This window comes from Phaseolus vulgaris, chromosome 1 (assembly GCF_051622355.1).
Source record: "Phaseolus vulgaris cultivar YP4 chromosome 1, ASM5162235v1, whole genome shotgun sequence".
NCBI lineage: Eukaryota > Viridiplantae > Streptophyta > Magnoliopsida > Fabales > Fabaceae > Phaseolus > Phaseolus vulgaris.
The window spans coordinates 5,356,945-5,637,504 of NC_143498.1; the positions used below are offsets into that span (position 1 = coordinate 5,356,945).

General features: G+C 30.6%; 18 protein-coding genes, 2 long non-coding RNA genes and 2 pseudogenes across 42 annotated transcripts; 6 read left to right on the top strand and 16 right to left on the bottom strand.

The window, feature by feature from the left end:
- Positions 1-3,598: 3,598 nt before the first annotated feature.
- Positions 3,599-5,136, bottom strand: LOC137816700 (uncharacterized). The gene is made up of 2 exons (XR_016518714.1): positions 3,939-5,136; positions 3,599-3,797 (listed from the first exon to the last, which is right to left on the bottom strand). It is a non-coding gene; the product is annotated as an uncharacterized LOC137816700 (long non-coding RNA).
- A 3,075-nt stretch (positions 5,137-8,211) lies between these two features.
- LOC150029469 (uncharacterized) lies at positions 8,212-9,242 on the top strand (annotated as a pseudogene).
- Positions 9,243-9,449: 207 nt separating this feature from the next.
- Positions 9,450-11,932, bottom strand: LOC150029470 (uncharacterized). Its single transcript, XM_090302869.1, has 4 exons — positions 11,025-11,932; positions 9,971-10,350; positions 9,703-9,893; positions 9,450-9,614 (listed from the first exon to the last, which is right to left on the bottom strand). Exons 1-4 carry the CDS (start codon positions 11,051-11,053, stop codon positions 9,450-9,452), a joined length of 765 nt encoding a protein of 254 aa, XP_090158995.1. The 5' UTR covers positions 11,054-11,932.
- On the bottom strand, positions 11,234-12,369 carry LOC137815353 (uncharacterized). Its single transcript, XM_068618497.2, has 3 exons — positions 12,292-12,369; positions 11,656-12,205; positions 11,234-11,490 (listed from the first exon to the last, which is right to left on the bottom strand). Exons 1-3 carry the CDS (start codon positions 12,367-12,369, stop codon positions 11,234-11,236), a joined length of 885 nt encoding a protein of 294 aa, XP_068474598.2.
- A 3,531-nt stretch (positions 12,370-15,900) lies between these two features.
- On the top strand, positions 15,901-39,170 carry LOC137816697 (actin-binding FH2 (formin 2) family protein). 14 transcript variants are annotated; one of them, XM_068619957.2, is made up of 19 exons: positions 15,932-16,122; positions 16,229-16,561; positions 17,494-18,194; positions 19,116-19,337; positions 19,435-20,298; positions 20,425-21,377; positions 21,480-21,606; positions 22,045-22,116; positions 25,062-25,160; positions 25,273-25,314; positions 31,412-31,492; positions 31,601-31,651; positions 31,744-31,825; positions 32,051-32,145; positions 36,575-36,646; positions 36,746-36,862; positions 37,353-37,421; positions 37,515-37,581; positions 38,341-39,170. In XM_068619957.2, exons 2-19 carry the CDS (start codon positions 16,489-16,491, stop codon positions 38,526-38,528), a joined length of 3,975 nt encoding a protein of 1,324 aa, XP_068476058.2. In that variant the 5' UTR covers positions 15,932-16,122; positions 16,229-16,488; the 3' UTR covers positions 38,529-39,170. The 14 variants fall into 14 exon arrangements, 11 of the variants coding, with proteins under 11 accessions (XP_068476052.2, XP_068476058.2, XP_068476054.2 ...); XM_068619953.2 differs by having other exon boundaries at positions 15,934-16,122; positions 19,435-20,761; positions 20,831-21,377; XR_016518732.1 differs by having other exon boundaries at positions 15,969-16,122; positions 19,435-20,761; positions 20,831-21,377; positions 25,256-25,314.
- Positions 39,171-39,735: 565 nt separating this feature from the next.
- On the bottom strand, positions 39,736-41,688 carry LOC137816696 (putative WRKY transcription factor 40). 2 transcript variants are annotated; one of them, XM_068619949.2, is made up of 4 exons: positions 41,519-41,688; positions 40,934-41,203; positions 40,693-40,809; positions 39,736-40,280 (listed from the first exon to the last, which is right to left on the bottom strand). In XM_068619949.2, the coding sequence occupies exons 1-4, from the start codon at positions 41,561-41,563 to the stop codon at positions 39,903-39,905; spliced, it is 810 nt and encodes a 269-aa protein (XP_068476050.1). In that variant the 5' UTR covers positions 41,564-41,688; the 3' UTR covers positions 39,736-39,902. The 2 variants fall into 2 exon arrangements, with proteins under 2 accessions (XP_068476050.1, XP_068476051.1); XM_068619950.2 differs by having other exon boundaries at positions 40,934-41,224; positions 41,519-41,660.
- A 12,265-nt stretch (positions 41,689-53,953) lies between these two features.
- Positions 53,954-55,578, bottom strand: LOC137816695 (putative WRKY transcription factor 40). Its single transcript, XM_068619947.2, has 4 exons — positions 55,413-55,578; positions 54,953-55,279; positions 54,697-54,813; positions 53,954-54,590 (listed from the first exon to the last, which is right to left on the bottom strand). Exons 1-4 carry the CDS (start codon positions 55,473-55,475, stop codon positions 54,255-54,257), a joined length of 843 nt encoding a protein of 280 aa, XP_068476048.1. The 5' UTR covers positions 55,476-55,578; the 3' UTR covers positions 53,954-54,254.
- A 19,695-nt stretch (positions 55,579-75,273) lies between these two features.
- On the top strand, positions 75,274-89,208 carry LOC137816692 (transcription initiation factor TFIID subunit 5). Of its 4 annotated transcripts, none has more exons than XM_068619945.2 (19): positions 75,274-75,545; positions 77,334-77,415; positions 77,509-77,587; positions 77,734-77,831; positions 77,927-77,983; positions 78,389-78,476; positions 78,562-78,671; positions 83,534-83,641; positions 83,848-83,999; positions 84,215-84,325; positions 84,412-84,481; positions 84,602-84,641; positions 85,572-85,736; positions 86,003-86,079; positions 86,817-86,933; positions 88,169-88,434; positions 88,557-88,652; positions 88,747-88,822; positions 88,931-89,208. In XM_068619945.2, exons 1-19 carry the CDS (start codon positions 75,415-75,417, stop codon positions 88,985-88,987), a joined length of 1,980 nt encoding a protein of 659 aa, XP_068476046.1. In that variant the 5' UTR covers positions 75,274-75,414; the 3' UTR covers positions 88,988-89,208. The 4 variants fall into 4 exon arrangements, with proteins under 4 accessions (XP_068476046.1, XP_068476047.1, XP_090154943.1 ...); XM_068619946.2 differs by having other exon boundaries at positions 88,750-88,822; XM_090298817.1 differs by having other exon boundaries at positions 75,286-75,545; positions 83,848-84,015.
- A 1,756-nt stretch (positions 89,209-90,964) lies between these two features.
- On the bottom strand, positions 90,965-94,998 carry LOC137816694 (uncharacterized). 3 transcript variants are annotated; one of them, XR_011081848.2, is made up of 4 exons: positions 94,702-94,998; positions 92,654-92,714; positions 91,779-91,889; positions 90,965-91,119 (listed from the first exon to the last, which is right to left on the bottom strand). It is a non-coding gene; the product is annotated as an uncharacterized LOC137816694 (long non-coding RNA). The 3 variants fall into 3 exon arrangements; XR_011081849.1 differs by having other exon boundaries at positions 93,956-94,923; XR_016518750.1 differs by lacking the exon at positions 94,702-94,998 and adding an exon at positions 94,351-94,490.
- Positions 94,999-115,050: 20,052 nt separating this feature from the next.
- Positions 115,051-116,046, top strand: LOC150029471 (uncharacterized; annotated as a pseudogene).
- A 12,357-nt stretch (positions 116,047-128,403) lies between these two features.
- On the bottom strand, positions 128,404-132,852 carry LOC137816691 (ER membrane protein complex subunit-like protein). Its single transcript, XM_068619944.1, has 6 exons — positions 132,525-132,852; positions 132,376-132,432; positions 132,109-132,262; positions 130,963-131,060; positions 130,227-130,292; positions 128,404-128,796 (listed from the first exon to the last, which is right to left on the bottom strand). Exons 1-6 carry the CDS (start codon positions 132,645-132,647, stop codon positions 128,758-128,760), a joined length of 537 nt encoding a protein of 178 aa, XP_068476045.1. The 5' UTR covers positions 132,648-132,852; the 3' UTR covers positions 128,404-128,757.
- Positions 132,853-134,706: 1,854 nt separating this feature from the next.
- Positions 134,707-139,852, bottom strand: LOC137816690 (putative transporter C405.03c). Its single transcript, XM_068619943.2, has 8 exons — positions 139,422-139,852; positions 138,287-138,646; positions 137,328-137,542; positions 136,773-136,843; positions 136,576-136,674; positions 136,136-136,253; positions 135,533-135,668; positions 134,707-135,054 (listed from the first exon to the last, which is right to left on the bottom strand). The coding sequence occupies exons 1-8, from the start codon at positions 139,500-139,502 to the stop codon at positions 134,983-134,985; spliced, it is 1,152 nt and encodes a 383-aa protein (XP_068476044.1). The 5' UTR covers positions 139,503-139,852; the 3' UTR covers positions 134,707-134,982.
- Positions 139,853-142,525: 2,673 nt separating this feature from the next.
- On the bottom strand, positions 142,526-148,639 carry MGD1 (monogalactosyl diacylglycerol synthase 1). The gene is made up of 8 exons (XM_068619942.2): positions 147,597-148,639; positions 146,557-146,729; positions 145,769-145,930; positions 145,545-145,686; positions 144,362-144,586; positions 143,737-143,799; positions 143,587-143,661; positions 142,526-142,931 (listed from the first exon to the last, which is right to left on the bottom strand). Exons 1-8 carry the CDS (start codon positions 148,089-148,091, stop codon positions 142,695-142,697), a joined length of 1,572 nt encoding a protein of 523 aa, XP_068476043.1. The 5' UTR covers positions 148,092-148,639; the 3' UTR covers positions 142,526-142,694.
- Positions 148,640-151,171: 2,532 nt separating this feature from the next.
- Positions 151,172-155,065, bottom strand: LOC137816688 (spindle/kinetochore-associated protein). The gene is made up of 5 exons (XM_068619941.2): positions 154,812-155,065; positions 154,579-154,674; positions 154,215-154,337; positions 153,305-153,344; positions 151,172-151,397 (listed from the first exon to the last, which is right to left on the bottom strand). Exons 1-5 carry the CDS (start codon positions 154,932-154,934, stop codon positions 151,324-151,326), a joined length of 456 nt encoding a protein of 151 aa, XP_068476042.1. The 5' UTR covers positions 154,935-155,065; the 3' UTR covers positions 151,172-151,323.
- A 6,502-nt stretch (positions 155,066-161,567) lies between these two features.
- LOC137815352 (receptor-like protein EIX2) lies at positions 161,568-164,218 on the bottom strand. The gene has a single exon (XM_068618496.2). It carries the CDS (start codon positions 164,216-164,218, stop codon positions 161,582-161,584), a length of 2,637 nt encoding a protein of 878 aa, XP_068474597.2. The 3' UTR covers positions 161,568-161,581.
- Positions 164,219-174,101: 9,883 nt separating this feature from the next.
- LOC137816687 (receptor-like protein EIX2) lies at positions 174,102-177,812 on the bottom strand. The gene is made up of 2 exons (XM_068619940.2): positions 175,096-177,812; positions 174,102-174,402 (listed from the first exon to the last, which is right to left on the bottom strand). The coding sequence occupies exon 1, from the start codon at positions 177,760-177,762 to the stop codon at positions 175,123-175,125; it is 2,640 nt and encodes an 879-aa protein (XP_068476041.1). The 5' UTR covers positions 177,763-177,812; the 3' UTR covers positions 174,102-174,402; positions 175,096-175,122.
- A 2,300-nt stretch (positions 177,813-180,112) lies between these two features.
- LOC137816686 (uncharacterized) lies at positions 180,113-183,734 on the bottom strand. Its single transcript, XM_090298844.1, has 2 exons — positions 180,989-183,734; positions 180,113-180,297 (listed from the first exon to the last, which is right to left on the bottom strand). The coding sequence occupies exon 1, from the start codon at positions 183,653-183,655 to the stop codon at positions 181,016-181,018; it is 2,640 nt and encodes an 879-aa protein (XP_090154970.1). The 5' UTR covers positions 183,656-183,734; the 3' UTR covers positions 180,113-180,297; positions 180,989-181,015.
- Positions 183,735-195,873: 12,139 nt separating this feature from the next.
- Positions 195,874-198,259, top strand: LOC137816685 (peroxidase 46). The gene is made up of 4 exons (XM_068619939.2): positions 195,874-196,236; positions 196,658-196,837; positions 196,949-197,114; positions 197,733-198,259. The coding sequence occupies exons 1-4, from the start codon at positions 196,009-196,011 to the stop codon at positions 198,146-198,148; spliced, it is 990 nt and encodes a 329-aa protein (XP_068476040.1). The 5' UTR covers positions 195,874-196,008; the 3' UTR covers positions 198,149-198,259.
- Positions 198,260-200,882: 2,623 nt separating this feature from the next.
- Positions 200,883-203,102, bottom strand: LOC137816684 (protein ENHANCED DISEASE RESISTANCE 2-like). Its single transcript, XM_068619938.2, has 2 exons — positions 202,981-203,102; positions 200,883-201,939 (listed from the first exon to the last, which is right to left on the bottom strand). Exon 2 carries the CDS (start codon positions 201,894-201,896, stop codon positions 201,009-201,011), a length of 888 nt encoding a protein of 295 aa, XP_068476039.1. The 5' UTR covers positions 201,897-201,939; positions 202,981-203,102; the 3' UTR covers positions 200,883-201,008.
- Positions 203,103-221,832: 18,730 nt separating this feature from the next.
- On the top strand, positions 221,833-227,734 carry WIN2 (HOPW1-1-interacting 2). Of its 4 annotated transcripts, none has more exons than XR_016518759.1 (10): positions 222,243-222,551; positions 222,784-223,046; positions 223,689-223,816; positions 224,548-224,646; positions 224,764-224,922; positions 225,502-225,593; positions 225,703-225,789; positions 225,874-225,965; positions 226,583-226,657; positions 227,118-227,734. XR_016518759.1 is itself a non-coding variant. In XM_068619936.2 (9 exons), the coding sequence occupies exons 2-9, from the start codon at positions 222,838-222,840 to the stop codon at positions 227,274-227,276; spliced, it is 1,008 nt and encodes a 335-aa protein (XP_068476037.1). In that variant the 5' UTR covers positions 221,833-222,551; positions 222,784-222,837; the 3' UTR covers positions 227,277-227,734. The 4 variants fall into 4 exon arrangements, 2 of the variants coding, with proteins under 2 accessions (XP_068476037.1, XP_068476038.1); XR_016518766.1 differs by having other exon boundaries at positions 222,448-222,669; XM_068619936.2 differs by lacking the exon at positions 225,502-225,593 and having other exon boundaries at positions 221,833-222,551.
- Positions 227,735-236,170: 8,436 nt separating this feature from the next.
- LOC137816681 (protein GLUTAMINE DUMPER 4) lies at positions 236,171-237,016 on the bottom strand. The gene has a single exon (XM_068619934.2). The coding sequence runs from the start codon at positions 236,893-236,895 to the stop codon at positions 236,362-236,364; it is 534 nt and encodes a 177-aa protein (XP_068476035.1). The 5' UTR covers positions 236,896-237,016; the 3' UTR covers positions 236,171-236,361.
- Positions 237,017-256,971: 19,955 nt separating this feature from the next.
- Positions 256,972-265,111, bottom strand: LOC137816680 (histidine kinase 5). The gene is made up of 13 exons (XM_068619931.2): positions 264,694-265,111; positions 263,041-263,922; positions 262,244-262,300; positions 261,818-262,045; positions 261,645-261,738; positions 261,334-261,540; positions 261,120-261,250; positions 260,893-260,942; positions 260,219-260,547; positions 260,020-260,123; positions 258,658-259,446; positions 258,218-258,382; positions 256,972-257,674 (listed from the first exon to the last, which is right to left on the bottom strand). Exons 2-13 carry the CDS (start codon positions 263,764-263,766, stop codon positions 257,552-257,554), a joined length of 3,003 nt encoding a protein of 1,000 aa, XP_068476032.1. The 5' UTR covers positions 263,767-263,922; positions 264,694-265,111; the 3' UTR covers positions 256,972-257,551.
- Positions 265,112-280,560: the final 15,449 nt, after the last annotated feature.

Sequence of the window (280,560 nt, forward strand, 5' to 3'; positions counted from 1 at the left end):
GAAAGATTAATTTTCACTTTTTTTTATTTTTCTCTTCAAATATATTCTAAGCCTATAAATTATCAGTTTTTTTTTCAACAAATAATTAATTAAATTAAAAAATAAAAGGGACACTTCAGGGTGTCCCAACCCTTATACAACCTACTCTCTACATAGTCATGCATCCTAATCAGAATACTATATTTTACAAATAGTTCATGACAGAATAGAGATTACAATTAAAAAGTTTGTTTCCCTTTTGTGGGTTTTTATCCACTCCCTAAGATATCAGCACTCTGCATAATTTGTTGCTTTATACCAGCAAACTTCTCATGAATCCTCAGCAAAGAACTGTTTCACCGTGATCACATTTGGCAGTTGTTGCTCTTCCTAATTATTACTTCTCTTTTCTCTTCATTTACCTTTCGTCTTTCCCTTCCCCCACTTTCTTAAAATATGTTGTCGCGGATGTGTGCCTTCTACCTAGCTGTATCAATGACTGCCATCTCCTTTTCACGCTCTCTCCCTTTCTCAACATCTCATTTTCTCCCCCTTACTTTGCTGTAGATCTGCATGAAATTCTAGCCAATACTAGCTTTTGTTGCCCATAAAAACAACACTTCTGATTCCTCCCTGTAGAAAACTGCTTCTTTGTCCTCTGATACTTATCATTGACAGCTCCTGATAGTGGCCTTATACCACAGAGGCCCATTAGAAAGATATCCAAGCCCACATGGTTAAAAGATTTCATCATCTAGGGTTATTTATGTTTTTGTCTGGTTGTGAGGATCTGAAAAGATTTTGTTGTTTTGGAATTCTGTTAGCTTAGGCCAGCTATCTACCAGAAATGGTCTTTATAAGACCATTGTTAAAAGAAAAGGACAAGGAGTTTTTGTTTTAAATTTTAATAGTTTTTCCAGGGAGTCTTCATCCCTGTCCGTAGTCCTGGTGTTTAATCCCTTTCTTTTGGTTTTTTTAAGCAACTACGTATCAATTGGTGCTTTCGTTGAGAGTGCACCATGGTTCCTAAACCAAACAAAGACCTAGATGAAACTTTACAGGCCATTCTAGAAAAATTAGTTAACCTCCAAACCCAACTCCATAACACCCATGAACATCATGAAAATTAATACAGTAGCCTCCACTAATCCTTAGAAAACTGCTAAATAGCTTTGGAAACAAAACATGAAACTCTCACCCACACCATCAACACCCTCTTAACTGCCATACCTACAACTCTTTTTCAACACAACGATCAGGCCCCAAACCCTCCTATACCTTTTCCTGTAGAGACGACATCACCTATCCCACCATCAGGCTCTAACGCTACCACATCTACCACTCCAACCATCTTTCCCCCACCACATTCTTCTCCCCCTCCGCTCCTAACCATGCCTAGACCACCCAAATTACAACTCTCATTTTTTGATGGCTCAGATCCCCTGGATTGGCTCTTCCAAGTTGATCAGTTTTTCCAATTTTATAACATAGCTTGGGAGTCTCGCTTAAACATGACGGATTTTTATATGTGTGGTGATGCTCTAAGTTGGTTCAAGTGGATGTATCAAAATCATCAACTCAGTGATTGGATTTCCTTCGGCTGTGCACTAGAACTACGTTTTGGGCCCTCCACTTATGCTAATCATCAAGCATAACTGTTCAAATTACGTCAAAATAGCACTGTTACTGAGTACCAGAGAACATTTGAAAAGCTATGCAATCGGGTTTTAGGTCTCACTCCAGAAATGATCCTAAACTGTTTCATCTCGGGCCTTATTCCAGAAATCAGACGTGAGATAGCGGTACTCCAACCTACTTCCATCACCCAAGCCATAGGTCTTGCCAAACTCTTGGAATCCTAGAATAATGACACCAAGCGTTTTATACGCTCCTTAACCATTCTGCCTCAGCCATCATAACACTTGTTAGCCCGACCCCGACCCCCTTTTCTTCAACCAGCTACACCATCCACATCATCACCTCTACCTATAAAAAAACTTACTTCAACCCAACTTCAAGAGAGAAGAGTAGCGAGACTGTGTTACAATTGTGATGAGAAATTTTTTCCTGGTCACAAATGTGCAACCAAACGTTTTTTGTTGTTGCTGGGAGACGAAGGCCCATCAAATACACCACCCGATACCCTTTCCACCTTAGATAATGACCAAGTAACCATGGACGCCTCTCACATCCACCTATCTCTTCAAGCATTATCAGGTACACCTTCAACACACACATTTAAGTTCCAAGGCCACATTGCCAGTCTTCCAGTCACTATCTAAATCGACACGGGCAACTCTCACAATATCCTCCAACCTCGCCTTGCCTTGTTTCTTAACCTTTGTACTCTCCCAATCACACTCTTCTCCATAATGGTTGGCAATGGTGAGAAAATACATTGCTCATCTATATGCCCCAACATCACCATTTCCATTCAACAACATTGTTTCTCCATGCGTTTCTACTTAATCCCTATTGAAGGTGTTGATGTAGTCCTTGACATGGACTGGTTACGTTCTCTGGGACCTATACAAGCAGATTTCTCCACACCTCAACTCTCTTTCAACCACAATGGCCTTCCCATCACTCTACGAGGTACCACTAAGCTTTTAAATAACCATGTTTTGGCCACCAACATTTGTCACCTATTACACACCAAGTCCGTAGCATCTTTTCATCTCTTAGTCTTCCAACCGGACCTCCATTCCCATGCTCCACCTCCATCTAATATCAACCCTCACGTTACCAACCTCTTTCACATTTACCAATCAGTTTTTTTCACTCCCCATGGCCTACCCTCAGACCGCCCACACAACCACCGAATACCCCTACTACCAAATTCTCCACCAGTAAATATCAAGCCCTACCGTTACCCACATGCCCATAAACATACCATGACTTGACTCATCCAATAAATGCTAAAGGAAGGTCTTATCGCCCGAGCAATAGCCCTTTCTCTTCACCGGTTATCCTTATAAAAAAAAAGATGGGTCGTGGAGATTTTGTGTTGATTACAAGGCTTTGAATGCTATTACAGTGAAAGATAGATTCCCCATTCCAACTATTGATGAATTACTGGATGAGTTAAGAGAAGCTAGGGTGTTTACTAAGTTGGATTTAAGGTCTGGATATCACCAGATCAGAGTACACTCCACTGATTGCCATAAAACTGCTTTTCGAACCTTTGATGGTCATTATGAGTTTCTAGTTATGTCGTTTGGGCTTTCTAATGCCCCTTCTACCTTTCAAGCGGCCATGAATGACCTCCTAAGACCACATCTAAGGCAATTTGTGCTAGTTTTCTTTGATGACATTCTTATCTACAATAAATCCATGCTCGAACATATCCAACACCTTACCATTACTCTCCAATTACTTCAAGACAACCAATTTTTTGTCAAAGAATCCAAGTGCATGTTTGCAACACCTAGGGTTTCCTATTTGGGCCATATCATTCAAGCAGGGACTGTGGCCCCTGACCCAGACAAGATCCAGGCCATCCTGCTTTGGCCCAAACCCACCTCCCTCACCACTCTCCGAGCTTTTTTAGGAATTACCGGGTTTTATCGCAAATTTATACGCGGTTATGCCACTCTTGCCTCTCCACTCACAGATTTACTAAAATTCAAAGTTTTTACATGGAATGAAAAGGCACAAAAGGCCTTTTTACAATTTAAGAAATTCCTAACTACACCCCCTGTACTGCATCTTTCAGATTTCTCTCTTCAGTTTGTGGTTGAAACGGATGCCTCCAATTCTGCCATAGGCGCAGTTCTTTCCCAAGCTGGACATCCCATTGCTTTCTTCAGCAAGAAGCTCTGTCCCAAAATGTAGAATAGTTCAGTGTATGTCAAAGAAATGCTTGCAATCACCGAAGCAGTAAAAAAATGGAGACACTACCTAATTGGTACTCATTTTCAAATTATCACAGATCAATAAAGTCTTAAGGAGTTACTTACCAAGGCATGTTCTACACCAGAGCAGCAAAAATGGGCCACCAAACTCATTGGGTACAGTTTTGAGATACTGTACTGCCCAGACCGCCACAATCAAGCAGTTGATTTCCTATCTCGGCCACCCACTTTTGTTTTTTTGGCCATCTCTTCCCCAATCCCAGAAATCCTTATGTAATTAAAAACATATTACCAATCAGAATCTGGGAAACATGAAGTTCAGAAAGTCACAACTACTCAAAACAGAGACTATACCTTTCAAAACCACCTTTTGTATCACGACCGAAGACTTTATTTGCCATCCTTAGGATCTCTGCGGACCACCGTGCTTCACGAGTTCCATGCCACACCTTCTGCTGGACACTTAGTGATGGCATTGAGCTCTTCTCTTTTGTGGTTTTTGGGTGGTTTGCGGAAGCTTAGTGGCTTGTTGATGGATCAAGGCCATCATAGGAGGTGTGGCTGCCTTGGAGGTACATGAGAGTAGGGAAATTGAGGGAGGTTTGGCCAACCCTCTTTGGTAGGTGAAGGATTGAAGATTAAGACCGAAATCTTAGGCAAGGGAGTAAAGTATGACTCAAGTTTGGCAGCATAACAATACTAAATTAATCTTACAAAATGAGAGTCAAGCACCTCCTTATATAGGATTGAAGGGATGGAATTTGAAGAGCCAAATACAAATGAAATGCTAGCCAAATTACATGCAAGTGTGAGCACATGGAAGCACATGGAGCACATGGCACATGGGAGCACATGGGTGTAGTGGCGCCTAAATAGAGGTAAATTCTAGAAGTATTCCTTGTGTGGTTGGTCTAGAATTTACGCCCATTAGGTCTAGCTAATTGGGCCGGTCCTAAGTTTACTTAGAAATGGTTATTTCTAATTAAACTTAGGTTTAACCTTTTAAGTACCACTTTGCATGTTTCATCACATTTACAAAAAGATTTAAACTATGCTACTTTAACTAGAAAAGGAAGAAGAACTATCTCACACTAGAGTCTATGACATGTAAAAATGTCCCTTTGACCCCTGTTTGACTATGACTCTAGTGATTGCCTTAAATGTAGCATTTTTGTGCCTTTGATAGGATTGATGCTGGGGCCTCTTCCATCACTCGAGCCTTAAAGCCACCATGGCTCGCCTAGCCGCGTCCTTCTACTGGCCTGGAATGTATAGAGATGCTAAATCTTTCATCAAACAATGCCTCCCTTGCCAACAAAATAAACCAATCAACACCAAACCCTTAGGCCTTCTACAACCCATTCCCCCACCCACCCAAATTTGGGATGAGCTCACCACAGATTTCATAACACACTTACCTTCGTCTTTTAGCCACACTGTCATATGGGTTGTATGTGACCGTTTATCCAAATCTGCCCACTTCATAGCACTACCCACCTCCTTCACCACAACCCAATTGGCTAACCGTTTTTCTGTTGAGATTTGCAGGTTGCATGGCGTTGCCAATTCCATCATCTTCGACAGAGACCCACTCTTCCTCAGCTATTTTTGGAAGCAACTTTTTCACGTACAAGGCACCAAACTGAAATTTAGCACCGCCTATCATCCCCAAACAAATGGGCAAACATAAGTCATAAACAGAGGATTAGAAATTTACCTACGTTGTTTCGCAAGTGACCATCCGAGGACATGGTACAAGTACTTACACCTTGCCGAGTTTTGGTATAATTCTTCCTACCACACCGCCATTAATACCACTCCTTTTCAAGCACTGTATGGGCGACCTCCACCTTCCATACCAGATTACATTCTGGGCACAACAACAGAACCAGCTCTCGCCACCACCTTAGAAGAACGCACACAGATAATGCACCGGTTGAAGACCACCCTTGCTCTCACTCAACGTCACATGGCTCAGATCGCAAACAAATCAAGGCGCCATCACTTCTTCAACGTTAATGATTGGGTGCTGTTGCGACGCCAAGCTTACCGACAATGGTCCCTCTCTTCCGAGCCTCACCATAAACTCACTCGAAAATACTATGGTCCATACCGCATCACCAAACGTATAGGAGAAGTGGCTTACGAACTCGACTTCACTCCCTCGTCTAAAATCCACTCGGTCTTCCACATTGTGCTACTTAAACCTTACCACGACAACAAAAATACCACCTCCCACCACCTGAGTGCCAACCCTCCCAATTTTTCCCCACCTACCAACACTCAAGACGATTCAAAACTCAACTCTGAACACTCACAAAACAACTTAACCCCTTCTAACACTTCACTCCCTCACACGGATTCTTCACCTAACAGCAGCTAGATTTCCTCTACTAGCGACACGTGTCCACCATCAATGGCCACAGTCGCACAACCTTTCACATCTCACCTAACCTACCCACGTGCCTCTGATATCATAAATGCAGCAGACAACAACATTAAAACCCACCCACACTCCACTAAAGCTATAAGCCCATCAGCCAACCACCCCCATTAATACCCACCCACATGGCATTAATGCTACAACGACATTTTCCCTTTCCAACACTCCAAACCCACCTTAATGCAAACCTAACCCACTCAAACAAACCAGTCCAGCCCACACCAAAAACAACTTTCGCCTCACTAACCACACACGCCCCCTCCACGACAACTTCTTCCTGCACCTCCATGACTTCTTCTCCCACCCCCATACTAAAAGTACATTTACTAATATACCCCTCAGTAAAAATATTAAAAAATTAAAATAACAGCTTAATATACCTTTAACCTACCTAACCTTCACTTTCACTTTCACTTTCATGCGTTTTCTCTCTAATCCTTCCAGCGACGTCGCTCCACACCTCCATTCAAAGGTTTTTTCTCTTCATCTCTCAAATTTCTCTAAACTCCACATTCTATATCACTCACACATCCAAAGTGCCCTCTTCACAGGTTAGTAAGTTGAATTTTCCAAATTTTGCATTGCTTTTGAAACCTGCTGCTGTGTAATCTGTTTGTAGTGTAATCCGGTACTCTGTGCATTTTTTCATAATAGGCACCGGATTATGTAATCCGGTATAGTTGTGAATGTAAAGTAATACCAGATTACTTAATCCGGTTTAGGTTATTTTAGTAATTCCGAATTAGGTAATCCGGTTTAGGTATTTTAGTAATTCCGGATTATGTAATCTGGTTTAGGTTTACATTGTGTGTGTTTCGAATTATGTAATCTGGTTTAGGTTTACATTGTGTGTGTTTCGGATTATGTAATCCGGTAGTGTTCTTACAAAGTTTGCATTTTTGTGATTTTGCGTTTTTGTTATATATTTATTTTTCAACCCACTTGTTAAAAACTTTTTTTAAATTTTATATTATGTACACAAATTCATGATTATATTATTTATTATTTGTAAATAATTGAAATTTAAATTGTGTTGTGGATATATATGGCTAAAACTAGAGGTGGTGGATCTCAGGATCATGATTGCATAAGACCGACGACATCCGTCCGTAGAAGAGACCGAGGTGGTGTCGAGGAAAGGATTGATGATGATGTTCATATTGATAATGACAATGAACAAGAATTACAGAATGATGACCAAGTAGACCACATAGAAGGGTTTCCTGGAGGACCTTCTGATAGGTCTTTACTGGTAAATTTTACTGACCATGTTGCTGTTAAGCTTTGGGAGGGTGAGGTAAGAACGAAAAAACCTTCAATTAAATTATCTTTATTAATTATTTTTTAAATTTATTTAATTATATTTAATATATACAACATTTATATTAGGATCGGGGAGAACTTAAATTGGTATCTCACGGTAGGAAATTACGTAAATTTGGGATGCCTCATGCTAATATTGAGCTACTTGTACAAAATTTCGGATTGTTTAGTTTGTGCAATATAAGTTATGAAGTGGGTGACAAGGGATTGATTTCAGCCTTTGTTGAAAGGTGGCATCGGGAGACAAACTCCTTCCACCTTCCCGTAGGTGAGATGACCATCACACTTGATGATGTGTCATCTCTTTTACACCTCCCCATTTTGGGTCAATTCCCAACATATGTGCCCTTCGAGTACAACGGAGCTGCAACAATTTTAGCTAAGTTACTAGGGGTAGATGAGACTCGGGGGAAGGCTGAGATGAGGCAGTGTCAAGGCGTCCACGTACGATTGAGTTGGCTTTGAGATATATATGAGGAATGTTGCGCTCAAGAGGCTTGGGAGTGTGCTGCCAGGGCTTACTTGTTGCATCTGCTTGGATGCACTATTTTTGCAGATAAAAGTGTCACCTCTGTATCTATATCGTACTTATTGTTATTCAACAATCTACATATGTGTCATGGATATGCACGGGGAGCAGCAACACTTACATATCTATATGAGCAGTTGGGGGATGCATCTTATTTTAACACGAAGCAGTTGACCAGTTATGCGACACTGATTCAGGTATGAAACCATACAAATAATTAACAATCACATGTTACATTCCATAATGTTTTGTATTAAATATTTTATAATTAATATGATTGAATTACGTAGGCATGAATTTATGAGCACTTCTCGGGCATTGGAAGAAGGGATATTAATCCCTCATATGACGATGTACACCCGCGGGCAGCACGGTATATTGTTGCCCATCAGATTTGCACAGTTGGTGATGTGCGAGTGCAATTGGATGGGGTCACACACGATGAAATCATCTGGACTCCGTATGAGGACCATAGATTGAGCAGACCATTTGAGACCATCTATTTATTCTCGGGTCACTTGCGATTGGGCAGCTTATCACATAGACATATGTCCGAGCGTCTTTTGCGGCAATTTGGGTACGAGCAGAGCATTCCATCATCACCGATGGCGGCTGAGGCTCCTAGTGCACATGTCATTGATTAAAGGTGGTTGCAGTTTGATCACCACGTGGTGACAGGTTTGAGAGTTGCTTCTAGTCCATCTGCATGTGTTCCTGAGTTCATGTCTTGGTTTAGGACGGTATCACACCCATACATTCGCAAAGGTGAACTTGGAGATCGACCCAGTGTTGTACCACGTCGTCGCCTTCGTAGTCCAAATGCTGAGCAGGCAGGACATTCGTCTCAAGATGAGCGTGCACATGCGGTAAGTTTTTTTTTTATTGTTATGTGATTAAACAATATATTTAACAAGTTTAATTTATTTTGAAATTGGTGCAGGGTATATTTAGGCGCATTGCCAGTATCCTCCAGCGCATGATAGATTGTCGTCAGGTCACTACAGGCACTGACGCATATGAGAGTACGGAGGGAGCACTGCAGTTAGCCCGGAGTGTGGCAGATGACGGGGCAGTCTACACGAGACAATCACGTAGTATTCGTGGAAGTCGTTGATATTTTTTTATTACATGATTGTAATGATAGTAACTTTGTATGTGTACAATATGGTTTAATTAATTTATGTTATAGTGTTTGTTATTTTATTTTTTATCTGACATAAATGCGAATAAATTATGAATCGAAATTGAAGTAATAAATTATGAATCAAAACTTAAGTAATAAATTATGCATCAGAAACCGACATAATAAATTATGTTTACATCAATCGTCTCCAAGGTTCACATATGTCGGGCTAATACTGATTAATTGGGTAAAAGATTGCATCCGAGCAATGTAATATGATGACCATAACCTTGCCTCTGGGTAACAATGTGTACACCATAAAATGTCAGCGGTAGGTATGGGACAATCATCAAGCAATTTTACCTGCACCACAAATGGAAATTAGCAAACAAAGGAATATATATATATATATATATATATATATATATAATGTGTTGAGTAATAACCTTACCTGCACAAAGTGTGAATCATACACATGACCAATACATAGTAATCGGTGTAGACTAGCATCGGTAGGGGGTGCAGTACGCAATGGAAAAATAGTAATATTTTGTTTCAATGACAAACAAACTAAGATAATATTGTATCTGCTTGCTATTAAGTATCCCATATCCGGTATTGTCATCCATTTTTCAACACTAGCTTGCAAAATGCAATAATGAAATTAGATTGCATACAAGTTCAATTAATCAATGCACATGAGTCTTATGAATATGCACTTACCACTGACAACTCATCCACTAATAAGGACCTCTTGATATCTTCTACTCGTTGATGACCACCTAACAATGTTGCGTATTCTTCACGCCACTGAGATATTTCTTTGAATAAATCCATTCTGATGAGTGGCCATGACTCTTCACCCATCCCCAACAATGAGGCAATAGCACAAAACCCACAATGTCCATCAACTTTAACATCTATTACATCCAAAATATAAGGGTGACATTTCAAATAAAATTGATCAAGCATGGGAATTGCATTGGTGTTGGTCATCACCTTAACCTTTCCCTTACAAGTCTTCAAAGATGATGAACTATCATTTACAAAATGGATGCGATCTACATGCTCAAAATATGAACGGGTGCGTTTTGTAGACCTCTGAAATTTATTTCCTTGACTCTTTTTAGATCCTTTTGTTTTAACTACATTAAGTGGTGCACATAATGTTGTCATGTCCGGATAGGAAATTTCACGCAACTTGTTTTTAATTGTCACTCTGCCACAAATATCAACCTCATCGAACCGGGATAGAATCACATCCCATTCTTGTTGAATTGACAACCGAGATGATGAATCACATTCAGATAAACCTGAAAAACTCAGTCTCGTCCACAAAACATGAACTTCATTAAGAGGAATGACACCCATAACATACCTGGCTAACTGACAAGCACATGGTAATCCGTGAGTCTGTCTGAGTACACATCCACATCGTTCACTATCAAATCCCACATCATTGACCCGATCAAACTCTTCAGGAATGAGAATTAAAGCATGTTTAGATATAGAGCCAACCAACATTTTATACAATTGCACATTGAATGTGTGTCCTATCACATGTAGACTCATTTGAAATGATGCCTTAATCTCGTTATGTTGAAGTATAATAACATGCTTGATAGCATCCCAACATGAGCACAGGTCTCCCATGCTATTTTGTAATATTCGTTTCAAAGACCAATGAGCTGATTCAACCCTGTATAAGTATAAAACACAATAAAACAATTGCACATTATACACGTTCTAAACAAAGTAAAGGTATTCATATACCTGTTTGATGTTGTATTTCCCAAATGCATTAACAATTTTGTCCAACACTTGACAAACTTTTCTTTGTGCGGAATAATCCAAGTGTTCTTCACATATTCAAAAAGTAATGGTCACGGTGAACAAATAGTTTCAAAATTTTTCACAAACTCATCAAATTTACCAATCTCTGTACAATCAATGATAGTCTTCCATGAATCCATCACAACTTCCTAAGCCTCGACAGAATCTACCAACATTTTACACTTTGCTTTAAAATTCTTATTGATGTGAAACTGACAAAGAAGATTTATTGTTTTAGGAAACACAATATTGATGGCATTCATCAAAGCAAGATCTCTATCACAAACAATGACTTCAGGCCCCACATGCGATGTCAAAAGTGACCCTCTAAATTTTTGTAATGCCCATATGAAGTTCTTTTCTTTCTCGCTAGATAAGAATGCAAAACCAGCAAAAAAGGACAAACCTGTACAAGTTACACCAACAATCTCAAGCAAAGGCAGTCAATATTTGTTTGTTTTGTAAGTTGTATCCATTACGAATACAATGTTAAATGCATTCAAGAGTTTCACAGCATCAGGATGAGTCCAAAAAATATCACTAACAATATTTGAAGACTCATGACACGTACTCCAATGAAGATAGTTGTCACGGTCTAACAACATCATTAACTGTTGTAATTCAGTTATTGGTCCTCTAACTGATCTCTTGTACGAGTATCTTGCATTGTATATTTGCTTTATTGTTGTCATATTATCCTCATTATTCTCCTTCAAATTACGTAGAATGTTACCTGGCTTAACCATGCTTTTAGTCATATCAACAAGCATTGGATGTTCATTCGTTTTTAATCTGCCTGCATATGGATGACCAACTAAGGTATCATACAAATCATGATTATGAGTACCACATATTACCTTAAGTACCCAACCTTGACCCTTTCCAACAGGTTTACCTCGCAATTTAAAGGGACATTCACATTTTCGAGTACCAGTTACACTAACCTCCAAACCATCTTTATACTTTCTGTAACTACCCCCCCTTTCACAGCCTAACAAGACATATGTCTTTCTCCCTTGCTTACCATTTGCTATGTCAGACCTAATAATGACAGTAACAAAACCAAGTCCATAACCAACCCTACGGACCCATTCAAGTAAGTCTTCTCGCGAAGGAAACACCTACACTAAGTTATTCTAACAATATTACAAAATCACTTCTTCAAATTATAATGCAATAAATATAAATGAAAGGAAATTTTATTCACCTCATCTGTTGTAAAATGGATACCATAGTCCCCTTCAAACAATCCATGTTGATGCACATAATTCATTAATTCTTCCATACTTACACCTTCATTCATAAAACATAAATTTTCATTTTATTATAATTTTCATAAATTCACATATGCAAAACAAAAATAGCATAAGATTTTGTAATTGACAACTTGACTTCCGGATTGTATAATCCATAAGTCAAATTTTAACAGCATAATGAATTCCGGATTACGTAATCCATAAGTCATTTAAGGTGACTTCCGGATTGTGTATTCCATAAGTCAAAATTTTCACAGCAAAATGACTACCAGATTATATAATTCGTAAGTCATGTTTGATGTTCCAAATTGTGTAATGCGTAATTGAAATTCATATAGCAAAATGAGTACCGGACTACGTAATACGCAAGACATATTGAATGTTCTAAAATCACTTCCGGATTGCGTAATCCATAGTTCATTTGGTACCGGATTACACAATCCGGAAATATGACTTTGGCAGGTTTCGGATCCAGTATGCACAAAAGTTATCTAATCCGAAACGCTTTACTTAAGCACCGGATTATGTGATCCGTGGATCCACCAGATTAACTAATGCGGAAATATTTATTTAAGGCAGAAGAATGAGAATGAGAATGAGAATGTACCTCACCAACGGTGCCAATGACAACACCACCTACCACCGCTGCTACCTACCACCGTGCACCACCTCAAACACTACTTCAAGGACCACCACCACTCAAGCTCCAGATGCACCCCACCACACGAAGTAACTTCCTTTCTCATTTTTATCTTTTTACTGAAGGATAATTTTGGTATTTTTAAACTTTATGGAGGTGCCCGAAGAAATCATGGAGGTGCAGGAAGAAGCTGTCCCCCTCCACTAATACACCTTACTCGGCCCAACAACTTTCAATCCCAACATCTGCTCCGCATTCCTCACTTACGACCTGATATGATTCCAATAACGACCTAACCAAATTCACCACCCGATCACAGTTTCTTATCCAATCCTAGCCCTTTGATAACCACACCTCCCCATTCTACACTCAAGGAACCCTTCACGGACCCACAACCTCTTCCAAATGTCTGCCATAAACCCACGTCCAACAACCTTGGGGACAAGGTTGATCTTCAGGGGACATCAATTGATAGTGGCCTTATACCACAGAGGCCCATTAGAAAGATATCCAGCCCACATGGTTAAAAGATTTAATCATATAGGGTTATTTATGTTTTTGTCTGGTTGTGAGGATCTGAAAAGATGTTGTTGTTTTGGAATTCTGTTAGCTTAGGCCAGTTGTCTACCAGAAATGGTCTTTATAAGACCATCGTTAAAAGAAAAGGACAAGGAGTTTTTGTTTTAAATTTTAATAGTTTTTCCAGGGAGTCTCCATCCCTGTCCATAACTCTGGTGTTCAATCCCTTTCTTTTGGTTTTTTAAGCAACCGCGTATCAGCTCCTCTCCTTGTTTACCTGCAACACAAAGCATTACCTTCTCCACCTCTCAAGTGACTAAAATACAGATTGTGACATATCCATGGGTATACATAAATCAGACTAAGTTATTATTGCAATCCAACCTTTCATGCTTTGTAAATAGATCATGGAGTAGTTACACAGATAACAACATATTACAACAAGTTAAACTTACTTTGTTACCATATTAATACATGTTAAAGGTGATAAAATCCAATCAGAAAAAGAGAAATTAACTTTCCTTTCTTTATGTTTCATCCATACCCAGGATTGTACTTGTGCCAGAGTAAGGATTTCCTCTGCATCTACCTTTGCTTGGTTAAAAATGACCATGTTTCTATGCTTCCAAATACACCATACAATTGAAACCCACATGCTTTTCCATAATCTGTTGCCTTCTTGATTTAGGCATATGCATGAGAATTGTTCAAAATGGCAAATCAACTCATTGTGGTTCACCGAACAGATCCCCAACCAGCTGAAACACATATTCCAAACTTTAATTGATTCCTCACAAGATACAAGGATGTGTGAAGTTGTCTCCTCCTCCTTCCCACATAAAACACATAAATTATCTCCCATTGCAACACCCCTTCTCTGCAAATTCTGTTTAGTCGCAATTCTGTTCGAAAAGGCCTCCACACATAAAACAGGATTGAGGGCATAACCTTTAAGTCCAAAAAATGTTCAAACACCCATATAAATTATCAGTTGTCCTCCTTTTATGTATATTTTGGATGATAACCTAACTTTATAATTTTTAAGTAAAGAAAAAGTATGTTAGAAATGTATTGATAACACTTTTATATTAAGTAATTCTTATAAGATTAAACACTTTTTTTTTTAAGTTTTACACTAGAAGAAAATTATTCAATAAAAATTAAATTTAGATAAAAAAATAATTAATCATTATATTGAAAAAATTATATACTATTTTAGAAATTTAAAAAAATATTATTATATAAAATAGTTTATATTATTATCTGTATTTAAGCACAATTTTTTTTTTATTTTCTCTATTCACTCATAAATCATGATTTCATCGCTTTTACTAATCTAAAAATTCTTATTTTAATATTTTACTAAATAAGATAATGATAAAAAAATGTTTATTATTATTAAGATACATTTATATTCTATATTTTAGGTTAGCTATTATATTATTTATAATATTTATTTTACCATTTCATAAATATATTTTAATAGATGGTAGATTTTTTTAAAATATTTTCCTATTATATTGTGTATTTTAACTATATTTTTTCATTATTTTATACATTTTACATCTATTTAAAAAAATACTTATTTTTAATTTATTTTTAATTTAAATAGAAATATTGTATAGGGTTAATAATAAATATACATTATGAAAAAAAATAACAATTGTAAGTAACATGAATATAATTAAAATAATTTTTGAATGAATACTATTTTATAAGATTTTAAATTAATTAAAAATTAAAAATTAGAAATACCCTCAAAATATATTTTATCAAAAAAAAAAGTTTATGTAAAATATTGTATAAACATATCTAATTCTATCTTACATTTTGAACCTACTTTATAAATTCACCAAACTCTCATAATTTAATAAAGTAGCTTATCAATTTTTAATTTCTAGCTAGTTTTTTCAATTTTTAACCATCTTTCTTATTAATTTTGGTAGATAAAACTTTAATATTTGAGTGAATTATACTTGTCTGTCACTTTTTAATTTGAATTTCATAATACTCATTGTGGAGACCCACACAAATCTTTCAATTGTTTTAACAACATTCTTTATACATTCATACACATACAGAGTGATTGATATAACCTTAAGAAAATAGAAATATTATGTGTAACTTTAAGAAGTTTCAAGAGATGATAATATAATTTTCTCTTAATATTTTAGTAAAAGAGGAATTAGAGAGAAATTTGTAGATAGAATAAAACAAAGTATTAAACCATCATCCTAGGATGTGTTAGTTTGATATTTGTAAGCATGGTTGGTTGTCTCGTGCCAATATTTTCTATTTGAAGTGGGAAAAACCAAATGATCACAACTCACTACCGTTCTTCTCCTATGTGTTTTTTCTTGTCCTTAACCATAAAGTGGAGAGAAAATAAAAAATAAAAAACATATATGGGCACATCATCATCACAATTGACCACATACGCATGTGTTCATTCTCACAAAACAAAATGTTAAGATACGACAGAGAAACACAGATTGCGTTGGAGAGAGAAACCTCGGATCCAAATTGTTCTTCCAAAGTTCTTATTTTTCTAACAACAACTAACCGTATCTATTGTTTAACTCTTTCCCTTTGAATATGACATATTATGGAACTGAGGATTGAGGTTAGATTCCTACCACCCACTTTCCATTCCCCTCATATGATAAAGACTTTGTCTTTTTTGATTGAAAGCTAAGTTTCCCTTCTTTCTTTCTTTCTCTTTCCATCAGATAGATATAGTGTGCATGTGAAGACAAGGACATTTCCAGAAAAAGTGTTTCTTAAAGACCCAGCAAAAATCTAGGCCTCTGATTCCTGAATACACACTCCCTTCAATGCCAACACCAATACTGTCTTCATGATTACGATTGCAATTTATTTCTATTTGGTGGGGGATCTAAAAAATTTGAGCTTGGATGCAATGTGGGTTGAATTAGGGCAGGTATAGGTGTCCTACCTGTCAGGGTGACCCTCTTGGATCTTCCACACAATGGCATTGTTCCGCAAGTTCTTCTATAAGAAGCCCCCAGATGGGCTTCTAGAAATCACTGAAAGGGTTTATGGTACGCTTCCTGTTGCCTCATTTTCTGTGAACTCATTGGTTCTGGTGGAAGTGAACAGTGTTGGTTTCTTTTCGGTGCAAATATATCATCCTTATGCATTTTGCCTTGGTGGGGGGTTGTGGTATGTAAGGTTTTTTAGCAGATTTGAAGTGAATAATGGGAAAATCATAACGTGTACATTGTTGGCTTCTGTTGAGTTCAAATGTTTCATCTTTATGCATTTTGTGTTAGTGGTGGTTGTGGTATGTAAGGCCTGTTTTGCAGATTTAAAGTGACTAATAAGAATAGTGTAATGCGAACAATGTTGGGTTCTGTAGGGTGCAAATATTTCATCCTTTTGCATTTTGTGTGAGTGGAGGATTGGGTTATATAAGGCTTGCTTTGCATATTTAAAGCGAATAGTGGGATTAGTATAATGTGAACAATGTTGGTTTCTGTTGAGTGCAAATATTTTATCTTTATGCATTTCGTGTCAGTGGGTTGTGGTATGAGACCTATTTTGCTGATATAGAGTGAACAGTTAGGATCTTGTGACTTTTCTACATTTTCATGTTACACAATGCATCATTCCACTCTAAAAGTTAGTCGGTCAATAGGATGTTGACATCTTGTTTGTGACTTAGCTGAATGGATGTTTTATCTTCTGGAGATACATATCATTTGTGGAAGGAATGGAGGTAATGGGAAGAACCTCCGTAGTGTTGACATGAAAAACTCAGTTTTTTTTTTTTCTGGAGAATTAAATCGTGCTATAATTTCTTAAGAATTTTATAATCTCTTAGAATTTTGGTCTTCTGATTTTAGGCACTCACTACTTTGCTTATATGTGTGACATGTCATTTTACTTGGTAATTGATGCATTTCTTCATCATAAAGAATCTTTTTTGTTATTCATATGTGTGATTGTGATTATTGTGTCATTGCACGTGTAGTCTTTGATTACTGCTTTACCACGGATGTTATGGAAGAAGAAGAATATAGAGTGTATATAGGAGGAATAATTGGGCAACTTCGTGGTCACTTCCCTGATGCTTCATTTATGGTGTTCAACATGCGGGAGGGAGACAGCCAAAGCCAGATTTCAAACATTTTGTGCGACTATGATATGACTGTGATAGACTATCCTCGACAGTATGAAGGTTGTCCGTTGCTTACCATGGAGATGATCCATCATTTCTTGAGATCAGGTGAAAACTGGCTTCAACTTGGGCAACAAAATGTTGTCTTGATGCATTGTGAACGAGGTGGGTGGCCGTTATTAGCATTTATGCTGGCTGCACTCTTGATTTATAGAAAGATGTTTACAGGGGAGCAGAAAACACTAGACATGATATACAAGCAAGCTCCTCGGGAACTTCTGCAGTTGATGTCACCATTGAATCCTTTACCTTCACAATTGAGATATCTTCAGTATATATCAAGAAGAAATGTTGGTTCAGAATGGCCTCCTCTTGATAGGGCACTTACTTTGGACTGTGTAATTATAAGACTCATTCCTAACATGGGTGGAGAGGGTGGCTGCCGTCCTATATTTAGAATATATGGACAAGACCCTTTTATTCCTGCAGATCGAACTCCCAAAGTTCTCTTTTCAACTCCAAAAAGGAGCAAACTTGTTCGCTATTGTAAGCAGGTGGTACCTAAGTCCTTTTACTCTAATTTAGTATGCTTTTTAACGCCCTTTGTTTTGTTCTTACTACCTATATTGAGATGTTCCTTCCATTATTTGTTTAATTATCTCAATATCAACCATAATCAGTGCTGTGGAATTCCTGTATTGAATTAGTGTATACATACACACAGAAAGACAAGACAACATATATAAAAACATATGGTAATGCAACAGAACATTTATTTTAAATAAGGCAATTTTTATTTAAAGTTACTATGCTAGCTGAAGTCAGTGAGTACCCAAAAATATTTAAATAAAATCATATATTTGTTAATTCATTTTAAGCAGGATCTTTTTTAATTGTTTTATGTTCTATGTAAGTTGGGGAAGAGTTAGTGTTGCACAGTAACAGTGGGTTTCGTGGCTTTGATGCAATCTAAAGGAAGAATAATGGATTGAGCAGGAAATTGACCATCTTTGCTCGTGAGCAGAATGGAAGAAAACCTATAGAACTATTTATAGGAGAATACCTGTAAGGAAATATTATCATCCATGGTTGCCAATCTAAACTATAAGTGAGAGTATGCCAATTGTTTTGCAATGATGATTTGTGATGCTATTTCATTGTATGGGTTAAACATAAAAATTCCCTCCCCTCTTAAAGTTAACAAATATTTGCATTAATTGATATAGTGAGGTTCTTATTATGATTTGCATGCAGACAGTTGGTTAAAATCAACATAAAACTATGTTAAATTGATTAGAATATGGATATTGTTTTCTCTTACTACACTGGATTTGATCAGTTGGTGCTGATAAAAAATAAGTATATTATTTCTTCATTTTCCTCTATTTATATTCTACTTACACAGGGTTCTTAATAAATGATTTATTGTTTTCCCCATTTCTCTTTATTTACTTTTTTTTTCATATTTGTTTCAGACTGATTGTGAACTGGTTAAGATTGACATCCACTGTCATGTTCAAGGTGATGTCGTTTTTGAGTGTATTCATCTGCACAGTGATTTAGAGCACGAAGAAATGATGTTTCGGGTGATGTTTAATACAGCATTCATAAGATCAAATATTTTGATGCTTAACCGTGATGAAATTGACATACTATGGAATGCTAAAGATTACTTCCCTAAAAATTTTAGAGTGGAGGTATTAATCTCTCTCACTCTCTCCTGTTTTTAGTAATTGGTTAGTGATAAACCAACTTAATGTTTTTGGGGGTTATATACTGTATTTCTGGTTGAAGGTTCTTTTCTCAGATATGGATGCTTCATCTTCTGTTATTTCACTTGATCTGCCTCGTATTGAGGAGAAAGAAGGCCTCCCGGTTGAAGCATTTGAAAAGGTCAAGGAGATTTTCAGCAACGTGGATTGGCTAGATTCGAAGGAAGAAGTAGCAAGTGTGCTCCAACAGATCACAGCTTCAAATATCCTTCTTGAAAGATTGGACACTGGGGTTTCTGCTGCAACAAGTGGCTTTCTAATGGGGTCATCTGAAAAGTTTACAGCTATTTCAAAGCGACACAGTGATACAAGCAATCTGACTTCTGCAGTTCAGGGGATACATTCTACGTCCTCATTGGGATCGTCTGTGGATGTTGCTATGGAAAATAAGACTGAACCATTGGAATCAAAGACATTGTCCGAAAATGACATTGAGACTCTTGAATGTTCAGGTCACAGGAACCAACCTATTCACTCATTTGGGCTCACAAAAGATTCTAGTTCTACCGAAAGGCCAGTTGAATTGTTTGAATCAAATACATCTGTGGAAAACGATGCCAAGGTTCCAACATCTATGGCTCATGTGGAGCAGTCAATGTCCTCAACTGGACCATCTAAGGATGCCAATTCAATGACACAGGATGTGGGACCATTAGAATCAAAGTCATTAACGGATGGAAATTTATTGAAAGAGAAGATGGGGCAAGAGCAAATGGTATTGTCAGAAAGTGATACCAAGAGTGTCACATCCACAGTTCAGGGGAAACCATATAGTCCCTTACTTGAACTGCCTGTTGAAGCAAACACAATTAAAGCGAAAATTGAACCTCAAGAATTGCAGGTTTCCCTCCAGCTTCCCACTCAAACTAAAATAATTTCATCCCGGGTGCGTCCAGCTGTTCGATCTGCTTCTGCTTCCGCTTCTTATTTTAACTCCTTAAAAGGTTCACCTGTAGCTATCTCAAGATATCATAGTGCACCATCAGCTCTTGGAATAACATCTGTGTTGCAGGATCATGCAGCAGTGGATATCAAAGAAGTAACTCATGCAGTGACAGTATCTCCTCCAGCTTCTGCGTTGCCTCCTTCAGACTCCAAGGTGTTAAATTCTATAGACCCTGGTTCCACAACTGTTCCTCCAGCATCATTATCGCCTTTGCTTCCATCTTTACCATTAAAAACTTCAGTTGATGCTCTTAACACCACGAAAAAGACTTCTGGATCCCTTCCTCCTGCAGCTGTCACTACTACCCCGCCACCACCACCACCACCACCACTTCCTCAATGCGATCACACTTCAAATTTGATGCCATCTAATGTTCCACAGTACCCTGAGAATACAAATGAAGGTAAGAAACCATTGGTCAGTCCTCCTCTTCCCCCTTCCCTTCCTGAAACATCACATTCCACAACCAAAGTTTCAGGTAAAGGTCCTCCTGCACCGCCGCCTCCACCTGCACTCTTTGGGTTTCCTTCTTCATTGAGTATGAATGAATCGATTGCTACGCCTGGCCTTCCTGCTCCTCCCCCGCCTCCACCATTAGCACCACCACCACCCCCTCCTCCAGCTTCTGCATTCCAAAATTCTTTGTCTAAGAACTCAATAAATGGTCCTCCTGTACCCCCACCTCCACCTCCTAGCCTTCCTGGTTCAATTCCATCACCATCACCAAGAGCGCCACCACCACCCCCTCCTCCAGGTTCTGCATCCCAAAATTCTCTGTCTAGCTCCACAAATGTTCCACCTGTACCCCCACCTCCCCTTTCTGCCAATGGATTGTCAAAACCGGCAGTTCCTGGACCACCTTCTGCTCCTTTTGGTGCAAAGGAACGTGGCCTGACGCGAGCTAACCCAAAAGGTCAATCTAAGAGGAGCAATCTGAAACCTTACCATTGGTTAAAATTAACGAGGGCAATGCAAGGAAGCTTATGGGCTGAAACACAGAAACTAGATGAATTTTGTAGGTATGTCTCTTTTCTGACTTCAGTTATAAATATCTTAAATCTGGCCCTATATGAATTGTGCTTATTATTTATTCTTTTCTTTTAAACCCTTTTTGGTGTTAGGGCTCCAGAGTTTGACATGTCAGAACTTGAAACTTTGTTCTCCGCAGCTGCTCCAGCTACTACTGATGGAAAAGGAGGAAAATTAAATCGCCGTGCCTCTGGCCTCAGAGTTGAGAAAGTTCAACTGGTATGCCTTTTCATTAACTTATCTGTTGAATCTAATTAGTTCAGATAAAGAAACATATAAGTAGTTTTTCTTCTTCATTTTGTCATGAAAAGCCCCAGAAAAGCCCTTTAACTATTCTAACATTTATTTAATGAATTCATTAAAATATTAGATGTTAAATTTAAGAACAAAAATTAATAGAAATTGAAATTTTTAACTAAGTGTTTTGTATTCCACCATTTTCTCGTGACCGCCATGTATGTGTAATGTTTTTCATTATAGGACCTGGATGATAATTTCTTTTTCTTTTTTACCAGTGAGTTGGTTGTGATTTATCTTTGTAGGTTTTGTTTGATTTCCTGACTTAAGGTCTCATACCTTTCTTTAAGCTTAAGGTCATTTAATTCTTGTGAAGACTAGAATTTTAGCTATTGACAGAAGGTTCACGTTACCTTGCAGATTGAGCTCAGGCGTGCATATAACTGTGAGATCATGCTTACAAAAGTCAAAATCCCTTTGCCTGATTTGATGGTAAGATATCATTCATTATGATATTTATTATGTGGGCCGATTTGGGCTTGCTTGATGAATGCAAGTTGAAAGTTTAGTCACTGCTTGTCTCAAATTATGGGGATATCTATTATGTCATTAAAGCAGTATCCCATACTTTGCTGCTACGACTTCACTAAATTAATATTTGGCTAGATTTGATATTATTCCTTGAATTAGATAACTTCAATCGGATTATATTTTCTCTTTTGTTCAGACAAGGCTCTAGTTTGGTTTTAATTTCAAGAAAACTATGGGCAGAGAAGAAGTTTACACACAGAAAGATCATAAATAGTTCTTGTTGATATTATGAGGTTTTAGGAAGGAGGAGATAATAGAGACATTAAGATAGTTATATTGTTAGATATATTTAATTATGGTAATTGGGCAACTGGTGGACACTGATAGATGTCCTTAACTATTGTAATTTGGAAATTCCAGGGTTTACGTAATTATGGTAATTAATAATTATGTTAGATGAACTTTAAACATGACTCAACCTCACAAAAATGGTTTGGTAAGATAAGGTTTGCACCCACTTAACCTGTTTGGTAAGGTGAGGTTTGCTTCCATTTAAATATATATATATATATATATATATATATGTTATAATTTGGCATTATCTCTAGTCGATTTGGAATCTCCAACAAATTATTTCATGTAATTATTATGCCCAGCATGTAATTATTCATTATGTTCATGTCTCTCGCTCCAAGCATGGTACCTTGGCCTAACAACAAACAACCTATTTTGTGCCTTCTTGGTGGATCCACTATCCGTTGGTGCCTTTTTGTAGTGAAAATTGTTTCCAATTTCTTGGTAGTGCCACTTCCATGTTATCTTTTTGGCATTGTTTTTTCCTAGTCCATTATGGTTGTTCTTCCTATTTTCACCAACTATTCCCTACCCTACTCTATTGACAAGTTGAATGGGACCAACTATGGCACTTCCAACAACAAGCTTTGACTTAAAGGTAGGAAATGTTGATCTTGCGTCCACATAGGTTGAGTCTACCAGAGAGGCTTGATTGTTCTTGTGGGAACAATTGATGTCTTGTGTAGTTTCTTAGACCTACTATTCTACCCTTTTTAAAGTAGTCGAGGAACTTTTTTTCTAATAAAATGCATGCTAGGCATCACTATGAGACTTTACAATCACAACTAGGTTGACATCCCAAAGTTCAACAATAAATAATGTCATTACATGAGAATCCATAACGAAAACAAAGAAAAAAGGAATACAAAAAACATGAGGGGACCATACCAAAACCTATGGCAATAGAAAATACACCTAAAGACAAAACCAAGCTACCTCCACAAGAACTAACCCAAAAAAACAAGGTAACACATAACACCCAACGCTTAGGCAAACCTAACTCAGGAAGGCCATATCTATTCCTGAAAAAGTCAATAATCGTAGTCCAAGAACTTGAACAATGAAAGACCTTTTTTATATTGTTGGTCGTATATGGCTTCCTTGTAGAGTATTCTTCTTTTCACCAGATTTGGTTTCTCGTAATATTCCTATTTTGAATTCCACATCACATGGTCTACTTTGTTGTGGATGTTCATTCTACACTTGTTTATTATTTGCCTTGGTATTTCAAAGTTGTTATCGTGGCCTATCATGCAAAAGCCTATCCAATGTGATCATTGCCTAAGCCGGGCAACACTGTCCATCGATGTTGTGGTCTTCATGGTGGTTGATACATGCCTCCAAAGGAGAAGATAAAACGAAATAGAGAAAACGTTGGGAGAGTCCCTTAATATGTATTATTCAACAATTATTTACACAAGCATCCCTTCACAAAACAAAATGTCTTCTTTTCTCACAGGGCATTCCCTGTCACAACAACTATACTCCTTCTTATCTGAACTACCCTCAAGATAAGAATATATAGACTTTCAAAAGGTCTCAATCCCCATAACAACTAACTATTATTCTTAAATTTCTTCTTATAGTATACTTTCCAACCCCTCTCATTACTCCCATGTCTATCAGTGGTCCTCTCCACTTGGCTAATGCCACACAAGTTGCAAGCCTTCTTTTGCTCTGTTTTTTTTAATATGGGTATCCCTATGTTGGGAGCTATGGACTGATCTTTTGGGATTAAAACTTAAGGTGCTGAACTCTCCCAACAAATGTTTTTCCATACACAAGGACTAAGGATTGAACCCTTAACTACATGTTTAAAGGACATAGTTATCTACCAACCATGTTACATATGTTGGTTGCTCCGTCTTTTTCTTGTCATGTTCCTTAGGCCATTGATCCTCAGCAACCACCATCGGCCATTTTTAATGACTTCCTTTGGTAGTATGAGAAATGTCTAGCCTGTGGTTGCAATCTAAAATATTATATCGTTACTAAAATGTTTTGTTCTATCTTTAAATTTTGATAGCTAATTTCAACAAACCTTATTTATTCAATTTAGTGTTTTCAACCTTCTAACCAAACTCAATTTACATTTTCAGGTTCTGTAATTGAGAAAACAAAATGTAGTATTTTGGCCATTAGGGAATATTGTTTACCTAGGTAAATACCTCGTAGTTGGGTTATACCTGAGGTCCTGAACATCTGGTGATATTAACTGCAATCGTTATGAATTTAAGACATACTGAATGGGTTGCAGTTGCAGAAGCTATCATTTAGTTTTACTTAAGAACTTGCATACATGGTTATTATTTTATTAATAAAGATACCTATTATGGTCATTCACGTTCCTTTCACTTAAAGTTAATATTGTAGTTGTCATTAATGCTCCTTGTTGTTTATAATCATATAATTTCTTGTTTGACTGTTGAATGCCGTTTTAATTGAAAATCCCAATTTTTTAAACCACTCAATTAGTCAGAAGCGAATTTTTCTGACTGCAGAAACTTGTCAATTTATTCTTACATTCTCATATTCCAATCATTGTCTTTTAGTGTGCTGTGCTTGCAATGGATGATTCAGTATTAGATGTTGATCAAATTGAGAACCTCATAAAATTCTCTCCAACCAAAGAAGAGATGGAAACACTCAAGGTATCATGCCTTTTTCTTGTTTCTTCTAATGGTATTTTGTGTCATAGGTGGAGCATCAGCAAATTTCGTACAATCTATGTTTATTTGAGCTATAGCCATACTTTATATGCAGAACTATACTGGGAATAAGGACAACTTGGGAAAGTGTGAACAGGTGGGTGGAGTTTTACCATTTGTTGTTCCCTTTTTTTAACTCTTTTTTCTCACATAAAGCAACTTGTGCTAGTATGACTTTTCTAGCATTAATTGAACAATAAAAAATAATTAGTGGTGAACAATATAACTAGACATGATAGAAAGCTGATACACTGATTTATTATTCTGAAAAGAATAAAAGATACAAGATGAATATGAGACTCTCTTAACGAAAGACTGTATACAGACCTCAGTTACAAGTTAGTTGTAACTATCTAAGATAACAGTTACATTAACCAACAACCTAATAGGCACCGTTGCTGTGACACAAAATAATAACAACTGTCTAACTAAAACAAAAACACTAACAGACCCAATACATGTCAAATAGAGTATTACACTCACATCACCCCCAAACTACAGGCAGGAGAGACCAAAGGTATCTCAGTTACATTGCATTTATCTTTTAAGAAGGGAAAATCTAGTAAGTGGCAAGGGTTTGGGGAGAAGATCTGCCCACTGTTCTTGTCCAAGAATGTGTTAAACGACAAGGTACTTGTTATTAACCTTTTTTGCGAACAAAGAGCACATCAAGCTCCATGTGTGAGCCAATAATAGGAGTATAATGAGGAACTGAAAGTTCCTTCAGAAGAGTTTGTATCCATAATATGTCAGCTGTAGGAGCAGCTTAATTCCTGTATTCAGCTTCTGTGCTAGATCTTGAAACCACAGTTTGTTTTCTTGACCTCCATGAAACTAAATTAGGTCCCAAGTAATTGGCAGCTCCTAACGTAGATCTTTTGTCATCAGGATATGTTGCCCAAAAACTCTAATAGCTAGAGGTTGATGAGGAATGGCAGGATGAACAATGAGACTACGATGTAAAGCCCCTTTAAGATATCACAATATTCTTTTAACAGCAACCCGATTAGATTCAAGAGGGGAAGCCATAACTAGCATACCTTGTTGACAGCAAAAATCAATTCTGAATGAGTTATAGTAACATACCAGTTGAAAGAAATAGATTGAATGTATTTTTGAATGCATTTACAAATGTGATTACAGTATAAATTTTTAGACTATTTACAACCTAATTAAGGAAATAAATAATAGGTAATTAAAGCAAGAAATAATAGGTAATTAAAGGTATATAAATCAAATCACCAAAAGATATCAAATGTGTCCTAAACGAAATCTGCACTAATTATGGAATAATTATCTCCTAATTACGCAACACTCCCCTTTAAGTCGGTGAATGTATATCTATCATTCCTAGTTTGCAAGTAAGATCTTTGAACTATTTTGTGGGAAGTCCCTTAGTGAACATATCTGCCAATTGGAGTTTTGAAGGGATGTACTTGGTGACTATAAGACCATTATCCAACTTCTCCTTAATGAAATGCCAGTTTATCTCTACATGCTTTGTTCGGTCTTGTTGAACTGGAGAAGCTTTGAAGTACTGAATAATTCTATTCATTGCTCGCAAGTGTCTTTCTCTTGGATGATGCATGAATTGGCTAACCACACTAACTGCATAGGCTATGTCTGGCCTAGTGTGTGATAGATAGTCGAGCTTTTCTACAAGTCTTTGATAGTGTCTTCTCCACTTTTGGGCTTTCCTCATCATTCTCAGTCCTATGAGTTTGCTATATTGGCACTACGGTAGTCTTACAACCCAACTTACCCGTGTTTTTAAGGAGATCAAGGATGCATTTTCTTTGAGAAACAAAGATGTTCCTGTCTAGAGTAAGCAACCTTTATTCCAAGGAAGTACTTTAACTTCCCAAGATCCTTCATCTCAAATTGAGTAGCCAATCTCTCCCTCAAAATTTGTTTTTCAATCTCATTATCACCTGCCATAATCATATCATCTACATAGACCAAAAGTAGAGTGAGTTTACCATCCTAAGAATGTTTTATAAATAGAGTATGGTCACCTTGGCTTTGCCGGTACCCCAAAGTTACCATAGCTTGAGTAAACCTTCCAAACCAGACACGAGGTGATTGTTTACGACCATATAAAGCCTTCTTAAGTTTACACACCTTATTCCCTTCATTAGTGGCACCATAACTAGGTGGAATCTCCATGTATATTTCGTCCTCCAAGCTTCCTTACAAGAAGGCATTTTTAACATCAAATAGATGCATCTCCCAACCAAAGTGCGCTACCAAGGAGAGAATAATCGTAATTGTATTCATTTTTTCCATTGAAGAAAAAGTCTCCTCATAATCGATCCCATAGGTTTGGGTGTATCTTTTTGCAACCAACCTTGTCTTATACCGATCTAGTGTGTCATCATACTGATACTTAACTGTGTATATTCACCTACAACCCACTGCCTTCTTATCCTTTGGTCTCTCTACAATCTCCCAAATCTCATTCCTTTCTAATGCGCCTATTTCTTCATTCATGGCTCGAACCCAATTCTCATCTTTTAAGGCTTCTTGTATTGATATAGGGACTCTGATAGAATCAATAGCTGAAAGAAAACTTCGGTGCTAGATAGAAAGTTTTTTTGTAGACAGAAATTGGGATATATGATATTTGGCACAAAATCCTTTTTTTTTTCTAAAGGCAATAAGTAAATCATCTAGGTTAGGTTAAAAAACGGTATTTAAGGTGTCCTCAAGAGTCTCATGGGTATGAGTTCTTACCTCCGGTTCAGACAATTGAAGTTGTTGTTCGACCAAGACGGGTTCTTGTTGCTTTCGTTGATATTGTTTACCAAAATATTTGTCCTCATTTTCTTCTCTGGTAATGATGCTAGCGCAGGGTCTTTGTCATCCTCCATAAGAGTGAAATCCTGCAAACAAGGAAAATGTGACAACTTAAGGACCTCAGCTTCTTGAATGTATTAAAGTTGAGAACTAGGAAAGGACTCTGTTCCATGAAAGGTGGACATCCTTGGAGACATAGATTTTATGACTTTAAGGGTGATAACATTTGTACCCCTTTTTGTTGGATGCATAACCGATGAAGATACATTTGATGGCCTAAAGATCTAACATACCCTGATAAGGACTATGAATATGGACAAAAACAAGACAACCAAAGACGTGACTCTGAAGAATAGTCATAATGGGAATAAAAGGATAAAATGTGGTCATAAGCTGAACAAGACTATTAGGAAGTGGACTTTAAGCCTAACTCAACCCCATAAAACCGACTCATAAGGTTGAGGTTTGCACTCACTTATATACAATGAAATGTCCTCATCTCTAGTCGATGTGGGATCTCCAACACCCCCCTTCACGCCGAGAGTGACAACTCGTGCGTGGGATAACATATTATGGGTGGTCCGATAACGGCCCGATAGCGGGTGGCCTGATAAGCCCAACAAATACTCGTTAGGATAGGATCGAAATGGCTCTGATACCATATTACAAAGTGGATTTAAGCCTAACTCAACCCCATAAAACCGGCTCATGGAGTGAGGTTTGCACCCACTCATATACAATGAAATATCCTAATCTCTAGTCGATGTGGGATCTCCAACAAAGACTAACACCCTTTAGAACCTGAGAGGGTAATATATTCATCAAATAAGTTGCAGTCAGAACTTTTACCCCATTAAGATCTAGGAATAGACGTTTCGAAGAGTAATGCTCTAGTAACCTCATGAACAACTCCATTTTCCTAAAGGAACTTGGAAATGTTTTGGTTCACATTATTAAAACAGAATCTCTTATATGAACTTCCAAATTGTGTTTGAACCATTCGGTAAAAAATGAGTAACAAGTGAAAAACTTCGGACTTATCTGTCATGAGGAATATCCAGGTAACTCGAGTACAATCATTAATAAATGAAACAAACCATTTTGCACCTGAGATATTAGGAATAGGTGAAGGTCGCCATACATTTGAATGAATAAGATAAAAATGTTTAGAACTTCTATTATTCTTGGGAAGAAAGGTTGTTCGATGGTGTTTAGCAAACTGAAAAACATTACTATGAAAAGACTCAACAAATACTTTTGTAAATAAATCAGGAATTAAAGACTTTAGGGTACTAAATGGAGGATGACCAAGACGTTTGTGTTAAAGCCATATCTGAGAGGATGACCAAGATTCAGGGCTTGACTGAAGATTAGAAGTGAGTGCCTGCAGTCTGGCACACTCGTTATTTTCTTCCTGTTGTAAGTAGTATAATCCGCCTTACTCTTTGGCAATTCCAATCGTCTTCCCCGTGTCAAGATCCTGGAAAACACAATAGGAATGAAAAATACCACTCCACAATTTAAATCTTGGGTAACCTTATGAATAGACATAAGGTTATTAGATAGTTTGGGAACATGAAGCACAATATTTAAATGAAAGGAAGGTTGAAGGTGGATGTTACCACAACTAGTAACGGGGATATTGGAACCATTAGCAACAGTAATATGTTGGTTACCAAATAAAGCAGTGTATGATGATGAGGTGTCATATGATCAGTAGCACCAGAGTCTATAATCCATATATTCTCAGTACTAGAAACATTAAAGGATAAAAAGCTAAAACTATTACCTCTCATGGTTAAGGAACAAGAGCTAGATGTCTTACTAAGGGAGTCCATGGGATCTCAAAACCGACTAAGCTTTGCAGATTGTGTTGCGGACCCTTTCACAAAACTCATTGGAAAATTTTTCCTCTAGCAGTCAACAACGGTGGTGGTCGGTGTTCAACGGTGACAATCAACGATGCAAGGTGGCAGCAATAAAGGCTGTCCGAAAAAAGGTTACAGTAATGAAGGCTGCCTAGAAAAAAGTTTGCAGTAATGAAGGTTGCTTGTAAAAAAGATTGCAGTAACGAAGGCTGCCCCGAAAGAATGCAGAAGTAGAGTCACCCAGGGCTCGTGAGCTCGAGCCCTAATACCAATTTGAAAGAAACAAATTGAATGTATTTACAAATTTGATTACAATTTAAATTTATAAACTATTTACAACCTAATTAAGGAAAGAAATAATAGGTAATTAAAGTTATACAAATCACCAAAAGATATTAAATCTGTCCTAATATAAATAGAAAACAGAATCTGCATTAATTATGGAATAATTATCTGCTAATTATGCAACAATACCGAAGAGCACTAATAATAGACCTATACAAAAAAGCGTCTTGTAACAGATTTGAACCATGTTTGGACAATTTGTAGTTAGATACCATAGGAGATGAAATGGGCTTGGATTCATGCATATTAGTCTTGGCAAGTGAGTCTATAATGTATTGGTAAGCGAGTCTATTGTATTTAGTTTGAGTTATTGAAATAGATCCATTAGGTAAATGATGAATTTCAATACAAAGAAAATAATACAAGGAACCAAGTTGTTTCAAAGTAAAACAAATTCCATGATGGAAAACTAATGCATTGATTTATTATTACGAAAAGGGTAAACGATTCGAGGTTTTGTTGACGGGAGATATTGCCATACTGGGAAAAGGTGACTTCAACCCAAAACCTTAAGGCAATAGATTTTGTAGGGGCATTTTTTCCTTATATGTTACTCTTCTTGCTTATTTTTACCCAAGGTGGGAACTCCAACTCACTCAATTTGTTAACTCTAACATCTTTTTGTATCTTGAGACACTTGTATATACATGCTCCTCTCTTCACAATATATCTCAACAATTGGGTTTTTTGTCGAGGGAGACACTAAGGAGATTTGGGACATATAAGTCATAAGCAAACCCATATAAGGGACCAGACACTATCTTCAACCCAAAATCTTAAGGCAAAAAGTTTGTGGGTCTTTTCCCCTTATATGTTACTCTTCTTGCATATTTTTACCCAATGTGGGACTCCAACTCACATTTGACTCCAACCATTGTAATTGTCTTACATATCACTTACACTAGCCAGAAACCACTGCTGTAAAAAAAATAACAACTGTCAAACTGAAACAACACTGGAAGACCCAGTACATGTCAAACAGAGTATTACACTCACAAGACACATCAATCTTTTTTATGTAAATCCGTGTATTTGTGGCCAGTGTTAATTTTGAAAAAAGAGATATCACTTAAGGACGAGCTCTCAATTATATCTCACTTTCAATATATAGTTTTTGCAGACCATCTTCAAGATTTCCTCTGTCTTTTCTATTTTATTCTTATTTGCTTTTGCATTTTGTTATAGTTCTTCATAGAATTAATGAAAGTGCCAAGAGTGGAAAGCAAGCTAAGAGTTTTCTCTTTTAAGATGCAATTCTTATCCCAGGTCAGAAGACAACTACATAATACTTTTGGTTATTATTAAATAATTCTGTTTTCGTGCCATTAAAACTTTAGCTGTTCTGGTGCACCTTGCTATGTAATTTTCATGTAGGTTTCAGAGCTTAAAAGAGACTTAAATATTGTGAATTCTGCATCTGAAGAGGTGAGTCATACCTTTTTTTTTCTTCTTTTGAATACTCTATTTTCCTAAGTCAATATACTTTTATCTTCAGCTTCCATTGATATGTGTATCAGATAAGGAATTCAGTCAAGTTGAAAAGAATCATGCAGACCATTCTTTCTCTGGGTAATGCTTTGAACCATGGAACTGCAAGAGGTGAATTAAAGCCTTAGCTCTCAATCACAAATCATGTTTTTGTACAAATAATGTAGTGAAGTTTATATTGAAACATGGACTATTCAAATACTCTCAAATCATATAACTTATGTTCATTCTATTGCTTGTGTTTTTATTCTTGGTCTTGATAAATTAAATTTTATATAAAAAACAAAACCACTCTAGTCTTGATTGCTTTCCTATTAATTTGTATGATTACTGAAGGTTCGGCTGTTGGGTTTCGATTGGATAGTCTCCTTAAACTGACCGATACACGAGCTAGAAACAGCAAGATGACTCTTATGCACTATCTCTGTAAGGTAAAACCACCTGGTATCCTTAAATTTTAACATGCATTGTTTCTGTACAAGAAGTTTAGTTTCTCCTCGGTTTACAAATTGCAGGTAAAAGGATATTTTCTAAGAAGCATCTTCATTTCTTAGTATTGGAAAAACACAAACGCACACACAAATATATATATATATATATATATATATATATATATTTGTTCTTTTTCTACTTTCTGCTGAATAATTTTTTAAGTCATGGAAAAGGGTCTATATGCCATCGTCCATTTTTCCCTTGATAATAAGAATGAGAAAATTGGACTATAGATGTCGACAATTAATATAAAACACAATATCTCCATTGATACATGAAAGAAAATTGTTAAGGCAAAAGTACAACTCCCTAAGATTTTAATTAAGTGCTAAAAACAATTAAATATAAAACATGGTCATACTTTGTCTACAAGACAATAGTTTTAACTGCTTCATCTGATAGACAATATAACATTGTATTGTCTTTTTCTAAAGTTTGATAAAGTGCATAAAAAAACAAATGAAATGCGGATAAGACATCAGACGCTAAGCGCATAGACTAAGCTAATCTCGTACCTCAATAAATATCTATATGCTTATTCTATGTTGTAGGGAATGTCCATATGTCATAGAGATCTATTCTAAGATGAAAAACAAATTAACATCAAGATCTTTTGGGAAACAAGCTAAAACTGCTATTTTTTATCAACTCCACGACACAAGGAGCCTTTTAATTCTAGTCTAGCTATTTACCTGTACGGTATGCAATATGCACTTTTACCATAAAATGATGCAAAAGTCTATGCTACCTAGGGAGATAATCATTGTCAGCTATCAAGGATGTTACGTGAAGAAGAAAGAGGAATAAATGCAACACTCATGATGAAGCTCGTCAGACACAAGGAGGACATATGAGAAGAGTAGAAGTTGCTCAACGACTATCTCCCTAGGTAGCACCAAACCTAAACTTTGTACTTGTCGTTAGAAGCAATCCTACCTAGAGATCAGACCTAATGATTAGTTGATCATTGAAGCACCAAACCTTCAGATTTTAGCCAGGGAGTGGGAGTTTGGCAAACAATATTCAAGGAAGTAGACGGGAGTGGCTAGGTGGCCAAAGAAGACTTATTGAGCTAGGAGTGGCTTCAGAAAGAATACTTATTAAGTCAAGAGTGGCTTGGAAAAGAATACTTAGTTAGTGTAGTAGTGACTTGGGAAGGTATTAAGAAGTAAACTTTAAGCCTAACTCAACCTCATAAACCGACTTATAAGGTGAGGTTTGCACCTTTATATATATATATATTGTGAAATGTCTTAATCTCTAGTTAATGTGGGGTCTCCAACACACTCTCCTTACGCCGAGACTGTCAACTCGTGCATGGGACTACATATTATGGGTGATCCGATAACGGGTGGCCTGATAAACTCAACAAACACTCGCTAGGATAGGCTCAAAATGACTATGAAGAAGTGGACTTCAAGCCTAACTTAACCTCATAAACCAGCTTATAAGGTGAAGTTTGCACCCACATATATACTATGGAATGTCCCAATCTCTAGTCGATGTGAGATCTCCAACAAAAAGAATAATCCAGGGGTTAACCAAGAGTGACTATGAGCCCAAAGAATACTCTAGTGTATTTTTGCAGAATTAGTCTGCCTAGATGAACTTGACTTGTTGGTCAAAAACTGGATGTAGTCTATCGTGGTAGATGAACCAGTATAAATAATTACGTTTTTTCTCTCCCTGATCTCATTTACATTGCATGTTATTATGATCTGCACTAACCTAAGAAGGAGAGTTATTGTGAGAATATGAACCTAAATGTTTTTTTTAACGTATTCTAAGTAATGCTTTAAATTTGTACTCTTAATGATTTAGTGTCTCATGGATATTTTTAGGAACAAAGAGAAAGCAAACTAGGATTATGAAGGAGACAAACTATGATAACTCAATTATAAATAGGATAAGGATTACTAATAGAACGAATAACTTTCTAAGAGCAATGGGGAAATTTGATTAGAGTCATGATAAGGTTTTGAGGATGAAGGATCCATGGTATAAGAAGTCATTGGAGGAGGATTTAAATTATAAAAGGCTTCAGGCAATGTGGAAGCTCTATGTGTCCTCCCTTGATATATAAGGGAGAGGTGGTGGGTCAACATCAGTTGAACTATGAGTAATCCTTCACTGTATATTTCTATTATGTTTTTGTCGAAGCTTCATCAAACAAGAAGATTCATTGACCACAAAGCTGCATTTCTCATAAATTTCAGTCAAAGACTTAGTTTTGAGCACTGGAGGATCAAATTCAGCAATTTGACTTTCATCTTTTGTAGCTTGCTGCTGTTTAGTCTTCAGGGTTCTTTTCTTTGAACTTGACTATTTTCCCAATCTCAATATGCATTCTCATCAAATTAATATCCCTAATGACCAAATTTGTTTTTACTTTTGATTGTACATTCTATAACCTTTGGATCTTGCAAGATAGCCTATGAAATTTCCCATTTCAGCTTTGTCATCCAATTTGGATCTTTTATCTGCTGCAATATCAACATACCATATTGATCCAAAAGTCTTTAAGATTTATGTAGTGGGCTTCATTCCCATCCATGCTTCAATTGGTGTTTCCTAATGAACAACACTTGTGGGTAGCCTATTCAAGAGAAACATTGTTGGAAAAACGTTATCCCAACAGCTTTTCGGTTGCCTTCTCCATGTCTTTTGTTTTTCTCTTAAAAACTCTGTTTTGTTCAGGGTATAAGTAACTGTTAATTGATGAATAATACCCATATATTCACATAACATGTTGAATTCATTGAAGAATAGTTATCTAATCTCAATGTTTTAGTCGTCCAACCACTTTTAGACTCCACCATTGCTCTGTACCTTTTGGAGACATTAAAAGTTTGATCTTTGCTTGTCAAAAAATACACCCATGCCACTTTAGTAAAGTCATCAATAAAGAAAATGAAGTATTTGTTTTCAATTAGAGAGGCCACATAGTTCCACACAAGTCATGATGGAGAACCATCCTTGCTAAAGCCACCATTCTTCTCAACTAAGAGTATAGGTTCAACTTGGAAGAGTTCAGAAATAATATTTGCCTTAGTTTTTGTATAAAATGTAAATAGTAGAATAGTATTTTATGGCTTTGTATTTCTGAGTCAACTTTAGAATATAATATCTTTCTCTCCAAAACAGGATAATTTTGAAGTGTACTCCTTGGCAGACTCATTCTCTTTTATTTTTTTTTGCATTTCAAACTATCTATTTAGAATCAAAATCTTCACGGACCCTACCCTTTCATCACCTGCATATCTTTCATTCAGTTCATCCATATTTACTTGGCTGTTTCGAGATGCATAATGCTAGAAAACATTTCATCTGTCAAAGCTGAATGTAGACATCATGAGACAACTTTCTCCTTCTTCATCATCTCCTCCTCGTGTTGCTTGATTTGAGCTACGGTAGGATTAGCCAATACATATGTGAGGATTTTCCCCATAAAATTGAGGAACAACAAAAACAACACTTGTCCCTGAAGCTATATTGATCTCTGACCAGTGTTTAATCTCTCATCTCAATGTTTCCCCTACCCACAGCCTAGAAAAATACTGCTCTAGATACCAAAGTTAAAGGAAGATAACTTATACCATAAAAACATAAAACAGACGTGAAAAGAGAAGAGTAAACAGAGCAATTTTGTATTTGCTGCGTAATCATACTGTTCTTCATACTTTGATTCATATTTAAGGATAAATACATGACAAATGACAGTGCATCATCATACCCATACATGTTATCAGATAAAGATCATGTACCCACTACATTTAGTGTACAATCTGTCCAAATTCAGACTAAACCCGTAGCTGAACATTACTACTGACACAAGTGAACTTCAATAAGTAAACATAATTACAGCAGTAAAATAGTAGAGTTTTACAACCGACTTAATAATTACACTGGAAAGTTCTGATTCATGTTGAGAAAGATATCATTTTCTTCTCCCGTATCCACCCATCTCAGCTTGTTGAGAAGAATTTATGTTTCTTCCTTTGGGAATTTGACTCTAAAAATATAGGTCAACATAATTGCAACGGATATTGACAATTTGTTAGAATATTTCATCTTTCAGGATGTCTTATGCTATCTGTTAGGATTAGTTTTCCTATTTCTTCACTATCACTTAGGATTGACCATAATATTTCTTTACTTTGTCATGATTTTTTAGAGATTCAACTGCAAATGTATGCTGTTTCCGTGGGTGACAGTTTCCTTCACCCTGCTTATTGGTTATTGCAACATAAGTTTGCCAGAGAATTGTGAAGTTCGATTGTGTTTTACTGTACCTGTTCAATGTAAATTTTTGACATTGCTCCTTCCTGTGAAATAATAGCAATTGTTTTGATGATTGATGAATTGTAGGTGCTTTCCGAAAAACTAGGAGAACTTCTCGATTTCCACAAAGACCTATTGAGTTTGGAGGCTGCAAGCAAGGTTTTTTCTTTTTTCATTTATTCTACTGTTATACCAAGTGGTTTCAGTGTCTATTTTAATTTTTGATTTATTCTGATTGTAAGCCTGTGTTCCATACAGATACAATTAAAATACTTGGCAGAGGAAATGCAAGCTATTAGTAAAGGACTGGAGAAAGTAGTTCAGGAATTGACTGCATCCGAGAATGATGGACTTGTGTCAGAAAATTTCTGCCAGGTATGATATATAACAGGCCATCTAAAAATGCTTCAACCAGAATGAACTGACTCTGAATTTGGATCAATATATTGTAGAAGCTTGGCCTAGGCTATGTATGCTGCAAACATCAATGTAAATCATGGCATGCTGAATATTAACATGCTGTAAAACAGGGTGCATTTGAAAGCACCTCCTTTCCTTGATAAGAATTTGACAGCAGAATTCAAAACTTATGTTGCCTTTAATACTATGATAACAGAACTCCGTAACTACATAGCTACAATATCTTTGTAGTAGACTAATGCAAATCTGGGTCAGTGATGGAGCATCATATATAATGACTAAAAGTGATGTGAAGTATCTCATATACATAGTTAGTCTTCTGTTAGGGTTACGTGCTAGTGCAACTCATCTGAATTATAGATTTTGCCAATAAATTTGAATGGTGATAAAATGTTTAGCTTTACCTTGAATGATTTGTTTTTGTTCCCTACTTGGTAATGTTCAGATTCTGAAGGAATTTCTTTCTTATGCTGAAGCTGAAGTAAGGTCTTTGGCTCAACTTTATGCCAATGTGGTATGGATTTAGTTTCTTTTAGGTAGCTTTTTACTTCATGATGAACTGCAGATACTAGGGATGTATCTGATTTTCTGAATTTGGATGTACCAGGGTAGAAATGCAGATGCATTGGCTTTATACTTTGGTGAAGATCCAGCACGTTGCCCATTTGAACAAGGTAAACTGTTTATTTTTAATTAGCCTACATTACCATTTTATGTACCAGTTTGGTCCGTTTAATCTTTCAAAAACTACATGTTTAAGAATCGGTTGCTGTGGATCTCAATGGACATCATAGCGATTATTTTGTTTATGGTGTTTATGGACGACAGGTTTCCACCGTTGCAGCTTTGTTGCCCCCCTTTATGTTGTGTTGCTTTGTTACTCCGTTTTATGTGGTGTTTAGTTGTCTAGAAGGGTTATGGAAGAACATCAGAAAAACTGCCAGCGTAGGGTGTATTTGATTTGTAGTTTTGAAAACTGTTTTTAGTTTACTCGGAAAACAAAGAAAACAGACACTCACACCAAGCTTGAGATAGAAAAAAGAGAGTACAAGAAAACATTGGTCAGTTGTTTGATTTTGAACGAGAATTCTGAAATTTATTGCCAAGTAGCATGAAATTATTTTACAAAACAATTTTTAAAACCAAAAAGTGAGAAGGAAATCAAATGGGAGCTTAATCATATTTTCAAAATCTTAGATGAGTTTAAATCTTAATACTGTAGTTTTGTACCTCTGTGTCCCAAAATAACTGCTATGAATCAAAATGAAGTTAATTCTTTGGGAGAAACACCAAAGTGAAAAGCATTCCAGATGCTATTTCTGTCAGTATGGAAATACGTGAAACAACGTAATTATGATAATACTAAAAAGAAAATCATTGCTTCGCATTAAACTCTTACTTTCACGGGGATTTGATTCTCTTCCTTTCTCTAGTTGTATCTACGCTGCTCAACTTTGTGAGATTGTTCATAAAAGCACATGAAGAAAATTGCAAGCAGATTGAACTAGAAAGAAAGAGAGCTGAGAAGGAAGCAGAGAATGAGAAGTTGAAGATAGCTGCTGCCAAGAAGGAGTCTGAACCGATGATAAGGACCACCATAAAGAGTGAGGACATTAAATGATATGATCTTTTGAAGGCCTCAAAACAAGAGTTGTTCCACAGTGATAAAGATGCCATGTTGTTGGATGAAGAAAACCCTTTGCACAGTTGCAAAATCATCTTGTTCTTGGCTGCATTGACATTGATGATGACCCAATAACTCAAGTTCTCTAATGAAAGAAGTCGTGCTCATGGCTAATGGCTGAGGATTATGTTCATGTTAAGTAATAATAAGCCTTCTCAAAGCTCGTTTTATGTTGATATCTGTACCCTGCATAGTCATGAGTTTTAATTGACATTCATTTCAATCTCAATTTGTTCCATGCCAAGCAGAAAAGCAGTTTCATGGTGCTCACTTCAGTAAGGAGTGGTGAACTGTCAGTGTACAAATTGATTTAGTTTTACTCTTCTTGTCCAAAGTTGTGTACTCACATTAGCAATGTAAATGTTAATCCAGTGGTATATCCTCCCCTATAAGATAGAGCAGCATTTAAATTTTGCTTCAACTCGAGAGTGCTTAGAGGCACCGATACTGAATTTTCATTTAAAGACCTTGTGCCTTACATGAACTGATGAAATGCTTTGTAAATATTGAACTATTGGTTAAAGTACATGTTATTCATTGTACTGAGCCATATCTGAAGTTCATCCACTCATTTGACAACTGCTTTGTTTTTGTACATCAAATCCCATCGATCAAATAGCCCTTGGAGGAATACTTATGGCATGCTTGGATAGAAGAAAGGAAAATAAAGAAAATAAATTACAAATAATGATGTTATCTTTTCTATTTGGCTACAAAGATAGTGAAAGTGAAAGTAAAAGAAACGCAAATTTTTAGAAGCAATTTATTTGTTCTTTCCACTTTTGTTTAAATTTAAATTAACTCTAACTTTCTTTTTCATTGTACCAAAGCATATTAAGGTTAATGAGCAATGACTAATTGAGCCTGTCTCAATTGAGCTATTATTCTATCTTAAATTTTTCCAAATGACATTAAAAGAAAAACATAGAAAAGCTGCAAAACTAACACTTAATATTCCCAATCTGGCATTGTGTATGGACAACTAAGGTGGTTTGATTTTGGTAAACACTTAATGTTTTCATTTTCTAGTTTGTTTTCAAAGTTTGTGTTGGTAATTTTTATTTTTTTTTACCATTTTCTATTCAAAGTTTTGAAAGCAGAAAACAAGAGAAACAAAGTAATACTTTTGTAACTAGAAGAAGTGTAAACAGAAAATGAAAAATAATATATTTCTTCAAAGTAAACCAACCTACAGAAGTTTTCCTCACTCACATTGCTACCAGCTTGCATTTTACTGAACTAAAATTTATCTTTACACTTGCATTTGGGCTTTGGGGGTTGTGGTGTTGGAGAAAGAAGAAATGATTGATTTCACTCTTCCGGAATATTCAAATTTAGGTCTAGATCTTGCTGCTTGATCTCTCCAGTGATGCTGCGGGCAACTGCTTCTGCTAATGACATGGTGAACTCAGGATCTTTGATTAGAGAACTTACATATTCTTCAACTTTGATGTTGCTACCATAGTTATCTTGATGCATTACTTCTTCAATGTGTCTGCTATCTGTTTGAGACCATCTAGAAAGAGCCAAAATGTCCATCGCTTCTTTGTCATTTGCCATGCTAGGCAACTGTTTGGCCACTGATGAGCCTCTAGGTGTGGATGAAGATGACTCATGAAGGGCACCATGGTTGTGCTCTCCATCATAAGTTGCAACCAGGATAGACTTATCATGTAAACATCTTTGCACCTTCAATGATTAAGGCAAAAACACTTCAGAAAACTATATGATAAGACAAAACAATATTGAGATTTCTTGAAGTCATATATGCACATGAAATATAATATAATTAGTTAACATCTTGAAGAAATGAAGGGTTTTACTCCTAGCTTAAAACTAATAAGTTAGAAAACTTTTGCTATTTATTGACCAGTTCCCTTTTCCCTAATAGAATAAGCGCATCTCAATTTTTCAAAGTGTCTCCCAATAACATAAAGGTGTTGCTAACTTATCCCTTCACTGATTTGAGTAGTTTATGAAGCATCCTAGATTCAAACCTCTTTATTGTGAATCCATTTATCAATCTTTATTATATTACATTTTTCTTAGTGCTTAAGGGAAAAAGTACAAACTGAATTGAGAATATATTCATTCTATATACCTTCTTTTTGGCTGGGCAAATGGGAGCCATGGAGCACCTGAAGTAAGCTCTTGGTGAAGCATTGTCTTTGGTGACCTTCTGTCCATACTTCCTCCACTGATATCCATCTTTTACTATCTATATTCCCAGAGCAAAATTTGCATAAACATACTAACCTCAAGATAGAATTTGATTTGAGCATGAATTAAAGGCATTTCACTGATACACAACCAAATCTGTAGTGATGGGGCATAGCACATACCAAACTATCATCCGTGGGGAGTGTTCTGACAAAGATTTGTAGTGGTTTTTTTGCTGTGGGAAACTCTAGTCTCCGTCTCTTGTTGGCATCCGTGATAGGTTCTGTTACTGATCCTCTTTGATTTGAACTCATGCCCTTGTGTTGTTCCTTGTTTATCTCTTGAAGATGGGATTTAAGCACTGTGTACTTGCTGCTTAGAACTTCAAGCATCACTCTTAGAGCGTTATTCTCCTCTCTCACTCTCTCTAACTCAGACTTAAGAGCTTCCACCTAATCATGAAATGAAGATCGCTGTAATAAGCTTAGGAATTAGCTATATATGCTTTCAGCCACAGGAAAGAAAGTTCACAAGAGGAGGTTCACATTCAGTATACGTTTCTGAAAGGTTAAGGGTAACCTAAAAGCAAACTACAGAAAAACTCAAAAGTGAAAAAAACAGAAACAGAAAAACAAGTTCACTGTGTGTTTCCACGTCTTGTTTCTTCTTTGCTGAGAATATACATACACAACACACATGTTTGTATATCCTATAGCAAGAGTTAGCAACAAAGAAAAAGGAGGAACCAGTTTTCCAGGTTAGTTTACCTTTTCATCAACCATGTTTGCAGTGGTGAGGACTTGAACGAGCATCAATCACAAAAGTCTTCTTGAATTTCTCTTAACTTAATGCAAAGGATGATAAGAAAGCAGCATGAAATATGAAGAAGCCCTCTTAGTAGTGAAAAGGGTAGTTGAGAAGAGTGAGTGAAATGAAAGAAAATCTCTTGTCTTATATATGGGTATTGGTCCCTTACATTCTCTGGTAATTCCACAGTATGAAAAGAAGAGCCACCAAAGTAGATGGATCTTAGTTTGGAGTAAATTGTTGAATTCAACCCCATGTGTTGGAAAAAGGCTTGTGTGATGGAATACATAACAAGAATAATTACTTTGAAAAGATGCATGGAGAGTCATATTTTCTAGTTTCTGCAACGTTTGTAGTATGATGTCATGTGGATGACATATGCAGAAAAAGAAAAATTGTTTAGAATTTCTTACATCATAATGTTCCCAACGTGTTCCAAGGTACACAGATAACTCCAACAACTCTTTTGGTTTATTTGGCATCCATGTCATGATGATAACGCCATTCAGTACACACACTATATACACGCAAATAAAACGACCCTTTCTTTTATTCAATTATTTAAATTTCATACTTTTTCAGCATCTAGAAAAAAAAATTCAGTTTCAATTTTACATTCAGAAAATTAAACAGTAAAAAATTAACTTAATAAATTTATTGTTTTAAAATTTTGAAGAATGGATTGTTGGTATCCTAATCTTTCATATAAATTTCTTCACAACCTGAATGTGTTATATATATATATATATGTATATATATATATATGTATGTATGTATGTATATAGTGACATACTGTAATCATATAGAATTTGATTAGAATGTGAACAAAATTATTGTGGTTTGTGGAATCTTGTCTTGGAGCAAGACAACTCACCAAAGAATATTTGAGTGCATTGGTGGTTTTTGTCCACATCAATTGTTGCCCAAAGTAACTTAATAATTATTGAATAACAGAAGACAAACTATTTTAATCCATCAAAATTAAAACTAAAACCTTCCTAATTTAAAACCCTTTTTATGGGAGGGTATATATATTTTTCTTTTATTTCTTCATTCTTTATTTGTGTTATTTCACTTTTATTTGATGTTAAAACGGATCAGGTTAAAAGGTTGAATGATTTATAAATAATCATTTTCTTACTTATGGAGTGCTACCGACATGATTTGTTATGGTTGAAGTTTATTGGACTTAATTGAAGATTTGATTATTCAATTATTACAATTATATAATTTAGTGTAATCACTTTTATTTATATCAATCGATTTATATTTCAATTTTGTTAATTATTTTTTTAGATATTAGAATTGTGTGATTTCAATCTATGGTTGATTAAAATATTTGTTGTTTTGATAATGTCTTATGAAATTTAGAAAACTAAAATCATAGAATTGGGAATTGAAGAATATAAGGAATTAAAATTTGCATATGTTTTCACACTTAGCAAAGAGTGGTGTAGTGGGAAAATTCCGTTTGGATATGATTAATAAGAAGAAGAGGTTTGAGACTTTGGTGTGTGCGCAGTAATTATATATCCAATCCATGAAGACAACAACTTTGGAATCCAACACTCTATTTCCATGGCGGCGCTCAAAACCTTACAAAAAGTCTCTTGTTTACACTTAAAACAAATACTTTCCAACCTTTTAAATAATAAATTATTATATAAATTAAACGTATTTGTTACTAGACTATATATATTAAAATTGAACTATCTTAATATCTAGATATAATATCTAGATATAAATTGATGATTCGTTTAAATAAGATTGTTATGTTTTATTATGATTGAAATAAAAATCTATTTTGGGTCGAGGAGGAGACGATCACCCATTTGTTCTTTGAGTGCAAATTAGCTTGGTTATTGTGGAACGATTGTTGTGCATGGTTGGCCGTGCTGAGCGTCATAACGTTCCATTGTTACATTTTTTCCAGTTTAGGATGAGCAACGCGCTTGCTTCGGTGAATGAGGTTTGGGAAGTTATTTGGACCGCAGTAGTCAACGAGATTTGGAAGTATAGAAACAGGGTAATTTTTAAAGAGGAGTAGTGGATGTATTGGAAGCTTTTGCTTTGGTTCAATTAAAGACTTGCTCATGAGTTACTTCCAAGTCACAGTTTGCAAATTTTCTAATTGGTGCTTAGATTCGTTGGTTTGTATGAGAATGATCTCATGACGTATTCATTTAAGTTGTTGTATGGCTGTTTCCCCTAGATGTCTTCCTCTGGGTTAGCTTGAAGATTTTCTGTTTAAGCAGACTTTGGTGCAAGTCTTGTGATGAAAGGTATGAGTGAATTCATGTATAAGGGTTGAATCACTCTTAAAGTGATTCATATTTATTTATTTTTTATTACTGATAAAAAAATAAAAATTTATTATGAAACCAAGTTTCATGAGGATGGTATTGTGAACGGAGACTGCATGATGAAATGCTTATGTAATACTTTTATGATTAATTTTCATGATATTGAAATAATGTTGAAGTAATGAAGATCATTAATGTATTGGTTCTTGTCATAATTTGAAAGTGGAGTACAATCCATGCACGTAACTCATCTTCATTCCATCCATATCGACCACTATCCACAGTAAGACTTGTTTGAAGTTCAGACAAAACATGATATTCTTAATTGACTTGTCCACCAAGAGGGAATGGAATTTATTGGAGTTTGTTTTGTTAACGTGAAACTGACGAAATCATCACTTCACACCTTCACAATTCTACACTGTTGTTTGTTATAGTATGGAAGGGACATGTCTTTTGTAACTAGCCTGTGTTGATTTCTTCCTTTTTTTTTTCTTCCCATAATTATTACCTGCTCCACTACTGTCGACTCATTCTTTAGGTTTTGATCAACTCCCTATATTATAGAAAAGAAAATAAGACCCAAAATAGTTGTCACTATTTTCTCAAATTAATTATAATTTAAATATGTTTTCTTTAGTATTTTAATGTAAAATTGTTTTTTGTTGTTAAGTTTAAATTTTAGATTTTTTTTACTTATAGTTTGTAACCAATCATTGTCAAAAAAATTTACGTGATAAATGATTTTTTAGTATAAATTAGGATGTTAAAATATTTTAAATTAACTCATTATTGACGTTGATGTTATAATATTATAATATAGTTTATGTTGAGAATTTGTTTATTATCAAAGAAATAAAAAAACTAGTAAAGACTTATTCTAATAGTTTTCTTATTACAACTATTAGAAAATTTAAAGTATGGATTAATAACAAAAACCAATTTTTTAGATGTACCTAACCGTTTTAAGGTCGGGGATGTCAAAGAGCTAGGGACGACGGTATGTCTTCCCTAACCGAGTCTCCATTGCCATCAATAACCATCATGAATAAAACAACCTAATCAATGAACCTTAAATGATGAACAGTTGTTTATGGAACAATGAATAACAACTATATGGCTAATCCAAAAGTCTCGTAGAAATCAACTCAGAAGATACCACCTGATGGTACAATCTATCTTATACTTTTAACTCTCATAGAACTTATCATCTTTGTGCTCCTACTGACTTAAGCATCCGAGAGTCTTTTTCAAGTGGAAATTTCCCTCTCGTTGGAGACCAATTGAAAGCTTGTTCCTTGAGGAACACCTTGTCCTCGTCGAGTTGCACTCCCCGAGTTCATTTCCAGTAGGAACATTTGGCGTCAGAGATGGAGGTGGCCCAACCTGCTGGAGAAATATGCGAGAACCTCGAACCTCGAGCCCATGTTAAGGCCTATATGAAACAAGCCAATTTGTTCTCGAAGAATATGGTTGTGCACTGCAAGTTGTTCCCCACCACTCTATCAGTGGTAACCCTAGAATGGTACTACTCTCTACCTCGAAACTCGATAGAATCTTTCAATGCACTGTGTGGCCGATTCTTGGCCAAGTTTGCCGATTACAAGCCCATAATCGTCACCTCCACATCTTTGCACAACGTGATACAAGTAGAGGGAGAAGGCCTGAGGCAGTACATGACCAAATTTGTTCGGGCCACGCTGAACATACCTGACCTGCATCCAGCAGTGTCCATGCACATCCTACTAGTAGGTTTATGTCCATGAAAATTCTTGGATATCCTGTATGCTAAGCCACATGAGGACATGTACCAACTATGGGCCAAGGCGGTAGGGTACATGAGCATTAAGGAGAATGCGGACGCCCGAAGAAGGGCGCACCAACCTCGACGACCTTCTTAAACTTCTAAAGGAAAAAGGTTAGGGAAGCTTGAAGGCTACAACCCTTGAATGCTTCAAGGGAGATCATACTCTAGAAGACCTGCAACTTGGAGTTGGTTCGTTTACCATCCCCGATTCCTAATAATCTTCTAAGGGATCAAACTAAACATTGTATCTATCATCGAGACTAAGTCCATAACACGGAAGAGTGTTTCAAGGAAAATATCTCATAGAGGAGCTTATCAGATCGGGGGCCTAAAACCATTTCATACACCAAGTTGACAACAACCACGACAGGAGGTCAAGCCAAGGTCATGGTAGAGGAAGGAGAGGTAGACGCGGTAGCAGGGCGAGAGGCTCACACCGAGTTGTCACACCAGAGAGAAGCAGGGCAAGAACCACCCAACCGGAGATGGAGGAGAACTATCGAGAGCCAGAAAACCAATGTAGACTCGAGGTCAGCATGGATAGAGGGATATCAACATATTGGTGGTGGTTTTGCTAGAGGTGGCTCTACAAGCTTGACAAAAAAAAGACACCTCAAGAGCATCAACTCTGTCAACCTCTTTCTGCCGCATTTTCTACCGAACATCCTCTTCAGGAATGAAGATCGGTCATTTTGGGATCCTAAGCAAGATGACCCTGTGATGATCACGACCATTGTGGCAAATTGGAGATTTAGGAGAATCCTGGTTGACCAGGGAAGCACGACCGATGTGCTATTATGGTCGATATTAAAAAAAACTATATATCTTTGAAATCCTAATTCAGACTTATCCTAATCCTCTGCTCGGTTTCACAAGGGAGAGAATCCACACAAAGGGATATGTGAATCTCCTCACAAACTTCGGTATGAGGGAGACACATAGGTCCCTCATGGTTCGATACATACTAATTAACGCTGACACAATATCATCATAGACAGGAGGACCTTGAACCAGTTGAGAACACTGGTGTCAACACCCCCACATGGCCATGAAATTCCCAGACAAGCAAGGTAACATAGTCATTATTACAGCCGAACCAAAGATGACCCAAAAATACTATGCCTAAAGCTTGAAAATCACTCCATACTCTCTCCAGACCGGACGAAGCAAGGACAAGCCAAAATGTGTCTCTCAACCATCTTAAACTATGACCCTCATTTTATTTTATTTACATAATTCTTAGCTGTCTATCAATTTCAACCTATCACTTTTTTTTTGTCATTATCTGTAAATTAGATTTCGATGATTTTTTATAAAATGTTCCATAGTTAAAAAATAACTTCTTATCGTAATTCAAAATTATCCAGTGCAAGCGTAAAAGATAGTTTATAATATTAAAGATATTTTTTTATAAATTTTAATTATAATAAATTATATATATCCAAAATAAGTGTTTATTATAAACTTTAACTCAATTATATAAAAATAAGCATTTACATACAAGGTCAAGTTAAAATACCACTGCATCCCTTCTCATATATAAATGAAAAAAATTAATTAACCTCAAGCATATTAAAAATGTATATTTAAGTGCATTAAATTTTCTTAATTTCTGAATATTTTTTCTAAAATTCTTTATTTTATAAAAAAATATAAAAATGTAATAAAAAAAGCTAGACATTAATCAAAGTTATATTATTTAAAAAAAAAAGTAAAGTAAAAGTAGTTAAAAATTATTTATATTTGACGACAAAATAAAGTGTTATTTTGTTTTCTTATTTCGGAAAACAAATTCAACAACCAAGATATTTGTTGGACATCCATTTTACACCATATGATATCTCTTTCTTAATTAATCATTAATCAATGGTCGAAAAATGGTAAGAAGTCGGTAAGAGAGAGGTTTCATTGTTGTGAGCATAGATCTTTATAAGTGTTCCGTTGATTATAAAAAATCATCAAATTTTACTAGATATCTTAATATATAAATATACTTTAGGAATGTAGTTATAAAATTGATTTATAAAGTTACATTTATTTATATTCTATTTATAATTTAGTTATATTTTTAATTGATGTAAAAATTTTAAACATTTTTAAAATATAAAAATTATATATTATAAATTTACAAATATATAAATTTGCTGAGAAAAATTGCCGATATGACTTTATGTAGTGACGCTTTATATGTAAATTGTGTATTTGCTCTGGGGAGAGGCGTTTCTAGAAGCTGTATTTTGTCCATACAATTTAGGCTAAGAAAAAGCTTCTCTTTGTAGAATGAGAAGTAATTTGGTGAAGATGTAAGAAACTGTAAACAAAAAAGAAAAAAAACCTATAATCCTATCTTTCTTCATTTTTTTCTCCTTTCTCTCTTCAATTTCTTATCCATAACTCATTTATTTTAGAATTTGATCATGCTCTCCACTAGTTGAGGACTCAGACTACATTTCTATCTGATCAGATTTTTAATCAGATCTAGCAAATTCTTTTTTTGCTCTAAAAATATTTTATTCTCTGTTTTTCCTTACTATTTAGTCAACAATCTTACGAGGTTAGTTGAGAAAAGTGTTTCTCTCAACTTATTTTACCATATACTGAATTTCTATTATGTTTAGATAACTTACTCTAAGTTCCTAGATCTTGGTTAATATTACTACTTGGTTTTGGAAACTGGTTTGAAGATAAATTTTTCAGATAAGGGAAGCTAACTTTAGTTTTTAATAGTATCATAGGCTAGAAGATCTAAATATGGAGGGGACATGGTCCCATTATTCAATTTCTCTTACAATGATGTTGTTTATTTATATATTGTGTCGTTTGTTTATATATTGTTTAAATTTGTAGAATTATTAGATTTTGATGGTTTAATATGTAAGCATTGTTTTTTTTTTGTTAGATGGACTTTTGAATGTTGTGGATTGTGTTTTGAATGATATTGTATGATGAAACTTGTATGAAATTGAAGTCATACATTTTGGACAAAGATTGATGTTTGTTTCTGTATTAAGTACTAGTTTCATTGATGGTCTAAGTCACATAGAATAAGATATTAGGTGGTGAGAAGCTGATGGAGAAGTTTATGCACATTTTGACATATGAGATGCACGACTTGGATTGTATTGAACTTACCGTGATCCTTTATCTTGGATTCTCTGGTATTATAAGTCTTGGATATTGGGTTAGGAGTTAGTTTCTGGTAGGACTTATTTAATATGAGTCTTTTCAGAAGACGTCAATTGTTATTCTATTTTTTGAATATCCTGGATGTGTAGATCCATATGGGATATATGCGATTGTTTTATGTTGAGATTTGAAGAAGATTGAACAATTGAGAAGATTATCCATGTAATTTGGTTTTTTTTTTTATTGAATTATATTAGTCAAAAAATTATACCAATTATTTTGGTGTGTCTTATTACAATTGTTATTTATGTGGTAAATATAAGACATGTTACCATCTCAAACTTACGATTAAGAGGTCCATAAAATGAGTAATTTTAGATATAAACAAGTGAATGTAAATGTTGTATGCAAAACATGTTTTCAAAAAAATAAGTATTCATAGAAATAGAGTTGGTCTAGTAAACAATTAAGATAGTTTCTTATTTGTAAATCCTTCCTAGAGGTGAGGTTAGCCTTTGAAACAATAAGTAATTATTTATATATTCTCTTTCTGAGAATTTTTTATATTCTTTAAAATATTTTTATTATTATATATAGAAGTAATTTTGTATATTTATTGTAACCCAAAAGTAATAATGAAAACTTATAATCAAAATTTTAATTAATAAAAAATTTTAAAGTTGACAAAAGAGAATTGACATAAATTAAGTTGGAGTGAATCAAAAAAATTAAAATTTTATAATTATTTTCTATTACTCAAGTTATCTACTCTTTAGTTGATAAAACATTTGTGAATTCTTTTTGAAAATATATTCAAACACTCCTTTTCTAAAATTAATATTGCATTTCAACATGTCTTATTTTATAGTAGATTTAAAAAATTATAAGTGATAATACTTTATGTTTTACTAGAGAAGTATTTCAATAAAAATAAATAAAAGATTAGTAAAATATATTACACTTACAACAGTTCTGTTTGTGTACTACGAGTATGGGTATTTGTTTTTATGTATTTAAGCTGATTTATCATAAAAAGAAAATCATTAAATACAAGAAAAACATTAAATACAATAAAATCATCAAATATAAATCAATTTTTAAAGATCCAAATAATTAGTTACAATAGTAACTAAACTAGAGACAATCTTAAAAACTAAAAAAATGGCTTCTAAATTAGATTTTATTATTGTTAAATAGTTTCTAAATTGGTATCTAATTAGCTACCAAGGTTTTAACTACCAATTATTTAAATTCTAAATTTGGTAGCAAAAACCTTGGTTGTTAATTAGATACCAATTTAGAAACCATTTAACAATAATATAAACTAATTTAGAAACCAAAAATTTATTTAGTCCCTAAAATGGTCTCTAATTTAGTCACTATAACAACTAATTATTTTTTATCTCTAAAATTAGTTTTTATTTCATGATTTTCTTGTAATGTAAGGTGATGATGAATGATATTGGTTTTCAGATGTATGAAGAAAGTCATATAAGATAGACTAATTTACTTTCTTGCCTTTCATGCATTATTTCTCATTATAACTTCACAAAATTCTTTGACAAAAATAAAAATCATAATAGATTATTAATATAAATATTAAATTTTATAAAATCATAATTATTCAGAAATATTAAAATAATTTACAAAATTTTAATTAATTCAAATTTATGTAAAAAAATCTCATATTTTATTATTCAAATATTTTTAAAAATAAAAATAAATATGTAAACTTATATTTTATATCTTTTTAAAAAATTAAAAATTCTCTTCCATACATCTCATTATTCAAAAAAAATTCAATAAATTTTCTTTACAAATTCAGTTTAACATATACTTTAATTTAAACAATCTTACTTTCTTCGCACTTTCCTCTCAAATCATTTCAATATTTTAACTTGGCTTAAATTTCATACATCCTTTCCAATTCAAACATCCTTAATTTTCTTAATATGTATTAATTCAATTTTTTTGTATAAATGGGAACTATTCAACATGAATTCTTCATACTAAGTAGTTAGAGGAATGTCTAAGCAAACAGAAACTTACAAAATACTATTCAGTTTAAGGTTGTTATTTTGTTAAGGAAATGAATTGATAGCTATGCTTATGACACGATTCCCAGAAATGTTGAGCCACATGTTATCGAGGTTGTACGGAGCTTTGCAGAAAGGAAAAAGCATCACGTAGGTTTCTTTTTATCTTCTTCCAAATAGATTAGTCAAAAGTTTTGAAAAATAAAGCCATGGATAGAAAATTATCCATTACTTTTCGTAGGTTAGAAATTGTAACCTACTTTTTCATATATGTGCGTGAGACATAATTTATCTCTTCTTTGGGAAGAACATGGCCAAGTTGCAGTGTGCTTACAATTCATCATTTCTTCCATGTTTCAATGACTGCTTCAACAATAAAATATACCCGTGAAACACAAATATAGACAAGGAAAGATATTTTTGAAAAAAAATATATTGTAAATGATATTTTTAGAGTGTGTGTATATATATATATATATATATATATATATATATATATATATATAGGATTGCTTTTGGTTTAGTCCTTATTCAATAGGAGAGAAATTGCTAAAATTAGGATTACTGTAAATCTTCTGAATGCTTAAACTTGAAGTTATTTGTTTATAAAACATATTATAACTATGAGGAAATAATAGGGTGAGAATTAAGATATATTGATTAGATTTTTTTATTAAAGTAAGTGTTTCATTACTTACTATGTATTTAGTTTTTAAAAAAAAATTTGATTAAAGAGAAATGTAAGGATTATTTGGGTTTACCAAAAACGTAGTTTGAAAGTTCTTTAAGTGTATCGTAAGGTAGTAAGTTCGCTAATACATTTTAATATCTATTTTGGTATTCAATATTGAAATAAATATGAGAAAGTTTGCTAGTGTTGCATATTCATGAGAAAACATGATTATACAAAGCATGTGTATAATTGTGAAAAGTTCAAAATATAAATTTGAAGGTAAGAAGTTGAGATAGTTATTTTGGATGTATAGAGTGATGATTTAGGAATTAGTATGTGTTAAAAATTGATATATTGTATTCGTTGTTGGTGAAGTTTAATTTTTGGGATAATATCACTCAAGATGCCTAAGTTTGAGTCATCATTGCATATTTGTTCAATGGCTCAAGTATCAACATATAGTCAAAAGACACAATATATTGTTCAAGTAAAGCTTAAGACTTGAGAGAGACAATTTTCTCTTCTCTTGAATGATTGATGTTCAAGCCATGAGAGGTTACTCAAGCGATGAGGTATGACGATAGTGCGTGAGATTTTGGAATATTTGAGATCATACAATTACGTGTTGATGTTCCAATGAAAATATGATCACCCAAACACCAACGAGACAACTTGTTGGATTGTGCAATAAGTAGCATCGTTTAAGCACTTAGATGATGTTCAAGCGAGAGTGAACGTGGAGCGAGAAAGAGATAGCAAGAATTTTCTATCATTTGGAGCAAATATCTCCTAAATAATGTGATATTACTCAAGTGATGAAGTTTTTCTTTGTGTAGTAGATGTATCTTGATTATTTTCTGTTTATAATAGTGTGTTGTATTTGTGAATTAGACTTCTTGGAAGCAATTCGTAACATCTCTAATGTTTTCTAAGTTGGGGAAAATTCTTGAAGAGCACATGAAATAAGGTAAGAAAGACTAATTTTGAATTAGATTTTGATTTATAAATTATTTTATATTGATATTGTTGATGTTATACTTTGAAGTGGTTGAATTAAAATAGGTTTCAATTTTGTTGTTGTTGGCTGGGAACAAAATAATAGGTTTGGAATTTTAAGATTTTATGGTGGTGTGTTTTGATTTAAATGTGTGGATATTGAGCTATATTTTGGAATATGATTTTAGTTGGGATAATTGAATTGAATCATATTAGTTATAGTTTGAAAACCACATATAATATGTATTGAGATTACCCTTTGAAATGTAAAAATAGAATTGGTTCTTTATATGTCTTATAATATTTTTTCTCTATAGATATTGGATTTTGGAATAATTAATTTGAGTGTTCAATAGCTATATTTTATTTAGGTGAGCATACGAGTTTGATTGAAAAACAACAACAAATCGATGTTTATAAGTGAATAGGAAGGCTAGAATTGATTGTTTTGGATAATAAATTAGTTTTGTAAATTTTGTTATATGTTTTATTATATTTTTTAGTTTAGATATTGGATTTTGGAATAATCAATAGTTATATTTTGTTTAGGTGAGCATATATGAATTTGATTGAAAAACAACCACAAATTGATGTTAAGAAGTGAATAGAAGGACTAGAATTAATTGTTTTGGATTATAGACTACTTTTTTCTCCTAAGCTAAAATCATGTTGAAGAAATTATATTTTTTATGAGTTAATTTTCCTCATAAGCGAAAAATAAGATGAGACAAATATTTAATTTTGTTACGTTTAAACAAGATTTTTTTTTTCTAAGTGAAATTTTCTTTCCTGTTTAAGAAATAGGTCTCTCAAACGATAATAACTCACTCAAGTAACGTTGATTGAATTGAAATGCATATGTAAGTTTAAATTAATTTGTGTAACATGAGCTTATACTGAAGGAATGAAATTGTACTATGTGAAATCATTAAGGTTAAGTACTAGGGACAATATGTTGACCAATTTATGAATTGTAACTATTAAGTAACAGAATCTATAAATGACACATATATCTTTGTTTTATTTATTATCTAAATCATATATATTAGGTTATCAAGTAGTGAGAAGTTGATGGAAGATTTTTGCATTATATTTTATGTGCAAAAATCTATCCAAATAGCATGTGAATAACCTTGTATATATGAAAGACTTTGAACATGAGTCAAGTGTTATTATTAGGTTAATTTACTCAATACTCATCTTCTAAAATTCGTTGATTTTTTTTTTTGTCTATGATTAAATGTATATAATGTGGTAATTTTAGTATGATGATGATTATTTGGAAGTTTTGAATTTTTGGTGAGGTGAGATTTGAGGTTGTTGTAAACCTTTAGTAAGGCAAAGTTTGAGATTGAGAGCATTCAGTTTGGATTTTTTTTTGTGATAATCATGTTTGAAACCTAAGTAAATGTATATAGTAGGAATGCAAAAATTCTTATGGATTTTATACCGTCTGAGAAAAAGAAAAGGTTCACAAATTTATTTCACAAAAGGAAAGGAAATGCAAATACCAGTGGAATTTGAACTTGTTTTTGCCCTTTTCTGCACTTCATTTTTCTATATACATTCCTACTATGTATAGATTTGGCTCTGCAGCCTCTCTGAAAGAAGCAAAACTCTATTATACTCCCTGCCAAGTGCATATATATGCAGTGGTTGAACTTATTTTTAAGAACATAATCTTTCTTAATCTTCTTCCAATTAAAGAAAGATTATTTTTAGAATTAATAATCTGGTTTGAATGTGTGAACTAATTCACCATTTGGGCTCTAGAATTTTTCCTGAAATGGCAGTGGCAAGTGCTGTAGTGAAATTGGGATCCCTTGTCAAAGAAGTAGCCATTTGTTGAACCAAAAATTGTTGGATAGAAGACTTTTGTGCACTTTCAACCAATCCTGATTTGACCAAATCAAGCGTCACAGTGGGGCAAGCACTTCGAATTGTGTGTGTTGGTGAAGAAACTGGACTTGACCCTTTGGTTCCTTCACTTTGCTTTGAACCAACTGATATTTCACCTCTTTGATTACCATGGTTATGCTCTCCTTCATATGTTGTAACAAGTATTGTAGGGTCCTCTAAACTCCTCTGCACCTGCATAATATTGGGTCATCATCACACATTACAAAAGTTTCAAATCAAACATTAATCTTGATGAATTTCAGTGATTTTCAATCACTACCAAAGTCTGAAAACTTACCTTCTTTTTAACAGGGCAGCTTGGGGCAAAGGAGCACTTGAAGTAAGCTCTAGGAGAAGGGTTATCCCTTGTGACCTTTTGACCATATTTCCTCCATTGATATCCATCCATCACATACTTCAATTACACCCAAAAACAAATTCAGCTTAGTTAGTATCATTCAGAGGTAAATAATCAAACTTTTCACAAAAGGGAGTCTAGAAGTGCTGCAAGCTAAGTTAAAGATGGATCAAAATTGAAGATTTTAGGAACTTACTAAGCTGTTATTGGAAGCTTCGGTCTTTACAAGAACCTTGGAAACCTTTGGGGAGGAGTTGAAATCCTTGTACCTTTTGAAGGAATCCTCTGTTATGGAGCTGCACTCACCATTGTTGTTGTTAACAACACCAAATCTGTTGGTACAACATTCACTCTCTGCTTTTCTCTTGCGTGATTCAAGTTGGTCTTGCTCAAAATTTGTGTTGATCAATTGGGTCAATTGCTTCTGCAGAACCATATAGTTGTCACACAGTTGGGTCAACATCTCAGTCAACCTCTTGTTCTCACCACTCAGTCTCCGCAACTCTTCCACCAAAACCCCATCCTGCACACAGAATCTTCAGTGTCACAGATTCAACAAGTAAATTGAAAAGGATTTGGTATATACATGCAACATACTTTTGATGCTTACAAAAACCATGAAAACTGATATTGTTTGTGTGTGAGAATAGACTAACCATGTGGACAGAAGAAGGATCAACGTTGAGATTGAGTGAAGTATCCAAGCATGTTGGTTCCATTGAAGATTGTTGTAAGAGAAAATGGAATTAATGTTTGGGAGAAAGTGAGGGATGAGATATATAACAGTGAGGAGAAGAGAGGAAGGTTGCAGGAAATGAGTAGAAAAGGGACATGATGAACCCACGTCATGTGAGTTTCGTCACTAATTTGCTTTGCTATATATTTAAGCATACACGTCGAAATAAAAAATAGTATCTCTTTCACTTTATAAATAAGCTTTTCATTTCTCATTCACACTCAAGTCTTTCTAAAATATTCAGTAAGCTGTTACTTCTTGGTTAAAACCTTAAACAATTATTAAAATAATAAGTCATGTTAAACTGTAGGATAGGTTATTAACCACAAACACTCATCTTAAATGACATTTGTATAAGACGTGTAGGACATATATCTGTGAAGTGTCCAATTCAAAAAGTATTTGTTAGATTTCTAACGATTCTAGTACGGTTCTAACACAATTTTAAAAAAAAAAATACATTAATTTTTTAAAATTCAAACTTTATTTTATAAATTGTTATTATGATTATAAGAATAAGAAACAAATCTTTGTGAACCAGTCATTAAAAACATCTTTCTGCTTCAAAAAATAATCTGAAATATACTTCTGCACATAAATCTTTATTGTCAATTTATATAATATATATATATATATATATGTGTGTCGTCACGTTCTACATTTTAAAGATTTTACGTATTTTCGTGTCTGTGTTCGTATTGTATCAAAGTCCATATGAGTGTGTCTGTGCTACCTAGCTTATAGCTCTCACTTAACTTTTATTTGTATTTATCACTCAATAACTCATGGAAAAAAAGTTATATAATTTCTATTTAAAATTACGAAAAGTGCATCGCATTTCATGTATGAACACAAAATTGAAACAACCCAATTTTTTTCCTTTCTGATAAAAATAATTATATACACGATGGAAAATCTTCTGTTTCCACGTATCTTATCATGCTTGTTATAATTTGATGAAAAAACACGTTTTTGTTTCGTGATTTTCTTACATTTTTTTTAATTATATTTCTTACCTTTCAACGTCTTCTTGATTGAAAATTCCCTCTTAACGAACTCATTCAAGAATACTAGAAACAAAAAATTAGATAAGTTGAATTATACTTTTCTTTTTCATCAGCAAGTTGGATTGTATTTATTAAAACAAGGTTGTTATTGATCCAACTTGATCTATTGTAGAAAGAGAGAAAATATTTTTGTAAGCTGAAAATCTTGAAATTTATTAAAAAAAAACATTAATGCATTATACGCAACATAATTATAAGTTTGTGAAAAAATCTTGGTTAAATTTAACTTCATTTTCACCATTGCTGCTAATATTTTTAGACTTTCAACTACTTCTTCCCAATAAAATTCAAGAAATATGTTACCAATGAGGCATAAACTTATAGAAGTTATAAAAATTTAAAATATTTGTATTTATTTTGAAATACAATTGTTTTCTATTCAAGGATAATGTAATGAGTTATTTAATATATAGTGTGTTGCACTCTCTAATGATGTGATGTGTGAATAAATTATATGGATTTGTGGTTTTCACATTAGTTGCCTTCAAAATAGACAATTAATTTTAAAAAATATTAAATATATTATTTTTGTTAAAAATTTCACGTGATTAAACAAACTTCACTTTAGATGTAGATACTTTTTTTTAGTTTCACACCTAAAATCATGTTTTATCTCAAACAAAATTCAATAATAAAACCATTAATAGACAAACTTGGAAGTAACCCAAACAAACTAACTTTCCAAAAAGTAAGCTTTGGTCATCTTGGTAGGAGTATTACTTTCTTAACCATGCATCTATTTTTATTTTTATTTTTTTTACTTTCTTTTATCTTCATCACTCTTCCTATCTTAAAAAGTATTTTTTTTTATATATTTCATTTTATCAACAATGACTTTATACTTTTTTATAAAAAAAGCTAAAAAGGAGATTTCCATTAAAAACATGTTAATGAGTACTTTAATTATGATATAGCTGAATTAGAGAGTCCATATAAAAACTATAATAGGTTTGGTATGTGGGAATAGAATCAATGATTGATTGAAGAACTCTTTGCAAGTCATAAATATTGTCTAACATAAATTATATATATATATATATATATATATATTATGAATGGAATATAGCATGTGACTCTTTTCTTTTGTGGTTTAGGTATACTTTAGGTTTTATGTAAGTAAAAGATTTTTCTTATTCAATTTATAAGTGTTCAACAAATCTCTTGAAATGTTTGAAAGTGTGAAAGTATTGGTCATCGAATTATTTACTAAAAAATTACTCTTATTTAGTTTGTGTGATTCCTATTTAATATAGTTTCAAAAGACTGTGTAATTTATACTAGATAATAGACTATGTGATTTACGATATAGATAGTTATGAGAATAAAATAAAGACACGTAAAATTGAAATATAATTATTTTTTGTAATACAAAATCAAATATATATTGAGTAATTTTGACTATCTCATATTAAAAAAAAAAGTCTGGTAAATAATGTTTGAAGTTGGAGATCCCATATTGACCAGAGATAAGAATATTTCATTCTATATAAGTGAGTACAAACCTCACCTGATGAACCGATTTTATGGGATTGAGTTATGTTTAAAGTTCACTTCCTAATATGGTATCAGAGTCATTTCGAACCTATATAGTGTTTGTTGGACTTATCATAATTAGACTTATTTTTCATTGTTTTGTTTGAAAGAATGGAATTTTTTAAATTATGAATTAAGGATTATATGTGACTTTGTAGTTTTAATGTTTTGTTATTAACTTTGGGCATTCCTATATAAAACACTATAACATTTAAAATAAATATTTTTTTTGAAAGAAAGTCATTGGATTTGAAAAATAAGAAAGTGTATATCTCGTTTTTTTTTTACTTATCTGATTTTCAATTTAAAAGGAAAAACCAAGATTTAAAATTAAAATTAGTAAATAAATTAATCTTAATTTAAAAAGTGAAAAGACTAACAAATAAGTTTCAATCTTGTAAGCACAAAGAATTTTCAAATTATTGACTATCTTATTAATTTATGAAAATATGAAAAATTGAATATCAATTTATGATTTTTATTGTTCTTAAAAGGATAAATCAAACTAAAAAAACTGTTTTCTTAATTGGTTGATGATAATAAATTTCAGTTATTAATTTTTTAATGTGACATTTTATTTTTTTAAATTGATAAACCAGATAAATGGAAACTATGATATAAAATTTAAAATTTGAAAATAATTCCGATTTAAAATTTTGTCTTTCCATTACTAGTGATGATAAATGCTACTCATTGAACTTTTCAATTATTAATTAATTATCAATGTTTTATTGTTTTTTATTTTTTTATGTTAATTTATTTATTTAATGTATTTTTAAAATGTGACTTTAATTTTGAAAGGAAAATCTTTTCCCTATATTTTTTAAAAGATGAATTAATCTGAAAATTTGTTTTTTCATTGATGATGATAAATGTCAATTATTATTTTCTTTATGTTTGCATTCTTGAAATTAACGACTCAAATTATAAAAAAAAACTTTTTTTTATTAAATTAATTTGACTAGAATTCAAAATTAAAATAAATTAAATACTTTTAAAATATTATTCTCGAAAAAATTAAATTAATTTAACTTGTTATGAATGCTAGAAATAAGAGGAAATTATCCTTGAAGAGAGAAGCTATAATTTAAAATTTAAAATTTGGAAAGAAATTTTATATTTAAATTGTCTTTTTATTATGTTAATTATTAAATTTGTAATGTCAAGTTTCTATTTTTAATTATTAATTACCAATGTTTACTTATTTATGTAAGATATATTTACAAAATTAATAATAATTTTGGAAGAAAATTGTTTGTTCAGAACTTTCTTTTGAATGGGCTAAAAAAATTTGATTCGACCTTATATCAGCCTACGGATTATTTTGGTTTAATTGAAAAGAAAACAAAACATAAAAAAAAATAAAAAAAATTAATGAAATATTTATTTTTTAAAATTTAAATCACATAAATAAAATTAATTTCAATTTTGAGATGTAATGATTTGATATATATATATATATATATATGCATATATATTTTAATGAAATAATTTATTTTTTAAATTATAATATTGTTATTAGAAACAACCATATATAAATCAATCCACTTTCTACTATTATTTTAGTCTTATTTAATTCATTTTAAAGATTATTCCAGCTAACTATTAAGTTAGACCTAATTTAGTAGTTAAACCTAACACTTACTATATCCACTCAAATAATGTTTTTCTTTGGAATGAATAAAAAATTCCGAAATTTGAAATTATTAAGTATGATGAATGGATTTTATCATTTTTCATAGCATTAATAACTATTATTTGTCTATACAAGAATCTTAGTTTGGTAGATAAATTTAATGAGTTTAATTTGATATGTTAGGTTAACACGTGGTCATGGTAATATTAAATTGGTTAGACCCACATGTTTGATTGAACAAATGAAATTAGTCAAATGCACGATAAAATAATAAGCACTTTAAATGTTTCCATTATAAACATTTCTTTTATGTAATTTTTTAATATAACATCTTCCAATTTAACCACTACATATATCAAATTACTAACTTTTTAAATTATTTTGAGTTCAAAGTTTTATATGTACAGTTGCAATACTAAACTTTTATTCTAATAAAAAATTAGTTAGTATTATTTAATTTTACTAATTAAAATTATTTATTTGAAATATTGTTCATTAGGACTTAATATCTGAAGATGCAGTTGACTCCAAAAAAAGGTTGAGTAGAGTCTGAACTCAAAACGAAAATTAAAGAATATACAAAACAATGTCTAACAAGCAAAGATGAGATAAAAGTAGACATGCATTTTATACTGGTTCACCTTACTACTTGGGCTACGTCCAATTCCCTTAAGCAAACTACTTAAGAGATTTTACTAACCAAACACTTTTGTTACAACGAGTTTCAACATCTCTCCAGGAACAAGTATTCTAACATCTCCAAGTACATCAAATTTATACATCTTCAAGTACAAGTATTTTGCACCTCTCTAGGTAGAAGTATTTTGCACCACTCTAGGTACAAGTATTATTCACCTCTTCAGGTACAATTATTTCACACCTCTCGAACTACAACTAAGACCTCTCAAGAATATGAGAAAAACACTCTCAAAAGAGAGAACAACCAAAGCACACTGGGTATACTTTACAAAGTGAAGAATTTACAATGGTTAGCTCACAACTGAATGACTAAATGCTTTACATGTAGTAAATATGAATCTTGTATTTTGTAAAAAAAATGATTTTCTTTCTTTGCTTCTATCACTTGTATTCTTGTCTTTCATCTTCTTCAACTTGATTCCTTTATATAGTCATCAAGAATCATGATCGTTGAAGCTTGTAAATAGAAAATCTTAAACACAACACAAATCTCACTCTACACTTCATCATTTTACCATTAGATGTTCCAAAAGGAAACATTTTCTACAAATATCTCTTGCATATCTTAAGCAGTTTTATGTTTGATGTTGATATTCAAAATCTTTATATACTTGAGTATTTTTTTTTGTAGGTTGACTCTTGAATCTCCAATACATGAAAACGGTATAAATCTCGCAATATAGTATCTTCATTTTATCATTAGACACTTTATAAGGTAACTTGTGATTTGATGATATCTTGCGCGTCTTAACTAATTAATATCACACTGTTGGACCTTGAAATCTTTCTTTACTTTTATATATTTGAACGTTGTAGCTTTAGTTTTCTATTCTTCAGGTTTGCATGAATCTCTCATTATACTTCATTGTTTGGACATTAGACGCTCTAAAAGGAAACTTTTGATATGAAGATTTCTATGCATCTTGAATTTTTATCTATTGATGTTGATATTCAAAAACCTTATATATTTATATATGTTAGATGTTGAAGCTTGATTCTTCTAATCTTGAAGTCTACTCGAATCTTGTATTGTAGCACTTTCGTTTTTCTGTTAGACACTTTATAAGAAAACCTTTTATTTGATCTTAATGTGTGTCTTTAATGTTGTAATCATTTTTCTGGAAACAATTTAAAAATCATAATCAAAATAATCATCACTAAATCTATTGGCAACACTGGAACATATTTATTTAATTTCAAACTCTCATTTCAAAAGACCTTCTATGCTAGGACCTTACTATTAATTTAGATTCGAAAACTTTTTAAGTTTGTAAAAATTACAAACGTTGAAGTAAATTAAAGATTAACTTAGATTTAATTCTTCAAGATTTAATTTCAAAATTATATTGAATCTATAATCAATTACATCTTTGTTTTTCAGAAAACTTTCTCCTTAATTACTATATTTTGAAAACTTCCCAATATTGATAAAACTTTTTATTGTTGAAGCATATAATAGATTATATTTCTATTAGAGGATATATTTCATTCAAATATCATCAACACAATTAAGGTATGAAGTTTTTGAAATGTTTGGTTTTACATTCATGATTTGAAAACTTTTCATATTAGTTCATAATCTTTGATTCAAATGGTTAAATATTATTAAGACGAGGTTAGAAAAGTTGTAAATATGATTGGAAAAAAATTTAAGAATATAAGCATTGGGTTTAGAAATTTTTTGGCGCAATATATCGTCTATCGTGAGAATGAAGACGTCTAACATGATGAAAATGTTCACACCGTCTAACGTGTTTCACATTTAGAGATTGTCTAGCATCCTGCAATCAAATGGAAAGGTTCAATAAGTCTAACTTTGAGATCGTCCATCATATTGTTATAGTGTAAGACCGTCTAATTGGTTTAACAATGTGAGATTGTCTAACAACTTAATATTGTAGATTGTGTATTAGGTTAAACTTAATACATGCACATATCAATGAACTTTGTTATATGTTTAACATATCTTATAGTATTTGTTATCATCAAACTCATAGACCCTCTTATCATGAGATTGTCTAACATGTATTAGATTGTCTAACATAGACTATACCATATAGTACCTTAACAATATCAAAAATTAAAAAAAAATTAAAAATTTATACTTTTCATAAATAAATAAAAAAATTCGTTTAAGAATATAATCTCCATTAATTGAAGGGATTTTCAGATAATATGATAAAAAGAGTTTAAAAATTATATTTTATTATATATTTTTTTTCTTTCTTGTAGTTGAATCAAGAAAGAGTATGTTGTGCTAAAAAAACTAAACTTTTATAGTAAAAACGTCAACTTATATAGATAAACATGTTAAACCTAAATTCACTACTACACTATCCGAATTTATTTTAATTTTAAATGAGAGACATTAGTTCAGACAATTATATTATTGAACCAACAACAACTATGGTTTTGGATGCCATTGATCAAAATCAACACGTGTTTTTAATTAACAATTTAATATCATAATTTGAAAACAATCTCATATGACACCTCATTTCCATCGTAAACGTTCACACGTCACTCAATTACGTTAGGTTACGTTCTTGAACTATTTCTAGGTTTTTTCCACATGATTCAATTTCCAAACTTTGAAAAAGTTGAATTTTCTTTATATTTTCTTTTTCTTTCCAACCAATATCACAGTCATTTTCGCATTTTGAGTATCTTCTTCTACACAAAACAATTGTTTTCTTCGACGTTGATTTTGAATCCTCCATTAATGGTGGGTCTAAATCAAAGAATAGTGATATGCATGAAATTCCATATCTTAATTTGGTGAAAATGGGAAGTGGGGTGCACTTGCTCTCAGTCAACAACTTTTTATTAATTAAAGTTCCCAACTTTTCAACTATTAAACTCCAAGTTACTTACACTCTTACCACCACACTTAGGTGTTGGAAAAATGGGTACGAATGGGTGTGTATGTTTTGTTTTTATCTAAATATGCCATAAGGGCTTTATTTGAATTTTAATTTAATTAATATGGGTCAGAATTATTTCAAATTGTTGGTATAACATACTAATATTAAGTGTTTTAAAAGATTATAGGATTATAAAATTATAATTGTAATTTATTTTATAATATGTTATGATATTAAAATGTGTTAGTCTCTGGAATGCGTCAGTTGTTATTTGTTGAATATCCTGGATGTGTAGATCTATGTGATTTTTATGTTGAGATTTGAAGATGATTGAATAATTGAGAAATTGATCTATGTAATTTGGTTTTCTCTTTTGATTTAATTGTGTATATTATAAAATTTTATTTTTACTAATTTACCATTGTTTTTCTTATTGTGTTGTGAACTACGATAACTGTAATACGTACACGATCAGATGATGATATAGGTGTCAGAGGGTCTGGAGGACTTTAAGATGCAGTTTTGAACTTTACATTGTTAATATTTATATTTCTATAAGTCATAATCTTGTAATAGAAATATTTTAAAAAATCTAAATCTGTATAAAAATTGGTTAAACTTTTATGGTAATAGTTAGATGTATTTTTGAGGTGTTACATTTTGATGATCTAAAATTTTAATAAAACAAAAATTAATTTTGTATTATAATATAAGAAAAAAAAACATATTTATCTCTAAAAAAATATTTTTTTAGTTGGGAAGTGGTATTCAGTTTCCTTAATTGAATCATGTGCCAAACATGCAGTGTCTCTTCTTGTACAAATGTTTGAAAGACCATAAATTTGTGATACAGGTCAATAACCTGGCTTTAAAAGAATTTTTCAAAATCAAGCAAGTCAAGTCATGCAAAATTACAAAATATTCATTTTTTTTATACAAATGGAAATATGTGATCATCGTGATGACATGTTCTGAGGTGTTTGTGTTGTTTAATATGAAGTATTGAGTACATCAACTTAGAAAATGCACATCAAATGAAGAAGTTTCAATGGCAATTTCATGGCATTACGTTTATAAATTTATACCTTTTTATTGCGTAAGTTTCAATAAAAATTATGCAATTTTTATGGAATTATTTGAACAACTTCAATCTGAATAATTTAGGATGTGTTTACATTTTCTTTATCAGTAAATTAAATTAATTAAAATATTTAAAAACTATTTCAATTTTTATATATAAAAAAAGAAATTAAGTACCTCCAAAAGACCAATATCCAATTGAGACCATCAGCAAAATAGTTCAGGGTATGTTTATATAAGTTTGGTTTAACTTAATTTTGTTTTTAAGTTAAAAGGAAATTTGAAGCTAAACTTAATTTTGTTTCTAAATTAAAAGGAAATTTGAAGTAATTTAAAAAAATATTAAACAACAACTAATTTTACAGATTAAAAATAATTAATTATTATATTAACTAAGTTAGATATTATTTTATAAACTAAAAAAATATTAATATATAGAATAATTTTTTTACAATCCTATTGTTTTTCTTTTTGAAAGTGTATCACGATATCGGATGTGTCAGTCTCAGTGACCGACCGTCCAAATTAAATAACATATAATATAACAAATAAAATAAATAACGATTATCACTAGCATTGAATGAATCAATGCGCATTCTAAAATATTTGAAAAATATTTCTAATATATAACAAATATTACAAATCAATACTATAAATAGGATTCTAAAAAAGGAGTAAGATATGTTTTTCTATCTCACTTGAACACATCTTAAACAGATAGTAACTTAAACGTCGGAGTACAATCATAAATATCCAATCCACCAAACGTCAACTGTTAAAAAGAAAGGAGAATAGATACGCGCATATATCAGGTTTTAAATACTTTGGACCATCATTTTCCACACAAACAGAATAATTTATTTCTCTTCCCCATGAGTTCATTTTTTTTATAATATTTGATTGAAAAGCAGAGGAAACTCACATGTATTTGACTATAATCCAGATGAAATTCAGATTTAGTTTGAAGAGGAATAAAACATAGTGTGAAGATGATCTAAACGTGTGAGATCACAACTTTGCATCATTCCATGACGCTAACATGATGTTAATATTCAAGCTCTTCCACTGCAAATTTACTGGCAAATTTCCAGATTCTTTTGTACAAAATATATGTAGAGCCACTTTATATATATATATATATATATATATATATATATATATATTAAAGTCTTTACAGTAAATAAAATAAGAGGATGAAATGATTTTTCTACAAGTTAAAAATAGTTTATATAAAAAATAATTTGTAAAAAAAATTCATATTCATTTATTTAAAAGTTGGTTTTAATTTTAAAAAATTTATTTTCTTCGTATTTTGTTATTTTATATTTATATTAAAAAATGCGGCTAAATTATAATTTCGATCATTTTGTTAATTTCCGATCCATATTTTTTTTCGATTTTGGTGCTCATATTTTAAATTCCTAAATTAGTCCTCAAATTTATATTTTATATTTTAATTAATTAAATTATTTAGTAGTGATGTTTTAAATAAGTATATTAAATTATAGCTGTCAAAATAGGTTACGTAAATATCTTGTACTCTTCTGTTTTTTTTTTATTTATTAAAATTTTATATTAATAATTTATCTGTACGTCAAATAATTTCAACAATACGAAAAATAGCAAAACAAAAATATAAAAGAATATAAAGAATTAGACTAAAACTCATATTAAAAAAAACAATTTCATCTATTATCTTATGAATGGATAACTTTAATCAAACTTTTTTGGTATGTAATTTAAAAAAATATTAATCTAATTGAGTTTATTGATCATTTTAATTAATAAATTCTTTTAAATGTTCTATTATAACACTTAATTAAGACTTGATTAAGAGGATAAAAATAAAAGTTAAAGAGTGAAAAAGGAAGAGTAAAGAAGAAATACAATTTTTTTATATTTTGATTTTGTATGAACTTACATCAAGTTTGAATCACTATAATATCATTATAATCATTTCATTATCTTAAAAATTAAATTATAACCACATTTACATGTAAAATAAAAGTGGTAAAGTGAATTTGAGTCGATTGTCAAATTAGTGTTTTTTTATCCGTCAATCCACTTTAACCTACTTATCAACTCAGTTTTTAAAATTAAAAATTTAAATAAAAATATTAACTTTTATATTATATTGTTTGAATAATACAAATATACAATAATATTATAATTTAAATTATTAATACTTACAAATTAAGTTTTAACTATAATAGAATAATTTAACATATAAAGGTAATAACTATTTAAATTTATTTAATTACAAACATTAATTAATCAATTAAAAACTTAGAATATACATTTAAACGTAATTAAAAAATTAAAATAAACTAGGGTGTTAGATTATCCTTATTAGATTAGGTCAAAATCTCTAACCTCTAACAATCTAAGTAAATGAGCTAGATTAATCAGTTTTGTTATCTTAATATAAAATAATGCAATTAGTTAATATATATATATATATATATATAAAAGTTTCTTGAAATATATCAATAAAACTACACAACCACTAAACCATAGCGTACAAAATCAAACTAGAAAACAAAAAAGAAATCACCTCATATGATGAATATTCCAAAAAGATAAAAAAAAAGAGAGTTAGTGCATTGAATATTACTCAATACCTTCAACTATCAACTCTCTTCAGAGATATAAAGAAAATTACATTTACGATCTTGTGGAAATTCTTGAGACTACAAAAATGTTTCCTAAAGATTTGGAATTATTGTTTTGAAATTTTGAAAGAAAATCTTTTATATCAACTTACTTATATAAGTTGTCTAATGGATGATATTTGAGGATATATTTTATTGCTCTTTTTTAATGTAGAAACTCAATAAGAATATTCTAATTGATTATTTTAAATGATGATCCACGCTAAACAAGATAATTAATTATGTTTTAATATAATTGATTATTATATTCTAAATCACTTTTGAAAACAATCTAAAAAAAGAGATAAAGTTATATCAAAAGAAACAAAATGAATATAATATGAATAAACTCAACAGATTGATATTATGCTTGATTCACACACTTTCACGAATTAAAACAAAAACACATAAATAATTGTTTTAACCTGCATAATTGAAACACACTCTATTCTAAAAAGGTTTCAAGTCTTCAAATATAATATATAATGATTTAAAGAATAAAAAATATTATACCAACAAACTCTAATCTTTAGTCGATGTGGGATCTACAAAACATCCCCTGACCTGATAGGGATGACATGATAAATCCAACAAATACTCGTTAGGATAGGCTCGAAAATGGCTCTGATACCATGTTAAGAAGTGAACTTTAAGTTTAACTCAACCTCATAAAATCGGCTCAATGAGGTGAGGTTTGCACCCAGTTATATAGTATGAAAGACTCTAATCTCTAGTCGAGGTGGGATCTCCAACAGAGGTGAAAAGTTTATGAAATGGGAAAAACAATTATGAAAAGTTGAAACAAAAGTTGTTCATGAAAATTGTTATTCAAGCATGGTGTGGTCTTTGGCTTTACATTTTCTATTTACAAGTCAATGTCATTTAGTTTGGTGGTGCCCTTGCTTTGTCACCTTTATTAGTGTCTCGTCTTGTTCAAATAGTGATGCTCCATAAAACACCCATCTGAATATCGTTTTAGGTCAAATTCGTGTAAGAACACTTCATATAATTTTTGGCACCACGAGCCCCACGATAATGGCATTATTTTTTGCTTGGAGTTTTTGGACGATTATTACGTGTGTAACGTGAAAGAGAAACTTTTGAATAGTTTTCTAACAATTCTTTGAAAGGAGTACCTAAGTTCCCATGTTAGTAATGAGTTCATACAAAACCTAATATACACTCTTACGATACCTATATGTGAAATTCATGAAAAGGTTGTAAGTTTGGTTGATTATGAGTTATCACCAAGTGATGATTTTGCAAGTTTTTGTTGAAGCTTGTGAGGTTCTCTAATATTGAGGAAATTGCTTAAGAGGAAAATGTTTAATTTAAAGAAAGGTGGTGTTGACTTAATGGAGGAGAAGAAAAAGAAAATGTAGTTTGGTTTAGAAGAAAGATGAGAAAATCTATGTCTAGTTTAGAAGAGAGAAATATAAAAGAAAATATGATGATATATTAAATTACATTTTATTTATCCATTAACAACCTATATTTCTACTCACTTAAACATACCAACTTTCTCACTTTATGTCAAATTACCTTAGGTATATCAAGTTTTCAAAAATTCCTAATTTATTTAATTTTACTACCCAATTTTATAATGAACAACACAATTGTGTAAATACACCAAACATATGTTCTAGTTTGCAAATGTACCATAATTTCAGCAACCATTTATCATTGTCATGAAACTCTAAATCTCTCAAATTCTTAAATGGCCAACGTTTTTACATTAACACTCACATGAATATTTTTCAAACCACAAAAATGCATGTTCAAATAAAATATAAGTTGTAAAGTATTCAAAGTTATGAGATGATTTTTAGAACAAAGCCCCACAATTTTTTAATTCATTCCTACAAAATTTCATATCCATTTATCTCAATAAGTGCCCCTTTTGAGCTAAAACTTTTACTTAGAATTTAAAGTAAAATAGAGATTACTTTCCTTACCTTATTTTTTTAAAAAAAATTCTACGAAATTTAGGTCTTTCAAAGGATGATAAAACAAAAGTGTTAAAGAAGTTATTGATCAACTGAAAACCTAAAACCTAACCATCAACTAGAAAGGATAATCTCAAATTAAATCCTAACTCCATATCTTAAGAAATTTGACATGCATGCCTTAAAATAAGGGTGGATGTCCAAAAGGTTAAAAACAAGGGATTTTATATTTCAAATTTCAAAGATTTTAGCTTTAGAACAGGAGGAAACTTCTAAAAGAGGGAATCAACAAACTGAATTTTCCGAAACTGTGAAAAAAGGAAGAAAGAATAAACAAGAAGTTAGAATAAAGAGGCTGACTGGTTCTGTTTTTAGAATGAAATGGAACCTTCCTATTGGCACCCTCATTCTACCAAGTTCACTCCCAGATCATTAGGTTTTAGTTGAACTAAGCCCATCTATATCCACATACACCAATTAGACAATTGCTTTCTGCACCCCCACATATTCTAAAATCAAATTTGTTTGTGAGTTTTATATGAAAGTTGAAACCTCCATGGAAGAGTGGGTTGGAGATGCTGACCGAAAGTGGATGGTGGAAGCAAGGGATAGCTCCGGCGAGGTGTGGTGGATGTGATGTTGTTGTTTAGAAGCATTGGTAGGTACTTTTAGGTATAAAGGGTTTTTTTTAATGTTGTCTAAAATGATGAGGAAATCAAAGTTTGGAAAGATACTTCCATAATAGGAATTCTAAAATGTAGTTATGGGACGATTGCATCTCATAATTGAGTTTCCAAAATTGTCTGGTACGTTCCAAAACATGTAATCTATAATAGTTTGTGGTGTTTGCCAATTGTATTTTGTAATTATCTTTTCAGAATTGTATGATGTTCATTCTAGAAAGCAATTTTCTAACGTTAAAGATATGCATTATAGAATTTAAAGTTTTGAAGATTTATAGAACTATTAATTCATAAGGTTATTGTGCTATGTGTTATGGAAAGTCAATTCCAGAATTGTAAAAATAAATTTTGAAATTTCAAATCTAGAACAATGAACATAGATTCTAGGACCGTAATTTCGAAAGTGTAATTTTAGGGTTTAGGTTTAAGATTTTAGGACCGTAATTTCGAAAGTGTAATTTTCATTACAGAAATCATATTCCATAATAGGAAATTACACTTTCAAAATCATAATTCTATAATTCAAGTTCATTGTTTTGGATTTCAAATTCCAAATCTCATTTTTTGAATTCTAGAATTGACTTTCTGGAATGTATTAAGGTGTTTTTTTTGTGTAAAATGTGTTGATTTTTTTTTTCAAAAATATTATGAATCAATGGTTTACATGGGGATATCGGATGAGGTTGACGTGTGAGGGTCTATAAGGTGTAAATATAGAGCAATTAATATTTTATAATGCATTAGACAATGGATTTATGGTCTATGAATGTAATGATGCGTTTACGATAGACGAGGTAAAAGTCACTGCCCTAAAACTATTTACATATTGTGTATTTGTGAAACACATTTGATGAATGAAATCTAAAGTTGTCATAATTTTTTGTAGGTATTTTCTACTCTAAAAGACTTCTTGAAGTGGGTAAGAAAGATTTCCTATGAGTTTGACTTTGTTATTGTTATATTAAGGGCAAATACATTAAATGACCAACAAGGAATGAAGACATTCATATTATTAGGTTATGAGAGAGGAGGTAAATACATACAATATAAAAAAGGACTTAGAGGTTATTGAAAGTAGAAGAAGGAAATGTGATCGTCCTTTTAGATTGCAAGAGAAATCCGTAAAAGGTAATGAAGGATGGATTGTCAAATTACTTTGTGCCTATCATAATCACGACTTGACAGATACATTGGTAGGTCATCCATATATTGGTAGGTTAACACTTAATGAGAAGTCCATGTTTGTTGACATGAAAAAGAGTTCGGTGAAGCCTATAAATATTTTGCTAACAATGCATGAGCATAATGATAAGAATGTCACCACCATAAAACAAGTTTATAATGTCATGATTGTGTATCAAAGATCAAAATGAGGTTACATAACTGAAATACAATAATTAATGATGTTTCTTGAGAGAGACATGTATCTTCATTAGTGTAGGTTTAATGAGGGTACGAATATGGTGCAATATATATTTCAAACACACCCTAATTAAGTGAAACTACTAAATTTGTTTAATATTGTGTTATGGTAGTACCTACAGAACTAACAGGTAAAAGAGATGAAAAACTCCAAGTACAAAACACTCACTAAAGTCACACTCTTATATGCGAAAATGGTGCAACAAACTAGGTGCAACAAATAAGTTTTAGCAACAACTGTCCATTGTTTGTTGCTGCATGCATTCTCATATAGGTCTCTAAACCAACTAAGTTGCACATGACCACCTCTGCAATGCCTAGTCTTTGAAGCTACAATTGCACAGTCAACACGAAGTGCCTCTACCAATAACTCCATATTCCCAACTACATCTAAGGTAGGGTGTTGAGTTTATTAGTGTCTAAGTTCAAGAGGGGGTGGGGGGGAATTGTACTTATAAAAATTTCACAAAGAATACGATTTAAGGAATCATGACAGGAAAAGAACATATTGATTTAGGGAAAAACAGATTTATTTCCTGCTTTCAAGGAACAATTTTGAAAATATAATAGATTGGTTTTAGAATCAACAAATTACTTTGGTGATTAAAAACCAAAAAATAGAATCTTAAACTACATTGCTTATTTGAATCTTAACACATGTATTATTCCAACAGGTTAAAGATACTTTGAATATCGAGAAAGATTAAAACCTTGTTAGAATCCTGAAAACAAAAATATGATTTAATCCAACAACAACTAAAACAACAAATTCAATTTTAAAACAACAAATTGATTTTATAACAGATATCCAGATTTCAAATTTAAGATGCAGTGATTATGAGAAGAGAGAGACACACACAAAGTTATACTGGTTCACTCAACATGAGCTACATCCAATCCCACCTTACACCAAGATGGATTCCACTAAAGCAAAGAAACTTTACAAAACCTCTTAGTTCTTGAACCCTCAAAAAACCAAGATTACATGCTGAAACACACTATTTCAACAACACACTCTCTTCTAGAAACCATATAAAGAAGTACAAATACAACCACCTTTACAAAAAGAAAAGTTTAGGAAAGAAAACACCTTGATTGCAAATACAAGAGTTCAAACCAGGACCCTCACAGCTGTAGCACTTGAAAGAACCTTGAATTTCAAGCCAAAGACACCAGCACACAAACACTTAAAGTTTTTATGAAAAACTTTCAAAAACTAAAACTCTCTTTTGAATCTCAATAAAAACACTTGAAAACAGTATGTAAATCGTGATTGCAAGGGGTGTTTTGATACGAGATTAACCTTCATTTTCATAGGTTTCAAATCAAAACGGATCTTCAAAAAATAGTTAAGTATTGTTATAAAAATAACAGATTAAAGTTTAAAAGAACATATTGTTTTTTGAAAAACCTCTTGGTGGTAACATAACCACTTTCTAATCAGTTGAAAAATGAAAATTTGAACAAAACAAAATTTTGAAGTTTCAAACTGAATTTTGAAAAAGCTAACAACTTTGTACTAGTACCAAAGAATTTATTGTTTTTTTAAACAACAGATTAAAATTTTGTGCAATAAACCAGTGTTTTGAAAAACTTGGAGCAAATTTTTTAAAACATTTTTAAGTAACCCTTGTTCTTTAGCTCATTACTAAGGCTATGAGATATAAGGTAGATTCAGTTGCAAAATGCTATTTAAACAAATCTAATTTATCTAAGATCATGAACATGTTCCATAAACCTTCAAAAGAGATATCTTCATCAAACACGTCTTCATGCAAGTTGAGTAGCATTCTCGACATAGGGTACATGTAGAATTGTGTAACAAGTGCAACAAATTTGACACATCATCTACTTTGACACAACAAATTAAACCCAACAACTCAATCACAACTTCTATTTGTTCATGTGACACTCCCAACTTATTCATTTTTCTGCCATGAGACATCAATTTCAACCCATCACGATCCTACAATAACCAATGAATATAATTTCATAATTGAAGTATAATAAATAACATATTAACTTCAATGCATATATGTAAACATTATTACTTACCACACAATTCCATAATTGTCTAACAACATGGTCCTCATAACTGGCAAACAATGACTTATCCACTAACCCTTTAAGATAAGCTTCGCTCTCCACTACATGGGTCTCTTTAGCTACCACATTTTATGCACATTCGTCATCTTGAATAGTGTTACTAGCACCATCTCGCTCTCTTCGTCTAACAGATGCAGTTGGGCATACATAATCGGTTTAAGAACCTCCTTCTCTAGTTTTCACCACGTTACTCTACATATACGTGAATAAAATTAATATTCAATAACTAAAAATAGTTATACATAAAAAAAAAACACAGTCTTCTAGAACAGCTTTCCATAATAGTTTTTTTCAGAATATGTTTTCAAAACACAACTTTAAAACATATTCTAGAAAATGTATTCTAGAAAGCTTATTATGTTTTAGAAACTTTATTCTAGAAACATAATTATGAAATAATCACATTATGCACACCTCTCCCGAATCCAAATTATAGAATTTTTTTGAATTACCATTTCTGAAGAAAAAGTAAAAAAAAAATGTATGAAAGTGGTACCAATAACAATGGAAAACAATAAAAAAACAAATGCAAATTACCAACCAAAAAATATAAGTTTTATAATTTCAACAAAAGTGAACTAACCACACAATGCAACCCAATTGGAATAGTGCAACATAGATAGGAGCAATTTAATTATAAATTCTTAAGAAAATTATTCTTAAGGAAATTTATGTCATTTTTTAATGGGATGGGAGCAATTTAAAAGATGGGGTGAAGAAAGCAAAAGCCCACCAATTAATATAATAACCCTACCAAATAATTTGCACATACAAACATAACAAAAAAAATTAAAAATTCTAGTATTAATTTACACACTTGGGTATAAATTATAAAAATTGTGAAGGTTTCTGAATATAATAAACTGATATAGTTTTTGAAAAAAAAAAAACTCTCTTAATGAGATTCTAACCTTGGCTTTACCCCTTTGAGAGAGATTCATTTGATTTTGCATATGTTTATGGTAAATTATCAGTGCTTACATCAATTTGGTTTTGTTCCCAGTCTAGTACAATTTTAAAAGTAAATTTTGGAATTGGACAAATAATTATTTTTTGAAAATGAGTAAATCATATATGAATGATACAATTCAATCATTAATGAAATCGCCAATTTAAAGTATGAGTTTGTAAAAATGAAAAACTCATACATTTCGTATACCATTTTATCTATGAAATATACGTTTTTTAATTTAAAATAATAAGAACATGCAGAATTAAAAAAATTTAAAAATGAAAATCTTAATGAGGTTTACATTTTTGCAGAGAAATCGTATACCTCCTTTATGTTTTTAAGTTTCGTTTTTTATTATATATAATTAAAAAATATGTATAAAATATTTCTTAACTAAATAAGTTTTTATAAAATATTTTATTATTATGTATAATTAAAGAATAATAACTGAATTTCATAAAATATTTGTTTATTATATATAATTAAATAATAACTGAATAAGTTTTTATAAATTATTTTATTATTATATATAACTAAATAATCACTGAATTTTTAGAAAATACTTATTTATTATATATAATTAAATAATATTTGAATAGGTTTGTATAAATGATTTTATTATTATTATATGTAATTAAGGAATGACTGAATTTGTAGAAAATAGATTTTTATTATATAATTAAAAATTAAATATAAATTTTTTTATTTTTAATACATTCAAATTTATTTTAATTTTTTAATAAATTCAATGATATAATATTTTAATAAAATAAAAAAATATAAATAAATTATTTTAAAAAATAATTAAATTAGATCTATTTTATATGATAAAATATGAAGTTATATTAATTTATATGTCTATTGCTTCAAGTTTCATTTTATTCCAAATTTCTAATTTCACAAAGAAAGATAAATGAAGAGATTTCTGTTGTTATACCATGATTTAATTTCTGTACAAAGGACATAAGCGAAAAGATGAAAGACATTAATTTAATTTTAATCTAAGGATTCAGATTGTATGTTCTCATTTTTATAACCCTAAACCCTAATTTATATAATTAATTTCATATTATATATTTTAAAAATAAAATAAATAAAAAAAATAAAAAAATAATTATAATCAACAAACTAAATCGAATGATGTGTGAACAACCAATCTTTTTCAGTGAAATTATTTTGAGCGAGATTAAGAGTGCGGGAAATAGAGAGAGAAGATATTGAAATAAGAGAGAGAGAAATTTCGCAGAGAAGAACAGAGTTTGATTTGATTGTGTGGTGAGAGCATGGACGAAGATCAAATAGAAGGCTGTGTGAGTGGGTACCTCAAGCAGAAAGGGTTTGCGCAAAACGATGACCAACTTCAACTTTCCAACACCGATTCCTCTCTTCAACCCGACACTCTCAATCGTGCTCAGTATTCATTCTCTCTTTCTATTTCGTTTCAATTTTCCTTTTCAATTTATGTCAAATTGCAGTACTCCATCACCTTTCAGTTGCTATGTCTCTTAATTTAAACCCTCCTGCTTATGAAGATTATGTTTGTTATCAGAGTTTAAAATTAGACATCAAATCGCATAGTGTTAGTGTCACTCGTGAAACCATTATAATTAGGACTCCCAGATGCCAAGAGTTTTAAGACTACGGCCTATATTGGATTTATAGTTGGTTGGAGGTGTTGGTGGGTTGTCACGGCCTGTAGCTGGTGCAAGATGGAAAGGACATATGTATTTTGATGGTTTTGTAGCTGTAGTTTGCAGTGCTCATAACATTCCAATACGAGCTAGCTGGAATAGGATGTCTAACTTATGCAGCAAACATTATCTTTCTATTGCTTATGGGGTGTTTGTTCATCTCTTTATTCTTGGAGATTCTTAATGTGGTTTGGTTTATGTAAAAGGGTTGAGATACCTCTTTTGTATCCCTCTTAATTTAATTTCATTTTTTGCTGCAAAAAAAAAAACAACTCGTGAAACCATGGAGCTACTGTCAATAATCAAAGCATACACGAAATTGCTTTTTTTTATTATATATATAGATAGATAAATATAGATATACATATATGATTTATTTGTTTCATGTCTAAAGTGACATCACCAAGAATTGAAGCTTGAATCACTTAAAGTTGAGTATACTCACTGCTTAATTCATGCGAGGTATGTTATGGTATGGCTGAGAGATGTCTTTGTCCTTCAAGCATGTGATTAGAGTTTGATTTCTAGGCCTGTCTGAACGGAAAAAGTTTTGTTAGGAGTGTTGGGTTTTTCGAGGAGAGATTTGTCACTAATGAGCCTTGAGTAAACTCATACAATGAGACTATCTTTTATCCAAAGCTTTAAGACAATGAGTTTGTGATTCTTTCTTCTTGTATATTGCTCATCTTGCTCATTTCTCACTAATGTAGGACTTCTAACTCTCACTTGAATTTCTAATGAGGCGAGATAAGCTTCATAATTATAGATAGGAATACCATGAGTGATTTGTCTTCAACTACTGGGAGGAATACTCTGGATTCACTGAAAAAAACACTTAAACATTTCAATTAGAAATTTAGTTTTAAATTGTTACATGTCAATGAAATTGCAGCCCACCTTAGGGCCTAAGATTTGGGTTATTTCATATTTTGAAGATGCATTGAGTGCTCTGAAAAATTTAGGAATTTGTGATCTGATGGTGCATTTCTAATCAATAGAGTTATCCTTCCTCATTGCTACATGTTACTAATTTCTTTGGCATAAACAGTCTTGCTCGCTCTTCTATGTTAATTCAGAGGACTTCAATGCAAATTATGTTAAAAGGGATAAGTGTGTAGGTTTACTTTTGTGAATGAGGTAGAAAAAAGTTAGTAAATTAGTTTGGCTTTTACAATATTTTAATTGTTTCAATTAGGAAATATATGAATTAATCAAGAGGATGAAACGGACAGTTAGTTTGATTGGCCTATTTTAAAGTGTGTTTTTAAGCCACAAGTGTTATCTGTTCTTGACTTTTTTTAGCATCTCACAAGAAAACTATTGCACAAATATGATTTCAAATTCTATTGTTTTCCTTTAAAAACAGTTAGCAAGCATATAAGCTGAAGAGGAGGTTTACGTGTTTTCTTAGAATATAGTCATCAGTTTGCACTAATCATACACTATATTACCCTTTCAACACAAATCTTTTCAGGAATATTTTTTTTGAATGAAAACCCTTTATTTTGCAGATTGGAGAGAGGTTCCGCTAGATACCATGATGGGTATGGAAGACTAAGATCATGGGCATACAGATCACTTGAATCATACAAGGTAGCATGCCGTTTGGTTACTGTCTTGTTTAAAGTTCAATTACAAAATTGCTATGTTTCAATTTCTTACATATGGATTGCCACTTCTTTGCAGCATGAGTTGCTGCGTGTGCTTTATCCAGTATTTATCCATTGCTTCATGGATCTTGTGTCAAAAGGGCATCTTCAGGAAGGTATGAAATATTTATTCACACAGACATTTAACAATAATTATTTATAATATTTTTGATGGATTTTGAAGTTCCTAATGTGGCCATCAGTGCAACATGTGTTTTATGCTTCTGTTTACATGATTCATGATTCTGTTGGATATACTCAGCTTGGAACTTTTTCAATACCTTTCGTGAAGACCATGAAATGATGCACTCACGGGACCTTCAGAAATTGGAACTAGTTCTTTCTCCTGCTCATTTGGTGGTTGGCTGCTGTCTAAAATATGATATCTTTTATATGTTCTTCAATATTGTTAGATAGCTAGCACTATATAATCCTTCAATATTGTTCTTTCTCAGGAAATGGAATTCGCTCATTCCCTTAGGCAGAGTAAGTTCAACATAAAGATATGTCGGGTAATGTCTTTATTTACCTAGATTCGTTTGTTAATATGCTTTAATTGAACTGTTTTTTCAGTAACTCCTTTCAGTACTCATTAGATTAAATATTTTTTTCAGTTAGTTTCATAATCCATGAGAATTTGGGTAGAACTTTTGTTCCCCTTTCAGGCTTCTTTTTCTGTGTTTTACTATTCTCCCATGATTTTATTTTTTATTAATATTGATGATGCTTTTCTCTTTGGAAAAATGTTTGGCCATTAGCATTTGATTTGCAGTTTCTGAAAAAAGAAAGGGTATACATAAAGACCATTTGTTGGCTTATTTATAGTTTTGTTAAGAATTTTCACCACTGAGGTCAATTACATCTACGTTCTCTATATATTTAAAAATCTGATAGATAATGTTTTGGACTTCTGGCAGTATTCTTATGAGCTTCTACTGCAACATCTACATAGTATGCAATCAAGCACAATAATTGGTATTATCAATGAGCATGTTGGCTTCCAAGGTACTTTTCCTCATTTTAAGTTGTGTGTTAATTCTGTTCATTTACTTGCCAGTTTTGCATTAATTTCATTTTTGTTGCACTGCAGTTACAGCTGGACAACCGAGCTCAATTTCTGATGATCCAGAAGCTGTTACCCTCAGTGGAAGCATCCAGGATGCAGCAAACAAGATAAATCAGAAAGAAATACTCTGGGGGGTGAGTTCTTTAATTGTTTACGAAGCTAGGCAATATTATAAAGTTATCTTGCTCTTTTTGTTTCAATGCATCCGAGTTTCTTATTTTTGCAAGCTTTTGTTGTAATAAAAAGTGTATTATAATAGCATTTATAAATTATAATACCTAAACTTTCAAAGACTTAAAAATTGCTTACTTTTATGCATTTCACAGTTTTAATGCCTTGAACAACACTCTGTTGAACTTTGACATCTGTTACATCCTTTGTCATAATTTCATCACTGTACTTGGGTTATTGTGTGGAATACTAATTATTAATGAGCAGATTCTTTGATTGGGCCAGATTTAGAGTTGTGCCTTGTTTTCCAGGGTGGGAGCAATGGCTCCTCCAAAATTTTAAAAACTACACAATTTTTATTTCCTTTCCTTTCGTATGATGTGTTTGAAGGGGATTGAAATGGCTGTTAGTTTCATTTAATAGTATACAAAATTACTTAGTAAGTGGACTGACTTGTTTTGAGTGATGGTTGATTATTGGATATGTACCCAATATGGTATTGCAACCATTTAGAACAATTCATTCAGCGTATACTTCCATTGGGGTTGTTATGTGTTTAATTTGGACTGGCAGTTCTGGTGGTGTTGTTAAAATACAGATTTAGGTATAGAGGGAGACAGAGATAAAAGAGAATAAAACACTAATTTTATTAATTGAGATGTATTACAATGTATTGATGCATTACATACGCTCACAAAACCTGCAGAACTAACCTCTATTTATACTAATCATAATCTAACTAATTTAGGAAGCAAATATTGATACGGTGAGAAAATATGGTAACCAATCCTAAAAGATAACGAGGAAACTAATCGTAGAGGATAATCTAAGAAATGATAACATAATTTTATATATTCTAAAAGTTATCATTCAGTTCAGAGACTTATTATTGGATTCAAAGAGCTTGAGTGACTTTTCTGAACACTCAGCTGAACTATTTTATATTATATATTATGTATGTGTGTGTGTGTGAAAGCCAAAATGAGCACACTAAGAGAAAGAAACCAAGAACAGATCGTGGCATTTATGGCAGCAGGCTACAATCAGAATAGAGTCTCAAAAATAGGAATTGTGTAGACAATAAGGCAAATAATATTATATCAAACATAAATCTAAGCTCTCCCTCAAGCTAGAGTATGCATTTTGTATCCCCCAAGCTTGGACATAAATTAAATTTGAGTCCCTTTCTAAGACTTGGTCAAGACATCTGCAAGTTGATCACTTAGCTGATAAATTTGGTAGAAATTTCGTAGGACAATAGCCTCTCCCGAATAAAATGACAGTCAATCTCTATCTACATGCTTAGTTCTTTCATAGAACATTGGATTAAAGGAAACTTGAAAAACTGTTTATTACCACGATTGTTGAATATCACAAAATTTTAACCCTTGAAGTTGTTTATCCACACCAATTGGCCATAGCTCTTTACTCTATTTTTGCACTAGATTGAACAACAATGTTTTGTTTATTATTCTTCCAAGAGATAATATTTCCTCCGGTGGAAATACAATATCTGGTGGTAGATCTCTTGTCCACGGGACATTCTACCCAATCAACATCACATCACTATCCAAAAATTTGGGTATCTTAGTTATCCTTGTACATTAGACCTTGACTTAGAGGCTCTTAATATACCCAAGAATCTAAATCACAACATTTGATCAATATGAGCTGCCTACATGAATTGACTAAAAATCCCAACAAAAGAAATATCAAGTCTTGTAATTGCAAGATAAATGAGTTTCCCCACCAATATTCTATCTCTTTGGTTCAGAATATGATTCACCTTGCTTTGTTGTTAACTTCTTATTTGGGTTCATAGGATAGTAGGACTATGAATGAGCCTATAATCAGTCATGTTTGTCTCCTCCAAAATATTCAGAGCATACTTTCTCAATGAAATGACAATGCCTTCCTTGGATTGACCCACCTCTATTCCAGTATTTTAGGTAGCCAAATTCCTTGGTGTGGAAGTTACTAAATAAGTTGTTTAAACTATGAAATTTTGGTGGCGTTATCCCTATAATGATTATATCTTATCATCAACATAGAAAACTATAGTACAAGACTAAGTGATCTGCTTCATCAATCGACTCAATTTTGTACAATGTCTGCTAAACTTTCCAAACCAAACTTTTGGAGATTGTTTAAGTTCATAGAGAGATAAATGAAGTTTACAAACTGCATTTGACTCTAGCTTGGAAACAAAATTAAGGAGGTTGTGTCATGAAAGTTTGTTCTTCCAATTAACCATGAAGGAAAGCATTTTAAAATGTCTAAGTGATGAAAATGCCAATGACGAATAACAACCATTGCTAGAAAGAAACAAACTATATTGATTTTAGTTGAAAGAAATAGATGAAATGTATGTCTGATGTGTTTTACAAATGTGATTACAGTCTCAATTTATAGACTGTTTACAACCTAATTAAGGAAGGAAATAATAGGTAATGAAAGCAAGAAATAATGGGTGATTAAAGCTGTACAAATCAAATCAGATCACTAACAAATTTGTCCTAATAAATAAAGAATAAATTCTGCACTTATTCTCCTGATTATGCAACAATTTTTGCCACAAGGCCAAAAGTATACCCTTACTAAGACCATATATCTAGGTATACACTTTAGCCACTAATTGGGCTTGAAGACGTTGAGTCTCACCATTATAACTAACTTTAATAGCATTATACCAATTTGCAACAAACTTCCTACTTCTCTTGAGGAAGTGGAACGATCTCCCATGTACAATGTGTTCAAGAGTTTTCATTTCAACAATCATGACTTTTGCTAGTGTTTCACAAAATTCTTTCGTTTGAAAGAGAAGGGTTTGTGTCATATTAAGGAGATTACTGTTTTTTCTTTTAGCAATGTCATTTTGTTGTGGTGTATACACACATTTGACTTCATGAACAATACCATTTTCAGAAAGGAATTTAGACATGTCATGATTTACATATTCCCTCTCATTATCAAAACACAAACGTTGAATTGACTTTCCAAATTCTGTGTTTATTACATGGAAGAATTTGACAATGAAGTAAAAACTTCAAATTTTTCTTTCATGAGGAAAATCAATGTGACACGGGTACAACCATCAATAAAAGTGACAAACCATTTAACACTAGATAGACTAGAATTTGGTGTAGGCCTCCATAAATCAAAATGAACAAATCAAAAGAATGAACACTTTTTGTATTACTAGAAGGATATGTGACGTGATGATGCTTTTCAAATTGACATACATCGTACTTGAATGACTTGACAAACTCTTTGAAAAATAAAGAAGGAAACATGAATTTTAGAACATAAAGACATGTCCTAAACGACAATGGAGAAGTCAATTTTGAGAGGTTTTAAAAAATAGTGCAAGATTGGAGGTAAGAGGTAGCCATTTGTCTATTGATATTGTCCATGGTTCTCAAGTTTTTAAGGCAATACAAGATCCTGAAAAACACAATGAGAAGCATAGAAGATTACTCAACAATTTAGGTCATGAGTAATTTTTTTGAACTGAAACAAAGTTATTAGAAAGTTTCGGCATCTTTAAGGATAGATGACAAAAGAGAGATATTGTCATGTCCAATTATTAGGACAGAAATCCCATTTGCCATTTGCCATTTGCAACAATAATGGTGATATCAAAGGGGAGTTGAACACTAGAGGAGGTGAAGGAATTGACTTAAAAGGGGAGTTGAAGGAGGTTTCATCACTTCCAATCGTGGCAAATAAGGAGGATGATATCAACTATGATGCACACATGTAGGAGGTACATCTTCCCAAATGAGGGAACTCTAGTAGGTAAGAAGACATACTCAAGATGAGAAATTGGAACTAAAGAACATAATGAACTCAGATAATGTAACATTAGTTGAACCTAGATAACATGAGTTAGTGAGTAGAATTTACAATCCCTGTGAAACCTTGTGTAGCCTAAGGGAACACAATTATGAGAGTGAATAGAAGTCTGTCTACCCCATGATTGAGATTATGAACAAAACACGTGGTCCCAAATGGGCCATAAGGAATGATGAGGGAACAAGATTGAATGTCATGTTTTTTAAAAATAGATGAGAACATCAGATTGGTAAGATAGCACACTGTGGCACAACATAACCCCAAAAATGACAAGGAAACATATTTGAAGAGAGCCTCAGTGGTTTCAGTAAGGTGCCTTATTTGACTTTCAAAATTCTCATTTTGCTGAATGGTATGATCTCAAGATGTTTAATGAAGAAGCCATGTGAAGCCATTAATTAAATATTGAAACGAGTGACAAATATCTTTGGATATTATCACTATGTAAATTGCAGATGGGAACACTGAATTGATTTACTATTTCATGGTAAGAATATTGAGAGACAGAAAACAGCTTAGATCAATGTATCATTGGAAACTACATTGAGAACAACTGCATTAATGAATGTGATAAAATATCTTGACCCTAATGTGGATGCAGTATGACTAGGACATGGAATATCAAAATGGAAATGAGACATAGCACTACAAAGAAAAGAACTATGAAAATGTTTTCCTAATTGATACTTGACACAATGGATAATTTGGAGAGAGTCAACACCATTTGACGCAGGATAAGGGTTACCTAACTGAAATGTGGATATGTATAGGGGAATCCGTCATAGAACAAGCATGAGTAGAGGTATTGTGTTGATAAAGCCCATGTGACTCTAATGCCAATCATCCACCCCAAACTCCAGTCCAAAAATGTTCTTCATTGAATTCTTTAATAGACATATTTTTCTGATTTAATTTATTATTAGCTGTTCCATTATGGTCTGATTTCAGTCTCATTGTATTTCTCTCATAGATGTTTGAAGATTCTGTAGAAGACCACATAGATAAGTCTGGGGCCTTGCTTTCAGGCACAGAAAAGGGTGAAGGTGAGGGCAAAGAGGGAGACAATGATGAGAGTAAGGTACATCTGTTACAAAAGTGCACCCCTGACTCTGTTTCATGAATGCTTTTACTGGATGATCTGATACAATACATTTCTCAGAATTTATGAACTTATTAAAAGTTTGAGCATGAGTTCCATTTGAATTCAGTGACCGCCTTAATACTGTATATTCTTTGTTTGATTGTCAAAAAGTGTTAATTGTTTTTCACTTGTTTCTCTTTTAGAAAAGGTCAATTGATGTAGGAAAGCAAGGTAACTCTGTAAAAAAGGTAAAAAAGGAGAAGGTCAGCAGTGCAACAGGGAAAAATGCTAAACCAGAAGCTAACACTATATCTGCAGCACCTCGCATTAAACCAGAGCTACCCTTGCCCACAGTGTATTCTCCCTCTCGAGTATAATTTTTTTTTTGTATAATTGCCTTTGCATGTGTTGGTTGTAGTTTAAACTAGAAGACTGTATTTTAATTTGCAGTGGGAACTGCAGTGCAGAGCCATAGTTTTGCTCTATTAGATAATATTAAAGTCATAGAAAAGCCTTCTATTGAAGATATGTAGTTCTATTATGTTGAATGTTGTAATATTATTCTTGCAGTTCAACTGATGTAGAACTGTCCATCCTAGAAGATTTAAGGAATCGTGTACAATTGAGTAGTGTTGCTCTCCCTTCAGTTAACTTCTACACATTTGTAAATACACATAATGGGTAATCTCTCATACTTTGGCAGAACAAGTTTATTTATGTTTGGCTTTCTGTTGGGTAACACTTAAAGTTTTTGCTCAACTACCCAGTTTAAGCTGTTCATCAATATCCCACAATGGATCATTGCTTGTTGGAGGATTTTCTGACTCGTCACTAAAGGTTCTTTCTCTTCATCCTCCTCCTCTTTCCACCCTTCCAAAGGAACACTTTTTTCCCTTAACAGCTTTATCTTACCAGATAATGTGAACTTGGGGTAATTATTATGACTTGTATCTGCAGGTCTGGGATATGGCAAAACTTGAGCAACAATCCACCACTTGTAAGTTCATTGCTTAAATCCTTCTGTTTAGTAAATTTGTTGCATACTTTGCTTTAGAAATATGAATGATTAGAAACAGGTTTCACTACTATTAATTGAAATGCTCTAGAACAACTTATAAAACTGACTTCTGTGTATATGTGTGCGTGTAGAAATTCATGCAAAATATAGAGTAGCATAGCTTCCTCATGGTGCATTTCTTTTAGACTTTTGATTTTAAGAATTTGTAAGGGGACAAAACTTGGTATAAAACGTGAAGTAAAACAGTGTGGGTGCACTATTTTCCCCACAAGTCATTGGACATTTTCCAAAAAATGTTTGGGGTGATTGATGAATCTTTTGGTCTTTTTTCTGGATTGTGAAGTGGATCTTAAATATCATTTAAGAGAGTGATGTCATTGTAATTCACACACATGCATGCAACATATACAGTAGTATAGCTTCTTTGATGGTGCATTTTCTTTTAGATTTTTCCTTTAAAACTTTTAGGGGAAAAAACTTTTGGTACAAGAATGTGATGTAAAACAGTGTGGGTGCACTATTTGCCGGCTTAATAGCCTTTTATTGGAAATGTTATCTAGAAAGGTTTGGGGGATTTATCTGATCTCTCTGGGTCTTTTTTCTGGATTGTGTAGTGGATCTTAAATATCACTTGAGAGAGCGATGTCATTGTAATTTGTGTGCAGTGAAGGTCCTTCACTAATATGTTGATAATCTTGTCCACCCACATATGAAACTGGCTTCTTAAGCTCAAATATCATGTCTAATGTTAAAACATTAGGGTGTCTAAAAAAAATGACTTTTGGAGTTGAACCAAGTCTGAAGGTTCCGTTTTAGCTAAAGTTAAACTGATAGATACAAGTTTTTTAGTCTTGAGGATGATTTTCATCTGTTTACTTGTTATAATAGTTCAGTCGTTTCTATCATCAGATTTTTCGCACGGAGGGAATGACACATCACAAAATGAACACATTATTGGGCAAAATAGTGGGAGAAGACAGTACACATTGTTTCAAGGTCATTCAGGTCCAGTCTATGCAGCCACTTTTAGTGAAGCCGGGGATTTTCTTCTTTCCTCTTCAGCCGACAAAACAAGTATGTTAGTTTGATCCCAATTGAATGATCTATTGTTCTTTCCTAATTCTGTCTTCACCTTTGACAGTTTACTTCGTTGTTTTACATTCAATTTTGAGAAAATAGGATACTTGACAACTCCTACACATACACTAACCACCTTCCTTAAAACCATGATTTTTTTTTTATCTTACATCGACAGTTTATAGAAATTAAGCTTTCTATATATTTGTCGTATTTTTAATTCTGCAAGTCTTATTCTGAACCATGAATATACATTTATGCAGTTCGACTATGGAGTACAAAGCTTAATGCCAATCTTGTTTGTTACAAGGGTCACAATTACCCTATCTGGGATGTTCAGGTAAATTCTTATCATCTAAATCTTTCTAACTTCTGTGGATCTTGTTAAACTCTAGATTAGAGAAATATTGAAACCGTGTATTTCTGAAACAGCATGAGTGTTTTATTTATATTAAGAAAAAATAATCAATACAATAATAGAAGAGATTTAATATCTTTTAATAACAAAGATATGATACGGGGATAAATAAAAACATCCTAATATATAATTTGATATTTTTTTATTATCTAAGATCAACTCCTTATTTTTATAATTATAACATAGGTGATGACATTGAACAACGCACCATATACTCTTAAGGATAATTTGAAATTTAAATATTTAAATGTAATTGATGTGGTGATGCCATATGACTTTTAGAGAAGTTGTATAGTTACAAAAAATTATGTAACAAAGAGAGATAAGGAAGAGAAGAGAGATAGTGTGGGATAAGATGGTTGATGGGATGCAGAGAGAAAGTAAAAAAAGATAATGTAAAAGATGTAATATCTAGAAGTACTTTGCAGTGTACTCTCTTCGAAATATACACCTTGCATCTTTGTTCAACACAAAGTATGAGTATCTTTGAGGGAATTCTTTCTCTCAAGTTTTATCTCTTGAGCTTATGAAGGTTTTCTTCTCTACCCAGTAGATATTTTGTTTCTCAGCTTTCCTTTTGCCTTATTCTATTTAATTTTTGATTCATTACTGTCTGTATTTACATTCTAGACTGCTACATTATTTTTTTTCTGGTGCAGTTTAGTCCAGCAGGGCATTATTTTGCCAGCTGTTCACATGACAGAACTGCCAGGATTTGGTCTATGGACAGAATAAAACCTCTAAGAATAATGGCAGGACATTTGTCAGATGTTGATGTGAGTTTTAGCAGTTATTTTTTTTCTTCTATTGTGCTTGTCCTAATTTTCTTCAGATTTTATATCATCCACTAGTTGATTACAATTTTTTATTTACGTAGTGATTGGTCCAGAAATTCATATACCTGTTCAAGTTACTTTGTTCTGTTAGCTTATATTAATGTGAGAAGCAGCACTTTTAAAGAAACACCTTATACTAAATTGAAGTGTGAATTGAGTTTGTTGTCCGGGTCCTAGGCCCTCAAGCTACAAATTAAAGAGAGATTATCAAAATAAAAATTGTATATGCCAACTCACCTAACATTTTTAGCCTTTTGGTTCGATTATGTAATTTATTATGCTTCTCAAGGAAATACAGGACAAAATAGTCACTAAAATGTTTGGCGACCCTGAGTTCACATGGCAATTAATTCCCTTGGTCTTTCAAGATCAAGTGGCCACTGCTGAATGGGGCCTCTGCATCCGTTCTTCCTTGGATCCTAGTAGGGTCTCCCTAGTTACCACAATAATAATCAAAATACTGATGATGATGATGATGAATAGAGGTGTTAAATCTGCATTTCTTCTCCTCATTGATGGGGTAAAATTAGATGAGAGTAAAATAATTATATACAGGTGTTGGTTCTTATTTTAGATAAATGAAGAATTTATAAAAAAATATGTCAAAACAAGTGTATCATCAGGGATGTTCTTATGGTTACAAAGATGATAAAACGAGAGAGAAAGAAATCAACACTCTGAAATGGTTTTGCCTCAAGTTTTTCTTAGCTCCCCTCTTCCTCAAGCAATTGGGGCCACACGTCCAGACCACCTAAGCTGAATTTCTACCATCTTTTCTACAATAGGTGCTAGTTTTTCTCTAATACATTCATTACTAATCTGATCGTGCCCATATGCTCACTCATTCAACACAACATTCTCACCTATGTATGTTTATTTTGTTCTTCTGTTGGTTTTTTCTACCCAACAATTACCTCCACACAACATGCTTGCCTTAGTTGTGTGATAAATTTTTCCTTGACATTTGGCTCTTAGATATTTGAATCAATTGACAATCCTGCATTTATTTATTTTCTTTTTTTGTTGAGGGGGTCCATAATTGTGTTGACTGCTTACTCATTCCCTTATGGATTACTTTTTTCTTAAAAAAATGATATGAAGTACTTCAAGAATATTTTCAGTTCTTTCAATCTTATTAACTATGCAATGTTTACCTGTTTTTCTGTCTCGTTTAGTGTGTGCAGTGGCATCCCAACTGCAACTACATTGCTACTGGCTCCAGTGACAAAACAGTTCGACTGTGGGATGTGCAGAGCGGGGAATGTGTTCGGGTTTTCATTGGTCATAGAAGTATGATTTTGTCTTTGGCAATGTCCCCTGATGGGCGCTATATGGCATCTGGTGATGAAGATGGCACAATCATGACGTGGGACCTCTCTAGTGGCTGTTGTGTCACACCTCTAGTCAGTCACACCTCATGTGTCTGGTCACTCGCTTTCAGGTGATCCCCACAAACAACTCCGTCAACATTTCAGCTTGATCATAGAAATGAAATCGAAAGGTATTTTAGGTTGCTATCAAATTCTTAACATCGCTTCTGTTCTTTGTTGTTGGACGTGTCAGTTGTGAAGGTTCTCTTCTAGCATCTGGATCTGCTGACTGCACTGTCAAATTGTGGGATGTTACTACAGGTATAAAGGTTCCAAGGAATGAAGAAAAGTAAGTAGTTTATCTCACATGAAAACATACAACTATCTCGTTAGAAATTTTCTTTTCTAATGGAAAAACTGACCGCGTGTGTTTTTCATATTAGTAGAAGTGGGAATACTAACAGACTCAGATCATTAAAAAGCCTGCCAACCAAATCTGCTTCAGTTTACTCTCTCCAGGTACATTCACTAATTACCCATTCTTTGTTTACTAATCCATGGTTACTCTTGATTCAACTTTTTAAAGATTTAACTACTGTGTTAACTCTGTATTGTGTTCCGGAGCAGTTTTCTCGCAGGAATCTTCTTTTTGCAGCTGGAGCTCTTGCAAAAAGTGGTTTTTAGTATGTCGACAAATTTTGAAGTGGCAGTTCCGACTTAACACCAAAAAACATAATGTTGTGTTATACCATGTTTTTTATTTGTAAATTTATTAGTAAATTGAACTGAAATTATTCTCTCAGCAAGTTTTTGTAATCCATGCTATTCATAATTCCCCACCCATCAATGTATGATATACATTGTAAAATTATTAAGAGACAGGAGGAATTACTCTTTCTTATCAATTTGTTGCTTTAATCCTCTTATGTGACCTTGTTTAATATTTGATTAATATTGCCCCTACTACCCTTGAATGCTGCTAGATGCAGAACTAGATATTATTTTGCCCTGACTGTTGAAATATTGCTTCCATTATAGCAACATGGAATGATACCCTATTGTTTATGATTAGTGTTTTTACTAAAACTAGCGACAACAACGTATGTTATATAAACCAAAAAGAGTATTTATCTTTATTAATTGTTATATTAATACGTACTTGTACATTTCACCTACAGCTGTGAATAAAGTTCACGATGGTCAATCATTTGAACTGGTTAAATTTTAAGCTTGGACAATATCAGCATAATGTGAAAAAAAGTTGAGATTATCTTTTAAAAGAAATGAATTCCACGAGATTTGCACCATTCAATGCCATAAGATTTATCACACTTTTCTTCTGATTTTAAACATAAAATAATTTGGCCTTAAGTAAATATGAGTTAGTTTTATCTAATTATTGAGTCAATTTTTAAATATTTTTTATTTTATTTTTATATATATTTTTTCACAATTTGGAAAAAACATCTAAATAAAATTTGGTACCACTAAATGATATTACTTTTTTAATTAATGTGATCTTTTCTATAGTGGGCATACATATATAAAAAAAAAAAAAATAAGTAATTAATTTTCTCAACATGATCCTTAAAACTTCAGAATGAAAGGTGACATCCCAGAAACATACAAGTTAGTAGTATATACTATAAAAAAATGTTACAAATTTGGAAACTTCTATCCTACCAAAAAGAAATCACTAGGTACAAATTTACATGAAAAAGAAACCTTGCATTAGTGATACCATCGATTATCAACAACCATTGCCTCCATTGTAGGGTCACTTTGAGAATTCTACTGTACTAACAGTACATATTAAAACACCATAAAACATTCAATAATTGATCTCCACTTGTAGGTTAGGGTGTCATTAGACTATCATTAGTGTTACCAAACATTCATTATTTGTAGCATGCAGTAATTGTTTATTAGTAAAAACAAGGAACATTAGTGGTTTATGTCAGGTGTGGAGGAAGCGTGCTAGATTAAGGGATGCATGTTATGAACAAAAAAAGAAATCAAAGAATCAAATATCTGCATCAAAAGCATCATAATCAATCAGTAAGCTTTGTTTGGTATCTTTAGTCTTAAAACCTACTTCACTACTCACAAGTGCCCTTAAGAATACCCTAATATCCAAAAACAATTATAACATATGGTCAGTAGGTACTTTTAGAAGAAAAATAATATCATTTTCTATAAATTAATTTATCTATTAACTTATTTTATTTTATGATTTTTTATTTTTTTATTTTAAAAAAAAGGGCTTATGAAAAAAAATTCAAAGTCATATTTTGATTAATATTGAAATTCATTTTGTCCTTACTTGGAAGGTCCCCGCAGGGCAAAACAAAGTGGTAACTATTTACCAACATTTGTCAATATGTATTCATATGTAATGATTTTATTTGGCTCGTATTAAAAATTGTTAATAACACATTCTTTAGGAGTTAAGCACAATTTTAAACACTCTACTGATAATTAAAATTATATAAACTTCACTCTTACATGAGGTTCGTGTTACTTTTAATATATGGATATTAGATAAGATGAAAACATGTATTAAATTGTATTTCGTTAATAATCTTTTAATAAAAAACAACATATAAAAACATGTAAGAAGGTTTACAATAACTCACTCACACGCCCACCCTGTTCAATGAATTGAGGAATCAAATTATGATTGCAATTGAAATTTGGAGTTTATCACATGAACTAATTGCTCAAAACATTCTATGAAAATATCACTTCTGAATCATATATTATTAATTAAGGCTGCAGACTAATACAAACCATCACCAGCATCTTCAAAAAGCTGTCTGCAAAGAAGATGCAAATATACTATAAAGTTTGCATACCAGCAGGCATGATAATCAAGAATGAACACTAAGATCATTATCAAAACAAGTAAAACACTGTTTAATAGCATGTAGAGAAAAAAAACATCACAGACACATTCAAGAAGAAAAAAACTCCTTAAAAGACCAAACTACAGTTTGGAAAGTTATTCTTTATCAAAATAAATAAAAAGTGTCTTGCATAAACCAAACATATTATATACCTAGGTGAAAATTATGTATATGCTTCCAAATAAAATAATATATAATTCAAGAAAATTGATATGTGATATCATACATAAAAACTGCTAATTGTGCATTCACTGGAACAAAAAACCCGTAATGAAAGGTGAAGACGAATCTCGTTTCCAATACTCAATTTTTTTGATTGTGTATTCATTTGTATATGTTGAAGTTCTTATCTGGACTGTTTCTATTATGACATGAGCCTAAGATCATCATAAAACTTTTTTTTTTTTTACAAGCAAAATACATATATTAAATACCATTCTGCAAAAGAAGTGCAGTTGAATCGCATTCACACGACAACAAAAGCAAATATCTCCAAAACATTTGTGAAGCAAAATACAAGCATGTGACAAAATAGTAAGAACCCTGCATAATTTTCTCTACCAACCTACCCTTTAACATTCTTTTCATTGAAATGGCCTCCTAACATTCATTTGGGTCAGTTTTTGCCTCATCTTGTCAAAGAAAAACTGCTCTTGAAGTTGCCTCAACCAAGCTTTTACCTAATGACAGCAATGCCAAGGTTATAAATTATGCAACTTTACTCAATATGCAGTCACCACCTCAGTAACAATTGGAGAAAATTATTCAGCTTCATTTAAACATGTACAAAAGAATCAACAGTGATTAGAATAGATTATGTGGATAAGACTTTTGTTGTTGCTATTGTTTGGATATAGTATAAAAGCATTTTATACATGTTTTGGTAAATATAATAACTGTTTCAGTATTCAAAAGTCATAGATAGTTCTTAAGATAGTTAAAGATTTGAAACATTGAATATAACAAACCTCTCCTACTTCAACAATTTTTCTTCTAAGTTATGGTTGTGACTAATCCATAACAACAAATTATCACAAGAGTCGATCATAACCTTAAATTTCAAAATCATGTTATTGGACCAAAGATCCATAGAGCTCTCAACAACACTGCACCTGTATAAATAATATAACTGTCGAAATCATAAATGAAATAATTATCCATCACTTCCAACAAAGTGAACTTTTCCATTATATACACCATTTATATTGCCATTTTATTTTGGGTTGTCGTTGTGCTAACTGTGTATGTTCATATTGTCTCTATCAGTCCAACTACAAACTGATATATTACAGAAAGAAATGCAAAAAAAATAGCTACAAAATATAGAAATTTATACTAACGACTACAAATTTATTTATAATCACAAAAGTACATAAATCAAATAGAAATTAGACCATCAATAAAATCACAATAATATAAAAAGTTGCACAAATTAGCCAGTTACCTTAACAGAATCAGGAGATTGCGTGTCATTCATTCGACAGCATCTTAAAATTCTCTCAAGCCTATTAGTATCAACAAAAGATCAATTTCCAACTTAAAATCATAAGATAATTGGATGCACTGCTCAAAACTGCATTAGATCATGCCACAAATCATCGAATATGACTCTTGAAGAAATGTTAACAAATAGAGCATTCAGTTATAAGAAAGGAGGTAGGTATGCTAGTTTCCTTAACATGTCTTAAGGCTATTAGTTCTGAAAAGTTGTTTTAGCTATACTTTTATTTATTTATGTAGATGTAGGACCATGCAAGGTGAATTTGTCTAACCACTACACGTACAACTGGAATAAAGAGTTTGATTGCTAAACCTTTTCAGTAACAAATTGATATGTGTTTCTTGTCCGACACAGCCACGATATAAAAATATCAGCACTCTTTCAATGTGATGAATAAAGAGCAATTATAACAAGTACATATTTTACTGTTATAAGGAAGGTAATACAACAGTTACAACTAAGAAAGATTCAGTTTATGCTTTGTATCAGCTCAGCATCAAACTCAACAAGAAAAGTTGCAAACTGTTCACATAAAATGCATATTTATCAGGTTATTGAGATCCAACCAGAACCTTAAAGCAGTATTAGAAAACATAGGAAAAAGAAAAAAACAAAAAATAACAAAGTAAAATCATTTGACCACTGCTCACCAAACTCCTGTTTCAAAATGGGGTATTATTCTGACAAGTTTTGGTGGGTAATGATAAACCCTATATTCATCACCCTAAGAATAGGGTTGTTTGCTAAGAATGAGAGCAGCACAAAATAGTAGCGTTTGGAGATTGTAACTAATTGAGCCAAATACTGCTTCAGGTGAGAACATTACAGCAATGAACAACTTGATGGCCCGCATACTCTATATACTTAAAATATGAAAGGCTATGAAATCAGAAAAACGATATAATAGCTAGCTAGATGCTAGAAAGTGAACAACAACAAGTGTGGACCATACTATATAACGTGTATGGTCCCTCCCACTCGCTACCATACAAATACACATAAAAAAGCTAAAAAAACGGTGCCCCTCAAGGTCTGCACAATAACCAGGGTACCTTGTGCAAGGTAATGCTATCAAAAGTCACACTTATCCATTTTGTAAGGACTAGTATACTATAAACCATAATAAAGCCAATCAAACAACACGTATGCTCCAGTTTGAACTATAATTATAGTAACAGTTAAAATAAAACAAAATAACAAGATACATATTAGCAAAACACCAAAGACATATATAACTTTACTCACTGTTAATGTTAATGAAATATATAACCACAGTAAGAGACATTTTTTCATGAGCTGCATCAGAGAGAGAGACAGAGAAGATGATGTGGTTTGTTTATGGAGCAACTTAGTAGACTGGAGAATTTTCTGGCACTGAAAACCGACAGAAAGAGTAGTGAGCACACAAAAGCAGTGATATAGAGTTATATCATATGCCTCTTTGTGCTCACTCTCTTCTGTCAATTTCTGTCCAAATAGAAGGAATTAAAGAAACTAAGTACACATACAATAGCATCCCAAATATGGAAAGTTCACAACAAAAGGTTTGGAAAAACCTGAAGGGAAAAATAAAAGCCACACAACTGAGTCAGATCTGGGGAGGAAAAATGTGATATCCATTAAAGGAAAACTTCACGAACCTGGTGTGCTAAAAAGGTGGAAAATCTAGGATCTGACATGCATGTTCTCAGAGGAACACAATTCTGAGAATTTAGGGTTTGTCACCAACAACCTCAGTCCCACAAATAAGGACACAAACCAGAAAAACAAACCCCAGAAGATGAATCAAGAGACGAGGAAGAGGATGAAATGATTTTGAGACGATAAAAAAGAACAAAAAAAAAAGGGTATTAACACCATAAAACAAACTCCAATCAAAACCATGTTGGAACACACAAAACTCCTTCTCTCTCTCTCTTCATGTCTGACTTTCTGTACATTGAGTCAGAAAGAGTCATGCAAAACGTAGAGCTGACAAGTAGCAAGGTTACCAGATCGGTGTGACAGATCTATGTGCATGATGGGGTGTGAGAAACTGAGAGGGTTGCAATAAATAGATGAGAAAGTGGTGAGTTGAAATGAAATAAAAAGAGCAAAAAGAGAATGCAATTTGTTATGTGTGTAGGAGTAGGAAAAGGGCAAAGATCTTATCCTAACAATGGAAATGGAAATGGAAATGGAGCAGCCTTTTGGTTTTGGTGTGTGGAGTGTGTGAAGTGTGTGGAAGAGAGTGGTAGATATATAGTAGTTTAATGGTACACTCAGAGAAAATGGGGTTTGGGTTTCCCACTTACGCTAGCAAAATTATCATTATTATCATCACCCATTCTCTCTCACTCTTCTCTTTTTGGGAACACAAATAAAACCAACACAAATCTTTTGTCCACACATTTCCTCATTTTCTTTCTTCTTATTTACTCAAAAATCAATTACTACTATTATCATCTCTTAACCTTTTTCTTCCCATTTCTATTACATTTATCATCTTCTTACTTTCTCTTTTCTCCCTTATTTCTTTCATTTTTCATCCTACCCCACTCTATTTTTCCTCACCCTTTAAATTCTTTTCTATCATATCCTCTTACTACTTCTTTTATTTCGTTTATATGGTAAGAATTAAATTAATATCTTATATTCCCAAGACATACATTTACTCTTTCATTTATTGCTTTCATTTAATGCTTTCTAGCCATACAATTACTCTTCTGTTTCCTTCTATGACCAAAAAAAATGTAATTCATTTTAATTTTTCTCTGCTATTTCCTTTTACCTGTTCCTTAGAGTTTACATGTTAAATCATAAAATATAATTTTTTTTATCATAATAAAATTATGAGGTTTAAATTACCATTTATTACTTCTCTTTCATATAGATGCACACATAGATTAAATTAAAAATTAAATAGACAGTAAAGACGCCATTGATAAAGATTGATTAATGATTACTTAAACTTTAACAAATGGAAAAAAATAAAATAAAAAATCGATAAATAAGAAGAAAATAGTTAAGGTTTTCTACATTACTTTAATTTTCTACTAATAATAAATATATAAGTTTAAATTAATATTAAAAATAACAGTATAAGTATAATTATAAAAGAATTAATAATTAATATTTTTTAAACTTTAAAAATAACATATAGAAACTAAAAATTAAAAAAAAATCTTACCATTAAAAATAAATAGGAGAGTACAATTTAATTTAATTTAATTTCTTTCCATTTAGTGTTTCCAATAGTTTCATTTTTCTTCAATCATTTTTTTATTGCATTCAATACTTTTTCATTATATCTTTTTATTTCCTTTTTACACTTTTTTTTCAGCCTAACTTCAATCCTTCTTTTATGAAAAAACACTATCAGTCCAATAATTTTAAGAGGGAAAATATTAATAAATGAAATACTAATTAAGGAGTAAAAAGCTTTTTAACATTTTATTATTATTTAATTCGAGACAGTAGAGATTTTCATTAAAATTAATATTAAACTTAAAAAAATAGATTAAGGCAATTAGATTGTGAGAACCAATTAAAATATGAATAGATGAAATATACACTCTTGGATAATTAGTGAGTTGAAGACTTATTCCAATATTACTCTTAATGGGTCAGGAATTAATATATTTGCATTTTGAAAACGTTGAACTTTTTTTAATGTTTAATTTTTAAAATATTTATTTACTCTTGTATGTACCTTGTGATTATTATAATCATATTTATAATATTTTTAAAATCGATTAAGATATTTTTAATAATTATTTATTTTAATTATAAGAGAGAGAGAGAGAGAGTAAAAAAGGAAAAAAGGTAAAAAGTCAAATAGAGAGTGATTTATTATTAATATCTTTATTTAGGATTTAATAAAATATTAACAATATAATTAATTATACTAAATATATAATCGATTTAAAGTAATATAAATATAAATATAAATTAATATTAATAAAATATTTATAGCATCTTCGATATAATAATCTATAAATAACTAATTAGGTCTTTAAATATAATTCATTATATAAATTTATTTTTATTAATTTTTTTCCATGTTTTGTGTCTACTAATTCGTTGCTTACTTTATTCACCTCCATGAAGCAAGGCATAGGGTTTTAAAGAAGCTTGTTGAGAAGTGAATGATTGCAAAACTCATCAATTTTAAATAGTAAGGTAGAAGTGATATATTTTAAATCAACATTTTTAAAGTGAACAAATTATATAAAAAAATAATTATTCATGTTTTATTTTAAAATAATTATTGTCTATAAATCTTATTTTTTTTCCTTTCTCTACTTTTTTTTTTAATCTTTTTGAATCTATTTGTCATTAACAATTAGAGTTCGTCATTGGATTACTGGTAGGGATTACTACAAGATTGCTCGATCAGAGTTTTAGACGGAGTAAATTTATTTTGCTTTTTTTGTTCTTTGAGTCGGTGTTTTGCATTTTTTAGATTGTGTTTTTGGCATATGTTTTGCATTTAGTATTTTTAGCTTCATGATAAGTCCTTGTTAGTTCTGAGAGTCTTAGTGATATGATTAGATAATTGATAAGAACTTTGTGATACGTGTTAAGTCCTTGGCTTTTGTAGAATTAGAGTTCATTGTGAGCACACATATTCAAAGTTAGGTAAGGAAAACTAATTTTAATTTTTAACAAAATCCTAGGTTAGAAGATCTGGATGTAGGAGTGACGTGGTCACCAATTTAAAATCTTCTTGTATGATTGGTTATTTTTTAGTAAAACAATGTATTGCTTGAAATTAAATGTCAAATGGTTGACTTTGATAATTTAGCATAGTATATGTTGATTTTTATCTGAATGGGTTATTGAATGTGTTTTATATGAAATTGAAAGCGTTGAATGGTAGTATGAATTGAATTGAACTTTATTATAAATCCTTTGAGGTATAACGATTAATTAGTATTGTATATATGTTTGATTTTGAGTGACTTTGATTTAAAAATAATGAATATTTAGATCACTACAAGAAAATCATGAAATAGAAACCAATATTTAGAGACCAAAATTATTAGTTACAATAGTAATTAAATTAGAGACCATTTTAGAAACTAAAAAAGAAATTGGTTTCTAAATTAGTTTCTATTATTGTTAAATAGTTTCAAAATTATTTTTGCTCAAGCTTAAAAAAAACTTAAATTTTTATTTTTGCTTTTGAAACTTCATTTATGTTTTATTATTTTAATTAAATTGAAAATCTTTTAGTTTATTTATTTTATGTGATTTCTGGGTAAATTTTGGTTTGATTGAATTTTTTAGTTTTGGTGTGATTTGGTATGATATAAAATATGGATAATATGATTGAGACGTAGTATTTTCAGGAAAGAAAATACCGTGTTGAGATTGTTAGGATGTGTATTGACTAGAGATTCGTTTAGAAAGAGGTATGCTGACTCTCTTGATATATTAGAATCATATAGATGAAAATTATTAGGTGTTTAGAGTCGAAGGATGCTCATATGATTTTGTCAGTGGTTTGAAAACATAATTTGATCTTACTGGTCATATGAATTAACATTGTCATATAAGATATAAAATTTATCTAATATTGGGATTGCACAGTGAGGTAGTATGACGGGTGCAAATATTTGAGTTTAGGTCAATGCACAAGTCTTTTAGAATTAAAGTCAAAGTATTTGTGTATGTTGGTCAGTGTAAGTATGACATGAGAAATATAAATTATAAATTATTATAGACACTTTATTTCTTCGTGAACATCCATGAGAATTGATGAATTTATGATTGCTATTTAAATTTATTTTTATATTAAAAGTTTTAAAACTAGCTAGCATACTCTATTGTTTGTATTGTGTTATTTTTCTTTACATGTGATGATCGTATATTTGCATGAGAGAAGATGATGTTACCGAAGCTTCATATTGAGTGGATGGAACAATTGATGTTTCTTTAATATTTTGTTTTAAACTTATATAAATATAAAAAAAAAATATTTTAAGATACTATATAAATTAATTGTATATATTTATACATCTTTATATTTCTTGCATAATATAATCTTTAGGGATGTTACATGTTCCATGCAAAGTCAACCTTTATTAAGTAATCTTCTAACCTACTACAATTTATTTTAAAAAATTAAATTAACTTTTTTTTTGTCTTTCAATTAAATATTACTTTTTTCCTAATGCCCAAATTAATTATTTTCTTAACTCAATCAAGATAATACATTTATTTAAAAAATATAACTATTTTTGTAAAATTGTTTTAATAAAGTGGCATATATATGGCTATTCTTAATCTGTACGAAAAAAACATTAAAACTGATGTTAAAATATAAGTTGTGATTTCTTATTATATACTCATTTTTTTCAGTTTTTTTACAAATTTTAAATTCTTTTATTTTATTTCAATTTGGTCATTTATCTTTTAAAAAATTCACTTTATCCTTTAAGTTTTAAAATTATTCAAAAGTGGTTCTTCCATTTATAACTAACAAAGTTACTAATTTAGCTTAATAAACTTTTTTAACAACATTGACAGTTAAAGACAGTAAAATAAATATCTTTTTGTGAAATAATTTGTATTCACTTAATGGACATTAAAATTTTCACTATAATATTAATTTAAAATTTTAAAAAATAAAAACTCTCTCTACCTTTAATTTTTGCTTTTTGACCCGTGACACTCATTACATTCTAAAAAAGGAAAAATGAAAAACATCCATGGCCAAATGTCAGAACACCAATCAAGAATGAAAAACAAGAAGAACAACAAAGAAGAAAATGGAAAATTAACCAAAATCCAAAAACTGAATCGAATAATCAAAATAACATAATTTTGTGGGCAAATAGTACGTATAGAATAGTATTTTAGTAAAATTTAATATAACTAAAATTATTATACGTATTGTACTGATATGAACCGAGCAGTCATTATTATGATTTTGTCTCCTTGATCAAGCTGACCGAGACTTGTACGGTCGTGCAGGCCGACCGACACACCTAATCTATTAATGCTTAAACCAAGATCAGTAAAGCTAAATTGTCATTAAGAACTAGGTAATACGCTATCCATTCCACTAATCCGGCCCAATAAGGTAAGTTCACTAAAATAACATAAATAGCGCACATTCAAAGAACAAGGTACGTCATTATCACGGTACATCTCCAAGTGCCGAATACCCCTTTTATTGACTTGAGTGTTGAAGTGTCTTCTGCAGGTACCTCCCCATTTGACATTTACCTGAGACTGAGAGACCGAGACTCGAAGGAGTAGCATCGAGGTCAGAAGGATCACACTGAAACTCCAACAACCTGCCCGAAAAAAGGAAGAAGAAAAAGTTATTCAATAGTTCTCGCATATTAAATACAATTTCAGTTTAATATAAAAATTAAAATTATACATAATCCAATTTTAAAATATTTTTTTTAACTATTTTAAAAACATTAAATAAAATTACACTATTTATATAAAAGAATCCAATTTTATCCAAGAAAAAGAATAAAAAAAAAGGAAGAAAAGGGCCAAAGAATTGTCACCTCCACCACCAGAGATCCATTGTCTTCACCGTCTAATCACATTCACCACCAGTAATAACAGATCAAAGGAGAAAATAAGGAAAAAAAAAGACTTTTTGTGGTACCAAAGGACAAAACCTCTTACCAGAACCTCGTTGTTGCCAAAATCACGAGCTTACGTTATTTTTTGGTGCTCATGGTCTTCATGTTGCATGTGAACAGGGTATTAAGGAAATGAAAGAGAACCACAACTCAGAAGGATAAATAAATTGGAATAAAAGGAGATCAAATATTATATTGTTGTTTTTATGAAATTATTATAATCGATAACTAATACTTTAAACAAAAAAGTAAATTATTTTAGGTTCTTTTATTTAGGTCCACCATGATTTTCAATTAAAATGTGTTAAATTAAACTTTAAATATAAAAAATAAACCTGTCTATAACGCAAAATATTCAAATAATAAAACATTTTTATGATTATATTTATATAATATATATACGAACTTTTTAAACACATGACAAAGAATAATTTAATTCACTCATTATATTTAAAGCAGTAGAATTCAAGGATGATTAAAAGAGACTGGATCAATAACTTATCATTATATGTATTAAAATTTCAAAATGTTTCTACAAAATAATGTTTCAGTACAAGGAATGTTAAATTCATAAAATATGAGAATTAAAACCTTATGGATTATAGAGGAATTTCCAACTATATATATATATTAGTTGTATAATATTTTAAAATATTTTATTTTAATAGGAAATTTAATATTTACACATATCAAACAAAAAGTCACATGAAATAAAAACACTTTATCCATTCAATGTGGAGCTTTATCACTTGTATTATTATTTGTTTCCGTGTATTTACACAACCATCACAGATAAAAAAAAATCACAACATAAACAATAAGGTAAACTAGTAATTTTTAAAATTTCAATATAAGTGAAGCTTTATTGTAAGAAAATTAATTCACAAACATATCACTTATATATATATATATATTTTATTTTCAAGGTACCACATGGTCAAATTTCTACAATCATCACATTTCACATCATTCATGCCAGAAATCCACTAACAACAACACATAGACATTTGACTATACTTTCAAAAGATCTGTGGATTAACTTAGGCTTAGAGATCAACACTTGTCATACAATCTTACTATGAAATTCACACAGTTATGCGCATTATTAATCTCAATATCGAATCACCTCATATGACAAAGTTAATTCATATAACAGGTCAACCCAGTTTCAAACAACTTACCCATTCATATGAACCTCCTTCTATTCTCACCACGTGAATAATTTTGCATCTATGTGATTTTATTATATTAATAGAGTCACGATACCTCTTTCTAGACGAATCCCTAATTAATGCATATCTTAACAATCTCAACACGATATTTCTTTTCCAAAAAATACTATATCTCGATCACATTTTTATATTTCATATCTCATATTACACATAAGCAAACCATTAAATCATACCAAAACTTAGAAATCAAACAAACCAAAATTTATCTAAAAATCACATGAACACATAAACTAAAGGATTTTCAATTAAATAAATAATTAAAATTTCACATCAATTTAATAAAAACAATAAACAATAATACATCAATATTTTAAAAGCAAAAACTAAAGCTTATAAGTTTTTTTAATCAACAATAAAAAAATCATATAAATAGGAACACTAGGGATACTTCAATTCATGTACAAAAAATAACCTTCAATCAAAAAAAGATGAGGTTGTCATAAAAATACATTAGCCAAAACATAGTCAGATTCTACACATATATAAAACTAAGCAGCCTAATCCTTAATAAATAAAAAATTGCACTTATACAACATACTATATCTACCAAAACATAAACCAATAAAAGCTTCCACGCAACAACAATGATTATATGTATACCCAACAAATTGTCCTTTCATCCAAACCAGAAATGAATCACAGAAAGAGAAGAAAAAAACACGTTAATCATTAATGTAAAGATTTCAAACATGCATATACATTAATACACCAATCAGAATAAGAGAAATTTGACTTTGAAAATTTATAAGATACCCATGTCACACCTTTACTTGGGCCACAACAAAAACTTCAATAGGATCCACTACTACATCATTAAAAATTATCCTATTTATATGATTCCAAATTTCCCAAATGATGGCTATCCACATACATCTCCAAACACTATTTCCCAAGCAGTTTAGGTCCATAAAGCTTATTTGTTCAAAATGTTGTGTAGCATTATCACAATGTACAAAGACCCTACCAGCCAAAACACTAAAGGTTACAAGTTTTTTTTAGCTTGAGCAAAATTTTTGTCCCTTGAGCGAAAATTAACCTAAGAGCACCTCAAAATTCATCCTATTTTCGCTTGAATGAGAATCCCTCTCGCTTAAGAAAAAATGGACCCGAGAGCACACCATATTTCACCGTATTTCTGCTTGAGCGAGATTTTTCTCGCTTGAGCAAAAATAGGTCTGAGAGCAACCCAAAATTCACTCTCTTAATTTAGCTTGAACGAAGATCTTACGCTTGAGAAAAAAAAATGTAGATTAAGTACATAAAACTGATTTCCTTGATATTTTCACCAAAAATTCATATTCAAACTTGTATTTCTTAAATCCTATCATATTAAAATAACATCACTTTGCTCATAATTGTAGACATATACTCTCATTGTGATTATGCTAACCTATATATTCAACTATTCATGAGTTCTAAACCAATTTCAACCTCAAAACTCAAACAACCAATACTTACAAATCTTACACTTCAAATGAATCATAATACAATTCAAATCAATTCATAGTACCATTGAACACTTTCAATCTCAAACAAAAAATATTCAATAACTTATTTAGATAAAAATCAACATATATCATACAAAATTAACAAAATCAATCCTTTCACATTTAATTTCAATCATTTAACCACTTTAATAAAAACAAACAATCCTGCAAGAAGATTTAAAATTGATAACCACGGCACCTCACATCCATTTTTCTATTTATATTCAATTTTCATCTTAATAATGAAATATTCAAGTGTCATCTCAATTATACGATTTTTACTATAAAACTATTTTCTATGTCCTAACAAAATAAATAAATTATCATAGATAAAAGATAAATTTGCATAAGAAATAAAAAAATATCGGTGATAAAGAACACAATCACTCTTATCCCATTCTAATTTGACATTGCAGAGTTTTCATATATAACTTTTGTAACTTTTAACCATGGATAAAAAAATCTATATATAGACAATTTTCTTGAACAGTTTATATTATTTGCATAAAAGCCTACATTATGTTTTATTTAAAGGTTTACTTTGTGACTTTTTGCATAACAACATGTCCATTGTGTGTTCCTAGGTTCTTGTGTGATACCTACACCTTCATTGATTAATAATAAATAAAAAAACATCACTTTCAATATATTTTTTGGATAAATCCTTTATAGAGATTTACTTTTCCATACTTACACTTTTTTTTTCTTTTGATGAAAACTTTTCACCAATCACAATTATCAGTCTCGATTAATCTTCAAATTATAAATTTCTTTATGATGATTATACGTATTTAATTTTGTTAAAATTGAACAATAATACCAAAGTGACAAAATTATTAAAATTATAGTATATTTTAAAAATATATATATTTTTCTGATTTTTATTTATATAAATGCGACATAAAATCATTCAATATTGAATAATCTCCAAAAAGTACCAGTACAAGAATTAGATGTGTTCGTTCTCTCTTATAAATAGTTCTTATTATGTATATATGTTTATCAAAGATGGTGAATTAATATGATTATTTTTGTATTAACCTAAAATAATTTTAAATTTCTTTATAAAATCAACATATTATACCTTTTGAAATATTTTAAAATATAAAACCATTTAATTTTTTTTATTCAATTATAATATTTACTACTAGAAAATTATTAAATAAAAATTAATTATAGAAAAAAATAATTAATTGATATATTGACTAAATTAGATACTATTTCAGAGATTAAAATAATTATTGATATCTAAATTAGTTAATAAATAGTTTCTAAATTAGTATCTAATTAGTTATCTAGGTTTTAACAACCTTATTTTTTTTTCTAAAATTAGTTTTTATTTAATATTTTTTTTAATGATTATAATAAAATTTTATTAAGTATATAACATTCATTATTTTGTTATTATTATAATTCTTTTTAGTAATTATACTTAAAATTAAGTTTTTAAGTGGTTATTTTGATCTAAAATGACAAAAAAATGTTACTTTGAAAACTGCAAACAAAAACACTCCCTCTTGACAACTGTGACATGGCACGGATGCTTATGTGACGAATAGTAATTTTGTTTTTGTTAATAACTAAAATTTTTGAAATATGCAGAAAGGTATTGGAAAAATATAAAAGACGTCAAGTTTAAGTTTACAAAACCTTTTGACGAACTTGGATGGAGGAGTGTTTGGATCTTGACTCAAGGCTCGACTCTTGGCTCAATCCAAACTAATAAATAATCCTATATCGAGAGATTGAAGAAAAAAACAAGAGAACATGCAAAAATCTCATATAGTAATATGATATGTTTTATATAAAATATTAAACGGAAAAGGAGTGATATTACCACCAACACATACAAAGAAAAATATAAACAAAAAATATAAACAAAAGAATAAATTTTCAAATTTCACCAAAAGCCTTTTCATTTTAATTAAACCATCATCTAATATTTATTAGAAAATAATAATTATACTATATGTGAGTCAAATGATAGTTGGCGTGGTAGAGATAGGTATGTATGGAGAAAAAACGAGAATCTGTGATTGTGTGCGCCTTTTGTGCAGACAGACAGAGTGTCCAATCACACACACACATATGTGGCCCTTGATTAAAGATCATTTTGGGATATTTCAACTGTTTCACATACCCAAACAAATCTTAACCGTTCATGTCGGGAGAAGCCTCCTCCACCCTTCGATTGTGAAGTGACTCACCCATCCACTCATGAAACATTTGGATTGGTCCAGAGACAATGATTGGTTCCATATTAATTTACCTATTTCTTTTATCCTTTACTTTATCTTTCATCACATGTCATACCAAATTTTTAAATATTTTTATCTCATTCAAAATATCTGTGACTTTAGTTAAGTTATTTATTTTATTCATCACCCCTGTATTTAGGAGAATTTGCAGGGTAGTCCAGACATTTTGGACTATAGTGCTTCAGACAGAAAAGTAACTTAAAGTAACCAATCTAAAAAATCATTTAATTTGAGAAATTTTAAGTTGGTATAATTTAGTTAAATATAGAAGCTAAGTTAAGAAATGAAAAAAATAATATTTTTTAAACTGAATAACTATTTATTTTTTGAATAACTATTTATAAAAGCCCTCATGTCAAGTATCACGGTAAAACTTAACACCTCAAATATCAACACTCATTTGCCACCACGTGAAAAAAATAGTATTAAAAAAAAGAAAAAAAAGAAAAAAAAAGAAATACAAGCAAATATGAGAACTAGACCAAAACCCATATATAAAGAAACCTAAGAAAAACGGATTTATACCTAATAAAGAATTCTAAGAAAAGGTTAGATAGAAGCCTATTATACCAATGAAATTGTTTTCTATGAATAAATCTTAAGTTAGCAAACTTCTCAGCACATGCATTCCTTTCATAAAAAATGTGAGAAATTTTTAAACCTGATTTTTCCACAGTAATAAAGACAAGTTTTCCACATATTACGAAGAATCCAAAGAACTATAATCCTAGCAGTACATGCAACACAAACAAAGACATAATCAAATTCAAGCCATAAACTAGTAAGACACATCTTTTTAGCTTCTTCAATAACATGTATAACTCCATAAAACTCAACAACCAAAGTAATATGAATATCAAGAAAAGCAGATAAACCACCAATAAACTCCCTCATACTCTCACGGAAAATACCATCACAAGCAGCAAAATCAGGAGAACCCCTAACAACATCATCAGTATTAATTTTAACCCAATTGGTGAAGAAAACTCTCATCTAATAGGAAGAGGATGAAGAACTTTGCCACTCCAAGTATTAATATCAAAGAACTTAAGCACCTTGAAGTCGAACATATAATTTATCATAGAGCTTTTAAACGAATTACCCACTAGGCAAGTGAAATCGTTAATGGTGGAAATGGCCCTGGAAAGATCAATCTTAACCGAAAATCTAACATAATTTCTCATACACCATATCATCCAAATAGAGAAGATAATCACAACTAGTTTAATCAAATTAACCAAAGGATTACCATCACTCTTAATAAAAGAAAGGAGATCATCCACATTAGCGAAATGAGAATTAAGAAAAAATTTCTGAACCTAATTCCAAATATGCAAAGCAGTAGGTCATTCAAAAAATAAATGCTGAATAGATTCTTCCTGCTTTTCACTAAGTGTACACATAGAACATATATGCAAACCTTTATGTTGAATATGTTGATCCGTAGGGAGCTGCTCATGAAAAACTTTCCAAAACACCAGAGTTTTGGAAGGAGGAATGTATTGAGACCAAATGATCTTTCCCCAACCACAGGGAACTCCTGTATTCAAGAAAAATTTCCTAGCAGATTTAAGAGTGAAATGACCAGAGTCTTCTAGAATCCAATTAGGAGAAGCATGTTATGTGTAATCATGATATGTTGAAAAAAATGATTCACTTGTTGTAAAGTTAAGGGAATAATCCAATCACGACCATTCCAGAAATGGGAAACTGTATTCAACAGAGTTCTAAAACCATCGGGCATCCCTGCAATGTTTGATAAACAAGTAGAAAAACACCATTCATCAATCCAAAAATTAATAACAATACCTATACCAACAGTCCAAGAAGTATATTCAATAATAGTTTCATAAAACTGTTTAATCCCAGGCCAAATAAAAGAGGATCTATAAGCCAATCTAAGTTGGTACTTAGATTTAAGAACTTTGGCTTTCAGGAGAAGAGACCAAGGCTTATTACTATAAGCAAAGTTCCAAGTAAGCTTGAGAAGATAAACATTATTTTCGTACTGGAGATTATTAATCTTCAATTCTTCATTTTCAATAGGAGAACAAATCTTAGCCTAATTTACTATAGTTATACCTTGCTTAAGAATAGAAGCAAACCATTTGTACACATTAAAACTATAAGTAAGGAAACCAGTAACCACAATATTAACAAACTGGATCCGACCCATCATGCTAAGAGATTTCCCTTTCCAAGACGCAAACTTCAATTTGACTTTATCAACCAAAGGTTGAAGAAACCTTTGCTTGGGAGCACCAACAAAAAGAACCCCTAAATAGTTAAAAGGTAAAAGGCCATGACTGCAAGAAAGATGATGTTGAATTTTTGTAATGAATCTTGAAAAATTATCCATGGTGGAAAAACTACTTTTAGAATTGTTAACATACTGATAAAGAAAATCACCATATTTTTGAAATACTCAATTTTTTAAGAGACTTATTATCTGCATTACAGAAAATAAATATATCATCAAAATATAAAATGTGAGAAAGAGTGATATAACATTTAGGACTAGTCATATGCAGAATCTTCTTATCATTCAGAAGCTTAAAAATGTCTCTCCTTAGAACCTCCTCCGCAAGACAGAAAAACAAGGGAGAAAAAGATCACCTTGTTTCACCTCTAGTACAAGAAAAAAGACAAACAAAACTTTCATTTATTCTAATAGAAAGCATAGTAGATCGAAGAATTAAACTAATCCAACTGACAAAAGAATGATGAAATCCAAAATATTACAAAACCAAAAATAATTCGTTTGATTCAAGTCAACTATTTCGCTTATTTATATATTTATGGAAGCTAAATAAAAAAATTAAAAGAGATAATTTAATATGTAATTCTAACTTATTTTATCCGTTTGAAATACAAGTTTTCCAAATCAAACTTTTAAATGAGATGAACTTCTCAATTTATCCACCTACTTATTATTTCTCAAACTATATAGTACTTTATGATATTGAAAATTATTTTACTATGTAAGCGTATAATTTCAAAGCTGAAGGATTTATGTGAGTTTTTCTATTGAAAAAAAGTTTCTATGTATCTTTATAAAGAAACTCTCAAAGTAATTTCTATCTTGCATACATTCTTGCTTTTCATCTTTATTCTTGAATTTCTTTTAATTCAAGTATTCTAACAATTAACTCACCTTTACCCTTTTAAAGTACATTTTCTTGTAATACTACACTACAAGAAAGTCATGAAATAAAAACTAATTTTAGAGACAAAAAATAGTTAATTGCTATAGTGACTTAATTAGAGACCATTTTAGGAACTAAATAAATTTTTGGTTTCTAAATTAGTTTCTATTATTGTTAAATGGTTTCTAAATTGGTATCTAATTTGCAACCAAAATTTTTTCTACCAAATTTAGAATCTAAATAATTGGTAGTTACAATCTTGGTAGCTAATTAGATACCAATTTAGAAACTATTTAACAATAATAGAAACTAATTTAGAAACCATTTTTTTAGTTTCTAAAATGGTCTCTAATTTAGTTATTATTGCAACAAATTATTTTGGTCTCTAAAAATTGGTTTCTATTTGATGATTTTCTTGTAGTGCTACTAAAAGTCTATTGTATTATTTTTAAAGAAAAATTAAATTCAAATCAATCTAATTAATTTTAATTTTAATTTTTTTAATTTAAATCATACTTATCTATCTGGTAATTCCTTTGGTATATTTTCTTTCATATGATTTTGATAAGTCACATGCATATGAAACATCAATATTTTATATTGATGGATCTAAATTCTCTATTTGAAGATAATCTAAAGTATCTAAGAATTTGTGTGCTCTAGTACCTCACACCCTAATTCCTTTAGAACTTTTATTTTTTTTTGGACAAACTCAATCCAAATTACAAAATTTTCATCCATCAAAATTTCACCTTATTGAGTCAACTTTATGAGGTTGAGTTAGACTTAAACTTTACTACCTTAATATGGTATCATAACTTATCTAACAAGGTTTGTTAAGCCTATCATGTCACTCTCTTTCAGGCCTCTATTGAATCACCCATAAATATATTGTCCCACACACGAGACGTCCATACCTCAACGAGGAAGTGTGTTGGAGATTGCACATCAACTTGAGATAAGACCAATTTACAGTATATATGTAAGGACAATCCTTATCTTAAAAACCAATTTTATAAGGATGAGTTCAGGTTAAACTCACTTCTTAATAACGTATCAAAGTTATTCAAAGTCCATCCTTGTTGAGATTTGGGCCTATCATGCCACTGCTATGAAACCTCCCTCGATTCTCATGCTCAATGTCCTCAGTGTGAGCGCACAATGTTCTTGACATGAGGGTGTGTATTGGAGATCCCATATTGTCTAAAGATAATATCAATTTATAATATATAAGTGGAGACAAAGCCCACCTTACTAAGTCAATTTTGTGAGATTTAGTTAAACTTAGATTTTATTACTTAATAATAAAAAAAATCACTTTATTGATTTGATTTAACTTTATTAGATTTGTAAATCATGGAGACATTTGTCACTCAAACTTAGAAAAAAATTATAATATACCAATATGACATATATGCCACATAAATAAGCCTTTACACAACAAATGACTTTATCCTCTACCAATTCTTTCGACCTCTCTTAAAGAAGTCTCTTTGAGCTACTTAACAAGACTATCATCATATTCAATAGATTTTTTTGACACACTGGTTACATGGTTCGACAAACAATTCACCATAAGTTAATCCTACCATCTCACCATTATCACATTGGTGAACATAAAGAGGATTCATTGCATATGTTCATGGAATTTTTCAACAAGGTGACATTTAACATAAGAAACCTCAACCTTAAAATCTCCTTACAACACATGGTAAAGACACCCATGCCAAACCTTTTTGCTGACAACCTTTGTAAGAAGCTCGTATTTGACTTAGTTGAGTTAAGGCGTTGAACAACAAAATTCATGCAATTGAGGAACTCAAGGGTTTTTGCAATAAAGTCAGGCCTCACACAACATTAGATTAAAAGAAAACGTACATAAAAGATCACAACCACAAACCCCTAGTTGCACCGAGAAATCATGACCTCTATGTTTTAATATGTGTGAACTACTCTTCTTTGATTGCCCCCTTGAGCAAGCATCTTTGAAGAAACTTTAATAAGAGAATTATTGACCATATCTAGAAAGGTTTTGACCTCTCCAAATGTGGACACAAGTCATCATTATCGATTCCATTACAATTAAGGCCATGAAACAAAATAATGTCTTATTTGGAAGGATAAGATTGAAGAGTTTATAAAAGTTGTACATTTCCAAAGATATATAAAAAGGAACAATGACTGAGGTCATTAGGGTAACAAAAAGAAAGACAATCACCACAAAGAGGAGAGAAGGAAAAATCTCCTTCTTAGAAAAGGACATTAAGGTAGAAATCCATAACAACCCTTCAAAAAGGTAATGAATACAATTATCAAAGTATGTTATCCTATCATCAATGCCAACATTTCTTATAACATAGTACTCAACAAACTCTCCTTAAACAACCTCGACGTTTTAGTGTTCATACCACACCTTGCCATTAAGTTCCCTTCTTAGTCCATGTTGACTAGAGAATAACAAGAGACATAGTACATTTTTGTCTTGTCAATTTTGAATCCAAATGTTTCAATTGAAATGATTCTCCTTCCCACCACGAAATGTTTACACGACATAATAAATTCACCCTAAAATTCATGAGCTAAAATAAGACTTTTCAAACATCACCTCAACACCACACCAAAAACCCAAGCAAACGAAAAAATATTTGAGATACATTGATAACAAGTCCCCACTAAAGTCAACATCCCACTAACCCTCACATAAGTGCAACTTCACAATCCTAGACTCTTTAAACTATGCCTTCTGAAGTTTGAAGAACAAGTGTACCTCAAGGTGTTAAGATAATCTTAACAATAGTAAAGATCTCAACATAACATAGATATGTCATTAATTACACAATAAAACAATGAGGACATCCAATCAAGATCCATCCAAATAAAGACCTATTAATGTGATTATAGATATAATGAACTTAAAATATTTTATTTATTAATTACTATTTTTTTAAGTATTGAAGTATTTTTAGAAACATCTACTCAAATTTTAAAATATAACTCAAAAAACCATTTAAAATAATATAAGAAAATCTTGATTATAAACTATTTCTTTCTAGATAGAGAACTAAAAAACAATAACTTTAAAAATAAAATGTTATAATGTTATTGTAAATCTTTTGATAAAACCTAAATACAATAATATTACAGGCTTGTTGTTATTGACTGTCAATAACATTAACATACTAAACATTTCATTTAAGTTTTTCTTTTTTTCTTGCATATCAATTACTTAAAAGTAATTTTTTAAAGAGTTATAACTAAAAAAAGATTAGTTATAAGTGGTGTGTGTTTAGATATAATATGTGAGAGATATGATTACATTATAGATGAAAAAGTATGATTATTGAGACCCACAGAAAACTGATGTGGGTCACAGTGTTGTCTAGTCTCTTTTGAATGCATGTTCTTGAATTAGAATTAAGAAAGTAATAGAGTAATATAAAATTGATAAAAAATGGTTTGAAAAAGAAGATAGACAGTAACATGTCGGTGCTGTGAAAGTCACTTGGCACAGCCCCATTCAAAATGTTAATTGTCACTTTGCAACTTGCAATTTCCCACTTGTCTTAGATTCCTCATGCCATGCCATGCCATGCCATACCATCACCATCTCTATCTCTGCATTATCACCAAGTGAACAATCAAAAGTCTTGTCTGCAATCAGGACAACTCAACACTCCACAATAACCCTTTCACCTCTTCCTAAGGTCACAAATTAATTACTACCATTATTACTTGATATGGTATTAATTATATATATATAATTAATACCATATCAAGTAATAATTAAATTTATTTCATGTATCTTAGATGAAATTGAAAAAGTCTTTCATTTTGATTTTTTAAATAAATTTGAGAAGCCTTTTATTATGATCTTTTAAAAATTTCCATCTTAAAAATCTCCAAGTTAGAAATAGAGAAAGGTCATGTTAGGATAATAAGGAAAATACGAAAAGAGTTAAAATAAGATAGAAGAAAATAATTTAGAAAAAATATTTAAAAAAAAGGTTGGAATTAAGTATTCTTTTAATTTTTTTTAAATATATATAGCATACTCTCATAGAATATCTTAATATTATTATAATATTTTTTTTTAAATTCTTCTTAAAGATTTTAGCATTCTACCATATTCTATAATTAATACATTTAATTACCTATCTTAATTATGAAATTGCAACTTTCTCACTATAATAGTTAGTACATAAGAACCATATTGTTCTTACTAGCCCCTGATAGAGTGGTTTAGCTTTAACAATAAACTTCTTATATTAGTGTCTTCCCCATGTAAAAGCTACTTGAGATTAATGAAGTTAGAGATTTTGTGAGTTTTAAGTGTCCTTTTTAGAGTTATTACTCTTAAATTAATATCAAATCTTAAGTGGTAAACTAATAATGTATTTATCATTTTCTTTTAAAAGTGGTGTTTTTTTTATATATGTTTTTGTTTTTTTTTTCTTTCCTATGAATTTGCTTTAATTCTTGGATTGAAATTCTTCGAGATTTAATAAATCATCCCAACTCATAGGGATTACATCACCTTACATCATAATTTTTGAAAAGTAAAGTAAAATTATAAAATAAATATAATACATTTTAAACATAAACAACATTTTAAATTTTAGATAATATCTTAAATTTAAAAAATATAACAAACATTTGAAATTGAAAAATTTATGTTTCTCATCAATTTATCTTATTTTAAAATTTCAAATTTCTTCAACTCTAGCCACCATGGATGTTCATCACAATAAATTTCAACCATACTTTTGCTTTTGTGAATTTTAATGTTGTCACTTTCTCAACTTTATGATATTGGATGATAACGGATGATAACACTTTCTCTTGTTCTATCACTAGCTATTGTGAATTGAACACATCACTTAACTTCAATCCCACTAAAGACACTTTTAAATGTATGTCTCGTACAAAATTCCAATTAGCTTCATTAAGCTTCAATACTTAAAATTATGTTGTATCAACTTAATTTAATCTTACTCTAAAGAAGCAAATCTTACACCAAAATAACCAAAAATATATAATTTGGGGTTAATCTGGGTTTTGCACCAACAACAAAAAAGTTTTTTTCCTCTCGGTGAGATTAGCGTAATTGAAAAAATAGTTCACAGATTATAGCTTTTAGGAAGGAGTAAAGCTCAATCAATTTCTAAAAGGATATTTACACAATTTTATTTTTTTTGAAGAAAAATCAGGGAGGACCAAAGGTTACTCTTTTCTTCTTCCTATCAACGACATGTGTGAATGAAGGTGTGATCAACATCGGTGAAGCTGAGAGGGTTCACAATGTGGGTTCAAGGTGAAGGTTCAAGGTGAGGATTGATGGTGAGGGTTTGTGTTGATGGCTAATGATGAGGGTTGGCGGTGAGAGGTTACAATGATGGTTGACAATGAATGGTTTGCAGGAGGGTTGATGAGGAGGGTTTCACAAACTGATTTCTATAAGATAAGGTTTCAAAGAGAGAAGACATTGAGGGAAATCAAAGATAGCACCGAGGAAAGACATTGGGGGTTTGGAAATCAGGAAAGACACATAGGGAAATGAATTTTTCATTATTATTTTTTGGGACATGATTTTTTTTTTTGGGGAAAAGAGAATTCAAAGGAGGGAGGGAATGAAAAACTTAACATGTTTTTCTTTTAATAAGAAAAGAGGACTGAGATGGAGGGAATGAAAAATGCGAGAAAAAAATAGAGTATACTTATTAAAAGACACTTGTAAAAATGTCATACTTTGAATACAAAATGTGGTAGTTATAAAGGTGACATATCATAAAGATAATTGTGTTTTTTTAGAGTCGCCATAACTGCAATTGTTAACACAATTTTTTATAGTGGTGCCTTATATGTAAAGGAAACACTTGTTATACTTAATTGAAGCATGGGTAGAAGATTGTATACATTATACATCAAAAGTTCCTTCCTCGTAATCATCCTTATTGTAGAGTGGAGAAAACATTAATGGATGGTAGCATGATATCGACACAAAAGAAGACCATTGAGAAGAACATTTGGAAGAAATTACCAATATTCTTTAATCTTCCACATTAGTGCAAGCTAGATGTTAGACATTGTATGTATGAGATGCATGTCGAAAAAAACGTTTACATGTGACTAGGACATTGCTTAACATAAAAGGAAAGACAAAAGATAGGTTAAATAACAACAAGATTTGGTTGACATAAATATACGTTCAGAGTTACATTTGCAATCAGTTGGAAAACACACTTACTTACCAACTTGTCCTACTCTTTCTAAAAAAGAAAAATAAAGCTTTTGTAGTGTTTATTTAGTGTGAAAGTGCCACACGAGTACTATTCAAATGTTAAAAGCCTTGTGTGTATGCAAAACTGTGTTGATGCAACAATTTTTGCTAGAGGCATCATATCTGTTTTTGTTATAGGTGCTATAACACGATTGTGTTTGTTCTTCAATGCCATTTGCAAGAAAGTAATAGAACCTCAAATGTTAAATGAGTTGGAAAATGAAGAAATCACAGTCTTGTGTCAATTAAAAATGTATTTTCCGCCTTTATTTTTTTTATATCATGGTGTATTTGATAGTTCCTTTAGTGAGGGAAATTCGATTGAGTGACCCAATTTATCTGAGATGAATGTACCTTGTTGAGAGATACATGAAGATCTTAAAAGGATATGTCAAGAATTAGTATCATCCAAAAGCTTCAATTGTTGAGAGGTACATTGTAGAAGAACCCATTGAGTTTTGTTCGGGGTCTATGTCAAACTGTAAACCAATAGAAATTTCGAAGACTCGACATTATTAAAGATGTCAAGGTAAGGGTACTCAAAATGTGAAAATTAGGAAATAACCCTAAACCCTAAACGTAAGTCGAAAAATAATGGACTAATCATATTTTTACATATTGAACAATACTGATAAGGTTATCCCCTACATTGGGAAACACATTAATGAAATCAAGGCAATGCAACCCCAAATGAATGGAAAATGAGCATTAAATGAACATAGCAAGACCTTCTTAGATTGACTCAAGAAAAAGGTTTTTGGTGAATCTAATGTTTTTGATACACTATTGAGACATGCTCGTGAACCTAATAATGATGTGATTGGTATGACATTAATAAGTTTTGTTTCTATTCCTAGATAGAAGATGACAAAAGTAGAGTCAAAGCAATGGGGTTATCATTCAAGCTAAGGTTTTGCACTTTGCTTGCTCTAAAGACAAAAATCTCATTTCAACATTTGTGAGTTACTTCAGAGTCATACAAGACATATGAGAAATTGATTATGTGACATTTAGAGTGCCAATTTTCAATTGTCAATGGGTATATGACAATATGGGTGTGATAACCAATGACTATTGGTTTGCTTTGGTGGGTCTAAATAAGATGAGTTATACAAATGAACAATTTATTATGGCACATCAAGTAAGACAAATATTTTTTCACTGATTCATGTAATGAGAAGTGATCAGTGATCCTAGAGGGAAGAAACATGGACGAAATTCACGATGAAGACGTCATCTATCTCATCAAGAACATTTCCTATCGATGTAGACAACGAAATGGATGACATGCACGCTATTCGAAGTGATCATGATGAAGGGATATGAGAAAACATAACTTCCTAATATGTGTGTGTCTATTACTAATTTTCGTACTTTATTATTTGTTGAAAACCATGCTTTGTTCCAATATTTGTGGCAATTTTTTTTCGTTTCTGGACATAGTCCCCATTGGCATTAAACGTTTATTTTTACAATGTTTTCAAATATTTTATGAAATGAATTACTTGGGTTATTATTTTCAAGATTATGACAAACTCTAGATCTAGCAGTGGGAAAACCGAAACAAGTTGATTTGTAGCCCAATTAGCTTAGGTCATTGTGGTACAAATTGCTAAGAAGAGGATGCATGTTGACATAGATCCTCATTCAAGTAAGCCTTCAGGTCTAAATGCTGCTAAGTTTAACATCTATTTGTGATTGATAGCTCAATGACATGTTTCTATTTCCATTCTATCATGGGATGATGTTGAAGAGATAAAGAATAAACCTCACGTGACATGATATTTATGTATTATATTATTATCTAAACATTCTGACATGGGATTTATGTGAACACATTATTAATTAATTTCATTATTATCTAACATTCTTAATTGATTAATGTTTTCTATATTTTTTATAGCAAAATTTTGACATTCCAAATTGAGGTGGTTAGAAAGAAGATTTTATCAATCACTGTCACTAGGTGGAGAGATTTCAAGACTTTCTTGACATGAGAGTATGTGTTCAGAATGACAAAAGTGACATTTCTTCTATCAAGTACTAAAAAATTGAGGAGGACTGCATGCGGTTTCGTGCCAGTTGGTTGGATCTTATACTTACAAATTTGTTCCTACAATTTTTGGTTGTCTCATTTTTTTTGCAAGGTAGAAAAAAAGAATAGTCGTTTAAGAAAACTAAGTGAAGTAGTAATGTTTATACTTAATTATTGTTCATAGCAGATTCCTTAGTTGAGTAATAAACACATTACTATTTTTATTTCAATTTTTTAGAAATAAACGTTTATTGTATTATATTTTGACGTAATAGAAGTTTTATGTTAGAAGTTGAATTTGACGTAAATTTACGTCACCCACATTCCATGTTAGACTATTAGAAGACGTAAAAAATCTTAAATAACATACATAAAAAAATCTCTTTTACACTAGTGATCACAACTTTGTTCTTGAGTATGTTTTTTCATTCCAATAACTTTCATTTATAAATATTTCCTTACAAAATCTAAAACTAAACATATTATTTCTAAGTTTAAATGATATATTAAAGATTATATAATATTTTTAAATCTAAATAATATACTAAGTATGTACAAATATAAATTTAAATTATTCTCCAAACATTTAATGCTTCCAATATTTATCTCATTATATTTTTTCTATCATAAATAATTAAGATGAAACTTACTTTTAAATAATATCATAAATACTAAAAATAAATTAATATACGTTTTGTCATTTTTGTCAAAAGAAACTCAATTACAACTTAGTTAACCACACACGTTGAGCATTGTTGATGGAGATTAGAGTTCAGTTTTCGCATAATACATCTTTAAAAAGATGATAAACTTGATCAAACCAAAACTAAGAATTGGTCCCAATTAACTCAAAATTGTTATAAAAATTGGTCTGACATGATGAGTAAAAGCTTTTGATTTGAGATTTAACATAATTGATGAACTCATGAAATGTAGGCTTAAAAAATAATATATTATAATGATGAAATATTTATGAAAAATAATTATGCAAAATCAGATCACAAACTAGATCAGTCCAATAAAACTGCTCCTATATGAAAATTAGGTTAACTTAAATTGTTTGGTTTTTCAAACCTTAACCTATAAAACTTAATCGTTTGACTTATTTTGATAGTTCTAGACCCAAACGATTGATCTTTTCGGGTGCTTAGAATCTAAAGAAGAAAAAAACAGAAGTTCTACTAATTACGTTGAATAATAAAAACATTATTAATACACCTTATTATTATATCTAATTATCTCATCATGTTTCCAATAAAATTCTTTCTATTATTTTTTATTTTATTTTAGATAGTGAGTATATATTTTAAAAAATAAATTGCAATAATTACTATGATAAAATGTTTTTTAACCAGATATCCTTGATTTAATAGTTAGAGTATAATTATGAACTAGTTAATGTTTAGCAATACAAATAAAAATTAAAGATTTTTTATTGGTATTTTTAGTTAAAAATATTTTGAAGGTAATTACCTTTTAAAATAATATAATTTTTGAAATAGAAAGAAAAATAGATTCTAAATAAATGTAAGAAATTAAATCTAATTGAATAAAGGATCTAAATATTTCATTTTGAGATACTCAAAATATTAACACTAATTCTTCTCCCTTTGATTCTTTGGACTTTACTAACCACACCATAATATATCATTTTTAAATTTTTATATATGAATATACTAAATAATTAACATATGATTGATTTAAGTAAAATTAATATCATATCCTAAAATAAGATGTTCAATGATTCTTTTCAATAAAAAAATACTTAATTAAAAGAGAAATCAGAAAATTATACATTTGTTTTGAAAAATTATACCTAATGCACTTTGATATTATTTTGAATAATTTTTTTATTTCTTAATGAAAATAGTAGTTGATAATAAAAGGTTTAAAAATAGGAAAAGTTGAAATATGGGAAAAATGATATGATTTGACATGACCGTTATATGGAGGAAAGAAAGTAGGGTTAGGTCCCCACTCACATTGGGCAAAGAAATAAAGAGAGAGCAGAGCTGATTGGCCGTACAATTGGAACATTGTAGAAATTTACTCTCTCCAATCTCATTTTCTTACAGTTTGTGCATTGCATCTTCATCTTCTTATTCCCAAATAAGACACAATCATGTCAATTTCAAACTGTCATTTCATTTCTCTGTCACCAAATCACCCATTTTTTTGTTGCCTACTTCAATCCTTCACTTTGACTACCTTTTCTTCATCCATATTTCACAAAAATAAACATTTCATTTTACTTTTAACATTTATGCATTATTTGAGTTAGGAACTCACTTAACAAACATGAAAAAAAAAACTCAATTTTGAAAGTTTTGAATTAATGAAATTGAATCAAAGGTTAGTGTTGATTTAAATAATTCTTAATTTTTAGGATTTAGTTGATAGTTTAGTAATTTTTCTTACATTTGGATCGTGAGTTGTATTTTTTTTGTTATTTCTTATAAGTTTATTAAATAAAAAAAGTGAAGAAGACTTTCACTATTTCAATACTTTGAAAGTTTAACAATCATTAGTGTGTTAAGAAGTTTAATTTTGAGTAAAATAGAGAAAATATGACAATTGAGAGCAAATTTGTACAATCAAATTTCAAAGTTTGATGGTCAATATTATCATTATTGAATTATACTTGTGGAGAATCTTTTGCAATCAAAAGAATATTAGAATTTGATTAAAGATGGAGTAACTTTAGAAGCAGATGAAGTTCAATTTGGTGAAACACAAAAGAAAGTTATTAATGATATAAACTTGAAAGATATGATTGTAAAAAACTATCTCTTTTAAGCCATTGATAGATCAATCATGGATGTCATTTTGACAAATACAACTAAAGCATATTATAATCCCTGAAAAATAAGTATTAAGGAATGACATGGGTACAGCGAACATAACAACAAACACTTTAGAAGGAGTTTGAGATGTTAAACATGAAATATGGAGGGTCTCTTGATGACTATTTTGCACACACCCTTGTTATTATCAACCAGTTACATATTAGTAAGGTAAAGATAGATGATGTGGATATTTCCTCAAAAGTATTTAGATCCATGACTCCCAAATTTAATTATATGGTGTGTTGAATTGAGGAATCAAATTATTTGGATGCTCTTATAATTGACAAACTACAAAAGTTGTTTTCTAGTACATGAGCGACACATGAAACCTCAAGTGGTAAAAGAGCAAGCCATCAAGGTTACTCAAGATGATTTTTCACGAGAAAAACAAAGAGGTTGTGGTGGAATGCGAGGACAAGGAAACAATTGAGTTAGAGGTAATTTTGATAAAGAAACCATTGAATGTTACCATTGTTATAAACTTGTACATTTCCAATATGAATGTCAAGCCAAAGAATTAAATTCAACAAATTATGTTGCAAGTTGAGAAGAAATCAACAAAGAAGAATTATACTCACATATGTAGCAAGCATAATCTTTTTATTGATCTAGATGAAAGAGTGACTTGAAATTCTTATAAAGGGGAGATTTCATAGAATCTATCTTCTTGAAAAATAGTTGATTTTAGAAATAACAATGTCCTCAAATTGAATGTTCAAATTATTTATAGAAAACTAACTGAAGAAGGAAGCTTGTTTGAACACTTTGAAAAAAAGATCTAGTCAAACATTGGCACTGTAGATATGGTCATTTAAGCTTCACATGTCTAAATATACTTCAAAAAAATATAATGATGCGAGGTTTGCCATATCTGGATACCTCATCAAAAGTATGTCCAGATTGTCCCACCTGAAAACAATAGATAAATCCATTTTCACATGCAGTCACATGGACAACATCATAGATTTTTGAATTGGTGCATGTTGTATTTATGGGCCTATTAGTTCAAAATGAAATAGTGGCAAAAGGTACATGATTAATTTCATCGATGACTTTAATAGAAAAGTATGAGTCTGTTTTTTGGTGAAAAAAATTAGAAACTCTTATGACTTTCAAAAATTTTAAAAGTAAAGTTGAGAAAGAGATTGGTTTAGTCACAAAGGGACTTCTTACAGATCGTGAGGATGAGTTCATGTCACTCAAATTCACAATTTTTTTAGTGAGAATGGTATTTGAAGACAACTGACAATCATGAATATGATTTGTAGCATGCTTTATGGACAAAAAATGTTAGAAATATTTTGGCTTGAGCATGTAAAATGGATAGTTCACACTTTTAATCCATGTTCAACATTCTCTATGAAGAAAAAATCCTCAGAAGAGGCTGAGTGGACTCATACCAACACTAACTTATTTCAAGGTATTTGGATGTATATCCTATGTCCATATTCATGAATGTAAAAGATCAAAGCTTGATGAAAGAACTAAAAATGTATTTTTCTTGAAGTCACCTAGGGGTGAAACACATGTAAGTTATATGATTTATTTCTTAGAGGATTATAACAAGCATATATATAGTGTTTGAAGGAGAAAATAGTTGGAATTGGAATAAAACTCATGTGGAAGATGCTTTGGCTTATTTGGATTGGAATGACCATGATAAAGGAACATATACAATATCTTCAACAAATGAAGATGGATCTAAAATCAATGAAAATAATAGTAAAATACAGAGAAAAATGCATCCATATTGAATGAATAGCAACCATTAGTATGTAGAATGAGAAAACAACCAACTTATATGAAAGATTAAAAAAGTGAAGAATATTTATTTGAGGAAGAAGATTCAATAAATATTGTCATGTTTATGACAAATTATCCAACTTATTTTGAAGAAGCTCGAAAGGAAGAAAAGTGGAGAATAACAATGGATGCATAGATTGAAACCGTTGAGAAGAATGATACTTGGAGTTAATCAAATTACCTGCAAGATCAAAACAAATTGTTATAAAATGAGTAATAAGATAAAATTAAATGAAAATGGTGATATTGATAAGCACAAATTGCATTTAATTAATGGCAAAAGGATACCCCTAAAATTAAGGGATAAAGTTATACAACTAATCCCATGTGACTCTTAAAAGCAAATTAAAACTTTTATTCCAATTACAAACTTAGGAGTTTACTTGGGGTATGCACTTATCCAAATATAAATTGAATAAATTAATATTCAACATAAGAGAGGGTGTTAAATTGATAAGATAGAATCAAAATTAGTTTTGAATATATTTTTTTTGTTAATTAGTAATGGTTTAAATAATTTATAATTTTTAGAATTCAGGTGGTTATTTCCTAGTTTTGTCATCTCTTGTAATGTTATATATAGCCATGCCATTTTATCACATCAAAGGTGAACAATCACTTTTTCTATTCCAATGCTTTAAAAGTTTAGAAAGTAAGATTATTTAAATTAGGTTTTTGTTCCTACGTGGTTAAGAAAGTGAAAAGATGAATGTGTGAGGATTTGGTGTGATTTACATTTGTTTATTAAATTCAGAAACTCCCTAAATCTTGTTACACTCTTGAAAAGTGGTGAGATTTGAGGTGAAAGACATTCTCAAATTTTCAATTTTAGTATTTGTGTTATGAGAAACAACACGATTTACATGCATGGTAAATGAAACCATTCATAAGTTGTTGGTAGATGCATCACTTGTAAATATTCTTCTCATTTGTCTTTGAGTATTCATTTCTCTAGAGCCACCACACCACAAAAGTTTTATAAACCTTTTTTTTCATTTTTAATTTAAATAAAATTTTAAATATAAATTTTGAATAAATTTAATTCTTTTTTTATTTAGACGAATTAGGTAAATGATCTTACAATATTATTATCACGACACATGTGTAATAAGATTGGGTAAATTTTTTTGAATATTTTTCTTTAATTATGGAATGTGAAATTCAAATACTTCCAGGATTATAAAATCTAGAAGTTAAAAGTTGTGTTTCGAATTGTACAATATTATAGATTATACAATCCAAAATACAAATTTGTATTCCAGATTGTAGAATTTGGAATTGATAATTTTATCATTTTTGAGAATATGAGGTTGGATGAAAAATTATAGGGGTGCAAAAAAAAATTTCTAGATTTTTAAGATATGATTGTTATGCGGGTAAACCCGTCTCCCCCTGCTCTTAGCCTGCGCGAGCTATGAGTTATGTGGGACGAGTCGAAGCGGGTCAGTGGGTTGGAATAGGTAACTTGCCTTGCATTTTTTATCAGTAGGTCGGCCCATTCCGTATGTTATGCTTTGTCATCCTATCTAATTTGGCCAATATAGTAGTTAATTATTTTTTATTTCTAAAATTAATTTTTATTTAATAATTTTTTTAGTAATGATTATATTTTGACACTCAGAAAAAAACACACTTAATAACTCAAAATTATAATATTTTAATTATATTTATTTTATTTTTTAATTTAAATTTTAATATATAATATTATATTATTAAAGTGTGTCCAGTGAATATATTTTTTTTGTGTGAAAGTATTAATTTTCATGTTCCTAAATCAGATTACAGATTACAAATAGTTAAATAAAATAAAAAATCCATGACCAGCCTTCTATAATTCTATGCTTTCTTATTGTAAAACCCTACTGCAGTAACTAATATATGTACTATGATAAGGGCAAAACAAGTTTACAACCATGTATTTATTGTATTTTAGACATAGTTTGACTTAAAGATTCAATTAAAAAAATCAAAATCTCAAATCTATGTATTTGTGAAACGAGATTCTTTGTGATTGATGATTTTTTTTAAATCAGCATAGTCAAAGATATCCAATACTTTTGAGATTAGTGCATCCATAATTGCGTATCAAAATATGAGCTAAGCTTTTGACCAATGCACCTTAGCATACTTTTAGAGAATTGTATTTAAAATATTTTTTGGTCCACTCATTTGAATATTTCGAGAACATATTTACAAAAATGTGAAACAACAGTTAATTGTTTAGTACCAATAAAATTTTGTGTATTTAAATGTTGTTCTGTTTAGACTATGAATATCTTTTATGAGCTATCAAAAATATATATTTGAGTATGAAACATATAATTTGATGGGACTAGGTTAAGTGTCTAATTAAAACTAGTCACCTGTTGGTATATTTGAATATTTATTCACATAAAATAAAATACTTATGTATATATGTGTATTATATTTAAGTTAGGAATCATTACCAAATGAAATAACATCTTAGAGAACTCTCCAATTTCTCTTCTTCAAGGTTTCAATGTAAAATCATGTCTACATGTTCTGTTCCTATAGCAGATGTTGGGTAGATTCTCAATTCTTTTCCTACTTATAGATTGCCCTGGAACAATCTCCTTGTTGTATTATAATTAGAGTTGTTGACGTGTATTCCTTTATGCACATTTTGGAGTATATGTTCATGTATTATCAGAAACTATTTTCTACAACTAATAATTTTGTAAGGAATTAAGTTGGCATACAATTTTTTTTTTAATAATTATATGTTAAATATGAAGGGTAAATGGCTAAAGGAATAAAGTATGGTGTCTATAATCTTTTAAAAGACAAAGTGTCTTTGAAAGATGAATTTTAATTTGGAGGGGATGAGAAGAGTGGATAATTTATTTTAATTTTACATAATGTTTTATTTTTGGAAATATTTTTACTTATCAAGTAGCATTTAAATAGTTTTATTTTTCTTTATGAAAGTTATAATTATCTCAATTTAAAATGAAAATTTATTTTCATTGCTTCTAAACATTAAGTTGTTTGTAAAAAATTAAAAAAAAATACTTTAATATAAAGTATCATTCAAAGTTATATAAAAAGAAATTGTGACTTATAGATTGTGTAATCCATAATACATTCTTGAAGTTCAAATGTATTTTGAATTGCATATTCTGAAAGTCAAATTTGGTTTCTATATTGTGCAATTTGAAATACATTTGAAATTTCATAATGTATTTTGGATTGTGTAATCCAGAATACAAATTTGAGTTTTGGATTATGAAATTTAGAAGTTAAACTTGTATAATTTTTTCAAGTTCTTACTTATGCAGTGTAATTGTACCATTATATCAAATATTACATTACTTTGTGATAACTTTTACCATTACTTCATTAGTGATTGTGGAACATAGAAATGGAATCCAAAATTTGGACCAAAATATTAGATGAAGTTGATAGCTTGTTTTACATGGATGAACATGATATTGTCAAATTTGAATAGAAGATGAATTGGTAGGAAGAGATGATGTTCAACATTTTACAATAAATGAGGTAAGTCAAATTTTGTTATTATTTGTGTAAAAAAATGTGACATAGAACGTGTGCTTATATTGTTTAATGCATTTGTGTAGGTATTTGGTATTATGGGATGACTTAGTGGAATAGGTGCATAAGGTAGCATTTACACTTGGTTTTGTAATTGTCATTTAAGGTCTGATACAACAAATAGACAATAGGGAAGAAAGATATATGTGTTGTTAAGATGTGAAAGGGGTGGTAAGTATAAGAGATACAAAAACAATTTACAAGTCACTCTAACTGATACAAGGAAATGTAATTGTCTGTTTAAATTGCAAGGTAAACTAGTTCACAATGAAGAAGGGTGGATTTTGAAGGTAATATCTAGGAGACATAATCATAATTAGTTGATACATTGGTAGGTAACTCTTATGATGGCAAATTAAAACCTAATGAGTATTCCATAAGCGTTGACATGATTAAAAGTTTAGTGAAGTCGAAAAACATTTTACTTACTTTGAAGGGAACTATAAAGACAACACGATCACAATAAAGCAAGCGTACAATGTCAAATATGCATATAAGAGAACATAAAGAGGATTGAGAATTAAAATATAGTAGTTAATGATGTTCCTAAAGGGTGACATGTATATTCACTAGAGTAGGTTTGATAAGTCCTCACAAGTTGTTACAAATGTTTTTGGACACAACCTGATTCATGGAAATCGATGAATGCAATTAGAATTATTTTATTGATGGAAAACACATATAAAACCAATAGATATAGGTTTTTTTACTTGAGATCATTGGTGTCACATCCACAAAGGTTACTTTCTCCATGACTTTTGTGTTGTTAGTAAATGAACGAGAAAACAACTTTGTTTTCCTCTTGAAAAACTTATAAGGTTGATTTTTAGAGTGGATGTATTCCCTCAAGTAATTGTTAGTGATAGAGATCTTGCATTAATAAATTTTATTACCATTTTGTCTCCTCAAGCTTCAAACCTTCTCTTTCATTCCACATTAATAAGAATGCTAAACAAAATTGTAAAAAAATAGTGGTTTTATGGGACTTGAGAATTTGTTATGGATGCATGTGCAACTGTGATGAATTGTGCAGATTCCGATGCATTTATGAGGTGTGTTAAACATTATGAAGTTGTTTGTTTGTCATGACCAATATTTTTTTAATATGTAGTGATGTATGGGTCTTCCACAAGAAAAAATCGTTAAGGTGTGGACGAATAAAGTTATGCATTTGGGTAATACAACAAGTAATACATATGTTTGTATACATTTGTTACTTATGATCAATAAACTTGTAAAACTTGTCATCACCTTTTTTGTTTTTTAATTTGAAAAGTTGAATCCGTTCATTGGAACTTGAAGCATGAGCTTTAAAATAGTATGGGAAACTTGTGTACATGTTAGGACATGGTAAAAAACGTCATAAGATTGTAGCATAATTAAATTAAATTATTCTTGGAGAAGATTTTGCATATTATGGTACACTTTTAATGTGAATTTGTACAAAAAGTATTTTGCATGCTTTGTCTCTAAATATGCATTGATACACATTGCTAAAGAGTTGATTGGGTTAAATATCTAGGTATTGATAGTGAATATTGTGGTTGCATGTTTAGACGTACTCACGATTTACCTTGTACATGTGAATTAGTGAGATATGACATCGATAGCATACCCCTGAATGTAGTGCATGTTATGTGGATTAGACTTGACTTTTCTTATGTCATCATATGATTCAGCGTTTGAGTTGTCTATTTAATAGAAGTGATTTTTAATCGTTTTAAGGAAGTTGTCATTGTAAGTAAATTGACAAATAAGAGTAAGTTGTGTGAAAATCAAGATCCTAAAAAGAGTTGAGTTAATGGATTTGTGAGCTCTACAAAGTGTGACCCATCATATTTTGAGCATGTTGATGTCATTTGTTATATGTATGATCGTTCTTCTACATGGAAGTCAAGCAAAGAGAGAGATAAAAACTAAAAATGTCCATAAACATTAAACCAATTCCCATGTTGGATCAATTTCTTCCCAATTATCACCCTTACATAGTTTATGTGATTGATGTGAATGTTGATAGTCAGTGTGGTTTATCAATCTATTATTCCATTATTAAGAATGAGTGAAGACATCCCCTTGTGAGAATGAATTTATTTAAATAAATTGGTCAATAATGTGATGAATATGTTACAATGTTGAAAGGTTAGGAACATGTAAACTAACTAAAATGGTCATCCCGTAGATGACATGTCAATGGTAAATAATTTGTACATAATAAGTTATTCACATATTTTAATACAATACTTTCCTAATAAACATTTATGTATGCGTAAGATAATGTAGACCAGTGAATGACTATATCTGATATGAGATATGTGATTGTTAATAGATACAATATTGTATTGGTATATTTATCATTGATGCAAAATATGATAATATTTTCATTAAAAAAAGTAAACATTCTACTAATATTAGTCTAAATTGAATCATTTATATTATTACACATGTATGGTACACCTTTTAATTTAAGTATTTTCAAATACATGTGATCTTTTAGATCTTTAGTTGTAACTAATGTTGATTACATTGTAGCTATCATTATCCGAAGGGTGCGTTATGGTCTTCATTCCAAGTTAGATACAAGTATTTGGCCAACTAGTATGAGTTACACATAATTATGTTGGTCTTGTAATTGATTGACTTGAAGAAATTTGCATTGAAATAATGTGATTTGAGACATACTCTTTTACAATACATTTATATAAAGTGAAAAATTAAGTTGACAAAACAAGGAACAGTTGCATGAAGTAAGAATATAACATGGTTCTCACATTAAATAAAAATAAAAATACATAATTAAAAAGGATTAACGTAAATATATAAATATAAATATAGCAAACTAACTACTTGCTTCATGTTACCTCCCGCATACAGCACTGGTCATCTACTATAAACTGCCTCTCTTCCATCACTCCTTGGACTAACTGGATTGATTAAACTAGGATTGATTCAAGATCATGAAATATTTTTAAAGTGGAAAATTTATTTTGGCCACTATTCGCAGAAAGGATTGTAATAATATGATCCATTTTCCTAAGTGTTTGCCAATGTTATTGTAAACCAAATTCAGAAGTAAAGGAATCAAACAGTGAATTGTTGCGAATCCATGCCTATAGCAATATTGTTCAGCCAAAAATTGGTGTCATCAAGTCTCACGTTTACTTGGCTAAAATTAGAACCACTTCGATGAATCCTCTCATTGTAATTGGTACAAAAACATTTTTTTTTATCTTATCAAAAAGTTCATTTCATTTTTTTTATCATATTTATAGAGAAACTGATTTAAATAGATTCCAAGTACATTTACAAATCACCAACTAACATAACGACATACTGCATAATTTCAGAAACCTGCAGCATCAAGCAGGCTAATTAGTTAGAAGGGCAGACAATAAAGTATAGATATACAACCTATATATGCAAGTTGGTGAAAGGTGAATCAGCATAAGAATATAAAAGAAATCATTAACTAATGCTTCGCAAATATAAGGGAGAGGAGATTCTTATACATCATTTTCCTTATATCCAACCTGATGAAAGAGATGTAGAAAATTATAATGAGCAAATATTTGAATCCTAAATAAAAATAGAAAACTGTTTTTGATTATTTGGAACACCCCCGGTCTACTACTACAAACTCTTTCCAACTTTGACGCATTGATAATAAATTTTAAAATTGGAAACAAGTCATGCCTCACGTGGTCCATCATAACCATTAGAATTTTCTGTTAAGCCTGAATCTGTATCAATGTTTACTTAAAATGCCTCCAAGACAAGCTGGGCATGAAAAGAACTCCGACATCAACCCAAATTTACACCCCCGCCTGAAAACTCCACCTCCTGAAGATAAAAAAAAATGTAAGGATATGAACATATAAAGCAAGGGAACTAAACATAATTATGAAAATGACAACCAATCATCAGATCTTTAAATTGACAGCAAGTAGAAGTTATAAACGCTTTCTTCTTTTTCTGATAAAGCAGTTATAGAATTATTTTCAAAATCAACCTTCACAGTATCTTGTTTACATTACAACGAAAATCTAAACATTATGTTTGTGTTTTGATTAGAATCTAACAGCAACTCACAAAACCTTACTATTTTTCTTTTAACTTTGTATAGCTATGGTTCTTCTATATTTACTATGATATATATCAATACCATAGAATGACTTGCAAGCATTCTTTAACACCTGAGACCAGTTTCACTTCAATAAAGGTAAAATGATTAAATTTGAATTATCAATGAACATGCAATTTCAAGTGTACAGTTACCTAACATAAACCATTGCCTTTTTTTTTTCCCTTTTATGGTTTTAAAAGAATTGCTGCTCAAACTCTAACAATAGGAAGATCGGGAATTAAATTTGAGACCTAAGTGTAAAAAAAATACGAGGACAAGAGTAATTCCAGCTCATTGAATTGAAAAGTAGGAAATGGACTATATTTACAGTTAGGAAAAATCAAGAACCAGTCGCAATAACAGTTGTATTGTAAGCAGCAGTGCTAAAATAAAAATGATAGATTATTGATTTCATCATGGGAAGAATATGAAAATAAACCAAGAAAAGAGTTTACAATAAATGTGGATTAATAGAATAAAATCCCCATAGCCCACTTGAAATGCAGGTTGTCAATAATAAACCCTTTGATAAGGAATTCATCATTAAAAGCCTCTTCATAATGTTGAAATTCATTATTTATCCACATAATTTAAGAACATTGTACACCAATTTCACAAGATGATATAATGACAAGATGATGAATATTTATCAAATTAAATTGAGACTTCTAAAGCATGTAGCTGCAACCTGGGAGAATAAAACAGCAAAGTTTTGAATTAATCTATTTCCCCAACTGAATAGTCAAGAAGAGATGCTAGAATATGCTTGGGGTTTTTGTTATAATAATAAGATGGAGCCAGCAAAATAATGTGTCTAGCTTTTAACTACTGTTTGAAAAGAGATCAAATATTACAAAGCCTAGAACAAATATCATGCAAAATGTGTAAGTTTTTGAAAGGATTAGTGACTAAACAGGTCATGGAAGATGGTACCACTATGCTACCATGTTGAGAAGAGAGAAAAATCATATCTCCCTATTTAATGCAATCATATCATATCTCCCTATTTAATGCAATCAAATCATATCTCCCCATTTAATGCAATCAAATCATATCTCCCTATTTAATGCAATCAAATCATATATCCCTATTTAATGCAATCATATCATATCTCAAACATAAGTAACATTAAAAACAGAAATCAAACCTGAGCAGGTGGCAAGGATGAGACCCAGTCTGATGTGTGCGTAGGAAGAAGCCCCAATGCATTGAGCTGCACAACAGGACAATCACATGATTTTTTTAAAAGATAAACACATAAAATCAAGTTATCAAACTTGAGAGTCTAGATAAACTTGTTCAATCCTAGTAAACTCAAATAATTCTTCAAAAGTGTTAATAAAAAACAGATTCTATTACCAAAATGCAATTCAATAGCATATCCATGTCAATATGAAACATTAAAACTCCATAAAAAGCACACGTAAGTAACAAAGTAAAAACAAAACTCAACATGTGATCAACATTATATTATATTCAGGCATTTACATTTTTGCTGTAGTATTACAAATCAGAATAAAAATAATAATGAACACATAAAATTAGCTTCATATACCACATGTATATTACAGAACAAAAACAATTTAATCCAAGTATCAAACAAAATCACCCAAAGCTATACATTTTGAGGCCAAAACCACACATAAATCTAGGTTTGCAAACTTGCTTGCAGAACAGTGTTTACCAAATTGGTTACAGTTTGCCTGAACATGATATATAAACAAAGGAGCTTACAAGCAATTTAACTTGTTTTTGTCAAGAGATCATAAACGCAAACAATGTAAGAGTTTGACAACAACAACAACGACATGTACGTTTAATTAAAATTGAAATACAAGTATCATGATGACAATCATGAGGCACAACATGACTAGATATATTACCTTCCAAACACCGAGTGCCAAGCCGCCCAAATTAAGGGCTATAAATAACAACTTAGGTCCAAGAAGCTCCACCTTATTGTCTTTGTAGGGCTCAAAAACTGCAAAAACCAATAGAATGCATTAACAAACCCAGACCAAACAGAAGTTCTCCAGTAGATGTTTCATTTCATGAGGTTCAAGCCAACAAAAGAACTAGTAAACCTAAAGACCAAAAACACATTCACCAATACAACATCTTGTGTCAAGGTAATAAGAACAAAGGAAGTTAAACGTATCAGCCATTCCAGGAGAGAATGAATTGCAACAGATACTAAAAAACACCTCTCTCCATACCCTTGAAGGCTCAAACACCAGAGAACAACTTACGAACCAAGTCTGAAAATAAGGGGAATACGCAGAAGAAAGAACACCACAGTACAAGTTAACCAATCACTAGGTTTCAAAGCTTTTAATTTTATTTTTTTCTTTTCCAACTTCTCTTAGGAAGCTCTCAATTATGCCTTTATTGGTTTAGGGGATTTAGAGGAGAATTAATTTTGAAATTGGTGGAATCCACCCACTATATTATTTTTCACCTATTTCCACGCATCCCTCCTCGTCTCTTCTCTATTTCTCTTCAACATATAATATTAAATTCTATTTTATTTCTCACATATTTTCACTCATTCTTTTTATTTCATCCACCCTATTTATCTTCTCTATACCGAATGGGACCTAAGGGTGCACTGGAGAAACTTATTTGCAATTTATTCGAGCTTTTCTTATGCTATAAGCACTTATATAACTATTTGTAAAACCTTCTAAAAAAAGCTGATAGTACGTGGTTAATTAGTTTTAGATTATTTCAAAAGCCCTTCAGGAAAACTTATAAAAACAACTTACAACCTAATCTTTTCTACTTGTTGATTATAGAAACAACTAGTACATATGCCATAAGAGCTAACATAATAAACACTTATCCGAGAAGCACTTAATTATGTTGTTTACCCAGACATACCAACAAAATAATAGATCTCTAAACACACACTTACACATCACAGATAAATGAATTCGTCATTAAAATATAAAGAGAGTACCATACGTCCAAGATTAACCATTCAATTGAAAAAACATAAACTAAAACGAGATGAGAAGGTGAAAGCATACTCTTTCCGACACTCTGCAAGGCACTAATGGGTTGCCAAAGAGCAGAGAAAGTAATCCCAATGCTGAACAAGTGGACTGTGCTACCAGCCATCCACATCATGAACCCCATCATCAGCAAATTCTTAAAAGGGGCTTGTGCTACCTCCCAAGCTTTCTGTTCATAACAATAACAAAAATCATAAAAAACCAATACCAAATAATACTTCCTCAATTAACAAATCAATTACCATAAGTTCAAAAACAATTAAAACAAAAAAGAAGAAAAACCTGAGATTTCCAATTGGATTCAGCGTCCTTCTTCTGGCGACTGAGCGTTGAATCGTCCTGCACGGTTGAATTTCAATTTCAACTTAAATAAAAAATAATTTGAAAAGATGAAAGAAATTGAAAGGATTTGAGCGTGCGTGGGAAGGAACCTGGTCGAGAGAAGCGCGAGAGAAACCGGGAGGATCGGGAATATCGCGAGAAGTGGAATTGTCTGATAAGTCAACGGCCCACCTTCGTCCTCCCGATCCCATCACTCCCTTTCCCTTCTCCATCGATTCTCTCTGCTTGCGAGTGCGCCTGCACTGAACGAAACGGCGTCGTTAAGGAGCGGTGTGTCTCTCTCTGGATCGCGTTCAGTGCTGGGTGAGTCAGGGCAACGCAGATGTGAGGTTTCAGAAGTTTCTCTGTGCTCGTTTTGCTTTTCTTAAAACGACGTGGTTTTGACTAGTAGTAGTAAAAAGAATAACTAAAGGACCATATACTAAACCAGAAAGTGATATATATAAAGATATTTTCTAATGTTTTTTTTATTTTTATTTTTCTAAGATTTATTAAAAGGTATGTAATTTTGTCTCTTCTGTTAAATTAATATAAATATTAATTTTACATAAATAAATTAACTGATGATAATGTGTCACACTCAATGTTATGCAGACATGTATTCAAACACAAATGCTATGAAAAATATCTAATTAAAATTATAGAGACCAAACTAGATTTAAATTCAATTATATATCTTAATTTATAATATAGTATAATATTTAAATTTATGATAGATATCAATTATCCAAATAGATTCAAATTGATTTTAATTTTTTTTGTAATTCAGTAAAATTCAATTCAGTTCAATCTAATATAATCTCTTATTGGTGTTGGGTGAGTTATGTATCTTGAATTCAAAATTCATTTCAATTCAACGGAAATTATTAAATAATAATAATATAAATACAAGTTAATTTGTTTTATTATTTTATTAACTAAATATGTTTTTTTAATACTGAATTAATTAATTCCTTAAATATTAAATAATATAGTCTAGTTTTTAGAAGAAGAAAAATAACAAAAATAATTTCTTTTTAAAATTTCATATTTTAGAAAAAAAAAATTAAAACATGTGATCCAACTAAAGATAATACACTAGGTTAGTTTGGATATAATAAAAATATATAAAAGTTCGACTTAACTCAACTCATCCCAAAAAACATTTAATTGAATTTAACGAAGAACTAACACATCTTAACTTATATACACACCTATAAAATATGAATAGATGTAATGTTATTGATAATTACTTGTGAAAATGTCAAAAGATATCAAAAGATAATTGAATGATATGCAAAATATATAGATTAAAAATGATTGACAATTAAGAAGAAAAATATCTATAAGAATAAGTAAATTGTTATTTTTTACACATTTTATTTTCTAATTTATCCTTTTAACTTTGTAATCTATAATCTATAGTTATAATCTATGAAAAATATGGATATGTTTATTTAAACTCTTTTTAAAATATTTTCTTTAATAAAAATTCACTTATTATAATTTGTAATACATTTGGATAAATTTGTTTAAAAATTAGATGTAGGAAAATAATAGTTTTATTATTTTTTTAGAAGTTTTTGGAGTTGATATGTGTTAGAGGAGAGATCATTTAAAAAAACACCTCTGTTTATTGAATAAAATTATTATAAAAAATAGAGTTTTTAGATATTATGGTGGGAAGCATGTATTTATTCTTAATTCAAAGTGTAATATGTGTTTTTTTTAGGTTTGATTTGTAATGAACAACTTACATATCTTTGAGCATTCTCAACTCATTCTTCTTGTTATGTATATTCTCAACTTACATATCTTTGACAATTGTAATGTAACTGTAGTGGTTTGTGTAAACAAAGAGTACCTATGCCTGTATAAAAGGGAGACATGTAGGTAGTAAGATAGTTTAAGTACCATTGTGATCCCAATCTAAGAAAATGTAAATACGTAGTTTACGACTTTAAAGTTTTGTTAAACAGGTTAATGTAGTCGTTTTGATATATAAAAAATACAATACAAAAATAGCTTTAGGATGATGTTTTAAAATTTAAAATTCAATTCAATTACTAACTAGTTATTTATCTAGATGTTAGTGAATAAGCAAAGTCTCACATTTGAAAAATGGTACTAAATCATTCTCTTATACAATATCTCAAATTTAAATATAAGTATTTAATGAAGGTTTGACATTTGAATATACATAGTACTAAATGATTCTCTTAAATAATATCCAATTCAAAAAAAAATTGTACTAAATGATTCTCTTAAATAATATTTTTATGGATGAAAAAATGCAATTAAATGGCCGACCCTATTAAATAAAATTTCAGAGAAAAAAAATATGGAGGAGAAACTCTACTAAAAAATTCTACAAATGGGATCTTGAAGCTTAACTCACAAAGCTAGTTTATCAAAGCATTTTTCTTTTCAATCTCATTGAATGTTGTTATATATTCAACTTTATTGTTTATGAACCAAAGTCAAATCACCATTTCACACAGTTTTTGCTTCGTGACTGTACTTAAATTCTTGCTTGTTTAAGATACAGAACCTCTGCTTCTTAGAACTTCAACTACTCAACTCTTTATCACTTCTTGAAATCTTATCTGAAAGATTTGCCAGTGTAAATCCTGCAAAAACCTGTTTCCAATACAACCAAAGAATCAATTCTAAATATAGAACACACCAAAGAAATTAGTTTATGAGCTTAATTTTTATAAAAACATGGCTTTGCATCATTAACTGATAAGAAACTTATTACAGAGGGACCATACACTGAGACTGCATACACTGTGAACTTAATTTTTTAGTGTAATTTTTATGTGTTGTCATCTAATACAAATCATTAGTAAACATAATTTCTACAATAACTATTATAACAGTTAATACATCATGAATTCTGATTGGATAAATGAACAAGAGTATAAAAAACATTTACCTGTACTATAAATATGTAATATAACAGAAATATACTTACTGTCATATTATATCAAATGAATAGGAATATGATAACATCACAAAATGGATGATTTTGAGTCAATAATTATATTATAAATGGAGTATTATAATTAAATTCTACTGTTATTAAAGAGTTGATGGTGAAAAGGAGAAATCAAACCTGAATGCATCCAAGAATGTACATTATAGAGTACTTGCGACCATGTATAACCATGTCAGCTATCATGGCAATAGGAATTGTCAAGGACATGCCCAATGTAGCTACCAATGGAGTTGTCCAAACTATAGAAAGTGCCCTGTTACAATATTATTGGAGTTGTTACATGAAATAGAATCAATATTCTGTAATAACTGTTATCATATAATTATACTATGTGACAGAAGAAGTATTATATAATTTAGATGTAGATATATGTGATGTGACAGTTCTAATATGTTTTAACATTTTGGTATTTGTCAAATGTTCATTATTCACCTCTAGAAAATGTTAACTTATAAACTATTATGTGCCACAATATAATTACAAAATTGTTCCATCTCTTCAGGTGGAATATACATTTCAGTACAAAATATATATTTTTTCTGTTATAATCTGGTGCAGGTTTCAACATGTCAGTACATTTTCTTTTATATCAGTACTTTTTCTTTTCCGTTATAATCTGATGCAAGATTTTCAACATGTCAGCACTTATACCTATATAATCTGTTAAACAAGATTTTTCACTATAGGGCTTCTTCACTGGACAGATGATGTTCAACTTACCATAAAAAATCTGAAATCACGCTTGAGAAAATGCTGTTTGCTATAACAATTTCCCAAGTTGAGATTGAACTTGGAAATTTGAAATAGGTTTCAATTCCCACAGCATTTAATGGCCATGCTGCATGGAAAGTTGCAAGAACATCATCAGTTAAGAAGTTTGACAAAGAAAAAGAGACAGAAATTTGTCCTTTTCTAAGTTTAAGAAAACATTCCTTATTTTATCTTTTATATCTTTCACATGATCTTTTTAATTAGTCTACACACATTCATTTATGATAAAGAAATAAAAAAAGATAAAACAAAAGATATTTAGTACATTTAAGTCATCCTACCCTCAAATTATTTTGACCAATAGGGAAAAATCAGTGTTGTAAAAGTGCATTACATTAATGAAATTTGTAATCCCTGTTGTGTAAAATTCTCAAAAAAGAAATCCATACCTAGCCACCAAAAGCCAAGAAAACTGTAGATACCAATGCAGCCAAAAAGGTTTTCCATGTCTACCATGTCTCCTGATCCAGCAGAGTTCTTGAGAACCACTGCAATTAATTGAACAATGATATTCAAGTCAAAATTTGAACTTAGAAACAGATATTATGATCATGAGATAGAATCCATTGCAATTGATTATTCATACCTGTGAATAAGCCATAACATACTGCTGAAAGTAAGCCAAAAACGTCCCCAATGATAGAATGCTTTTGAGTACTTGGTAAGAAGAACAGTTTCCAATTTCAGAAATTGAAAGAATAAAGGCAAAGAGAATATAAATGGAAACACATTTATTTAAGGCAACCTGATATTAACTAACATCAACTAATAAAAAGGGAAGCATACATGAAAATTGCTAAATTTTTTAAGACAAAACTCATATCAACTACTTTTTTTCCCATTATCTCTGCCTGACAACAACTTGAATCTTTTAACATATTAGCTAAGATGGACAAAGATGGAGGCTGTACTCAATCACTGAATAAAAAAGATTACTTAATGAAGATTAAAAAAAATTGCAATATTGTGATTTACTGTGCATATTAACAAAATTTAAGGCTAAAACTCCACACAGAAACTGAAAATGATTTTCCTTCTGGAATTAGGTACTGTGCACCCTAATGAAGTGGACTAAAGGATTGCAGGGTTGAAGTACTTGATGAAAGAGATTTTGCACCTTAACATGAAACTTTGAACTTACTTAGAGATGCCGATAAGCTCATCTGCTACCCAAGTTTTTCCAATAGTTGTCATGACGACTCCAGCCATGCTGATTAAAACAGCTGCTATTTTGGTCATATTTACTGAGTCCTGGCCAAGAAGGGCTCCAAAGAAAAGGGTAAAGAGACCTGACATGGAATTCAGAACCGTTGTACTAGCAACACTAGTATTTGCAAGTGCCATGTTTGAAAAATACTGCATGTTATCAATCAAGTATAGGGAACATAATGAGTGGAACATCTTCAAAACTCATGATCATGTATGAATATCAGAAGAATCTTTTCTTTGTACTTAATTTACTTTTGGAGGGTAGATGGGTGAGGCAGGGAGGAAAATATGTTAAAAGCATTAAGAAACATTATCTAGATGTCATATTGGAACATTTATTCACCAATCTCTGTGCAAATCTTTTGGGAACACAAAACAAGAGGAAAACATGGTTATGTTTTTTGTAATCATAATGAAAAGAAGAAAAACTACTAGATTTTTTTTTCAAAAGAAACAAGTTCTTAAGGTTTTTCAGTGTCATCTTTTTTATAAATTTATTCATTCTTACTCTGTTTATCCAAGTTCATACTACTCTCTTTACCCATCCTTTCAACCAGGATCAGAAATTAAACTTTCAGCTTTCTAACCCATACAAAACTATTAACTACCATGCCTAAGAGATCAGTTTGAAAATCTACCAAAAGATCAAATATTTCTCAATTATTTTTAACCCCATGTTTCCAAAGTTTATAATATTCAATCATTTTTTTAGTGGTTTTTTACAACATTAAATCACTCCTGTAACAAGCAATACATCCAATCTAGACTTTCTGGTAGTGGTAACATAGATATTGACTAAGCTATACAGTGTTGATCCAACTGCATTGTGCCTATTTGTATTCTCAGTTATCCACAAAAGTAGAAAAGGAAAACTAAATGAGAAATTATTACCTCTTGTGCAAACCATATTGGAGTGAGGTACAACCCACACTTAGCAATTTTCCATGAACTACTTTCATTACTCTGTGCAATCAAGGGAGTTTCATCTTTCTCTTTCTTGACCAAAGACGTCCCTTCTTCTCTTTCTCTGATGTCATTGTCATCTATCAAACTACTTTTCAGACCAGTTTCTGGTCTTTGGAGAATCCCATCTGTTCTAACTGATATATAGTCCCCTTGAATTTTTCTAAAAAAAATGTTCAGCAATCTACAAATCCAATTTTTTAAAACAGAAATGGGAAAATAGATAGCCATCACTGATACTCCAAAGTAAGTGAGTGCAAAAGGCTGTTTGTACTCTTCAAAAATCCTCTGCAATAAAGTATCGTAATAAGCTTATTATAACAGTATAACAAGTCTTACTGCATAATCAAATTATTTCAGATGTTAAAGTGCGCTCATTTGTCACATAAATTTCTCTTTTTCTTTTCTTTACTATGCTTTGTTGCTCCATCTTGAAGTTGATCCTTCCCCAAAAACCTTATCAATGTTCTAAAAATAATACATGTAATAACAGTTCCTTATACTTCATCCCATCACAAACAGAAATGTTGTTAATTCATTATATGAAAGTCAGATAAATGACCATTTCTGATTGACTGAGGGTTGAACCGTTTGCACTTATGCTAATGCACAAGGCTTAACAACTCCAGAGAATAAACTTTCAGCTGGTTGTTTGGGTCATTTTAACTGAATCCACATCAATAAGAAAATTATTTTTTGGAAAGAAACATGCTATATTGATATTAAAAGCCAGTTACAACTGATATCATTCATTTAAGAAAAACAGTAAATTGGTCATCATGTTTAAGCTATTCAAACAAAATACAACCTTGTTTTGTGTCTCAAATTCACAATTATTCAAATAAGATAGGTGTGTGATGGAACAACTTGCAGTTTCAATAGGTTACAGATTCAGATTTTGTTTTCCACTCTGAGAAACCACACAAAAGAATAACATCTTTAAAACACAACAAAAAACAAATGAAATGGAGTTTAACACAAACAACATAGCAGACCAACAAGGAAGGATAAAAATACAAAAAAGAAAAGAAAAGAACAGAAAGAGGAAAAATATAATTCAAACCTGAGTTATTTCTGCACAACTAACCCATATTAAGACAAAAGCTCCAATAAGTCCCAACCCAGCATGGTACCTCCAACCCATTACAGAACTTTGTTTCAAGTCTCTTATTCTATGTGTGAATATATACAAACTGAGATTCACCCTACTTTTGCTAGAAAGTCAGCATTATCTTCTATGGCAATAGTAAAGACAAGAAATTATGCAGGTTATTCTAGTATATATATTTTAGATGCTAATTTATCAAATGTAACCTGGTTTTTGAAATCTTTATACTTAAAAGATATGTAAAAGAGTGGCACAAGAAATAAATTATTATATGATGTGGTTGATGTTAAGTCTATGGTCCAATGTTCAGGTTACAGTAACTTAAAAACTCAGACTTAATGATAAATAAAGACTAGTACACATTCAATAGTATCTTAACTAATTGTAACTTAAAACTCGATTTGTGTGTGAAATAAATATCAGTCAGAGAGATCTTACATAAACAATAATATATTTTTCTTGCAAGGGTCACGTGAGGGTGCTAACAAATAAAATTCTAGACCAAACTCACGTGTTAAAGGTTACAACTTTTTTTGTGTTTTAACGTTATCTTAAGCTTCTTACAGGTGCCATTGCAAAATTTCAGTTCTTAGCTATCGTGTCAGTGTACGTTTCAACACGAGTGCATGACTCATGATATATGAACCAAAAGAATATTCACTTTCAAACAATCAATTCTAGAATATATCCTTAAATATACTACTCTACTACCGTTTGCATTACATAGGATACATGAGAATTGTCAATGTTTTGAACTGTTTACCTCAGTCTTAGAAGAAAATGTAGCTCTCAGATATTGACATGCATGCAACAAAAGCAATTTCTTCTTTGATTTTCAGTTCATATCATGTTAGTGTAGGTAACATATATAACACTAGTAACATTCTTTATGCATTGATGAGATTTCAAGTGGAATGTAACTGGTTCACTGCTAAAAGTACAATTATGAAGAAGTGTCAAATCTTGGGTCATGAAATTAATGCAAAAGAAAATTGTGTAACCATTATGATCAAAGTACAAAAAGAATGTAGGAGTAATATTTAAAAATTTTAGGTTTAGTTTGAAAAAAAAATTTGATGATTCTGTGAGAAGAAATTGTTTAAGGTTACTTTGTTAAGATAAAATTATAAGTTAAAATAGATGGTACATATATAATAATTTATCCACAAAAATATATACTGAGAGTACATTTAATTTTAATTTTAAATTCTTATACTCATTTATAAAGACAAATTATTTAATTATAAAATAGAATAAAATATAACATCCTTTTAGGTAGACATTACTATTTCATTATGATAAATTAATGATTCAAATATCTTAAACTATAGTACTAAAATAATATAACAGTGACATGGTTAAAATACATTATGTAATATAAAAATTAATTTAAATAAAAAATTTATCAATATCAACGTCTTGAAATATCATCCTATAATCTAAAATTGTATAATCATAAAATGATATATTTATAAATAATATATTAGTTAAAATAAACAATATAACATAAAAAAATATCTAAGTAAAATATTAATAAGATAAGATAATTTTATCTTCTATAAATCTTGTGTAATATAAGGGTAAAAATAAGAAACATATGAAAAAAAATATTAAAAAACGTAACATAATGTGTAATAAATGAATAAAGAAAAAAATATAATGAATTTTATCTTATGGGATAAATGAACCAAAAGGAGAGTTAATAAATATTAAAAAAATAAAAATAAATATAGAGGGTTAAAAATATTGTTTATCATCTTAGAAAGCATTATATGTTATTAAACTTAAACATAATTAATTACGAGTGATTTCATACTCTATTTATATATATATATATATATATATATATATTAACATTAACATAATATATAATTTTTAAAATATATACTAAAAATCATTTTATTATTATTGTTTTATTTTTATTTTTTTTCCTAAAAGTAGCACACATAATTACAATAATATATAGATATAGTTTAATAATTAGATTGTAAAGAAGCACATTACATGAATACTGCTTAAGTTAAAATAGTGATTCGTGTAGTGCGTTCACGTACACTATGTGTGATCCCTTGTCTGAAAAAAAAAGGTACTAGATTTGTATGGTAATAATATGTAGAAAAAAACTATGTACCCGATTTCAAAATATTTTATATATGAAATATATTTTATTATAATAATTTTGTTTTAATATTTTCAAAATTACATTTTTATTACACCTGATGAGTTTATCACTAATGATAAAATTTAATTAAGTTACATAAATATAAGATTAACATATACATAGAATAAATATATTAAAACTAATTTTTTTATAAAAAGATAAAAATAAATTACTATTTAAAATACTAAAGACTATAGAACAAGATGTAAATGAGAACTTCTTATAAAATCTTTACAATAAAGATACTGACAGACAAAAAATTAAATTAAAAAAGAGTCTTTTAATAATAGAATTAAAATGACTAATAAATTATGTTTACATGGACAGTATTCATGGTGACAAATATCCTAATTGAAAATTAAGATTTCCATAATTCACACTGAAAACAAATTTATTGCAATTTCCAAGTAATGACATTCTTCACAATAAAACATAACTAATAAATCTTCCTGAAACAAACATAAAAAATGAGACATACATGTTTTATAATTTATTTTTTATTTTTTGTTGTATTGAGTCTAGGGAGTGTTTAAGCTATAGACTCATTTAATATATGTCAGGTTAAAAGGTGTCTGACACATACTTAAAAAATGTAAGAAAAAAAAAAACCAAAACACCTTATTATTCTACAAAGGTATCAGTATTACCTAACTTTCAAGTTCCTTCTACAGTATATTCTACATTGTTAAAACAAGATATTGATTCATTAGACAATAATATATTTTACATTCCTAAAATAAAAACTTTATCAATTTTTATATATTGAAACTCTTTTAATACAGCATTCAAACTCAACCCTTGAGTGATATATGAAGAGATGCTGCGCCTAAGTTTTTCTCCAGTTTTTCATAGTAAAGTTACCAAAATAGCAATGTATCCCTAACATGAAAAGAATTGATAAACAAAGAAACATTCAAAACTATATCAACTTAAAATTCTCAAAGGAGCATCTGAAAAATAATGTTGGAAGACAATACACAGATTTCTGGTAGTGATCAGAAAAATGGTTGCCTTATACATTTTTTTTCCTCAGTAAAAATGGTGCAAAAAAATACCCTAAGTATCAATTAAGCTGTACAAGAATACTCTGCTAGGTAGCTTCTTTGTCTGACAAGCTCGTGAAGGTCATGAACAATCTTGAAAACAGCATCTGGTCTTGCCAGCCTCAACGCATTTTGTGACATTTGTTGTAGTTCGTAGGCTTTTGGACCAAACCAATTGGCAACAATTTTTGCTATCTCTTTAGGAGATTTGGAGAACTTTCCAAATCCATTTTCAACTACATACGGGACATTGCCAGCTTCCTGAAAATGAAACTCCTCTATTTAATCAACCATGAAAAGGATTCCAGTAAACTCAAGCAAAAATATCTAGCTTTTACATTTTTCATGGAACTGAAACATATGCACCTTCAGACAAGTACACAAACACACAAGACAAGTACACAAGCATGAAGTAACATAATGTTTACTCCCTCTGAACTCAGCAATCAAAAAGGGATTAGTTAACAAACTTTGTATATTTTAGGACTATATTAACAAGATATGTCTTGGATTTTCTTCAATATAAACTCATGGAATAGTTCACTAAAATACTTCTTTTGAAAAAAGTGCACTGTAGCAAAAGTACATTCACTTGCTTTTATGAGAAGTTTAACAAGTTAAAATTTTGATATTCTGTAAAATACAGTCAGGGATTGCTTTACTGCCAGTAGAAAATAGTAGATGCATGTTTAACAAATACCTATATGAAAAGTATGCATGGAACAATTTAAACAAACACTTTTGAGAAAGATTCTTTCCACCTCTTTATTATGGTAAAAAAGCCTCTAGTTATAGCTAAAATAATTCATTAAGTTCTAGAACCCAGTCTCAAATTTACACTATGACATAATTGAATCAGCTGGATTTTTTGTACAAAAATCACAAAGTTCAGGAATCATAGCCATAACCAGAATACCTGTCCAGCAATGTAATCATTCAGAATAACAGGGAGGCCTCTGATCTGGGCTTCTGCAATGGTCCCGGGGCCCGCCTACAAGAAAGAAGAACCCATCAATTGCTGCCATAATTAGGTGCAAAAAACTTAGTCAGGATAGAGCATTCAAACCTTTGTAATGATGCAATCGCAAGCTCCCATGCATTCCTCCATTTTGGTAACAAATCCCTTGACCTAAATATGAGTAAATTAATTCAGGGGCGTTGAATAAATAATTACTATGCTCATCAACAAATTGAAGTGTCACGGACCCCAAACAAAAAACTTAATATGAAGTTTCACACCTGAAGTTTTCTACATTTTCTAATGAAAAGAAAAAGTAATATTACTCTGGGTCCTATGTATAAGATCCTTTTAACAAATTCACAATAATTAAGAAACTACTTGTCCTCAACCAATGGTTAACGTGAAATATTATTTCCAGTTTGACCCGGGTTCAATCTGGGTTGAACCAGTGAATGCTAAATCAATATTTTCACTAGTTCAATCACCAGTCTAGTTTCAAAAAACATTGCATATGAGAAATCTGATTCTAAGGCTAGATACCTAGTTCATTGTGTAGTACACTAGCAAAAGTCAATCACCATGGACAGCTGACAATTAAAATTTAAGCCTATGCAGGAAACACCAAAGATTGTAGAGAGAGCGCAATAAAACTACAAAATATATTGTAATTTATATTTGAATAAAAAATGATTAACAAGGTTCTGAGGAAATATTTTAAGGGTAACAATACCTGCACAGGAACCTTCCAATCAATAGAATTCAGTTTGTTAAGAAGTTTCTTATTGCGTCCACATATCACTAGGATCTGACCTGCAGGGGCCCCAACATTCTCATCGTATAATGAATCCCCAAGTGCCCGAGCAGTAGCCTCAATGGGACCCATACCTTCACCACCTCCAATCAATAATACAGCAGGAAGATCCTCATCCATCCCTAGTTCTCTCCGTAGTTCATCCTACAAAATAAAGTAGAGAAAGCCAACAAAATCAATACTACCTGATGCACTTAAGAAAATATAACAGTGATGTAGACTTGCTTGTGACTTCTATGTTAAAGGGTTAATTATTTCAACCTTCGTTGGGCTAGTTCTTAAAAGTTTTTACACCTACACCCTTCTATTTTGATAAATTCCACTAAGCGCGTTGCTTTATTATATATTAGAAGACTTTGTGTGTAGTTTTCATAAAAGTAGGGGAGTTAGGTCTAGGTGTAAAGTCACAAATAGATAATGGAATTAGAACAGAAGCACAGTAAGAAGGAGGTGACTGTAATTTCACAAACAAAAAGAATGTCCGATAATTAGCCTTAACCTCATAGATCATTGTTACTAGCCCAATTCAAAACATTCACACTTCAACAAGCACTGAAACCAGAGACCATTTAACATGAAGTGTATTGAATTGTATGTTCGATGAAAAAAGAATAACAGTGAAACCAGTTCAGATCCAAGTTTGTACGATTAAAGTATAAATAATACATTCCTATATAATATATGCATCAATTAGTTACAAGTATAGCAGTTATGCTGTACACTAATTAAAATTTACAATACTTGACTACAGCCTGTAGTCATACAATCAGAACCTACACAAAACACCAAAGCTGATAATTTTAGTATCATACTACACATTTGATTGTCGCTTAAACAAAATCAAGGAAATAACTTATAGTTTAAAGGCAATCATTAGCAAAAAGTGTCAGCACTGTTTACATGGAAATGGTTATTATCTATCTACTTGCAATAACTTGAAAACCTAATATAAATTACTACTCCCATCATCCTATCACAGAATTTCAAACAAGCCAGAGGCATTCATTAGGTAATAGTATATATAGCACATCATTCGGTGTTGTGATTCCAGAATTGTTAGTGAACTTGCTAAGAATTCAAGTAGTGGCTATAAGAATAACACCTTGGGGCGAACATGCTTAACAAAGGAAGGCCGGACAGGTAGACCAAAAATCTTTATTTGGGATTGCTGCAATCCTGCTTTCAATGCCCTTTGCGCAACATCTGTTGTAGGACAATAGCATCTAGTTACAAGCTTATGAAACCTAAAGAAAACAAGAAATAAGATGTCAATAAAATTCTAGATATGATTTTTTAAAAAGGAAATAATAAAAAAATAGAACTAACCATGTTGGATGGCATGTGCTTAAATCTGTGATAACTGTAGTAAAAACAATCTTATCTAAAAGACCCTTTGACCTCAAAATTCGAAGTGGAACGTGCTGCATCAGTGGATGCACACTGATTATTATATCTGGTTGGTATTTCATTAGACCTTTAGCAACCTCACTGTAAAAAGAGAATGGATGGTTTAACTATGACATGTGATGTTATACTATATTTGAGATGAGATACAAAGGGCATATTGTAAATGTAATACTGTATATGCACAAAGTGAATGTATTACTGTATATGCATAGGGAAATGTTGTGAAACAAGGGATGCAAAAAAGTCAATAAACATTGCAAGCTGCAACCAGAGATCAATCTATCCAGATTACAGAATATCATTTGCAGAACATGAATACCAAATTAGAACCACCCTGAAATACTACCAAATTACTGTACTATCTTTTTTGCAAAAGAATCAAGTAATATAAATTATGCTTTAACCCGAGAAATAAATGAATCAGTACAAGCACAATCTATTCCCACAACTACAAAAGCAATACACAAAAATAATGAAACTATTCTGATATAACTTATAAATTTAATGATCAAAATAAAACTTTCTAACTACAAAAACAGGTTGAATGCTAAAGCAGTATATGCATGGAGCCTGGACTATCACACATGCATCATTTTGCATGCCTATCAACTATAATGAACGCATTGGTTTTCTTATTCATCAAAGTAATTTGTCAAGAAATGGGAGTAGGAATTGTTGCATGAAGGCAATCAAATCCAAATCCTCACCGAGCTATGAAAGTTCCAGTTGCAGCAAAATTAGACTGGTGCACAACGCGCGGGGCAGTTCCATAGTAAGTCAGCTTCCACAATGGCCCGTGTTTCACCAAAAAGCTATAGCTCCTAGGAAGTTGGTTGAACGGCCAAGGTGTGTGGTCAGCCCACAAATCAGTAACAAAAACCTGTACCGTGAACCCAAACTGAGAACACAATCCAACAAAAAAAATACATGCATTCACGCATCCTTTCATGTGATGTGATTCCCTATAACCTCCCATCACCTTAAACGCAACCATTCCTAAATTCATCATCATTAACGTACAATCAGAGGGTATTTGGAAGAGCTTGTAGACAACTTATTTGAGCTTACCCAAATGACATAACCAAACTCTTTTTTCTGTGAGGGGAAACCTGTCTTGCTTAAGTTATGTAAAATCACTGTGAGCAATAAAGCCCTCTAACGAGTATTTGAAGCAATTCAATACCCAAAGCTCAACAAGAGATAACTGGTTAAGCACAAACAACCTCAATGTCAATTTTATATACGTGTTAGGTAATCATATAAGCACTTTTAATAACTTCTCATCACCTGAGAAAGGTAAATATTCAACTCAGTCCTAAAATTATTATCATTAACTTACAATTGAGGGTGTTTGAAAATGCTTCTAGACAACTTATTTGAGCTTATAAAAATGACTGATACGTCATGTTAACTCTTCTTGTACAAAACCACATGTATACTTTACACAACACAATCTTACTCGAGCCAGGTAGAATCATTATAAGCCACAAAGTTCTCTTCTCTTTCAAGTATTTAAATGAGTTGTATATTTCCAGGACTCAAATTCTGAACTACTAAATAAATGGAAACAACCTCAAACCATTTCATGAGCTCAATGATACTAATATAAACTATTTCTACGTTATTTGAAGAAGATTATTTTTAGTTAAACTAAACAAAACAATCATCACCATTTTCCCCTACTTTTAAATAAAGAAACATCTCATACTATTCCCATTGCATAAAAAAAGAGTTTACCAAACCAAACCTGGTAATCATCTCCAAATTCTTCATAGAATGCAGCCTTGATAGCTTCAGCGGAAGCTCGATGCCCACCACCAGTGTCACTCATCAAAATCAAAACTTTTTTGGGCCTCTCACCCCCCACGCTATTCCCGCGAAGCCCCTCATTCTCTACCCCGCCACACTCATCCACTCTAACCCCACTCCCGTCACCGTCACCGTCACAGCCACCACTACCACCACCATCGCCATCCGCGACTCGCAGCGAGGCGAACCCAATCGGGATCTTCTCGCAGTGAAACCTAATTGCTCTGTTAAACTCGCTGAGAACATTCCTGACCCTAACTCCCGCTGCCCCCACCTTCATCGAAACGCTGCGTCTGGCTCCCGCTCCGCCATTGAAGCGCAGGAAATTGGATTGTACAGCGGTGTCGGTGCGGAAATGATCGAAGGCGAAGCGATTGACGTGCGATGCCAAATCAAGAAGCACACCGGATTCTTGCCTAACACCGTTTTTCATTGTGGTTTCAAACCGTGACTAATCAGTAATCGTCACTAATTGTTCCTAACAACAACAACAACACTATTATCTGAGAATTTTGAGAGAAGAAAGAGCATTGAGCAAAGAACGTAGACTACAGAGTATTGTTGGAGTTTTGTTTGTATGGTGTGGTGTGGGTTGTGTCATGTGGATTGGGTTGAGGACACTGGGAAGGTGCTTGTCACGTGACCAGCCAATGGAAGAGCGCCACGTCACGTGCGTCTCAAGCGACGCAACGAACTTGGTATTGCAGGCACGGTTTCAGCGTTGAACAAACCTGGGTTTGGGTTCTTGTTTGAAGGTTTGGGTTGGGTTGGTGGTTAGCGCGATACGATGTATGATGCGATTTCGTACGAGGATGATTTATAGAGGTGCCTTGGTGCTCGATTGAAGGGTAAGGTGCCTAGTTAATCCTTAAAGAGACTATGACACCTTCAAAATAAGGAAATTTTAGCAATCTATGTACAACATGTGATGAAAATGTGTGTTTTTATTAAATCAAAAACAAAATAATTTGGTTTGAATTCTATATTAAATCAAATTACATCTAATTATCGTCTCTTTTTAAGATTAGTTAAAATTATTTTTTAATAAAATGAAAACTGTCCTGGCATAGCCGACCAACATGCTAACGCGTCTCGGGCACCCTGACTGAACCGATCGAAACACATGCACGATCAGACCGACCGACATATATAATCATTAAACGCTCAAATCAAGGTCAGTGAAGCTAAATTACCATTAAGAATTAGGTAATGCAACCATAAGTGTAATTTATTCCACTAATCAAGCCCAACGAGGTAAGCCCATTAAAATAATATAAATAGCACACATTTCAAAAAACAATGTAACGTCATTATTACTCTACACCTACCAGAGTGTTGAACACTCTTTACTGACTTGAGCGTCAGAGTGTTTTTTGCAGATATCTCTCCCATTTGGCATACTCGAGACCGAAAACCAAAAAAGTAGCGCGAAGGCAAGAAGGATTCCAACAAAACCCTAGCACCCTATCCGAAAGAAAGATGAAGACGAAGACTTCAATAGTTCTCTAGATCTCATCTTCCTATAAGAAAAAAAAAAACCTTATTTTTATGTTTTATAACAAAATTTACAATTTCTAATATATTCAAATACATTAAATTTGAATCAATATTATTTTCTTTTATAAATATTTTATTTAAATAATATAATTCAGATTTAGTGATTTTTTTTAAATTTCCTTAGTCAAATAATATATTTTGTTATTCTAAGTTTTTATAAAAATAATTATCCTCTTAAAATTTGATAGAAATTCCAATAGTAATGTCTTTCTGAATCAAACAACATTTTCCGTCCAACCCTGTAACACGTGTTTCTAACACTCTTTCTTTGAACATATCATTACATTGTTTTGAGAAACATGAAATTTTGGTTGGCATGTGTTTCTTATGCCGCATGCATGTATAAATAATGACAGGGAAGACCCTTCACTAGTTGACCCTTCACCCATTACCGTCCAAAACAACCAATGGTTATTGAAATTTGTTCCACCATGGCTTATGGGTTCATACCTTGTCACTCACCACCCAAAAATCTGCACTTATTCTTAATGGGGAAAAAATAAAACACTTTTAAATTCTCTATCAAACATGCAACTCTTAATATCTCTCATTCAAATTTTTATATAAATAAATTATTAAAAACAAATCATTTGTTTGCATATGATTTTTTTTTATGTTTATATATCAAATATTAAATACTTATAAAGAATTCATATGCTAGCACATAGTTTTATATTATTTTTTAGTTTGTTAACTTGTAGCACTTAAGGGGTGGCAAAGCGGGCCAGTCGGTCCGCATTGGCCCGCCCCGCGCTTGGCCCGCAAAAATGCGGGTCGGGTTGGTCCGCCCCGCAAAGTTATTGCGGACTAGAATTCTCAATCTGCCCTGCATAAGAGCTGATCCGCGGGTTTGCGGGTCAGCCCGCGTTCTTTTATTTTTTTTATTAAATTAAATATATATATATATATATTTTACATTTTGTTTTTACAAAATTGTCAAATTAAACCTATATATTTGTTACTATCAAACCTAAATTCTTTTTCTTCCTTTTCAAAAATAGTCAAACATCAAAACATTAAACATAGAGATAAATATCAAATATCACTATTCTTCCACTTCCAAAACATTAAAAATACCTAATTCCAAAACATTAAACATAAACATAAACATTAATTCAAAAACATTAAACATAAACATTATTGACGCGATTATGTTGTGTTTCTTTCTTTGAAATTTTGTAAAAACCTAATTGCGTTGCCTTGCTGCGACTAAGTGCCAATTTTTTTTTCTTGCGGCTAAGCGGGCTAGCCCGCCCCGTCCCACTCCTGGCTCGCACAGGTTGCGGGCTAATGTGGGACGGGCTAATGCGAGTTAGCGGGTTGAAAATGTCAGTCTTCCCCGCGTTTTTTACCAACGGGCCGCGGGTCGACCCGCCCCACTTTGCCATCCTAGTAGCACTAACACTATATTTACTTCCATTTTTGTCCTTTTTATTTATAAATACTTGTTAACATATATTGTTACCTTTTAAATAAACTTTCTTCATAGGCCAATTTTAAAAAGCATATATATATATATATATTAAACTTTTTAGAAAACTAGAATTTCCTTATATCTAAATTAATTTATAAAATTTCTCTCCTACTACTTTTTTCTAAAAAATATTTATGCACAGGATATCTGAAGTAAATTTATATAATCATCCAATTATAAGTTATTATATACATTAAATTTTACGATAATGATTTTAAAAAATATATTAGTAGATATTTATGATTAATTAATAATGTAAGAAAAACTACTGGTACTATTAATTATAGTGTATATATATGGATTAGTTATTATGAAAAGTGAAAGTATTTAATTAGTTATTTAAGTTGTAGATTATGTATTCATAACTTCAGATGTATTGCAACATCCTTCATAAACAGTCAATTAAATAATGTAGTTGTTAAATAAAATAAAATAAACAAAACAAAAAGAATCTTTAAAATACTAAGAAAAACAAAATAAACTTTAGAAAGGACTAAAGGAAGTAATTCCTTGTAAAGAAAGTAAAAAATTAAAATAATACATTCCAAGTATGTTTTAATGTCAGTATGACTTAAGAAACCAGTTAGAAGCATGCTACTTTACAAGTCTACACTGTTATTCTTTGGATAGCAGATCAATTACTTTGAACTATAGTTGAGAACAGCAGTTTGTTGATATCTCCAGAATCAGCCTCGTGTGTCTCATTCCCTGCATTCAACACATTCACAGAAATTCATTCATTTTTTCCACAATTCTAGCAGTGTACAAAAGGTAATAACCTAAGATCATATTAACCATTTTTGAATTCTTGCAGTGTCATGCATGGTAACTATCTAAGATCAACCAGTATGATAAACCAGATTTGACAATACTCGTCCCAAATGCTTGGATAGAGTCCTTCCCTACAATGCCACTGTGGACAAAACACTGAAACAAACCATACCTTCATTGATGTACTCTACACCTAATTAGGCATCATAAGACATTTAACCACAGCCACTGCCTGCCTATTTTATAGGCACATCAATGGCAGAGGCATAATCTAAATAAATTACGCAAGCAATCAAGACAAAGGGTCTACCAAGACATGTTTTTCCACTAAGTCCTTACAGAAGAAAAAAAAATAAGTAAAAAATTAAATGATTTTTTCATAAATGAAAATTAACTTAGGCATAAACTTATAGAAGTTTTTTCATATTAACTTCACTGAAAGATGCTTTTTAACAACTTAATTTTAACTTTTAGAGAGCTAATTTCCCTTTTTCCTCTAATTGGTTATCAACAAATTCATTCAAGAAAGCCCACAATAGTCTCAAATGGGGAAAAAGGACTTAAGCAAAAGAGATAGGAGGTACAAGTGGGGGAAAACCCTACTTTTAAGTAAGGTATTTGAGTCTTTTCTAACCAAATTTGGTGAACCATATTATGTTATAGTGTATAAATAAGTGCAAAACTTACCTTACATACTAATTTTTGACTAATTTTGTGGGGATGACTTAAGCCTAAATCTACTTTATAATATAAATATTCAATTTCAAGGGAAATAAATAAGAGCTGCATCATTGTGGGCATGTGATTTTTTCACGTTGAGGCACTAAAACAAGTGCAACAAAATGAGTCAGTAGAAATGAGATGAAAACAGTAATAACTGTGTTAACATCTCAACTATGAAAATATTAGTACCATGGTACAAATAGGAACTTTGAGGCACTATAGCAGGCTCACTCGGAAGTATAAATACACCAGTAGCTGCATGACTCCGTTGTATAGATCAGGAAAGGAAAAACATTGTATTTAGGTTTGAGGGGTTCCTCACTACACTTATAGGAAGAAATAACTTATGAGCTTGTTCATTGTTATTAGATATAAAAATAATAAAAACCCTTCACCTAATATAGCTTAAGCTTTTGGGAGAATTAGTTCTTGACATTGGCCCTGTTTTTCTAAATATAAAAGTTGAACTTCGGCTCAAGGTACAGTGAGCTTGTGCATTATCCATGCTTCAAGTTTGAAGGTCTCGTGCATGTGAGGAAATGTTAGGTATAAAACCAATCATGAACTTCGGTTAACAGCTAACAGCTCAAGTTTCTGCAAAAACTAGCTCATGACAATTTTGTTCATGTGCCTAGTCTGATTTATTGAGAATAATATTCCATATTGTTCTTCAATCCATCACTCTTCGTCTAGTGCTATATGCAGTTGTTCCACTACAACAAGGCCAAGCTGTCCCTTCCAAGGCTAAAAAACAACTGTCTCACAACACAAGCCTTGATCCTGAAGTGGTAGTTGAGACTCAACAATACACTCTAACCCAAGCTCGTTCTCCCCCTTTTTTTTGTCATTTCACTCTCCCAATTGATGTCTATTCAACTCCATTCCCCTTTCCTTACCACATCAATCCCCACTTCTAAGATAGTGGAACTGATCCAGATCACAACATATTATCCTCTTTCAAAAGACCAAAAGATCTTGAATAAAATATATTTAATTAAAACCAATACATTGGCATCCGGTAAATTTTGCAACTACATGAACAATGACACATCCATTAAATAAGGTTGTTAAATTTGATGTATGGAAAACTGCCAAGATAATAAATCCTTCAAACTCCTAACCTGTTTTGGATCTTACTTGAGCTGTCCATTCTTCAATTACCTGCATAATCAGTTAAAATTGGGTAAAAATCATTGCAACTGCACTTAGTTTCTGCTTGACTGTCTAGGTGAAAACTAATGACATACAAAATTTTGGATGAAATGGTATGACAGAAATGCAAGAAAACGTAAACAGAATGAGAATGTATTCTTTTCCACTTTGAGTCATAAATTCAGTTGAAATTGTTTTGCTCTATCCTCCATTTTCTATGTTCTCACGTTCCACCAACTCAACCAAAAATAAACTTGGTTATGTAGGCAAAGCAACATGGAAGCTACCCAAGGACACCTTTGGTTGGGTAAAATTTAAAAGCAAAGCCCCTAATTTGATTTATCTTGGTTGCTTGCTGGCAAACAATGTAAACACTTGAAAACACCATTTGGAAAATAGACAACCATTGAGAATAACATAGATATACATGCATAAATTACCATCATGCTCCACTTTGATACCTTAAAATGGAAGATACTACACTTTCTTTTTTGAACTATAACTTTTTATTCCCTTATGAAATCAAGACCTAGCGCAGATACTTAATCCTTTGAACAGCTAAAACTCCTCTTGAGAGTCTACGTGAACCATTATGCACTTCTTAGTAATTCATGAGAAAAATGGACATCCAATATACGAAATTTCTAAAGACACTGAAGAACTAACTTTAAAAAAAGGAAAAGGAAACACACTCGCTCACATTTTCATTATTTTATCTGCATAAAAACACTGACAGACTAACTTAAAAAAAAATCAATTAAAAAAGATACACACCAAGTCCCTCACACACAATTTCATTAGTTTTTATTTAAATTGAGGGACCAACTTAAAAAATCAATTAAAACAAAAAAACAAAAAGGCACACACATTCACAATTACCTGTTTGAAGTTAGTGAATGCAGCATCATCTTCACCAGTGGAGGAGATGCCCAAGGCTGGTTGCATTCGCTGCACCAAATTCCTGTTCTCCACCAGAATTCTCTGAGCCTGATCAATCAAATCCTGCACAAGTGAACAACCAAACCAACATCAAATTCAAAACAAAGGTGTTGTTCATCTTTATAAGCACACATCGATACAAGTATGGTTTTAATAAAAAGTACGCAACAGCAATGTTGGCCACATGTCAAGATTTTTGGAGTCACCGCAACTGCAACAGCGATCACAATCTAAAATCTAAGGTATCACTATCAATCAAATCAATAGAACCCACCAGAATGCAGAATAATTAACAGTAAAGTACCTGCTTAGCAGCCAGAAGCTCATGGCACTGTCCCTTCAAGGTTGCTATATCTTCCTGAACCTTCTTTATTCTAGAAACCAGTTTCATAGGGTTAGCCTGCAAAACCCAATTCAGTTTTAAGCATAAAGGTACGAACTTAGAGGTGCCCATGATTGGTTTTAGCAAGGAATCGAAGAAATATGAATGATGGTACACAGAAAACAGTGAAAAGAGTGATGGGGTGTTGTGCTTACATTTTCAGGGTAAACCTGCAGAAACTCCTTTTCGAGGCGATGGTGAACTGTAGAGAGATCGTGATTGGCCTTTGTGAAAAGGTTCAAAAGCCCATCTGTTGCTTGGTGGTATTGATGCCCCATCTTGGCTTCACGCTGCAATGCTGAATTGGGGATTCAAATGTTCATCGTGCGTTTAGGTGTAACCAGTGTGTTTTCGGAGCCAAAACAAATTCAAATATCTAGACACTAGAATAGAAGAAAAAATAAAGCACTTTTATTTATTTATTTTGATCTTTTATTTATATTTAAAAAAAATTAATTTAATCTTTCATCTTTTAAATTTTTTTCAATTTCATTTTTCCGTAACATAAAGGAATATTCTCATGAGGGATCAAAGCACATTTCAGTTGAGATTGAAAGGTTGTGTATTTTTAGAAATTAATGTAATTTGGAGATAAGATAATGTCAACATCTATCAACATGAGGTCTTCTCTCAATAAACTAAATGATGTGATTTCAATTCTTACATCACTTTCGTTTGCTTAATCAATCACTCTGACTTTGGTTATAAGTGGTGGATTTTGATTCTTAAATAGTTCAGACATCCAAAATAAATAAACTAAACGACATGATTTTTACTCTTAAATTGCTTTATTTGTCTGATTAATTCAATAAGTGGTGTAACTTCGATTCTTAAAATCATTCCAGCATGTAGTCTAAATAATCTTATCAACACAATTTTAATTCTTAAATCACATTACTTTTAGTTATAAGTAGCATGATTTATTCTTAAATCATTTTGATGTCCAACCTAAATAAATTAAGTAATGCAATTTCAATTCTTAAATCATTCCATTTGTTTGATTTAATCTAACCTTTTTTATAAGAATCTTTGTTTTAGTTCTTAAATTACTCTAACGTCCAATGATATAATATAATAAATTATTTATTAATTTGAGTATCGAAAGATCATGTGTAAGTGAGTTTTTATTTAATTATTGCATGTTTTTTATTAGAGTTTAAATAATTCTTCTTTACTATCCATTACTTGAGTCATAAAGATCAAAGATTTTGTTTATTGAGAACATGATCAAAGAAATTTATTTTCAATAAAAACATTTGGAGTCTTATATGTGGAGCTTAAACCTACAACAAGATAATAATAGCTCTCTTCTAAATCATTTATCAAGCAACAATTCTCCACACCTATGTGTTCTCACCCACAACCCTAAGGACAGATATTTGATGTAATTTTCTTTACTAATGTTCATCTTACAGTCATGTAGAGAGGATCAAACTTCTATTATTTTTATGCAATTTTATCTTCTAGTGTACCACTTGCACCTGCCACACACTTGTGATTGTGATTACACCTTTGTGGAGAAACTTTTATTGCAATTTTCTCTATTAGCACACCTCTAACACTCATGTAGATGTAGTAACAACCAAGTGAGATTTTTTTTATGCAGTTTTCTATATTAATGCATCTCACACATCCATGTGAGGTCAGACATAACCCAATGGATAAATCTCTAATATAATTTTCTACAATATCATGTCTTTCACATCCTTTTAGACAAACTCACACATCTATGATTGAACCTCAAGACAATATTTTCTAGTACTACATCTCCCACACTCATGTGAAATCAACCATAACCTTATGGGAAAATCTTTAATGCAATTCTTTATATATAATATAACATACGAGTTTATCTACCTATACTAATTGGACAAAAATATATGCAAGTAAGACACGTTCACTAACTATATAAATAATTAATATGCAAATAAGACATATGACTTAACCAACCCTTATTAAATTGAACAATGATAGGTAAATTAAGTCACATATTTTGAATTTTGATCTTGTTAAAATTTATAATTCGGAAACATTTTTTTGTTAAATTTTTTAGAATAAGTTTTTTTTAAAAATAGACTACACTATTTAATATTTTAATAATTTAATATTTCAAAAAAATACACATTAGTTAATAAAATGATAGGGTAAATTAAATAATAAATATATTACTTTATTTTATGAATATTAATATTATTTAATAATTTTGGTCAGGGTGGATTGGATGATAAGTTTCATATGTTGAATCCAAGACCCAACTCGTAAGAGATTGAGTTAGATTGTGTTGTATTGGATTTGACCCCATCATAAAGAAACTCAATTCATTTTGTTTGGGTTGAATTGGGTCTTCGGGTTATCTTACTAAATAAACACCTCTATTTGATATAATTTTCTATATTAATGTGTCTCTCCCACTCATGTGAACGCAACCATATCCATATGAGTGCAACTACACCTCTATGGGGAGAAAAATGAAGGATCTAGTCATTCGTACCAGTTAGACCTCAAATGAGTTGCTTGTTCGATATGTCCGAAAGTATCAAATCACTTAAAAATTGAGGTTATTGGTAGTTTCTCCTCTTTTAATCCACCAAGACACTTTTTAATGATAAAAATATGATGCAAGCATCAAGATCAAATGCAAACAATACATTAAATATGGTGATTGTCTTTAACAATGTTATTTTAAGCGGACGAGATTGGAACATTAACATCGTCTTTGAAGACAAAATATTAGAAGATTTTAGGTCACTCTTACATGTTAACTCTCGACAATGGAACTTGTTCTACTATATCAAGCAGTTTCACGTCGCTTGGTAGTCAAATCCAATAATTGTTATATATGATTTCTTTCTTTAACCCCCAAAACATCTTTCTAAAACAAAACTATAACAAGAATATCAAGTTCCAAAGCACGTAATATATTTGGTGATTAAGAGTGTTCTTGGTAAGATCTACTTGTGGATCTAGACCAATAAATTTAGGGGGTCAAAATAATATACACAAACTAAGTGTAATTTTAATATGTCTAATTTCGATGCAAAGCTAGTAGTGTCCATTCTCTATTGGTCGCAAGGTAGTGTGGACGAGTTTCTCTTCCTCCTACATGCATATTGTACCGTCCTTACCTTGCACATGAAAAAAATGATTTGGATCAACAACACCCTCCTTAATCACCAACAACTCTAACTTCTAACTCTATTATCGAAAAAAAAACTTAAGAAGTGGTGGATTTTGCGACAAAATTAGGGTAAAGGATATTCCCCATTACACTACAAGAAAATCATTAAACAGTGATTAAATTTAGAGACAAAAAATAACTAGTCACTATATTGACTAAATTAGATACTAATTTAGAGACTAAAAAATTATTCATATTTAAAGTAATTTCTATTATAAAAAAAAACTAAAATAATTTCTAAATTAGTATCTAAATTAGCTATCTAAGTTTTATCTACTAATATTTTAGATTATAAATTAGTCTTTAAAAGATTAATAAAGACTAATTTAGAATATAAAGTAGTAAGTAACTAAAATCTTAGTAGCTAATGGTTAAATACCAATTTAGAAACCATTTTAGAAATTCTTTTAATAATAAAAACTATTTTAGATATCAATAACTTTTTTAATTTATAAAATGATTTGTAGTTTAGTCAAATAGTAACTTCAATAATTTTCTTATAGTGTTATAAGCTGGGTCATAAAATATAATAGACAAGTTACTAACATTTAACTAGCTTATAAACTACTTTCACCAAGAAAAAAGTATTTGGTATGTAGTCAAAAATAGTTTATTTTAGAAGTTTCTAGTTTATAAACTATAATTTATTACGATTAGTTTGTAACTTGTAACTTATTTAATTTTCTTTCATTATTACCCTTATATTATAATACATAATTTTAATGTTCTTAATTTCTTTTTGATACTCATTTCAATTTTATAAAGATAATTAATTATTAAATTATTTTTAGTATTTGTTGGATTGCTTTTTAATTTTTTTATGTAGTATAATTGAAAATAGACTTAACATTTTAATTCGATGTGAATACTGTATTTTATTATATGATATTATATGAAAAATAAAATTGCAAAAGATAAATTCAATGTAACAGTAGTTCAAATTAAGAAATAAAAAAAATTAGATTAATACTAATTGCATTAACTCATTTGAATAAGATGACTTGTACAAATAAAAAAGCCCATACAACTTTAAAAAAATAGAGGTACTAAAAAGTTTAATATAAATAATTATTTTAAAAATTATGATTATAAGTACATAATAACATATTTTTGTTAAAAAGAATACAAATTTCATTAATATAATAAAACTTATATAGTTATATTATTTTATGTTATTTTACGTGTACTAATTTAGGTTATCATCTACTTTATCAAATATCATTAAAGTAAACTAATTTATAAGCTTAGAACGTACAATTTAGAAGCTTGCTTAACTTATAAAGTAGAAACTAACTTATTAACTAGTTTTTCTAAAGAGAATCTAACACCAACCCTAGTACTATCACTTTACTTTCTACGAACACTTTAAAAATCACTACTAACTAAAATAAAAAAAACTATTTTACTACATACTAATCATAAAATAAAATGATAAAATTCATTACAAGGAAATTATTAAATAAAAATTAATTTTAAAAATAAAAATTAATTTTAAAAATAAAAAATAACTAGTTATTATATTAATTAAATTAAATAATATTTTAAAAATTAAAAAAATATTAATATTTAAAATAATTTTTATTATTAATAAATAATTTTTAAATTAGTATTTAATTAACTACCAATGTTTTGGTTAACAACTATTATTATATATATTAATATTATTTATAATTTTTAATTAATATAATAACTAATTATTTATTTTCTAAAATTAATATTAATTTAATAATTTTATAGTGATTCTTAAATAATAAAAATTAGGTTGACGTAAACAAGTTTTTTTGCCATGGTGCTTCACTATTCTTTTTAATAAAAAATGTCGTTGTTTGATTAAATAATATATTTCGTGGAGATGATGCTTTATATTATTATTTTTTGAAAAATTATTAAAATTGCCACCAATATTTAATGTTGTGTACCGGTCATTATTGGATGAGTCTATCTCAATTTTTTAACCAAACGCACAAGTCAAGCAAAAACAACAAAATTAACATACATGTAAATAATATACTTGAATTCATATTTTTATCTTAATTAAATAAATTGAAATAGGAATACAATTTTAATTTTCAACAATAAAAATAAGTTTTTTTTTATAATTAATAAAATTTTAATTTAAAAAAAAAAAATTATACGGACTGATCCACAAATTTGTCAATTATTTCTTATGTGAGACGAGTCAGAAAAAAGAACCCGCGCATTTTTTACACGAGGCAGACCATAACACGAGGAGGAGTAAGTTTGCGTTATCACCCTAAGTAAGTAATGACAACTCGCACAACCCATGAGTTAAACATGTTTTACTTCGTGAGGTGCATCACGAAGCTTAATTCAATGTCTCTTGCTTCTCTCAGTTGCACATTGTTTAACGAGTTGAGTAAGTTGTTTGTATTCAAATAGATACTAAAATTTTTAATGTATCTTTGCATGTGCAAACTGATCTATTTCACCCACGAGTTTTATGAGCGGATATAGTTTTAACCAAATGCGTTTTTTCCCATGGAGACTTTAATTAAAAAAAAACTTAACATTTTAAGTTGAAGTAAATAATATTTTATTATATAATAATTGCAAAAGATAAATTCAGTAACAGTAGTTCAAATTAAATAAGAAATAAAAAAATAAATTTAATTAATACTAATTACATTAACTCATTTAAATAAGATGACTTCTCCAAATAGAAAATGCCTATACAACTTCTAAAATAAATAAATAGCGGTACTAAAACATTCAACAAAAATAATTATTTTAAAAATTATGATTATAATTATATAATAATATATTTTTGTCAAAAGAATACAAATTTTATTAATATAATAAAACTTAATTATAGTTGTGTTATTTTATATAAATTTACATGTACCAACTAAATTAATTTTTCATTTACTTTATCAAATACCCTTCAAATAAACCAATTGATAAGCTTAGAACGTAGTTTAGAACTTTACTTAACTTATCAAGTAGAAACTAACTTTTTAACTAGTTTTTCTAAAGAGAATCTAACCCCAACCCTAATACTATCACGTTACTTTCTAGGAACATTTTAAAAATCACTACTAACTAAAATAAAAAACTATTTTACTACATACTAATTATTGAATGACAAAAATTCCAATTAATAAAAGAATAAAAATTAATTGAAATGACGTAGAGTACCCGTTCTTTGATCAAATAATATATTTCATCGATGATGATCTATATTATTATGTTTTTTGAAAAATTATTGAAATTGCCAACAATATTTAGTGCAAAGTTAATGTGGAATGATAACTTTTGCTATATAAAAGATACAACTTTGACTCGTCTTACTTATTAAATGCTACAAAGATCAACATTCTTTGCATAATACAGAATAAATGAAAAAGAAAAGATAAAATAGAAAACCATGACCAACATTAAAAAGAAAAAACAAAATACACCAACTATTAATAATAAAGTATTAAGTTCATCACTACTGACATTACTTGCAGTTTTATCATACGAATTACACCATCACGTCTTCTTCTTCTACGTTTGATGACTTATTCCCTTTTGAAGAATGAGAAAGGCCTAAAATATAAGATAACAAAAGCATTTTTATTAGAATAAATAACTAAACCATGACAAAAGCATTTTTAAAAGATAAAAGTTAAAGAATTAAAGTATATCTTAGTAATTATGAAAGAAAGAGTATGTAAAGACAAACTAAAGTGATATTTTAAATAAAAGGTTTTCACTTACCAGTATGGGTATGCAACCTGTTTGAGCTTAACGGGAGGGATTCATCTTGACAACCACCGTAACATGAAGTCGATCTCTCCAGTCATAAAGAAACTTGAAGTAAGCATGTCTCAGTTTTTTGTTGAAGAATATGACATAACAAACTCCCAAAAAGCTCATCACAAATCCAGATTCTATTCCGATGTAAAACCATAGCCAAAATTCAGAATAATTTCCATCTTCCCCAAAAAGCTTTTTGTCTTTATGTTTATCATCTTGAAAGAACATTTTGGTAAGTGGGGGTCCAGAAAGATCATTGTTGCCCATATAACTTAAAGTAGTAAATCCCTGAAGTTGTGGGCCTGATGGTATTTTTCCTCTCAAATTGTTGAATGAAATATTCAAATAACTCAAAAAGAACAAATTGGATAAGCTTTGAGGAATTTCACCTTCAAGTTGGTTTCTTGAAAAGTCAAGAGACTCTAAGTTTCTCATGTTTCCTATCTCATCTGGTATTTTTCCTGATAAATTATTGTTGGATAAGTTCAAGGAACACAATCCAATGAGACTACACATTTGTGGAGGTATTGTTCCGGACAAATTGTTACTTGACATATCAATTAAGGTCATAAAGTGTAGGTTTTCTTTATATTTTAATACTTGACCTTTAGTAACCAATTCAAGAGTTTCATCTTCATAGACGTAAACCTTACCAGATGTATGAAAGGAAAAAGAAAGTTTGTTGTGTGGAACATTGTTGAAAAGTAGGGTTTTGACATTATGAAGACAAGTGGGTATATAACCGGAGATTGCATTATGTGCAATATCCAATATAATGAGGGAATACATTTGGCATATTTGTGGAGGGATTTTACCACTAAAATGATTGGACCTTAATTGGAGAGCCATTACACTGTGAGGTATCCAATCTATGTTTCCCGATAAGTGATTATTGCGAACATTAAAGACCAATAGAGAGTGACAACTTTGCAATGAGGGATGAATCTCTCCATTTAGCTTATTGTCATTCAAATAGAGTGAGGTGAGGTTAGATAGAAAGCCCATTGATGAGGGTATCTTGCCTGATAGATTATTGCTTCCTAAGTGAATAACAACCAAAGATTTCCAATTCTTCCAACAATTTGTAAGTCCTCCAGATAAATGATTTTGTGATATGTCCAAGAACAACAAATTGTTTTTCCCATTCAACATCTTATGATCACATAAGAGGGGAGCTAAGTCTCCTGATAATGAATTATCTGATAACAAGGCAATGACCACGTTTGGTGATAATTGAGGCAAACAACCTTTCAAACCATTCGATGACAGATCAATCACTGTAGAGTTCAACAACACGTTTGACATGTTCCCGTCTATCAAATTACCTCCTAATCTGACTTCATTCATTCTTGATACAAAATTCCAGAATTTGTTTGGAGCCTCAAATGATGATTCCCAAATAGTTAAACTTTCAATAGATCGTTGAGTATATAACCACGCAGGAAGGTTGGGATTTGAAAACCTGAGAAGTAATTCTTCAAGTTGAAAGGGTGGAATCCAATGGGAGTCAAAATCAAGGATTAACGATGATGTTGAGTAAATATTCAAATTCTTTAATTTTGACAATTTGGCTAAAGTTTTCTCAGACACAACTCCTGTCAATGGATTTATGGTAACATCCAAGGTGATTAAGGAAGATAGATTTCCCAAATTCACGGGAATAGATCCAGAAAACTTGTTTATTCCAAGATCAAGATATTTTAAATGTTCGAATTCACCTAACCAATCTGGTATGGGTCCATCAAAGTGATTGCCAAACAAGTTCAAGATTTCCAGTTCTCGAAGATTTAACAACGCATTGGGTAGATGTCCTATTAAAGAATCTAAGCTAAGGTCTAAATCATAGATACCGGAACTAAGATTGAATAGCCACTTAGGTAACTCTGACTTAAATTTGTTTCCAGAAAGATGAAGAACTTTGAGTGCAGTAAAATTAGCATAGTGAAGAGACCAACTCAAGTCTTTAAGTTGACACAAACCCATTTCGAGGAATGAAAGTGATGGAAGCATAGTCACTAATTGAAGCCAATTAGTTTCCTTGCTAAGATCAATATCATAAAGGTCAAGATATTCCAAGGAGGAAATGTAGGGAAGCCATTGAAGGTTGTTGATAGCAAGATTCGAGTTAGATGATAAATCAAGATGACCAAGAGTTGACGAGTTGACACACTGACGAGGAAAAGTAGGTATGGATAGACTATGACAATTATGTTTATGCTCATAATCAAATTGCAATGCTAAGAAGTCATTGTTTGTCAAATCCAAGTAATCTAAAAATTCCAATTCCATTAACAACAAAGATAGGTGAATGGAACCTGTAAGGCAATGTGATTTATCTTGTTCGTCCCTGTTAGATGAAATAGTTGTAGAACACGGAAGACTGATTCCAGTAACTCTACTTGTGATGTTGTTACACATGACTCCTTTCCATTTGCAACAATCTAGTTTAGTGGACCATGAAGAAAGGACACATGATGGATCTGTGATTCCTTGTCTTAAGTTTAAGAGAGCATGCATGTCTTGTTGATTGCAGTGAATATTGAAGTTGCAGAGGCCATTGTTGAACATAATTCCGCAAAACAAGCATAAAAGAATGATTGGATTTTGAGAGTGAAATGTAGTCATGATTAAAAGAGAAATGTAGGGTTTTGAGATAGTGGTAGTAGAAGAATATTATATAAGGTTTTGAGAGAGATGAAGTTTTGGGTGCATTGCCATGTGTTTCTCATGCACTGTGCATGTATCATGGCAGGGAAGACCCCTCACCCCAACGTCTTTCTTCCATTCTCATTGGAATGTTTTGAAAATTGAAACATTGAAGCATGGTTCATAGTTCACACTTACCACCCAAAAATGTGAATATCATGCACTTACTATTATTGTAATAAATAAAATTCATTTTTTCATTTACAAATCTAACTTCTCAATTTAAATAAATAAGAATATGTGTTGTTATTGAGTTCTTGATTTGTAACACTATAACATCCTAGTGGTCTATTAATGGCCTGTGATGTTTAAACAACACTGTAGTAGTACTTCCATTATGTCTGCGCGTGCCTCCGTGTAAATTTTAATTATTATGAAAAATGGAAATATTTAATTGTTAAAGAAAACCAAAAAGATCTTAAAAAAATAAAAAAAAACCAAAATAATCTTTAGAAAACTAAAAGTAATTCATTGTAAAAATGTAAAAAAAAATGATTTAGGTTAATTTATTAAAAGATAAATGTTACTTTTAGTAATTTATATTTTGATATTTTTATGTTTTTATATATTCAATTTGTAATTTGAAAACACATTTTTATTAAATTTTATTACAAAATAGAACATAGATGAACAAAAGGGAACAGAGATGAACAAAAGAGTAAACTGAAGACAAAGGATATGAGAATGAATATCTCTTTTTTCTTATTATTCAAATCAAAACAAATGGTCTGAATATATACAAGTAGTACATTCATTCTAGGGTTTAACTAAAGAAGGAAATAATCAATATTAAATACTAGAATCATAACACACAAAGATAAAATAAAGGTTATTCCCTTCTATAAAGAGAAATAACTGATAATTAGAAAAGACACTCAATTATTCTTTTCTATAAAGAGAAACAACTGATAATTAGAAAGGACTCCCAATTAATATTAGGATCCTTCTGTAACTCTGGTATCCATATCCTTTAATACCCCGCCACAAGCTGGAGAGCAAATATTGATGAGACCCACCTTGGAACAAATATTCTTAAAAGATTGAGGACTTAAAGCTTTGGTATAAATATCAGCCAGTTGCTCTGTGGTGGAAATGGGAAGCAAATGGATGAGACCCTTCTTTAATTTTTCTCTGACCACGTGACAATCTATTTCTATATGTATGTTTTGTACGCTCGTGAAATACTGGATTTGCTGCAATGTATCTTGTTGAGTCATTGTCACAATATAAAAGAGATGGTTGCTCAAAAGGAACTTTGAAATCTTGAAGAAGATAAGTTAGCCATTGAATTTCACATGTAACAGTGGTCATTGCCCTGTATTCAGCTTCACAAGAACTCTTTGATATTGTTCCTTGCTTCTTTGATTTCCAAGATATGAGAGAATTCCCAAGATACACACTAAAACCAGTCACTGATTGTCTTGAATCACTGCAGGTGCCCCAATCACTATCACAAAAGGCTTTAAGATGAACATAAGTAGTGGAAGAGAAAAATAGACCAAGACTTGGAGCCCCTTTGATATATCTGAGAATTCTAATCGCTGCATTATAGTGAACAATTGTAGGCTTAGCAAGAAATTGAGAAAGTTGTTGCACAGAAAATGTTATGTCAGGTCGGGTATTAGTGAGATACATAAGTCTTCCAATCAATCTTCTGTAGGCTTGAATATCTGTGAAAGGAATACTTCCAGTAGAAGAGAATTTCTCATGATTATCAATAGGAGTGGGTGCAGGTTTGCAGGCTAAAAGACCTGCATCGGTTAATAATTCCAATGCATATTTCCTTTGATTTACCATTATTCCTGTCTTACTTCTTGCTACTTCTAGACCAAGAAAGTATCTTAAATTCCCAAGATCTTTAATCTTGAATGTCTGATTCAAGGCTTGTTTGATTCGAACAATCTCTTCTTTATCATTTCCTACTAATATTATATCATCCACATATACCAATAATGCTGTAAAAGATCCTTCAGAAGAATTAATGAACTAGGAATGATCATTCATAGATTGAGTATATCCCATAGAAAGCAAAAATGATGACAGTTTGGCAAACCATTCTCTGCTGGCTTGTTTAAGGCCATATAAAGCCTTTTTTAGTTTACAAACTTTTTCTGGTGGAATAGAAGTCAATCCAGGAGGAGCAACCATGTATACATCTTCTTTCAAATCTCCATGTAAAAAGGCATTGTTTATGTCTAATTGTTTCAATTCCCAATTATAAATAGAAGCTAAAGAAAGAAGCAACCTTATGGTGGTCATCTTTGCTACTGGAGAGAAAGTATTGAGGTAGTCAATGCCTTCTGTTTGTGTATATCCCTTTGCCACTAACCTTGCTTTATACCTTTCAATTGTTCCATCAGCCTTATATTTTATTTTGAATACCCATTTGCAACCTATGGCAGCTTTGTTCTGAGGCAGAAGAGCAGTCTCCCAAGTTTGATTTGACTCTAAAGAAGATATCTCACATTGTATAGCTTTTCTCCAACAGTCATGTTTCACAGCTTCAGAATAAGTGTTTGGCTCAACATGTGAAGAAATAGACATAACAAAAGATTTGTAAGAAGGTGATAAATTGCTATAAGACAAAACAGAATTCAAAAAGGATATTTAACGCTTGAAGATGTACTGGAAACATTAAGATTACAATGATAATCCTTTAAATACTCAGGTGATTTTTTTATTCTTGTGCTCATTCGGACAGATGGATCTGATTCAGAACTTTGTTCTATATCATGATTTTCATTGAGGTTTTGGTCTATATGGGAACAATCTTCTTCTGAAACCTCAATTTGTGACTCACAATTATTATCACTGCTATTTTCAAAATTATCACAAGGTGTATTATCACAAGGTGCAAGAATGGCTTGTGATGGCTGACTTAAGACAAATTGATCTTCAGCAAACAAAATTTGATCAGTAACGTCGGGATTGTTAGTTTCATTGCTAGTATCTTGAACCCTTTGGTATGGAAAAACATGTTCATAAAAGACAACATCCATAGACACAAAAATTTCTCTTGATTGAATATTCAACAAAATATATCCTTTTGTCCCCCGTTGAAAACCAATAAAAACACATTTTGATGCTCTTGGATCAAATTTTCTTCTATTTGTTGACAAGGTGCTAGCATAACATAAAGAACCAAACACCTTTAATCCATTAAAATTTGCATCAGTTTTGAAAAGCATTTCATGAGGAGAAAAATAGTTTAAAACAGGTGTGGGAAGCATGTTTATAATATGCGCAGCATGTATCACAGAATATGACCAATAAATGTTGGGTAAATGAGATTGTATCATAAGAGCTCTTGCTACATCTAATAAATGACCACGTTTCCTTTCAACTATACTATTTTGTTGTGGAGTATTGACACATGATGTTTGATGTATTATTCCTTTATTGACAAAAAAATTAGTCATGAAAAATTCAGTTCCATTATCACTTCTTATTATTTTTATTGTTGTCTCAAACTGTGTTTGAACAAAAATAACAAAATTTTCCAAAACCTTAACAACTTCAGATTTTTTTTTCAAAAGAAAAATCCATGTGTACCTCGAATAGTCATCAACTATGGTCAAAAAATATTTATGACCATGAATTGATGGTATTGAGTATGGTCCCCAAACATCTACATGAATCAAATCAAAACATTTTTTTGATTTAGATGTACTAATAGGAAAAGAAAGTCTTTTTTGCTTTGCAAAATGACAAACATCACAAACAAAAGATTTGTTATATTTAACAAAAGGAAATTTATTCTTGATAACATCAATACATTTATTTGAAATATGACCTAATCGAAAATGCCAAAGGGTTTCTAGATCACTAGCACTGACATTAATAGTATTGATGGTGTGTGTACATTCAAGGGGTTTGATTTGAAATTTCTGGTAAGATGGGATCCTGAGTATATAAAGTCTATCTTGCGTCTTAGCGATTCCAATCATCTTCATTGTTATTTTGTCATGAATGTGACAACCATTAGAGTCAAAGGTAATATAACACAAGATAGTTTATCAATCAATTTTGCTACGAAAAGAAGATTAAAATTGAAGCAAGGAATGTACAAAACATTGTCTATGACATGGTTTTGATTGAGAAAAACACTTCCAAAATAATTGGCAATGACTTGATTTCCATTTGGTAATTTGACATAAATAGGATCAATTTGATGATATGAAGTGAAATAAGTTAAAGATGAACAAATGTGATCAGTAGCACCACTATCAATAATCCAAGAACTAAAAGAAGAAGAAATAAAATTATTACCTGTTTGATTGGAGGGATTGGAGGGAATAATAGAGACTTGATTAGAAGCATTGCCACTGGATTTGGTCTGTTGTAAAAGAGCTAACAATGTTTGATACTGCTCAGGAGTAAAACCAATTTGTTGAGACTCCATTTCTGACTTTGAACCTTCATGATTCTGATTTTTGAACTTGAAATGAGGTGGAAAGCCATGCTTTTTATAGCATGTATCAATGGTATGCCCTGTCCTTCCACAATGACTACAAATTTTGGAAGTATATCCTCTTCCATTGCTTCCTCTTCCGTATCCAGCACCTCTGCCATAGGTTGTAGCATTGTTTTTATAACCTCCTTCGCTAGTAGCAATCATTGCCTTGGATTGATCACCAAATATTTGCCTCTCTTGTTGTGTAACAAGAGAGCAAACTTTATTCAATGATGGCAAAGGGTCCATCAATAAAATTTGAGTTCTCACAGTCGAATAATTATCATTTAGCCCCCTTAGAAATTTGATAATCTGGTCTTGTGTTTTATATTTAGAAACATTTACAAGAGTATTGCATTTAGAGGCACATGAAGAAGCGGATAGCGGGCGGAAAAGATCAAGTTCATCCCAAAGAATTTTTAACTGAGTGAAATAGTTTGTAACAGTCAACTCACCTTGTTTAAAAGAAGAAATCATCTCCTGGATATCATAAATACGAATCATGTCTCCTTGTGAGAACCTTTCCTTTAAATCATTCCATATGTCAAAGGCATTGTCCATACAGATGATGCTCTGCGCGATGGATTGAGAAACAGCCTTGAGAATCCACGAAACAACCAACATATTGGCTCTCTGCCATGTTGGAAACAATGATTTGGTACGATTGGGAGCTTCTATAGTTCCATCAATGAAACCTATTTTGTTCTTTGAAATTAGGCTAATTTGAAACAAACGAGACCAATGATGATAATTTGGTCCCTCAAGAATAATAGGGACAATAAGAAAGGAAAGATTATCTAATGAACTAACATGGTAAGGTGAATTAAGATCTTGTGAGGGATCATCAACTTTACCCATGAATAAATGTAGCAAGCAGAGCTCTGTCAGAGCTCTGATACCATATTACAAAATAGAACAGAGATGAACAAAAGGGAACAGAGATGAACAAAAGAGTAAACTGAAGACAAAGGATATGAGAATGAATATCTCTTTTTTCTTATTATTCAAATCAAAACAAATGGTCTGAATATATACAAGTAGTACACTCATTCTAGGGTTTAACTAAAGAAGGAAATAATCAATATTAAATACTAGAATCATAACACACAAAGATAAAATAAAGGTTATTCCCTTCTATAAAGAGAAATAACTGATAATTAGAAAAGACACCCAATTATTCTTTTCTATAAAGAGAAACAACTGATAATTAGAATCCTTCTGTAACTCTGGTATCCATATCCTTTAATAAATTTTTAGGATATACTTTTTAAAATATAGACTATACAGAAATGAATAATTTATTTTAAAAAAAATAAACATTCACTACAAGAACTTAAATATAAACTAATTTTAGAAAAATAATTAGTTACTATATTGACTAAATTATATATTGTTTTAGTGATTAGAAAATTATTGGTATCTAAATCAATTTTTCTAATTGATAAATAGTTTCTAAATTGGTATTTAATTAGCTACCATCTCAAGAATCTAAATAATTAGATACCAATTTAGAAACTATTTATCAATAACGAAAATTAATTTAGATACCAATAAATTGTTTGGTCTATAAAATAATATTTAATTTAGTCAATATAACAACTAATTATTTTTTTCTCTAAAATTGATTTCTATTTAATAATTTTCTAGTAATGATTTAGTTAATAAAATAATGGGATAAATTGAATAATAGTTATATTAATTTATTTTGTTAAAACCGTTTCTATATGACAAATATCATAGTAGGAAAGAAAGAGATAACACCAAATAAAAGTATATTGGTTCACTCTTAACCAAAAGGTACATCTAGTCCTCAGCACACTACTAAGAGTTCACTAAAGCAATCAAATAAGATTACAAACACAACCAAGAATGTTGATCTTGAACCTTTCAAAAACAAACAACACTTTTAACCATACAGACTTAAGAAATGCGTAGTCATCATTTAAAACTAATGAAATTCTCAAATAAATAAACAAGAATACATATTCATCTGTTATATAATAATTTTCACGACAATATAAACAGTGAGCAAGATAAGTTTTTTTATAGTAATTTGTAAAATGAGCAATGTTCTAAATGGAAAATATTGTGTACGGAAATTAGGAAAAAATAGGATTGGTATGAAAGAAAATATAGAAAGGGAGGAATTGAGTGTTCTAAAAATAGGATTACGTAGATGAATGTCACTTATGTTTAGAATAGGTAAACTCTTTCCAACATCTATTTATGTTTCATGGCAGGGAAGACCCGTCACTGGTTGACCCCTCATCCCGACGTGTTTCTTCCATTCAACTTGGTTCAGGGTTCACACCTTGTCTCGATAGACCTTCTTCATAGATGATTTTAAAACAAAACATAAAAGTGATTTTTTTAATAAACTCAAATTATTTTATATCTGCATTAATTAATAAAATTTCTCCTCGTATTATTTTTACTAATTTAAAATTTGTATTAAGGTACTATTCCATTAATGTGTGTGTGAGCATTACATACGGATTTGGATTTGTATGTAAAATAAACGTTAGATACAAATTTTTACATACAGATCTGGATCCGTATGTAAAGTGAGCATTACATACGAAGTTTTACATACGGATTTAGATTTGTATGTAAAGTACGTGTTACATACAGATTTTTACATACAGATTCAGATTTGTATGTAAAGTGAGCATTACATACAATTTTTTACATACGAATCCAAATTCGTATGTAAAGTGAGCGTTACATACGGATTTTTATGTACAGATCCAGATTCATATGTAAAGTGAGCATTATATATAGATTTTTACATACGGATTCAGATCCGTATGTAAAGTAAGTGTTACATACCGATTTTTACATACGGATCCAGATAAATATGTAAAGTGAGTGTTACATACGGATTTTTATATACGGATTTGGATTCGTATAGTTCTTGATGGGAATTAGAAGCCATGAACAAACTAAATAAAAATAATTAAAAATTAAAATATAAAAGAAGGTTATAGAGAATTGAAATAATTTCAAGATTTATTACGTTGTTAGAATTAAATTAGAAAAGTAATTTGAGTTTAATTACTTTTTTAATTTAATTAAAGAAAAATTTATAATATTAAAATTATAAAAAAATTAAAAAATTAAAAAAAATATATAAATATTAGCATCAATAATAATATTTCATATTGATTGTCTCCATCTAAATCCAATTAGAATTATAACACCTTTTTTTCTAATTGGACCATATGTGTTGCAGCCTATCAAAAATCTAAAAATAAAATTAGGTGTTGCATGAAGCGTATGAAGCGGGAATAATTACATACGGATTGTATCCATATATAAAGTATTCCATACAGGATATTTTTAATAATTATAATAATAATAATATAGATATTAATGATAATATTGATATTAATATTAATAATATTATTAGTAATAATAATATTTATAGTATTTATAATATTAATAATATTATTATAATAATAATAAGTATAATAAAAATTATAATATAACAAAAGAACTTGTCTGATCTGGTAGTTAAAGCTAAGAGACACCATCATCACACTCATATCATTCGACAAAAGCTGAGAGAATAAGAAAAAGGAAAAAGGGAGAAATAGAAAAGATGGAAGAGAAAGAAACTATATTATTCTAAGAAAAGTCACTTGAAAGCAGAAAGAAAAAATGAACATAATAAATAGGCATGAAGACTGTCTAACAAGTCTATAAGGAGAATGTGTAGCTATACTATGTGACACCCCAAACCATGAAATCTCATCCTCACACTCAAGAATTTATTATTGGCTAAATCATCTAAATTTATTAGAAAATTTTGTTAACCTTAGTCAAATTGATTAGGTTGTGTAGGAAGGCTGATTTATTAAAAAGGAAAACATTCATTCAAAAATTATTTGTAAACTCTCTTCCTTAATATTAATAATGTGAAGTCTACCGTCAAGTCTCCCTTTTCTATATCTTCGTGTTTGTGTACCTAGATTTCTTCTACCACTACTATTTGGATACCGATTATTATATACAGATTTATATAATAATTTAGAGACTAAAAAAATTATTAGTATCTAAATTAGTTTTTATTATTGATAAATAGTTTTAAAATTGGTATCTAATTAAATATTAAAGATTTAGCTACTAATTATTTAGATTCTAAAGTTGGTATCTAAAACCTTGGTAGCTAATGAGATACTATATTAGAAACTATTTATCAATAATAAAAATTGATTTAGATATCAATAATTTTTTTAAGTCTATAAAATAATATCTAATTTAGTCAATATAATAACTAATTATTTTTTTTATAAAATTGATTTTTATTTAATGATTTTATTATAATGTATATTGAAGCTGAATGTTGAAGCTTATGTTGATAACATCGTATAAAATGAGGTTTATGCGAATGAGAACTTGGAGTGTCGTTAGTGTCTTGATTTTACTATAACCGGTTTTCTCCCATGGAGGTTTTTTCTCCTCCATAACTTTTTCCTCTAGGATTTTTTGTGAGGCAAATCAATGAATAAATTGTTTTGAACTTAATGAATAAATTGTTTTTATGTAGTTTAATTAAAAAAAACTTAACATTTTAAGTTAAAATAAATAATATTTTATTATATAATACTATTTGAAAATTAAAATTGCAAAAGATAAATTCATGTAACAGTAGTTCAAATCAATTAAGAAATAAAATAATAAATTTGATTAATACTAATTACATTAACTCCTTTAAATACGATGACTTCTCAAAATAGAAAAGCCTATACAACTTTTAAAATAAATAAATAGAGGTACTAAAACGTTCAATAAAATAATTATTTTAAAATTATGATTATAATTATACAGTAATATATTTTTGTCAAAAGAATACAAATTTCATTAATATAATAAAACTTAATTATAGTTGTGTTATTTTATATAATTTTACATGTACCAACTAAATTAGTTATTCATTTACTTTATCAAATACCCTTCAAATAAACCAATTTATAAGCTTAGAACGTATAATTTAGAACTTTACTTAACTTATCAAGAACAAGCTAACTTATTAACTACTTTTTCTAAAGAGAATCTAACCCCAACCCTAATACTATAACATTACTTTCTACGAACATTTTAAAAATCACTACTAACTAAAAAGAAAAACTATTTTACTACATAATAATAGAATGACAAAATTTCCAATTAATAAAAGAATAAAAAATCATGAAATGAGTAAACAAGTCTTTGTTGCCATGATGCTTCACCATTCATTTTCATACAAAAACGTCAAGTACCCGTTGTTTGATCAAATAATATATTTCGTGGATGATGATCTATATTATTTTTTTTTTTGAAAAATTATTGAAATTGCCCACAATATTTAGTGCAAAGTTAATGTGGAATGATAAACTTTTGCTATATAAAAGATACAACTTTTACTCTTCTCACTTATTAAATGCTACAAAGATAAACACTCTTTGCATAATACAGAATAAATGAAAAAGAAAAGATAAAAAGAAACCATGACCACAACTTAAAAAGAAAAAACGAAATAAACCAACTATTAATAATAAAATATTAAGTTCATCACTGCTGACATTGCTTGCAGTTTTATCACACGAATTACACCATCACGTCTTCTTCTTCTATGTTTGATTATTTCCTTTTAAAGAATGAGAAATGCCTAAGATATAAGATAACAAAAGCATTTTTATTAGAATAAATAAATTAAAGGGAAATGTTCATTATCATATAATTTTGCAACTTAAAAATTTTAATACATCACAAAACATCAATTAATTCTAAAGTATTTTCACTTTTTTTTATAATTGGTTCTCATCAAACTCATAAAACATCCTTATATTTGATATTTTTCACATTTTAAGATGTAAGAATTTGTAGGTTCTACTTAAAAAAAGAAAAATATTGTTAAAATATAAATATTATTAAGACGGTCTCAGATTTGTAGTCAATCAAATTATCCTAATTCTAGTGTCCATTTTATCATGACTCAATTTTGATAAATAAAAAGTAAAACTAGACGAATTAAAGCATATTGATGTACTTTGTTATTATGCTTTGATAAGTTACAAGAATAATAAAATTTATATTTATATATGTTTTTCAAAAATTCAATTAAGACACAAATATCACATATGTATAAGTTGAGAAAACTGTACTACACTCAATTCATTTATATTTATATATGTTTTTAAATAAGTGGAAGATAAATATTAGTGTAATTCAAACAATACATAAAGATTAAAAAAATTAAAAGATAAAAGTTAAATAATTAAAGTAAATTTTAGTAATTATGAAAGAAATAGTATGTAAAGACAAACTAAAATGATTTTTTTAACAAAAGGTTTTCACTTACCAATATTGGTATGTAACTTGTTTGAACTTAACGGAAGGAATTCATGCTGCCAACCACCATGACATGAAATCGATCTCTCAAGTCATAAAGAAACTTGAAGTAAGCATGTCTTAGTTTTCTGTTCAAGAATATGGCACAACAAACTCCCAAAAAGCCCGTCACAAATCCAGATTCTATTCCGATGTAAAACCATGGCCAAAATTCGGATTGATTTCCATCTTCCCCAAAAAGCTTTGTGTCTTTGTGTTTATCATGTTGAAAGCACATTTTGGTAAGTGGGGGTCCACAAAGATCACGATTTCCCATGTAACTAAGTGTAGTGAACCCTTGAAGTTGTGTCACTGATGGTATTTTGCCTCTAAAATTGTTGAATGACAGATTCAAGTAACCCAAAAAGGACAAACTAGACAAGCTCTGAGGAATTTCACCTTCAAGTTGGTTTCTTGAAAAATCAAGAGACTCTAAGTTTTTCATGTTTCCTATCTCATTTAGTACTTTTCCTGATAACTTATTGTTGGATAAGTTCAAGGAAGATAATCCAGTTAGACTAAACATTTGTGGAGGTATTGTTCCGGACAAATTGTTATTTGACATATCAATTAAGGTCATAAAGTGTAGGTTTTTTTCATATTCTAATACTTGACCTTTTGTAACCAATTCAAGATTGTCGTCATTGAAATAGTAACGTGTACCAGATGAAGGAAAGGAAAAAGAAAGTTTGTTTATTGAAACATTATTGAAAAGTAGGGTTTTGATATTAGGAAGATAATTGGGTATATGACCAGAGATTGTGTTATGTGCAATATCCAATATAATGAGGGAAGACATTTGGCATATTTGTGGAGGGATTTTACCACTAAAATGATTGGACCTTAATTGGAGAGCCATTACCCTGTGAGATATCCAATCTGGTATGTTTCCTGATAAGTGGTTATTGCGAACATTAAAGACCAGTAGAGAGCGACAATTTTGCAATGAGGGAGGAATCTCTCCATTTAGCTTATTCTCATGCAAATGGAGTGAGGTGAGGTTAGATAGAAAGCCCATTGATGAGGGTATCTTACCTGATAGATTATTGCTTCCCAAGTGAATAGCAACCAAAGATTTCCAATTCTTCCAACAATTCGTAAGCCCTCCAGATAGATTATTCAATGATATGTCCAAGAACAACAGACTGTTTTTCCCATTCAACATCTTATTATCACATAATAGGGGAGACACGTCTCCTGATAATGAATTATTTGATAAGTTGACAAAGACAACGTTTGGTGATAATTGAGGCAAGGAACCTTTCAAACCATTCGATGAGAGATCAATGATTGTAGAGTTCAACAACACGTTTGATATGTTCCCGTCTATCAAATTACCTTGTAATTGGACTTTAGTCATCCTTGATACAAAATTCCAGAATTTGTTTGGAGCCTCAAATGATGATTCCCAAATAGTTAACCTTTCAATAGATCGTTGAGTATATAACCACGCAGGAAGGTTGGGATTTGAAAACCCGAAAGCTAATTCTTCAAGTTGAAAGGGTGGAATCCAATGGGAGTCAAAATCAAAGATTAACCTGGAATATGAGTATATAAGCAGTTCCTTTAATTTTGACAATTTGGCAAAATTTCTTTGAGACACAACTCCTGTCAATGGATTTGAGGCAATAGCCAAGGTAATTAAGGAAGATAGATTTCCCAAATTTGTGGGAATAGATCCAGAAAATTTGTTTACTCCTAGAATAAGATATTTTAAATGTTCAAATTCACCTAACCAATCTGGAAGGGGTCCATCAAAGTTATTGTCTTCCAAGTCCAAAATTTCTAGTTCTCGGAGATTTAACAATGCCTTAGGTAGATGTCCTATTAAAGAACTTGAGCTAAGGTCTAAATCATAGATATTGGAACTAAGATTGAATAGCCACTTAGGTAACTCTGAGTCAAATTCATTCGCAGAAAGATCAAGAACTTTGAGTGCAGTAAAATTAGCATAGTTAAGAGACAAACTCAAGTCTTTAAGTTGACAAGCACGCATTTTGAGGAATGAAAGTGATGGAAGCATAGTCACTAGTTGAAGCCAATTAGTTTCTTTGCTAAGATCAATATCACGGAGGTTGAGATATTCCAAGGAGGAAATATAGGGAAGCCATTGAAGGTTGCTGATGGCAAGATTCCTGTTAAGTGATAAATCAAGATGACCAAGAGTTGAAGAGTTGACACACTGACGAGGAGAAGGAACTATGGATAGATTATGAGAATTATGATTATGCACATAATCAAATTGTAATGCTAAGAAGTCATTGTTTCTCAAATCCAAGTAATCTAGAAATTGCAACTCCACTAATAACAAGGATAGGTGAATGGAACCTGTAAGGCAATATGATTTATCTTCTTCGTCCCTGTAAGATGAAAGAGTTGTAGCACACCGAATACTGATTCCAGTGACTCTACTGGTGATGTTATTACACATGACTCCTTTCCATTGACAGCAATCTAGTTTAGTGGACCATGAAGAAAGGACACCTGATGGATCTATGATTCCTTGTTTGAAGTTTAAGAGAGCATGCATGTCCTTTTGGTTGCAGTGAATACTGAAGCTGCATAAGCGAGTGTTGAATATGATTCCGCATAGCAACCACGAAACAATGATTGCCTTTTGAGATGGAAGTGTAGTCATGATTGCAAGACAAATGGAGGGGTAAGCTAGAATGGATGATTTCAAAGTAAAGGAGAGAAACTATACTTATAGTGATTGGAGTCCTAAAAGTTTCATATTATTAAGAGTATTACGTATACATATTCTTTAATAATTCAAGATACTTTTTAAAAGTAAAACCATAATGATAATATTGAATTTTCAAATAAATAATTGTTATTTTTAATTCAAAATAATGATGCTTTTAGTTAATGTAAAAGATTATTTTTTAAATAAATAATGTAAATTTTGCTTTCGGTTCATGTAAAAGATTATTTTTATGTGTTAAATCAAATAAATAAATAAACAAGGATACGCATTCATGTGTTAAATCGGGTCACAATATTTTTCACAACAAAAGAAAAAGAAAAAGTGAGCAAGTGAAGCAGATAAATTATTTACAGTAATTTAAAAACGAGCTCTTTCAAATACAAATATTTGTGTGTGGAGGTTAAATAAGGACATAATTGGTGTAAAAGGAAATATGAAAAAAGAGAGAGATTCCGATAACATTAAATCAATGTCACTTATGTCACTTATGCTAGTAAGATGTGGACGTGGAACCTATCCTATAAGTGGATAAGAATTAAAATAGCCTCATTTAAAATTTCACTGGGTTTTGGTCTAAAATTATTGGGTGCAGGAAGCAGTGGCCCTCTTGAAAGTCTAGGCCCATTTGTCTGGACAAGGGTTTTCACTATTTGCACTTGCGCCTTTTATATCCGCATCACCATTTTCTAAAATGCGTAGGCCTATTAAGCTGGGCCAGTATTTCCACTATTTGCACCAGTCTTTTATTCATAACCTGCCAGTTATTATTTGTTACTATTTTTAGAAAAAAGCCTTCGACTATTTAGCTAGTTCAACAGTTTTACTATTTGCCACCTAATTATTTTACATACACCATCATCAACAGTTTTTTTTTAAAAGAAAGAAATCAATACAAATAAAAAAATATATTAAAAATATAATTTTTTACATTATCTTCTACTCAATATTTTTTTTTTTAAAAATTATGATTTTCTTAATAAGATTCACTCAAAGAGTAAATAGTATTATATAATTTACAATATTTCTCTACTTACTTTATGATTTATATATAATATTAAATATAATCGTCAACACTCTCTTATACTCTAACTTGCGTGAATCATAAAAATCAATAAAGTCATGCTTCTTATCTACTTAAAAAAACAAATTTAGCATTGCAAACATTAGAATATTATATTATGTTTATAGACATGTTATGGCAATGAAATGAGAAATATTTTGTTATAATTTAAAACCAGAAATATCATATCATATTTAAAGTCATGCTTGTGAAGTAGAGAATAAATTGTTTTAATGTTTTGATAAAAGGTGGATGAATTAGTTCATCTAAAAATAAGTGTAAATTCATTAAATAATCTTAGTCATAGATGATTTTTTTTTTATCATGATGGGTATTACAATAAATTATGATTTAGGATATATGAGTATGCATTATAGATTGTCAAATTTTAATTAATGACTAAGGTTTATTATTTTATCTTTTAGTTTTTAATTCTTAATTTAAAGTAGAAGAGATCCTTAATTTCTTTTTACTAGTCATTTCAATTTTATAAAAACAATTAATTATTAAATTATTTTTAGTATTTATTGGTTTATTTTTTAATTTTTTATGTAGTTCAATTAAAAAAAAACTTAACATTTTGAAGTAAATAATATTTTATTATATAGTACTACATCAAAATTAAAATTGCAAAAGATAAATTCAATGTAACAGTAGTTCAAATTAATTAAGAAATAAAAATAAATAAATTTGATTAATATTAATTACATTAACCCATTTAAATAAGATGACTTATCCAAATAGAAAAGGCCTATAAAACTTTAAAAATAAATAAATAGAGGTACTAAAACGTTCAATAAAAATAATTATTTTAAAAATTATGATTATAATTATATATAAAAATATATTTTTGTCAAAAGAATACAAATTTCATTAATATAATAAAACTTAATTATAGTTGTGTTATTTTATATAATTTTACATGTACCAACTTAATTAGTTATTCATTTACTTTATCAAATAACATTCAATAAACCAATTTATAAGCTTAGAACTTTACTTAACTTATAAAATAGAAACTAACTTATTAACTAATGTTTCTAAAGAGAATCTAACCCTAACCATAATACTATCACATTACTTTCTACGAACATTTTAAAAATCACTACTAACTAATGCTACGAATATTTAGTGTAAAGTTAACGTGAAATGATCTAGCTATATAAAAGATACAACTTAAATGCTATAAAGATCAACACTCTTTGCATAATACATAATAAATGAAAAAGAAAAGTTAAAATTCAAAATCATGACACAACTTAAAAAGAAAAAACAAAATACACCAATTATTACTAATCAAATATTAAGTTCATCACTGTTGGCATTGTTTGCAGTTTTATCATACGAATTACACCATCACGTTCTCTTCTTCTACGTTTGATTCCCTTTTGAAGAATGGAAAATGCCTAAGATATAAGATAACAAAAGTTTTTTTATTAGAATAAATAAATTAATGGAAAATGTTCATTATCATATAATTTTGCAACTTAATATTTTTAATACATCACAAAACATCAATTAATTATAAAGTATTTTCACTTTTTTTTTAATTGCTTCTCATCAAACTCATAAAACATCCTTATATTTGATATTTTTCACTTTACGATGTAAGAATTTGTTGGATCTACTTAAAAAAAGAAAACATTGTTAAAATATAAATATTATTAAGACAGTCTAAGATTTGTAGTCAATCAGTATGTCCCAATTTTAATGTCCATTTTATCCAGACTCAATTTTAATAAATAAAAAGTAAAACTAGACGAATTAAAGCAAATTGATGTACTTTGTCACTATACTTTGATAAGTTACAAGAATAATAAAATCTATATTTATATATGCTTTTAAAAAAGTCACTTAAGTTAAGGCACAAGTATGACATATGTATAAGTTGAGAAAACTCATTTATGTACTACAATCAATTTATTTATATTTATATATGTTTTAAATAAATGGAATATAAATATTAGTGTAATTCAAACCATACATAAAGAATTAAAAGATAAAAGTTAAAGAATTAAAGTATATTTTTGTAATTATGAAAGAAAGAGTAGGGAAAGATAAACTAAAGTGATATTTTAACAAAAGGTTTTCACTTACCAGTATTTGTATGCAACTTGTTTGAGCTTAACGGAAGGGATTCATGTTGACAACCACCAAGACACGAAGTCGATCTCTCAAGTCATTAAGAAACTTGAAGTAAGCATGTCTTAGTTTTGTGTTGAAGAAAACGGCACAACAAACTCCCAAAAAGCCCGTTACAAATCCATATTCTATTCCGATGTAAAACCATGGCCAAAATTCATATTGATTTCCATCTTCCCCAACAAGCTTTGTGTCTTTATGTTTATCATCCTGAAAGCACATTTTGGTAAGTGGGGGTCCACAAAGATCACTGTTGCCCATATAACTAAAAGCAGTGAATCCTTGAAGTTGTGTGCCTGATGGTATTTTGCCTCTCAAATTGTTGAATGAAATATTCAAGTAAGCCAAAAAGGACAAACTGGATAAGCTCTGAGGAATTTCACCCCCAAGTTGGTTTTTTGAAAAATCAAGAGACTCTAAGTTTTTCATATTTCCTATCTCATTTAGTATTTTTCCTGATAAATTATTGTTGGATAAGTTCAAGGAAGACAATCCCATAAGACTAAACATTTGTGGAGGTATTGTTCCAGACAAATTGTTACTTGACATATCAATTAGGGTCATAAAGTGTAGGTTTCGGTCATATTTTGATACTCGACCTTTAGTAACCAATTCAAGATTGTCACTTTCATAGATGTAAGCATTACGAGATGTAGGAAAGGAAAAAGAAAGTTTGTTTTTAGAAACATTGTTGAAAAGTAGGGTTTTGATATTAGGAAGACAATTGGGTATATGACCAGAGATTGTGTTATGTGCAATATCCAATATAATGAGGGAAGACATTTGGCATATTTGTGGAGGGATTTTACCACTAAAATGATTGGACCTTAATTGGAGAGCCATTACCCTGTGAGATATCCAATCTGGTATGTTTCCTGATAAGTGGTTATTGCGAACATTAAAGACCAGTAGAGAGCGACAATTTTGCAATGAGGGAGGAATCTCTCCATTTAGCTTATTCTCATGCAAATGGAGTGAGGTGAGGTTAGATAGAAAGCCCATTGATGAGGGTATCTTACCTGATAGATTATTGCTTCCCAAGTGAATAGCAACCAAAGATTTCCAATTCTTCCAACAATTCGTAAGCCCTCCAGATAGATTATTCAATGATATGTCCAAGAACAACAGACTGTTTTTCCCATTCAACATCTTATTATCACATAATAGGGGAGACACGTCTCCTGATAATGAATTATTTGATAAGTTGACAAAGACAACGTTTGGTGATAATTGAGGCAAGGAACCTTTCAAACCATTCGATGAGAGATCAATGATTGTAGAGTTTAACAACACGTTTGATATGTTCCCGTCTATCAAATTACCTTGTAATTGGACTTTAGTCATCCTTGATACAAAATTCCAGAATTTGTTTGGAGCCTCAAATGATGATTCCCAAATAGTTAACCTTTCAATAGATCGTTGAGTATATAACCACGCAGGAAGGTTGGGATTTGAAAACCCGATAACTAATTCTTCAAGTTGAAAGGGTGGAATCCAATGGGAGTCAAAATCAAAGATTAACGATGAATATGAGTATATATCCAGTTCCTTTAATTTTGACAATTTAGCAAAATTTCTCTCGGACACAACTCCTGTCAATGGATTTGAGGCAATATCCAAGGTAATTAAGGAAGATAGATTTCCCAAATTTGTGGGAATAGATCCAGAAAAATTGTTTACTCCAAGAATAAGATGTTTTAAATGTTCGAATTCACCTAACCAATCTGGAATGGGTCCATCAAAGTTATTGTCTTCCAAGACCAAGTCTTCCAAATCTCGATGATTTAACAATGCCTTAGGTAGATGTCCTATTAAAGAACTTGAGCTAAGGTCTAAATCATAGATATTGGAACTAAGATTGAATAGCCACTTAGGTAACTCTGAGTCAAATTCATTTGCAGAAAGATAAAGAACTTCGAGTGCAGTAAAATTAGCATAGTTAAGAGACAAACTCAAGTCTTTAAGTTGACAAGCACGCATATTGAGGGATGAAAGTGATGGAAGCATAGTCACTAATTGAAGCCAATTAGTTTCTTTGCTAAGATCAATATCACGGAGGTTGAGATATTCCAGGGAGGAAATATAGGGAAGCCACTGAAGGTTGCTGATGGCAAGATTCCAGTTAAGTGATAAATCAAGATGACCAAGAGTTGAAGAGTTGACACACTGACGAGGAGAAGTAAGTATGGATAGATTATGAGAATTATGATTATGCACATAATCAAATTGTAATGCTAAGAAGTCATTGTTTCTCAAATCCAAGTAATCTAAAAATTCCAACTCCACTAACAACAAGGATAGGCGAATGGAACCTGTAAGGCAATGTGATTTATCTTCTTCGTCCCTGTAAGATGGAAGAGTTGTAGAACACCGAATACTGATTCCAGTGACTCTACTTGTGATGTTATTACACATGACTCCTTTCCATTGACAGCAATCTAGTTTAGTGGACCATGAAGAAATGACACCGGATGGATCTATGATTCCTTGTTTGAAGTTTAAGAGAGCATGCATGTCTTGTTGGTTGCAGTGAATATTGAAGCTGCATAAGCCCGTGTTGAATATGATTCCGCATAGCAACCATGAAAACATGATTGCCTTTTGAGATGGAAATATAGTCATGATTGCAAGACAAATGGAGGGGTGAGCTAAGATGGATGACTTGAATGTAAAGGAGAGAAACTGTACTTATAGTGATTGGAGTCCTAAAAGTTTCACATTATTAAGAGTATTACATATACATATTCTTTAATAATTCAAGATATTTTTTAAAAATAAAACCTTAATGATAATATTCAATTTTCAAATAAATAATTGTTATTTTTAATTCAAAATAATTATTCTTTTAGTTAATGTAAAAGATTACTTTTAAAATAAATAATGTAAATTTTCCTTTTAGTTAATGTAAAAGATTATTTTTAAATAAAATAAATTGTTATTTTATAATGCTTTCAAATAAATAATTATATAAAATATTGTTTTTAAAATAGTTATTGTAATGCCATATTTACAACTTAAATATTAAAGTGAAATAATTTGTTATGATTTCATAGAAGTATGTGATAAGATTAGAGTTTGTCCTCTGAGAATATAATGAAATTTTGTGATAAATAAAAAAAAATATAGTTAATTAGATTTGCAACGACTTGACTATAGAAACCGATTATTTGACCAAATTTGTCCCCACGAAAACGATTTTGGAAAGACCTATTCAAATCAAACATAAATTATGCATGGCTTGTATTCATTCCTTATTTCGAATATTACTAAATATTTTAAAATTAATCATTTTTAGGTACATATATTTTTAAATTAAAAATATTTATTTTATAAAAATGCGTTTAACGGTTTAAAAATAATATAATATAGTTTAATGACAAGAAGATGAAGAAAGATGAAAAAGAAATTCTTAAGGTCGAAACTTTTTTTTTCGGTTTTAGTGGTTAAAAAATATCATAAATTCCACTAATAACATTTACAAGGATTAAAAAGTAATTTTCAAATTTTATGGAATTAAAAATAAAGTAACCAAATTTAGGGAACTAAAAATATATTTAAATATAAATGTATTTTAATATAACTTAATTTTAATAAATGAATGTTTTAATATATAAATTTTATTATCATTAAATTTTGATAATCAATTTTAATGTCTAAGTTGTAATGCAAATTTATGATAAATGAACTTCATTGTTATAAAAAGTTATTTAGTATATTAAAAAAAATTATTACAACAAATCTTTTAGTAACATTAAGTTTCCAAAATACATATAAAGTAAACATAAAAAGTGAAATTAAATAATATTCTTAATTCTGTTCAAAACTTTTTACTTTTCTTATACCTCATACTAAATACAATCACAACATAAGAAAATATAGAACTCTAAGACACACCACTCACACAGTATATAATTCAAATCATATTTACCAGTAACATGGTATGCATTCTTGTAATAACTAAAAATTATGTCATTCATGTTTCATAACTACATTAATAACTCCATTCGTTTCCATTTGTTTTTGTATCTGTATGGACAAAGAGGGACCTAGATAATACCTGAAATTGGTTGTACAATTGCTAATTTGTCAGTAGTCTCCTTGCTCCTTCCTTCAAGTCTCCTCCTTTTGTTATTGGTGTTCGGTCAGTGGTTAATGCCCAGTCGGGGTGACCTGAAAAGGTACTCTAAGTAAGTACTTTGTGTAAAGAGTATATATTGTAAAGTTGATTAAAGCCTACCTTACACCTCCGCAGAGGGTTTTATTATAGTGTTGGTTATGAGCCCTTGCCATGATGGACCGGATATCAGTTATTGACTGATATGCATTCTGATCCCCGATTAATAAGGAGGTATATTGGTACATAGGTATGCTGAAATATCTGGAGAATATTTGTAACCTCTTTCAATTAATCAAAATACATGAGATTGAGAAAGATTATTCTCAATCCCAAAGGGTAGAATTAGCCACGTATACTTCTAGCACCTTCCTTTCTCTCAATTGGTTATAATTCACTCAATAGTGTTTTCCTATTAATCTGCACACTAGGGTTGTGCCTCTAGTCCCTTATTTTACTTAATTTGTTAGAGTTAGGTGACTTCCTGCGTCGTGCTCATGGGCTTAATGATAAAAACATAAAAATAGTCCAATTAATCTGACACATTCTCATTGTTGAGTTGGATTTTTTTCTCTCTTTTGTGTGTTTTGGGCCTTCCAACTTTCTTCTTTCAACAAATATGATTCTTCTTTAGTCCAAATTTCCATTCTTCACTAGAAACCTACAATTAAGAACAAATTTGGAAATAAAATGCTCTTATTCAATTAAAGATCATACAAAATGTAAAAGGTATAAATTCATAAATTAGAAATATTTTATATGTAAATTAGCAATTAATACTCATAAGTGTCTATATTTTAATATGAAATATTATGGAAATTAGACACTTATCACATGGATCAATTTTAATCCACTCAAAAAATAAGATGCTTTTATTTGTTCACTAAATAAGTGGGTTAAAAAGTCTCAATCTTCGTATCCACATTAAGTGGATTAGACTAAAGTGGGTTTTTTCCACTATAAGATTTCAATAAACTCCTAAATATTTTTAGAATTACATGAGTCATTAAATATTCTAAATTGAAAATTGATATCTAAATATTTTATATTAATTATAAATTGATCTTTAATTAATTTTAATTATTTGCAACTTAAGTGAAAGGTTATATATGGTCAACCTAACTTGTCCAATTGACCCGATCCAATCCAACTTGAGTTTGACTTGACTTTATATCTGACGTGCATCCGACTTTGTTCATTTCTATCTTAGTTCGACGTAACATGGCCCTATATGAACTTAGCCCAACATACGAGTCTAACTCAACTTTGCCCGAAGTGGACTCTACTCGACTTGACTCGACATGAGCTCAACTTAACTCAGTCAAACATGAGGTCATGACCTAACTCTACTTGATCCAACATGGACTCGACTCAACTCAAAACGACATAGACTTGATCAACCCTTAATTTGACTTGGACTTACCCCAAATCGACCTACTTGACTTAGGCATGACCCAACCATTCCCATATTGACCTGGAACAACTTGCACAAACCTAGTTTCTTTCCAACTCGAGCTGACTTAGGCTTGACTTGATTTGTCAAATATGAGTCCAAACCAACTTGTCCAACTCAAGTTCAACCCAACTTGATCCAACATGAGCCAGGTCCATCTTAGCCTAAGCAAAACCTATCCGAAATTGCACTTGACTTGACATAGACTTGGTTAAGACCTAACTTGTCTCAACCCTTACTCGATCCAACTCAACACAACTTAGGTCAAGTCTAACTCAGCTTGACTTGGACCTATTCCGTCTTAGTCTGACCTAGACTTAACCTTATTTGACCGACCTAGACATATCTTGACCAACTTAACGTGGTGCTAACCTGATCTAAGTTCAATCCAACATTTGTCTATACTAGGTTTGAATTTGGATTGAATAAATATTTTTCATTTATATAAAAGAATTCTTTTAGTAATTTTTTTCGTTTTCATTTTTAAATAATATTTTTTTACTTTAAAAAATATTCATGGATTGAATCTTGCTCATGGAATTTTTATTGGCAGTTTGACTCAATGATTTTTTTTAATGGGGACTTTTTTTTTTTTTTTGGCTTTGTAAGCTTCTTTTTGTTAACCTCTGCCCGTATGGATAATCCTCATAAACTAGACCAAATTGAAAGGTCTAAATATATTGGAACATTCATATTAATTCCTAAAATAGGAGATAAGATGATGTTAGATTTTTCGTTCACAAAAATTGTCCGGATGAATGATAACAAAATAAAGAAAATGAATTGAATTAGATTTATTTGGTAAAAAGAAGAATTATTGTTTTTCGGAAAAGGAAGTTTGTGGAGGATGTAAATATAACAAAATTACAGTCAGATTCGTGCAAATCACGGTTGAAAAAACAGAAGGGACAAACTCCAATTTAGATATAATTTTTTTTTTCGAAAGGAAAGTTTGTGGAGGATGTAAATATAATGAAATTATAGCCATATCAATATTTTTGCATGGTGGAAAAAAAAGAGAGAGAAAAAGAAAGCAAAATAATTGTTTAGAGCGCACCATCCAAGTCACAATTCGGTTGAAAAAAATGGTGGTTAAGTATATTTTTAAGGCTTAAATAATTTGTTTTACTTCTTTGTGAATTTTAGATATACGATCTTTAATAAAAAAAAGTATAATGTTATTTAATAAAATTTGTATTTTATTTTGCTTCATCGTTTACTTGTACTCATTCAATGATACAATTTTTATAAGAACTAATTTATTTAAGTTAAAAGACATAATTTTAGATTAAACGAAGAATGGATATATCTTTAAAAGATATATATATATATATATATATATAAATAGATTAAAAACAATTTTTTTTTAATTCTAAAATTTTATCTCTCTAAATTTCAATTCATCATATTTACTATGAGTTCTATTTAGATACGTTATAATGGTATAAAGCATTGTGAATTGCGACTGATGTCTTTATTATATTGAAGTATTGAATTTGTTAATGATTTAAACCAATTGAGATTATGTTAGTATTATATATATTCTCTTATAAACCAATTCACATTATAGTATTATATATATTCTCTTATAATTTCGCGATAATTGTATAAAATAAAACCGTAATGATAATGTTGAATTTTCAAATAAATAATTGTTATTTTTAATTCTAAATAATTGCTCTTTCAGTGGGTATATGATCATTATAAAAGATTAATTTTTAAAATATTTAATGTAATGCCATATTTAAAACTGAAATAATTTGTTATGATTTTATAGAAGTGTTTGATGAGATTAGAGTTTGTCCTCTGATAATATAATGAAATTTTGTGTTAAATAGTAAAATATAGTTAATTAGCATTGCAACGACTTGACTTGAAAAACCGATTGTTTGAGAAAATGTGTCTCTTGTCCCCAGGAAAACGATTTCGGAAGACGTATTCAAATCAAACATAAATTACGCATTTGTCGTATTCATTCCTTATTTTTTCCACTCAATAATAATATCTTATTTTTCGTTATCCTCCTTATTTAATATATACTATTTCTGATAAAAATAATATCATACATTTTTATATAAATAATTAAAGCGAAAAATTTCACGTGAGGAGCGAATAAGTTTTAGGAATGCGTAGACACTAACACAGACACAGATACAACACGGACACTGACACGAAAATACGTATAATATTTAAAATGTAAGACACGGGGACACGAATCTATATATTATATAATTATGAATTATATAAATTGACAATAAAGATTTATGTGCACAAGTATGTTCCAGATTATTTTTTGGAGCAAAAAAATGTTTTTCATGTCTGGTTCAAAAAGATTTGTTTCTTATTTTTATAATTATAATAAAAATTTATACAATAAGTTTGAGTATTTAAAAAATTAATGTATTTTTTCTTCTTAAAATTGTGTTAGAATAGTACTAGAATTGTCAGAAATCCAACAAATACTTTTTGAATTGGACACTTCACGGATACGTGTCCTACAAGTGTCATACGAGTGGTGGTGTCTGGTATGAGTATCCAACACTGACACGCTATTTAAAAGAAGTGTTTGAACTTCATAGATAATCATCCTTTAAAACTAATGAAATTCTCAAACAAATAAATAAACAAAAAATACGTATTCATCTTGTTTAGTTGAAGAGTATACTAGAAATCAAATTGTTGTGCGTCTAGCTACTAAGAAATCAGATTGTTTACTCTGCAACTATAAATCTATGTAAAATGCAGACTTAATTTAGGAAGAGATAAGGAGAAGTAAGTGCATTTTGTTTAATAGGAGTATATGGATTAGTATCGGATATGTATGTACTTCAAATGTATTTTGCTATGAGACAACATCGTTCATTACTAGTCTGACCTGTTTTTTTTATGGAATACAAAAGTTGAGTTAGTAGCAGAGCAAAATCACTACAAGAAAAAATGGTTTTAACAAGGGTTTATTTTTACATTATCTAGGGTTAAAACCTCCATTAAGTCATTTATCCAGGGTTGTAATTTCTCCCGCTAAAACAGGTCCGGTGGATGAGAAGCTATGGTAGAGGATGAGAAGTATTGTGGAAGTGGAAGAGGAGAATGAACATTTTAGTCAAAGTTGTAAAAAGTCTGAGTATTTTCCTGAGGTTTGAAAATACATCTTTGGAAAAGTTAAAAAAATTATAATTTTTCTTTTTTTATTAAAAATATTTATATAAAATAAATAAAAATTAATTAATTTTAATTAAATAAATATTTAAAATCAAGAATATTTTAAAAAAAAATTATATGTTTAAAGTTACATTTTCAAAAACTTTAAGAATTTAGTTATCAAATATATTAAAATTATTTTTTAAAATATTTTTTTAAAAATTTTTAATTATATTTATTTATTGAAATTTGAGAAAATTTAAAATATTTTATTAATGTTTTACAATAAACATTTTAAAATTAACGAAAATTAAAAAAAAAATCATTATTTTGATGAGATTTTAGAATAAATTAATGAAACTTAACAAAGGTTAAAAAGCCTCAACTATTTTGCAGAGGTTTTAAAGTAAACCTTTGAAAATTAACTAAGGTTAAAAAACCTCCGTTATTTTGCGGAGGTTTTGAAATAAACCTATGGAAACTAATGAAGGTTAAAAAAACCTCAGTTATTTTGCGGAGATTTTAAAATAAACCTTCGGAAATTAATGAAGGTTAAAAAAACCTCCGTCATTTTGCCAAGGTTTTATAATAAACCTTTGGAATTTAAATAAGGTTAAAAAACCTCCGTTATTTTGTTGAGGTTTTAGAAAAAAACCTCCATTAATTAAATCAATTCCTAAGGTTATGTTAACCTCCGCTAAATAACCTCCACTAAAACCTTTTTTTCTTGTAGTGAATCCAGGATAAAGTCTAATATCTCTATGTAATAGAACACATGTTATTTTTTTTAAAGGATTGAATTATCTCTAGTACTTTTAATTTATTGATTTTTTTATTAAATATATATATTATAAATATTTTCTTCTTCATAAATATTATGTATATTGTGTTAAACACACCAATATTGAGAAAAGTAATTTTAGTAATTTTATGCAGAATAAAAAAAAAACAAAGCAAAATTTCATCTCCTACCAAGTACTTTTTTATAAGAAATTAATCTAGACCTTTTAAGCAAAATTTCTTAAGAAATTTATTTTTTGTCTTGAAAATAAATAGAAAAAGATAAAAATTAACGCTCATGGTTATTTCATTTATTCCTTTCCATTAGCCTTGAAATTTTAGTCTTGACATTATTATATGAGTGCTACTTTTCCTAATTCACTATAAGATGTGTTTAAACAAATAATAATATCTAAAATATATCATAAACAAAATAATAAGTTTATTAATATCGGTCAGGGTCGAACAACCTACCACACTCGGTATTAAAGATTGTTCGACCAACTAAAGATAAAAACCTCAAGGTAAAAAGGAATATGCAATAAATCATGTATTTACCCTAAGTTAGCTAGTCTTGAGCTAGCTAACTTGGTGCCCAAGCTATGTTATTTATCCTAGATTGGTGTTAACTCTCTCAATTAGGGTTAGGTTATTTAATCTAAACTATTCGTGACCCAAATACAATATCCAAAATAATTCCTAAACTAATTTGTACAATTATTTTCAATGTCCAAAATAAATTCCTAAACTAATTTCTACAATTATGTATAATGCTCGGAAGAATGAAGACCTAAAGGGGTGTTTTCCTCAATAAAGTTCCAAACTTCTTTGATTTTTTCAACTAAGTTGTGGTGACTTGGATAAACCCTCATCACATAGTTAGAGTAATAAACCGTCACCTGAGTAATTAGTGTGATACTTGAGCGAAATGTTTTACCCCAATAATGATTGCTTGAGTGTCACTCAACCAACCAACCCGACACTCATGTGATATATGAAAAAAAATAGAAAAAAAAAAACAAAATCACATAGCAATTTTACTATCACAACACTCAATTCTAACTTAATAAGAGAGTTTTTCAATACACTCCTCACATTAAGATTTCCAACATGGAAATAGTGGAGGTATTGATAAGTACAACTAATTTCATTAAGATAAATCTTTGATACACTCTTATACAATATTATAAAACTAAAATTTAAGTCTAATTTAAAATTACAAAATCAATTTTATAAAATAAAACTTGCTTTCATTTATATATTATAATTTATATATATATATAGCTTATATAAATTCTTCCATCTAAGTTTTATACAAAGTCATATTTTCTATTCATCCAATTGAACAAGGAGATAAATGATTAAGAAAATTATCATAAATACTATGATTAAAACATAGTTCCTTGAAAAGCTTTTTATTTAAAATAATATAAGATAATCAGACGTATGCGTCAAAATGCTGAAAAAAAAAACCGAATGCATCAAATAATTAATTATGTTGATAAAATAATTAAGCATCAAATAGGCTGAATGAGAATAGGTAAAAGAAAAATATGATACATGAAAATAGATTAAAAAAATACAACAAATTTAATTTAAGAAAACTAAAAATGAAAAAATTGCAAGATAGTCAAATAATTTGTCCACAATCGATTATTTATAACTAATAATCATGCTATATGAAATTACACTAAGAAAATCGATTATCCATATTTTTGTTACTATTTACTCATAGTAAGACAATAGATTATTCACAAACTCTTAAAAAAATAGTATTATTTTTTACAAAGACTTCTTCATGATACATGCTATATGAAAATTGGATTATTTTGTCTTACACTGAGAAAATATATTATCCATATATGTTGTTACTATTTTTTTATGATTAGAAAATAGATTACTCACTCTCTAAAAAGATATTATTTTTTAGAAATACTTTTATTTTCATTTTCATCTCATTTTATAAAACGTAATCGATAACTTTTTATTTTTTCCATTATTTGTTTTTATTATTTATTTTTAAACAAAAATAAAGAAAATGAATTGAATTAGATTTATTTGGTAAAAAGAAGATTCATGATTGTTTTTTCAGAAAGGGAAGTTTGTGGAGGATGTAAATATAACAAAATTATAGTCAGATTCGTGCAAATCACGGTTGAAAAAACAGAAGGGACAAACTCCAATTAAGATATAATACTTTCTTTGAAAGGAAAGTTTGTGGAGAATTTAAATATAATGAAATTATAGTCATATCAATATTTGCATGGTGGGAAAAAAATGAGAAAAAGAAAGTGAAAGAATGGTTTAGAGCGCACCATCCAATTGAAAAAATGGTGGTTAAGTATATTTTTAAGGCTTAAATAATTTCTTTTCTTTCTTTGCCAATTTTAGATATATGATCTTCAATAATAAAAATATATTATGTTCTTTAATAAAATTTGTACTTTATTTTACTTCCTACGTTTGCTTGTATTTTCATTAAATGGTAAAATGTTTAAAAGAACTGTTTTATTTAGGTTGAAGACATAATTTTAAATTAAATGAAGAATGCATACATCTTTAAGATATATATATACGAATATATTAAAAAAAATCATTTTTTTAATTATTCTAAATCTTTCTACATTTAGATAACTTTTAAACTCTTTTTAAGATTAGAGATAAGTCATTCATTGTGTCTACTAAGTGAGTTCTCACTTTTGAGTAGATAGTGAAAAATGTATTAATATAGCTCAATGAAAATCTTGATCTTGGTTGAAGTTTTGGAGATTCTACCAGAATATCTAGAAAGCTTTTGGATACTAAAGTTGTTTTTGTTAGAGGACAAACTACCTTCAAGTAAAAGAAACTAATTACATACATATATTAAATTACTAATTAGCTGAGTATTATAAAATATTCATAAAAATATTTTATAAAATATTAGCTCTTTTCACATAATTGACCCAATGATCAATCTTTTGTATTAACAAGTATATGAGTAAAGTTTTATAGAGTTGAAACTATATACAATAAATTATTTAAATTATATTGCAAATACTAAAATTTAAGAGTTTTTTTTAGAAACATAGTTAGATAAATTTGGTCAATAAATATCAATTTTTTCCATACTTAATCTATTGTATAATTTTTATTTTTTTTCTAATTTCTCATTAGACTAATTTCATTAAGTTGAATTCTCATTTTTTTTATTAACTAAGAGTTGAATTTTCTTGTATGTTCCTTTATCCTTACTATCCCTATTGGGTAACATGAATCAAAACATCTACACCTTAAAAATACTAATCATAGGATCCATGCAAAAGAGCATGAGGTTATGTTATGAAATGTGTCTTCCGTAGTACTAAGATGTAATTTTGAATCACTTAGTCCAACAATTAAGAAGACAAGTCCGCACAAACATATTTATTGTCATGTTATGATTAGGAATGGAGGTAATAGTATTAGTTGTTATGCAAGATTTTAAGGGTTAGAATTTTATACCACGAGAGACTTCTTTTTTATCAACAAAAAATAAATTAATTGAAATAGAATGTTTAAGAGATATGTTAACCTTATTACAAAAAATGAGCTAGTCCCCTATTAGAATACAAGCCAAAAAAACAACCTTTAGACTTTCTACTTCTACTTTACATTTGAAATCACAATCAATAGGTCATAGACTTTAACCAATACCACTAGAGAGTGTTTTAAGTGGGTCATAATCATGTGTCACACTTAGATTTGTTAATACTCCAAGTCCACAAATCCATTTATACAAATCGGATTATACAATCCGGTATGTTATTAGAAAATGAACATTGATTTGTACAATCCGAAACCAACACAAGAGATAAAAAAACATAGAACCTCCAAAAATGGTGTCAACTTTCAAAATAGAAAAAAAAAAAAAAAAAAAAAAAAAAAAAACTTATCATCACTACAATGTTTCCTTCAACCCACTTCAAGTCTCGCCTAACACGCTAGAAAAATGAAAGCTCTCTTGAACACTTGAACACTAGAGGCGTCAGCGCTGTGGAGATAAATAGAGGTGCGTTGCTTTAGAAAAAATAAAGAAGTGAAAGGAGGTGTTGTCGTTGTGATATCAAGAGAAAAATAGGATTTTTAAATTTTTAAAAAGGGTAGAAATGTAGTTTAACATTAACATCTGGAGGTACAAAGAGGATCAATGGAGGTGCAGGGAGAATTTGGCTTATTTAACCTCGCTGATTCAAAGACTACATGGGCCTGTACAACCATGCGTCGAGGCCTAAAATGTCTATGTTTCCTTAAGGCAGTTTCTTCCTGCACCCCCACATTTTTCTTCCTGCACCCCCACAAGGTTGCGCAAAGACAAAACTGTCCCTCTATAAACTGTACATTTATTTTTTTTTGTATTCCGGATTATGAAATCCGGTAAATTTTCGGATTGGCGCTTCCGTTAAATTTTCGGATTGGTGCATCCGGTAATCTCTCGGATTGATGTTTCCGGTAAAACATGAATAATAGTGTTAATTCAAAATAAAAAATGCAAAACATTCATAATTGAAAAAACCATTCCGGATCCTCCAATCCGTAATTCAAAATATGCATTCTGGATTCAGAAATCCATAATTCAAAAAAATCATTCCGGATCCACCAATCCGTAATAGAAATTAGGCTTCCGGATTCAGCAATCCGAAAATCAATAATTTATGCAAACTTTGCTTCTGGAACACCCCCACATCCGGAATGCACCATGATTCACTTCCGGATTGATGAATCCGTAGCATACTCCCAAATCCCGAAATTGTGGGGGTTAGTTTCGGAATTTACAAAATTATGGGGGTGCAGGAAGAAAAATGTAGGGGTGCAGGAAGAAAGTGCCTTTCCTTAATAGGGTTTGTACTGAGGAAGGGTTGTTCTTAAGCCCCTTTCATGTACTTGTCTATTTTTCTCACTCAATCAAATTGCACATGGTTTTATTTAGCTTCATCAATTTATTGTTTCCTGGTGTTGCCTAATGCGTTATGAACTAAAAGCACTTCAAAGCAAACTCAAACTACAAATGGTCCTTAAAATGCAAACATTAACTAGTGTTAGACCATAAAAGTATGGTGGAACTTTATAGTTAGCGGTTGAAATGAAAAGATGAAAGTACTATTTTTTTATGATTCCTCAGCATAGAGATTTTTATCCATAGCTGGTGTAGAACAAGCCTCTTATACTGCACTATTGTCCCAAACACATTGTTGAAATAATTATTCTACGGTTGATGTAATGTAATAAAAAGAGTTACCAGGATGCATCTTAAATGCTTCAGAGCAGGGATAATGCATGACCATGACCTCTTACATTTATGTCATCCACTGTCTTCATCCAACCACATAAATGTAGCTTTGCATTTGGTCTTTTTCCTGGTAATACTTTGCTGTATCTATCTCTATTCTCTATCATTATCATGTGACTGAGATTATCCACACTGCAAACAACTGAGACCTTACTCAAAAGGACTAAGAACTTGGTTCCATGGAGAAAGGAGCAACGGTTTTTCCTTTTCCCCTAGCAGTTTCTTGTCTTTTTATTGTCTTCTTTTTGGCTACTTCTGTTTCAAGTAGCCTGCTTTTCAACTTCTATGCAGCTTCATGCCCAACAGCAGAACTCATTGTAAGAAACAGTATCAGTTCATCTTCTTCTTCTGATCCTTCAATTCCTGGGAAGCTACTTCGCTTGATTTTTCATGATTGCTTTGTGGAGGTTAGCTTCTACTATTAGTCCTTCCTAACACATGTTCTTGCACATAAGTACTAAATTTGCCTGTATATGTTCATATTATATTTTTAGTTATCTTTCGGTGTATTTTTTGTATTTGAGCTTGGACTTGACTTATCTTACTCAGTGGTTGATGTAACATTGTGCTTGTGCACTTAATTTCTAGAGTTGAGTTTCTTATCAATTATTAATTTTGTTATTTAAAGTGAGCCGTTCACTTTGGAGAAATCAGATTCCTCTTGTTCTTGGACTTGAATTCTCTAAAGTGAATAAGGATAAAGAGAGTAATCTCAATTGTTAATAACAAATCAAATGTGGTTTCCCTTGTTCTTGTGTTTCCTCTGCGTGATGTGAAATTCAAAGGGGTTTAATCTTTTAAGATGGTGATCAATTTCATGATTTGTAGGGATGTGATGCATCTTTGATGCTATTAGGGAATAACACAGAACAAAGTGATCCAGCAAATAGGTCTATTGGAGGATTTTCAGTTATAGAATCAGCAAAAAGAGTCCTTGAGTTCCTTTGTCCCGGAACAGTTTCTTGTGCTGACATAATTGCTTTGGCTGCAAGAGATGCTGTTGAACTCGTAAGTTATGCACTTATCCTCATTATTATTACATTGCTTACACTCTTAAAAACGGCATTAAGATGAAGTTTGTTATGGCAATTTATCTGAGTGGCTCTCCCTTGAGAACAGACTGGTGGTCCCATGATTCAAATTCCCACTGGAAGGAGAGATGGCATGGTTTCAGTTGCTTCAAACGTTAGACCCAACATTTTGGACACAAGTTTTACAATGGATGAGATGATTAAGCGATTCTCCAATAAAGGGTTGTCCTTATTTGACCTTGTCATCCTTTCAGGTTCATATTCTTCTAAGTGTTTTCATGTCCTATAATACTGCCATGCTTCTCTTTAATAAGTATCATTCCTTTGATTTTCAGTTTCTTCCCCCACCCCTTTTAGAAGGGTAATTGCCCATGTGTTTCGTCATGATTGTGGTGGAAACCCCATAAAGGCACGCGGCTAGGAAATAGGTTCTGTTAGGTAGAAAGAATTGAATGTTGATGCCATGCAGATGGAAACCAACTCACCACATTTATTAGAAGTCCGAGTTGGTAGCTTGTTTTCAAATCTGATTTTTTAGCATTAAAAAATAATATGTTTGGTACTTGGTATAAAGATCTCATATTATATAATAACAGTAATAGTATTATGTTGAGAATCACACACCAAATTAACCAGAGATAGAAGATAGTGTTTTTAATTATGCAGATGTCAGAATAACATTTTTCAGTTTAACCCATTTAACTTCACAATAACCCTTCCTATAGGTACATCATACATGAATACATCTCACACTATGTAACTAATAGGAGGTCTCACATAACTTGTTTTAGGGTGCTACTTATATAGCAACTATACTTAAGGGCAAAGGGTTTTAAGATGAAATTAGTAACATGCTGTTTTTGGCTTTGTAGGGGCTCACACCATAGGAACTGCTCATTGCAGCTCATTCAGGGATAGGTTCCAACAGGACTCCAAGGGAAAGATGAAACTCATTGACAAAAGCCTTGATAGTAGCTATGCTGATGAGCTAATGAAGGAGTGTCCCTTGAGTGCAAGCCCATCAGTACAAGTTAACAATGATCCTGAAACTTCCATGGTCTTTGACAACCACTACTACAGAAATCTTCTCACCAACAAGGGGTTGTTCCAATCTGACTCTGCCTTGCTAAGTGACAACAGAACAAGGAAATTGGTGGAGGACTTGGCAAATGATCAACAGTTTTTCTTTGAAAGTTGGGGCCAGTCTTTCATGAAACTCACTAGTATTGGAGTCAAAACTGGTGATGAAGGTGAAATTAGGCGCTTCTGTTCATCAACTAATGCATAAAAAATACGCATATACCAAGATTCTCTATGTAGAATGGAAAATAATGTCTATACTGCGTTTATGTATCTCTTCTCAATTCTTTCTTGCCATCTGATACACATTTCTTTTGTATTGCTGTAGCATAACAAATATTGATTTTCTTGATGAAATAATGGCAATTGAAATAATATATTTTATTTGTAAAATAAGTTGTACAAAACTTTAATTCTTTTTAGCTCCATTAATTCTCAAATCCAAATTCAATCAATTCCTAATTTGATTTCTAAACTCAAAAACATAATTGTAATCACAAAGGGCATAATAGAGAATAGAAGAACTCGTAGTGTTAAACGATCGGTATAAAACTCAAGTAAGCTTGATTGATCATGATTATGTGAATTGATAATCAAGAATTAGTTCTTCGTGGATGAAGAACACCAAATGAAATTCAGAGAAAGTGAGAGAAGAAAAGGAAGAGCCTAAATGGAATTTGAGAGAAAAAAGAGAAAACAAGATAAATAGTCAATTCCTAAATATGAAAATTAAGCAAATGATTTATATGGACAACTTTAAAAGTACATTTAGGCTATATATGTTCTGAAATTTAATGTAAAGATATGCTTAAATGTAGGTTTGAATTAGGTCACACAAGTTTAAAATAAAACATGGAGAATTGAATCCACGTGGCAGCTTAAAAAATCGTAGAAAATAGTAGAGAATATCAATTTCAACAAACCATATATTTATTTTGAAGTCCTGAAAATGTAGAATCAAATGTAATTAGAATCAATAAAAAACATCTATTACAGAAAAAGCTGGTCAAAACAATAAGTAGAGATTATATTAACCAAAAATACAAAATTAAAGTAAATATGTACATTAAATTCAATTTATATTACTAAAAATAAATAAAAAACATGTAAAAAGTGTTTTCATTGTATGATAAAACTATAAATATATACACAAAATATTTACATAAAATGTCAAATATTCATATGTGTTTCCAATAGGGAATAATGGTTTAGACCAAGAGTAACAACATACATTTTTTTTCTCGTAATGCATGATGTATTTGTTCTTTGTTAATATTTGATTTTTTTTCCTTACAATATTTATTTTTACTAATGAATGTAATGAGAACTTATTAATTATCATTATATCTTTATTTTTCTCTTTTATGTTTGTGTTGTGATCAGGAATGTTAAAATCATATCTACTAGAAAACATTGGTCTTAATATAAAAGAAGAAATTATTGATTATGAAGACCTATTACATATGTTAGTTTTAATGATGTGCATATGCACTTTTGTGATGTTATTGATTTCATGGGTGAATGTTATCATCTCTTAAATATTATTATTTAAATCATTAAAAAAGTTTTTAGAAAATACTTGTTTACTATCATTCACCCAATTTATAAACATAATAACATATAAGACCCTTTTAAAATAAACTTGAATTAACATTTTATTATTATTATATCAAGTAGCATTCTTCCATTGAACACTTGCACTAATATCTTTGTTGAGGTGTTGGAGAGATAAAGAATAACCTCTCATTTAAGTTTTCTACATTCCAAAAAGTTGGAAATCAAACACTTTAGTTAAATTACGTGAGTTTCATTATTCACGTCAGTCCAAATTGAAAAATGTAAAATATTTTAAAAAAAAATATTAAACTATATAGATTGACTTTATACTTATGAGAAGAATTTGGTGAAGTAGGGCCATTATCATAAGGGTTGATTTCATATTTAAAAATTACAACCAATCATTGTAGATCTTCAAATTCTATGTCCTCTTGCATCTTCCCTACACACCAAATGATATCAATTCATGCACCTATCTTCCACCATTATTTTATAACTCAAATCCAGCTTACCCAGGTTGGCATCCATGAGTAATAAAATTGTGCATGGGTGTGGTGGTTGGTATCAATAGATATGAGTTCATATCGGTTTTCTTATGTTAAAAGTTTTGTGGATAAAAAATAGTTAAAAAAAATCTATTAAAAATTAATAATTAGATTTTTATATCTACTTGTATAGATAAAATGCACTTAGATAGTACATGAGATTGAGCGTAATAATTGTTGTTGGTGTCAATCATTCTTCTAATATTCGTGTCTTCGGTCATGTTTCCGTATACTTGAGTTCTCTCACTCCTTCAGACTTTTTAACCTTTTATTCCTTATGTTTCTGTATATGTCACTCGAATTTGTAAGAAGATATATGTCTTTATGTTTCTGTATATGTCACTCGAATTTATAAGAAGATATATGTGAAATATATTTTTAATAAATTATTATTAGTTGATTTCTGATAATGTTATCCAGATTTGACGGGATAGGATGTGATCCGAATTTATAAAGTATTTTCTTACTTATCACTTATTATTAAAAAAAAATTAACGTGATTGATTGGTCGTGAATCAAGTGACGTGACACACTCGATCCATCCTGTTATATTATATAAAAATTAATTATTACTTAATTTTGTTTTTTTAACAAAAATTGTGGAGTTCAAACTGGAGAAGAAAGGAATGTCCAATATATGCGAGTTATTATTGTCAACAGTGCAACAACTAATATAAAAGGGTAGGATAAATATAGTAATATCTCTTTTTTTTCAACATAAAAAAAAACCTATTTGTGTGAAATTATTAACATTTTTTATTAAAATAAAATAAAAAATAATTAAAATTAACCTTGTCTAGACATGCTCTTTAGAATAAAATTAAGCTTCAGTAAGCACAATTAGTAATAAATAATATTGGCATTATTTTCAATATATAAAAAAATGAGAAATTAAAATCCATAGGATAACAATTAAAACTTGAAAAAACTCATAATCTTTTGTCACTAAAACAGTATTCACACAGTCTAATCAGCCAAACTAAGATCATCCGCAGACTTATGGTGACTCACTTTGGCCGACCCAATCCGCGGCACGTGCGCTACGTGCAACGCCTCCACCACGGTGGCCGACGCCATCTCCATCTGGCAAACCCTCACACCGCCGATCAGCTGCTCCGGCAACTCATCCTCCGTTTGTGCCTCCACCAGGAATCCCATGTCGATTGTAACTGCCGTAACATGTCCCAAGGTGAGGTGCAGAATCGCATTGGCAATCGCGCTGCTTCCTATATCGACGTCGATTTCGAGGTAATTGTTTCCTCTGTGGTATGTGCAATTTAACGCTTTCCCTAACAAACATGCGCTGTGGTTCCCCACGGCTTTCTTCACGATCCACGGTCCCTTCACGATCCGGTTCACCAGCTTGAACCGCTGGTTCCGGAACGTGTCGTCGCCGTGCACGAACCGGTACAGCAGCGAACTGGTTCGGAGCGATTCCGGATCGTCCGTTGCGAAGTAGAACACCGCGCTGTGGTGGTCCTTCCCGCCGGGGATCTGGAGGTTCACGGCGAAGATGAAGCTCTTCAGAAAGTGGCCTAGGGTTTGCTGCGACCTCCGGAGTGCCTGCATTACGCGATTGTCCGAGCGTGAGAGCACGTGCTCGAGCTTCGTGGAGGATTTGAGCCAATCCATGCCGGCCGGCGAGAGGAGGTAGTTTCCGGCGGGGGCCTTTTGGCGGTTCTTGAGGTAGTTGGAGGAGCGGAGGGAGAATACGTTCCCCGGTGGCGACGACCAGCCATTGGTTCCGTTGTTGAGGTCGACATGGCGGAGGGAGCCGCCGTTGACCGAGTCAGAGATCCAATCCGGAATTCCAGGGGCAGAAGCGGATCTCCGGTGAAGGTTCGGCGGCGGCATTGGTGGAGGATTTTATTGCACACACTGTAGAAGTTGAACTCAACTGCATTTATGGTGGAGAGAAGAGGGGTGTGTTAGCAAGGATAAATTGAAGGAGGACCTAGAAATAAAATATAAAAATATTTATTTAATCTTTATAATTAATCAAGTTTTATCTCTTAGTTTTTATATTTAAATATATTTTCTTTACATATTTTTAAATTTTTAAAGTCCTATACGGTAAAAGCTAAAAGTATTAAAATAATACAATTAGAGGCTAAATATAATTAAAACAGTATGTGTACAAATTAAAAATGTATATAAAGAAAAAAAAATGTATGATTATAAGAACTGAATGATTTCTTAAAATGGTAAGTGATTAATTAAATTTTAATTTTGATTCTTTTTCTATAATTTAGTTTTTGCATTTTATAAAGTATATAATTTTAAACTATTTTTATATGAATCTTAGATCTATCATATTTATTTAAACTAATATCAAAACAATAATTAATTAAAATAAAAAACATATTAAAAAAAATTTACTGAATCAAAATTGTATTTTTGTTTTAAAAAGGTTAGATGTTAAAATTTTGAAGAAAGAAATGGAGATGAAGAAAACAAAGCAATAATTTAGTAAAAGAGAATAATTAGAAAAAGGCTTTAATTTGACTTGGCCAGCTAATAAGTAATAACAGTGCACGATGCATAAATAAAAAAGCATATGCTATTTAAAGATGTGTTTGTTTCTGTTTCAAAGTTCAATAATTCAAGCCATCAAATAAAGGTTCAACTTGTTTTGTAAACTCGAGAATAAAACTTTTTAACACAATAATGAAACTATTGGGTTTGACAACTATATTTTTGATTTGAAACATTATACTAATTGTCGAATGAGTTGGAAAAGGATTGTGTGTATTATTTTTGAACTGTGTTCATGGTATAATGTCAGATATTCTTAATCATTTTCTTCAACAAATGTGTTTATCTACCAACCATATCATAGCATTATTTTTCATCATCAATGCATGGGAGAGATGCCAACAAAAACAACTTCTTAAAAGTTGTAAATTAGCTGCATAATTAATAATGTTAAACATCTAACCTTGATGAAGCATGTGCATAAAACATTGCTGTTAATGAAATTCTTTCACGAGAAGACCTCCTTGAAGCTTAAAGAGATGAAAAATTGCTTAATTTCATCTCTAAGCAGTGGCTTTGGGTGTTGGTTTTTGAGATTGGTTTCTTCAATTTGAAGCCAAAAATGAATCAGCGTTGGAAGGTAGTGGTTGTGGTTTCTTTCGGTGGTGTAGCCATGTATGTAAACCTTGTTTTTTTATTGATTTCATCATCATCATCCATTGTTGCTGATTTGGAGTTGCAGGAAAAAAATTGCGCTTCCATGAATTTTAGGAAACTTTTTGGGGCCGTGGGTTTTAAGGAATTTGCTATTTCCTTCGCTTCTCTTCTTTCTTTCTTTATTTTGTTTGGTTGTTCTGATGGTAGTTTTTGTGGTGTATCTATTGTTTTGGATGATTTCTTAATGTAGCTATTTTTATTTTTGGGTAAGAAAAGTGTTTGATAAAATGTCCCAATTAAGAAGAGTATAATTTTCTAGTGTTGTAAGGATTAGATTTTAACAAAATATTATCACTGTGGAAGATCTATTGAAATAAAATGTAGTGGAATAGATACTAATCTTAGTATTCTGTTTTACAATTGTAAATCGATTATATATGACTACTTTCAATCATGTGAGAAAGATCTGGAAAATTATTATGAAAAGTTGGAAATGGAAATTGAAGATTTAAGGAAACAAGTTGATAAATCGAAAACAAACATGAGATTTGTTGATAAATTGTAAACGAAGAAGACGCTCTAGGGTAGTTTGAAAATTAATAGATTTGAATATATGATGAAATTGGAAACTTGATTAAGTTAGTAGATAGGGGTTTATTACAATCACATATCCTAATAAAAAAAATTACAAAATAAAGTTCCTAGAATATATTTCACCTTTTGTTTTTTATATAACAATTACAAAATAAAGTTTCTTAAACATTCCTAAGTCATTGTAGTGATTCCTTTGGCATTTATTTTGTTGAGTTAATATCAAAGTATTTCAAAAGAGACACATTTGATTACATACAAAATTTGTGAAATTTATATCTACTTAAAAATTTGTGGATCTTATATCTACTTAAAGTAAAAAAAATAAAAATATCATTCATTTATACATAGTGCATACTTAGACTTAAAAAAAATGCAAATGAGTTTTTCAACAAGATTCATGTGAAGAATCTAAGATTTCTCTCAGAGGCTTCTAAAAAACAATCAATCATCATTTAAGATCTAAGATCTTAATCAATATCTTTGCGTCGTCTTTAAGATCCTTCTTTGGATCTCCTTTTCAACCTTTCTACAGGTTCAAGTCAATGTTCTCTATGCAAGTGCCACATACTAGTAGTATGGTGGTGTCAGCTGAGTCCACCAAATAAGACAACCAAAATTCTTAGATTGTGCTCCTAGATCATCTATCAACATGGTGTGGAAGGTGAGGTGGCCAACGAAATGATCTCCATCCATGGTAGTGTCATTTGTCCACCGTCCTCAAAGGCATTTATCCATCGTCCTCAAAGGCATTTATCCAATGTGTGTAAACATAGTTGGCGATCCTCCATTTGACTTTAAAAAATGTTATTTTTGAAGTGAGTCTTTCACTACTTCTCAAGTCACAAACAAAGACTCATATTGTTCATACGTAAAAGATTTAATCACAATATATCTTCTTCTTTCCTTGCATTATTTGCAAATTCGCTTGTTTTCTAAACTTGTTATATCTTAAGTTTGCTACTATTGAAACTCTCAAAACTTAATGAACTTACTTTATTTAAGTTGGATGACTGGCGAGAATACACTCTATCATTGATGTTAAGGTAGACCCTCCCAAATGATAATGACATGTATTTACTAAGGTTATCAAATTGAATAAGTGATCTTTTCTCACCACTTAGCGTCACACCCTCCAATGTTAATAAACCACCTTATGGTTATCTTTTGCTCTAAGAATTTATTTCTTATTAGCATAATTCTCTTGATAAAATAAGTCTTTTAGAACTCATGTGGATTCCTTAGTCAAATTTTTCTTTATATTTGTCTCCAATATTATGTTTGGTTATAATTTTTTGTAACAAAATTCACTTTATTATAATTTTTATAACAAAATTTTCCATTTGGTTATAACAAAATTTTCCATAATTCATAGTTACTGTTTAAAAATGCACTTTCTGGAAAACAAATTTCATATTCCAAAATTCACTTTCCATAACACATTGCCATAAGCTTTAGGATTGACGGTTCAGGAAATCTACTTAACTTCTCTTTCTAGAACTCTTCTGTATAACTTCTAGAAACAAGTTTCCAAATCCAAATCGCACTTCGTAGTTTTCTAAATAAATGGTTCTAGAATACAATGTCAAACACCCCCAAACTATTTCAAATTATGTTATCCAAAATGTCCCCTCACAATTCTAGAAACTCTGTTTCCACAAACACGTTCCAGAATAATTGCTCTGGAAGCCTTTTTTCAAACTACGAAATCCAGAAACGTTGTTGCCACCACTTCAACCAACATAACTAAAGAAAAAACAAGTCTTCCATCTCGGAAACCACCTACCCTTGCTTCTAAACAACTCCACTACACATTGTCGAAACTATCCCCTTCCTCCACCATCGACCTTCAGCCACCATCACCAATAAGTCTTCCATGGACTCATGCCTTTCAAATAAAACTCCCAGACAAAAATGGTATTTTAGAAATTATAGGGGTGCAGGCAGAAATTGAGGGAGTGCAGGAAGCAAAAGCCTAAACCATATCAGCCAACACCAAACTTTCAGAAAGGTGAATCACATTTCCAGTACCAGGGCCCAAATTTCATCGCTACCTGGGCTGTTGGATTCAATTGCAATAAGTGGCATGGCTGAACTGGGAGAATAATTTACTATAATGACTTCTAATTTATTGTGTAATTGTACACTGAGAGTATATCCAAATTAAACTCAATTTGATTTGCAGCGATAATATCAATACCACATTTTTAGTGTGGCGACCAAGCACTAACTTTCTTTCAATTAGATTACAAGATTTTGGTAGAGTTACACCATTCTACAAGTGTTTCTACGTGGGTTTGAACATCAAAAGTTCCCCAATCGTTAAGATCAAAATTACTAAGCACAAGAGACTATAGTCGTACCAACCAACCACATAGGTCAAATTTAGAGTCATTTAAACCACACTTTTGGGAGGAAAAAGAAAACTTAAAACAAAACACACCATCAAGAACCACAGTGAAAAAAATTTCGTCCATGTGCTTTTGTTTCTTTTCCCATCACTTTCAACTTTACATTACACGTCAGGCAGCTACATATAGGTTAACTGGTTAAGCCAATTCCATAAATTGAAATATAAAATAGCACACAGCTTAATCTTTTGTGCACATCTAGAAAAGTAAAATTACCAACACCAAAACTGCAAGTGATTGTTATTATAGAAGTTACAAAAATTAAATTACATAAGACATACCCTTACCATTCACTTATTTTATGATACTTGCATTACATTACAGAACCAGTATTAGCTTTTTTTGTTCCAAACCTTATTGAATGAAGGTTTGGAAATTCAATGAACAGCACATAAACCTAAAATAAATGCAGTGTAAACATGAGAGACCCGAGTTCAGAAATCAGGTGAACAGTATTCATATTTCCCATTCTCATCAGGCAGTAACAGGTATGATACAAAACTATAAACCAGACAATTTTTCTATTTCTGAAACATTCTCACAAACTTGTTAGTGTTTCAGATTTTTGCTTGTGTGAATATCTGAATTAACTAGTTTACACATGCATATTTCCAAAAGCTACAGCCAAGGCCTTAAAAAGTCAACATTGACAAGATAAGAAAGACGAAATTATCGGAAGATCATTTTATTGTGAGAAAGAGAAATGCCGGGACTCACATATCAGTATTACTAAGTACACTCTATAACACCATTTTTTTCTAACAAATTCATTGTTATATAGTGAGACTCACCTAGTTACAACTGTCTCAATAAACTTTAATCAACAGTGAAGAGTGTATTACAATGCGTGCATTAAAGATTGTTGCCAGCATTTCTCTAGTCCTAAGCTAAATCCCAAGATACTGGTTTCGCTCTGGTTATGAAGCAGGGCTCCAACAGACTCCCTAAAATTTAATCTAATACCTTTGGTTAAGGCAGACTAAAATAACAACAAACGGTTTAGATAAAGTCTCCAAGGAAACATCTTTAATCCACCTTAAATACCAACCAACACAAGTGCTCAACTGTTCATAAACACCTCATTCTCCCTGGTCTAACACAACCTTGTTACTTAGTTGACAAAATGATACAACTCCCTTAAACACCAAGATCCTGCCCCTTTCCCTAGCCCCCAACTTCAAAGTCTTAATTTGTAACACCTTTCACATCTATGTATGCTATACACATAAATACATTAGAAGAGAGCAAATGAAACAATTTTCTCCATAAATTAAAATTAATTTATGCATAAGCGAATTGATAAAAACTCTCTTATACCATTTTCTCCAATAACTTTTTTTTTATATAAATAAGCTTACAAGAAAACTTATGTTATTTGTTTCTTCTTTTCTTCTCTTATAAGTTATAAGTGTTGATTTGGATATAATTGAATCACTGAAATAAACATAATGCATGTTTGAATAAACAACTCCATAAATACTTCTATGAATAAGAGAGCTGGTATAGATTAAAAGAAGTCATGTTGTAGAGAAACTAATACAAGAGAACTTTTACAAATCAGTTGACATAAAAGTGTATATTAACTTATGGAATAACTTCTTTGATCTTCTGTTTTTATTTTGTTCTGGAAGTATCTATGAAAAACTTTATCCAAAAGCCCAAACCACACAATACAAATAACATAAGATGAACTAAATTGCAGCTAGACTCTACTCCTCGGAGATTATTCAGTTTTGGCACAACAGCTCACACTCTAGCTTGTGAAAGCAAGCAGCATTGACTATATCACTAAAACTCAAAATTTAAGAATAAATCGAAACCTCATTCATCACTCTTATACAAAAACAACAACAAATTCCTATCCTCTAATGCACACAATTCCACACAACAATTGTTTGTAGAAAACGAAACTAAATTAGAACTTGCTTTTTAATTCAGTCAGTGAGCTTTTCTTCTCACTTGCTGCTGTTCTTGTTGTTGCTGCTGTTGCGACCTATTGTCGGTGACCAATCTATAAATCCAATAGACCTGGAAAATAGAGATATAAGTGATTAGGTTAGGTTTTGATGAGGTGAAGAAGAAGAAGAGATAAATGGTTAGGGTTACCAAAGCGAAGACGTGAAGCGCTATTAGAAGAACGACGAACAAAGATACTGCATAGGAGATCCATGAATGACCTTGAGATTCAGATTCCGTCATTGCAGGGAAGAAGAGAAGATTTAGATGCGGAGCAGCACGACGTCGTTTTACTGGAATACGGATCCAACCCTTTTCTTTTCCATTTTCTGGTTTCTCTCGCCACTCTCACTCTCTCTCTTGCCGGAACATGCTCTCACTTCCTCACTGTGTTCAAAAAGTACAAAAAGTAAAAATACATGTAAAATTTAAAAAATTAATGGTCAAATTTGTAAAATAAAAGAGTTAAATCATAATAATTACGTCTTTTTTTATGAAGGTTTATTTATCTAAGGTTTTGTATAATTATATTTTCAAATATTTTTAGATAAACTAAAAAGTACTTTTCGCTAAGATTTTGTGTTTAGACAGTGCTTTTATTAATTACAAAAATTATCACTTTAGTTTTATTTTATTTTAATCTTTACCTGGGAAATAAACACATTTTTTTTTAATTTCATTTTATTATTTTATTTTGAAATCTGTTATAGGAAATAAAAAAAATCGTAATTCCTATACAAATATTTAAAACAGAAAATAAATATAAACAAAATAACATATTTATAATTAAAAATAAAAACAAAAATAATATGTAATAGTAAAATAGTGACAAGTCATTGTTCTTTCAATCTTATTTCTCTTAAATTTTTACCAATATTGGTACACATTTGAACAGAAATACCAATACAAAAGTCTTTTTAAATATAATCTTTCACTCTTTTTGGCAACAAGAAAATGCTGATCAATATTATATCATTAAAAAATGTTATAAAATTATATATATATATAAGGAACAATTAACCACTATAAAATAAATAACATATAGATGTAGCAACTAATCAATATTATCTCAATCTTATAATGTTTAAGACAAGTCTTTTATAAGATCCCATGCTAATTTTAAGATTTTAACAATATCATATAAATATGTTTTAATGACAACTTTATATATATATATATATATATATATAAGATTTGGATATTAAATTTAAAAAATTTATTAAGACTTTTACATTAAAAATGGTATAACTATTAACTTCTTTGTGATCAAACTAAGTAGGAAAATCATATTCATGTAACAAGCATGCTATTGGACATTTTTTAGGCAAGGGGGAGTTTTTTAATATAATTATGAAAAAATAATATATATGTTTACATTAGAATTTCCTAACCTCATTTATAAAATAATTGTCCATCTTAATTTGTATTATTATGATTTTTTTAATAGTGTAAATTTAGTTTTTAAATTTTGAAACTAATAAATTTTAATCTATTTATTTATTGACCATTAAGGATGGATATAGATCAGAAAACTAACAAGAAGTTACAAACTAATTGACTAAATTTATTAAAAAAATGAAGGTCACTTTATACAAAATTTGTTGGGTATGATAAGCTAATTTGTTTATATAATAATAATAATAATAATAATAATAATAATATATGTTGATAAAATAATAATAAAAATGTATTAGTTTTTTCAATATAATATCATAATATAAAAAAAGAAGAAAGAGGGAATTAAGAAAAGAGAGGAGAGGGGGATAATGCAAACAAACCAATAGAAATAGGCAAGTGAATACAAAGAAAACAAGAAAATAAATAATAAAATTATAATAATTAAAATGAAATGAAATAAAAATAATAATAAAACGTTAAACAAATACACATAGTTTTTATTATCATTTAATTATAACTTAGTAGCATAAATTTTAAGATAATTATTAAAAATTAATAAATTTATTATATATAATTTATAATTGAATAAAAAATTATTTTTATTATGTAGCTTAATGTTACATGTTACTTGAAATCTGCAACCTGCTACCCGCAACCTCCAACGTGCAACCTGCTACCTACAACCTATAACCTACTAACTACTATCTGCAACCTCCAACCTGCAACATGCTACCTACAACATATAACCTGTAACTTACTACCTGTTACCTGCTACCTGCTACGTGCAACCTACTACCTGCTACATGTAAGCTCCTACCTGCAACCTTCTACCTACCTACCTGCAACATGTTACTTGATATCTACTACCTGCTACTTTTTACTTGCTACCTGCTACCTGCTACGTGCTACATCCAACCTACTACGTGTAACTTGCAACCTGCTACCTGCAAACTACTACCTGCAACCTGCAAACTGCTACCTTGCAATCTTAAACCTACTACATGCAACCTTCAACCTGCTACCTGCAACCTACTACATGCTACCTACTACCTGCAACCTTATACCTAGATGTTACCTGCTACCTGTAACTTTCTACCTACTTGTTACCTGCAACCTGCTACCTGCTACATGTAACCTCCTACTGCAACCTCCTACCTACTTGCAACCTGCTACTTGATATCTGCTACCTGCTACTTGTTACCTTTTACCTGCTACCAACTACCTTCTACGTAGGTTACTTCCAACCTGCTACGTGCAACCTGCTACTTGCAAACTACTACCTATAACCTGCAAACTGCTACCTGCTACCTTCAACCTGCTACCTGCAACCTGCTACCTGCAATTTGCTACCTGTAACATGCTACTTTCTACCTGCTACTTTCTACCTGCTACCTGCTACCTGTTAGTTGCTACCTGCAACCTTATACCTACCTGTTACCTGCTACCTACAACTTTCTACTTACCTGTTACCTGCTACCTGCTACCTTCAATCTGCTACCTTCAACCTGCTACATACTACCTACAACTTGTTACTTGCTACCTGCAACCTGCTACCTGGAACCTACTACGTGCAACCTAATACTTGTTACCTACAACTTGATACTTGCTACCTACAACCTGATACTTGCTACCTACAACCTATTACCTACAACCTTCTACCTGCAACCTACTACTTGCTACTTGCTATCTGAAACCTGCTACCTGCTACTTGCTACCTGCTACCTGCTACCCGCTACTTGTTACCTGCTACCAGTTACCCGCTACCTGCTACCTGCTACGTGCAACTTACTACCTGCAACCTGCTACCTACAACCTCCTACATGTTATTTACTATCTGCAACCTTCTACCTACATGCAACCTGCTATCTATTACCTGCAAACTGCAAACTGCTACCTGCTACCTGCAACCTTCAACCTGATACTTGCAACCTACAACCTTCAACCTGATACCTGCAACCTGCTACCTGCAACCTACAACCTGTAACATGCATCCTACTAACTATTACCTGCTACCTGCTACGTGCAACGTGCAACGTGCAACGTGCAACCTGTTACTTGTAACCTCCTACCTAATACTTGCTACCTTCTACCTACCTGCTACTTGCTACCTTCTACCTACCTGCTACCTACAACCTACTACTTACTACCTACAACATGCTACCTGCAACCTACTACTTGTTACCTGCAACCTGCTACTTGCTACCTGCAACCGGCTACCTGCTACTTGCAACTTGTTACCTGCTACTTGTTACCTGTTACCTGCTACTAGTTACCTGCTACTTGTTACCCATTACTTGTTACGTGCAACCTACTACTTACAACCTGCAACCTCCTACCTGTTATCTACTACCTGTAACCTGTTATTTGTTATCTGCAAACTGCTACCTGCAACTTGCAACCTTCAACCTGATACCTGCAACCTACTACCTGCAACCTGTAACCTTCAACCTACTAATTGTTACTTGTTACTTGCTACTTGCTACGTGCAACCTACTACCTGCAACCTGTTACTTGCTACATATAACCTTCTACCTGCAACTTGCTACTTGCTACCTGCAACCTGCTACCCGCTACCTGCTACCTGCAACCTACTACTTGTTACCTGCTACCTGCTACCTACAACCTGCTACTAGTTACCTGTTACCTACTACCCGTTACTTGTTACCTGCTACATGTTACCCGCTACCTGCAACCTACTACAACAACCTTCTACCTATTTGTTACCTGCAACCTGCAAACTGCTATCTGCTACCTGCAACATGCAACTAGCAACCTTCAACCTGATACTTGTAACCTGCAACATGCTACCTGCAACCTGCTACCTGTTATCCGCTACTTGCTACGTGCAACCTACTACCTGCAACCTGCAACATGCTACCTGCTACATGTAACCTCCTACCTGCAACCTGCTACCTGCTACATGTAACCTCTTACATGCAACCTTCTACCTACCTGCAACCTGTTACTTGTTACCTGCTACTTGCAACCTACAAACTGCTACCTGCCAGGGGTTGTAGAGGCCAAAGACAATTTAAATATAATTTTCCATTAACACACAAATGTGGGGTTGTTCCAATATATTCAATAGTCTCACATCGCTTACGAGTAGAGGCTAATGACACTTTAAATATAATTTCCTCCATTAACACACTATTGTGGAGTTGTTCCAATACATCCAATAGTCACACATCGCTTAGGAGTAGAGGTCAGGGACAATTTAAATATAATTTCCTCCATTAACACACTCTTGTGGGGTTGTTCCAATATATCCAATAGTCCCACATCGCTTAGGAGTAGAGGCTAGGGACAATTTTAATATAATATCCTCGATTAACACAAGGATGCGAGGTTGTTCCAATACATTGAATAGTCCCACATCGCTTTGGAGTAGAGGCAAAGGATAATTTAAATATAATTTCCTCCATTAACACACAAATGTTGGGTTTTTCCAACACATTCAATAGTATCTCATCAGTTCGGAGTCAAAGTCAAGTACAATTTAAATATAATTTACTCCATTAACACACAAATGTGGGTTTATTCCAATACATTTAGTTGTCTCACATCGCTTAGGAGTCGAGGCCAATGACAATTTAAATATAATTTCCTCCATTACCACACAAATGTGGGTTTGTTCCAATACATCCAATAGGCCTACATCGCTTAAGAGTCGAGACCAATGAACTTTTAAATATAATTTTCTCCATTAACACACAAATATGGGTTTATTCTGATACATCCAATAATCCTACGCCGCTAAGGAGGCACGTCCAAAAACAAAACACAAAAAAAGATATGACGAGGAGAAGCCAGGACGTTTCATTTTCGGAAAAACAAGTTTTCCAATTTTGTTTCCTCTCGGTCTGAGACTTATTCCTTGAATTTTTTATCTGAAATTTTCACTAGACGTTCCTTATTGTGTCTGTTGAGTTGTGGTCAAGGTTTCGGCCTCAAATTCGTTCCACAAGATTTGCAATAAATTTTTTATTCATCATTGTCATGGTCGAAAGGAAGGTTCGCTTCTGTGTATGAAACTGTTTGATCTTTTTCCCGATTGAATACTCATCTGTTTGACCTGAAATTTGTCGCACCTTATGCTAAATTCCGTCGAGAATCTTACATAGAATTTCAGCAGAAAATCCTTTCCGGAAAAGTTTTCATAAATTTTGGGCACTCCAAGACTATCCTCTTTCCATATTTTTGAAATTTGGCCCTAGTTTCTACAATTTTTCTGGAGCTCATATTACATTGCAAAATTCCAAAAAAAATCACACAAGTACTTTCATATGTTGTTTGCATCCAACTAAGGAGGCACATTAAAAAACAAAACACAAAAAAAGATATTGCGAGGAGAATGCAAGACGTTTCATTTTACGAAAAACAAGTTTTCCAATTTAGTTTCCTCTCGCTCTAGGACTTATTCCTTGGATTTTTTATCTGAAATTTTTACCAAACGTTCCTTATTGTGTCTACTAAGTTGTGGTCAAGGTTTCAACCTCAAATTCGTTCCACATGATTTTCAATAAATTTTTTATTCATCATTGCCATGGCTAGAAGTAAGGTTTGGTTTTGTGTGTGAAACTGTTTGATCTCTTTCCAACCTGAATACTCATCCGTTTGACCTGAAATTTGTCGCTAATCCATCCCATCTCTAGTTCACTAGGTTGGTAATGTTTGGATCAGAGTGAGATGAACTCGAAATACCAACTCAATTCACTTTTTCATCCTTAATTCAAATACTCATGTTTACAGGATAATAGTGACAATAAATCCTATACAACCACATACTTGAAAGAGAAGAAAAATAAATAAAATGTTTACTCAAATAAATAATATATTAAAAAAAAATCCTCACTTAAACTTGAATATTTACACTCACCCATTAATCATCAATGGTAATAGTAAAATTATCATAAATTCCCAACATAAAATCTATTTTATAACTTCTCCTAACTTTCCCTTTCTATAAGTTCAAAAAAAAGAAAAAAAAAATAAAGGTGCAGAGAAGCCCCTTCTTCCCCACCACAGTTTTTTTCTTCTTTCTCTCTCTCCATATTCTCTTCTCTCCCTCTCTCTTAATTTCTCTCCCAATCTTCATCTATTTTAGAATCTGATCATACCACGCTGTAGCAGAGGAGTTAAGGAACATTTCTACCCGATCAGATTTTCAAACAGAGTAAGTTCATTTTTACTCTAAATATCCTTTGTTCTCTGTTTTTCCTTAGGATCTAGTCATCAATCTTGGTGGGGTCAGTTGAGAAGTTTAATCCTTTCAACTTATTCTATTATATACTGAATTTTTGTTCTGTTTGGATAATTTGCATTAGGCCCGTAAATCTTGAAGCTTATCCAAACGGTGGGGAATAAAATTCTAAAAGTTGTTTGGAAAGCAAGCAATTGAGGTAAGGGAAGCTAAATTTAATTTTTTTATAGCACCCTAGGATAGAAGATCTGAATGCGGAAGGGACGTGGTCCCAATATTGAATTTCTCTTGCAGGGGTGTTATTTGTTTATATATTGTGTGTTTGTTTATATATTATATAAACTTTATAAATATTATATTTTGATAGTTTGAGAGTTAAATATTGTTTTTGATGTTGGAAAAGTTCTGGAATGATATGAATTTTTAAATGTTATGTGATTGAATGATATGTATTATATGCGGATGATGTAAATTGTATGAAAGTGATGTCATACATTTGGGATAATGTATGAGTTGTTGTTTGATGGTACGTTAAGTATGAAAAGCCTATGTTTAACGGAGATCCTCTGGCTTCACTAATGATCTAAGTCATGTAGACTAAGATATTAGGTGGTGAGAAGCTAAGAGGGAGTTCATACACACCGGGTCCCACTGTAGACACTCGGTATTGGATGTTTGAACTTACCCTGATCCTTTCTATTGGATTCGCTGGTAATCTTTGGGTCAAGTGTTAGTCTCTGGTAGGGGCATACTTAATGAGTCTTCCGGAAGACGTTGTTTGTTGAATATTCTGGATGTGTAGATCCATGTTAGATCTATGTGATTGTTTATTGTTGAGATTTGAAGAAATTTGAATAATTTGAGAAATTGATCATGTAATTTGGTTTTCTCTTTTGATTTAATTGTGTATATTATAAAATTATATTTTCACTAGCTTACCCTTGCTTTTCTTGTTGTGTTTGAACTGCGATGACTGTACTATGTACACGAGCAGATGACCATACAGGTGCAGGAGAGCCTTAGAGGTTTCAGAGTTTTATTTTGATATGTAGATATGTACATATTTGTATTTCTATAAATCCTAATCATGTATTAGGAATGTTTTGAAAAACTCCAAGTTTGTATAGAAAGTGGTAGATCTTTTATTGTAATAATTATATGTAAATTAAGGGGTGTTACACTTTCTAACCAATCTCTTGCTATCATTTAAAAAATCTATTTGGATGAAAACAAATTCTTGGATGTGGATACATCCTTTATTTAGGTCCTATGGTCATGAGATGCAATGACTGGCTTTAATCCAGTTAATTGTTTTTTATGTTTTTCAATTTTTTTTCTTAAAAAATATAACAAAAAGATACCTAGATTTAATTAACAACAAAATTTTAGAGAGATGTCCAATATTGCTTAGATTTTAAAAAAATAATTAGCAACACTAAAATGATTGTCAACGAAAAAATATTCGAAAACTGTTTTTTAAATATTATTCTAAGTCTAGTCCTCATATTTTTTTTTTTGTATATATATATTTGTTTAATAATTTTTTTTTTCATGGCAAATGATTGTTGTTATTGTGTCAGTCTAACTGAGATATCAAGTTGCATACTGATATCTAATATTAAAGTTTTTATAAAAAAAATGTTACTTAAAATAATTAAATTCAAAATTTATGAAAAAACAATTACTTTATATATAAATAGATTAACTAAATTCACACTCAAAATTAATCAATATGTTATATACATTACCAAATAACTATAGATTAAATATATAATTTACATAGAAATTTAGGTTGTGTTACCATAAACTCGTATGATTATTTAATTCATTTTACTAAACACATAAATAATCAAACAATGATTTCAAAATTTTAAAAAGAATCATTCGTAGATTCTTTATATGGAAACCATGTCTAACCCAATTAAAGATGGAATGAATAGAAACTTGAGCTGAATATGTGGTTAACAAGAACACAACACAATGACAAAACACCATTGTTTGGAAGAACAAGTATGAGAAATGGAGTTGTAGTTTGGGTAGGGTTATGCATACGTGGTAGTTGGAAATTAATTGGGACGAAAGAACACTTCCCTTTTGAAAGGGTTGATGTGTGCCCTTTTTCTTGTGAGACACACGTAAGAAAGTAGTTGATTTGGATGGTCCAATCAATTAATGGCATGGGCGAAGAGAGGCAAAACATGTGCCCTATAAATAAAGACGTTTCAAAGGCAATAGAGATTGTGATATATCTTGGGATGTGAAAATCACCATGGGAAAATGTCAAAGATAAGGATCCAAAACTTTGAAAATCACACCATCATAATAATAACAACTAAGAGAATTTATTCACTCCAATGTAACATGCCAATTTCTCTCCAAGGATGTCCTAATCTCTCTCCCACTCCTTCCACACTCTTCTAACCCTAAATCACCCCCAAAAAAATATTATTTACTTGTTAAATAACATTAAGAAAATCTCATTTGAAAAAATATTATTTGAATTTATTTTAACGAGAGTTGGTTAGACTTATCATGTTATCTATTATCGGATTATATATATATATATATATATATATATATATATATATATATTCTCACGCATGAATTAACATACTCGACGAGAGATTAAGATATTTTATAATATATAAGTGGATGTCCATCTCATTTCATAAGCTAATCTTTTTAAGGTTAAATTAAACTTAAAATTCACTTCTTAATAATTAACACTTAATAAGATAATAAAATAAGTTTTGCTTAGTTAACAATTAGATTTTAAAAATAACTTCTACAAAGGGTCTCTTTTAACAAATTTGTTCATAAATATTTTTAAGAGAGAAATTTAGAAGAAACATTTTTTCATAAATTAAAATTAGTCTTAACTAAAAATAAGAATTTTTAAAAATTATATGAAGATTTTTTTTATAAATTTGATGTTGTAATTTATGGATTTTTTAAAAAAAGTTAGATTTTAGAAATATTTATGTAAAATTTATTTATTCAGAAGTTAGATTTAATGCATATGAGATTTTCTTATTAGAAATTTCAATAAAATATCTAAACTTTGATTTTTTCCATTCAATCGTGTGTGTGCTTTTTTATCAGCTAAAAAAATAAACGAATTAATTAAATTTTAATAGATGTTTCAACCCTAAATACGAAAATAGAGATATGATATCTTAATACACCAAAACACCTTCAAACACTTTAAGATTCTATTTATTTCAAAGGTTTCACGGTTAAAGAGAAAGGATGTAAGGAAGTATCCATGATTAGGATTAAGGATGTGCAATGAATAGAGGAAAGTAGATCTGCGTGAACAATGATTTCTCTCCCCATCTTCATATACAAAGATGGATGGAAAAGCCATGTGTGATGATAGTATTTTCTCGTTTTGTTCTTGTTTTTTGCTTTGTCATTCATGCAATAATATATATAATAATATATTTTATTTTTATTATTTTTTTCATCATATTTATGATATTTCACACTTTGTTCTATATATTTTCTCTTCTTTATAAATAACTTTGTTGTACAATTCACTCTACATATAACATTTTTCATTATAAAATGTCCTCTAAATTATGTATCTACATACAATCTAATTCAATGAATACAAATAACTTTTCAAAACGTATAAATAAATATAATGGTAAATTTGTATATGCTTAGGTAATATTATTTTTACAATTCTTTCTATGTTTTGACAATATTAAATAACGTGTGTTTTTTAAATAATTATTTAATGGTACTGAAAATAATTTATAATATTTTTATTAACTCAAATCTACAAAAAAAATACCTCATATTTCATTATTTAAATTTTTTAAATATAAAGATAAATTTGTAAACTTACATTTTAAATCTTTTAAAAAAATTAAAAAATATCTCTCAACCATCACATCACTCATAAAGTTCAATAAATTCTTCTCATAAATTCACTCTAACATACATCAATCCAAACATACTTATTTTTTTTCACACTCTCCTGTCATATTCTCACACATCTCTCTCAAATCCTCACAAATCCTCTCATCAATCCAAACACAACCTAAATAGCCAGATCAAGATCACATAAAAAAAAGAAAAACAAATCAACACTCAACCAATTTATCAACCAAAAAGAAGAGAACATCCCTCCACTACCCAATCCAACAAGATTCTATACTCTTTCACAAGCTACTTCAAGTCCAAAGTATCACCATTTACATTTGAGAAAGGAGTAAACTTTTAACTTTCACAGGGCCAATGTGTGTTATTGAATGAGAATATTTTTGTGTAGAAAATATTGAAAATAATCTTCCACTCTTGCATCATTTTAAATTTAAAAGGAAGAAAATAAGTTAAAGAAATACATTTTTATAATAGAATTTAATTTAATTTTTAGTTTAAGATGATGGTCATGTTTTTCCTTAAAAGAACATATTCATACATTTCTGGAAAATCACTTCGAACAGTTAGATCAAACTATTCCCAAAACAAATTTAATTTTTCATTTACTAATGAGAGTTAGATCTTGTGGAAGGATAAACTAAAATTTCGAACCCTTCCCAAGAAAGATTCTATATTTGTGTTCCACTATATTTTAAAGAAATACCTCTTAATAGAAAATAGAAAAAAAGGAGTTTTAGTCGTTCACTATAATATATATTTTATTATTCATATACAGCATTACGTGTTATCTCTTTCTAACACATATTTTTCTTGTACTTTTTATATCAAATTATTTTTTTTTACTATTTACTTATTCAAAAAAAATATTACTTGCCCGACTTTCTTTAAATAACCTTTAAATTTTAAAAACAAATGTTAAGCATAACAATACTCCATTAATCAAACTAAATTTTAATTTTCAAAATAAAATTAATCAATAAACTTTTATATTTATATTCTTTTAATCATGAATGAAATATTAATTTTTCATCAAAATGCTTATATCTACACATGTATGCATTTAAATGTATTTATTAGAATCATTTCTGGATGAGTTCCTTAAAGAAACAATTTTTTTAAAAAAAATCTATTATTATAAATATTTTATGTGATATCAATTTCTTCTATTAAATACGAAATTCTTGTATAAGAATAATTTCTTTGAAGTAAAACATAAATTTTTAAGTAAAAGTAAACAAAGTTTTAAGTAAAATTTATTAGAAACATAATATAGTAAAAGTAAAAAAATATCAGTTCTTATTTTTTAAAATTATTTACCATTAAATCAAATTTGAATGCATGTTTCTTAAAAATAGTGTTAATAGGATAAGAATCACAAAAGGTGTTACCAACAAAAAAAATAGTTTAACAATTTTTTATTAGAGATAATGTTTGATTGATTATTTAATTTTCTAGATTTCAACACTTTCCCCATCTCTTGCCACGTGGCATGATTACCACACTTTCCTTCTTAAATGAGAACCCAACAAACTAAGAAAATTTAAGAAACAGCAATGACGTATCATACTATTTCTTGAGGCCACCATTGTTTCTTCCTTATATGGTTTCATTGATGCTACGTTACTATTTTTCATGCATTATCCTTTTTCGAGTTTCGTTTTTCAACTATTCTTTTTTATTTTAAATTGATTTCAATGTTTGGATTTGAAATTTACTCCAACAAACCATCAAAAGAGTTCAATAGTTCCTTTGAGTGTGTTTGAAAAGAATGTCACGAGATTATTTATGAACTCATTAATATTGTCAAGTAGTAAAGCTTGGAATTTTTTTATTAGTATGGTTTTTTAATAAAGTTAAATTACTTCTATAAACATGTTGAGTTTGTATCACTAAATAATTTGTTAATATAAAATATCTATAAACCGATCTATTAAAGATTAATTCATTTACAATATTGTAGTTATTATTACTTGACAAGTTTTTTAGACAGAAAAAAAAATATTTATCTATTATATGAATACTCTCCACATTTATGAACAATAAGATATTTTAATTTCACAATTTTCATTAAATAGTTAAAACAACACTTTACAAAGGTGTAAATCACTTTGTTATATTATACTAATGTATTAAGTTTTGTAGTTGTTTTTTCTTATATTTAACTCATCATAAATATCTCTCATATAATAGACTAATTGTTTTAATTGAGTTTTCTTCAAGATTTGACTAATAATAATGTTTCGGTATGCTAATATAGTCTCACATTGCTCAGGAGTCAAGACCAAAGACAGTTTATATACTCCCTCCTCCCTCAACTCATCGAGACGCCTTTTAAAGACAAAACCGTGACGGAGCACCAACCTTCAAAACAGACAATACCTCAGATGCGGTGATTGACCTTAACGATGTGTCCCTACGGACTTGAGGTCGGAACAAATAAATTTGTGAGAAAAATATCACGATTAGGTTACAAACCCATGAATCCTTAGTATGCGAGAGATCGATATTTAAGAAACATTCTTAAGGATTTTATATGCGATAGATCGATATAAATGAATTTTCTACGGACATCAATTTCAATCAAAGAACTCAATATTAACATGCTAATCAAAATACATGAGAGTGAGAGAGATGAAACCTAATCCCTATTTTAGTCCTTGTGGGATCTATATACGTCCTTAGAGACCATTATTACTTATGACAAATGTGATGCACTTGCCGTAAAAAGTCATCACAACCCAAGGATTCATTTGCAATTGTTCATAGGATTCTATAATCCAAATAAAAATATATTTATTAAATCTTAACAAAAAAAACTTGTTTTTTTTTAAAATGGTGTAATTTTATTTAATAATTTATGGCTAAACAACAATTTCAATAAGTCAACCTCTAAATGATGCAAAAGGTTGATACTTCAAGCAAAGCAATAGTGAGCATTAACAACACAATGTCTATTTATACATAACAAGAGCTAAAAGTTAAAGTTAAAACGTAAGAGAAGCTCGTGAAGGAGATTGTTTTTTTCTATTTTAAGTTAATTAATGTAAACCATGTAATTAAGATAAATTAATTATATTTTTTATTGGAAAGAGTATTAATTTGGCATTGACTTAGCCTCACATAAACTTCCCTTCTCCTCCGGCAACGCGCGCCTTGCATACCGACCAAATTTTAGTGCTTAATGAATGAGTCACCCAATAAATATTTTAAGCTTCAAACAAATTTAAAACAATAACCCAAAGTAGAGTAGTAAATTTAATAATAATTTTTGTTAGAATTTAATTTCATGTGTTTATCCATGTAAACGTTGTTAATTAATAAAAAAATATTAAATTTATTATATTTTATAATAGCTATTTTGAAAAGTCATAAATGATTGTTTTCTTTTTGGCAATCCCTAAAAGTTAAACTTTATTATTATTATTATTATTTTAATTCCACAATTAACTTTTATTACTCCAAATACTTGATGTAACTGAAGACTCAAAACAAAGAGTTAATTAAACGAGAATAATTTATACTTGAATGGTATAAAAATCATTAAACTCTTTGTACTTACTTGTGAACTAATGATAGTGTAAAAAACATTTTAAACTCTTACTTACTACGTTTTATTCAATCGAAAAATTGATTTTGTTTGAAAGTAGAAGATATTTTCTGATTTCGATTGGTTTCTCACTAAACTCAAGAAATTTCAAAAAGAAATTTGAAATTTGGGATGTAAATTATGAATTAATTTACTAAAAGAAGATGGTGTCTGAATGCGTTGAACTCGATTGTTGGTGGAACGAACAAAACCATGAAGCTAACTTGAACTAAAAATGAAACAGAATCCACCTGTTTTCTCACCTTTGTTGTAACTTTGTCTCCTTTCTCTTTCTCTCTCTTCTTTCTGTCATGCAATTTCTTCCCTGTTCTCTTCCTCTGGTACTTTCTCTCTCTCTCCCTAATTGCATGCTTTTACCGTGTTCAATAATAATTCTCACCAAATCCCAACCTTGTTCGGAATTTGATTTGATTAATATTACCAAGATCCAAGCATAAAGTTTGTATTTTTATTTTTTTTCCTTTTGGGTGGAACAAAGTTTGAGCCTTTTTCCGAAATTTATCTGCTTTGTGATATTAACTATACTTTCTTCCTTGTGGGGTTTCTGTGCAGATTAAACTTGGGAGTGTGTGATTATTCGGAAATGACCCCACAGCACTTAGTGTTATGATAACTTGGAACCTGTTGCACGCAAGAATAAGCTGTACACACGCAATAGCGCTATTATTTCTTCATTTTTTCTTGTTGGTCAAAGAAATAGTACCTGGGAACCCTGAATATTCAAGCTCTGAAATGGGGTACCTCAATTCAGTTTTGTCCTCTTCAAGCCAGGTTCATGCCGCAGAAGATTCACCTGTCAGTGGAGGGGGCCTCAGGTTTGTAATTGTGTTCATCTTTCTGTAGATCTAGAACTGGTTCAAAAGATACTGAAGAATTGGTGTGTTTATTTGATGGCTACAATTGTTGATGTTGGTTTATGGTATACTTTCTAGGTATTTTTGTGTTGAATTCTTTTATGCTATGTCCGTTTTCTTGTATCATCCCATGTGTTGCTTTGCAGATTCACCCTCTTAGTTCTGTTCTATGCTGTTCTTGTTAGTGTGGATTTCGTGACCATGGGCCAAGAAGCAAATTTGTTGTAGTTTTTCGTTGTGTAGTTGGTTTGAAGAGGGGCCGTGGTTGATGTAGAACTGGTCATTCTTTGTTTTGTTGAATGTCATAATCAAGTTCTGGTTTTTCTATTTCTTATCCGGTTTCAGTTTTTACATTTTATTCTCTCTATCTTATTAGTTATAAATTATATTGGATACAATTTATACTCTTACTGAAATGAATGACTACCTCTTTGCTGATTTTTTTCTACTATCACAATGATTGAACAAAGATGGTGATTTATGTGTGCGTAATTTAATGGTTATAGATGATAGATGATTTAATTGGACTTCTTTATATTTCCTGTCTTTTGGTTGATGGAATAATACGGTTTTGACAAAATTTATTGTGAATTATAACTGCAGTCAGAATGGAAAATTCAGCTATGGGTATGCTAGCTCCCCTGGCAAGAGATCTTCAATGGAAGATTTTTATGAGACAAAAATTGATGGCGTTAACGGTGAAATTGTTGGTCTTTTTGGAGTTTTTGATGGTACTTTTACATAACTCTCTCATCTCCTTAACCTTGCATTGTATCCATGCTACTTATGTTAAGAGAAGATGCTAAGATGAGGGACTAGTTGTTGTATATTAATTGGAAGCACGGCAATTGTTTCCTTCAGAGCTAATAAAAAGTGATTATTGCAATTGAATTTTTATTTCTTTATTAAATTGTTTGTCTCTTGATTTTCCCTATGTGTTACTGAGAAATCAATTGTTCGAAGAAACTTGATAGTGTTATATATTGATGATTCTACACTGATGCTTAAATTTTTTCAAAAGTGCACAAACACACACACACACTTTTATAAAGAGGAAGAAAGTTTGGATTTGTTTTGCAGTTGCGGACTCTGGTGGACCGCCGTGTGGTATGTCAATCAATCTGATTGTGGAATGTTTAATTTTCTGATTTGCTGTGGTATTGTTTTTTGCAGACCACGAAGGAAATCTCTCTGTAGGTTCTTTATCTAAGCAATCTGTCTTTGAGCCTAGTTTCGAGAGGCTTTAGCCATTAACCTGTCCTTTCTCTTTCTAGTATTCTGAATCGTTAAAAATGACCTTCATGAGTTCCTTATAGTGGTGATTATGAGTGCTGAGTGTTTCTTTGTGTAGTTTTTCATTTCTATGTACTGCTGGCTACATATAACCTATACTCTGCACTGTTCTTTATTGGCTAAAAATGTAAAAAAAAGTATCCGCAACTTTCTTTTTTGAAACTTTCAGGCCATGGAGGTGCTCGTGCTGCTGAGTATGTCAAGCAAAACCTGTTTAGCAATTTGATCACACATCCAAAATTTATTTCTGACACCAAATCTGCAATAGGTCTGTAATTTCCTTCCCATGACATAGCATCATGAACCCTTAGCCTGATGTCCTCTAATTTGATATATCCTGAGAATAACTTTCTTTTCCTCCTGTCAAACTGTTTTTTCTTCACAGCTGATGCATATAATCATACCGACTCTGAATTTCTGAAATCTGAAAATAATCAAAACAGAGATGCTGGATCAACTGCTTCCACTGCCATTCTTGTTGGAGACCGTTTGCTTGTTGCAAATGTTGGGGATTCCAGAGCTGTTATATGCAGGAGTGGAAATGGTAAGTCTTGTTGTCTTGTATTGTAAATTCTTGCTTAGTTGCATAGATTGTATTACATATATTGTTTCACATTAGTTTTCTGACACCTTGATGTCATAATAATTGTTATTGTTATGGTTCTCGAAGTTTCAGTATTATGCCAACCCTGGGCATTTCTGCTTGATTTCTGCTTTATTTGTCTTTACATGCTAATATCTATACTTAATATTTGTATTGTCTCACCAAATTTACATCCATTAAGTAATCATTTTTACTATTGTGTGTCCATTTCCTTGCATCTAGAAGTTTATGAACTTTTAGGCACTTGTATCATATGCTATTTAGGAAACATTAAATATGTGAAACTCTACTGACTGCAAAGTGATAACTATTTATTTCAGGCTTATCTTTATATATAGTTTCATTTTAAGTGTTTAATCATTGGATTTTCATAGTTTGTACATTGGTATGTTCTTTATATAATTTGACTTTATTTTTTTCCTTCTAAATGTATTTTGAGTGATTATCTAGGTGTAATTCATTCTTAGGAATTAATAGCATTCACTTGGTTTTAATTATGCCTCAATTCCTGGGGTGCAGCTGATATATCTGTTGGCAACTTCATTTAATACCAATTGGTTTTAAGATGGAATCTAACGGTTAACACGTTGGCAAGGGTATCTGTGTCACAGGTGTCTGTATTTGTACATGGAAATTTATTGTGCTTCTGTTGAATTTTTTTTCAACCTTCTGAATTGAATGGTGACTTAAATATTTTGCTTTCCTATTTTGTTCATCTAGCCATTGCTGTTTCCCGAGATCACAAGCCAGACCAAACTGATGAGAGGAGAAGGATTGAAGATGCAGGTGGCTTTGTTATGTGGGCTGGTAAGGTCATCTTATAGTTAGCTTTTATTATAGGTTTATGGATTCATCTGGCTTGTCTCTGGTAAATTTTAACATTATGTACAGGAACTTGGAGAGTTGGTGGCGTTCTTGCCGTTTCTCGTGCATTTGGTGATAGACTCCTGAAGCAGTATGTTGTTGCTGATCCAGAAATCCAGGTGTGTTAATATAGTGAATCCATTGTTTGATATTTCATATAATGTTAGATCCATCAATATCTGTGTATGGAGTGCATGATTTGCTATATGGTTCACATTCGAAAACATCCATTCAGTAAATTAGAGAGACCAAACTCTGCATCAAGTGAGAAGATGAACAGTAAAATCAAGCTTAAAACATTCTTAACTAACCTAAAATATAAAAACAGTTCAGAAAGAGCTTCCCACATATTGGTTTGTCAGTTACTTTGTTCTATTAAGAAAACAAGTTGACTGACTTGCATGATGTATATAACAATGCATGCGGTTTAATTTTATGCACATTTGTTTATGGCTTGTTCACACATTTGGAATTTCCCTGAGATTTATTAAGGCTAAAAGGTACAGTAAATCTTTGTTTGATATACTCATTGTACAATTAACCTTGACAACTTGCAATTAGGGCATGAGAAAAAAAACTGCTGCTAACTACAACAATGTAATATAACTGGTCTTCAATGAGAGAGCTGTTTCCAGATTGGTCTTTATTCTTGTTTAAATGGTTTTAAGTTATGCATTTCTTTGGCCTCCTTTTGTATATTTCTGTTCTTAACCAAAACATGTTTGTGGTCTTGCAGGAAGAAAAGGTTGATAGCTCTCTTGAGTTTCTTATATTGGCCAGTGATGGGCTATGGGATGTCGTCTCAAATGAGGTTTGCAATGATTTTCATTTCTTCCATTTGCCTTTAGATTACTAAAGTGTGCATTTCTGTGATAAACCATGAAGGCACGGAAATATTATTGAATTAAGGCCTGTCAAGAACTATTTGGTTGTTATTTACACATATCTAGGTGCACACTACCATGATTTGATAAGGTTAATAACACGTCAAAGATTACCTACATCAACAAACAGACGAGAATCCACCAAAATTTTCATGTCAGAAACCACCTTTTAAACTAGAGATCTAGGACTCATCCTGTCTCTACTATCATTATTGGTTTGTTACCACTGAAAATATGATGACCTCTACATGATGCATGGTTCAAGAAAATTAGCATCACTTTTCCTAGAAAAGTTCAAGACCAAACTAATGAATTTGTAAACTCAGAAATCCAAGTCATGTAGTCTTACACTCATCTAACTCTCTTAATCTTATCACCTTTTTTCAGGAAGCTGTTGCCATGATTAAATCGATTCAGGACGCGGAGGAGGCGGCAAAGAGACTGATGCAAGAAGCATATCAGCGAGGTAGTTCTGACAACATTACATGTGTTGTTGTTCGTTTCTTGTCGAACCAAGGTGCTCCTTCTCATAGCAACTCTGGCTAAGTGTCCTTCATTAGAAGGCATATCTGGTGATGGATAAGAAAAGATGGGACGTGGAAAAACCAGTTTGTTATAGTTGGTCATAGGCAATCCTTGTAGCTGTGTACCATGCAAGAATAGAAATCAAGTTTAAACTCACTATGGTCCTCTAGCATAGATGTTTTCACATTCACACCATTTCATAATTGAGTCCCTATTTGTAGCTAGGAAAAATAGCTGTGCAAAGAGTCTACAGTGTTTCAATGATGATGTTTGTAAATGTGGTGTTGATCCTATTAATCCCCTCTCCCAAACAAAATACTTGTGTGCTTGGTTGAAGTTAAGTTCCCTTTTCATTGTTAATCTGGTTTTACAGTGTTAGTCTCATCCCATGTCAAGTGTAGTATAGTGGCTTTGGTCAAGTGTAGTATAATAATGTGAATCTAATTACAAACAATGCTCTTTATCTTTTTCTTTTGTCACTATTTTCATCTGTCTATAGCATGCATGAATGGTTTTAGATGATCTAGATTTTGCAAATTAACTTTTGATTGAAATTGAGTTCCAAATAAGATGATTTCGAAATATTTATTAGAACACAGGAACTAAAATTAGACTCTAGTCAATTTTAAGTTTGATTTTAAATTATCAAACATATTTTAAGAAAAAATTTTGTTGCCCAATGAAAAGAATGAGCTACTTATAGAAATGGACTCAGAAAATTACATTGTCGGCAAGGCAGGTTTTGCTCTTACGTACGACGAGCGAACTAATAATTTTCTTCATCATCGTCCAATATACAAGTAGTCAAAAATTTCAGCTATATTTATATATATTCATATAATCAAGAACAATATTTTTTTAATGAAAGCATGTCCTAAGACATTTATGCATGATTTATAGAGTAGAAAAAAAGAGAGAATGGAAGAACAAAAAAGAAAAGAACAAGTATTAAAGAATAAAATAAAAATTAACACTTCTAAAATAAAGTAAGTAAATGCATATTAGTATCTCTAATTACCAATAAACATAGAGTGTATAACACGTCTATATATATATATATATATATATATATATATATATATATATATATATATATATATATATATATATATATATATATATATATATATATATATATATATATATGAGAGAGAGAGAGAGAGAGAGGGAGAGGGAGAGAGAGAGATGATTTGAGTTCATAGAAGGATGAATGAAGAAGGCAAGTTGAAGCTTTATATAGGAGAAATGGAGTATATTTTATTTGTAGAAAAGAAGAAAATTTTGAAGATGGTTCATGCATGCCTTGCCTACCAAGTCATGGAATGAGAAAAAAAAAAAAAGCAAACCAATCAAAAGTAAAAGGTTGAATGTCATTAAAAAAGAAAAATTAGTATTTGAACATTGTATTATTATTAACTCAAAACTATTAATTCTCAATTAAAATACTCAGATATTGCATTACCAACCAATCCATTGGGTCCCCAATGTCGTTTTCATACGACGTTGTTCTACCAAATTGGACTTCTATTTAATTAATGAACATCGTGATGCACGTCGAACACATCAAATATCTTTGTTATTAATTAAAACAAAATCAGCACTTTACAGTTATGAATTTATTAACCTAAGTGTTTTATTTTCTTTTTCCAAAACAAATTATTCACTTTACAAATGTTAAATAAATAAATAGAGGTAAAAAGATATGTTACCATTAACCGAAGTTATATTTTATTTTATGACAAAATTTATTAAATAATCCACTACGAAGGCGATAAATATAATTGTGGTGTAAATATTTTTGTATGTTCGTCTTTTGTAATGTATAAACTATGCTGCCTTTATTTAATTTTTTGTTGGTGTTTCATAACTCTTTATCCTCAAACCTTTTTGGATATGAGAAAAGTGAGTTCAGTCTCTTGGTTTCTGTTTTCAATTTTCTTATATATAATTTCTTTTATTATTGAATTTAGTTAGAATCATTTAATACATTTCACCCACCCCCAACCCCACTTACACCCCCCAACCCCACCCACATCCACCAACCCACCTTTTATCCTGGTTCGGCCCAATTGGTCCTGGGTCTATCTTTAAATACATTTTGTTTTTTGTTTTTCTTGCACCCATGTTTTCCATCTATCTATATACCCTTATAACTTTTAAAATTCCAAATATACCCTTGTGTAAATAAATGTGTTCAATGAGTGTGTTTGTAGTGGGGAGTGTTTGTATTATGGTGTTGGTTGTTGGTCATTCCTAGGTGGTTGTTGTGCTCAGTGGTGGTGGTTGGTGATTGTTGATGGCTGGTGTTGGTGGTGTCTAAGTTTTCGATAAGTTTTGTTGTTTTAGATATTGAAATCTAGACTTCTCTCGGATTACACAATCTAGAATATAAATTATTAGTATGTTTATATTTCAGATATACAATTAAAAATATAAAATTTGTATTTCACTAACACCACCATGACATCACCAAGGTCTATTCCTAACAACTCCACCAACACTGTTGAAGATTTAGGGTTTAGGTGTAGCGAAATCCAATGTCACATAAGAAAAAAATTGTCCCATGATGAGATACGGAGTAGCGTCGATACAAAATCTAATGTCATCGTCATCTCACCAACTAAAAGGTGGAAAGTGTTGGTGTTCTGGTACCATCTCTCCACAAAAGTTGAAATCAACACCTTATATGTCATCTTATAACTTATGTTTCACAACAACAACAATCCAAAATTAAGGACCGCAATCCCAATATGCATATTAGGCACCCCAAACTTATTTAACTTGTGGCCATGGGAGACCAACTTTAGTTCTCCTTAATCATTTAAAAAAATTAGCATTTATTACATCAGATTATGTTTATCATGGCCAAATATAACAATTAACTATAGTTTTTGTTTTACCTCACCTTTCCACAGTTTAATTGCAACATGATCTGCAAAACTCAATAATAATGAACAATCTAAAGGTTCTCATAGGTATCCATCCTACACATCATGTCCCTCTACAGTTGCATCTTTCATATTAACAACATTTTCATGAACTTGTTCACGATCACTTCTGACTAATGTCGTTGATTGTTGTCTATTATCACCTTGAGATGAACCTCCTCTTGTCCTAACCATAACTCTATATGTTATATAAGTATTATATTAATATAATATTTTATTTTAAAAAAATAATACATTTTGGATTGTACAATTTGGGATATATTTAAAAAATAAAATACGTTTTGAATTGTGCAATCTAAACGAAATGCATTATGGATCACACAATTTAGAATGTATTTCAAAAAATAAAATACATTCCAGACTATGTAATCTGAAATAAATTTTTGGATCTAAAACTGTATTATGGATTGCACAATTTAAAATGTATTTTATTTTTGGATTACATTCTGTATTGTGCAATTTAGAAACTTCTTATTTACCCAATCCAAAAAATGAAAAAAAAATACACTAAAAACGTAAAAAAAAAATCAAAGAAAAACTTGTTTAACAAGTCATCATGCCATAACGAATGTGTAAGAGAGTTTCTGACAATAATAAAGAGATCACACAATCCTTGTAGGAGTAAAATTGCAAACTACATTCTAGATTGTACAATTCAGGATATATTTGAAAAATAAAATATATTTTAAATTGTGAAATTGGGAAGAAATGCATTATGGATGCACAATTTAGAATGTATTTCAAAAAACAAAATTCATTCCAGACTATGTAATCCGAAATAAATTATTGGATCTAAAATTACATTTTGGATTGCACAATTTGAAATGTATTTTGTTTTTGGAATACATTCTCAATTGTGCAATTTTCAGAAACTTCTTGATTTACCCACTTAAAAATATATAAAAAAAAACACTAAAAATGCAAAAAAAAAAAAAAACTTGTTTAACAAGGCATCATACTACAACAAACGTGTAAGGGAGTTTCTGACAATAATAAAAAGATCACACAGTCCTTGTAGGAGAAAAATTGCAAACTACATTCTAGATTGTACAATTCAGGATATATTTAAAAAATAAAATACATTTTGGATTATACAATTCGAGATATATTTCAAAAATAAAATACATTTTGGATTATACAATCTAGAAGAAATGCATTATGGATTGCACAATTTAGAATATATTTTAAGAAACAAAATACATTATAAACTATTTTTTTATGAGCATACATTCTACACTGTGTAATCTGAAATAAATTTTTGGATCTAAAACTACATTCTGGATTGCATAATTTGAAATGTATTTTGTTTTTGGAATACATTCTGAACTGTGCAATTCAGAAACTTCTTGATTTACCCAATCCAAAAAATGCAAAAAAAAAAAAAAATCAAAGAAAAACTTGTTTAACAAGGCATCATGCTACAACGACTGTGTAAGAGAGTTTCTAATAATAATAAAGAGATTACATAATCCTTGTAGGAGAAAAATTGCAAACAACTAAAGGAAGAGAATGTACTACTTCTTACTCCATTGCAGACATTTGTATTCTTACTGCAAAATTGTAATGTACTACTTCTTCCAATACTATGATTAACAATATTATTAAAATAATTTAATAATCTTACATATATTTTAAAAATAAACTAAATCAATATATAACATTCGTAAAAAGGATTAATAATTAAAAATTTCATCCAACACCTTTCTTTTGAAAAATCTAAGAGTTTAGACAAAGTGAATCTTTGTGTAATGAAATAAAGAAACAAATGAACATGAAGTCTTCATCTAATGAACATTGAGGCACAAATGAACATGAGGTCTTCACCACACCTCTTGTTTGGTGAAATGCTACAAAAACTGAAAAACTCTAAGACGCTTCCAACAAATTTCACAATGATGAGCATTGTCTGACATGTTAGAAAGAGACACATTGAACGAAAAATGCATGACAAGGACATACAATCTGTGTTGAAGAAAAGAAACTTGCATAAAACACACATAAAGAATAACTGTATAAATAAAGTAAGTTTATTTCATTTACGTATTCAAAAGTAGTAAGACAACCCAAAGTTTTACTCAATCATTTGACAAGAATGAACTATCATAAAACTAATTGAATTCTTAATATATTGAGTGATAAGACTATAAACTTATATTTTTTCTTTGGAAGTTACTTAGATAAGAATATTTTTGTTTACCATTCAGGACATGATGAATTTAATGTAATGAATAAACTTAATCAAATTCTTTTTCTTCTATTCTATTAAAAACCTTGTAGGTGTAATTTATTGAATTAAGTTTTTTATAATCACAGGAAATCTATCCTTTCGTTATCTCATACAAATTGACCATTAAAATCTTAATCCAACTGAAACCAAATTGTAGAACTAGAGTTTAAATTAAAAGATGTGTTATAAATTACACTATAGATAAGAACATTACACTAAGATAGGTAAATACACACACTTAAAAGAAAAGAATAACAATTAAGAGAGAGAAGAAAATATCAAGAAATGAATGACTAAATTTTCCAAATATTCAAGTAAGGGAAGAAGACAATTATCATTTTGTTATGTATATTATTTAATCAATATTTTTGTCAAGTGAGGTGTCTCTAACTTCACTATTTTGTTTTGATTGATATAAACTATTTTGAGAAAGTGAAAATTTAAATTATATGTAACTAGATGTTTAGTCTTAGAAATTTATCTAACAATTATTTTCACTCCCTTTTCTTTTACATGTTTATTGCTTTTTTCTTTTTAATGGAAATGATAGAGATTGATGCAATTATACTGAATACTATAATAATTTGACATTCATTCTATAATTTAATAGTACTTCTCAACATTAAATTAATTTAATACAACATCAACTAAGTTTTCAAAACATCCCATGCCATGTTGTCACATTAATACTAAGTCATCCTTGATAACTTAAATTGGAATGTAAAGTTAATTTTCCATGGAATTTCATGTACTATGAGTATTTAGAGATTGAAAAAGGGATGAAATAAAGCTTAAGATGACTACCCTCCACTTTTCTTTAGCTATTTTATAGGTGAAATTTTCTCAAAAGAAAGAGAAGAGAATCTAAAGCTGTCTTTTGAAAAACTAGAGAAAGAGTTCAATATCTCTTTCAATGAAGGATAAATTAATGTGTTTTCATATTTCTATTTACACCCTTCCACCTTACTAACTCACCCCTCCCTTTTTGAGTCTATATATTTTTCATCCCAAAAAACAAAAAGTCCAAGTTATTTTCTTTTCTATATTCATCAGTTGAATGTTATTCTCGCCCTTCTACTTTAATACAAATACCATTCTCTAAATAAAACTAACAAATATGCCTCATACATACTTTAGATATAAAAATTAAATAATTTAGAGATTAAACATAACTTCAAATTTAATTCCTTTTAATATATTTCGCGCAATTAATTTATATTAGAGTACAAAAAAAAATCTTTAAAATCGTCTTAAAAAGTAATTATAATTTTAAGTTGTAAGAAAATTCTAATTTATATTATATTAACTTATATCTAAATAAAACTTACCTTTCTTATTATACATTACTTATCACGTTTGTAAGTATCTTTTCTTGTTGCTTCACTTAAAAACAATGTTTCGACAAATTTCTTTGTAAATATTTTTACGAGAAAAAAGTGATATAAAACTTTTACATAGGTAAGATTATTATATGTATAAACTAATTTGAAGAAGTTATTTATAGTTCTTATTTTTAACGTATGTATTGATTTTAATTTATGAAAAAAAACACTTTTTTTAAGTACCTTTAGAAAAACTTATTATGGAAGCATGTTTTAAAAAAACATGTAGAAAATAGGGTTAAATATATTTTTTATCCTTGAATTATAACATGAAATTGATTTTTTCCCTAGTTTAAGTTATAGATCTAATGGATATTTGTAGTAAGAAAACTATTTTTTTTTGTAATAAACGAATATCCAACGTGAACTGTATTATAATATTATCACATTTATATCAAGGATAAGTCATTATGAAATATTTTAACATCTTAATATATACTGGAAATCTATTTGCCATGAATTGAATCATTCTAATAATTTTCTTACTAAATATATAGGAGATCTAAAATTTGAAATATAGACGAAAACCAATTTCGTGTGAAAATACATAAATGAAAAACATATTTAACTTTATAAAATGGTTTAATTACCTTTTTCGTCCCTATATTTATAGCCAATAGTCAATTTGGTACAGGGGTTTTTAAAAATTTCAATTTGGTCCCTAAGTTTTTTAAAATGTATTCAAAATGGTCCTCTCTGTTAAATATCACCAAATGACGTTAAGTGGTGCTTATGTGGTAGACACGTGTAAGTTACGTGGATGATGCTTACATTACTTTAGTGAATACTTAATTAGGGTTTAGGTTATTCAAATTGGGGATTTCGAATTTCTGATTTAGGGTTTCTAATACGAGGATTGCTCCCCTGGTTGGATTCTGTGGTGCGCTTCCATGCTTCGATTCCATTCGGAGGTGTGCTCCCCTCATTCGATTTTGTGGTGCGAGTGAATTCGGAGGTGCGATCTTGTGGTTTGTGATTCGTTCGTGGGTGTAGTTCCGTTTGTGGTGGAAATGTGTGCATATAGATCTGCATTTGTATCATCATGTAGCTGTAACCGAATGGAAGTGCAACAACAACGATCGAATCCACGTAACTTACACGTGTCTGCCACATAAGTACCACTTAACGCCGTTTGGTGATATTTAACAGAAAGGACCATTTTGAATACATTTTAAAAAACTTAGGGATCAAATTGAATTTTTTAAAAATCACTGTACCAAATTGACTATTGATTATAAATATAGGGACGAAAAAGGTAATTAAACCTTATAAAATATATTATAGTTTTGAAAAATAAATTATTTTTAAATAAATTGAAGAAGTTAATGATTTGAATTTGGTAATTGGTATGGTTGGCTTGGCTGACTGGACAAACACACTTTATCATCGTGAATTGAATGCCAAGTCGATGTTGACATTGGTGGAATATAAACTCAACTTCAAAAATTTCACTTCAAAGTCACACATAAATGCCAATTATGTCTTTCATTAGATTCAAAGGAAACTCCCCTACTTCTCATTAAATGATATTTTTCTTATTTATATTTTTAGTTAATTAAGAAGAAGTTCAATGTTAAACAAAAAATGTATTTTATAACCATGTTATAACTATAATCTCATATCATGTTTAAGTTGAAGTGAAGTTGAAAAAGTTTTTATTTTGTAAACTTTAATGTTGGATAGAATTTTTTAATGCAAAAATGAAGGAATAACTTGTTTCACTTTAAAAGAAAAAATGCTACTAACTATTCAAATTCACTTGGACAATGCATCAAACATCATACAAAAGTATAGTACTGATAGATTTTTTTGTTGTCTATTTTTAATTCCTTCACCCGTGTCCTTAAAACATTGGTTAAAATTTGCTAAAAGTAAATTCTCAACTGAAATTTTAATGCAGAAATCATCGTTAAAAATGTTTAAATATTTATATATATTAAGTGTAGGGTTAATTGTGTACAATTTTTTATGTATAATATATAACATTTTAATTTATTATGAATATATAATATTTATTATTTTTTCTATGAATAATAAAATTATTTATTTTATTAATATTAAAAAATCAATTTAAGTTTAACTCAATTCTATTAAATCGTAAAGTTTAAAATTTACCACAACTTATTAAAAAATATACTATTTTTAATATTATAGTGAACTTTAAACTTAACATAATTTTATAAAATTGACTTATAATAATTATAAATTCTAAATATGTGATCTTCAATGGTATACTAAACTTTAAATTAACCTAATTTTATATGACTGAGTTATAATAACTTACTTGTACTTATTTATATATTATAAAATATTTATATTTATATTGTATTATATGTTTCAATAAAAAAAACTTAGAAAAAAGAGAAGAGAGAGTGGTGCATTGATGGAAAAAGTAAACAAAAATGGAATGGCATTTGATTGTGTCCACTCTTTAAACTACACCACTACAACAGAACCTTAATCTCCAATTACTCATCAATTAAGAAGAAGAGAGAATAAGTAGACAAAATCGTGGTGGAGACGATAGAGAGGATCTAAACTCATAATTTTCAGTGACTATGTTGTTCATTATGTCGATGAGAACTTCCATTTTCATTTTCATCCGAAACAACAACACCAACATGGTAGTTGTCGGAAATTTCCGTCTGGGACATGTCAAAATTTTCGCAATTTCCGAGGTGTTTGTGGAAACTGGTTGTACTAGATGGGGTGGCCAAGAAGGTGGGTTGGTGATCTCCAGCCATGATGACTAAGATCTTCTCCTCATAGACCAAAGGGTGTTCTTTTTGTTGAGGGTCATCATCACCCTCTTTGTTGCTGCTGGTGTTGACATTCTCCAAGTCCCTTTGGTGAGAACTCCTTGTGAGTCTCCAATAGGAGCAAGCAAGTATGAAGAGTGCCATGGAAATGAGAGCCATGATGATAGCTAAGCCTCCAAAGAGGTAAGGAATTGGAGAGTGCCATGGAGAGACAATAGGAGATGTGGGTGATGAAGAGGTTGATGATGATGTTGTTGTTGCTGTCACCATTTCTACTGTGGAGCTTGTTGGTGCTAATGGGTCTAGCTTTGGAAAACTTCTCATTTTGCCACTTTCTCTCTATTGTGCTTTTGCTTTTGGTTACTTTGTTTGTAGTTGTTGGTGTAGGGAAATAGAAGGAAAAGAAGAGAAGGATTTGTGAGAGCTTGTAAAAGGGACATGGGGAGCAAGGTATTTATAGTGGCCAACAACACTCACACCAACACATTGAAAGAGACAAATAATAAGAGTGAGTTTCTTGTTGAGTAAGAGCTGCTACAAATTTTATTCTCTCAGTGTTATATTACGTACAAAGGAACAAAAAATTCAAAATTAATGTCAATTTTTTTTTTAGTATAATACTCTTATCTATGTATTTTTTTTATTGTTAGTGTTAAAAGATAAGTTTCCACTACAAGAAAATCATGAAATAGAAATCAATTTTTAGATACCAAAATAATTAGTTGCAATAGTAACTAAAGTAGAGACCATTTTAGAAATTAAAAAAAAAAGTTTCTAAACTAGTTTCTATTATTGTTAAATAGTTTTTAAATTGATATCTAATTAGCAACCAAAGTATTTGCTACCAAATTTAGAAGAAATTAAATAATTGGTAGTTAAAACCTTGGTTGCTAATTAAATACTAATTTAAAAACTATTTAACAATAATATAAATTAATTTAGAAACCAATTTTTTTTAGTTTCTAAAATGGTCTCTAATTTAGTTACTATTACAACTAATTATTTTAATCTCTAAAAATTGATTTTTATTTCATGATTTTCTTGTAATGTTAGAACAACTTTTATTATAAAACGAAAGAAGAAGAGATACTCAATATCATATAAAAGAGTTGCTATTAATGTATATTAAAATTCTCTTTTCATCTAACTTTTTATTTTATTTTCAGTTGTATATTTTTTTTATTTCCACCGACTCTTCCTTTTTTTTATTTCTCTCTATTCTTATTTTCTTAATTTCCATGCAAGACACCCAAATTTCTATAAACTCTTCCTCTCTCTCTCTCTATATATATATATAAAAATTCTTGATATAACGTACTATCATTTGACTTTTCTATTATCGCAACAAATAGTAAAAGAAATAATATATCATTTATACGTATATATAATCTTTATCATATTGCTTCCGAGCTGAATTCTCTTTATAGAGAAGAATCATGCTACTCCAATTAGATAAGTTAAACTATACTAATATAAAATAAAACATTATAGATAGTAACTATTTTATTCTATCCTAACCACTAAACAAGTCTTAAGAAATAAATTAAAATATCGTCTTAGAAAAACTAATGTAGTGCGTTCTCCAAAGACTTTACTCCTTACAAAGAATATGATGCATAAAGATTAGTGAAGTCATGATGATACTCTTTAACCTTATCCATGAGAACTACTAGCTATTTTTTTTTTTTTGGTGTGAATTATGCAATAATTTTACATATTTTGGAAAAAAAAGCAAAGAAATAAGTATCTTTTGTTGTTTTGGAGAGGCACCTATTTGGGTTATTGGGTCCCAATAAGGGCATGGTGAATGAGCATGATGGTGCATAATTGGATATTTATATTGTGAAAGCAACCACAATGATCAAGTGGGGATAAAAGAGAATAAACAATGTGGGCAAAGGGGAAACAAAGCCATTGGAGCTTTTGCTTTTGTTTCATTATTACTTGGATTTCAAGTGTGATCATTATGTACTCTTAATTATTGATGAAGTCATGAAACTATTTGTCCCTCTTAGGAATGAGATAAAATAAAATACAAAATGTTTAATCATTTCTATCATTAAAACAATGTTTGTGTCTCTGAATAAAAAAATAATTATTGTAGAAAAATACAAAACTTTTGACTACATTTGACTAAAAGTTTAAGAGGAAAAAATAAAATACATTTTTCATACTTTCTTTGACTGAAAACAAGAACCATTAGAAAAATGACACATGAGTATAGTTTTAGGTTAAATAAGTCTTTTACACTTATAAAATGAACTCACATTAATATTAGTATTATTTCTAACTTCTTTTAGTTTTTAATATTTAGAATAAAAATCATCAAAATTAAATCCTAGACCATAAGAGAGAGAGAAAAATCGCTTTAACGCTTACACACCAATATAACCTCGTGGACTTGGACTCTAAGATTTTGAATCTTAAATAAGATTTTGAATGATAATATGATTTGAGTTTTGAAAATTAAACTGTAACCAAAAAATTATTACACTATAAGTTTTATGAAATTCTTATATTAAATATTTAAAAATAATAATATTACATATTAAATTTGTAAATTTTACATGGATATGATCTCGTATAAATGAGTGCACACAGCTCAACATTTTGTAGTTTCTTTTTTGATACTTGATCACATCATGTTTTCCTGCTGTAAAATATCATCTACCAATCCAATATATATTCACTAAAAAAAAATCGATTCACAAACTTCATAATCAATGGTCTTGGGTATGAAAAAGTATTGATAATTGATTAAGGAGAAAAAGTGATTTGGGAGTCACTAATTGATTTTTTATTTATTTTTTTTAATGAAAATTTTCATGTTAGGCATCACTATCATCTCAAGTAACAACAATCATCTGCCATCACATGAAAAAAATATTATACAATAATTACAAATTCTAAGATTAATCTACAGTGAAAATAAAATTTCATTTTAAGTCTGTATAGTACTTAGAAACATAGATTAGAGGTTGTTTTACTCTAAAAATGGATTGACAAGATGAAGAGAAAAACTAATTAAATTTTAAATAAGATTTGTTGTATCTTTTTGTTGTTTTTTTTTTTTAAAAAAAATTAAAACTAGCAGCTGTATTCGAATATTTCATGATAGAATCACATGATATACTACTGTAACAATCAAGCTTATTGTTGTTTTCATGGTTATCTTTTTTAAAAAAAAAACTTTAATTCATTTTTTGACGTTAGCTAGGGAGATTTATTTATTTTAAAATCAACACTTCTTTTCCTGTTGAATTGTTGGAGATTTCATGCATCAATTTTCATTCCCTAATTAATGTCAACGTTTGCCACTACTTTAAGGATAAAATACTATATTCTGATATTCTTGTTCCCCAAGAAGATCATATATTTCTTTAATTCATCATGGATTTGTAGTTTTTTTCAGCATATTGGTACCTTGATTATTCAATATATATATATATATATATATATATATATATATATATATATATATATATTAAATAGGTCAGTGTGCCTTTGTAATACACAAATTTTTGTTTTTTTTTCACTATAAAGTCACTTTGAAGACAATTAATTAAATGGTGGAATCCTTTTCGAGGTAGAGATGATATCATATTGTACTTTTCTTAATAAATTATATGATTGATTAAGAATTAATTCTAATTAATATGATTAATAAACATATAGGGCAGGAATATAACTAATCTCCATTATATATGATTCCCTTTCTTTTTAACCAAAAATCATATCATATTTGTAACTAAATATACAATTTAAGTACACGTGATGGGAAATACAATTTGAATAATTAATTTTAATCTAATAAAGAAGAATAATAAATTTATATGCAGTTAGACAAAAAAAAGGCAATTGTCTAACGTCCTAACAATTTAAAAAAAAAAAGTCCAATTTTTTGAAATAATTTTAATGATATAAATTATTAAAATATATATTTTTTAAGATAAGGTTCAATATTTTATATGGAATTTAAACGCTTGATAATCTTATATGAAAATGTATCTAAATTTTATGTGAAATTAGTACCTAAAACTAGATGAGAATGTCAAAACCATAACATAAAGAGTGAAGTCATATATATGTTTATCAACTTATGAGATGGATAATTTTATTTTTTTAATGGGAATGTATATTTGGTATGATATAAATTTTGCTCTCAGTTTTGTAAGTAAGATCATGCAATATAAAGATATGCATATATCACTTAAAAGGCCTTATAACTAATTAAAAAAAATGGGGAAAATGGTTTTGCATATGCATCTACTAAAGAAATTACTATTAAAATAAATATAAAATCCAACTTCAATGATAAGATTCATAGAAATGTTTTTGAGATAGTTAGTGATGAGATATATGATTCACTTCATTACTAGAGTTTTAGAGATAAATAGTTATTAATTTATAATTAATTTTTATTATTAATAAATAGTTACCTACTTTTAGCGATCAATTATTAGATTTTAAAATTAATATTTAAAAATCAATTATTTAAATTTTAAAATTAATATCTAAAAGTTTGATATCTAACTAGATACCAATTTAAAAATTATTTATTAATGATAAAAATTAATTTAGATATTAATATTTTTTCTAAAATAGTTTGTCTCATTTTATTGAATAATTTTTTTTTAATGCTGGATTCTCTCTGTATTTGGAAATTTGTATATATCGGTTAACTTCTTTCATTGAAGTTCGATTAAAAAAAAAATTAGAATATGAAAACATGCTTGGTTTTTCATTTGATGCAAATGAATTTAAAACTGTAGGGGAATATCACAATAAAAATTATTCTATCAATATTGAAAACAGTGTTAACCATTATGGCATTGATAATCTTGATTTGCTTTCAAAAGTAAAGGTATTGAAATAAATAATTGCTAAACCCTAGACATATGATTATAAATGTTTTAATTAAGACAATTTAATCTTAAAAATTTGATAAATGACTAAATTCGTGACAAGAATCTCTATCATCTATCTTTATGAAGTAATGATTTTTTTATCGATGAAACAATCAAACCTTCAGAGAAAGTAAATTTAGTTTCTCACAATTATAAGATTGTCTAATTTAGGACTTTTGATGACACAATACTTAAGATAAGATTCTACATGAAATAAAAAATAATTTAAAAACATAAATAATTAGTAATTATATTAATTAAATTAAATATTATTTTAAAAATTAAAAAATTATTAATATCTAAAATAACTTTTATTATTAATAAATAATTTTTAAATTAATATCTAATTAACTACTTTAATTACCAATTAATTTATATTAACATTTGTAACTAATTAAATATCAAATTAAAACTATTTATTAATAATTAAAATTAATTTAAATATCAATATTTTTTTAGTTCCTAAAATAATATTTAATTTAATCCGTATAACAATTAATTATTTTTTATCTCTAAAATTATTTTTATTTATAATTTTTTTATAATGCATATTAATCAAGATTTTTAAGATTAGAAGTGTCACAAGTAAAGTACACAGTCTATGTCGAATGAAAATAATGAAAAAACAAAAATAATATCCTTTATGATACTTAGATTTTCTTGTCAATAAACTCAATTCAAATCTCTATAAATTTTTATCACAATATGAAGTCACTATAGTTTGAGCAGTTGTGATGACCAAAATCATTGCTAATTTGTATTAATTTAAAGTCAATTACTAGCATCGGCTTAATTAACTAAAACATTTTCTAATGTTATGAAGTGTTAACCTTTATTTAGTTAATATGGACATTAACTTTAATTTCTAATTGATGATATTTTGTAAACATTAGTGTCAATCTTTTTAACACCATATTAACTTTGAGCTTTGAAATATCATGCATTAAACTAACACAAAATCAACACTTTATCGTGCACCCATGAGCACCAATTGTAATATTATTCATGATTTTATCAACATTTGCAATGTTGCACTAATCTTAATCTCAACCTAAACTAAAATCGAATATACCACAACCAAAAAGATATGTGCATTGTTAAAATAAATGTAGCATTGTGAAAATAACAAAAAGAATTCTTATAATAATGTGCATATAAGAAGAGATCAAAATTGTTCTAAAATTAATTTTAAAGAAGTTATTTTTTATTTTCACACTTTTTCATATTTTAATTTAACAATTATATAAAACCATTTAATTAAAAAAAATAAGAATGAATATAAAAAAAGTACTCTCGAATATCTTAACCATAATATATATGTACATATATATGACAAGTTTAAACATAGAGATATATTATTCTTTAAATTTAACGTAAGTGATTCCATATTCTATCTACTTTAATTAGTTAGTTTGATAATAATCATCAAGATGAACAATAGGAATACCTTTTACTTTGGGAAATTTAGTTTCTTCGATGCTTCATTTTATCTGCTTTGTTACTTCAAAATATATTCTCCACCCATTCACAAAAAGGGGCCAACTATATTCTCTCTAACTTTGATTCTCATTTTTCTTAGGGTCGTCACTTTTATTCTACTATAGCTTGTTGCTCATACATTATCATCATATTCTATACTTTAAAGTTGCACTCTACCACTTATTTATTTATTTATTTATATATATATGTGTGAGATTTATTATGTAATTAATGTGCTATTTGATATTTAGACTTAACTAAATTTTATTTCTTCAATATATTACTTATTTTTGTTTAACTATTCATAACTTCTTTTCCTTAGTATTCAATATATTATTTTTTTCAAATTGAATATTTAATAAATTATAAAAATTTGGCTTAAGTTCCTAAGAAATATTTATATTTTCTCATTAGTATTTTATTATCTCTTTTAATTTATTTCTAAAATATTTTTATATTTATTCTTTTTTATTTTTATTTATTTTTTCATGATAATTAATATATTTTTCATCATATGAAACATATATTATTAATAATACATGTAACATAGATAAATTAAGAATGTATATAATTTGTTAGTATTTTAGATAAACTAATATAAGTAATATATAGAAAAATGGGTACTCAGACTAAAAATTGTTCATGTATTATAATATTATTTATATCTATATTTTATCACACTCTCAATCATATGCATTACCCATTTGCCATTAATCCACATTCAACAGTTCAACTGCTAGAAATGCCGCATTTGTTTAATAAAAGAAAATCAGAAAACATTCCACCAAAAGTAAGCTCAAATCGAGTTCTGGATAGCCATTTGACCTTTTTGGCCTCAATACAATATTATATATATATCGAATTTCCCAAAACATAAAACCTCCGATGGAGAAATTGTTTTTTTATTTTATAATTTTTTTTTCTATATAGTGTGTGTTTGACAAGACATATAAGTTGACTTTTAACTCATGTAACTAATTAACTTCTGTTTTCACGATTTTGTAAACAAAAAAAATTGCTACTTCTAATAATTAATTACACTTTTATCATTTATAATTATAATGGCGTGATTTTAGTCCTTAGGTATGCTTCTCTACATCTCGGACATTCAATACAGAAGTTGTTTAAACAAAAATTTTATTTTACGTCATACTAACATGTGAATTATACTAACATGTGAATTAAACTAACATGTGAATTAAACTAACATGTGAATTAATTGTAATATCATACTAATTTAGTTGTTTCGTTAATATGAGAGTTTAATACATTTCTATAAATAGGTTGATTGACCAATGTCAAACTAATGTGTGTATTTAATACTATTTTTTACTTTTAGTCATCATAATACTATTTTTTACTTTTAGTCATCATAAAGTACTGACTTGAGTGTCAGATGCAACCTCTTGCAAGTACTTTCCACTTTGATCAAAGACCGACAATCAAGATGTATTAGGTGTCAACACTGAGAAATCTAAAGAATACGATGACGTGATGAATGAAACATTCCCGATCTATACAAGAACAAGTTTATCAACTTCTTATTACATCAATAAAGTATAATTAATGTCACCAATATTCCACTTTAGCTACTAAATTGTGTCAATTAAGCGTTCTTGACATTACAATTATGCTATTTTAGTATTTGGATTAAAACATCATCAAAATCACATACGGACAATCCTTAAGGAGACAACAGACATAATTAAAATCTTAAAACCTAAAAATCACAATGTTGTAATACTTAAAGACAAAAAAAAAAATACAAATGATGTGAACTTGTTGTTAGTAATTGTTTTAGTGTGGCTAAGTTGCTCAATCGCCATTTGCTTTATTTCTATTCAATATTTACACTCTCAATCATTAAAAGATCGTAGTTAATAATAATGCAACATGTTGTAACATAAATCCATGACTTTTTTTTTGGTAGAACTCTTATCAAATTAGTGTATGTTTTTACCAAATATTTTTGAAATGGGTAAAAAATAAATAAATTACATAATTAGACAAATCATGTCAACATGGCACAATTTTATTGTGTAGAAATCTTGATTACATAACATGACTTTTTTTATGATTGTACTAAAGTCGTGTTGGCCAAGCATGACTTCAATATTAATGATGAAGTTATGTGGTCCAAATACAACTTTGTTTAGTATGTGTTAATTCTTTTTCATAATTTTTAAGAAAAAGTCATGCTAGGTTTTGACGACTTCCGTTATGTGACATTAAAACCTAAAGTCGAGCATGATTGACAGGAGTTCAGTCATGTGTGAATGATATTGAACTCGTGCTAGGTTGACATGACTTCTGCATGTTCTAAAGTCATGTGATTTAATAAAGAAAATAATTATACCAAAAATTAAGACATAGTAGTTGAATTTATTAAAATTAACCATTATGAAAATAATATATATTAAAATCATGAAAATTAATAATTTTTTTGATTAGGGTTAGAATGGAAATTAAATTGTATAATTTTTGTGCATCTATATATATGTTTTTTGTGTGATTATTTTGAAGGATGGTAAAGAAAAGAATGAAGTATAGTTTTCAATGAAAAATAAAAGAAAAAGGAAAGTTAAGAATGGACATTGAAATTAAAGTTGAATTTCAACATTGTTACATGAGTGGAACAATTTATTTATTAGATGACTTGTCATAAGAAGGTCTTATTCTTTGTCTTCTCAATCTTCTTTGAGGATCATTTTTTATAGTTATTGTCTTTGTCCTTATTGGGTCCTTATGAAGGCATTGTCGATCGATAATAGTGCATAGATGATGTGATATTTTATGTAGGTGGAGGAGTGAATGTCAAAGTTTTGAACATATTTGGTGGATTGGAAAAAGCGTCTGGTTGATTAGGAAAAATCTTGTATGTGTATGGAACTTGTTGGAATGGAGACTGGAAAGACATGTGGTGATGATCCATGTATGTGGTCGTTGAAGTTGTTGAAGATCAAACTAACTAGACTAACCAAATGACTAGTTAAGAAATTGTTGACCATAAGAAGAAGATCCAACATGATGATAATGAGGTTGAGGTTGTGGTTGGTTAGTGTCTTATGGTGTGTCATACTATTATAGGAAAGAATGCAAAATTTTAGACAAGTAAAAATACATCATGTTCACATATTTTAGGGTGTCAACTTACATTGTCATCAAATGTTTGTTGTGGAGGCGATATGTTGCAGATAGTGTGATTATTCTATCAATGTATGTATGTTGTGGTGTCAAACAAACTGAAAAATGAGTTGATTGTGTTATCATTCCATATCGTTATCATCTTTCATGGTATTGTGACCAATACCTCTTCGATTTACTCCTCATATATTCTTTATGAAATTGATATAAGTTTAATGAGTCAATAAGAATGGTTTAACGAAACCCAACTTACCGCATAACCTAATCACCTTGATAAAATTCAATTATAATTATTGCCCGACTGGCAACAGAAACCTCACCAATAATCAAGGAAGAAACATCGTCCATAATGTAAGAAGTTCAAAAGATCTGCAAAAGTTGTATATCATGAATAAACAATTTATGATAATATTGGATGTAGATATCATTTCATAAAGAACATGTTTCATTTGTAACTGGTCCTTATTAGAGACATTGTACTTGTAGATGGGTGTTGCCTTTCATATGACCACCTTTCATAAACAATATATGTTTTATTTAGATTGAAAAAATTAAAAATGATTCAAACATGTGTTTTGGGGGAAGTAATTGTATTCTAATAAATGTACATTTTTGCAAGCTGAAGATCGGTCCAATGTCAATGTCTTCTGCTATTAATTACTAAATAGATTAATACATGCATTTTATATGTATTTCCAAGTCCAACATTATAGAAGTAGCATGCAACCTCCAATATTCTCTTGGTTCAAGTCTATTCCGTGACCTAATACATGCATGATAAAAACAGGACAAGACAACTGACATCATACATTCAATTTATTTTCATTTAACACATACAATAATTTATATTAAATTAATTGAGTTATTCATTATAAAAAAAACAACTTACCAATTATTAACAATTTTAAAAATTTATACTTCTTAAAACTAATAAATGCACAACAAAAATAAGACATTTTTTCAACACATAATTAACAATGAAAACATAAAAAAAATAAAAATAAAGTGAAAGTCTTATAAAAAATGCATGATTTCAATGTAATTTCAAAATAACTGAAGTAGTATGAATCATGTATGATTTTAGTGCAATATACACCTAACTAAAGTTGTATGAACTATGCACGACTTTAACTTTCACCAACACCAAATAAATTTGTAAAATCTAAAACAATTTAAAAAAAAAAATAATTAAACTAAACAAAGTTATAATTAGACCACACAATTTTTTTATTAACATTAAAGTCTCACATAATTCAAACAATTTCAATAATATGTTAAATAAATTCGAACTAGATTAACACGTCTTCATAAAAATGAAGTCGTATCTTATAAACCACTTGTTGTTTATATTTATAATTTTAAAAAAATGGCTATATTAATAATATTGACGTAGTAGTACACCACTTGAGTAAAAAAAAAAATCCTATTTTAGCACTATAATACCTTAATCATGCTAAGATATGTGTAACTATATATCCATATATATGACGAGTTTGAAAGTGGATAGAGCACTAATGTTGAAATTTATTTACAGAGTTGAGTGAGATCTTACATAAAGTGAATGACATTATAATATAATATATGTTAGACATATTTTGGTGTTAGAATATTTTGTTGCAGGCAGAGAAAAGTGACAGAGACAGATGCAGAGAATAACTTGCATGGATGCATGTGTGATCTCTGACGTATACTTCCACTAATCCAAAATTCTCTCTCTATATTTTATATATATTCTTTCTTTCATATCTGCCACACATAATTCCAGATAAGGAAGCTACTACCAGGTTAACTCATGTTATTGCTTTCTATATATTAATTAATAAATACTAATTGGGGCTGACTAAGAGAGCAATAAATAATATATATAATTTAAGTCACAAAACAAAATCTTAATATTGTTTAATTATTAGTTTACTTTCCTTTATTCTTTCTGCTTTCATCAGAAATTGCACTAACCATCTCCTTATGCCTCTCATAGTGTCTCCACTGTATGCATATGATACCTACATTAAATTCTACCATTAATCACATACACTAACTCCCATGTATCATAATTTAGTTTATGTTATCCATTAATATCAACTTCACATATTCTGAATTTATGATTGTCGAAAGTATCTCATTATCTAGTTGTCACTAAGTGAAAAGACGATTTTGTATGAAAAATTAAGTAATATATTCTTAATTACGATTTATATATTAATATCAATTCAACAGTAACAGATCTATATAAAATATAAAATTAAACACAATTTTCAAAAAAAGTATGTCATTATTATTACGTATTTATTGTACTAAATATTGAACATTTACTTAAGCGTCGGAACACCTTTTGTAAATGCCTTCCTAATCGAGAGCAAACGAAGAAAGAATAACTTGCACTATAAGAAAATCATGAAATAAAATTAATATTAGAGACAAAAAATAATTAGTTGCCATAGTGACTAAATTAGAGATTGAAAAAAATTTTGGTTTCTAAATTAGTTTCCTGTTAAATATTTTCTAAATTGGTATCTAATTAGCTATCAAGATTTTAACTACCAATTATTTATATTCTAAATTTGGTAGCAAAACCTTTGGTAGCTAATTAGATACTAATCTAAAAACCATTTAACAATAATAAAAACTAATTTAGAAAAAAAAAATTTAGTCTTTAAAATGATATTTAATTTAGTTACTATAGCAACTAATTATTTTTTTTGTCTCTAAAATTAATTTTTATTTTCTATGATTTTCTTGTATTGTAGATTGAAGGTGAGGAACGAAAGTTGAGAAAGTGTTTCCTAAGTCTATGAAGTGAAAAAAAAAGTGTATACCAATAGATCGAAACAAAAAAATTAAATTATTTAATTGGTAAGAGTTCATTAGTTTTTTTTAATGACAGCATCAATCAAGCAAGAAATTCAGCTGATAGATGGTATATTCTGTTTGTGTCAGTCATATCCAGAATTCATGCTTAGCAAATTGGTGTGTCTGAGAACTAAGCTTTTTTCTCAAAATCTGCAATGGTCCAGTGTATCTCATTATTTAGCTTCTTAATATTATTATTCCTTTCATTTCCTTTGCTTCCTCATCAGTCACTGTAGGTGTATCCATTTACAGTTGCTTTAGCATCTTATTCTGCTTCCACACCTCTACTACTTCTACTACCACAAAAGGCTTATTTATAAAACCTTCCATAATTTTAAAATTATATATATTTTTAATCGTTAATCAAATTTCCATTCCTTGATAATGCAGTAGCTTTTTTTTCATACAACCGTTAATAAATTATTAATAAAACTTTCCATTCATCAATATACACTATATAACCAGTGATGGATCCTAGGGGCATGCATGGACTTAAGGAAAATAGGGTATTGAGTTGATATTTGTCTTCCCTCTCATAGTTTTACGTATAAAATTAATAATAAATATTTTATGAAACTCATTATTAGTTTAATAGTTATTTAGAACTTAAATTGTTCAACAAGAACTTTTACTCCCTTTTGATAATAAAATATAAAATTATTGTTTTAATGTATTTTCTTATTCGTACCTTTTATTTTATTTTTTTACTTTTAGGTGTTAATTAAATTTTTTTTATCGTTGTTGTGTCTTGGTTTTTTTTTTCTTTCTATTAACAGTTTTCATATATGTTATCAAGTAATTAAGTTAACTAATGATATAACAGTCACGTTGACAAGCTAGTAAATTATCATACGATGATTACATGTAATTATTTTATTATAACCATGTTTTTTTACTAATGGATTGTGATTAAATCGTTTACTCATAAATATATGGTATGAGAGTGTTTATGGAGGGAGAAGATGTAAAATGGTTGCATAATTCAATTAAATGGAAAATAGGTGACGGCGATGGGAATATGTTTTGGGAGAATAAGTGGGTGGGTGAGTGCAAACTGATGCAATTATTTCCTAGGCTATATTCCATATCACTATATCAAGGCAGAACACTGGGTGAGGTTGGAATAAGGACTGTCACAGGTTGGCAATGGTGCTTAGGTTGGAGGAAAAATAAGTTTTAGTGGGAAATTGAGAGATAAATGAACTTTATAATGTAGTAAACAGTATACAAATGAATGGTGAAACACATGACACTAGGGTGTTTGAATTTCTTGGGAAAAAATGTGAGTCTCGTGATATTGGAGGTCTTGGTATTATAGATATTAAGGTCTTTAATACGGTCTTCCTGAAAAAATGGATTTGGCGGTTGAGTTCGTTTAAGGGTGACTTGTGGAAGGAGATTTTAGAGTCTAAGCATGGAGGTTGGAGATTTTTGAAACAACCTAGGTTGAATAGCCGTGAATCTCTTTGGTGGAAGGACTTAAAGGAGATTTGGAAGTTTGATGAATGGGGTGGGAGTTTTGAAGACTGCTTTAAGTGGGAAGTTGGTAGCGGGAAGAATATTTCTTTATGGGAAGACATGTGGGTGGGTAATGTTACTCCGAAGAGTAAATTCCCGAGGCTTTACTCCATTAGTGTTGATAAAGATATTCCGTTGAATCTTTGTGGGGTTTGGAGTAACAGTGTTTGGAGTTGGAATTTAATTTGGAGAAGGGACCTCTTTGAGTGGGAGATGCCTCAGTTGTGTCAATTTCTTGAGGTAGTGCAAGGTTTGAGCCCGATTTTGACTTTTGATGACAGTTGAACTTTGCAAGGTGATGAGTTTCTCGAGTTTTCGGTTAATTCAGCTTATGGTCTTTTAAGGGGAGAGATTAAAGCGGAAAGCTCGCGTATGTTCAATTTATTTTGGAGGATTAAGGCTTTACCCTCGTTCCATATTACATCTTGGAAGGTGCTGGAAAACAAGATTGCTTCTAAAGTTAATTTGGCAAGACGCGGTGTCATAGTTGATAGTATTGTTTTTTTGTTTCTATGGGATTATAGAGGAGTCTACTAACCACTTGGTTTTTGGATGTAGATCTTCTTGGCTTGTTTGGAATCTTTGCTTAGGGTGGTTAGGGTTGGTGTTGGTTGCTCCCCAAGATTCTTACTCACATCTCCTACAGTTTAATATTTGTAATGCATCTGAATCTGTTAATTTAGTTTTGGGAAGTGTGTGGATTGTGGTGGTAAGGGAGATTTGGTGCCATAGGAATAAAGTCATTTCAAAGGTGGTGTGGTGGATCACTTGAAATTTTCTCTTTGGCTCAATTGAAGACTTGGTCTTGGGTCACTTCTAAAGTTTTCCCTGCTTTCTTCTCGTTTTCAGATTGGTGTCTTGACCCCCTGGTATGTCTATATTCGATATAGTTTGTTGGTTAGTTATTGGTTGGCGGGGTACTGTTGTTGGGGTTTTTGAGTGTTTGGGTGTTCTTTGGTTGTTATTTCTGTGTGTTGTTGGTTTTGAGGTGATGAGTCTCTGGTTTTAAGCTCTAGTGCTTCCCTTTTGTTTGGTGTTTGCTTTGGTTTTTCCGGTTTAGGTGGCTTCTCCTGGTGTTCTAGGATTAGTTGTTAGGTGTTAGTTTTGTATGGGTTTGGGTTTTTTGGATGTGACGTTTGATTACTGTGGTCTGTATAAGGGTTGGATTACCCCCTGAAGTGATTCCTATTTATTTATTCTTTTCTGCTGATAAAAAAAGGGTGTGAGCTACTGAAAAAAAATGGAGTTTTTTTTATTAGGTCTGCATATGATATTCAGTATAACCACACTATTTTTTATAACGGTATGCTTTTTAAAATCTTTTGGTCTTTAACGATATTCCTAAGGCTCCAATTCTCACGTGGAGAGTTTTACTAGGTAAAATCCCAACTAGGATGAATCCGGTAAGAAGATGAGTAACTTTAAATATCACAATCTACCTTTATGTCAGACTTTGTTTCCTTGGATGTAAAATTGCAGGAAGTGTATGTTATAAATGTTGGAACGTTCACTACTATAAAAATGTCTTTAGACAACGATTTTTAAAGGCCTTAGATGATGATTTTGGAGTCATAGTATATGGACATGTCGTTTATAGTTTTGAATTATAGATGATGACCACACAACTGTAGTCTATTAGACCACAATAGGCAACGATTATATATAGAACCGTCGCCTATAGTGTAGGTGACCCTAAAATATATCATGAACAATATGCATCTTTGAGGACTGTTTTTTTTTTTGGGTTCAAAGATGCTATTCTAGTTGGATTATGACAAACTAATTTGAAGTCGTTTTGGGATTATTTTATTTTGTTTTTTGGTTTGGCCATGACAATCTTTAAGTTGTAAAAGTCGGAGGATTTATGTAAACAAAGATTTCTTGATAGTTGATAGACCATGTTTTGATGTAGGCAAGGTTGATATATACGTATTTTAATGGTATTATGATTTTTGGGGTTTGTACTTATACATAATCTGCTTCATTATAATAGGATTGAAACATCCTTAAAGTATCTTCTATTTATTTCATTCTTTCTTTGCTGATAAAAAAAATGATACGAGAATTCTAATTAATATGACAACTCTTTAGAAAATCGATATATCTCATCAATTAACATTAACACTTTAAAGAAGTGACTAAAATTATAATAGAAAAATAAAAACAATATAAAACACATATTCAAGAACTGAAAATGAAAATTGAAAAAAAAAATCAAGAATAAGAAAGAAATTAATCCTTAAAATCATTTCCCGTTAGTGATGCTAGAAATGTTTTGAACAGACCTATATTTTCACTTTCAAAGCCAACCTATATATGCTTGATGCATGGCATAAATTCTGAATTATGGTTTGGTCAGAATCAATTATTATGTATAAAATGTATTGATGCAAATATATATATATATATATATATATATATATATATATATATAAATGGTTGTGGTGATAAAGAATGCTACGTGTAGCTAAGGATATGGTTTAAATGGAATTTGAAGCATATGGTTTGAAGGAAGTTGGGCTTAGGGCATGCACAAAAAATGGGTAACGATAACGACCTTGCTTGTCAAAGGGAAATATGTGTTGTCGGAAGTGACATGCTACAATAACTATCCTTTTCCTTCAAGCTTCCCATGCAACGTAAGATTACAATCTCAAATATTTTTCAGCCCAAAAAATCTTTAATTAATTCAAATAGAATTTTAAATTCTTCGAATCTTTATGTCATATATTATACGATGATTAAGTATGAAAATTCAGTGTATGTGGTATGGATCAACAAGACTACCAATATAAAACTTTTAACAAAGGTAGCTAGAAACGATGGGCAAGGTCTAGGTTGTCTTTTTATACGGGTTGGATGATCTTAAAAACTAAAATTTATTTAATTTATTTATTATTGATAAAAAAATTTATATATGTGTAGTTCTTTTTTATAAAAAAAATTAATTAATTAAAGAAGACACTTTAGGGTATATAAGAAGATGATAAGAAAAATTGAGATTTCTTATTCTTTGTTTATTTACATTACACTCCATGTATACGAAATATATAACAGAAGTCTATGAGGTTTTCTCTCCAAATTACAAGCTAATTATGTGGTGATCCACTAATCATGAGATTTATCATTATTAAATTAATATTAATTGCGTATTATTGCATAGTGTATAATTTGATAATTATTTCCTTAATACTCTCCTCAAGTTGGTAGGTGAATATCATGAACCCCAGCTTGTGTCGCATCGTACAAAAATGTTCCTTGTTCAGTGCCATCGTAAAAATATATGTGAGCTGTTACTGTGTCGGTACATATGAAAGACAAATTATCTCGGCTTATAATTTTTCTCGCACAACGTGACAGTCTATCTCAATGTGTTTTGTGCGTTCATGAAATACTGGGTTTGCTGCTATATGCAATGTTGTTTGATTGTCACAAAAAAGTCGAGCTGACAAGTTACATGGCACCTTTAAGTCCTGCAATAGATATGCAACCAAAACTATCTCTAAACATGTATTGGTCATCGCGTGATTTTCTGCTTTCGCAGATGATCTTTATACGTTTGTCTGTTTTTTTTACTTCCATGAGATAATAGAAAACCAAAAAAAAACAATACCCAGATACTAATCTCCGAGTTGTCTGACAACCTCCTCAATTTGAGTCGTAATAAGCTATCAATGTCAAATTGTTCTCGGATGGCAATAACAATCCTTGTCCTGATGATCCTTTGATGTACTTCAGGACTCGAATTGCGGCATCCAAATGAGGTTTCTGTGGAACCTATATATATTGACTTAGGGTCCGAACCGAAAATACTATGTTAGGTCGAGTAACCGTGTATATCAGTCGTCCCACAAGTTGCTTGTATTTGAGTGAATCCTTTAAGAACCCTCCATCGTCTGGTGTGAGTTTTAGGTATTGCTCCATTGGAGATTTGTCTGGACGAGCACCTGTGAGTATCGTATCCTACAACATATCAAGCGCATATTTTCTTTGTGAGATGTAAATACGAACATTGGAATGGGAAAATTCAATCCCTAGAAAATATTTTAAGTCTCCAAGATCTTTCATGTGAAATCGTCGTAATAGACGGTTTTTAAGACGCTGCATTTATGTCAGATCATTTCCCGTCAAAAGAATATCGTCCACATAAATCAAAAGGACACTAAATGATGAGTTATTTTTTCTTGTGAATAAAGAGTAGTTTGCCTTGGAACCATGTCCCGGGATGCATGTTTGAGACCATAAAGGAATTTGTTGAGTCGACATACAATGTTTTTCCCTTGTCGATGATGCTCGGGGGTGATAAGTCCATGTAAATAATTTCATGCAATTTGTCATGTAAGAAGGAATTTTGCACATCCATTTGGTGAATAAACTAATTTATGGTTGCTGCGATGGAGATAAGACACCTCAAAGTTGTTAATTTCGTTGTTGGTGAAAAAGTTTCGCAATAGTCAACACCTTCAATCTGAGTGTACCATTTGCGACAAGGCACGCCTTATATCTGTCGACACTGCCATCTGAGTTGTATTTTATTTGATAGACCCCTTTGCATTTGATGGGTTTTTGCCCAGCGGCGGGTAACGGTGACAAGGTTCACGTTTGATTTAGTTGCAAGGTGGAAAGCTCTTCGTCAAATTCTTTTTGCCAATTTGGATCAAGGATAACTTGAGCATAAGCGTGAGGTTCTTTGGTGGCTGTGATGTTAGCAAGATATGCACTATGTGTAGAAGAAAATCGTGAATTAAAAAAAATGATGCATAGGAGACCTGGTTCCATTCGATTGGTCTTTAGTAGTGGTTGAATGATTGGCTTGGGATCCTGTTACGTAGCCTTGAAGCCAGAAAAGTGGGTTGATGTGCGACTGGATCGTCAGATAGGAAGGTCGGGTGGAGAATGTTCGGTAGTTAAAACCTTGGTAGTTAATTAGATACTAATTTACAAACTATTTATCAATAATAAAAATTAATTTAGAAACCAATATTTTTTTTAGTTTCTAATTTAGTCACTATAGCAACTAATTATTTTTTATTTTTAAAATTTATTTTTATTTAATGATTTTCTTGTAGTGCATACTCTTCATTCTTTACATTGAAGTATATTATATAAATTTTACATTACACTTATTATTGATTTAGATGTTACACATTATAATATTATAGAGTTTGTGTACTTAAAATATTATTCTTTATAATTAAATGTTATTTTTTTACTTTAGTGTTAGAAAGAAAGTCAGACCCCTTTATGACCTAAAAAAATGAGAAAACTATCCAGAAACTAACAAAAAGGTTGATTCATATACCAAATTTATATCTTTAATTTATGCTTATATCTTTTATTAACTAATGCTCATTATGTTATGGGAGGTATCCTACTATTTTTTTTATCCAAAAAATCAAAAGATGTGATCAGTCAAAAAAGATCTTAATATCCTTAAATATCAAATATGCTTTAATATATTCAAATATGCCTTTAAGCTCTTCTAATAAATCTTGAGTCATGTTTATAATTTTATTCATTGGTTCATTGACCGATATTAATCATTGTTATAGGTAAATATTTGAAAATAGTTACAAAGAAGCAAATGTTGAGACAATTTTTTAAAAGAGTAAGTGAAATTGAATAAATTGATAACCTTTGATTTTTTTAAGTCATTTGCTTATTATTTTATCAATAAAAAAGATCATTAAAGCATGGAACTCTATCACTAATGAAATAAGTGCAAGCTTTTTTTGACTATTAAATTTAATATTAAGTAATATGACATTAATTAAGTCTCTTACATATGACATTTGAATAATGAAAAGTAACACCATTCCAAAATGGAAAATTGTATCTCTATGGATCAATATAAATATTACTTAAGTAATTTTCTATACCACGACATACTTTCATTTGTAAGAATTATGATTTATGTCATTTTTATTATTTTTAAAATATTTTAATGAATATTTCTATTAAGTTATAAAAATATTACTAAGTCACCAGTAATAAATAGTATATCTAATATTTGATAAAAATAAATGTTACTAAATATCATTTCTAAAACATTAGTGAAAGAAAATATTATTTATATTTTTTAGGTGTTATAGGATAGTAAGTTAAGCTTTTTTGTAAATCTATTTTATAACTTTTTTAATAAAAATATAATTTATTAAACTATGCTATAAGTTTGTCTGTAATTATTTTGTATTTATTTTTGTTTTTCATAAATATAATTATAGGAAGTTTCTCTAAAATTTAGAAGAGTGTACTTTTACTTCATCTAGTAAATAAAAACATCAAATCTCTCAATAGTTTTTTTTTGTCCTATATGCCCATTTGCCTTCATTTATGTTATTGTTGTGTTATTGTTCATGTGATAACGAATGCAAATTTAATTTCCTAAATTAAATGTTTAAGGACTAAAATCATTTTTTTTAATTTGGGGTAAGAAAAATTAAGTTAAAATTAATAATGCTGTGATTAAATAAAAGTACTATAATAAAAGTGGATATGGTGATTCTCCCACTAACATTAATCATGAACTTTATATTATGTTAAAAAGAAAAAATGCATGGCTAACACTACTCTTCTTTGTGTTTATATTGTACACATGTAGAAGAAACGTAACATGATCTGGAGCAGAAATATTGAAGTCGAGAACTTGAAATGATATCTCCTGCAAAATTACACAGGGTATTCCTTTCCCTAACTGCACCTCGTCCAATACTGCAGGAGACTCAAATCATTCATGTACATAAATTCTCACACACCCTTTTCACTCCTTTAATTTTAGTGCCAAACTCTTCATAATTTCTACTTGCAGCAGCAAGTAAAATATTACCATCAACTTCAAAAGTGTGTCTCTTATGATTTCTTGCAGTGCCAACATTGCCAAAACTCCCAGTACATTCACGCTCCAACTAGTCCTACAAGCTTTCTAATAGCTATTATGCATTCGGAGAGATGAAAAAGAATGTTTTAGATCTATACAATTTAAGGTAGACACTGATGAAGAGGAGAGAACATGGTGCATTCTTAGCAAAACTTTCCTAGGCTCTTATTCTTTTATACACAAGCAAAAATTTACATGGTTATGATCACCTCAGGTACTGTTCTAGACAGTCTTTCAATTTTTGGAATGTCACAGGTTTTGATACAAACGAGTCCATACCATATGCATAACACTCCTCAGCACTCTCTGACATCGTGTTTGCTGTCATCTGCATTATCATGACAACATATGAAATGTTACTTTAGTTTTCAAATATTGAATTAACATAGAATAAGAGAGTAGTTAGCTCCAATATTAAGACAGTTTCCTAATCAAATCGAAATTTATCTTGTCACCACGTTATATTAATGATTAAGATAATGTGGTAGAATGATCAAATCCTATTGAATGTTATTGTAAAAATATTTTATACTGCATAATATATATAAATTAAATTTTAAAAAAATCTGCTATAAAAAATTCTGTTATATTTCAGTACTAGTTTTTAGCACAAACAGTTAAATGGGTTATGGCTAAACTTGATCAAGCATGAAAATCATGAGCCATGGAGAACTATTAGAAAATAGAACATTGTCAAGTTCAGTAACACTAAGCTACATAAAGGGTGGCAAGTGGCATGTTTTTTTGTCGGGTTCTATTGTTTAATATAGTGCTGGTTTTTTGTTTGCATGTTCATATAGTTTAACATGTTGGAGTTCTTGTCTTCTAGATTAGATGTAATGAGTCACACAAATGTGGACAAATTACTCACCGCAATGATGTGGATCCGGTTTTTAGGTGGTAAAGAACCTTCATGTGAAATTGGTAAGCATTGTTCAATTCCATCTTTTCTTGCAGCATCCCAATTGCCAGTTTCCTCATAAGACCGAATCAGTTTTGTTGTTTGAAGGCCATTCATAACTGGCATGTAAACATCCTGTAAAACACAAGTACCAAATGATCACCTAAAGCTAAAATTTCTATTTATAACTTGAAGTAATGAACATTTGCATAGTAAAAATCATTGCATAAAAATTAAGTCAAGGGTATTATTCATTCTGTTTCTTATCCTATACCAGTTTTCTTGAAAATAAAATGCACTGATTTCCATAAAAATGAAGATGACTGGTTTCAATAAAAATGCAGATGATTGTTGTTACTTTATATGTGAGCTAGTAATGTCGAAGAGGAAAGCTTCATAAAAAAAATTACCATCAAAATGATATCATAAGTATGGCGTTGAACTGCACGTACAGCTTCCACTCCATTATTCACAACATCCATGCTATAGCCTAACCTCTTCATCATTGACTGCGTCACCATGATATTGATCTTGTTATCTTCAACAAGAAGAATCTTAGGCCCTAATGAGGATTTGGTCACTTCTGATGAAGTGTTATTATTACTACTACTGACACATTGGGAGGCTGTGTCTGTCTTCACTTGCTGACATGTTTGTTGGGGTTCATTTGACATTGTTCCTAGTGCCATTGCCTCCTTATGTTGAGACGAGTCTACACTGCCATTCTGTAACAGAGCATGTTCCTTATCTTGACTCTGTTGGTTTGTGTTAACTGCACTTTCATTCTTTGTTTCAGGGATATGATTTGATGAACTTGTTGATTCAGACATCTCTGGAGCATCAACAATAATTGAAGATGCATCTTCTGCTAAACTAGTCCCTTTTGATTTTATGTCGGTAGTGGGGAATGAGTAAGAATTCTCTGAAAAGCCATTGAACTTGTTGGAGCTTCTGAAACCTGGTAGTAAATTTTGGGGCCTGGTAGGTCCTTTAGAAGAGAAGAGAGAGCCTAAAGTGCGTGGTTGGAATTGGAAGAACCCCTCTGTGGTATCATCGTCATTGTCATCCACATCTGATAGTTCATCTGGGTCATCAGAATTATCACAAGCCGTTGAAACTTTGTAGGGAAGTATGAATGTGAAGGTAGAGCCACAATGTTCTTTGCTAGACACTGTTAAACGACCCCCCATTAACTCAACCTGTTCCAAGTGCAAGGAAACATTGACAAAGTGTAATACATGATTAGTCTCAGAAAGAAAATCATGTTAATGTTGGTCCAGTTGGAAATGACAGAGATACCTATATAATGTGAAAGATTATTGTTTCTTTTTTCTTTTTCATGAGGATAAAAACCATTTTTTTTGGTCAAGTTATCACAAAGAGAAAATAGAGTATGCAAACATAGTGTAAAGGGTTTTTATTCTGTCATCCAATTACACATCTTTATGTTAAATTTATTGATTTTTACAATAATTATCTTAAAAGTCTTATCTATCATGACTTTTGGTTGGTTGGTTAATAATAATGTAAGTAAAGCTATGCTCACATGCATAGAAAAAAAATTCTATGAAAAACTACAATGAGATTTAGGGAGGTGTTAAAATATTTTGAGTTTTATAAAAAAAAGTACTATGGTATTCAATTAAGATTTTTAATTATTTTGAGGTGAAAACTTTCAACTGTAGATACCCAAATCAAAGTTTGAATCTCTATGTTACAGTTATCCAAGAATTTACTTTCACCAAAATAAGAGAGGGCATAAAAAAGCTTACAAGTTGTTTGCATATTGCCAGCCCCAGACCTGTGCCACCATATTTTCGAGCATGGTCTGCACTTACTTGCATGTACCTTCTAAATAAATTAGGTAATGCCTTTTCTGTGACATGGTAAGATGTAAAAAATTAAGTACTTTCATACTTATTTGGATACAGAGTAACATTGATCCTATAAAAGATTAGCGTTTTTATGTACCTGGTATTCCAATTCCTGTGTCATATACATCACAACGTATCCACACTGTTGTTTCAGTGGAATGAGTTTGCTCCTCAGTATCTCCATTCATTGAGCATTCACTTTTAACTGAAGTTCTACATTCATCGTTGAATGAATGATTTTGGCTAGGATGGTCGTTGTGTTTCTGACCAACAAGACAATTTTTCTCTTCCTTCACTCCTTGTGCTGAATTTGTTGACTGCTCTATGGTCATCTTTTGATGGCCTTCTGCTTTGGCAAAAGGTGGCTCTGAAACAACGTAAAGGTTGATACCAACTTTGCCTTCATGTGTAAACTTTACGGCATTGCTGAAACACATTACAGAATAATAAATGTAGAGCAATGGGTAATCAGAAATACATTCTTTAGTGGTAATTGTCAATATATTTTTGATAATACCATCATGCCCTATATAGTATTCATGAAGCAATGATGTAGTTTAATATTAAAATATCAAAGCATATTATCAAAATATTGAATGTAGTACAAAGTTGTATCTGTACTAGTAAGATTGTGCAGCCAACTACAAAAGAGTGTACTCCTCTAGAATAAATGAAACAAAGAATTTGATTTCACATGTGAGAACCAAAATGCAAACATTTGAAGTGGTTGATTGCAGATTTATAAGACTAATCAATATTAAAGTTTAATACCTGACTAAATTTGTGAGGATCTGCCGAATCCTCAAAACATCTCCAATAACCTGCAATTATGCATGAAGAAATTGAAGTGTAAGATAATGGCTATACTTCACTAGTACTTAAGATTTATGAAAATAATCACTATCCGGAGAGCTACATCATAGAAGTAGTCCTGGATTTAGGTACAACAACAATGCTGAATCTTTAGCAATGCACGCAAGCGTTACTCAAGTTCTCACCTCAATAGGTATATCATCTGCCACATTTCCTTCTAAGGTTAACATTTTCTGCAATGATGCTGCAGCTGTCTGGAGTACATGTTTTACCACCTCTCTTGGCCGGAATTTGGTAGCTTCCAATTTCATAACTCCTATAAAAAACCAATGGGGTTGGTGGGGTGGGAAGAAATTTAAATGATCTAATAACAGCAATGGTGTGGGAGAAATTTCTAACCTGACTCAACCTTGGAAAGATCAAGAATGTCATTTATAAGTTGAAGAACTAAATCTCCTGAAGATATCATGACATTCAAAAGCTGTCTTTGTTCCCGATCAAGTTTCGTGGTGGAAAGAATTTCAGCCATGCTAACAACTCCAGATAGTGGAGATCTTATCTCATGAGACATTGTTGCCAGCATTTGTTTTGCTCTCATAGTCTCCTCTGTTGAAAAGGAGAGAAGGATAAGGAGAAAAAAATAAGCTTGTTGCAGCCAAACCAAAATTAAAGTAAAATTCATAAATACAGATTTGGCTGAGTGATTAAACCTGTAATGTGAATGGTTTTATTAAGTTCCGTTTCTTTGGCTTTCTGGACAGCAATATCTTCCCTAAGTTTTGCCATTCTTTCTCTTTTTCTTACCTGCAGTTTGTGAAAAACATAAATATCCTCTTTGCAAGCACAAGACTGCAATTAACATTCAAAAGCAAATAGCATTTACCTGATCTGTTATTTCCATTCCCATATAGTTTATTCCAATTGTCTCCCCTGCTTTGCTAAAGACAGGTTCTACATATATCAAGAATGTCTTTGACCCAAATAGTTCTGTCTCAAAAGTAATTTCCTTTTTTGCAGGCAACCCTTTCTCCATTACTTCCCTCTTGAAATCTTGAGATTCCTTGACACCGGATCCAGTGAAAATTTCAACATCTGTTTTTCCTATGATGTCCTGAAAAATACGATTTAGTTTTAAGAGTCAAGATATTTCAGCCTACTTAAAACTCCTTTGCAAAAGAAGTAAAATAACTCAAGAAAAGTATAAGAAGTTTCTTCTGAAGTATGTGCAGCTTTTTATTCAATGAAATAAAAATTATAATGCAACTTAATCATATGACCTTGAAATAAGAGCTTCAACAGCAATCATTACCTCCTCTTGTAAACTTGGAAAATGATTGTAGATAAAGCGATATCGCAACTCTTTGTCCTGAAGAAAAATATCAGAGTCAGCCCTTTGCAGATTGAAAGATCCCTTACAGTGTCAACCACATATTCAGTTTTCATAACGATGGACCAATTAAAACTACAATAAAGCCGGTATAGTACGATCTTTGCACAAAATATGGATCATGTGTTAGAAGAAAAACAAAGTAATGCCATTCCAAAGCATGGCATATTTTTGTCAATTAGGTGACAAGTTCCTATATTTACGTTTAATGTTATATCAATGTGGTGACATGTTCCCATATCAATGTTTCACATGTTAATGCACCAATCACCTAATTCTCCAACACAACACAAATTTTAGATAAGAGCTTAGTTACACAGTTCACGTATTGTAGCATTTTGAAAAGACAGATATAGGAATCATTATGTGTCCACTGCACCTAGGCAATACGGCCATAGAGCAATCTTCCATCTAAGCCAATAGAACAGATAAGTGTTGTCTATGTGCATTACTTGCTTCCATATACATATTTCAACATGTCAACCATCATGTTCTAAACCAAAGAAGAATGATGTGTTTAGAAGAGGGAGCTGGTACTCTACAGAAAAATTAGTGAACGGTAGTTCAAAAACGGTCTCATATACTTGCAAGGTCCTAACTCTTTTAGTACTCAGAAGGTATCTACTCTTAAATAAGTGTACACAGCATGTCAAAAATTTCTATGAAGTACTTTCAGATCCTGCCATATGGATATAAACTCAATACTCACTGTAATGTACCTGATGGCCAATAACAACAGGTGCATTTTGGAGTATAAAATGTAAGAAATTATCTGCTCTCTTCAGAATCTGAGTTAGTTCTTCCACTGGTGAAGATTGCCTTTCAAAATTCTTTATACTTTCTTGCAACTTGTCCGTTAGTATCTGCTCTCTATTGACACTTGCCTCCAACTGTCTTTCCAACTGCAGCGCCCGCTGTTTCCAATACACAACAGTGTCATACTCAGCATCAATCTCAATCCTCTTGTTTTGCACAACTACATCACTTTTCCTGAGAGGCACTGGCACATCTTGCCATGTATAGTAAATCTCATCCAATATAGAAACTGGGCGCTTGTCACCGCCATAATTCTCCTCCTCAAACCGATTGTCTTTCAGTATCTCCAATTTCCTGAGCTCAACTTCCTTCCTTTGTTTACTAAGGTTGTCAAGTTCCTCTCTGAGAAGCCGAACTGCATTAGCCTGCTTATACTCCCAGTGTTGCATGAGATATGCCAGCTGAGAAGACCCTTTATCTGTGTAATTTGTAAGCTCCATGAGACGCTGGAAATCAGCTATAGTTGGCTCCTCCAAGATTGTGACTTCCTCCAACATATCTTGGTCCCTTCCAGGCTTCTCTATATTGAACTGTTTTCCAACATCAGAGCCAATATCTTCTGGCCACATTGAAGAGAGGACTTCAACGTCCATGTCTTCAATACAATCACTTTCCATCTCACAAACCATTGAAAACAAACTGATAGCATCCAATTTTCTTTTCCACAATATTCAACTTGTGATTTCGACTTCCTCTTCCTTCAATCCATTAGCACTTCCATCTCAAGAAGCACTGGTCAATGTTTAATTCTTGGCTTTATCTATAAGCCAGAGCACTAGTGCCAGCTGCAATTTGTTAGGCCAAGATGAGTCTCTCGTAAGAAATCGAAACAGATATATAATAATAGAATTAAGTTACCATTAAGGAAAGGTGGAGTTGAAATAAAAAGAAGTTTGTACAATAGTTATAGTAGTACAGTGAAAGTAACCAAGATCAGGAACTTAACTTTAACCGACCAAAACTAGAAGAATAAGGAAAAAGTTAAAAGAAACGAAACAAAATGGTCACTGATTTGACGTCATTATGTCATGCTAAAGAATTGAAATATGGACTGTGACAAAATCATGACTCAAAGACAACAGTTAAAGAAATTATATCTGATATCAGCCCCAGAAGAAATCACACTTGAGTACAAGTTTAACTGTTTAAGAAATCTCGAATTGGACAATTAAACTATTTTCAAAAAGTTATTGGAAAATTTTGAAGCAGAAGTTGAATAGCACCTGACACTGCACATTCAGAAAACGAGAAAGGAAGTGACAAAAAAAGGCGCCTGAGACTTTTAAGAGCTCAATCACACAAAACAGATAAACTTCAGCAATCACTTGCAAATTGCAAAAAAAAAACTATTTCACATTTTCATAACTAGGAAGAAGATTGGATGAATGATCTCAATTGCAATAAACGAAATCAAGATCCATCATCAGCATCAGTTGCAAGAACAACAACAACAACCCCATCACAAGAATGAAAGAAAAAGAACTCAAAAGAAAAGGCATAAGGATTTAAATTGGACATCCTGAGATTAAAAAGCAATACATTAAATGCAAACCAACCTTATATATGATTGTAAATCATGTCATGACAATGAATTGTTGAAGAAGGCCAACCTTTCTGGATTGATGGAATTAAAGTGAGTGACCAAAAAAGACCCCAGAAAGATGAAGAATTGAGGCTGACAATGTCCAAAAGTCCTGCCCTGTAGATCTGAGGAATCTCTTCAACTATGGGGTCAAAAGCATTCAATGACACAGCCGAAACATGTATGTAGCCAATCACTACAGATGAGAGAGAAAGAGAGAGTCAGCTCAGAGCAGAAGAGAGAGGACAGCATGTGATTGTAAACTTGTGAGGGTAAAGGCAAAAACTTTTAAAAACCCAAAAACTAATAGAACAGAAACCCAAGCAGCCATGTGCATTTGGAGGTCAAATATGATAGAGAAATGTTCTTGCTCATTATTTTTTCCATTCCTTATTTTAATTGTCTTTCTTGTGTCATATTATGAGGCAACAACCTTACCTCTCATTGCTCAGTTTACAGTTCTCTTTCCTCTGCTAAACCTCACCATTAAGCCATAGTTATAGTATTAGTCCCCATGCAACCATTTTTAATTAAACTTAAGCTTCTTAGTCTTAAGCACCATAATTCATATCTTATTCAAGTTTTGCAAAGATAGAATAATGGTCATGAATGTTTATAATGTCAAAGAAAAATGACAGTGTTTTTCTTATTGAAGAATTGCTTTCTCTTGCATCAAACCATATTGGTCCTCGTACCATTATTTTCCCATTAATAAATAAAATAGCAATATCAAGTACTACAAAATGGGGTATAAAAAACTTAAACTTTATTAATATTTCTCATCCTCTAGGGCCAAAAAAGTTAACAAATTCATCCAATCATGCAATGTGAAGAGAGAGAAAGGATTTGTTTTTATGGGGACAAGGAGTTTTTAAATCCCCATTGATGTTCCCCGCCATTTCCAAGGTGACGTGGGAGGTGGTGGGGTGGCGCGTGCAGTGAGACGCAAAGGGGAGAATGTGGGTTTTACTGAAAGAACACTGCACATGATAGATCTGAGCTTGATGTTTAATTTACTATTTTACTTTGTGATGAGATGCAATGCATGTATTGAGACCCAAAAGAAGCGACCAAACAGGGCGGTTGCACAGATTCTTAGTTCTTAATGCTATAAATTAAGATTATCTCTGATCCAATTTTATTAATCTTACATTCATTCAGTTCAAATCAGAGGTTAACGTAGTACTTTGTCTGGTAATCTTATTTTACCATGCCAAGTGTCACTCTGCATGTTTTTCTTCATTACCAGTTTTCCTTGCATAAACAAATAATATGTGCATGTCAATGGTGGCTATTACTTTAAGGTTTATACATGAGTCCGTGAAGCAACATATAATATATACAGCAGTAAGTAAATTTTATTTCAATAATGGGGAGGAACAAGCTCATAGTTTGTATCTTTTCAAGCTACTTTTCTCACAGGATTCTTCATAATATTTTTAAACTATAAAATATAAATAAATGTGTGGATGATGAGACCTAAGTAATATTGATCAACTTGATACACAGTTCGTTGTCGTGCTAGTAGTCTCTGAATTCTTCAAACTTCCTTCTCTCTCGCATTGCGTCGGTCGGTGGGGTACCTGTGATTACACTCTGACGCTCAAGTCAGTGATAATGATTAGTATGTTCTCTTAGGATATTAGAAATGTACATTTCCCCCCTTCAGAAGTCTCATTTATAGGTTGACCAGGGTCTCTTCCCGTGTGGGCCAGGTAATTGGTTCACTAAGACGTGTGTAGTGGTAACCAGATCGTGTGTGGTGGTTTCCTAATATCATGGGGGTGTCTTTCGCAGCGTGTCTTTGACTCATTCAATATCAATTATAACCACTTTCTTGCCACGTATTTATTACGTTATATTATTAGTTCACGACCTCGATCGTCCGAGTTTCGAACTGTACAAGTTGAAAATAAAAATTATATATACGAGAGAATTTCCACAAGTTAATTGTTGAAAAGTGATTTGTGTAATTGCACATATTAGGTGGATAGTTGACAACTTGATGAACCACATAAGAAGTGTTTGGTTTAATCTTTTTGTAACTTGAAACATTTTCCTTTACTATGACCAAGAATTCTACATTGGACACACCTCTGTCCATCTTTCTTTGCGACCTTAAAAGGCATGAGAATTGTCTTGAGTAAAAACAAGAAGAAAAAAAATTGTACCCACCTCCTTCTCTTTTTCATCTTGGATCATAATTGTCCATAAATGGAAAAGGAAAGATTCATTCAAATCGAATAAAAATAAGAGGAGGTTGAATTGTACTTTTAAGAAATTTTGAAAGTTATTATTTCAACGTTTTGAGAAATATAACTTACAAACATGAAAAAATTATTATTTTAGCAAGTATGAAAGTCACAATTATGACTTAGATAATAAGGCTAAAATAAATGCAAAAAAAAATAACACATAATTTATATTGATTCATGTCCATACAAATTATATAGGAAGTATTGTTCTTTGTAACTTCTGACTACAACCCAATTTTTTTTAACAAGTCATATCTCATTTACACATTTTAATGGCATTTACAAGAAAGATTTTCAACACTTAAATTCAATTTAGACTTAACACTTAGTATAAAATATACAAGTGTTCTTAATAAGTCTAGGGCACTCCCTGTATATACAATGGAGAGCTTTATAGGGAAGAAAGACAATGGAAACTTTTATAGGAAAGATGTAAAGATAGTTTCAATTACCTCCTACATTTTCTATTTTTACAAGAATTTTTGGAATTTCAAATACTTCTTTTAGAGTAAAGACTAAAAACTAGTCATTGTCTTAGTTTCATTGAGATTTGTCTTATCCTACTGTACCATCGATATCAATAGTCGAATGTTATCATTAGGTAATATGGCTAAATGTCCCTTGGTTGAAAGATCAGACACCACACGAATGATATGGTCGAGTCTGATTGTTAGGGAATTAATAACTAACATTTTGTACGGTACAATTAACCTCAAAGGTATGAAATCTTATTTTAACACCAAGATTATCTGTGCATTTTACTCTAATACAAACCCAAAAAAAGAGTTCATTAGGATCCTATAAATATGCACTGCAAGGCAAAGGTACACCTCATTGAACATTATTTATTACTTTCACTTATCCTATATTGAATTATATCTTAGGCATCATAGTATCTTTTACAGGTACCTTGTCTGAGATTGGATATATTGTTGTAGAGGACATCGGACGTCATTAGTAGTATAAGAAGACCCCTTTTCATCCTTACAAGAACACCTACTATTTTTTTTCTTAGTCTTATTCTTTCTTTCACTTAAAGTTTCAATTGAATAACTTTGGAACCTATGTTCACATGAAATATTTAACAATGCATTAATTTTTCTTTATGTTGTTTATCTCTATTGTGTAATGCAATTTCTCCCTTTTATTTTATTAAGTGTTGTTACGTCTTCATGCAACAAATATCATATATAGCAATTAAGGCAGATGCATTAGTTGGTACTTTGTATTAGAGCACCCTTTTGATGTGAATAGATTTTAAACATTGAATCTCCGGCAAAAATAAAAATTGTAAATCTTCTCAAAGCTTTTCTCCACACAACAAAGGTATTGTTTTAAAAACACTATACGTAGCACAAGTCAAATCATGATATAGATTATTGTTCCAATAAAGTGCCTATCAAATATAACATATTACTTAAGCAATAAGATTGGGGGAAAAATTATGTAAATGATTTGTACGTGTATATATATGAAATGCAGACTAGATAACAAATTATATGACCTGGTTAAAATTATATTAATCATTATTTACACTATTCAAAATCACAAATAAGAGAGTATGTTAACTTGGATCTAATATCCATCAAAAAATGAATTTCATATTCCAAGTGGTTGAAGTGATGCTAAATTAAGTTTTAATATCCCACATAATACGAGTTGATTTTATTTGATAAAGATTCATAAAAGATCATAAAGTCAAATATCCTTGTTGCAATGTTCCTTAAAGAGAATCCAAATATCCATAAGAGTGGTACAAAATATTTATTTTCATAATATTGTGGTACAAAAAACATTCTTGAAGCACATTGGTTTGTATTTCCTTGGGATAGAATTTAGAAGCCATGAGATAATGATATTGTTTGTTTTGTAGTCATGCCAAAGAAGTGAGATATTGTGTTGGAGGTTTAAGGATTGAATCATCGATAAATTCATATTTATTCTTACTTAGAAGAGTTACCATCATATTTATTCGTAATATTGATTTCTAAACTTTTGTACACAATTTTGATTCTTTAATTTTAATCACCTATAGTGTTATTTAATTAAATTGATGAAAATGTATGATACTTGTAGTATTTTTACAAAACTGAAGACGATAAACTTGTAAGATTGAAGATGGTGATTTTTAAAACTAAAAATTAATCAAAATTATATTAATTAAAAGTTACGAATTTCAAATTGTGTAAAAAAAATATTGAAAATCAATATTAATGATCCAAAATTACAATAAAAAATTGGGAATTAAAATTGAAAATTTGATAAAATATAGAAACCAAAATTACAAGATAAAAATAAGCTTATTAAATTTTTACTTTTCCCAAAATAGCACAACCTAATTAGTTCATCAAGAGATATATAGTAATTAAAACAACTATTTTTTTATTTAATTTTGGTAGGACGATGACAGCAAAATTATGTGTGTAACATCATCCAAACTTAATTTCCTCTGTAACTTTTTTTTATCTACTTAATTAAATACTAATAAAAAAATTATTTAAAGTTTAATTAGTATCCATAATGAGTGTAATATCATTTAACACATCATGCTTTTTTTCTCAGAAATGATTCGTACGTTGAGTATTATATATACTGAAAACAAAAGTTTCAGAAGTTGAAACTATATTGTCCACTTTCTAATAATGTTTTGTGTTCGAGGATATATAGGGTGGTTGTTTTTATTGCACACAAAAGCTTTCTCATAATATTTTAATGCTTCCCCAAAAACAATACTAAATTGATTAACCAAAAGAGAGACACAAAAGATAAAGAAAAGAAAACCCTAATATTAAAATCACGTCCCTTTCAAAATTATAATAACAACAACAATAGTTGGAGGTCATGGGTGTGTTACAAATTGTTCTAGGTTATAAAAAAAATAAGAAATGAAAAAAAAACACATTATGGTATTTGTTTATGCAATTGAACAACTAAGCCATATTCTCTTGTGCTGTGTCTGGTTCTTGAACTCTATCAAAATAATAACCATTCGCATGTGAGAGTCTTGTTTGGCTTGGAACTACATTAACTCAACAACTGCCATGTGGCACGCTGACTTTCATGACACGTGGCACGAACATATATATATTAGGGTTTGTACAGTTATGTGTTCTTTCTTTCTTTTTGCATCTTTCAATATTTAATTCCAAATGCCAGTTAACATTCGATCATCCCTTCTGTCTAGAATGATTAATATCCACAAAACAAGTTCCAATGCTTCTTTATGCATAAAAGGAAAAATAGTATACATGTTAATTAAGGATTTTTGAGCAAGTTATTTCTATACTCAAAATTTATAGAGTCGTGAAAATTATTGAAATAGATTTTACCCCTTTTAATTAACAATTACTTGTATTGTTATTTAACAATTACTAGTATAATTGGGTTTGTTTTTTATAAGTTTTTTAGATAGTAAAAATTTCGTATAAATTGATACTCTATAGACATATGAGTGGACACAACAAGTTAGAATAAGAGAAAACAATTTTTTGATATTTGTTTGTTACTCATGTCCAAGTTTTTATTTGAATCATCATGAACATTTTTATATCATCCGCTATGAGATTATTAAAAATAACATTATTTCTATGAGTCCATATGATTCATACTGTGTAGCAATCAACATAACTTTCAAGATTTGATTGCATTTTCTATTAAGCCATATATGCTCAAAACCTAAAACATGTAATTTAACATTATTGTGATGCACTAACAAAATCCCTAACCAAGAATCTCACATAATCCATATTTGGTTAGCCACCCTACAAATGAAGAACAAATGACTGATGGATTCCTCAAAATTATCACACATGACACATATAAATTTATCTACTTGGATACCTTTATAAGCTAAGTTATCATATATAACTATTTTATTCAGAAACATCCTACAAACAAAAAATAAAGTTGAAAAATGGTTTAGTACTCTACAAAATTTTATATATCTCTTCATCCTCCCCAACTAAATTACTTTGAATCATCATGTATGTAAATTTCCCAATATATTCTCTTGTTTTATCTCCCTTCCACACCCATTCATCTAATTTCTCCATTTGTATATTGGTTTTCTTTATCAGTTGTAACATTTTCTCCACCATTGGTTTTTCTCATTCAAATTATTCCCTCATTTGTCTAAATGTCCAAGTTCATTGACTTACTTACCATGTTCTGATCTCTCCTATTATTAACCCTTTTTTGTAGAATTAGCATATATTATAGGATATATCTCCTTTAATGGTTCATCTCTTATTCATGTGTCATTCTAAAATAAAATCATATTCTCATCCCCATTTTGTCCCTTTATATTATCCACAAACCATTTTTCTTTTTTCTATACCGGAAAACTTTCTCGAGATTCTTCCACCACGAGGAGTCACACTTACTATCATTTCCTTAAAATAATGAATGTCATGTTCCATATTTTGATTTCAAGATATCCAACCATAAACCACTTTCCAAACACTATTTGGCATTTTAAAAAGATATAAGAAGCATACTGGCACAACTGATTTTTTTATTAAAGTGATCATTCTTGCTAAGGATATGTGTTTCTATTACGAAGTGAACTTTAAGCCTAACTCAACCCCATAAAACCGGCTCATAGGGTTGAGGTTTGCACCCACTTATATACAATGAAAGGCTCTAATCTCTAGTCGATGTGGGATCTCCAATAGTTTCCTTTCCATTTAGCTAGCCTCTTTTTATTTTTGCTATCATTTCTTGACAATATTCTTTCCTGCTATGATTTTCCCCACTGTTATACGTAAATAGGCAAATGGAAGATCCATAATACAAAAATTTAAGATCTCAAAAAATCTAAACAAAGTAGAGGGTCATATAGGTTGTACCATTATATTTATACTTTGGTTTATTAACATATAGTTTCAAATTACCTATTCTTTTGTTGTCCAACTGCTTCTCTAGAGATTTTGGATTCATGACTCCTTAAATTCTAAGAAAGCCAAATCTTCGTCCCCTTTTATTCAACCAACAGGATATGAAAACATCATCAACTTTTCCCCCACCTTCAAACAAATTTCCACATTTCGTATTGGCCAAAGTCTAATGAAAAATGATTAAAAAAAAAGAAAATATTTGTAGAGACTTCTTTCATATTCATATTCATGACAAACAATGATAGCATCAAACTTTCTTTGTTTGGATATGATTCAAATGTTGTGACAAACGATGATAAATCAAACTTTCTTTATTTATATCCGATTCAAATTCTCTATAATTTTGTTAATAATAACAAACTAATTTTGACTTTCATGCTCAAGTATATTAATAAATAATATCTAACTCAATTATTTTTGCTAAATTTTATTTAGATTATTTAAGATTCGAATAACTTAAAGAAAATTGCATACAAACAAATAGTGCATTTTCAAATATATTAAATGTATGAAAAAAATAGTGTTAATGCTGTATTTATCACTATTATATGTTACAAATTTTATCACTTAAATTCTTTTTTTTCACATTTTACTATCAAAGTTTTTTTGGCATTTTAACAATCATTAAATGTTTAACAAAACGATGGCATGCAAAAAAGTATTATTTTATTATTAATTTTTATAAAATAAGGTTGATTTGATCTGATTTTTTTTCCGTGACATGAGTGTACTTTGTTCGAAATTTAACAAATTAATAATCATGCCAAAAATTAAAAATTTATGATAAAATATAAAAGAATAAACCATATAAACTATAACTAATGATAGATGAATAGTGAAAATGTATAATTAAGCTAAAATATATCATATACATGGACGAATAATTATGAATTTATGTGTAACATTTTCATGTGATTAGTATCATAAACAAATGCAAGTAGTTATTAAGTTCGAACACTCTTTTTAAATGGCGTGTCCGTGTCGAACACACATATCGGACACAACACTCTTATGACACTATTCGATTAAGTGTACAATTCAAAAAATATTTGTTGGATTTCTGACAATTTTAACACAGGTCTAATATAATTTTAAAAATGAGAAATACATTAATTTTCTAAAAGTTCAAATTTATTGTATAAATTTCTATTATATTTATAAAAATAAAGAACAAATCATTTCAAACCAGCCATAAAAAAACATCTTTCTATTCAGAAAAAAAAAAACTGAAACATACTTAAATCTTTATTATCAATTTATATAATTCATAATTATATAATATATATATCATATTCTCGTATCTTACATTTTAGATATTATACGTATCTATGTATGTGTAGATGTCATATCGGTGTTTGTTATATATATATATATATATATATAAAGAGTAACCACGAAATGAAACAGATATTTCCAACAATTGATGCCATAGATTTGTTAAGAACCAGGGATACACGAATGGAAACGTGGAAGGATGTCACTTTTTTAGAATAAACATTAATGTACAAATTAAAAATATAAAAAATGATTTGTGGGAAATCACACCTTCTTTGAATAATTTATGCTATTTGTTCACTTTAAAAACCAAATTGGATTACAACATTAGGTTATTCTTTTAAGAGTGAGGTTATGGTGGACCATTGTTCATATATGGTGGATAATTTGTTTTTCATTACACTTGTCTTAAAAAATTTATGTAAGTTTTGAAATTCCCCTTTATATGTGCCTTCTCTTCTTGCTTCTAATCACATTGTATTAAAGAATTATTAATAATGATGTGATGATTTTTTAGAATTTCTGGAAAATTATACTTCTATTTCTTCTCATTTTGTCCTTTAAGTTGTTTTACATGAATAAAAATGTACAATGAATTTTTCTATTTTCTTCTTACACCCTATGATAAATATATGTGTAAATTAATTAAAAATTAAAAATACGTAAAATATAAAGATATATGTATAATTAAAAAATATCTAAGAGTAATTAGCCATTAAGTGCAAACAGCTCGAAGCAAAGTATGTTGCTTTAGACAAAACTCCTTAATAAGCGGATTTGCTTATATATTAAGTTATATTTGGGTTAATGTGATACACTCTCTTTCAATGGGTTTCTAAATTAGGTTAAGTTATTTTATACACACTAATGAAAAAATTTAAACACATAATTTTTTATTGATAAAATTTATTAAATAATAAAAGTTGGTGAATTTTATACCTTTTTCTACTCATTAATAAAAAATAATCACTACTAGAAAATCACTATTCATTAAATAGTAACGATAAAAAAATAATTAGCTTAAAACTTGAAAACGTCAAATATTTTTAGGATAAACTACTTTTATAAGTTCACCGAAATATTATGACAAAGTATATGTCTATTTTAATATAAGCTTAAAAAAATTGCATATAAAACTAATAATTCAATATTTATTTAGTTAGCTTATTTTAAAAAAGAGAGAATTTAAAATAACTTGGTATGTGGTTGATTTAACTTATTTTTAAATGTTATTATTTATTTTAATTAACTTATAAGAAAGGCTTTTAAAAACCAAGTGATTATTTTAAAAAAAAGTTATCCCAGATATGCTAATACAAATATTGTTCTGTTGGTCTCTTCATTAGTATCATCAATGACACATTTTATACAATGTGTTGATTTTAGTAATCTAATATGTACATAAACTAAAAACGCAAGGTTTATTAAAATACTGAAAAGAACATAAATACTTTTAGTTATGTTGGATCTTTATATTATGACCTCCCATATTATTTGCACCAAATAATCAAAACAGTTTTATAAACATATAAGAGTTAAGCTAACAATTTTACACCATCATCATCATCTACGACTACAAAACCCATTAATCATATCTTAATAATTATGAGTAATTTATCATACTCTGCTTATTTTAGAAGATTTGTATTGGACATTCAGCAAAAACTAATGTTTGACTCATTTCAAACTCTTCTATTCTACAAACCTCAATTATGTAGTGTGAAGAAAAATTTTCTTTACACAAAACAATAAACCTCCCCTAAGTTCTATCTACTACTTGATATCTTAATTTATATTATGTATTACACAACTATACTAGATCAAAATATTATATAGATATTTGCATGTAACATACATAAATAAGTATATCATACAAGGGCATACATGTCATCATTGTCAAATAATTTTTTTTTATCAGTGAAAAATAAATAAAATAAAATAAGACAATTCAGGAGTGTCTCAACTTTTATACAAAAAATAGTTTCGACTAACCAATAAGTATATCATACAATTACATACATGTCATCATTGTCATCTCATTTTTTTATGAGTGAAGAATAAATAAAATAAAATGAGACACTTTAAAGGTGTCTCAACTCTTATACAAAAAATAGTTTCGACTAACCTACTCGATACTTAATTTACAAAAAATTATCATACTCTACATACCAACAAACCAATCATCAAAACTACATAAAATAGGTCACATCAAAAGAATTCAGCAACACTCAATTATACCATATACATATAGATATTATCTTTATTGTTATATAAAATAAGAATGATGTAGGTTGGTGAGATTACATCCTCAAATTTATTTTAAAATTTGGCTGGAATTCTTGAAACTTCCTAAACAAAATCAAAGCACAAAAATGTTTACCACCTACAACTACCTAGGAGAGGTAGCTCAACCAAATTGTATATAAATTGATGAACTTTTAAGAGGAAGAAATTAGTGTAATGAATATATAAACTATAGTGGAAAACACCATTCCGGTTTTTCTTGCCCTAACTTTACCTCCTCTAACCTTGTGCTACAAATGCAAATAATTGACCACCATGATCTATATATATGTCTTTGTCAAACATATTAAAACAAAGTCACTATCATTTTCAGTTAGGGTTTTTTTATATTCTGAAAAAGGCACAGTACAATAGAGTACTCCTATTAGCCTATGCCCTAAACTTGGGACCAAGATGCACCTCATTATAACCATCAAATTTAGTTTAATCATTTGTATATGGAAACTTGCTTTTAAGGGTTCTTCATAATCTCATCTAAACGTGCTTAATTCTTATTCCTTTAGGAGGTTCCAATCCACATAATATTTGAGTCCTTGCATGTCTTGGTTTTTGCGTTGGGATCTTCCACAAACATTTATCAACTACTTTATTAATACATAACAGGAAACAACACAAAAGCTTGTTTTGCTAAAGAAGGAGGCATCATGAGTTTTTTTATTTTTTTAATCTTATTTTTAAGATTCATGGTCCTTTATTTTTTTTTAAAAAAAAAATCATGTTGACCCTTTATTTTATTTTTAATCCATCATTATCGTTTTCAACTTCTCAACATGATTTGAATTTTTTTTTATTGATTTGAGACGTGAAATGTCTATATTATATTGATCTAAGTGAGAATTCAATAAACAAATGAACTTAAACATAATGGAAATTGCATGAAAACTGAATCTAACAAGCAATTGAAGAACTAGAACAAATTGGTATAATTTTTTTGGTTGTTCATATGTTTCGGTTCAAATATAAGTTGGATTTCATAGTTTCTATGAAGGTGAATTATTATAGAATAAGTTTTTGTTGAAGATCTCAGATCGACTAGAGATGAGGACATTTCATTGTGTATAAGTGGGTGCAAACTTCACCTTATGAGTCGGTTTTATGAGGTTGAGTTAGGCTTAAAGTTCACTTCTTAACATGATATTAGAGTAATTTTTGAGCACATCTTAGCGAGAATTTGTTGGAGATCCCACATCGACTAGAACTAAAATGATTTTGTAAAGATGAAATATATAAATAAAATCATAAAACTAATATGAAAAATAAAGTATAGTTCTTTTATTCTTAGAGCAAAGGGAGTTAGAAAAGGTTCATTTTTCCCTTAAATCCTAATTCATTGTTCCTTCATATGCTTTATATGAAACATCACCAATAAAATTATTTATATATATATATATATATATTAACAAGAAGAAAAGGACATGTTAGAGTTGTTAATTAATTAGTAAATATAATTAAGGGTTGATTTGAAGGTGGATGGATGATGACTTGAATCGGACACAAAGGTTCCTTCCCACATGGTGGTTCTTCTTATTTGGAGCTAAAATCAATTTGGATCCACTTAAGAGTTCTTATTATAATAATAGGGTGTAGTGGTTGTTTATCTTAAAAAACTATGATCAAAATCAAAGTATGTGATTTATTTATTAAGACCCAAATAATGCTTCCTTGGTGCCCATTCCATTAAAACTGCATTATTATTCCTAATACTATATTTATCTTGCAAATGGAAGTGCCTTTTTTTCATGATTCTTGGGGTGGAACTAGCTTTTCTTAACATTCTTTCTGTGTGTGGCAAGTGCCTTTTCATTTTTGTTTATGGCTGGAAGTGGCTTAAGAAATTTATACACTTACCCTAAAAAGAACTTGGGCCACTCGGCCCAATGTTACTACCAGGGAAACACAGTAATGGTCTTCATTTTCAAGTTCAAGTGAGTTGCGTTTTGCACCCCGATAAACTAAAACCTATATAATCTAAAAATCTATTTTTCTCCTTTTAAAATTGTATTTCGGAATGTACAGTTTAGAACACATCTGTTACATTATTCTTGGATTTTTTAAATGTATTTATATTTTATTTGAATTAATTTCAAACGTAATTAGAGTTATTTTATATTTTGAACATAAATCATTTATTTAATATAATTTTTTATTAGAAACAATATTCATAAAAATTAAACACATAATATTTGATATATTAATGATAAAATAAATTTATACAATATCATTGCTAAATTTAAAAATACAAAACTTAAGTATATTGTTAAACTATCTAAGAATTAGAGTTATGTCTCTCTCATTTGTTTCGTATAATACTTAGACTTCTAGTATAAATGATTCCTCATGGTGCCACAGGCTAACTACAATACATTGTGGGTTTCGCCCCATCTTAGAGTACCTTCGGCCACATGTCCATAATCGATTATGCATTGCAGAATATTAGGGATCCTCCTAAATGTACCATGCATTAATTGAACTAGTGCATTAACAAGTTGAAAAATTATAACAGAAGATCGTGGTAACACAATAATGGACAAGCATGCTCATGCGGTGACGATGGTCGTGTTTGTCCATCACTCGAACTATGTGATCGACAACTTAACAATACATACCATTGATCTTCATCTGCTCGAGGATGTATATAGAGGTATGCCACTAATTTGAGCTGGTGCATATATCCAATCGCTCATGTTGAGGGATGTGAAACTAGTGTCACACCGGTAACAAGATGGTCAACAAATTGCAATCATTGGTCATTAATGACAGTAACTACACTTCCTTCCAAAGGTGGAGGAGGCCAAGAAATCGTATGCTCATACCCAAACTAGCGTAGAACATGCTCAGAAAAATAGCTTTGTGAGCATGTCCAGAGCCAGATGTATCTCGAGAACATGACTATTGTCTCAAACAGTCGACTAGAATGATGATCATCATAAGAACTCAAAAGCACCACAACATGGATAAGACCATCCATCTGGACGGGCACAACACCAACTACATATATATGGCGCTCGATGACATAACGACACGCCCGAGGGAGGAACTCCTAATATGTAGGAGTGATATTCCTAATTAAGTGTTCATATATTGACATATGATCTAGGATGAACAAATATTATATTTTTTTAAAAATAAATCTAAATTATTCAAATTATGTGTATTATTTACTTATAACAACGTCACATAACCTCCTAACTGCTTTGTTTGTGCAAAGTAAGCATCCCAAGCTGATTATAGATGTGGGTAAGTGCGATAACTCCCCATGCATACCCACCACACATTCTCAAATTGTCAAATAGCGGCAAGTACGACACATTAATCAATGTCGTACTTTTATCATAAAACATTATTCACCCAGCCAAATGCAACAAATAAGTGCAAGCTAAAAACTCCCATTTGTGGTGTACGATGCCCTCCTCGTATCTCGTGTGACCAACTCAATCGAACATGAGCACCACGACACTGCCTTTGTTAAACGCTGTAAGCATATCAACATACCATCTAATGTGTACTCGTTCCCCTTGTGAACCTTAGTAGTGGGTCAAGTTATGATTGGATGAGGGAAGTGAGAATGTTGAGCTCTAAGAACGTTGATCAATAAAGTAAGTTGGTTGAGCTTCCTTGGTTGATGAGGATCCTTTTTATCCACCAATTGGCTATTGTGGTTATGATAACGATTGGATCATCTTGTGCAAGGTCGTTAATGCATAAGTCTTCATTTGTAAATGTGATGGATTATCGAGTTTATGCTTTGAAAGTTCACTTTCCTTGCTAAACTTGTAGTGCCTTCCCCAACAAACCCACCAACATTAGTATTAATCGTCCCTTTGATGTCATTGGGATTATGCTAAGGTTGTTCTCTTTGTTCTTGCTCAAGTTGTTGTATCCATTGGTTCTCCTAGTGATTTGCTCTTCCCCAACCTTGGAATCTACCACGAAATCCTCTGCCTTGACCTCTCCAACCTCCTCGTCCATGACCCCATTTGGTTTAACCGCTATGCACAAAATGTTCCAAAGCCCTTGATCGAACGAGTTATTTTATCAGGTCATATACTTTATGACATTCTTTTATTGTGTGACCTTAGTTTTGAAGATAATTATACCTCTTGAATAGATCAATAAATGGAGAGTATGGTGTGGTTTGGGGGACTCGTACTAGATTAAGATTGATGTCTTATGGATGATGGTGTCTCGACTAACATTTAGAGGGGTGCAATTTTTATAGTTGCTTACACATATTTTCTTAAAGGTTTATGTAGTATTCAAAGGAGAGGAAGATTGAGCATGATATTTCATCACTATTTTTCATACATCCGAGTTTTCCTCTATACTAATATATCATGTTGCTCGATCACAAAGCTCGTCCATATTGACAAGTGGATCATGTTATTGAGCTAAAGAAGCTAAAAGATCATGTTAACAAAGTGTTAAGATTTAGTTAAGGTTTCCATATATTTTAGCTAATAAACTATACATTTACTTCATATCACATTTTTCTTTAAGTAATCTAAACATAATCACAATAATCGTCATTTTATTAAAAAAAACTAATTACTCTACCACCTATGAGTTCATTCATCTATATAAATATTATTATAGTAATTTTGTTTATATTTTTTTTTTCGTAAAAGTACTTCATAGAGTGTTTAGAGGAAATTTTTTAGAGAAAAATTATTTTCAGATAATTTAATTTTTTTATGACAAATATATTATTTTGATATAAAAAAATTTAAAAATTGAGTTGCAGAGATGTGTGAAAGTGATTTAATTAATTAAATTTAAATAAATTAATTTTTTATTAAAAAAATAAGAATTTCTAAGTATCCATTTTCTCTCACCTATATATATATATATATTATTTTTTTCATACTCTCTTCAAATTTTGGTTAGAACACTTTTAATTTGGTTAAAATTAAGATATTTTTGACTTGGTTAAGATTATGGTTGAGGGACATATTTCTTTTGGTAGATAAGGGTGAATTTTTCTTTCAAACTAAAATTAATCATGTTTATTTTTTAGCCAAAAGTCAATGTTGTACTTAATATATTGATGAGAATAAGTCATGATACCATATCTCGTACCACAAAATATACAACATCATGTATATTACATAATCT

Excerpts from the sequence above, each read along its gene's own strand:
- LOC137816680 (XM_068619931.2), bottom strand. The coding sequence starts at position 263,766 with ATGGTTTGTGAGATGGAAAGTGATTGTATTGAAGACATGGACGTTGAA. Across the intron at positions 261,541-261,644 it reads TAAAACCATTCACATTACAG|AGGAGACTATGAGAGCAAAA; the intron begins GTTTAATCACTC and ends CCTTTTCAACAG. Across the intron at positions 258,383-258,657 it reads CTTATGATATCATTTTGATG|GATGTTTACATGCCAGTTAT; the intron begins GTAATTTTTTTT and ends TGTGTTTTACAG.
- LOC137816692 (XM_068619945.2), top strand. The coding sequence starts at position 75,415 with ATGGACGAAGATCAAATAGAAGGCTGTGTGAGTGGGTACCTCAAGCAG. Across the intron at positions 84,326-84,411 it reads TTTGTAAATACACATAATGG|TTTAAGCTGTTCATCAATAT; the intron begins GTAATCTCTCAT and ends TCAACTACCCAG. Across the intron at positions 84,642-85,571 it reads TGAGCAACAATCCACCACTT|ATTTTTCGCACGGAGGGAAT; the intron begins GTAAGTTCATTG and ends TTCTATCATCAG.
- LOC137816691 (XM_068619944.1), bottom strand. The coding sequence starts at position 132,647 with ATGGAGAAGGGAAAGGGAGTGATGGGATCGGGAGGACGAAGGTGGGCC. Across the intron at positions 132,263-132,375 it reads AATCCAATTGGAAATCTCAG|AAAGCTTGGGAGGTAGCACA; the intron begins GTTTTTCTTCTT and ends TGTTATGAACAG. Across the intron at positions 128,797-130,226 it reads CATCCTTGCCACCTGCTCAG|GAGGTGGAGTTTTCAGGCGG; the intron begins GTTTGATTTCTG and ends TTTTATCTTCAG.
- LOC137816695 (XM_068619947.2), bottom strand. The coding sequence starts at position 55,475 with ATGGAACCAACATGCTTGGATACTTCACTCAATCTCAACGTTGATCCT. Across the intron at positions 55,280-55,412 it reads ATCCTTCTTCTGTCCACATG|GATGGGGTTTTGGTGGAAGA; the intron begins GTTAGTCTATTC and ends TTCTGTGTGCAG. Across the intron at positions 54,591-54,696 it reads GCTGCCCTGTTAAAAAGAAG|GTGCAGAGGAGTTTAGAGGA; the intron begins GTAAGTTTTCAG and ends AATATTATGCAG.
- LOC137816685 (XM_068619939.2), top strand. The coding sequence starts at position 196,009 with ATGGAGAAAGGAGCAACGGTTTTTCCTTTTCCCCTAGCAGTTTCTTGT. Across the intron at positions 196,237-196,657 it reads TTCATGATTGCTTTGTGGAG|GGATGTGATGCATCTTTGAT; the intron begins GTTAGCTTCTAC and ends CATGATTTGTAG. Across the intron at positions 196,838-196,948 it reads CAAGAGATGCTGTTGAACTC|ACTGGTGGTCCCATGATTCA; the intron begins GTAAGTTATGCA and ends CCTTGAGAACAG.
- LOC137816684 (XM_068619938.2), bottom strand. The coding sequence starts at position 201,896 with ATGCCGCCGCCGAACCTTCACCGGAGATCCGCTTCTGCCCCTGGAATT.
- LOC137815353 (XM_068618497.2), bottom strand. The coding sequence starts at position 12,369 with ATGGAAGAATTAATGAATTATGTGCATCAACATGGATTGTTTGAAGGG. Across the intron at positions 12,206-12,291 it reads TCCATTTTACAACAGATGAG|GTGTTTCCTTCGCGAGAAGA; the intron begins GTGAATAAAATT and ends AACTTAGTGTAG. Across the intron at positions 11,491-11,655 it reads TGACAACTATCTTCATTGGA|GTTTGTCCTTTTTTGCTGGT; the intron begins GTACGTGTCATG and ends TAACTTGTACAG.
- LOC137816688 (XM_068619941.2), bottom strand. The coding sequence starts at position 154,934 with ATGGGGCATCAATACCACCAAGCAACAGATGGGCTTTTGAACCTTTTC. Across the intron at positions 153,345-154,214 it reads CATTCACTAACTTCAAACAG|GTAATTGAAGAATGGACAGC; the intron begins GTAATTGTGAAT and ends CTGATTATGCAG. Across the intron at positions 151,398-153,304 it reads TCAAGTAAGATCCAAAACAG|GGAATGAGACACACGAGGCT; the intron begins GTTAGGAGTTTG and ends TGTTGAATGCAG.
- LOC137815352 (XM_068618496.2), bottom strand. The coding sequence starts at position 164,218 with ATGACTACATTTCACTCTCAAAATCCAATCATTCTTTTATGCTTGTTT.
- LOC137816696 (XM_068619949.2), bottom strand. The coding sequence starts at position 41,563 with ATGCTCGTTCAAGTCCTCACCACTGCAAACATGGTTGATGAAAAG. Across the intron at positions 41,204-41,518 it reads CAAACATGGTTGATGAAAAG|GTGGAAGCTCTTAAGTCTGA; the intron begins GTAAACTAACCT and ends TTTCATGATTAG. Across the intron at positions 40,810-40,933 it reads TCCCCACGGATGATAGTTTG|ATAGTAAAAGATGGATATCA; the intron begins GTATGTGCTATG and ends CTGGGAATATAG.
- LOC150029470 (XM_090302869.1), bottom strand. The coding sequence starts at position 11,053 with ATGCATTTGGGAAATACAACATCAAACAG. Across the intron at positions 10,351-11,024 it reads GGAAATACAACATCAAACAG|GTCTACAAAACGCACCCGTT; the intron begins GTATATGAATAC and ends TAAATTTCAGAG. Across the intron at positions 9,615-9,702 it reads ATGATTCACACTTTGTGCAG|GTAAAATTGCTTGATGATTG; the intron begins GTAAGGTTATTA and ends TTTGTGGTGCAG.
- LOC137816690 (XM_068619943.2), bottom strand. The coding sequence starts at position 139,502 with ATGGGTTGGAGGTACCATGCTGGGTTGGGACTTATTGGAGCTTTTGTC. Across the intron at positions 136,844-137,327 it reads GAGCTTATCGGCATCTCTAA|TACTCAAAAGCATTCTATCA; the intron begins GTAAGTTCAAAG and ends CTTCTTACCAAG. Across the intron at positions 136,254-136,575 it reads TCTTGGCTTTTGGTGGCTAG|CATGGCCATTAAATGCTGTG; the intron begins GTATGGATTTCT and ends CTTTCCATGCAG.
- LOC137816687 (XM_068619940.2), bottom strand. The coding sequence starts at position 177,762 with ATGACTACACTTCCATCTCAAAAGGCAATCATTGTTTCGTGGTTGCTA.
- LOC137816697 (XM_068619951.2), top strand. The coding sequence starts at position 16,489 with ATGGCATTGTTCCGCAAGTTCTTCTATAAGAAGCCCCCAGATGGGCTT. Across the intron at positions 16,562-17,493 it reads AATCACTGAAAGGGTTTATG|TCTTTGATTACTGCTTTACC; the intron begins GTACGCTTCCTG and ends TTGCACGTGTAG. Across the intron at positions 31,652-31,743 it reads TGAATTCTGCATCTGAAGAG|ATAAGGAATTCAGTCAAGTT; the intron begins GTGAGTCATACC and ends TATGTGTATCAG.
- WIN2 (XM_068619936.2), top strand. The coding sequence starts at position 222,838 with ATGATAACTTGGAACCTGTTGCACGCAAGAATAAGCTGTACACACGCA. Across the intron at positions 225,966-226,582 it reads TTGCTGATCCAGAAATCCAG|GAAGAAAAGGTTGATAGCTC; the intron begins GTGTGTTAATAT and ends GTGGTCTTGCAG. Across the intron at positions 226,658-227,117 it reads GGGATGTCGTCTCAAATGAG|GAAGCTGTTGCCATGATTAA; the intron begins GTTTGCAATGAT and ends ACCTTTTTTCAG.
- MGD1 (XM_068619942.2), bottom strand. The coding sequence starts at position 148,091 with ATGAAAAACGGTGTTAGGCAAGAATCCGGTGTGCTTCTTGATTTGGCA. Across the intron at positions 145,687-145,768 it reads AGCACATGCCATCCAACATG|GTTTCATAAGCTTGTAACTA; the intron begins GTTAGTTCTATT and ends TGTTTTCTTTAG. Across the intron at positions 143,800-144,361 it reads ATTGGAAGGTTCCTGTGCAG|GTCAAGGGATTTGTTACCAA; the intron begins GTATTGTTACCC and ends ACTCATATTTAG.
- LOC137816681 (XM_068619934.2), bottom strand. The coding sequence starts at position 236,895 with ATGAGAAGTTTTCCAAAGCTAGACCCATTAGCACCAACAAGCTCCACA.
- LOC137816686 (XM_090298844.1), bottom strand. The coding sequence starts at position 183,655 with ATGACTATATTTCCATCTCAAAAGGCAATCATGTTTTCATGGTTGCTA.